Genomic DNA, 261,001 nt, shown 5'->3' with positions numbered 1-261,001 from the left:
AATCAATATTCAGCAATTTTTCGCATAATTCGATAATGTCACAAAAAATTATTAAAATCATGAAAAAATTCAACAAATAGCTAATATATCATGGAAACAAGAGTAATTCATAATCTCGATCACAAAAGTGGTCACTATATTTTTCTTCAGATTTTGCAACAAACAGACATAAAAAGATGTGGGGAAGCTGTCTGCGTGGAAATCTGAGAAATAATTAGTGACCACTTTTGTGATCGCCAGTCATTTGGTAAAACACTTTTATTAAGGTTCTCATCAGATTTGATCCGTTGAACGATCGGAACTATTATTAAACTGAAAATTGAAATGACTGGCAATCACAAAATTATTCACTTATTTTTTCTCTGATTTCCACGCAGACAGCTTCCCCACATCTTTCAATGTCTGTTTGTTGTAAAATCAACAAAAAAAATTAGTAACCACTTTTGTGATCGAGATTCTCAATTTCACACATTTTAAGAAAAATGTTAAGTTTTTATTGTTTTTGAATATTATTGAGTTGTTAAAAAACATATGTGCAATTAATGCAAAAGTATTTTTTGCAAATGAACATTGCATTTTTAGAAAATATAAACCATTTTCACATTATTTATTTCGATTGAAAAATGCTTCGAATAATTGCGATCAGAATGAAAATTTCCTTAGATGACGTTAAAGTTCGTGAATAGCTAATCTGCATAACTGCGTAGAGTAACATTGCATCGTTCAGAAACACATCTGATACCTCTGATTTTTCAAAATTGAGTTTATATCAAAATGACCGAATTCATTAAATGGTGGGACAACTTCCAAATTTCAAATTCAATGGTGTCAGTCATTTATCTATGCGCATAAAATTAATAGGGAACTGAATTTTCTGGCTCTCCAGAGCACTTTTGGAATAAAATGAAATAACAGGAAACCTTCAAAATGTTAATATATGTTAATCCTGAAAATATTTGGGTGATTTTTTTTGAAATCATAACTTTTTTCGGGGTGTTGATTTTATAGAAATTTCATTGTTATTTGCTTAATAATTTCAAATAAATTTTGAATGTTTTCATATCGTTTCAAAAGCCAAAATATGATTTGAAAAAAATAGAAGAGGCATCACATCACAGCTCTGTCACTTTTCAGGGTTCATTTATGAATTATCATAACAAAAACTCAAACCGAAATTTTTGATAGAAAATATCTGGTTTCAAAAATAATCACCCATTTTTTATTTTTTTATTTTTATTTTAATGAATGAATCTTAAGTTTTTTTGTTTATTTTTTAGATCAAAGACTTGCCCATATTTCAACGAGATTTTTGTTTTGAGTGCATTGAGTTATATCATTGTTTATAAATTTAACTTCTTTATAATTTTGGTTATTTTTCATTGTTTAACACTTCATTTTTTTATTGTTTTTTCCATTGCACGATTTTTTGACAAAATAAAGAATTCATGTGTTTAAACAAGATATATCGTTATTTTTGAAGTTCCAATTTAAACATTGTTAACACATATAGGTATTCAAAAAGAGAAATATCTTCACTTTTTTGTAATCGTGTATTTATTTAAAAAAATCTTGTTTTTGTGAATTCTTGTGTTTTTTGCTTCAAATCACATTCTTTAATTACAAAATTTTTGTGATGATTATTTCAATCAGTTTTAAAACTATTTTTCGACTTATGAAAACATAACAACAAAAAATTCACACTTTTTTATAATTTTGTCAAAAAATCGTGCAATGGAAAAAACAATAAAAAAATGAAGTGTTAAACAATGAAAAATAACCAAAATTATAAAGAAGTTAAATTTATAAACAATGATATAACTCAATGCACTCAAAACAAAAATCTCGTTGAAATATGGGCAAGTCTTTGATCTAAAAAATAAACAAAAAAACTTAAGATTCATTCATTAAAATAAAAATAAAAAAATAAAAAATGGGTGATTATTTTTGAAACCAGATATTTTCTATCAAAAATTTCGGTTTGAGTTTTTGTTATGATAATTCATAAATGAACCCTGAAAAGTGACAGAGCTGTGATGTGATGCCTCTTCTATTTTTTTCAAATCATATTTTGGCTTTTGAAACGATATGAAAACATTCAAAATTTATTTGAAATTATTAAGCAAATAACAATGAAATTTCTATAAAATCAACACCCCGAAAAAAGTTATGATTTCAAAAAAAATCACCCATATAAATCATTGGATGCTTTTATATTTTCAATTAATAAATATACAAAACTGTCATTTTCTTTTTGCATTTCTTTTGGAACACAGATATTTTCGAGGTTTTTTTTTACCACTTTTTCATCATAATCTTTCAACTCCTCATCATATTCATTGTCTGTTTCTTCTTCTTCGGGAATATCATTACTTCTCTCATCGCTTTCATTCAAAATGTCAGAGTTTTCTGAATTTGAGATTGAAGTGTTATCTTCCATTATTTGTTTCTTTCCTTTTTCCTATTATATTATTCACTTTTTCATTTTATCTTTGGATTTCTTTTTTTTTCAAAAAAGTCGAATCATATTTTCCAATGATTTTTGGTGTTAAAACGGAATAAAGACTTTTCTCGAATACACTCGTTCGTTTTGATATTGAAAGGCAGTTAATTCTTTGAGATGTGAAAATATTCTTCAGTTGAAATTCATTTCTTTTTGGTATGTGATTTTTCAAAGGAAGGAAGAGTTCTGGAAGAAGATTCATCAAACATTTACAAACTTCTTCTCTCCTTATGAATCCATCCAAACCGTGTAAACTTTCAACCTTTTTGTTTTTAATTCAATGTTAGGAAAGTTTTGATTTTGAAAAATTCATTTTCATATAAAATAATTAGAAAAACGAATATCACTCCCAATCCCAGGAATGGTATCTGTATCATTTTCTGAAGAAATTTCCCGTGAAAATGGCTTGTTTGCTATGTTCGAAATTTAAGAATATCAAAAAAAATTATTACAAACAAATGAAAAAGACAGTATAAACCTTCATCTTTATTTTCTCTTTTTCTTCACTTGAACTGAAATTTATTTGTTCTGACATTGTGATATTTGTTTACATTCATTCACTTTGTTGATATGCTTTTTTTTTTTCCTTCTGGATTTTTTTCTACCAAAATTCACAACAACAGATTTCGTTTGAGATTCAAACTAATTTCTTCAAATGACAGTTGTGATCATATACAAAATACAAAAGTTGAACAATGCATAAAAATATATTATAAGAAAGCTTAACTTTGAATATGTATTTTTATGGTTTATCCAGTTTCATTTATAGGCTGGAAAAGGCACAACTGCCAAAAGCATGGGGTTCTGAACTGTCTTTCCTTATCCTTTCTCCTTCTCTGGATTTGTGAGACACAGCCTTTCTTGTAATATCCTTCATGAATAACTCACATGAGAAAATAAGCACTTTCAAGGATCAATTTCGTTCACAAGAAAAAAGTTTTTCTTCTCACATTTTCACAAGCATGATTTCAATTGCTGTAATTGATAAAAATAATATAAAAATTTGAAAGGCTATGTGAATGTTATTCTGAATAAAAAGATTTTTCTTGTGAGAATAAGATTCAACGATTTTCAAATCAATCATGAAAAGAATCAAAAAAAACATACATATGTCAACGGATCTATTGTCTATAAATTGTTTTGTTTCGATATCAACAAAAAATTTATTCCAGAACGGAAGAAAACTGAAATTAAAAAAAAAAGTTAAAAAATTCTATAACCAAAAAATCACACATCTTGATCTTCACGTCAAATTGTCGCTTTTATGAAGTATAAAAAAATCAAAATTTTGCCAGAGTGCTGTTGACTTTGTAACATTTGGAAAAATTTTTTCTCTCATTAATCTCTCATTTTTCACTATATACAGCAATTCTCTTTCTTTCAAACAGCGTTATCGTATTGTTATTTGCTTTTCTTTGTCTTCATCATGTCAAACTTAGCTTTGTGAATTTAACTACACAACAAAAACCTGAAATTTTCGATGAAAAATTTAATGTTAAAAAAATGCATAAAGATAAAAAACGAAACAAACCAACCACAGTGCACGCGTGCAAGCACTGTCTGCAGCAAAAAATAATGATGAATATGCAAAGCGGAAGGAGATAGCTCAAAATATCTCCTTTGCTTTTGGTGAATATTAAGGGGAGATCACAAAATCTTTCCAGTAAAAAAATCAGAAAAATTTGATTGATATTTTTTTTCGAAATTTTCAAATAACATTTTTATGAAATTAATAATAGTTAATAAATAATGATTAACTCCAATGTCATACTGTTCATATTGCTTCAATTCTTTTTGAATTGTGATTCAGGCTTCACTAATTGTTTAAACATATATATCAAATGTTATTTGAATTAAGAAATTTTCCAAAACATATAAAAACGATTTGTGACATCTGAAATTTTTGAAAATCGTTGTCATCAAAATCCATATATGAACGACTCCTATCAAATATGGTTTTTCATATTCTCCGAATCCAAACTTATTATTACAAAACAATACACATATCAATTGTTTTTTTCTATTGAGTAAAAATCATGTTACAAAAATGTTTCAAATTGTTATTAATTGATATCTTTATAAATAAATCTTCATATTCGAATCACTTTATTTCATCATTAATAAACGTTCAAATTCTCAACGAATAAGAAACAGTTTTTCACAAAATTCATGTATGTTATAATAAAAGTATGAATATATGGAAATCACAAAAGTTCAACAACCATCAGTTTTTTTGCTTATCGGAAAACATGGTGAAATTTTTAAGACCCGAAATGCTGAAAACGGAAAGATTAACTATTTATGGTGATATCGAAAAAATTTTTTGCCCAGACATAATAATTATTTTTTAAAAAAACTCATGCCCATGAAAAGAAAATTTTCAAATTTATTATTAATATTTATATCTATCAAAATAAAATTCGTTGTGAATGTGAAAAACTACTAAAACTTAAAGACAATTAAAATTTCAAATGAAAAGGTGATATTGCACACAAAAAAACATGTGACGTGTAGAAAGGCGATTAAGCCAAAACAGCTTATGAGTGAATTGAAATAAAAAAATCTGGAGTGAACATTAACCAAATTTATTCGATTGTGTGAAATCGTGATGTTATGATTTGAATTTTTCATATTTTGTGAACGTCATTTTTTAATTGGGATTTTTCTGTTTTTTTGTATGTTTCTGATTCTGTATCAATAGCAATTGTCAAATCTCCTATCAAGAGATTAACTTGCTTCCTTGAATGAAGATCCATTTGTGATTTGTCACCTTAGTTTTTCATCTTCCTTCATAGTCCATTTCCTTTTTGATTTTGAAAAAAAAAAACATTTGTTAATTTGGTGATTATCTTTCACAAACTTTTAGTTTATTCGTTTAAAAAACACTAATTCAATTTTTTATTTAAATTTTGGTGATTTATTTTGAAATCGAAACTTTTTTTTGGTGAAGATATTTTAAACAATTTTTTTCTTTAAGAATATGTTTTTAATTCAAATAATAAATACATTTCATAAGTTATATTTAAAAAATGTTTTTCACAAATAAGGATGTAAATGACTCTGATAAGCCTTTTCATTTTTCTATGTTCTTTTGTTAATATTCAGGGGATAATTTTTAATAGAAAATTTTTAAAGAAAAAATATGTATTCAAAAATAGTCATCCTTATTTGAACCGAAAATTATGATTAAAAAATTTGATTTATTATATAATTACACACACGAAAAAAGAACATTGAAGATTTATATTATATTTTGATTTTTTGTTTTGTGTATTTGTTTATGAACTTTGAATTTTGACATTGAAGTGTTATGAAAACTTAATGTTTATAATATCTCAAACAATAGCTTAAGTGACTAATAAAAAAATAAAAAAAAATGCCTCAAAAAGAGTGGAAAAACTAAAAAAAAAATTGATAATTTTCAACTATTCAAATATCAGTTTTATTTCAAAGATAACAACACAAATTGATGGAATAATAATTATTTCATGTTTTTCCATTTTATTATGAATTTTGAAATTAATGATTATTTGTGATTTAAAATTTTATTTAATTATTTTTTTATCTTTCAAATTGTGATGTTGAAAATAAAAATTGAAATGGAAAACAAACATTTGCATTTTCAAATCAGGTTCTGGTTAGAAAACAATATTAAAGACAAACCTATTTTGAAAAAGTTGATATATTTTTTCAATTGATAAAATAGAAAATTATATTCATTTTTGAGATCTTGTGATGATTGATGAAAAGAGTTTGTTTCTGGAATTTAGATCAACAGAGAAAATGATTCTTATGCTTGCAATGAATTTGGATATTAATTTTCATGAAATTGCCAATAAAATCTCGAAGAAATAACAAATAAAGAAGAAGCTGAAGCAAAAGTGGAAGCAGAGGAACATAGCACTATTTGTACATCTTCACTTTCAGGCGCTATTTCTTCAATGTGCAATTCTTTCCACTTCGCTTGAGAACTTTTGTACGAATCACTGAGATCTTTCCCTTGCTGTGCTAAAGGAAGTTAATTGAATTGCACCATGTTGATGCATTTTTAAACGTTCATCCGAGTGATATCTTCCAACGATTTATTCAGATGCTCTATTAATTTCTTGCTATTTTTTATAGTGGAAGGGATCTTCAGTCGAGCTTTCCACATCCCAAACACATATTCAATAGGATTTAATTCGCAACTATTTGGTGCAGTGTATAAGATGCCGTAGTTCTTTGAAGTGATCAGATTAATCACTGCCTCTGTTTTATGCAGCCCCACATTATCCATAACCAATAGGAATGATTCTTTTCCATGTGATTGAAGTTTCTTCATTAATGACAATAAAAACACTCGAAAGCATTGATCATTAACACTTCCTTCCACAAATGTAACATGCTCAATTCCAGATAGCTCACTGATAGCTGTAATTGCGGTGACTGTTTCTATTTTAGCTTTTTCTCTGTATTGAATACATCGTTTTCCAACAGGAGAGCGACCTTCTGTTCTCAGTTCCAAGGTATTGAATCCAGTCTCATCAATGTGAACGAACGTTCTTCCTTCCATTTGATGATGTATGTATTTTCTGACATATTCTTTTCTTTGATTTAATGTTTTCTCATCAGCTCTTGCATTTTAGTATTTCCGTAACCTTTTCACAGAGAAAACAGGGCATCCATGATCAATCATTTAATCCGATTTCAAATTGTGACAAATTGTAGTATCAGTTGGCTTTGATTTGCACAAACCACCCACTGAATCTGCTAATTCTTTGGAAGTAACTGTAGGATTCCTCAGGATTATTTCAGCCATTTTATTTGATGCCTCATTTGTAATCTTTTCGTAAACCTTTCCTCCTCGTGGCTTTGGCGGCTTTTCTTCTCGTGCGATAACTGAAGCTGTAGAAATGCTAATATTGTATTTCCTTGATAGATCTTCCAAAGTTTTTCCATCTCTGTAATCCTTTTTTAACAATTCTCGAACGTTTTCGGATAGTTGAACATATTGTTTCCTTTTTTTCTTTTCTTCCTTTATTTCAATAATCTTTTTAGGTCGTCCTCTTTTTCTTTTTGCCATATTTGTCTCGCATTGTAGCAACGGTAACTGTTCAGCTTGTTCGGTCTCAGGAATGTGTTCTTCAGCAGGAGGAATTTCCTTTGATTTTTCTTCGATAATTTCGTTTAATTCTTCGGATGCTCTTTTCAATTTTGAATTTATTTTGTCGGATGAATGATGCAAAGAAGATTTTTCACCATTTCTTGTAATTCTTGATTTTTTTTTTCGTTTTTTTAAAAATTTGAATTCATTGGTTCGTAATGTTTATTAACATTTTTTAAAAATTACAAAAAATTCATAAATGTTTTTGCAGGATTTGCTCCGTATATGGGTAATTTTTCCTGGAATCATATCTTTTTTCAGGGTGTTAATTTTTCATAGATTGTATGTATTTTGAAAGAAATTTCTGATACAAAAGAGAAAAACTTTGATAATTGTTTTTGAAATCAAATGATCAAAAGGAATAAAAATTAAAAATGTCTTTTAAAAGCCTTTCACAGTTCAATAATCATTGGTTAATATTCAAGAGAATTTTTTGAACAGAAATCTTTGTTTCAAAAAATGTGATCATAGTAATAATAGCTTGAATTTCAAACCAGTTTATCATTGAAGTTACATGAACAAGAAATCTCCCTCATATTTACAGGTTTTTCGTGAAAATGAGAATGATGATTTTTAAAAATAAAACTTATTTCGGTGTCTTGATTTTTCAAGGTTGTTTTTCATTGGGAAGAGATTTTTGATACAAATGCTGAATTCATCACGACTGGTTCAAAAACAAATGATTTTGATGAAATAAAGACGATGATCTCTTGAATAAGCCTGTTCACTTTTCAGTGTTCATTTTCTTAAATTCAAGGCAGTTATTTGAATCAAAAATTTTGATAGGAAAATATGTTTTCAAAAATAATCACACATATGAAAAACATTTTAATCAAGAAAAACAACGTTCAGATAATACATATTTGAGTAAAATTTTTTTGTTTTTATTATTATAATAATTATAATTATAATTATAATTATAATTATTTAGATTTTTGAATTGTTAAAAAGAATATTCATTTTTAACAGGAAATTATTATATATATTATTATGAAATTATTTTATTATCACAAATGCAAAAAATTATGCACTTTGAAGCTTTGGTAAGATTGAACAATATATGTACCAAAAAAGAAAATAAAAATTAAAAAAATTAAAAAAAAAAAAAAAAAAAAAAATAAAAAAAAAAAAAAAAATAGGTCCAACAGGTTTCGAACCTGGGACATTTAGCAATAAGGTCGAAGATTCGGACCGTAGGACTTGGGGAACAACCGTATAGTCGGGGTTGAAACCCGAGCCGGGGAGCAAACCCAAGCCACTTTGATCGAAAAAATCAAATTAAATATTTTGATCAAAATGTTAAAGATAAATCCTTTACCCATAAGGATTGCGGCAACCGATGAATTCCGTTCATTAGGTGATGCATATGAAAAAGCACTTTCCTCCCATGAAATCTTGGAATATTCGGAACGACAAATTGACAAATGCGGAATCCTTAATCGAAGTTCATTCCAACGGGCTTTGAAAGCGAGAACAAGTGGAAGAGAAATTAGAAAATGCTGAAAGTTAACATTGTTTAATAAATGCGAATAAGCAGACTTTGAAAATCAAATTCTAGAAGATATTAGGAATGGAAAATATCCAACGAAAGCGTATATTACTCAAATGGTTTGTTTTTCGCTTTTTTTGCGTCTGTTTTATTGTTATTTGGAAATAAGGCATATGAACATCAATCAAAAAAACGGAAAGAAAGAGAGGACATAAAGGTCGTTGACAAACATTGGATAGATCGATTTTTGAAAAGGCATCCAAAAATCATATTACAGAAACCAACGTCTTTGCCTATTGGAAGAATAGCTCATTCATGTATATATTTGTTATTACCTTTTTTTGAAAATTATGAAAAAACGCACAATGATGTGATATTAATTCCACAATTAATTTTTTATATTGACAAAACTTCGACAATTTTTTTTTACCAGTGCGACAATTATGAAGCAACATCTTCCACAACACCTTCCACATTTACACCTGAAGCTTCGCTTCCAACATCGACAACTTTTGTCTTTATGACAAGCGCAGATGGTTGTCGATACCTAACACCCATTATTACACACTTCACAACAATCCCACATGAATATCTACTCGCAACAACGTCTCAAGAAGTGTTCATCCCTTCAACAAATGGACACATTGCATCTGCTTTGTTTTTGGATTTGTAAAAGAAATGTTTCATCATGGAAATTGTGAAAAAAAGAAAAGCGATTGGAATGGAGTTTGCGCACGCTGCTTTAATCATGGATGGAGGAGTGGGTCATTTCCAAGAAGAAATCAGAAATATTTGCAGAGACAATTTAATTGATCTAATTCGACTACCTTCGCACACATCCCATCTTCATCAGTTGAATGACCAATTTATCTTCTCTCATATGAAAAGAATATTCTCTGAATCAATAAACTGCGGGAAAACAACAACAGCTTCACAAAAAAGAGATGAAATTGAATCAGTTTTCAGAAACGGATTATCTGTTTCCAGCTACCACGAAACAATAGAATTTTCATGGAAAGTGTGTGGCATGTGGCCTGTGGACAAAACAGAACTTCTCGAAAGACTACCAGAAAACCCTCCGGAATGTGATGTGAAAGAAATAGAACCTCAGAAAGCACCAGAAGGAACATCATTCGGAGCAATTTATTGATCCTCTGATGATATAACTGATTTAATTCCATAAATATGTTTTTTTAACTGATATATTTGATTTAACACGTTATTTTTTATTTTCTGTTGATAGAAGATAATTGCTAACAAGCTTCATATTATTTTTGTTCATTATTAAATGAAAGACAGTTGTATTCTTTCTGGAATAGAGAAAAAAAAATGCTTTTTTAAAAAAAAAATAACATTGAAACTTTTGATCAAAACGGCTCGGGTTTCGACACCGATTGCAAAAAGTTCTGGCACAAATTAGACTTTTATTTCAAACCCTTACACTAAAAAATAAATAAATCAAAGAAAAATCAACAATTACTGATCAAAACCCTAAAGAGAAGATTTGTGACAAAACCGTGGAATGTAACATAACCATATCAAGTTGATTTGAGTGCAAACCCAAGAATTAAACCACTTTTTTAGAAAATAAAAAGAATATATAAAACAAAACCTTATTATTATATTTTTGAATGACAATTTCATAACCAAAAGTCAAAAATAATGAGAAAATTATGTAATCATATTTTATTTAATGTTCAAAAAAATGACATGTTCTTTTTTCTGGCTGGTGATCGCTGGCATCTTTTCCATCACCGACTCCCAAACTTGAGGAATCATCTTCAAATTGATGATCCGATTCAGACAATTAATCTTTTTCCTCTTCATCATCTAATTCTGATTCTTCATCGTTGTTCAGCTGTTCAACGGCATTCACGTATTTTTCATTAGAATTCTCTTTGATAGCATTTGGCAGTTCTTCAAAAGACTAATTCTGAATCTTTTGAAATATTAAAGCCGCTAAGTACTCCTCCAAGCATCCAATACGCCCACCAAGAACAGGCATGTATCTCCTGAGTCTTGACCATGTGCCTTCAATTAAATAAGTGCATGCATCATTTTCTTCGTTTTTATGCTCTTTTGAATGATTCACAGCATAATGATCGTCACATTCTTTTCGAAGGCTCTTATATCCTTTCCATTCATCCGTATGAACTTTTGTTCCAGGAAACACGCATTCTTTGATTAAAGGAATTAACACTTTCCCTGATCTTCAATTAATAACGAATGCATTCAACTTTCCTTCTTTCTTTGTGTCTCTTTCCACAATACCAAGCATCCAAATTAGCTTTTATCTTCGACCTCTTCAATACTTCCTCCGTCTCCATATGGCTTCGTCTATTTCAACAATCTTTCCCTCTCCACCCATCATGAATGGATGATTTTTCAAATAGATTTCTGTTGATCGTCTGATCATTCGATTCCATTCAACAATTGAATGATAAATTATTCCCGTTAATGTCATTGTCTGAAGTTGATTCAAACCACAGTGCCAGAACAAAATTAGCAAGAAACAAACAGAAATACGTGACTTCAAATATTCAAATATTGTTCCTTTTCTCAAATTTTGTGATACTTTTCACCTTTTGCATCTGAAACCTTCTTGTATTAGCTGAATCTGTTTGAATCGTCGTTCTTCTTTTGCAGCAGGGACATTCCATTTCAGTTGAAAAAATATGTTTTTGAATAGCAAAAACCCATATTTTAGAATCATCCAAAAATTTTTTTTGTAATTGATATCCTCATAGTATATTTTATGGGCTTGATTAAATGGTTCCGATGTAGTTCAATTAAACCCAAGCTTTTTTTTCACAAAGCATGAATAAATTGTTTTACTAAAAACATTATTAAACATTTTCTGATTTCAAAATAAACAAGATTATCATATCTGTGTACTACCATTGATATAACAGCAAAATGTTTTGTAATCTCACTTCTATTTCAAAAATAAACAAATTTTTTTCAAATATGAATATCACAAAAAGTTCATTTAAATTGCATAATTTTTCAATAAAAAAGCCTGAAGAAAAATATTTTGTCCCAAATTTTCACACATGTTTTGTCTTTAACAATTATTTTTGGAATTGTTCTTAAGCTTTATATTCTTTTTCTATCGATTTCGAAATGAACGAAGTTTGAGTGATTTTGATCGAAATTCCATGAATTTTGAACTTTGTTCGACAATGAATCGTTATAGGTTATTCTTTTTTGGAATTTATTTTTTGAACTTAACATCAACGAAAATGAATGAAGCAACAAAAAAGAAATGAAAATAGAGAAATTTAATTATAAGAAAAGACACAAATCCCACAATCATCTGAAAACATAATATGAAAAAGAAATTGATCACTTTTGCAGATATGTATTTGTCAATACTTCCTTATCTCTGTTTAGATTTCATTTCAAGATTTTTCTTTATGTTCTGATTGAACAAAAACTTTTTAATAATTCAACTTGTGGAAGATGAGATACAGAAGGCAGAAATTGAACAAATAATGAAATTAAAGCAACATTTTCTTCCGCATCTTCTTGGTTGTCAATGTTCCGATTTCTGATTAGTCTTTTTTGAGTCAAATCCTTTTCATGAATCTGAAAAATAATGTTGATTATCATATTTTTTTCATCATCATTTCAAAATCATCTCTTTTCTTCTTTGGTTTTTGCCTCTATTTAAACTAATTTTTGAGTCTTCATTTGTGTGATGCTACGACACTCTTTTGTTGTCATCGCTTTCTTAAAAAGAGCTCTATTCGTTTGCATGAGCTTTCTCATTCCACTCTTTGTCATCCACTCTTTGAACTTCAAATACTTGCACAACTCTTGCTGCTCTCAACACTACAGATGAGACAAATATTACGAGAATGAATACTTTTCTGGAACAAATTGCATTTTGAGGAGTACAAAGAACCAATGAAGTCTGGTTGTGTATCGATAAATCATTCATCTGTTCATATCATTTTGAAAGAGAAACAAGCGAAATCGACAAAGAAATAACAAAGCTTTCTCCAAGCGAGATAATTGCTAAGTCGTTTTTGAGTATCCCATTTCAAAACAAAATCGTTCAATAATCTGTTTCCTCTTTCATGCCAGTTGAAATATCTCAAATCTAGTGTGAAAATCTATCCCTTCAAACATCTTTTGTTTCTGTCTAGTCCAACTCATCATCTTAACTTCCGTCGAAAAATTTGCAATCTTCGTTATATTTTTATTTCGACAGGATAAGTGTGTCTCCAACTCCCACACTTTATTTCATGTTCTCTTCATTCTGTTTCCATTATATAATGTTCCATTTGCTGTACTCTCCCATTTCTGATCTTTTTGCAGCATCTAACCGCAAGTTCCAAGGATGTGGACAATCGATAAAAATTATTTTGTATGTTTATAACGAAACAAAATGGAATATCAATGTATTCAAAATTAGCATTATTTGTCGAAAAAGTGTTTTTAAACTTGTTTCCATTTTTCTTTTGATCGGTCCCATAACATTTTCTTGTTTTTGACATGTTTGAAAATTTTGTTTATTCGAAATTTGTGAGTATTTTTTCAAAAACAATTATTGATACTGAATACAAACAAGTTTTAACGAATAGTTAAAGCTGTTCATTGAAACAACTTTGTTGTTCCTAAAATTTCTCATTCTTTCAACAAAAATAGTTATTTTTCTGATAAACAACGAAAAATCCGTGGCAAGTCTATCTTTCATGTGAAATCTTTATAAAACCCGGTTAAAGGATAAAAATCAAAATACTTGGTCATAAGCTATATAGAAAAAATTGAAAAAAGCGTGTTAAAAAAACAATACGAAACATGATTGAAAATTATATTTATTGTTTTTCTATTGAATCTAACGGGAAACTTTTTTCAGCAAAGAAGAATGCAAACAAAAGGCAGCATTTGCGGGGAAGGACAGAAATATTTTTTTTTCTTTATGAATAAGATGGATTACATCATTAAAAATTGGATTTTTATGTAAGAAAATAGGACGATGGAGAATGGAGCACAGGGAAACAATGGAAAAGTAGAAAGGAAGCATTGGTGACTGGACAATCTTCTGCATTTGCGATAGAAAGGAAAGGAGTGTTCTTTTGAGGATTTTTTATTGTCAATCCAAAACCAATAATTTTCAAGTATTTTTTCAATTTTATTTCCATTTCGATGAATAGCTTTTTTTTTCATGTTGTGCATCATTTTCAGGAACAATCCATTTCAAGCAGCATTCTTGCGAATTATCTGGTTTCTTCTTTTTCTTCTTCGATCTCTTTATATAAGATATTTTTTTATTTATATGGCCGATGGAAAGAACATCTTCTTCGTATTTGAGAATTTCATTGTAAAGTGTTTAAATTCTCATGTGGAGACATAGAATGGATTTTCCATCTGTTGTTGCAGTTGGCCATTACGAAATCCGAATTTTTCCAACCTACCAAAATTTTTTTGACAAATGAATGTTATTTCTCTTCTTCTTCTTCTTTTTCTGTGTCTCCACTGACTTCTCTTCCAACCTTAGCCTTTTCGCATTTGCTGGTTATGAAAATTCTCATTCACCATCATCTTCATCTGCTGCTTCTGACGCTTCGCTCAACACAAATCAGACTGCTTTCACTTCGTCTCCTCATCATTTTCCTTCTGCAGATAGAGGAAGTGAACAAGCTATGCCATTTCTTTCTCTCCCATTTGTTATTGGGAACGCTGCTTCTTATTCTTCTTCTTCTTCCATTTCCCTTTATTCCTTGATACAATCCCAAAAACTCTCAAGCAAAGAGACGAAATACATCATGTCCCTGAGAAATACGATGAACCCAACACTCAAAAATTAGTTTGCTCCCCTTTAACCTTCCCCGGATTTTCATAATCCTTCTTCTTCTTCTTCTTTCTCAGCCACCTCATCTGCAACTTCAGCCTCTGATTCGTTCACTTTTTTCTTCCTCCTCTCATTCTGCTTCATCATCTGCATCTTCTTCTTCTTCTTCTTCTTTTTCTGTTAATTTCCATGCACATTCTGAGCAAGCTTCACTTAACAGCTTAGGTGTGCTTCTTTCTCGAACCCAACCGGTTGTTCCTTCTGTGAAAACTGCAATTTCACCATCTATCTGTTTCTGTACTTACAATAACAATAATAACATTATCAGTTTCAACAGCATTAACAATATCAATAATAACATCGTTTGTGACAGCATCGGTGGAAGCAAGTATCCCACTTCATCTCCCTCGCTTTCGCCTTTATATCCTACAGCCACTCGACAAATCCCTTCTTTCTCTGTGTCTTCTCCTCCTTCTCAATCTTCACCCTTTCCATCTCCATCTTTTATCTTCTCCTATCCAACACACCCATCGCTTCATCTCCTGCCTCTTCTGCCTCGTCTTCCTCAAAGCGAGTCTCAAATCACCTCATCAAACAGCTCCTTCTTCGCATCGTTCATTCGGATGATGGAGCACAATGGATGGCCTTCAGTGAAGACTGGCTGGGTGACAAAGAGGATTCTCATCCAAAGGCAGAACAAGGAGATTGTCACGATGCATTCATCACTCCAATCATGCCTGGCCAGACTCCGTCGGTGCTCAGCACAAAAAATCCCGTACTGGTTTTGGGCAGATGGGAAATAAGAGAAAGCAGAAAGAGCAGAAAGAGCTGAATGAAGGCAAAGGTTGCAGAGAATGCAAAAGAAAGGCAACCGACTGAGGAGAAGCAGCAGGTGTGCAGAGAGAGATTCGGCGCATTCACTTTCAGACATACAGGATAAATATCCTAAGCGAAAGCAGAAGAAATGGAGTGCGACTCGTTTGCGAACCACTGCCTGATACTTCTCTTCATTTATCTGCTTGTTCTGGTTGCATTGAACCATCCAAATGAGACAACATCAACATTTGTGGTGGCTCTGTTATTGAAACTGGCACACGAAGGGGAGATGAAGGAGAACCCGTTAGAGGAAGATGTGATGCTCCAGTTGAATGCGAATCTGTTTCTGGTGTGTTTCAAGAGAAGAGGGAGGCGGATAACGAGGAAGCGCAGGAGATGAAAGGGACAGGAGATGAGAAGAAGTGAAATAATGATGATGACTCAGAAGAAGAAGAAAAAGAAGATAACGATGATGACGATGAAAACTGGGAAGAGATAAGCAGTGGAGGCTGTACAAGAGAAGACAAGACAACACGTTCAGACACAGATTTCTCAGACCAGCCAGTGTATGTGCCCATCCAAGAGAAGACATGCAGATCAAATGGCGTCTTTTCTGACCACTCATCTTTCCGTTCGCTATCTCGGACCTCACTTTCTTCTTCAACATATGTTCCTTCAGCCATATCGATGGCTGGAGTGACTGCAGACTTCGACAAAACAACCACAGCATCCTTTTAGGTGTCCGCAGTCTTTAATGAAGTTGTCACTGTTTCATCGTATCGCATCCTCTCTCCTTCGCAATCGCAATCGCCTTTTTATTTGACTGATTCCTCATTCCATTTGCAGATGAGCTCCTGAAACTCTACACAGACGATGTCTCCACCAACTACAACATCTTCTGTTGTGAGTGGTTCTCGTGTGATGAGGCATTCAAATGCAATGAAAGTGTCTTCCTCTTCTTCCTCTTCCTCTTCATATTTCATTTTCTTCTCTTCTTCTATTTACAAAGGAGATTATAATATTCTCCAGAAAAAAATATTCCATCTACATTTTTCTTTTGAATATTTTTTCTTTTTATTTTATGTATTTTTCATCATTCATCCCACATTCTTCAAGTCATTTCTCTTGGGTCATCTCTTCAATGAAAAAAGTGATAAAACTTCATCTTTTTTCATCAAAAGTTTTATGGATGATATGTTTCAAAAACAGATTAGAAAATGGAGTGCAAAAATACCAAAATCTGCGTTGAGTGCTTGTTTCGCATGAAAAAGAAGATAAATATAAACTAGTACTTGTCTTGAATCCCTGTGCAAGTGAAAAAACAAAAAAGACATCTCCAATAGGCTTCAATTGCGATTGTGTAACAGTTTGTTTTTTTATCCTTGAAACATTTTTTGTGATTGACTGTCAAAAGTTTGAATCATTCTTTTTTTATTAAGCTGTATCCCCTCCATTCATCGCTCCATGCAGTAGTTCCAGTATGAAAATGCCTTCATATCACTCCGATCATTCATATTGATGATCTATTGTCCACTTTCTTAAAAAATGATTTGGGATTTTTGATATTTGATTTAATTCCACCCACTGTCCAAATTTGTTTTTTCAGTTTTCCTTTCAGATATTTAATTCTTCTTTGTTGCATTTGAGTGATCTTATTTGATTTCATAAAAAAGATCAAATTATAAAAATGGAATAAAAATATGGCGTATTTGAAAAATTGATTTTTGCATTAAATTGTGATAAAAAATGAAACAATTTGTCATAAAATTTTATTCCTTCTTGGTTTCAGCCTTTTCATTGTTTGAATCAAAATATTGATGAATAAGCTCATTTTTTTGATAATAAACAATTTGTTCATTATAATAATATCGTGGATGAAATTATAAATCAATAACATATCAACCATGAGCAAATTTAAGAATGACAAACGTCAAAAGAGAAGAGAAATCCATTCAAAACAGACACATAAATGTTGAAAAATTGAACGAAAAATTCCAAAACATATCAAACCATTCATTTCTAAATATTTCCTAATATGCATCACCATAGCAAACGTGATGGAAATGACGCTTCTTTTTGATGAATAAATATCACTTTGTATTCATTCAACTGGAGTGAATCAATTATCCCAACTACAGAGCCTGGAACGAATGAACAGAACCAAGCAATGTTCACAACAACAAATTCAATTGAACTGCTCTAACAGTTTTATTTTCAAGATATATTATTTGTTTTCAGTTTCCATCTTTATCCGATAATTTCTCTTTATTATTTTTTCTTTTCATCCTATTCCAACATTTTCCTCATCTCTCAAACTTCTTTCAAATGAAAAGATTGATTTATAAAAATCTGACAAACCCCACATCTTTTTGTCTTTTCCCCAAAATATGAAATGCTTCGTTTTATATTGAATTGTTGATTCTTGAAATATATTTCCATCTTTTGACACAAATAATTATTCCCATCTTCTCTTCTTCTTCCACACTAACCCAGGCTTTGGCCTCATTCTCCTCTTCATCGTTCAATCTTTCTCTTTTGTATTCCTTTCACGGAATCCTCATTCAGACTCAAAAATTTCAAAAAAAATACAACAGCATTAATTAATTCATCAAAACTGAACCATTGCTTATTCTTCTGTGTTATATCGACGTTCACTCGTGCTTTTCAGAGATGAAAATTGATTAATTTATATGAATCTTTTTTGTAATGGATTCTATGATCGAACAATTTTCTTTGAACTGGAATTTCCGTCCACGAAATGAGAGTTCAGTGAGTTAACATTATCTGTGGAACTGGGAATATTATTTCCTGTTGAGATAACAAGAAATGGTGGAGATGTAATATTTTTGAAATTCAATCTGATAATTATTGGAGATTGGATGGCCAGGGGGAATACAACAATTTCATCAATTACACAAAAAGACGCAATGTATATAATTTTTATAGTTCTATTGATTGTGAAGATATTTCCGTCTGTATCCTTTCCAAAGTGCAGGAATATGAGTTATTGTTGAAATGGCCAATCTCCACTTTGGAGAGCAATACGATAAGAATGGAGCTTGTTATTGAATAGCAATTTGGAAATTAATGAAGTTACGCAAGATATATGATTTTTATTTGGAGCAAAAGGTGAAAACAAATTCAGCTGATATTTTATTGAATGAAGATAATCAGAAGGAATTCTGTGAAGGACAAAATCTGCACAAAGTTACATAGAATTTTGGAACAGAAGGCAGGGAGAGCAGTTTAGGGCATTTTTTGGCAAGGAAAGCCGTGGTGAACGAGCAAAGCCAATTTCTGGATGTTCAAGAAATCAGAATTGGAGCAAAACAGCGTTGTTGAAGACAAGAAGGTTTCCCTATTGGACAGCCAGCAATTAGCTATATTGAGGGGATAGAATAATTTTTTTAGTGCGAAAAAAATGAAAGCAGCAGGATTGGGGATTGGAGGGCGGGAAGCGAGGCAAAACGAAAGGATGTAATGAAACAGTGCAGGAAAGAGAAGTTCGCAAAGGGACTTCATCTTGAAAGAGACGCTGAGGAGTTGCAGCTGTGAATGCGTGTGTGTGTTGGTGGAGGTGTTTGGAGGGGTTGGGGGCGGGAAATGGCCGTTCTGTCTTGTTCCAGTTCCAGTTCCTGTTTTTGTTCTGAAATATTCTTTTTTAGGCGTCGCTGCTTGTGCAGCTGTCATGGAAAGATGGCCATCGAGGTCTTTGGTGTGCCATTTGCAGAAGGGCAAGACAGGTAAAGGAGCGGGGTATTTTGTAGCAGCGGGAGTCAGCAGGAGGGCAGAAAAGAAGGCGGGGTGTGTGTATTTGAGCATTTGATGAGTTGAAGAGTAGATATTTTTGAGTAGATGAAAATTTTCAGATTAATCCATAAAGATGAAATATTTGAGATTTGGATGATTCTTTCGAAATGAGTGACGCAGTTGAGCGGGGGATTTTGCTGGGGATTTTGCTGGGGATTTTGCGAGCAGGAGCAGTTTGTGGAGGAGAGGAGAAGAGAGAGATGGGATGGATGGATTTCATGAGTAATATCAAGGGTATTGTTTGGTAGTCACATTGCTTGGCAAGGGAGTTTGGTAAAGGAGGAGCAGAAGAAAGGGATAAAGAGAAGAGGAAGAAAAAGAGAAAGGAGAGGAAGGAGAGGAAGGGTAGGAAGGAAATTGAAGAATACGCATCTGTTGGAGAAAGAGGCGAGATGTTTGCAAAGAACACCTGTTTCATCTGTTGGATCAGTTGAATTGATTGGAGTTATTGTGAATGTTGATTGTGGGAGAGAAATGTCAGAAATAGGTGTGTGGGAGGAGGTGTTTTGACAGTTTTGCCGAACAGGATTGCAGAGTGTCTTTTCTTCTGTAGAAAGAGCTAAGGTTTTTTCAGCGAGAAAAGGGACAGCAGCACGAGGATGAGGAATTGGAAAGGGAGCGGGGGGAGTTCTGAGGAAATGGGGAGGAAGAAGCAAAACCTGAGGGTGTATGTTTGCTCGTTTTTTGTTTTTCATTTTTCATTTTTCATTTTGTATTTTGTATTTTTTATTTTCTTTTTTCTGTTTTTTTATTATCCATTATGTGTTTTATGCTATGAATATGATTAATATTTTTCACAGAGAGACAGTAAGTGGGATGGGGTGAATGCGGCTGGATGGGATAGAGAGATTGGAAGAGAAGAGGAAAGTTTCGGAAACGAAGAGGAGGAGCATTTGCGTGAAGAAAGGAGAAAGGAGAAAGGAGAAAGAGGAAAAGAGGAAAGAAGGATGTGAATGAGAGATGCAAGAGAAGTGTGCAGAAAGGAAGAATTTCAGATGGGCAATGAATGGGAAAGGTTTTCATTTTGATTGCTTGTTGAAAAGCGGGCAAAGCAGAAGAGAAGGGTGAAATGGAGAGACTCAGAAGAGCGGGTATTTTTATTGGGCTGCGCAGAAGATGAACCGAATATTTATTTATTGATTTTGAAACCATCTTCAAAAGCGTCTTCCTTATTTTCTTCATCTTCATCTTCGTCTTCTTCGTCTTCGTTCTCGACTTCTGCACAATTTTGTATGCTTTTTCCCCCTCGTCTTCATTTCTGTGCTCTTTTTGATTGTTGCAGTGTCGCAGGAACTGTAGAGAGCATTTCTGAGTTCAGAAAATGTGCGGGATGAGAAATCATTATGTTTTCAGCCTCTGTCGCTGCAGCCTCCTTTCTGCTTGAATGCTATTTTTTATTGATTAGAGTTTGGAGCATTTTGCTCGATGCACCTGTTGGTGTGTGCGCGCAGTGGATGCAGCTCATCAAGAGAAAGATTGGATTTGGCTTGGTGCATGCGAGGCAGACGAGGAAGATGAGGCATAGAAAGGTGTTGAACAGAGTAAATGGAGACTGTTTTGAAGAGAGATTGAGGAGAGCGAAGAAGAAACATGAACAAGAGAAGCTTTTTGGTGAAACCGAGGAAATAGTTTGGATTTTTTTTCCCACTTGATATGGATGTATTTTGGAGTCTTGTGAAAGGATTTGAGAGGGAAAGAGAAGAGGGAGAAGGAGGAGATGAAGCAGAAGAGGAAGGGATGGACTGAATAAGCTGGCAGGAGAAGAGAGGGTTGCGAGATTGAAATGGGGGAAATGAGGGAATAACAGAAGAGGTCGAAGAAGAATCTCTCTTTGGTGAGATGAGGGAGACGCTACAAATTTGAGGCATATTTTGAATGTGTGTAATACCTTTCTTTCTTTCTTTCTTTCTTTCTTTCTTCTTTTCTTTCTTTCTTCGTTTTTTGTATATTTTGAAATCTCATCATTTTGTTTTTTTCGAATTGCAATATATTTTTTTATTTTCATTATATTATTCAGGTATAATGATTATCGCTGGGATACTCAATGCGAATGCAAGTGCATGCATAGCAGAAAGATTGCAAAAGGAGACGAATGAAGGGTATATGGATGAATGAGCAAGAGGAAATAAACGAAATTGATAGAAGAGGATGAATTTGAAGATCTATGCAGCGATTTGAAAAGAAGGCAATGCGATAAAAGAAAAAACAGAAAATTGAAGAAATGACTGAAGAAGATATTTGATATGAATTTGAGGAGAAAAAGAGGAAGAGGCGAAATGAAAAGGGAAAGATTTCAAAAAGATGATGGTTCAGAGTTTTTCATATTTCATATTATGTTTTTAATATTATATATGGGTGATTATTTTTGAAATCATAACTTTTTTCGGGTTGCAGATTTATAATAATTTGCTTGTCATTGAAAAGAGCTTTTGAATTCAAATGCTTTATTTTTCACAACTGTATAATTATTAAGTGAATCAGCTGAAATCAATATTCTAATGTTTCTTTTGAGTGTTTTCACTCTTCAGTGATCATGTATTTTTGTTCAAAGGAAATCCTTGAACCGAAAATTATGAATGAAAAAATATGATTTCAAAAATAATCACCCATATATATATATATTATTTATTTTATTTTTTGTATTTTTTTTGAATTATTAAATATTTTTTAAAATAAATAATAGGGGCTTTTGCGCGAACATTCAAAATCGATAAAAGAAAAAGGATATTTGGAAACAAGCGGAAGATATCAACAGAAGAAAAAGGGATAAAAGGAAAGAAGACGATGAAGAAGGGGCAAAATGCAAATTAAGGGAAACAATCATATTAAGTTATTTTGCAACATTGCTTCAAAAGGCAAGCAAAAGAGAAGGATGCGCAGAAGGAAGTGTTTAAGTGAGCTAATCATACTTTTCCCATTTTTTCCAATTTTTCTCTAAACCCTCCAAACCCCTCATTTTTCTCTTCCAACTGATTTTTTTTCAATATTACAACAGCAAATAATGAATACTCACATTCAACCTTAACGACATCCCAAACCTCATACAAGATGAATAGTTGCTTTTTTTCATCAGTCTGTGATAAGCACGATAGCGGAATTGTTCCCTCCCTCAACAACCCTTTGGCCTCTCTGACAGCTTCAAATACATCGTTTGTTGGATGTTGTCGAACAAGGAATGTTGAATGCATTGGAACTGCAGATGGAAAGTTGACTCCAGGGAGACAGAATACAACAGATAATGGAGCTAATTCATTCACTTAGTGTGAATGGGATGGATCGAAAACAACAGGAGAAAGCGATTCGTGGACTGATGGAGTGTCAAGCGGAAGGTCCATCTGCATGGACAATCAGTCACCCGCCACTGTTTCAGTTTCGCATTGTGCATTCAATGAATGTGTCGCGTATTGGTGTGGCGGAGGCGTTCATTGCTATGGTATTAATTCTGTTGAGATTGTGAATGACACATTTAATTCATGAGAAGGACTAAATCGCTTCGGAGGAGGGATGTGCATTTATGCAATTTCAACATGTGTTTGGATCAGCGGATGTGAATTTCAGAATTGCAAAGCAAATAGTCAAGGGGGAGGGTTTTATCTTGAAAATTTTCAGGTTTCAGAAGGATGCATTCCAACAGAAAATGGAGAAGGGGAGAGTGCGTGTGTGTTTGACTGCAGTTTCACTTCATGCTCGATAACAAATACTGGTGGTGGAGGTATGTTTTGTCAATATGTTCCTGTTTTATTGAAAATGAGGAGCATTCAGTTCATTTCATGTTCAGCATTAAGAGAAGGCGGAGGATTGGAGTTATATCCATACAGACAAGCATCACAAAATGATGTGATTTATTGTTATTTCCTGTTCTTTCATGAATGCAAATGCTCTGCAGATACTCCATATGGTCACGATGCCTATTATGTTGATTATTATAATGTCTTTTTGAGCAAAGGAAATCCGTTCTATGAATGCTACACAACAAACACGAATGAACAGAGAGTGTGCTATGCATACAACTACTCGAATGCAAACACCTGGTATTTTCAGCATACAGAAAAGTGGAATTGGCTGAAGAGAGGGATTCTCAATCGATTTGTGGCAGTGAGTGGTGGTGGTGAAGAAGAGTTATGTGGATTGGATGAGTCAAGTGCATGCCGAGCCATTGGTGTTGCAGTTGAAAAGAGTGTGATCCAGGTGAGCCTATTGGTCACACTGATGGACTTAAATCACATAAGCGAGACAACAACGATTGACATTAGAGAAAAGAAGCTTTCTGTTATTGGGAGAGGCAAAGATAAGAGTTCGATTGGAACAGGAGCACTTTCATCAACTGGAGCGTTGTTCAGTGTGACGACGGGTAACCTTGGTTTATTGCACATGAAGGTTGATTGCAACTCAGCTGCAGAAACTTCGCCGAGTGTGGTTGTGGTGTCTGATGGAGGTGGGTCACTCTCATTGGAAGATGTTGTGATCACCACGAGTAAAACAGGAGGCTATGCAATATCGTCGTCAGTGTTTGTGGTGCCGCTGTTGCGGCTGTCGATGGTTGATGTGAAGATCATAAATATGAATGTGTCAGAACCATTGATCTCTCAGCCGGTTCTATTTATCTTCTTCTTTTTCATTCTTTCATAAGCAAAAGATCCATTTTAAATCATCAGCAGATAGAAAGGAGAGTTTGAAGCAATTGTGGATGTTGCTTCGAAAGACATCAAGTCTCATCAGCATAACTTCCTTTTCAACGAATAAAACAAACCTTCGGATTTACCATTTTGAGGAAGAGTGTATGAAAGTGGATCTTATGGAGGATAAGAGAGAAGAGGAGATAGTTTCATAAGAAGAAGAAGAAGATGAGGAGGAGGAGGAATGGAAAAAGGAGTCCAAAGCTGACAAGAAAGCAATTGAGCAAACATTGGAGAATGAATTATTTGTGTCTGCAGGAATAGCGTTGATCAAACAGAAGATGAAGTAAAGTGAAGCTGAAGACGAGCATGTGAATGAACGCATCGAAAAAACAGTTACTGTTGAAGATTGCATAGAACGTTGGAGACAAGAGGAAGAGGAAGAGGAAGAGGAAGAGGAAGAGGAAGAGGAAGAGGAAGAGGAAAAAAAGAGGAAAAGGAATAGGAAGAGAAAGAGGAAAAAAGCGATTATTAGAAGTCAAGGAAGAAGGATATGATAATAATGATGAATTACATCCATTGTTGTAACATTTTAAATGCAGCAAAAAAGATCACATTTTCTGAGTGTCTGAAGAAGCTTTCTTTTTTCAATTAAGTGGAAGCATTAACCAAAGATTAGAAACATACGATCTTAATCTCTTTGTCTCCAACACCAATTGAAATGAGGGGAACATTAGCAGCAGTATTAAAATTAAAGCTGTTATTTCTTTTTTCATCATCAAAAAAGATTGAGGATGGAAAAAGGAACGAAAGTGACAATGATGAAGTGGATGAAGAAACATTTGTGAATTGTCCAGCACGAAGAAGCATGACTCAGGAGATAGTTTTTCTATTTGCACAAGTTGTGAACGCTTTTTGTGTTGAAAGAAGCTGCGGGAATTCTTTTGAACAACGCATATTCTGGAGACAGCTGTGTATTGTGCTCTTCATGTGGCAAAAATGGATGCTGCCCCCAAAATTACTTTGTCAGTTAGACCTCATTCTTGCAATCTTCATATCCCTGATTTCACACGACCACTCACATGGCCGCGTGCAGATCTTGAAATGCGTGATTGTTAGATAGTCCAAGAACACACCTTCAAATAACTTCCAGTTTATTTTAAAAAGAAAATGGAGAAAAATGCTTTTGCATTGAGATTTCTTTCTTCAGACGCTATTTGCGTTTATATTTCAAGAGAGGTGAACAAATACTCACAAAGCATTTGACTCGTATTTCTTTTGCTGGTTCCGTTCGAAACAGATCGTCGAAAATTCCTCTTTTCAATAATCGCGTTCTTCCTTCTTCAAGCACCACATTTATATTTTTTAAATATCACAGTTTCATGTATTTCACTCAAAATTTTCTCATCCTCTTATTCTCCTATTTTTCATTAACCTTTTTTGGAAAGAGTGTTTTCTCAAAGTTATTCAAGAGAATGGACTTCTTTTATCAACTGTCACCGTGGAGTGTTGTGTGAAATCATCCTTTCGTATTAAAAACCACTGCCAATTTCTTCTCCAACTAATGATTTCATAAATTTTTCTTAAAGAACAAGTATTCATTAACGTTCATTGTTATTGAATAACAATAATTCCATGTAGATCGATAATTGTCTAAATCAGAAAAATGCATTTCAATTGTACTGCTTCCTCAGTTGAATGCGAATATTATATTTTATAAAATTTTCAAAGCAGAATTTGTTTTAATTAATTTCAAGAGGATATTTATTTATTATCTTTTTGCTTTTCTTCAAAGAAAAAAATCTTTCACCCATAAGAAGGTTGCAATTATAATGAATTTTTCAACATCAAATCTTCAACGCTCAACTCTTCATTCAAGAGCAGATGTTTTGTGGGCAGAGGTTGAGCGCATTGGGGGAAAGGACAAGGTGGAACTGTTGTTGTATATCCTCACAAGCTATCGCCGCGCAGCATCCTTTGCGGAAGAAGTAAAAAAGAGGCTGAATGGTGTGGTTCATTGTTTTTTGATTTCTAAGTTATGTGAAAAATCATTTATATACACTTTTATAATGATTTGTTTTAATTATTAATAAATGCAAACGTGAAAATAGGAGAGTATCATGAACTTCTTGAAGAGCTAGCAACAGCCTTCAATAACGCCCCAGTACACACTCAAACGACAATGTTGCAAGCCTTATCAAAACATCACAATTACGATAGTTTGCTTTCCTTTGGGTATGACATAACCCAAAGAAAAATAAATTATTCAAAGCAAACGAGAAAAAAAACAAGTCGAAATTTAAATCCCCATTCCTCCAAAAATTCCTTCACACAGAAAAGGTATTTGGTTTTTGCACATTTCATTTCTATGATTGTGTCTGATTTTTATTTTCTTAAGACTTGAGTTATTCAGACTGGTGCGTGGGGAATGAATGGATGAAAAACCATTCATCAGAAATTTCGTCATCAATTACGAAAATGAAAAAGCAAAAATATGAAAATTATGAAGAGGGCTTGGATGAAGAAAAATGGAATAAAGAAATAAAGATAAAGCCGGAACTCAATTTGAAACCCAAATTGCATATTAACATTACGAAATCGGAAATAGATCATCATGTTACTCACATTAAAGATAATAAACAACATCGACATGCTAACTCAAATACTGATCAGTCAAAAAATGTCAACAGAAAATCCATAACATTTAGCAATTTATCAGACAAGATCCGAAATATTGATGATGGAAATCTTCTTCTAGCTCCTCCTTCTCCTGCATTTGAAAAGCCTCATGAACTTCGATATTTTTTAGAAAAGAATTTGAAACATCAAAATGCTAAAACATTAGAAATCAAAAAATTAGATCATTTAATTAGAACGGATTCGTCCAGTTCAAAATTTTTGCTTCATCACGATGTTAAAAAAGAAAGATATTTCAATCCTGCATCAACGTCTCCATTCGTTTCACCAGTTCTTTTTCAAAAAGTTACGAAAAACACTGATTCATTGAATGAAAATAAAACCTGTTCTCAGAGTGAAACGTGTTTTGATTCAACGAACTCAAATATCAGCAAAGAAGACAAAGAAACAAAAGAAAGTTACGAAAACGATGATATAAAAATAGATAAATCAATAGCAATCAAAGAGCAAGCGATATCAAATAGTGATTATTTCTTAACAAAAAGATTGGGGCTTAGAAATTTAGGGAACACTTGTTATCTTTCATCTGTTCTTCAATGTTTATCTGCTGTAATGCATTTTGGTATTAAAAAGGAATATGGAGCAAAATTCTTGCATTTGGGTAATTTTTTTTGAAAAGTCGCAAATGTTCAATTTTCAAATAAATCAAAAATAAGAAATTTTGCTCAAATTTTAATTAACATTCACCAAACTTCACTAATTTGGAATCTATATCTGAATAATGATATTTTATTCATTAAAAAAAAGAATTGTGAGGTAATACAGAAATTTGAGCAAAATATGAAATTTTTGATTAATATGAAAATAAACATTTGCGACATTTCAAAAAAAAAAATACCCAATTTATGAAAAAAACAACAATTTGTTCCATTCTTTTCCCACAGCCTTATCATTATAAGTCTTTCATTCTTGTGTTTAAAAAAGAAGAAATTTTTGAAAAATGATAAAAAAATTTGTAAGTGAAAAATCGAACAAAATTCATAAAACAAAATAGTTCGTCCCATTTGTAAACGTGAGAAGTGGAATTTCTGCGGAGTTGATAAACGTTTGCAATGAGCTTATCTGCTATCACTCACCCATTTCATCTTGGATATCAGAATTGATTGATAAGTGGGACATTTCGTTTTCGCGAGGCAAAAGACAGCAGCAAAATGTTTGTGAAGCATTTGATCATTTAATGGAAATGCTTTTGAAATACGATTTGGTTGACAAACAATAAACGAGCGTAGATGGGTCAGTCCACAAAAAATGTTTGAAATGCGGCGCTTTGTCGTCAAGGAATTTAGGTTTTTCTAATTATGTGATTATCAACGATGCTTCAATTTTCACAGGATTCATCAGATTTTTTTCTGAAGAAAAAATGAGGCACCCAAATAGAGTGTTCTGTGAAATATGAAAAGAAAAGAGTAAATTTCAAAAATGGAATGTTATATCAAAATTTCTGAAATTATTAGGGATATCTCACGAAAACAATTATTCTTCTTTCGTCATTCCTCCAAAGATGATAAATTTTGATTCAGATGAAAATAACTGTCAAACAGTTCACAAGTTGTGCAACGAACATTTTTCAAGAATCAATCTTTCTGAAATCAACACAAAATGCTTATCACAAGTTTATGGGACAAATTCTTTTCAAAAGAATAGACCAAAACCATGTTCACAACAATCACTTGTTCTTTCAAATGATGGATCAAAAGAATATAAAACTATCTGTAATGATGCTTGCACTCGAACTTTGAGAAAGGAAGAATATGATTCCAGTTGGAAATTATTGTTCAAAGAAGGATATAGACCATCATTCTCATTTTATTTGATTGACGAATCTTCCACTTTCATTAAAAATTTATCCAAAGGAGGAATTGATGATATATCTTCAAATCCGTTAACAAAATCAATTGATTCTTCATCTCAACCGTTAGAAACTCACAAACAATTTCTTCCAATTTTCCAAATAATGAACCAAAAAACTGTAACTCTTCAAACATTTCAAATTCATCATCTTCATCAATTCAATCTTCATTTCAACCAATAAGAAATCTCCATCTTTCATCAACTGACAAAAACGGGAAATCGACAAATTCATTATTTTTTGATCATAATCCAAATCCTTTCATCTCGTCTGTTTCTTTTTTTATCAAATCCAGGAAAATATATATTATCCTCACATGCATCATCTTCACCTTCTACAAATTTCACTTCAACTTTGTCAACTTCACCTTTCCAACAGCTTAATTCCAAAAACAATCCAATTTTCGCGTCAGTTTATTTTGTTGAAAATACATTGGAAGACAAGTCAATTTTGAAAGACAAAACAAGGAGGGTTTCAAGAACAACAAATGAAATCGAAGATGATAATAAAAGTGATGTTGACCTGTTTAAAAAAGAAATCATTTCACCTTCCACTATTCACTCAATTAGACCACACATGTCAAACAATGTTCAGATGCAGAATAACTCTTCAACAAAAGGAAATACTTCTTCAAAATCACCTAACTTATTTCTTTCGCTAAAAGCCCAAAATGCTGTGCTCGATTCATTTCACCATTCGTTGCAATCAATTGAAAACTCATCGAATATCCTTTTTCATTCGAATTTTTCTGGCAATATAAATACACATCACACAACTCATTCGTTTTGTTCGAGGAAACCATCATGTTCTTCCCATGCGTTATTTACAAATGAAAACAATAATTCTTCAAAACGAGAACCTAACAAATCTATTTACATAACACGTAATTATAATTATTAAGCAATCAACTCTTTGTCATCTTCATTAAATAATTATAAATCCTCAACTCTTGCATACTCTTCCTCACTTAATTATACTCCAAATTCTTCATCAAAACAAAAGAATATCTCATCCGTTTCAAAAGGAGCTCAATTATCATCAATCAATAGCAACTCCTTATCATCTGCTTCTTTCGATTCATTTTCAACTTTTCTTCAACAGTATTTGTTTTCCAAGTCAAAACATATCCCTCTTATTTTTTCTCCTTTTGAAAAACGTTTGATTTTTCAAACGAAGAAAGAGTTATGGAAACACTTTGTTGAAGAAACAAACATTAAACTGTCTTTATCTTATTTTTACAAACTCACAAAAAACTTCATCAAAGCTAAAAGAAGGACTGATTTATGCGGATATTGTCAGCAATTGGAGAAAATGGAAAAAAGGCTGATGTCATCTTCTCACCAAAGAATACCATCGAAAAGTGAAATTAACACAATTGAAGCCTTGAAAAAGCATCAATTATTCGCACAATGGCAAAGGCAATATTTCAATGAAAGTGTTCGAAATATAAAAGAAGGAGAAATCGTCTGCGTATTCGATTTTAAGGAAAAATGGAGGATTCCAATTCGTCAAAATCAACTTCAACAGGAATTTTTTAATTATCAGCAAATTTCTCAATTCTCAGTGATCACCTTCCAACTTATCAACAACATTATAATTAAATAAACATTCAATTTATTTTCCACTTGTCCTTCAAATGACATCAGACTTGTAATCGAATGTCTGGAATCTATTTTCAGAAGGGACTTCTTCAAAAATGCCATTGCTATAAAGTTTTTCTGTGACGCTGGCCCTCACAATCGTAATAGGTTTCTTCTGCATTTCATTTTATCCACTCATTCACGTGTATTCAGAAAAATTCGAACTGAAATCAACTTCTTTGCAGAACATCATGGTAAAAATGTCTGCGATGGTGAATTTGGGACATTAACAAATGTGATAAATAACTCTTCGAATTTAAATATTGAAACAATTCAAGATTTGATTTCATTTTTCACTCATCATTTCGATTCTGCAGCTTCTTCTCAAAATTCTTTCTCATTTCACAACAATTTGAAAGGAAACAAATCATCGTCATCGTTCAATCATCAAATGTCCACCTGTAATGAACGATTCTTTGAAAAATATGTTCCGAGTGATATTTGTATTTCGCCTTCACTTACAATCAAATACATGATGAACTATTTATATTTTGAAAAAAAAAAGGAAGCATGTTTTCGCATCAGCAGTCAGCTTGACTTCACAAAGGGTTCTGATTGATATTGAAATGGTTGCAAAAAAGTAAAAATTATCCAGTGAAAGAAAAACTATTTCATATCAATTGAGAACTGCAAATACTGCCTCTTTATCAAAAATTACAGAAATATTATTTAATAAAAGATGCTCATTAATTCGAGATTGTTCTATTTGAAATTTATATTCTTGTTGTTCAAATTTTTCAAGTCTTAAATCCACACATGCTGTTGCTAACCGTGATTCTGTTCGTAATAATAACCATTTTTGTAATAATTTTGATAATTCCTGCCGTTCATGTGCTTTTTCTAATTCTCTGATTTCTGATTATAACTTTTTAAATTCAAATTTTAAGGATTTTTATTGTGCAAATAAATAACGAGGCATTAAAGTGTGTGCTTTGCCAACTTTTGAAGTGTGGAAGTTGGACAAGACTGCAGATAATAAATGTGGCAATTAACTCATGCCACATTCGGACCTGGATACGGACTGCATCCTCCCAGGTCCGCCTATGAAAATATTCATGAACCACAAATGTATTATTTTTTTAGTCAATTTATTTTTTATTTATTTATTTGCATATTAATATATTTATATATATATTGAATGATTTTCTCATCCATGCAATTATTTTATTATTTGATAAAAAAATTAATATTTATTTTTTAACATCGCATGTTGAAATTTTCGAAAAAATGCAAAAATCAATAGTTAATTCTATCCATCAATTCTCTGACAATAATTTTTCTGGTATTTCTCGTTCATTATCATCTTCAAAATCAACATCTTTTAAAATTTGGGATTTGGATATTTTTCTTTCTTTCGCCTTCTCTTCAGAAAACAAATATTTTTCAATTTTTTCTTTCAGCAGAATCATCAATATTCTTTTTATCTTTCATCTTTTTATATGCTTTCCATTCATCAAAAAATACTTGGTCAGAAATATTTTTTCCATGGAAATTGAAACGATGGGATTTATTTTTTCAGCTGAACTGAAGGAGTGTCAGGTAACTTCACCAATACAGAATTGGACTGCCTAGACAACACGCCACTTTTTTCAAATGCAGAGTTAATTGTTGAAGGAAGCAATGCAGTTTGCAAAGCCTGTGGCAAGTCATTTGCAACTGCTTTCCGTCTGAATGAGATCGAAGAAGAAGATGGAACAACATTGTTTGAGTTGAAACATCTTTTAAACATATCAAAAACTCCACAGTCAAGTGGCTGTGTCAGATGAGTGCTGTGTGGAATAAATGTAACAACGTCAATTGATTCATCTGCAAATTTTTGCCACAGATCTGGCTGTGCTCTTGAAGGATGAGAATCCAAGAGGAGCAAGCATCTATCTTCATTCATGTCTAGCAATTTTCTTCTTTCAACTATTCCAGGCAGTAGTATCTCTTCAGCATAGCGAGCAAACAATGCATCAGTCATCCATCCATCATTGTCTGCCCAGATGTGAAGCTGCGGACTGAGCAAGACCTTCATTTCTTGTGGAAGTTTTTTAGATGGCCAAAGAACAAGGCTTGGTAAAGAATAACCGTCAGCTGCGACTGCAACCACAAGAGTTGAGTTTGGCATGTTGATTGGTGTATTGGAAAACCCGACTGGAACATCTGAAGGATGAACGGCATATTTTTTTGTAAAGTCGGAGAGTCGAAAAGAGGATTCGGAAGTATTGAAGATGAGTGAATGAGAGTATTTGTGAAAGTCATGAATTGATTGCAGAAGAGAGAAGAAAGGTTGAAGAGACTGCTTGTTTGATACTGATTAACGTTGAATATCAACGTTATGAGGAATGGACGTTTTAAGATCTGGATTTCGTTTGACAAACGAATACGGAGTTGATTTTAAATTTTTTACTTCTTGATCTTCTTCTTCTCCACTTCGAATTTTTCTATCAGTTTGCACTGATTCCATCTTTAATTATAATCAATAATAAATATTTATTAGAAAGAAATAATAATGCAAACCAATCGTTTTGTTTGAGTTACAGAATAACTCACTCCTGTCAAACTTTCGATTCTGATGACTCCGGCTATCACTTCTTTGTCTTCTTTCGTGAACAGCTCTGGCCGACCAACTTTTCCCACGGTTCTACCCTTTTCAACGGCAGTTTCGGCTCGGTTAATCGATGAACGAAAGAATTCATTTAGATTAGTAGCGTCGGTAACACGGCATTTTCCATCAGCAATTATTGTGGCTATACCTACTAAACGATTTTTGATTTGACGATACTGGAAAGATTTCATCAAATCTCTCAATTTCGCAAATCCACATTCTTTTCTTTGTTTGACAACACTCATACAAATAAAATATTGGTTATGATCTAGTTTTTATTTTTAAAAAAAATTTTTTTTGAAATGAAAAAAAAATAAAAAAAATATTTTCGATTAAATTCTAACTAAGTGATACCCCTTGCTATTACCTAATCTCCTCAGGGGAGGCACTAATCCAGAGATGGAGGAGCTAACCCCCCCATCTTCCCCCCATCAGAGATTAGGTATGGTAATTTAATCTTAATTTCTAACTGCCGACTTTTCCTTATATACTAAAAACAACTAATAAAATATAAAAAGTGGGAAGAAATTATTCATAATTAAAAATTTTGTCCGGATAAAAAAAATGTCCGGATAAAAAAACCACACTATATAATTATTTATTTATATATTTATATATTTATTTATTTATTTATTTATTTATTTATTTATTTATTTGTTTATTTATTTATTTATTTATTTTTATTTTATTTATTTATAAATATATAAATATATAAATATATATATTTTATTTTATTTTATTTTATTTTATTTTATTTTATTTTATTTTATTTTATTTTATTTTATTTTATTTTATTTTATTTTATTTTATTTTATTTTTTTCAATTTTTATCCTCATTCATTCAATTTTAATATATTTAAATTTTAAATATCTTATCTTCTTTTTCTCATTTCGTTTGATGTTTTTATTGTTTTTTTCAATGAACTATTAATATTTCGTTTCAATCGTTTTTTTATTATTTGTTCATTTGTTATTAACATTGGAATTATTATTACGAACATTATCGAAGTTATGTTCTGCTGTTTATTTAATATGTTAAAATATTATTTGTTTTTTGTAAATCTTGTAATATTTCAAACTTTCTCTTTCTCACTCTTTCTCTTCTTTCTATCTTTCTCTTCTTTCTCTTTCTCTTTCTCTTTCTCTTTCTCTTTCTTCTTTTTTTCTCTTTCTTTCAATTTCTTTCTTTCTGTTTTTATCTTCTTTTCTTTTTCTTTTTCTTTTTTTTTCTTCACTGTTTTTTTTTTAATTTTTTTATATTTATTTATTTTTATTTTTTTTAGAATGAATTATTTGTCAGTTTGTATTGTGTTTTCTTTTGAAGTGTTTCACAGTTCAACACATGAAATACTTTGTTTTATTTGAATAACTGTTTAAATTTCTTTTTCATATTCTCGAATTCAGTGCATCTTTTGAGCAAAAAGATTTTCTGGATCTTTCATGAAAAAGCAATTTTGCTGTATCTGATGATTGAATAGGTTTTTTCGGATCATCTTTTTTTGCAGTTTTTGAATGCAGTTTGATACGATCTTTCCAGTTGTGAAAAAAGTTTTCTGTTTTTTGTTTCAAATAATGTTTTATCTTTTTCATTCAAATCAATCAATTGAATGTTGCCCATTTCTTCTTTTTTTTCCCTCTAATGTTTTCATGTGATTTCTCTTTTGTGAAATTAAATTATTTTGTCATTTGATGATGGATGTTGAAAATAATTCATTGCTTTCTGCTTTTTGTTTCACATTGATAATTATCAAGAATAAACAAAAAAACTTAAATTGAAAGAAATGCCTGGGGCTTTGGTTTTTTTGTATAAATCAACTGTTCACTTTATGAAAATAAAATGGAAGCACTTGACACTTTAAAAGTTTTCAAATGAAAATTGAAAATTGCAAAAAAACAAAAACAAAAATTAAAATTGAACGATATGAAGCAAAATATTTTTCTTCAGGTTTTTTCATTGAAAAATTATGCACTTTTCATTAACTTTTTTATATCAAAAAACACAATAAAAATGGGTTCATTTTTTGACATTCGTGAAATGCCACCGACGCTTAATGTTTTTATTTCAACGATGCCTGTTTACGGATATGAAAATCTAATTTATTTAGAAATCTGAGATAGCGAAATAAAGTTATGAGCGAAACAATTTTTCAATGCCTTGTGCAAAAAAAGCTTGAAAGTCCGTATTTTCCCCCATATATTTATTATTCATAATCCCGCATACCATTTTTGTGTAAAATTCTCTTTTCGTTTCATTGTGAACTTCCGTGAATTTCAAAGATTGATATGTTCAATTGAAATATGTTCAAAATTGATTTGTGAAACAAAAATAAGAATTGAATGAAAAGATCAAAAATAAAGTGAAATATTTGAATATATTAACAAAAGAAAAGAAAAGTCAAAGAAATAATGTTTTTGAACTAACCAATGAAAAATTTCATATCTGAGAACGTCCATATTCATAAAAAAAAAAAAAAAAAAAAAAAAAAAAAAAAAAAAAAAAAAAAAAAAAAAAAAAACCAATATCAAAATGAACTACAAAACATATTTTTTTTGGAACTTAAATTTTTGCACATATTCGATAAATTATTTGAAAATCCATTAATTTCAGTCAATAAAATAAGACAAACGACTATCGTTTTTTATTCTCCTGATTGACGAATATATATAATGTGAATTGATCATTCATCGTAAAAATATTTGATATCAAAAAAAATCACCCATTTTATCGACTTGAACAATGTAATTATTTCCTCCAATTCTTCAGCTTTTTCCATTAAGCATTTCATGTGCTGCCTTCCGAAATTGAATAAAAAGAATGCAAATTGAATAGCAGCTTGCTTCAGTCAAAAAAAATGTGCGCATAACTTCAACATTAATCCTCCAAAGAAACATGATTTTCATATAAGTCGAAATCAATTATTTCGAATTCGAAAATATTGAATTGTGTCTTATTGATAAGAATCGACATTTGCACTTGTATCTAACGATATCTTTCGAACAATAAATGATTCTTGGTGTCTTTTTGCATTTTGTGCACATGTTTGCTGCTGGTGATAATCTGCACAATAACAGCAATTCAATTGTTTTCCTTTCGTTAGAAAAGGATTTCAATAGTGTTGATATATCCATTTTTGTGTAACGAAAAATTGACACAAAACAAAAATCTTTAGGTTTTTGAAAAAATACTCACAAATTTCGAATAAACAAAATTTTCAAACATGTCAAAAACAAGAAAATGTTATGGGACCGATCAAAAGAAAAATGGAAACAAGTTTAAAAACACTTTTTCGACAAATAATGCTAATTTTGAATACATTGATATTCCATTTTGTTTCGTTATAAACATACAAAATAATTTTTATCGATTGTCCACATCCTTGGAACTTGCGGTTAGATGCTGCAAAAAGATCAGAAATGGGAGAGTACAGCAAATGGAACATTATATAATGGAAACAGAATGAAGAGAACATGAAATAAAGTGTGGGAGTTGGAGACACACTTATCCTGTCGAAATAAAAATATAACGAAGATTGCAAATTTTTCGACGGAAGTTAAGATGATGAGTTGGACTAGACAGAAACAAAAGATGTTTGAAGGGATAGATTTTCACACTAGATTTGAGATATTTCAACTGGCATGAAAGAGGAAACAGATTATTGAACGATTTTGTTTTGAAATGGGATACTCAAAAACGACTTAGCAATTATCTCGCTTGGAGAAAGCTTTGTTATTTCTTTGTCGATTTCGCTTGTTTCTCTTTCAAAATGATATGAACAGATGAATGATTTATCGATACACAACCAGACTTCATTGGTTCTTTGTACTCCTCAAAATGCAATTTGTTCCAGAAAAGTATTCATTCTCGTAATATTTGTCTCATCTGTAGTGTTGAGAGCAGCAAGAGTTGTGCAAGTATTTGAAGTTCAAAGAGTGGATGACAAAGAGTGGAATGAGAAAGCTCATGCAAACGAATAGAGCTCTTTTTAAGAAAGCGATGACAACAAAAGAGTGTCGTAGCATCACACAAATGAAGACTCAAAAATTAGTTTAAATAGAGGCAAAAACCAAAGAAGAAAAGAGATGATTTTGAAATGATGATGAAAAAAATATGATAATCAACATTATTTTTCAGATTCATGAAAAGGATTTGACTCAAAAAAGACTAATCAGAAATCGGAACATTGACAACCAAGAAGATGCGGAAGAAAATGTTGCTTTAATTTCATTATTTGTTCAATTTCTGCCTTCTGTATCTCATCTTCCACAAGTTGAATTTTTAAAAAGTTTTTGTTCAATCAGAACATAAAGAAAAATCTTGAAATGAAATCTAAACAGAGATAAGGAAGTATTGACAAATACATATCTGCAAAAGTGATCAATTTCTTTTTCATATTATGTTTTCAGATGATTGTGGGATTTGTGTCTTTTCTTATAATTAAATTTCTCTATTTTCATTTCTTTTTTGTTGCTTCATTCATTTTCGTTGATGTTAAGTTCAAAAAATAAATTCCAAAAAAGAATAACCTATAACGATTCATTGTCGAACAAAGTTCAAAATTCATGGAATTTCGATCAAAATCACTCAAACTTCGTTCATTTCGAAATCGATAGAAAAAGAATATAAAGCTTAAGAACAATTCCAAAAATAATTGTTAAAGACAAAACATGTGTGAATCTTTTTATTATCATATCTTTTTTTGGTGTGTTGATTTTCAAAATTTTTCAGTTTTTTGATTGTGATTTTTTTTTTTTTAGAAAAGAAGCATGGCCATTATTTTTTTGTGAACAAATGTTTTCACAGAATCATATATTATTATGTATTCTGAAACACTTTTCACTTTTCAATGTTCATTTGTTAATATTCAAGGGAGTTTTTTCGAAACGAATATTTTGAATGCGAAAATATGATATCAAAAATAATCACTCATATAAGGAAGAAAAACAGACATTGAACAGAATGTTTTTCTTCAGGAATTTTCATTTTAAATATTTCTAATCAAAAAACTGTATTCAATCATAAAAGTTACGAATGAAACATCTTTTCCAAGTATTTTTATAAAAAATAAACTTTTCCTTCTTATCAACCTTCAAATTGCGGTTTTTTTTTTTGAAATTAATTTTATTTGTGAAGTTTAATGAAAAAGTTTGAACAAACATATGTTTGTCTGTTTTTTTAACTGTTAATACGCATTTCTGATTTTTCAAAGCTGAACACTTTTATTCCATTGTTTTTATTTTTTTTACTCAATCAAACAAATTGTTACATCTGTGTCTTCGTTTCGTGTAGATGAAATGCTGCTCGTTGCTGTTTCGGTTTCATCTTCACTTATTTCATAAACTTCATCGGATGTTTTTCGTATCTCTCTGGATTATATTCAAAAACAATTTCAAATAACTTATGTATTGAATTTTTTTTTGTTTTAAACAATATGTATTCGACTATGAAATCTTCAATATGAAGTACGCTAGTTCCATTTGGTGGAAAATACCTTCTTAACCAACTCCAGACAGCTTTTATGTTTTTTTATGTGACAGATTGTTGTTTTATTTTTGATTTCCTTGCCATGATCAACTGTTTCGTGCTCAAATCCAAGATCTTGCAGCTTTGAGTGAGCTTTCCAACTATCTGAATAAATCATTGTTCTTTTCTGCATTGTTTTAAAAATTGTTTTAAACAAAGTTTTTGAATCTCTATTTTTCGCCAGAAATATGGAAACTTTGTTATCAAAAAAAAAAAAAAAAAAAAAAAAAAAAGAATTCTTTTCATAGCACCAAATATCCAAACACGCTTTTCGGATCTGCCCTTTTGATACTTCCTTTTCCATAACAAACACTCACACAATTCGACAACCTTTCCAACACCTCCTTCTTTTTCTTGTTTCGAGTGAAATTCCGTGAGTCAAACTTGCAGGCAAATTGTATAGATTGCCCCCTAAGTTTTTATTCCAAGACGTGTGAGAGATCCAGCCTGAAGCTGCTGCAAACCTAAGTGAAATTAAAAAATGATTTGAAAAATAATTCAATATTTGTATTTGTTTTAAAAAATGGAGAATTTATTTATAAACAATTATTGTATTTGCATTTTCAACAATGATAGGCATATCTTCCTGTTGGATATTCGTAAAAAAAAATATAATCGTTGGATCAATAGAATTTTTAAGAATTGGAAATAATTTTGGCATCGAATAACCAGCGATAACTGTTGTCAATGTTACTGAATGTTTCAAATAAAAAATGAGGAGAATTTGTATCTGTTTGATTTTTATCATTCATCAAAAAGAGAATCAAGTTGATAGAATGTTTGAATTCATCTTGAATGTTATTATTAATATTGACGGAATTGATCAAAATGGATACCTCTATCGACGGTCACGATGTCTCATGATTCAAAGTTTCAATTATTCATTATAAATGTTTTCCTATTTTTCTATCATATCCGAAAATTGCTCATTCTTTGTTATTAATTCTGTTATCATTCAACATCCATTTACAAAAAATATTGCTTGTAAAACAATAATAAATAATGTTTTGAAACTTTCATAACCAAAGGAAATAAAAATGAAAAAAATATCTTTCAGAAGAGAAAATTGGATCTGTTTTCATAATTGAAACGAATGGATAATTATTTATGAAACACTATTTCTTCTGTCATAATTTTCGGTTTGAATTTTTGTTATGAATATTCATAAATGTACCCTGAAAAGTGATGGAGCTGTGATGTGATGTCTCTTCTATTTTTTTCTAATCATATTTTGGCTTTTGAAAAGATATAAAAATATTATAATTTTGTTTGAAATTATTAGTTAATGATAATGAATTTCAATCAAAATATACACACCGAAAAAAGATATGATTCCAAAAATAAACACTCATATATTCCTGTATTTGTGATTAAACATGAAATCATATCTTTGTTTTTAGTTATTCTTATAAAGGAAATAAAAAGACATTCAACAAAATATTTTTCATATAAATCATTCTTTTTTAGAAGTCTCCAATGTTTTATTCTTAAAAGAGAGAAAATTCTAAATTCCGGTTTTATTTTTTTTGAAAACGTCCTTTTTGTGTAATTTTCAAATGAAATAAAAAATTCATATTTTCATCAAATTTCGATTCCCACTGATAAATCAAAACTTTAATGGAAATAAAAACATTGTTGAGCACACACTTTCTTTTCAGTGAAATTTCATGAGTGAAAACATAAAATTGATGAAAATATGATGTTTTTATTCAACAGTTCAAACCGGCTACAATCACATCGGTTTTTGCATAACTTTTTGTGACCATATCCGATTGTGATGATAACCAATGTGACTTTGCACAGAAAAAAATTAAATTAAATTTTTGAAATAATTTATTTTGTGTCAATTTTTTTCATTTTTGGAAATTCTTCACAAAAACGCATTTCTCATTTGCGGTTATAATTTTTATTATAAATACATATCATTTTGACTTATTTGTGCACATTTTTGACAAAGCAAAAATTGAAATTTTCGATCAAAAAATCGATTTTTCAACGAAAAAATCACCCATAATGAAAAAAAAATGTGTTAAAATTTTTTTGAAAAGTTCGTTTAGTTTAATATACCAACATATAAAAAATAACATATTTAAATCAAATTTCTGTACCTACTCACCAAATTCCGCTGTCATGAAATCAATATTTTTTCAATGTTTTTAATTCCATTTTTGATAAGTTGCATGAGCGGGAACAGAAACTTGATTGAAATATGAAATTTTTGATTTATTCAAAAATTAAACATTATCGACTTTTTAAAAAGAATTACCCATATTGTAGATCCAAGACATATTGAATACAGATTGCGAAAGCAAAGCAAAAAGAAATAAAGTCAACTCTAAATATGCGCATGATTTGATCGAAAAAAGTTCAATTTTAAGAACTTCAATATCCAAGCCTATGGAAAATGCAGAAATTAACGTATAATCTCCGGAAGCAATTCATTTATGGCTCGAAAAGTTGTCATCCATCATCAAAGTCAATAGTATTTATGAGGCTGACATTTACAATTTTGACGAATCTTCAGTTCGTGTCGGTGATGGAACAGAAATACTAGTAGTCTATTTGAAAAACAAATCCCCTCCTTCCCCATCTTCATTGCCAAAAATGGAAAATGCAACTGTTTGTGTGTGCATTTGCGCGGACGGGTCACATATTCCTCATATTCTAATATATACTCGAAAAAAGATTCAATAAGAGATCTCTAATATATTTTTTATAAATGTATCTTGTGTGGAGTCTTCATCTGGATGGATAACTACCGAATTGTTTCGAAGGATAATGACTAAGATATGGCTTCCATTAATTGCAAATAAGCTTAAACTCTCATCTTCGAAAAAAGCGTGACTTTTTTTGGATAATCACCGAACTCACTTCGATTCAGAAGTGATTGCATTCTCGGAACAAAGAAATATGGGTGATTATTTTTGAAATCATATCTTTTTTCGGGGTGTTGATTTTTCAAAGATTGTTTGTTATTGGGAAGAGATTTCGAATTCAAATATTGAAACTATCACAACTGTTTCAAATACAAATGTTTTTGCAGAAATAAAGATGAAGATGTCTCAAACATACAATTTGACTTTTTTTTGTGTTCATTTGGCTAAATTTTTTTGAAAAGTGACATCAGATCAAAAAATTGACCCATGGAAGTTAATTATTTATCATTCCGTTACCATTATTCTCATCAAAAACGAAAAAATTCACTATAATGCTTATCAGTTCATTACAAACCTCTTTATGGAAAGAAATATTCCGAATCAAAAAATAATGTATCATATTTTTTGATCAAAATCAAAATATCAGTTTCGCAATGAAAAGGAGTTACATTTGCTTGAACCATCAATCAATTGCTGCATTGTGAATTGTATATGGTATATATCGATTATTTTTTAGAATTAACAAAAACACCGATTATTATTTAAGTTTTTATTTTATTGGAATTTTTCAATGCTCAGAATTTGGCTATTTGTTTTTCAAAACGTATAATTAATTTTAATTATTTCTTTTTTTGCGTTTCAAATTTGAAGCAGATTTCTGAGCGCCTTTTAAGAAAGAACTTGCGATATATAAATCAACGACAGATTCATAAGAGGATGAAGAAGATTTCTGCTGATGGTTGTGAAATGCCAGATTGAGACGATGTTTGTATCATAAATTTCAGAGAATCATGGAGACAGCTAGCAATGAAGAGAGTTGATGGCACCCTGTTGTTCATTTGATGTTGGAGTTCAACACATCATTCCTCCTCTGTACTCGCAGCTGTTGATCTTGGAGCAAACAGAAATTGTTGGGAAGTGTTATGTTCTTGGTGTGACCATCCGCTCATTGCAATCTTCCTCAGTTGCTTTTGTTTATCTGAACTCAATCATTTCTGGCAATGAGGGCAGTATTCTCACAACTTCCGAGAATGTTCGAATTGAGAGATTGAAATTCAACTTTGGGCAGTCGTTTTCTAACTCTGAAAGTTTTATTACCTTCGAAGAAAATGGTCAACTTTCTCTTTCGTTTGTTGATTTCTCTTTTTCTAATTCATCATCACAATCATCGATTTCTTCTTTTCTTCTTCTTTTCCTCCTTCACTTTCACCTTCACCTTCACCTTCACCTTCACCTTCACCTTCACCTTCACCTTCACCTTCACCTTCACCTTCACCTTCACCTTCACCTTCACCTTCACCTTCACCTTCACCTTCACCTTCACCTTCACCTTCACCTTCACCTTCACCTTCACCTTCACCTTCACCTTCACCTTCACCTTCACCTTCACCTTCACCTTCACCTTCACCTTCACCTTCACCTTCACCTTCACCTTCACCTTCACCTTCACCTTCACCTTCACCTTCACCTTCACCTTCACCTTCACCTTCACCTTCACCTTCACCTTCACCTTCACCTTCACCTTCACCTTCACCTTCACCTTCACCTTCACCTTCACCTTCACCTTCACCTTCACCTTCACCTTCACCTTCACCTTCACCTTCACCTTCACCTTCACCTTCACCTTCACCTTCACCTTCACCTTCACCTTCACCTTCACCTTCACCTTCACCTTCACCTTCACCTTCACCTTCACCTTCACCTTCACCTTCACCTTCACCTTCACCTTCACCTTCACCTTCACCTTCACCTTCACCTTCACCTTCACCTTCACCTTCACCTTCACCTTCACCTTCACCTTCACCTTCACCTTCACCTTCACCTTCACCTTCACCTTCACCTTCACCTTCACCTTCACCTTCACCTTCACCTTCACCTTCACCTTCACCTTCACCTTCACCTTCACCTTCACCTTCACCTTCACCTTCACCTTCACCTTCACCTTCACCTTCACCTTCACCTTCACCTTCACCTTCACCTTCACCTTCACCTTCACCTTCACCTTCACCTTCACCTTCACCTTCACCTTCACCTTCACCTTCACCTTCACCTTCACCTTCACCTTCACCTTCACCTTCACCTTCACCTTCACCTTCACCTTCACCTTCACCTTCACCTTCACCTTCACCTTCACCTTCACCTTCACCTTCACCTTCACCTTCACCTTCACCTTCACCTTCTCCTTCACCTTCACCTTCACCTTCACCTTCACCTTCACCTTCACCTTCACCTTCACCTTCACCTTCACCTTCACCTTCACCTTCACCTTCACCTTCACCTTCACCTTCACCTTCACCTTCACCTTCACCTTCACCTTCACCTTCACCTTCACCTTCACCTTCACCTTCACCTTCACCTTCACCTTCACCTTCACCTTCACCTTCACCTTCACCTTCACCTTCACCTTCACCTTCACCTTCACCTTCACCTTCACCTTCACCTTCACCTTCACCTTCACCTTCACCTTCACCTTCACCTTCACCTTCACCTTCACCTTCACCTTCACCTTCACCTTCACCTTCACCTTCACCTTCACCTTCACCTTCACCTTCACCTTCACCTTCACCTTCACCTTCACCTTCACCTTCACCTTCACCTTCACCTTCACCTTCACCTTCACCTTCACCTTCACCTTCACCTTCACCTTCACCTTCACCTTCACCTTCACCTTCACCTTCACCTTCACCTTCACCTTCACCTTCACCTTCACCTTCACCTTCACCTTCACCTTCACCTTCACCTTCACCTTCACCTTCACCTTCACCTTCACCTTCACCTTCACCTTCACCTTCACCTTCACCTTCACCTTCACCTTCACCTTCACCTTCACCTTCACCTTCACCTTCACCTTCACCTTCACCTTCACCTTCACCTTCACCTTCACCTTCACCTTCACCTTCACCTTCACCTTCACCTTCACCTTCACCTTCACCTTCACCTTCACCTTCACCTTCACCTTCACCTTCACCTTCACCTTCACCTTCACCTTCACCTTCACCTTCACCTTCACCTTCACCTTCACCTTCACCTTCACCTTCACCTTCACCTTCACCTTCACCTTCACCTTCACCTTCACCTTCACCTTCACCTTCACCTTCACCTTCTCCTTCACCTTCACCTTCACCTTCACCTTCACCTTCACCTTCACCTTCACCTTCACCTTCACCTTCACCTTCACCTTCACCTTCACCTTCACCTTCTTCACCTTCACCTTCACCTTCACCTTCACCTTCACCTTCACCTTCACCTTCACCTTCACCTTCACCTTCACCTTCACCTTCACCTTCACCTTCACCTTCACCTTCACCTTCACCTTCACCTTCACCTTCACCTTCACCTTCACCTTCACCTTCACCTTCACCTTCACCTTCACCTTCACCTTCACCTTCACCTTCACCTTCACCTTCACCTTCACCTTCACCTTCACCTTCACCTTCACCTTCACCTTCACCTTCACCTTCACCTTCACCTTCACCTTCACCTTCACCTTCACCTTCACCTTCACCTTCACCTTCACCTTCACCTTCACCTTCACCTTCACCTTCACCTTCACCTTCACCTTCACCTTCACCTTCACCTTCACCTTCACCTTCACCTTCACCTTCACCTTCACCTTCACCTTCACCTTCACCTTCACCTTCACCTTCACCTTCACCTTCACCTTCACCTTCACCTTCACCTTCACCTTCACCTTCACCTTCACCTTCACCTTCACCTTCACCTTCACCTTCACCTTCACCTTCACCTTCACCTTCACCTTCACCTTCACCTTCACCTTCACCTTCACCTTCACCTTCACCTTCACCTTCACCTTCACCTTCACCTTCACCTTCACCTTCACCTTCACCTTCACCTTCACCTTCACCTTCACCTTCACCTTCACCTTCACCTTCACCTTCACCTTCACCTTCACCTTCACCTTCACCTTCACCTTCACCTTCACCTTCACCTTCACCTTCACCTTCACCTTCACCTTCACCTTCACCTTCACCTTCACCTTCACCTTCACCTTCACCTTCACCTTCACCTTCACCTTCACCTTCACCTTCACCTTCACCTTCACCTTCACCTTCACCTTCACCTTCACCTTCACCTTCACCTTCACCTTCACCTTCACCTTCACCTTCACCTTCACCTTCACCTTCACCTTCACCTTCTTCACCTTCACCTTCACCTTCACCTTCACCTTCACCTTCACCTTCACCTTCACCTTCACCTTCACCTTCACCTTCACCTTCACCTTCACCTTCACCTTCACCTTCACCTTCACCTTCACCTTCACCTTCACCTTCACCTTCACCTTCACCTTCACCTTCACCTTCACCTTCACCTTCACCTTCACCTTCACCTTCACCTTCACCTTCACCTTCACCTTCACCTTCACCTTCACCTTCACCTTCACCTTCACCTTCACCTTCACCTTCTCACCTTCACCTTCACCTTCACCTTCACCTTCACCTTCACCTTCACCTTCACCTTCACCTTCACCTTCACCTTCACCTTCACCTTCACCTTCACCTTCACCTTCACCTTCACCTTCACCTTCACCTTCACCTTCACCTTCACCTTCACCTTCACCTTCACCTTCACCTTCACCTTCACCTTCACCTTCACCTTCACCTTCACCTTCACCTTCACCTTCACCTTCACCTTCACCTTCACCTTCACCTTCACCTTCACCTTCACCTTCACCTTCACCTTCACCTTCACCTTCACCTTCACCTTCACCTTCACCTTCACCTTCACCTTCACCTTCACCTTCACCTTCACCTTCACCTTCACCTTCACCTTCACCTTCACCTTCACCTTCACCTTCACCTTCACCTTCACCTTCACCTTCACCTTCACCTTCACCTTCACCTTCACCTTCACCTTCACCTTCACCTTCACCTTCACCTTCACCTTCACCTTCACCTTCACCTTCACCTTCACCTTCACCTTCACCTTCACCTTCACCTTCACCTTCACCTTCACCTTCACCTTCACCTTCACCTTCACCTTCACCTTCACCTTCACCTTCACCTTCACCTTCACCTTCACCTTCACCTTCACCTTCACCTTCACCTTCACCTTCACCTTCACCTTCACCTTCACCTTCACCTTCACCTTCACCTTCACCTTCACCTTCACCTTCACCTTCACCTTCACCTTCACCTTCACCTTCACCTTCACCTTCACCTTCACCTTCACCTTCACCTTCACCTTCACCTTCACCTTCACCTTCACCTTCACCTTCACCTTCACCTTCACCTTCACCTTCACCTTCACCTTCACCTTCACCTTCACCTTCACCTTCACCTTCACCTTCACCTTCACCTTCACCTTCACCTTCACCTTCACCTTCACCTTCACCTTCACCTTCACCTTCACCTTCACCTTCACCTTCACCTTCACCTTCACCTTCACCTTCACCTTCACCTTCACCTTCACCTTCACCTTCACCTTCACCTTCACCTTCACCTTCACCTTCACCTTCACCTTCACCTTCACCTTCACCTTCACCTTCACCTTCACCTTCACCTTCACCTTCACCTTCACCTTCACCTTCACCTTCACCTTCACCTTCTTTTTCTTCCTCTTCTTCTTCTTCTTTTCCTCCTCCTCCTCCTTCGCCTTCGCATTCTCCTTTTTCAACTTCATCTTTAAAACGTTCTATTCAGAATAATTTTGAAAAAACAGTTATATTCTCAGTGTTAACTGTATATTTATTTCTTTCAAAAAGCTTTTTGAAAGAAAATGAATACAACAAGATACAGGAGATATATGAGGATAAAAAAGGAAAAGAAGATGATAACTCCGATGAACTTGTCATTAGTGAAATCGAAAGGTCGATTGCATCTTATGCACACTCGACGAACAGCAGCATATTGTTGATCACCATCTCTTTATTTCTCGGAGCCTTCTCGTGCTATACTGACGAAGTAAAAGAAGAAGATAATGACTAAATATGACAAGATATTGGCTCCTTCTCACTTCCAGCACAATGTTTTTGTGTCGTGGAACTGCACCACATGCTGCCCGTCCACCAGCAGCAGCCCAAAGCAGATAACCCCTTCCACTTCGTTCCTCTCCAGCTGCAGCCCCGCCAGCTCAACCAGCAGTCGCACCACGCACAACAGCGCCCGCCTCCCTTCTTTCTTCACCACCGCCGAATGCATCGCCTCCACCCTCCGCTTCAGCCCTGCCCCTGTCAAAACCCCTGCCGACACCCCTGCCAACACCCCCGATTGCACCCGCACCCGATCGTCCAGCTCCGGCTTCAGCAGTGCCAGGCGCGTGCTCACCGTCTTCACAACTGCGCAGTTCTCAGACGCCGTCAGAGGAGCCGCCGGTCAGCTGCGTCGCACACATCCGGCAGCCGCAGGCACAGCGTGAAGAAGTCGTTGCGCTGGCACGCCTCCAGCACAGACGCAAACGACGGCAGACAGCAGCCCGACAGCCGGTACGCATCCCGGAAGATCCGCAGCGACATCGCCTGTGGAGTCTACGGACAACATACACACAGAAGAGACTCCAGCTCCGAGTGCGTGATGCACCTAATATCGTTGACGAAAAAGCCAATGCATCACCAGAACATATGGCATCATACAGCTCCATTATCGTCTCCTTTCATCATTTTTTCTTCTGCCCAGTTGTTATTCAGCAGAATCCCCAGAGACACAGACGCGTATGCAACTCCCATCTTTGACTGTATCTTCTCGAACTCCACCAAAAAACATCTTGATCTTCTTCTCCGCTCCACTTTCAAGCACGATGCTGAAGAACAAGAAGAGCGACAGCTTGTCTTCATTGAACTCCTCCCTCAGAAGTCTCCCAAACAGCAAAATCTCTGCAAAGTTCAACAAGAATAGCTTCTCCCCCGTGGATCATCACCTTCCTGATTGCATCACTTTTTTTCTGATTCTCAATCGCCTCTTCGAACAGCACATTCTGCTCTCAGATCGTCTGCTCCTTCGCTTTCGGAAGTTCCATTAGCATCTTCATTTTCCTTCTCCGTCTAGTTCATCTTCTGCTGCACCGTTGCATCTGCTCTTCCACCACCTCCTCCACCATCGCTGTTTATTTTTCTCGCAACACTCACCTCACTCTCCACTTTCACAACAACCACTTTCCAGATCGGGTCAAGCCCAAGCATCACAGCATTTTCGTCATTGATAATCGATGCAATCTTCTCCAAGCACTTTTCATCCAGCTCAGAAGGCAGTATCAATAAAGCCGAAGACAGAGCCATTCCACGATTTAATGAGTCCAACGAAGAAGATATGGAAAGCGACACACAAGACCCTTCAGAAACAGCTTGCCATCCACAATCACCACTCCTCCTTGCTGAACCCAGCACTTCTTCTCCTTCTCAATCCCCACACGAATCAGCCTCGCCTTCTTTTTGTTCTCCTCCAGCTGCTCCAGAGCTCATTCGCATCTGAGTTATTCTTCTCGCTCAGCTCCAGAATCATCCTCTCAGGCATCTAATTGATCTTCTCCATCTCCTGCAGCTCCTCCTCTCGCCGGCTCTTCCGTTTCGATGTCTGCTCGTTGTCTCAGATCTTTTGCAGCAACATGTTGAACTCCTAATTCCTCTTCTCCATCCTTTGTTTCGCCTTCTCGTGTTGCTCCTTCAGCTCCTGAATCTGCTGCCTCAGCCCCTCCTTCTACACCTCCAGCTCCGCTAGATGTGCCTCGTTATTCCCGCATATCTCACTCAGCATCTGCACCGCATTCCTCGACTGTAGCGAGTTAATCAACATCAGCTCAATCACCAAAGGCAGCAAAGACGGATAAAACAGATCACGAACGTTGTGAACGCGTTCACAACCTTCGGAGCAAAGACCAAATTGCGCTCCGACTTCACCCCCATTAACGCAATAAGCGAAGGAAGAGTCACCACAAGTGGAAACGAAAGCATTGCCTAAAGCACCATATTGTGAACCTGTAACACATGGTCTATGCAGCACCTCACTCCATGTCAGAGTGTAAATTTTCAGTGTCTTTGGTGCAGGCTGCGATTGAAACAGGAGCACAGATGGAAATATGTACTGCGTAGACACCTCAGCTGACTCTATTATTTATATCTGCGTCTACCTATCGTTGATGCCCTTCGCTGCTTTCGACGTGTTTGACTTTTCCTCCACCAATGCATCTGAAGGATCAATTTCAGGAGCTGAAGATGGTGCTGATGGATGCTCATCCTTTACCGTCTTCTCTTCGCTTCTTTGCCTACGAAATGGAGAAGCTGACCGACATTCTTCTCCAGAGAAACATGGGAATTCGAAGAAGATACAAAACGTTGAAAAGACAATTGCGTTTCATAGTGTGAAAGAGGATTATTTGAGATTTGCTACCATACAAATTGATAGAACATCGTTGGAAAAAGAATACATTTGTGGTAAAATCAGAAAGGATCAGTTATCCATATAAGCTATTTATCAGAGAGTTTTGAAAAAGGATGAAACAGAGTTTATTTATGCTTTGCATTGAAAAGAAATGGAAAAGATGAGCAAAAAATATATGTGGAAACAAAAGCGACTGTTGAATTGATTCAGGATTTAAATCTGAAATCAGAACAGCATGCTTTTTTGCATCTCAAATAAAAGTGCTTTTCAGTTGAAAATGAACAGTTATTATTCGTTTTCTCAGTTGTAATTACTGTAATTGTTATTTGAGTATAGCTTCTTTCGTATTTTTCAGCATTAATTCCCAATGCAGTTGTGGATTATCTTTGAACAAAAGTAACAAAAAAATATTCCAAGATAAGAAACTATTTGTCTTTTCGTTTTCCAAACAAAGTGAAATGAAAAAAAATTAGCAACAATTCAAAAAATCAGAATAATTATGCAAATGAATGAAAGGATAAAAACGAAAATAAATGAATTACACGTTTTGTCTTAAATAACTGATAAACGGATATTAACCTACGCTTGTTCGACAAAAAAGTTAAATTTTTATATGAAATCTATCTTACTGAAACTTAATATTACTGGATAAGCGGAAAAATAACCAACATGAAGTATTTCAATAAATATTTTGGGAACGGAATGATCAAAATATTTTGATCATTTTTGATCCTTTGTGGGACAGAATTAAACTCGATGAACTTTTCAAAAAAATTTTGCCATTTATAAATATTCAAGGGAGATTTATAAACCGAAAATTATGAATAAAAAAATATGATTTCAAAAATAATCACCCATATCATCGTTGAATTTTTCCCTTCAAACATGACTCACCTTTTGCAACCTTGCGATAACTGTGTGGATGCAAGGTTCAAGCAAGTAAATCAAAACTCTTTTGATAGGCCAACTCAAATTTCAACTTCTTCATATAGAAAAGCTTTGGCAGATGCTTTGCTAGAAGCTTTAACAGCAGCAACAACTCCATCAGTTACAAGATCTTCATTTTCGAATAGAGGTGTTTATCCGGTTGCAGTGGATCCTGTGCTGTTAACAAAATGTGTTCAACTTTCATCTTCTCAAAAGTTCTCATCAAAATATTCTTCAAATGATATGAAGAAGGATATATTTGGATATTTTTTTCCAAAGGAAAAACAACAACTGAAAGAAAAAAGCAAAGAAAACAAGACAATTGCAAAGGAGCCAAAAGAAAAGAAGGAAGAAAATTTTGGAATAAGTCAAGAAAACGAAAATAAACAAAGGATATTGAAGAAATTAGTTGACGTTAAGAAAAAGAAAATTAGATTGAGAAGAAGAAGAAGAGACGATAATTAATAGTGCGGGAGGGAAATTAGTTATATTTATGAAAGGAAAAAGACAAAAAGCATTGAGTGCACTACACAGCTTCGTACATTCAAAAGGAGAAAAATAGATGACGAATTCAATTCGGAAAATCACAACTGAATAAAAAATTAACGATCATTTTTTGCTGCATAAAAATTTGATTGCTTGTTTTCGTTTTTTGTGACTCAGTTCCAATTCATCATTTTCTCATTTCATTTAAAAGGAAAATAATGAAGTTGTAAATTAATGAAGTATTTTTTTTAATAGTATACAACCAAGTTTCACTCAAACTCTCAAAAAAACAAAATCCAAATTGTTCTGTGAAAGAGCAAATGAATATTTATTATTTAAATGTTCAACAATTCGATTCGGCTAACGACCGGATTTTTCACAAGTTACCGCATTTTCCACCGATGGTATATGGGTGATTTTTTTTGATATCATAAAAAATTACGAAGTTTGATCATAATAATTTTTTATTAAGGGTGGGGTTTATTAGAAAATTTTAATTAATATTTTGATAAAAATATAGTTTAAAATATTATCATTATTAATTATTTGTTGTTTTTAATTTGTTTCCAATTTATTTTATTACAAATATCATAAAATAAAAATAATTTCAAAAAAAAAACTCGAAAATTCAATAAACATTATAAAACATAAGTTATCTTGTTTGAGAAGCATGATAATGATTGTTTCAATACTCAATAAATCAATTTCTTAAATGAAGAATGTTAAATGATGTTATTGAAAAGAAATTTCAAAATAGATGTAGAAGATCCAAATAAATATGTTGAAAAAAACAATTATCGAAAACACAAAAACAAAAATATGATTGTTATGCAGGATATTTCACAAGAAATTCACAGTTTGCAGTTTATTTCGATTTTAAAACAAATAATGCAAAAAAGAACTTTTGTTGATTTATTCGTCAAAAGAAGTGACAGATGATAATAAAAAAAAAATCACTATTTAAAAAATTGAACAATACAATTTGTGAATTTTCATTTTTTGCGCAAAAAATGCTTCCATTAAACGAAAATCTTCACTTGCACTTTTTCATCTTTCTCTATCTCTGTCTTCCATCCTCTTCCTCGTCTTTTAAATACATTTGGATGTCTTCCTCCTCAGATGCTCTGCTGTTGTCACCTTTCTCAACACCTGCATCACCACCCACTGCCACTTCTCCTTCACTCCTCATTCGCATCTGCTCACTCTTCCCTCTTCTCCTTCCTCGATGGGTCCCTCGCTGTGTTCTCCTCCCTCTTCCTCTCCCACTCCAACCTCTCCACCCTACATCCTGCCTAGCCTCTGCTGGTTTTTCAATAATAGCATCAGCTTCTTCGTTGAGCATCTCATCACCACTATTTATCCACTGAATGATTCAGCGTGTTATTTTCATCTTTCTGTTTTAAATAAGTCAACAAGCTTCTTCAGCATGATGTTCTCCTTCTTCACTACCATTTCTTTCGACCAGTTCAGAGGCGAACAACTGTGAACATATCCACAGCTGCTTGTTCACCTGCAACAGATCAGCCTGTCCCGAATGTCGCCTTTGCCTGCAGCATCATCATCAGCTCTAACTTTTGTGAGATTAACATTGCCTCGCTTTGACAAAGCGACTGCGCACTCTCTGGCACTTCCAAGTGGCTTCCCAACCATCGATTAGCTCTCCGAAGCATCGCATCTTACATCCCTTCCCTGCTGTTTGTTGCTGTGCTTAAGGACACCCATGAAAAAGAAGCAGCAGACGGAATGATTCAGATAAATAACAATTGATTATTTCTCCGTTTTAGCGTTCTTTTACTGCTCGTTGAAGTCTTCTCTTCCAACTTTTCTCCTTTTCCATATTATCCTTTTTTCTTTTAAAATCTCTTCAATTTTTTTAAATCCAAATTCCATTCATAATATTCTGTTTTTAATAAATTTATCTTTCTCTTTATCTTCATTCTCTTCATTCACCAAATAATTTTCTTTTCATTTTTTGAAGAAGATGATTTCTTCATAAATACTATTCTTTTTTTTTTCCGCTGTTATTCCTTATGAAGATGTAAAAAATGAAGAAATACGATAAGAAGAAGAAGAAGATGATGATGACTACGATGATGAATCAGATGGTAGCTGTAACAAAAGCAGAGCAAGGAGGACATTTGCAGGTGAAGATGAAAGAATATCCTTTGAAAAAAGAAAGAATTTTGAAAAAAATAGACTTCGCATCGTAGAATTCTCAGGAATTGCTCCAGATGGGGGAGAAAAGAAAAAGTAAAAGATACCCGTTAACGACTCTGAAGTGGGAGAGAGAGATTCGAAGGAAAAGGGAGGAAAACTAAGGATGGAGAATTTTTTGATGTGAATGACGGAGAAGAGGGAAAAGGAGAGGGAGATTGCGAAAGAGAAGAGAGAGGTAACTGAGAGGAGGTGACGCTTGTCTGAAGCTGATGTGGAAGAATTGCTGAGAATTAGTCTTTCTTTATCTGATAGGGAAGTTCTCCTCTTCTTCCACTTGCTGTTCCTTATGCATTTATCGCATGCCAACAGAAGTTGTATTAGCTTCATCAGCAGCAGAATTTGAAGATCCACTCAGGTCCAGTGCATCTGTTGTTATATTCGATGCCAATAAAGTTGACTGAGACTCAGATGTTTGCTGGACAGAAGCAAAAGCGGAAGGTGTGGCTTGTGCGAATGCAGCGCCAACAACCTCCAATCGCTGGATGAGAGAGGCAGAAATGAACATCGAAGGAGAAGAAGAAGGTTTCTGAACATGGTGTGTCTCGAATATGGCTGATATTTTGTGGAGCAAGTCCTTCTTCACCATCAGCCTGTGAGCAGCGGTTGCAACAGCAGTGAGTGCAGTGCGCGTGGCCAGCAGACAAAGCAGCAGGCGATTGGACAACGCGGCAGAAGGTCCGAGGGGCTGCGTGGAGAATGAGATGATGGCAGGTGTTGTGATGGAGGATGATGTGGACTGAGAATTTTCAAAGAAGTGACGAAGGAGGTGAATAAAGAAGGGATGGAGAACACGGAAGATGAAGTGAAAGACACTGAAAGCATCTTTGAAAGCAGAGTGCGGACGATAGAAGTGAGTGGATGAGAAAGATGGAGAGGACACACGTTGACAAGAAGCGCTCATGAAAACTCGAGAGAAGAAGGCAGAATCGAATGCTGCTCCCCTTTCTGTGGATACTCAATGCACAGCGGAACAACCTGAAAAGATGGATTTGTCAGTTCGAGCAGAGTTTCTCCGATGGATGGGACATATGTAGTTCTTTGAGGAGGAACTAAAATTGTATTTTCTGAGGCAGACAGCATAAGTTGTTGGTCTTCGAAAAAGACAGACGAAGCAAACAAAAGCGGGTCAAGCAGAATATTCGCATTGATTGCATATGACTCTCTTTCCACTGCATTCAAAGAGAAATTATGTTCATCATTCTTTCTATTGATCTTGTTCTGCACATCAGGAATAGTGCTGAAGATTCCCCTCTCTTCTCAGAACAGCTCAACTGTGCCTCTTGCCTCGTCCCCTCCTTCAACAGCTGTCCTTCCTTCTCCTCTCCACACATTCATCTCCTTTCTCATGTTCTCCACCAGTTGTGCATCTCTCACAGTATCTTCTCCTCCCAAGCTGAACAGCCTCGTTCCACACAACAGGCTCAGAAACGAGTTCGCATCATTTGCCAATACTTTCCCTGTTTCACCAGCATGCGAAGAAGGAATGGTTGTGAACTTTGGAGCTGAGGTGGCCAAAGCTGGTTGAAAAGATGAGACAGCGCGTTTCCGAGTGAGTGGAGCAAAGCAGCGCCTTCATTCTTCCCAACCTGCTGCATCGACCACAAAACAGTTTCTCCAGCCCTGTCTTCAGTCTGCATTTCCTCCCAAACAGAATGATAATCCCAAAGTCATCCACTCCTCCACCATCACTTCCATTGGCATTGATATTTGCATAACCTGTCTGGTTAGACAGACCAGCTGAGGAGGAGGAGGAGGAAGAAGACACCGTTGCAAACCCATTCGCTGCAGCTGCTCTGAGGTGTGTCTGTGTTGCTCTGCCGAGTGCTGCTCTGATGGCAGACAAGACAAGATGTCTTCGTGACACAGAAACAGCCGCCAAGCTGTGATTGCTGTGTCTTCTGGCGGGTGCTGTCTGGCTTCTCTGCTGCCTTCTGAGCCAATTGAGTTCTCGTCTTCTTCTTTCTCTCCATTTTCCTTTGCAGACTTGGGTGAAGGAAAGGTGAACTGCAGATGGGTTGGACTGAGCTCTCCGCAGACGATGGTTAAGGTGTGTGAGAAAGTGACATGCGACTTCTTCTGATTGCTCTTTTGGGATATCGATGAAAGCGTCTTTCGATGCTTGAGAGGGAAGTGCAGGGCAGGGAGTGTGCTTCAGTCTTCTTCTCTTTCTGTCGTCATATCTGTTTCATCTGCATTTGATGTGTCAGCAGATCGTGCTATATCCAAATTATCTTCATCATTACTATCGTCACAACAATCGCTATCGTCATTGTCATCATCTTCACTGTCTTCTTCTGCTTCTTCAGTGTCTGCTGCGCCTGCTCCGTTCACTCACTCTTTCATCCCTTCATCTCGAACAAATAGAACATGTTCTTCCCTTTCCCTCTCGGCCAGATCTTTCTTTTGAGCGTCTTTGCCTTGATTTCCTCTTCCTGAACGAGATTTGAAGGCAGCAGAAGGAAGACTGGCTTGATAAGAGGAATAATACTTCCATGTGTCAGCTTCAGTATGTTCTTCTTCTTCTTCGTAAGTGCCTCCTTCTTCTGCCTCTCTTTCATCTCAGCTGCTTTAAATTGTTGCTTCTACTGAGCTGTTTTCTCTCATTTTTGCTGAGTTGCATGTGTTCGAGGTGTCATATTCAAATACAGATCTGCTCTTTTCCAGTGTCTGCCGAATGGACCGTGTACTTGTCAAAAATATCTTTGCACTGAGAATCCTGTCTTACTCCATGTCTTCATCTTCTTCCTCCTCCTCATCCTCATCAAAAACTTCCTCGTCATATTCATTTCCATCAATGTTTCTGTCACTTCTTCCACTTGTCTCACTCGTGTCAGACACAGAAGAGTCAAATGTGATGCTGCCATCTACCACATGTAGCAGCTCCAGCTCTCTCGAAAGCATCTCACTCAGTACATCATACGAACTCATCGTCGGACTTGTCTTTGATAGGAATGCTTTTCCTTTCGCTTTTCCTTTCCCTTTCACGCTCGCTTTCTATCTCCGCTTTGCTCCTCTTTGTCTTCCAAACTCCTATTCATCTGGAAGAAGCTCTTTAAACGCATAAATTATTCTTCCCTTCTCTTTCTCTTTCTCCTTTTCCTTTTCTCTCTCCTTTTCCTTTTCCTTCTCCTTCTCTTTGTTTCAAAACTATCCTCTTGCTCGCCAATGTTACAACAGTTGATTCCAAACGCCTCGTATTCTGCGCTGTTGCATTTGCATTTGCACATCCTTCACTCTTCTTCCCCTGCTGCTTCCACCCATCTTGTTTGTCAGTCCCAGCACTTCTGATTTGAACTCGGGTGGAGCAATTCTTGAGCCTGTGTGCGTCTTCATTCGAACTGTTCGCTTGAAGGCAGCAAGCGCTTTTCTCCCGCCGCTTCTTTTGAGTGCTCTTCCAAATGCAGTTGATGGAATGCTCAGCAGTGAAACAGAAGAAGAAGATGATGATGATGAAGAGGGATTCTTGGCTTGAGCATTAGATATAGGGAAAGAGGCAGTTGGAAAGCCAGCACTTAACGATGCAGAGGTGGAAGAAGAAGCAGAAGAAGCAGAAGAAGAAGAAGAAGACTGAAGATTGAGTGAATTTGAGCTTCCTTCTTCCTCTTTTGTGTAAGTTTGTTGTTCTTCACTGACTTTGTTTGAATCACTCACTGTGTTGTTAACATCTTCATTGTCATTTACATTTTCATTTCCTTCTTTCTTCTTCTCATTCTCTTCTTCCTCTTCTTCTTTCTTCCCTTCCTTTGCAGACTCTCCGTCTTCACTCAGAAATCCAAGTGAGTCACTTTCATCCATCTTGTCTCTATCTGATGACACACCTTCACTTACACCTTCACCATTGCTATCCATTCCATTTCCTCCTCTTTCTTCTCTCTCCTCTCTCTCTTCTCCTTCTTCCCTCGCCTCTCTCGCTGCAAACAATGAATTCTCTTTCCCAATCGTCTTCTTCCCTCTTTTTGGCTTTCCCCTGTGTGGCTTTCGGAAGTCGAGGTCTAACATCTTCGGTGCATGCACTTGCCTTTTCCCTTCGACGATGTCTGAGGCAGACAGCTGATGGCGAAGGGGAGATGAGGGATGAGGGGGCAGAGGGGAACTGGGGGTGGAGGAAGGATAGGGTGAAGATGAGGGAGAAGAGGAAGGAGAAGGAGAAGGAGAAGGAGAGGCGGAGGAAGAGGAAGAGGAAGACGAAGAAGATGGAATGCCCTTTCTTCTCTTTGAAGGAGAACGGGGAGAAGGCAATTGCTTTGATGGAATGGATGATGAAGTTGCAGGAGGAAAAGAAGTATTTGAAGCAGCAGAAGCAGCAGAAGAAGAAGTTATTGAAAATGACATCACAGTTGATGCTTCTGATGAAGGAGCAGAAGCATCTGATGTCATTTCTGTTGAATTTGTTGGTGTTATTTTTCCCTTGTCTCCGTCCTCACCGATCATGTCTTCTTCTCTTTTCACAACATCTCCTTTGCTTATCTCAATCATCTCTTTCTTCATCTGCTTCACTGTTTGAGACAGAACACTCGGCGCTTCATTCAACTGAGCCATTCCCATTCCACTTCCACTTCCACTTCCACCACCACTTCTCTCTCTCTCTCTCTCTCTTTCTCTCTCTCTCTCTCTCTCTCTTTCTCTTTCTCTTTCTTTCTCTCTCTCTTTCTCCATTTTCACCTCATCATTAGCACTTCTCAGCAAGTTGTTGATGTTCATCTTTTGTGTCTGTGTTTGTGGCTGTGTCTGTGTGCGAGTGAGAGGGCTAAGTGGAGGATGTGCTTGATGCTTGCTGGAGCGCCTGGAGTGCGAGGGAACAATGGAAAGACGAGAATTCAAAGAAGACTTGCCCAAAAGACGAGAGGCGGTGGAAGAAAGAGAGGAGAAATGAGAAGAAGAAGAAGAAGTTAAAGAAGAGGAAGATAAACGAGAACGAAAAGAAACAGAAGAAGTTGAAGAAGAAGCAGAAGAAGATGATGAACCAGGAGGAGGCATCAGCTGAGGGTGAGGAATGTTCCTCTGCTTCATTCCGTTGTAATAATTGGTCGATGGATGTGAAAGAGGCACAAGTGCTGTTGAATTCTCATGAGAAGAAGAAGATGATGATGAAGAGGAAGAAGAGGAAGCAGAAGAGGAGGAGGAGGAAGAAGAAGAAGAAGAACGCAAAGATTTCGGAATGACCTGCATATTTCTGAGTGCGCCTTTTGGAGCTGACTTCTCTTTGTCCTTCACTCGCTGCTGTTCAGCCACGTAATTCGCTCTCTGCTTTTCGAAATCTCTCAGCTCTGCCTCAAACGCAGCTGATATGCCGTCCAATTCACGATGGAGCTCAGGAATGAAGAGAGTGTTGATGTAATGGGCAACGAAACGGGGCTGGAGGAAAAGAGGGAGGGAAGAGAAATGGAAAGAGGAGGAGGAGGAGGAAGAGGAGGAGGAAGAAGAAGATGATGATGAATGATGTTGGTGATTTATTTGATTGGAATGTTCAGATGAAGTGGAAGATGATGTGACAGACGGAAGAAGAGGAGAAGAAGCAAGAGATGCTGTTGGAATTCCAAAAGAAGAGGAAGAAGAGGAAGAGGAAGAAGGAGAGGAAGGAAAAGAGGAAGGAGAGAACGAAGAAGAAGACATTGAAGGAGTGAGAGATGGAGAAGAAGGCGGAGAATATGTTGGAGTCAGAGGAGGAGTGGCAGAGCCAACAGAAACAGCACTTTTGTTAGCTTTTTCAGAACTGTCAGTTGCATTTTGATTGAATCGATTCGATTCCAATGTGCTTGTGACAGAAGGGAAGCATCTGCAGTATGTGGAGATGATCTGTGACAGCGTCAGAATGGATGGATTTGTCTTTTTTGTGCTTTTATTCGCTTTTTTGTTGTTTTCTCTGAAACCTGCTTCATTGCTGACACGATTGATGTTGCTATTCATCAGAGAATCAGATGAACTCACTCCATTTCCACTGAAAATTGTATTGTTCTGATTCAACATTGTCATCATCTTCTGTTTCTTCTCCATCTCCTTCTTTTCCTTCTTCTTCTGCTTCATCAGCTCAGCCACTGAACTCTTTGATGGATCCACTGCACTGACACTGCTCAGAAATGCACGTGGCTGCAGAATCCTGTCTGTTGTCAGCCCAACAAGCGAATACCTCACAAACGCCTCACACCACTGCGAAAACACAACACCGTTCGAAAGCAGCTGCGAATTCCGCATCTCCTTCCGCTGCTGCTGCCTCTTCTTCAGCAGATCCTTCCTCTCCTCTTTCTCTTTCTCTCCCTCACACAGCTGATACATCCATCTTGGTGTGTCTTTGTTGTTTGTGATAATCACATCATCTCCTTCTTCCTTCTCCATCAGTTCATCAACATCATCCACCTCTTGCTCAAACAATGTAGACAGCACTGTCTGTGCGAAGATGGCAGCGACGACGTAGACACACCCCACAAACAGCGTGTGGAGCGACTGATTTGGCAGCAGCACGAGCGAATGCGCAGAAGACGCACACAACACAAACAGCCTCCAGATGGCAGTGAGCTCAGCACCAGACAAGCCGAGGGAGGCAGCCAGGACGAAGGCGCGAGAGGAGAAGAGGCGGGTCACTTTGAGCACAACAAAGTCGACAGAGCGGAAGACGAAGGCAGAATGAGAGGAGGAGGCGATGCTTTCGGCACGGCGAAGTAGAATAGAAACACTCTTGTCAATTGTGTTGGGGTTGGTGCTGGAAGGAGGAGAGGTTGTATGATTGGTGGAGTGTTTTGTGGAAGAAGAAGAATATAATAACAATGATGGATTCTTGCGCGCTTCAGAAGGTAATATTATTATTCCAAAGCCCAGCGTTGGGAAATCCGGATTATTTGCCAATTCTCTGTAAGTGACATTTTCATGAGCCAACCATTCAATTCCTTTTGTTTTGTTCCACTCCAAACACTTTGCAGCTGCTGGGAACATCCTCCGCACTTTTGGGATGTCATTACCAATTTGTGCAATCAGCGCCTTCTGTCTAAGCACAGCATATGTGCTGCTCTTCATCATCCGCTCGGCCTCTGCCTGCAACGCCTCCTTCTCCTCTTTCGCTTTCATCTCGCTCTTCCTCCTCTTCCTCTCTTCTTCTGCTTTCTCTGCTGCTCGCACTGCCCTCAGCTGCTTCAATCGTTCTTTCTTGCTTCTTCTCAACTCCATCAGTTCTCTCTCTTCTTCGTTGAATTCCATTTTGATGCGCTTCTTCGTCTTCTTCATTGAATCAGCCAGATATGCTTCAATCAGACACAGCAGCTCTTCATCTGAGCGCTGAGAGAGAATGGCATAGATCGAAGTGGAGGGCGTTGGAAGACTTGAGGTGTGAGAGAGAACAAATGAAGAAGAAGAAGAAGAAGAAGAAGGCAAAATAGATTTAGTTGGCTGAGGAAGATTGCGAGAAGATGAAATGGTTGTGATTTCTGCTGATTTCTTTGACAGTATTTCAGACAGAGATTTGCTGAGTGAGTGGATGAAGCGGTTGTTTGGGGGCATGTCAGCATCAGAGTCAGAAGGAGAAGAAGGAGAAGAGGCAGCAGAAGGAAAAGAAGGGACAGAAGGGAGAGTGGAGATTGGGGAGATAGGCAAGATGGATGAGACAGGAGTAATAGAAGAGGAAGAGACAGAAGAAGAAGAAGGAAAAAAGGAAGTTGAAGGAGAAATGGTAGAAGGTACAGAAGGAGTGAACGAAGGAGTGAAAGAGACAGAATATGAAGATGAGAGCATTGGGCGAGAAGAAGAAATAGAAGCAGAAGCAGAATAAACAGCTGAATGCGCAGAGAGAAGCATGTTTCCTTCTTTCTTCACAGGCGACGAAGGCGGAGTGAAGATTGAGTACAGCTGCTCTTCGTATTCCAACGGCGCTGGGATGTGCTCTTTGCAGAAGCCGGCTCGTCTGTCAGAGGCAGCAAGAGATCTTGTTCGGATGCTGCTTGAAGAAGGAGAGGAGAGAGAAGGGAGAGGAGAGAGAGAAGAAAAGGAGGAAAGGGATGAAAGAGAAGGAGAAGAAGAATTAAGAGATAAAAGAGGAACTTGTGCAGACAGTGTTAGTTGAGATGGATGAGATGAGTGGGGAAGATGAGGAAGATATGTTGAATGGGAAGAGGAAAGAGGAAGAGAAACAGAGGGAGACAGAGAAGGAGATAAAGAAGCAGCATAACTGCCATTCTCACTCATATTCTCATTCACATTGATACTTCCATTGCTATTGTCATTGACACTTCCACTTTCATTCACACTTGCTGTGTCAATTGTATCTGCTGTTGCATTCCCAACAGAAAATTGTCTTTCCTCTTCCACCTCCATCTGCCCATTACCCTCATTTGATGTCTCATTTGAAGCAGACTCATCTGAAGGTGGAAGCTCAAATCTGACAGTTGGAGTAAAACTGTTCATCTGCTGCTGCTGCTGTTGACTCATCTGCTGGTTCATCCTCATTTGCTGCTGCTGTTGTTGAAGTAGCTCTTTCTCCAGTTGCTCATTCTGAAGAGTGCGAAGATGGCGCAACACACGGCTCGACAGCAGGCGAAGGTTCGAATCCTTCTTGAGGCGCTTGATTTTCTTGGCAGAACTTAACTTCTGGAAGGAGGTGGAGTTGGACAAGGGAGAAAGAGAAGAAGGTGGAAGAGAAGAAGAAGATGATGATGAAGATGACGACGACGACGACAAAGAGGAGGAGGAAGAAGATGATGATAAAGAAGAGAAAGGAGAAGGTGAAATGGATGGTGATGGAGCAGATGAAGTGTGTGTTGAAAGAGGCGAGCGAGGAAGATTGGCTGTGCGCAGACGAGGATGAATACGAGAGTCTGCTGTTTTGTTCTTTGAGAGCTGAAATGAGTCTGGTCTGAGTGTTGGAGACAGCAAAGGAGGAGGAGAAGGAGGAGAAGCTGAAACTGAGGAAGAAGGAGAAGCAGCAGAAGCAGAAGAAGCAGAAGAAGCAGAAGAAGCAGAAAAAGAGGAGGAAAATAAAGACGAAAATTATGATAACGAAGAGGGAGATAAGGAAGATAATTTAGTGGATGTGTTATTTGGAAAAGTGGCTTATGATTAATATGAGGAAGAAAACGATGAAGAGGAGGAATGTGAAATGGAACAATCTTTCGATAAATGGGGAGAAGTTTGAGATGATGATGAAAGCATTGAAGTCGTGCGACTGAACTTCATTCAAGCAAAAAAATGAAGCAATGTTCGCACATTCCTCTGATGTTGAAAACATACCACTGAAAAGGGAATAGGCGAGAATGGGAAGACGAATGAGATGAATGGAAGGACGAGAGGGGAAAGGAAAAAGATTTTTGAGAAAAAGCATTAGCAGCAGCAGAAGAAAAAGATGATGATGAAAAAGAAAAAGAAGAAGAAGAAGATGGTTGAGGAATACTACTGGAGGCGATGTTGGTGGAATCTGTGTCATTTCCTGTGATTTTGGAATCAATCGCACTGAAGGTGAGTGCTTGAAGAGGAACAAATGTTGAGGTGAAGGGGGTGAGGGATGCTTCTTGGAGGAGGGAAATGAAGCCGTTGAGAGCATATTCGATGGCGGCACATGGGGTCTTTTGGGGTCTTCCACAGACATCAGCATCACTTCCACCATTTGAGACTATTTTGTTCTGGGCAATGAGGGGGAGCCAGCCATTGAAAGTTTCATTGTCAGCAGTTCCTTGATTCCACACTCTTTTAGTTTGAGTTGTTGAACCACAATTCTCAAATGGGGATTGGGTTATGCTGCTTCCACTGAAGAACACATCATTTCCTCTGCCATTTACAGAAGTGCTTCCAACGAAGAAGTTGATTTTTTATTCATTCACTTTTTGAATATGCTAATTAGCTGATGCGAATCAATTTTCAAATGGTTTTGCTCCTGTTTCTTTTCTCTTTGCTATGATTTCATTCAGAAAATATATTTCCTTCTGATTCTTCTGAACTCTATTGTCATGTTCTCTTTCTTCATCTTCATCCAACAAAAATTAAACTTCATTTCAAGTGAACTGTTATTTCTCCAAAAATCTTTTTTAATTAAAAAAGAAATTCATTTCTTCATTATTTAGTTAATTTGCTTTCATCTTTTTTTCTCCATCTTCAATGCACGCTGTGTCACGATAAATAGCTATCAATATACGATAAACATGAAAAATAAAATCCAAAAGTCAGATGAATAAATTTATAAATAAATTTTAAAAATCAATGAAGATAAGTTCAGAGTATATTCAAAGAAATAATAAGTCAAAATAGAGAATCAAAAAAAAGATAGATTGAATTAATAATAATGGAGAAAAAACCAATTAACCATGATGAAATAAAAAATAAAGTCAAAGAAATACTCATTAAAATAGAATCACTTACAGACATATTTCTGAAAGATGAATTATTATTCTTTCATTTTCACTGATATTCCATCTCGGGCTGACAAATTATTTATGAAAAAAATCGTATTGGTTGCTATTATTGCAGCTTTTTTAATAGAAATAAAATGAGAATATGGTTCAAACACATTAATTGCTTTGTGCTTTGCTCACAAAAATATCCACATGAAAATTAATGCATATTTATTTTTGACACAATAAAATACAAAAAATTATAAATACGTTCGATTTTCCTGAAAATATGTGAAATTAAAAATCTCGATCACAAAAGTGGTCACTAATTTTTCTTCAGATTTTGCAACAAACAGTCATTAAAAGATGTGGGGAAGCGAACTGTGTGGAAATCTGAGAAAAAATTAGTGACCACTTTTGTGATCCCCAGTCATTTCAATTGTCAGTTTAATTATAGTTTCGATCATTCAACGGATCAAATCTGATGAGAACCTTAATAAAAGTGTTTTACCAAATGACTGGCGATCACAAAAGTGGTCACTAATTTTTTCTCAGATTTCCACGCAGACAGCTTCCCCACATCTTTTAATGTTTGTTTGTTGCAAAATCCGAAGAAAAATTAGTGACCACTTTTGTGATCGAGATTTTTAATTTCACATATTTTCAGGAAAATCGAACGTATTTATAATTTTTTGTATTTTATTGTGTCAAAAATAAATATGCATTAATTTTCATGTGGATATTTTTGTGAGCAAAGCACAAAGCAATTAATGTGTTTGAACCATATTCTCATTTTATTTCTATTAAAAAAGCTGCAATAATAGCAACCAATACGATTTTTTTCATAAATAATTTGTCAGCCCGAGATAGAATATCAGTGAAAATGAAAGAATAATAATTCATCTTTCAGAAATGCATCTGAAACTGCATTTTTTTCATCGAATTTTTATATGGAGATTCATTGTGTTCAGTGACAGAACAACAATTTTGTTCGCATTTCAATATATAGAACATTTGATGCTTATAACAGACATCAAATATCAAATAGAATTTGAGTCTTCATGCTCTTATTCTTCTTAGTCATTTGAAATATAACTATTTCAATCATGCACCAGTTTGAAGCTTCAACATTTCATTCATCCACAACGCTGATGCGATATAATATTCTTCTTTTGCATCACGAGGATTTCACTTTTTCCTGTTTGCTGAGATTTTCAAATATGACTTATTCCGATTGCACCACAACAATGCATTCTACTCCTGCTGAAAATGTCTTCAAATCCATTTTTTGCTCGTATAATTCTTCTTCTTCCTCTTCTTTCATATTCGTTTCCTTCGTCTTTATCGTAGTCGTCTTCTCTTCCTTTCAGTCTTCTTTTTCTCCACAAAATTCAGAATGTGTTCATTTTGTTAATATGTTTCATCGTCTTCCTCATCCTCTTTGCCTTCCTATTCTTCGTCTCTCATCTTCAAAAACAATCACCTTATATGCTTGCTTTCTCAGCACAACGATTAAGCAACCTTTTCACATCATTCCGTTCGTCCGCTGTTTTCCGCAATCTTTATCTTCTCCTTTTCTTTCTTCTTCTTTTCGATATAATCAAAATTACCAACAAACTTCTTAAAGAAAATGATAAAAAGTCTTCTTTCACTTCTTCTTCTTCCTCTTCGTCTTCGTCTTCCATTCTTCTTCTTCTTCTGTCTTCTTCTTCTTCTTCCTCTTCCAAATTTCTGGTTTTTTGATGAAAACAAACCTTCCTCCAATGCCTTCACGAAAAGAAAATGATGGAAAAGGTAATAACAGAAAGGAAGGAAGAAGAAGAAGAAAAGAAGAAGAAGAAGAGAATGCAAAGCATGTTGCAGCTCCGGAGAATTTTCACAACGAACTAACTCGAATGTTTGAGAAGACATCCACTAAGGAGAAAGACAAGCGGAAGATGAATGAAAAGATTCCCAGAGAATGAGCTGACTGTGGAGGCGAAGCGGGAGATTTAGGAAAAATGGATGATGGCTTTCTTTCAAGCAGAAGAGAGAGAGACGAAGGAGGTGAAGGAATATAAAATGCTTTGATTTCTGGTGGATTGTTATCTTCATAGGACAGCACGAGCAGAATGGGACCAAGCTTGTTAGCGATGGAAGTTGTAAAAAAAAGCAGCAAATGCAGATGAAACATATGGATCTTCCTCCTGGTCCAGTCACAAAACATATTTAGCTGAAGTTGGTTCAATTTTTGAGAACAAAAAATCCGAAATTGACAATATCTGCTAATTACAATTGCTGCTGAAGAAGAAGAAGAAAGAGAGGCAAAGGGTCGATAATCCGGGAAGAGAAGGAGAGGAAGGTGCGCTGACAGTGCTTGTGGCGCAAAGGAGGTTTGATGGGAGTGACGGAGCAGACTCAGAAATGGAGGAGATTAACGTCATCCAATACTCGCAACATGTACAGAATACTTTGTGTGCTTTTCGCGACAGCTTTCTGTGCGCTCCATCACCGAGGCCTTCGTCTGACCCTCAGTTCGCGATAGATTTATTTCGGAAGAAGCAGTAGAAGGAGTGGGCTCCTGAGATTCCTCAGGTTAACATCGAATGCTCACTGTTTGTTTCGTGTGTGGTGTAGGATGTGAAAATGAATCTGTTCTATGAACAGAATGAGAACTCGATTTGGAATGGCCGGTCGTCGGTAACGGATGAGAAATTTGAGGCGAATGACCCGCTCATCTTATTCACAGGCACCATTGCAAAGATCTCTTGAAAGTGCCGCTTTCTGCGCTGCATGGACAGGCGCAATGGAAGAGAGTATGGAAGCTTCGTGTGGTTGGAATTTTGCGATAACACGGACCAGATAGAGAAGAATGTGGTGGAAGCAGCAGAGAAGAGGGGAAATGGAAGCTTCAGTGGAATCTACCAGTCTGAGTTGGATTTTTTGTTGTCTGATTCGAGCAGGGTAGAAACACAGGCGTAGAAGTTTATCATATAGCCAAAGAGGATTGCGAATGAAAAGCAGACTTAGTTCACGTCACAGAACAAGGAAACAGTCGAAGAGGCGAAGTTGGACGCGCCCAGTGCAGCAAGCTTTATGAGACTTGTAAATGAAAATGTCTATCTTTGGGGGAAATTAGCTATTAACATACAAGATTGACTAGATTTTCAAAGAAGAAAGATTTTAGGAAAGAGATGAGAGCCAAAGGCTGCGGATGTTCTGAGCTCGACGAGAGAAAAAACAGAATTTCAAACGGATCAATGTTGGTGATGGAGAAGATTGGAATAAATGTTTGTGTTTATTTTCTTTTTATTTAACAAAGAAATATTATCAATTTATAATAAATTGCTTATTTTTATTTTTAATTTCATATTCTTTTGAAAATTTTGAACTATTTGCTTTTATTTTTCTCTTTTTCTTGTGAACAGACATTCTTGACAGGGATTTGTTAGTTGATCGCATTGGTCATTTTGTGAGTGTATGCATTGACAACCTGCATCGAAATGCCTGTCTGAACTGCCTCTGCATAATAATCATAGAGACGCCAAATCTTTCCACTCTGTTGTGACCTACACAAACAATCTCCATAAAACTCTGTGTGAGAAACAATGAAGGCACAATTCCTCATTTTATAAGGTTTTCTGTATTATTCTATCATTTGTTATTTTTTGCTTTTATTCCATTTCTTGTTTGCAAATTAATTTTTTTCAATATTTTATTTCAATTAATTCAATCTAATAATATTCTTTCATATGAATCATCTCTCATTTAATCACTTTTTTTTATCAGTTTCGATCGCGAAGCATGGACTGCGGATCTCTTCCAGGATAGCTTCTCAGAGTTTCTGCTGCCATTGGAAACAGAACAGAAAAAAAAGACTGAACAATGTGCCATCTCCACCGCACCATTTGCTTCAACAGATATTTCGGTGATGCCGATGACTGCCTCCTTTCCACACACGCTGGCTTTCTCTTTTCAGAGTCCACTTTAGATATCTTCTCTTCATCATCAATACCTTCTTCTTCTTCTTCCTTTTCTTTTGCGTCGTTCATTTCCCAGTCCCCCTTAATTGTATCGTACTCTGATGATGATGCTGTTAGCATCAGGTGGGTATTGGAAGTAGCATCATTCTCATCTCTTCCTCCTCATTCTCTTATTCTAATCCTTCTTCTTCTCTTTCCTCCTTCTCGACCTCCTTCCACTTTCAACGCTTTCTGCAAATTTCTTCTTTTGCTGGATAAAGAGCTCTCCAAAAGAGAAGAAGAAGATGAAGGAGGAGAAATTGAGAGAGAAAGAAAGAGTTTCAAAGATAAGAAATAGCATGAATCAACTTTCATAATATCTTTTCGTATTATACACACAAAAACTATTCTGTTGCTTCAACTGCATCTTCCTCTTCACCTTCAGCTTCCTTGTCTTCTTTGTCTTTATCTGCGCAACATTCTATTGCACCTTCTTCAGAAAACCCATCGCATTGTGCGCACTCTTGTAGGGAGTCTTTTCCAACTCGCAATACATTGCTTTGATGCAAAGATGACCATTCACATATTCATTGTTAGCTGCATACCCGTTGATAAAGATTTATTAATCGAAGTTCCAATTGCTTCTATCATGTCCAACAACAGAGTTGTCTTTCTGAGTGATGTTTCCCATGAAGGCGAACAAGGGTTCCTTCACAGAAGCGACAAGGGATTCACACACAAAATACATATCTCTTCCGACGCTGGGTTTGTTGGCTGAAAACACGATATTGGTGATGGAAAAGGTTGTGGATGACACTTCTGAATCATCCTTGAACTCGATCATGAGAGCACCTCCTCTTCCTCCAGAACTTGTATCTTCGCTCACAGAGCAGGTGGAGAAGGTGGTGTCACTCACAGAAAATGTGTTGGCAGAGACAGATGAGGCGAATGAGATGCACCCGCCATTGGTGGGAATCTGTTGGCGTTGTGGAGCTGAGTCGATGTTGGCGATTGTGCAGTTGGTGAGGGAGAGGGAGGGGGCAGGGGAGTTGGCAATTAATGAAGAAATGAAAGAAGAGAGAAGAAGAAACGAAGGATGAATGGAATGAATTCCATTGTATATAAAGGAGCGATAGAGGGCGTATGTTGAATGAGAATTTCAAAGAAACAATAATGGAAAATTTTGGACGAAGAACAAAGAGGATGGAGAGAGAAGTCAATAAGTGATAAGATCAGGAGAAGAGAGAGAAATAGAAGAATTTGAATCAACTGTTGTTCTTAGCAATATTTACTTTTCCACAATTCCATCCAGTTACTGAATCACTAGACTGGAACGGATAATTTGTTATGTTGAAACATAATTAATAATAGATAACGAACTGTTCTCTTTTTTTGAATATCAAAAAAAATAATAAAAAATAAAAAAGAAAAAATTTATACATATTTTTGACTTTTCCAATATCTTTTCATTTTTATTTTCCAATTATTAGTACTGTTTGGAAAGTTGAGAAACTTAACTTTTTCATTTTGAAGTTTTATTTATTCGTTTTTTAAAATTTTAAAAAAAACTTGATCTGAAATTTCCCATTTTCTCTCTAAACATAAAAGAGGTGTGGTTTTTGCATATGAAAATATAACAAATATTTATAACAGAAATAAAAGTTAAATACTTGCAAAAAATCAATTTTTCCCTATGATCAATAAATACCGTTATAAATTTTATTTTTTCGATTTTTGATCTTTTTTTATGATATCAAAAAAAATCGCCCATATCCTATTTTGACTGGATTTGAAACCAAAATAAAAGGAAGTTTTTAAGATAAAATTTTCAATATGGGTAATTCTTTTTGAAAAGTCGCAAATGTTTAATTTTCATATAAATCAAAAATTTCATATTTTTTAAAATTATTAGAAAGAGAACATCAAACTTCACCAATATGGAAGCTATTTCTGGATAATGCTGTTTCATTCATTCTGAAATAGATTCGTTTGGGTAAACAGAAATATGAGCAAAATATGAAATTTTTAATGTATTCGAAAATAAAACATTTGCGACTTTTCAAAAAGAATTACCCATCTTGATTATATTTCTGTTATTACTAATTTTCATATGCAAGAATATGTACAACAGCATCATCAAATAATGATTTCCATTGAAGTGATGTTTCGTGAATGTGAACAAAAAAATGATCAAAATTAAAAACTTTTTTTCTATTTGAAATGTTTTCTTTTGTGACTTCAAAAAATAATTATTCTTTAAAAATAATAAATGCTTAACAATTATATAAGGTTTTGTTTCAAATGAAAAAATTGAAATGGTGTCATTGAATTGATATTTAACCTTTTTGTATTCAATAATTAGAATTCATAACAAAATTGTCAAACATGAACGTTTGTTAGAAAAAATATGATTTCAATAATTATCTTCTATATTCAAGAAATCAATTATCAATTAATATATCTTCTTCAATATTCTCGCTGTTGACAAAAATTTTCTTTTTTGTTTTTTTAACTAATATGATAAATGTTATCACCTTTATTAGCAAAATTTCTAATCGAAATTCAAAAGAAGGATTTTACGCTTTTAAATCTTCAATGAAAAATTTTATTCTTAAAAAATCATCAGATGTTCAAACATTTCGTTTAAATACAATTCCATGAACTGTTTGAATTTATAATTCTTGGACAAAATTATTTTGTGTTTTTTTTTTAGTTGAGTCTTGAAAGGAAATAAATGTTGTTGAAACAAATCCAAAATTCAATTCAAATGACCATTATATATGTACAATCCATACGAGAAGACATGACTCATTATGTATAACGGATATTAATAATCATGAAAAATGATTATTCACATTGAGTCAAAGACATTCCAATGAAGATAAACAATTGTGTTTATCTTTATCTTTTCTTTTCCTTTTTTTTTTTTTTTTTTTTTTTTTTTGTGTGCGTGTGTGTGTGTGTGTGTGTGTGTGTGGAAAGAAAAAGAGTCAAGAAGAGGATTTTCTGAAGCAAATGCAAAAGGATGCTTGAATTCCAAAAAGATGCAGATAATAGATTTCGCCACAGCTGCCAGCACCATTTTGTTTGTTGCAGGAAAAGTTCAGTTTAAGTAACATTTGTATTAAATCCCATCAATCTGTGAAACAATCACTATTATTCTGGATACGCTGAACTGCAAAACAAACGACTATGCTCACAAATATTAACAAAAACACTGTTTGCAATATTTATTCCAACTTTCAGGAGCGTAGTCTTTCGGAAAATGCAAATCATAAATAGATGAATTGAAGTAGTTAATAGAATAGTTCAAATAGATGAATCGTTATTGTATCGAAGATAATATAAAAAAAGAAAGAATTAATTTCAGCAATGTGTTTTTAATGGAACAGATTTGTTTGAAACTGGAAAAAGAAAAAGAAAAATGTTTATGGAAATGGTTTCTAACATTAAAAAGGATTCTTTTCATCCATCAGTGAGAAGAAACATTGCACCAGGCTCAATCATCCACAGCGACAGCTGGCGGGCCAACAACGGAATGTGAAATCGAGGTTTCAGACATTGAATTGACAACTACAAAAAGACATCTATAAAAAAAAAGACACAAACACTCACACAAACCGCATGGAATGTCTCTTGTCCTTGTTTTGCAAAAGTTTTCCTCCGCATGCAGTTTGATATTCCGAAATTTGACTGAGAATGGATTCTTTGGGAAGCAAAAGACAAGAAAACAGTTCTTGCAACATGTTTTTGGATACCTTGGCTGTCAATAATATTTATGAACAAATGGAAGTTTGAATTTTTAATTTTTTTTTCAATTAACTTTTTTTTCTTTTTTCAGATGAAATAAAAAATATCGATGAAACAGAATGCGACAAGTTAAAGCACAGAACATACTAAGTTGTTGTTTTCGATTTGCTCGTTTTTAAAAACAATTCAAAGAAATCCATAATTAGTTTATATTGATAAAACATTTGACAAGTGTTGAAGTCTTTTTTCGATTCAAAAAATTCGACAATCACTCAAGCTTTTCATTTATCGCATTTCTTCAATAAAAAGACATGATATAATTTATTGAAAATATTTCTTTTCACTTTTTTCACATTTTCAATAGTGGGTAATTTCGCCTATTAGTATTGCACCTATTGTTTGATAACAAAAATAATAAATATTGCACTTAAATTGTTTGCTATAATAAATTTTTCGTTTCAATTTTCGAATAAACTTTTGTTAACAATGCCAATAACTATTTAAAATAAGAATTTTTGCATTCAAAATGAAAATATCTTTTATTTTCATGGGTAAAGAAATTTATTTAAATTTTATAAATTTTCAGAAAAAAATATAAAGGTTCAAAAATGTAACTTTCACATTGGACAATAATTAATGCACATAACAATTTTCAATTTAAAAGAGAAAAAGTTATTTTCACAAAATTTTGGGCTAGATTGCATTTTGAGAGAATGGACTATTTGCTGCAAAATTATTTTTAAGTGATGTTCATGATATAGGTTTTTTTTTAGAAAAGTCACTTATGTTTAATATCAAGGTTTAATAAAAATGTTTCTAATTTGTTCATTTTTTGCAGTTAATACATCGAACTTTATCACTTTGCGAATTTGAATATGAAAACGTATTTGATGTGAGAACAAAGTCTAAAGCGGAGAAGTTTGACGGATTTATTGCAAAAAATTATCGAATAAGGTTTTGTAATATTTTTCACTGATATTAGACATTTGCGACTTTTCAAAAAGAAGAACCCATATAATTTATAAATCTTTGATAAAACGAAATCAACAAATTCATTTGCAGGAAAAATCATTTCCTCTGTTAAAGAAAAATATAAGTGAAATTTTTTATAACAACAATAATAGTGTGATGGTGAAAAAAGGAGATTCGATTGGCTATAATAAATGATTAAACCAACCAAAATTTTTTTTACAGAAATGATCTTCTTTCAACAGAAAATTTCATTATTGGGCATAAGCATAGAATAAGCATACCAAATATTTTTGATTCTTTCGATCATTTTTGCAATAAATAGCTGACTAGGTTTATGAATATTATGTTCTTCGTCTGCGCTTTGCATCCACTTGACAAAATAAAAAATATAATTTTTTCTCAAAATCACATAAAAAAATGGGTTTGATCACAAAATTTTTGTCGATCAAAAATTAGATGTCTTGGAAAAAACCATTCAAAAAGGAATGCCATACGCTGTATGAAACATTTTTATCTGAATAATCATCTTGGAAATGGATACAACAATATTCACCTAAGGTTTTTGCAGTTTGCCAACACTGCAAAAAAGTCAAATATATCTGTAAAAGAAGGGGACATTCAAGATTCCTGAAGTGCGCAAAGTGCAAGAAAAGTGCTTCCTGCTTTTAAAATACAACTTTGGAGTCTTCAAAATTGCCTGTTTCCACTGTGATGATGATTCTTTTGATGTTTTGGCTTGAAATCAAAGATTGGCAAATTGGCATGATGTTAAATGTGTCTCAAATGACGATTGGGTACTGGACAAGTGTTGCAAGGTCGACAGCGTTATATTCCTTAAATTACAGAAATGAGAAAATTGGAAAAGCAGACAAAATAGTAGAAATTGATGAAGCAGCGTGGAGAAGACGGAAATACAAAAAAGGTTTTAACATAGAATATATATTTTGTTTTCATGAATACTAATTTTTTTGTTGTGAATATAACTATTTTTTGAATTAGGAAAGCAGAAAAAATTGATGTGGATATTTGGAGCTGTCGAACGATAAGGTGAAGAAGAATTAGGAAAAAAATTTGTGATCATTGTGCCTAATCGGAAAAAAGAGACACCAATCCCTATTATTAAAAACAGAATCAAAGAAGGTTCAACAATAATCAGCGATGAGTGGAAAGCTCACTCTTGCTTAGGAGAAATTGGTTACACCCACCAAACCGTCTGCCACAAACGTCATTACGTTGATCCCGTCACAAAAGCCAATACGAACACTATCGAAGGAATGTGTGTACATTTGCGATCTTTTTTTCCATTATATGGAGTGAGAGAGCGGTTTATTCCTGGAGTGCTTGCAACGTTCATTGTTAAAAGATCATGTTTTCTTTGCTACGGAGGATTCATTGAAAAAGTTATCAATTTTCAATCTGAAGATGAATTTGAATTGGAAATTGATGATGATGAAGTTGATGAAAACGAAGAAATTCCTGATATAAATGAGATTTTAGGAATTAAAGATAAAGAGGATACTGAAGAAGAACTTTTAAAATCAGAAAGCGAGGATTCAGATCCTTTTGGAGCTGGACCAGGAGAAGATTCCTCAAAATTTGAACCATAAATAAAATTTTTTTAAAAAATTTTTGCGAAAATATTTTTTGATCTTTTTTCACGCACATCACTTTTCGCAAGATGTTATGAAGTGAATATTAACAGAATCATAAAACGGAACTTCCTTTGTTATTATTTAGTGAAATTTTTTGGTGCGCGTTTTGTATGTTTATGCCCATTATTGTGTTTTTTGAAATAAGAACCAAAGTTAAATCAAGAGGTGGAAAAGCCTTTGAATTACTTCAACAACAAAAAAGAAAAAATTAAAAAAAAAAATAAAAAATCACATAAATGAAAACAATAATTAAAATAAACCAATTTTTATCTTACACATCAAGAATATATCTTTTTTGATTTAATGTTTTTATTGTTGATCAAATTATTTTTTATTGGCACTTTTTTCTTTATTGGCACTTTTTTTTAAAAAAAAATTAATCTGACCCACAAATGATATTTTTAAATATATTTTTGGTATATATGCAAATGTGATATATTCTTATATTTAGATTTTGAAAAAAACCCGAGTTAACATGGGGGGAAATGGGGGAGGTTCAAGTCCTTCCATTGAGCTTTCATGAGAAATAGGACTACACAAAGGTTTGTAAATATTTCTAATTCATTCAAAAATTTAAATATTAATTAAAAATTTTTCAATGAGAATTAATAAATAAAAAAATTTATTAACGATCATTACCCATAATATATATATGAAATTGCTAGTAAAAAAGAAAGCTGAAGCGGCGCAGAAGCGGCTGAAGGAAGCAATGTCTACATTGCATTACAGAAAATATAGTTCAAGATTAGAAAGGATAGCACACATTGTAAATGACAATGTTTTCAGGCTGGTCTACGGGGTTAAATACGGTGGAACAAGCAAGAAGTCATTGGAGCACGCTGTTAAAGCTATAAAAAACGACGGGTCTATTGCAAAAGGAGGGCACACACCAATTATTAGCTGTGAAAAAGAAAAGCAATTCTTTGAAGAAGTTGCAATTGAATCTCGATTTGGGACAAACCTCACATTTCGAAAAGCGCGCGATCTGGTTTGTAATTGATATTTGAATTGTATATTAATTGGTATTAAGATGGAAAATATAATTAATGATAGTGAAGAAGAAGGAGAAAATGAAGAAAAAATAAAAAAGACAGCAACTCTAAAGACGGTTCACACATTCATTAAGCGCCATCCGGAATTGAAGTCATCGCTTCCAAGGCAAGTTGATATCAACTGACTAGCAGCATCTTGTCAGAAAGTCCTTAAGCCGTGGTACACCGAATTACAAACATTACACGATGAAAATAAATATCCAGAGGAATTAATTTTCAATATCGATGAATCTTCGCTTCGAATTCCAACTTCTACACGTGGAGTTGTTGTTCATCCTGCAGGATGAACAAGCTGGGTTCAAAAAGACTGCCGAAAGGATGCCGAATGCTACTCTCGTTGCTGGAATTGCTGCTGATGGTTTCTCGCTTCCGTCTGTCGTGCTGTGGCCGAGCGCAAATTTTCCGAAAGAACTGACAACACTGTTGACGCCGTCGCTTGACATTTGTCCAAACACAAACGGCTGGATGGACAAAACAGCATTCAAAAAAAATTCCAAAACAGTTCTTTCACCAGTTATCATTGACAGAAGAAAGCGAATTCTTATAGAAACTCATCGTTGCCTTTTTCTCCTGGACTCGCACTCATCGCGTGCAGATCCAACTATATGGAGACAGTTCAAGGAAGCCGAAATAGACTTCGTCATCTTCGTTCCACATACTACACACATATCTCAACCGCTAGACAGAGGCGTATTTGCAGTATTGAAGTCAGAGCTATCAAACAATTACAGCTCTCCATCATCCACCTCCTCATCTTCAAAAAGAACAACTGTTGCAGATGTGTTGCCACAAGTCCTTCACACAGCATTCATCCCATCGGTGATCAAAAAAACCTTTACAAACAGCGGAGTCCTCAACAATGGATCTGGTTCTGTGCTAATGAAACTTCCTCAGTCTTCTCAATACTCCATTCCTACTCATTTACATTGTTTCGACTTTTTCGGAAAAGAAATAACAAAAGAAAAGCTTCTTGATGAATGGGATGAATATAATGAGAAGCACAAGATGAAAATTGAAGAAATTGAAGAAAAAGAAAAGGAAATTGAAGAATTAGAATTGCCTTTGAAGAAAAAAGGAAAAAGAAAATTCAGAAAAAAAAAAGAATGATGACGATGAAACAAGTGATGAATTTGACCCCTTTGAACGTGAAAATGGAAAAAGAAAAGAAAGAAGAGTAATTGATTCGAGTTTTGTATTTTTTAATAAATTTTTTTATTTTTTTCATTTCAAAAAATTTTGTTGTAAATAAAAAATGTTCCAATAAAAAGATAACCCGATGTAAAACAATCAAATTGAATTAAAGCTTGATGAAATTTGATGGATATATCTAAATGAGCCATGTAAAAATATTTTCTGAACAGTTATCATCTTTTGATATTATATCTATTTTAAACATCCTGAAAACCAGTTCAAAATTTTTAAGTCTTTTTCTGAGTTTTCTACAGTTGGCTAAATTTTTGATGTCTATCGCAAAAAGCAAGCTTTGAAAGTAAATAAGAAAAGAAACAATATACATGCGCAAAAAATAAAAATAAAAGACTTTATAGGAAGCAAACCTTAACACTGATGATGATTCCTTGAACTTTTTTTCCATTTAAACTGAAAGCTGCATTTATTGCACTTTTCATGTTTTCAAAAATTACAAATCCATCGCCTAAAAGAAATCCTTCATCATCTTTTCGTAATGAAATATCTTCTAATTCACCAAATTCTTCGAATAACCTTCGAATTTGTTGCTCTCTCAGCACATCTCCAAATCCACAAAAAATTAATTTTCTTTTTTGAGCGCATTCGATATCATTGTGAGAATATCTAATTTTTATCTTCTTCGAATATAAATACTGTCCATCTACTTTTTTCATCGCTAAACTTGCTTCAGTAGGAAGCGAAAACTCAACATAACCTCTTTTGGAATCGTCAACTAACAATAACAAGAAAAAAAGCATTGAAAATGAATAAAAATTCGAATTTAGTCAATAGATCTATAAAGCATCGATTATATAAAATATGCATCATGCATTTAGTGTTGTTTTTTATTTCGCAAGAAACAATTCGTCCAAATCCAGAGAATATCTTTTTAAAGTCATATAAATGAATCTTTTGAGGAAGATTATCAATGGTTAAGCTGCAAGGATTGTCTAATTGCATGTTTATAACAGCATCAATTTAAAGTAATTGTTGTTTCGATGAATTTTAATATAGAATAAAGTTTCAAAAAAAATACTTATTATCAATAAAAAACTTACAGTTCTGTGTTCATACCAATTCTTATTTGATCAGTTCCTTCCACAACATACGCTCCAGGAGGAATTAATGCTTCAGCAGAAGGAATTTGAGGAAGCATTCATTTGTTGATCGTACCAAAAGTAATTTACAAATGCAATTCTAAAGATGAAAATAAACTTGTTTTTCAAAAATCGGTTAAATCATTATTATCTTTTTTCAATTTTCCAATTTATTTAAATTCTTCATGAATGACGACAAATGTTTCCATTGAATGTTTAAATCTTCTTTATTTTTTCGAAAATAAACCAATTATTCAATAATAACACAACAAAAAAACTGGAAATTAATTCTACAGTTCTCATCAAAGATGAACATTTGATCATATCAAAATTATTCAACAAACATTTAAAATTTCAAAATGAAAAATTTTCTGTCAATTGAATTATCGAATTATGGGCTGAATTCTTTGTGAAAAATTAACAGTTTTTAATTTAATTCGATATTATCGCTCTTGTGGATACGTTGAATTTACTATAAAATAATTTGCGGCAAGATGTCTTTTTTAAGAAGTGCAACGGTTGGTTATCCAGAACTGGCAAGACTTCTTTCTGAAGACATGAATTGCCTTTCTCCATTAAAAAATTTTGGAAGGATTATTACAAGACCAAACAATGCAATAGAAAACATGCATTTGGACAACGAGTGCTATCAACTTGTTTTGAAGGTTGGTGATGTTATTGAAGCAGATTATAGAAAAAGACGTGTTCAATATGTTGTTGAAGGATCAATTGCTCTTGGCCATTCTGGACAAGTGCTACGGTGCAGAACGCTAAGAACACACAAACGCTATACTCTCAAAGTTTTTCCAAGTTCAGAAAGTGGTGTTAAAAATTCAGCAATTGAAAGCAAAATTCTGCAACACGTTTGACAATTTCAAAAATAATCTTTCATAGAAACAATTTTGCAAAACATATTTTGTATTTTAATTTTTTTTCTTAGTTGAAGAGAATCGATCCCAGAGATGATTTTCATTTTATTCATCTTCGTGACAGCTTTGCTTTTTGCAATCACCTTGTTGTTGTTATGAATCCCTGTGGAACTGATCTCTTTTCTTTCATGAGGGATAAATCTCCATATGGTTTTTCGCTTTGTACAATTCGATTGGTTTGCACAGCATCGATTCTAAATTGGCGCATTATTAAAAAGAGAATATATATTTGATCTTTATTTAATATTACTGAAGATACTTATTTCGCTTCTCGAAACGCTAGAAGTTTTAAAAAATCGAAAATTTGTTCATGGGCAAATAAATACACGAAACATATTAGTTGATCGGTAAAAATTTTTATTTCTTTCTTTTTTTTTGCTTTTCTATTCTCAGTTCTGAATGTTTGATAAAATTGAAATGTTATTAGAATACTTCCCAAACTTCGTCTGAGCAGTTTCGACTGCTGTCTTTCTTCTGAATGGATTTCTTCTCTCCCAATCACACTTGCCCCGTCTCCAGAGACTCTTTTGCATTTTTTGTATGAGCTGTTATAATTTGAATATTTTTTACATTTGAAAATTCATATTTCACTCATTTTCTTCTTTTTTTTCTTCTTCTTTCTTTTCTTCTTTCTTTCTTTCTTATTCTTTTCCTTTTTCTTTTTCCATTTTTTTTTTCACATTTTCTTTCATAGTCCTTCCTATGAGAGCGATATGTGGCATTTGGGGTGTGTTGCATTCGAGCTCTTCACAGGAACCCCTCTTTTCTCCACCTTTTACCCTTCTCTTCAGCCAACCTCTGCTTCATTCACTTCAAATACTCACCCGTTTTCATCTCAATCTCCTTCAAAATCACAGTTTTTCTCTTCTTCTTCGTCATCATCATCATCTTCTTCTTCCTTCTCTTCTTCTTCTTCTTCTTCTTCTTCTTTCACTTTTCCTTCTGATTCTTCGGAACAGCCTTCGTTTGCTTCTTCTGAAGCACTCGAATTCTCTCTCTCTCCTTCCACCACTTTCTCCCCTCTTTCTGTGCAATGCTTTCCTGGCTGGTCGCAACGATGCTATTCTTCTGGCAAAACTTCTTCTTCTTCTTCTTCTTCCTCCTCCTCCTCCTCCTCATCATCATCATCATCTCCTTCTTCCTCTCTTCCCTCTGATACCACTGCTGCTTCAACCTCTTTCCCTTCTCTTTCTCCTTGTCTTTCTCTTCCTATTTCCACTCCAACACAAACAATTCATCCTTCCTCTGCTCTTTCTCTTCCTTCATCTTCAACCACTCCATCGAATCCAATTGAACCAAATTCATCATCATCGTCGTCGTCATCATCACCTCACACATCAATAGCTCCTCCCCTTCCTCTTTCATCATCCTCTTCCTCCTCTTCCTCTTCCTCCTCTTCCTCTTCCTCCTCTTCCTCTTCCTCAAAGCGTCTGAATGAACCTTATTGTATCACCTCCTCCCTCGCCACTTTCACCAGCCGCCCAACACAACAACGTTTTACTCGGGTCAAAAAAACGAAACAAAATTTTTCGCAGTCAAATTCTGAAGTCAAACAACTGCCTTTCTTCAAGCACAAACATCATCATCATCACAAAACAGCGAATCAACAGGAAATTGTTCCGCTTTTCTCGGCATTTCCGATCATGGAAAATGGAATTAATTGTTCTTTTTGTGAAAAAAATTGCAAATTTTCAGAAGAAAAACAAGAAAATAGCAAATTTTTGAGTGTTTCTGGTGATTTTTTGAAGAAGAAAGAGTTTGGTGTGAATGTTATGGCATTTGCTTCTGATGAAGGTGGGTTAACTTCTTCTTTTGTTAATACTTCTGTTTCTGCTTCTTCTGTTTCTTCTTCTTCTTCCTCTTCCTCTTCTTCCTTTTACTCCACTTTATCATCATCATCTTCATCTTCTTCTTCTTCTTCATTTACCGGCCAAATAATCCGCTCTTCGCCCATTTCAATTCCTTCTTCTTCTCAAAGGGGTCTTTGGAATCCTTCTTTTCATTGTTCAATGTCTGCTCTTAGTTTAATCCAGACACATCATCTTCTCTCTCTCATTTGGTATACATTGGGGTTTGTTATTGATGGGATTTTGCATTTTTTTTTTCCCCTTGTTCTTATTTTAGAGTTAGGTTGATGAATTATGATAATTATGACTTGAATAATTCTTATTTATTTCTGAAAATTTTTATTTTTCGATTTCTTTTCTTTTCATATTCTGATTTCATAATTCTCTTTCCATGTCTTTCTCTTTCAGCCCTTTTCCTTCTTCCCTTCTCCTCCAGTCACCTGTTCTTCACCAGCATTTCACACTCATTTCAGACAATTCATTCACTTCTTCTCATCCAAATTGTAAATCACCTCAGTTTCGCCTCAAAACCTGGGACGAGTTTTTCTCTTATTTGAATTCTATTTCTTCTTCTTCTTCTTCTTCTTCCTCTTCATCATCTTCTTCTTCTTCTTCCTCTTCTTCTTTTGTTTCTTCTTCTTCTTCTTCTTTCACTTCAAATCAACTTTCTCTCACATCAAACTCTCAACATTCACAAAATCCCAACACATCTTCTCTTTCAGCCCCTTCTTATTCTCCTTCTCTTCTTCACGAATTTTCAGAAATGGGCAAGCAAACTTCAAATTATGTGTATTTAAACGGCAAAATGTGTTTTGATGAAGAAGATGAAGAAGATGAACACGAAGGAGAAGGAGAAGGAGAAAGAGAAAGAGAAGGTGAATGTCATTATAATGTTAATAACAATATGAATGACAATGGAATTTCAATGGGAAGAGAGCAAAAACACACAAATTCTTCATCTTTCTCCAGTAACATTATATTCAGCAAGAATGGAATGAAGCCAAAAAACAACCAAATAAACAATGCAAACAAAGTTAACAAAATGAACAATGAAAATAACAGCAAAACTCAAAATCTCTTCAAAAACGTCCCACAAACTGTATTCAAGCGAGTTTATCAAATGATTCTTTCTCATACCAAAAAACTGCACATTATCAGCAAAGAAAACGAAATGTACCTTTCTTCCCCTCCTTCTTTGTCTGCAGTGGTTGCAAAGACGGCTGCTGCCTCTGTTTCTTTTCCTCTCCCCAAAAGACGTGTTTATATTCCCTTTCCTGCTCATCCGCCTAACCCTTTCATTTCCATTCACCCGCTGCCGCTTATCAAACACCCCTTTTTCACAGCAAATAAGTCAAACCAGCTGGTTCATGTGAATGATCCATTGAATGTGTACTTGGAGGAGTGCAGGAGGAAGGAGGAGAAGAGGAAAGAAGAAGAAGAGGCGAAAGAAAAGGAAAGAAGAGAAGGTTACTGTGGAAACAGAAAGAATATCAATATTATTGTTGAAAGCAATGAAAAAATGAGACATATTCCAGAAAATAGCAATAATCCAAAAGAAATCACGGCAGAAGCAGAAAAATCAGAAAATGAAGTTTTTCTTGATTCAAAACTTAGAGAAAAAGAAGAAGAAGACATATTTATCAGACCGAAGCGTCTCAGCCATTCTCATTCTTTCCGCTCATTTTTTCATTCTTCAAACACAAAATCAATTGACAACAGTTCTTCATCAACTCAGCATCGAACCCAGCTTTCAACAGAAAAGCCTTCTTCTTCTTCTTCTTCTTCTTCTTCTTCTTCTTCTTCTTCTTCTTCTTCTTCTTCGAATGTTTCAATCTCTCCTTCTGTTTCTTCCTCTCCTCCTTTTCCGTCTCATCGCAGAATGTTTTCTTTGCCTTTGTCTTTAGAAGCACATTCTATTCATTCAACTTCTGCTGCTGCTGCTTCTGCTTCTTCTTCTTCTTCTTCATGTTCTTCTTCAAATACAAAACAAGAATTGGATGATCCTTTCTCTTCATTGTCTTCCTCTGAACCCGTAATCAGCAGTGGCTTCTCTTCTTCTTCTTCTTCTGATATTTCCTGTGTTTCGCCTGCTCCCAACGAAAGAAGCAATTCTTTGGAAAATGCAAATGAGACAGAACAAAACGAAAGAACTGAATCTTTTCCTTCTGCTTCAGAAAATTCACATTGTTATCATTCCTCTGGTTATCCTTCATCATCGTCGTCGTCGTCTTCCTCTTCTTCCTCTTCTTCCTCTTCTTCCTCTTCTTCCTCTTCTTCCTCTTCTTCCTCTTCTTCCTCTTCTTCCTCTTCTTCCTCTTCTTCCTCTTCTTCCTCTTCTTCCTCCTCCTCTTCCTCTTCCTCTTCCTCTTCCTTTTATGACGACTTACTCATCCCATCCCCGGACTCTGCCTTTACTCTGATCAAACATTCAGAAGAAGATCTTTTGCATTCCTTTCAGTCGCTTCCCTCTCTTCACACCTCTCTCCAGCAGATCTCTCTCTCCCAGCTGCATATGGCTTCTGTATTGTCTTCGCATTCTTCGCAATTCTATTTTTCTTCTTCTTCTTCTTCGGATTCTTCAACAAATTTATCTTCTTCTTCCTTCTCCTCTTCCTCCTCGTCTTCTTCTCCTTCTCCTTCTTCTCTTCCTCCTTCTCTCCTCTCTTTCATCCATTTTGTTTCTCTTCTTCTTTCTCCTTCGCCAAACAAAAGACTCACTCCAAAACAAGCTTTGGCACATCCATTCATCAGAAATGTGCCTCTTCCAGCAGATTGGCTGCCTCCGCCTGAATTCGAAGGAGAAAACGAAAGAGAAAGAGAAGGAGGAAGAGAAAGATATAGCGAATACAAGCAAAATTCTCGTTTTGCTCAAAATTCTCAATATGAACAAAGGTTTAATGAAGAAATAAACGAAGATAAAAAAGAAAAGAGAAAAAACAGCCCGTTTGATGTGTGGACGATTCTGGGTGCGAAATGGAAGAGAGGAGAAACACACGAAGAACTGATGAACAGGATGAAGGAGAGAGAGAAGAAGAAGCAAGATGAAGAGGAGAAGAGGAGGAAGAGAAGAGAAGAGAGGAAGATGATGAGAGAGAAAGAGAGAAGAAAAGAGACGAAAGAAATAGAAGTTGGAGAGGAAGAGGAAGAAGAGAAAGAGGAAGGGGATGAAGAAGCAGAAGCGGAAGCGGAAGAAGAAGAAGAAGAAGAAGAAGAAATTATTTCTGGCAATGGAAGAGGAAGCAGAGCGATGAAAGGAAATGGTTTTCACAGCAAAGTCAATGAAAATGATTCTTTTCATCCAAATGAAGTAAGCAAAGCAATCAAAAACGAAGAAGATCAGCATTCTTCTGGATTCGTTGTGAATGAGTCTGCAAAGGAAGAAGAAGAAATTGATGAAGAAGAATTGTCTTCTTCTGCTTTGCTCGTTCCAACTAATTCTTCTTCTGCTAATCCTTCTTCGAATTCCTGTTCATCATCATCTTCTTCCTCTGCCTCTTCTTCAACCTCTTCTTCTTCTTCTCCCTCGATTCTCTTGCCTTCCTCTTCTGATTCATCCTCTTCTTCTTCCTCTCCTCCTCCTTCGCTCGAAGTCCTCCACATTATTCCTTCCTCCTCTTCTTTTCCTTCTTCAGATTCTCCTCACTCACCCAACCCCGTTCACCCAGACTTCGTCCCCATCCATTCTTCTTCTTCTTCTTGCGTCTCTTCTTCTCCCGATCATTTTTCTTCTCCTTCTGCTTCTTCTCATTTTTCCTCTTCCATTTCTTCCTCTGTCTCCACCGCCCTCACTCCGAACCCTTCTTCTCTTCCTTCCTCTTCTTCTTCTGAATGCATCAAAGACAATCACATTGAACATACCATTTCTCTCACGAACATTTCTTCTCATTCAGATTCTGCTGAGCCTTTCTTGCCAGCTGGTTCATATTCTTCTTCTTCCGCTTCTTCTTCTTCCTCTTCTTATCCATTTTCTCCTTTTTCCTCATCTCAAGACTCAAGCAATCATTTAAATTCTTCCAATGCACTTCCATTAGCTCAATTAACCAATGAACCAAACTCAGAATTCAAACAAATTTCTTCCTCTTCCTCAGACAAACACACGTCTCATCATTCGTCTTTGCTTTCTCCTTCAAAATCTGGCGCTTTTTCTCACATTCGCTCGTCTCATAAGCTTTTCCAGCAGATAAGCAGTTCTCGCGATAATACTTCTGTTTATCCACTTTCCTCTCCTTCAAAACACACACAACATCACCAGCAAACAGCATTAATACAGACAAATCACACTAATTCTGCAAATTTGGCTTCTTCTCCTGCTTCTTCTTCTTCTTCTTCTTCGAAAGTTGTTTCAACCAATTCATCTTCTTCATCCTCTTCCTCTTCAAATTTATCATCTTCAGCTTCTTCTGATTGTAATTCTCCAAACAAAACACCAAACAATTCACACGCATTTCCTTCTGTTGTCAAACGCTTGTTTTCTCCATTTCATTCGCTTTTCACTTCTCCAAAGTCTAATTCACCTGGCTCTTCACCTCAAATCACTGAACATTCCGTTTCAGCTTCTGCTTCTTCTAAGCAAATTTCAAAGCAATCCTCGTTTTCATCTTCGCATTCATCTTCGTATTCACCTTCTCCAAATAAATCAACTGACATATCTGAATCTGCTATTTCTCCGATCGCTGCCTCTAAATCTCCGAACAAAATTCCTTCAAAACGCACCTCAGCTGCTGGAAAAGAGATATTTTCAGGTGCAGTTGTTCGTCTTCATGTTGATCCATTAGAATCTCCGAATAAACTTTCACCAAAAACTCGAAATTCTTCTTAGTTTATTTTTTATAATGAAAAAGAAAGAAAAAAAGAAATATTCGAATAATCACTTATTTAGTATATGTGTGTACATTTATCGTATGTAATTTTTATTTGTTTAGTATGAAAGCTATTTAAATTATGTTGGATGGCTTTTTGTTCTTAATTTACTCAAAGACAAATCGTAAGTATTTTCTTCTTCTTTTCTTTTCATGATATATTTTTTTTTTTATTTCAAGTATTGCAAAAGCTGAATTATTTAGCTTTTTGCAAACATTTTAGAAATGCGTAAGATAATCTTTCTCTTCTCTTTGTATGTCTCTTTATCTGCTGAATGATTATTTTTACAAAGATTTGGTGAGATTTGTTATATAACTCTTTTATTCATTTGAGATTTTTTAAAGAAATCGATTCATATTCAGTTTTTCGTGATTAATCTTCTTTTGTTAAAAAAAGTGGAAGAAGAAGAAATTTTTGTTCATTATCTTTTTTGTGGAGTCATACACACTATTATTTTCACATCATTTTTAAAGATTAGAATAGACTTTCTTTTGTTTTGTTTTGCATTTTTCATGAATCTTTGTGCATGGATCACTTTCAAACTGAAATAAGTTATATTTTATCTTCAACCAAATATTGCCATCAATAAGCTGAAAAAGAAAAAAATAGAAAATTCTTCATAAGTTAATGAAGCAGTAACTTCTATTGTCAGATGGAGAAAGCAAAAGAGAATAACGGAAGAATTGGAAGTGATTGTGGAAGACACAGTGAAGAAGGATCCAAAGGCGTTTGAGATGGTGACAATGGAAATGTCACCAGAGGAGCAGTGGAGGAGAGCTGAGAGAGAGGCAGAGAATAAGAACGATGAGAGAATCAAGAAGAGGGTGTATGAGAAAAGCTTGTGGCATTCCGAATCATCTGAATATTTGCTGGCGGAGAGTGGATCAACAGAATACATATTGGGTCATGATTCAGACAAAATCCCTGAATGGGTACTTGAAAAGGAAGATGAAAAGGAAGAAGATGATATTGAATTACAAAAACGATCTTCCTCTCCATCTTCTCAAAGCACTGACTCTTCGGACACAGAAACTACCTTTGTTCGAATGGAAGATTTGTGTCCAACTACTTCTTCTATGTCAAATCTGGTAGATGTCATGGCATGTTCTTCGCCACATGAAAAACTGATTGTCGATTTAAGGGATTCTTTATTCATGCTTCTTCATGGAAAGAATGAGAAGAAAGAGATGGCAATCGGAACTCTCCAGGAGAGGGAGGTGACGGCTGCTCAGATCCTGTTCTGGGTGGCCAATCTTGCATTTCATTCATTTGATGAAATGGACAACCCACTCCAATCACTGGTTCGTCTGAGTCCGCATATTGTGTTGTTCTCAGAGCATATGGTGATTTGCGTTGCCCTCCACTCTGACTGCTCTTCTTCAGATTCTGATTCATCCTCCATCTCTTCGTCAACTGTTGTCACATCAACAAGTGATGATGATGATGGCAGAGACTCTCTGCCCTCATCGGCATTTGAGGATGAGGAAGACAACAGGAAGGAGTGCCTGAGATGGAAGGCGCCTGAACTGATGAATGGAACAAAGAAACATGCGACGAAGGAGTCAGTCTCGTTCTCGATTGGGATGATGTTGTGGGAGTGCCTGACCCTTCAAATCCCGTTTGGGGAGTATGAGGCAGAGGTGGCGGGGCAGAAGATTGTGAATGGAGAGAGGCCAGATCTGTCTGAAATTGAAGGGACAACATACAGCCGCCTGGTGAGATCGGCAGTGGCGCAGAACAAAGACGACCGCCCGTCGCTGTTTGGGATGAAGCGCGAGTTTTTCCAGCACTTCCCATCTGGTGCCACGATGGTAACTGTGTCAGATGCAATCGATTACGCTGAAGACACAAAAATTGTCTGTGCGTCGCTCATCGCAGACACTCAGTGGGGCTGATTTGTTCTTGGAGCAGTGATCATTGTTCGTGCTGCTTTCACAAAAAACCAATTGAGCAGATTTTCGCCAAGTAATTTGAAGCCTTTCATTTGGTTATTTAATGATTATTTCATTCTTATTATTTCATTTTCCTTGATTTCTGTTGGTCATTTGATTTTGAGATTACCTACGTGTTTGAGTTTGCTTGTTTCGTTTCTGAATATTTTTCGTATTTTTGTATGATATACCGCACCTCCTGGAAGGGCGAGAATAAAAATTCAAAACCGACAAAGTGAATAAAGACAGAAATGCTTTAATATTCAAAAGAAATCAAAAATAAACCTCTTGAAATTCTCATGACACTGCAACAAATTTCTTTTTTCATTCATCTAAATTCGCATGCTTTCATATTAATTGTGCTTCAATATCGTTAACCTATTCAATTCATTTGCTTTCCAAAAATATGATCCAGAAATTGTTTCAAATCGCATTTCTTTTGGAGCATTTATCCTTCTTTGCTCATCCTCAATAAATCATACAGAAATTGATGTTTCATGTGCAGAATATGCATCGAAAGTGGTTCACTTTTCCAAATTGTTGCATATACAACCATCGCATCGCAAAATGAAAATATAAATAAGATAAGGCACGAATGTCTGTTGAATAGCATCCAGGATCCATCGAATTAACCTGCTCAACAGAATAACCCTTCATATAATATAAACCAATTGCATAGTATTTCTGTGAGACTGACAATATCATGAGCCTTCGAGATCAACAACCGAATCAAAAATTGGAACAGAAATATGTATTTGGAGTTGCAATAAAAGGATTCGCATTCAGCTTTTCAGCACCTTTCAAACACCTTGTAGAAAGTGTTCAGATCAGCTAGTTTCACAACTGTGCCGTCTGTCTCAAAACGCATTGGAGGAATAAGATGTCGAAAGAGATATGGCACAAACGACTCGGACATCTGCCGACGGAACCAGTGTGGCGGAACCCGCGACTCGCGCACTTCTTCAGCACCTCTGTTCTTATTCCCATTCATTGCTTCATCTTTCACTTCAGTCGGAGAAGCTGTTTGGATTGCAGCTTGTGCTGCCTGTGTATCGCACGGAATGAAGAACAGCCCTGAAAGATGGCCTGCGATCGTCTGCACAACTGTCCCAAGCAATTCCACCTTTTCTCCATAATCCTCCTCCTTCTTATCTTTGCCACTTGTCTGGTCATTCGAATTTATCTCATTTGAAATTCTCTTCTCCTTTTCTTCTTCTTCTTCATCATCATCATCATCTTCCTCTTCTTCTTCTTCTTCAATTTCGTCTTTGTATTCTTTCTGTTTATCATTTCCTTGTTCCTCCATCTCCTTCTCGTTGCCTTCACAGCTGCCTCCCTCTCCTTTGCATTTGACCTTCTGCGAGTGTTCGCTTCTGTCTGTGCCGAGCCTGTCAACCGCATCCCAATCAATTTCTGTGGCAAGACGAAGCAGAATAAGAGGGAGCAGAGACAGGTCTGGCACAAACCGAGGAGCCATCTGAGGAAGTGTGTGCAGAAGAATCCGATTCGAGCGTGGTTGAGTCGACGAAGAGGAATGCAAAGAAGACTCGCAACTGGATGAGCATTCTTCGCCTTTGTCTGCTCTGTCCATTTCTTTCTTCGTTCTTCTGTCAGCAGTTGCACTCTGTCTTCTTATCCTCATCCCAAAGCACCGCTCCAGAAACCTCCGGTGCTTCCACAGCAAATCCGCTGCTGCCTCGCAGATCATCCTCACTTCTTCCTCTTCCATCACTCTGCCTTTCCCTTCTTCCTTCCGTCTGCCTTCGGAGCCAGGTAATTCTCCTTCTGCAACCTCTTCGTTCTTCTCTTCTTCTTTCCTTTCGCTTTCATTTGTGCTCGCATTGCCTCTGTCTTCCTCTTCGTCCATCTGCAGCAGCATCCGCCCAGCAGCGCTTGTCTCCAGCACCTCAAATCCCATTTCCAGAACAGCCTTCACATCCACCGCAGGTGACAGCTGGAGCAGAGACAGGCGAAACCCGCCGCTGTTCGAGCGCTCTCTTTCTTTCTCGTCTATTTTCTCCTTCTCCAAAGTGCCTTCTCCTCCATCTGCCATTTTGCCTTGCTCTCTCCGCTTTCGCTCCTCCATCCACACCAAAGGATTCTGAATGAGCGACTGGAACAGCATCTCCTGCCCCAGCACACGCAGGTTCACAAGATACAGCCCTGTTCCGCTCTGCATCAGCCCAAACACACAGTCCACAAACCCCACAAACACTCCGCGCCGCAGGCACCACAGAAGAGACAGCGACGAGTTGCCTTCTTCGCCCAGAGACGCGTCTGAAGACCCGCCAAATGTCTGCGAGGCCAAAAGAAACGCGTCTGCCTCGAGTGCAGACATGTGACCATATGACGATGTGGCTATTGCAGACTCAGCATCTCCTGACGCACATTCAGTCACACCTGCTGTGTATGATTCTGCTGCTGTTGGTGCTGAAGGAGACCTTCCTTGTTGTGCACTTCCAAATGCTTTTCTCTCTCGCTGAGAGTCTTCTTCGCTCTTTGCAGACTGACGAGGCGGAGACAGAACTGGCCCAGCTGCAGATGAAGGCAGCGGCGGGGTGTGTGTTGCTAGCGGAGGGAAGAATGAGGTGAGCGACATGTGATGCTGCGACGGATCTTCCCGCACTGTCATCGAAGGCGCCAGCTTTTGTGTGGAAGAAGAACGAGAAGCTGCTGCTGGAGATGCGAAGGGACGATAGGGCGAATATGCAGACGATGGAGAGAGCGATCTGCTGTGTGGCGAGCCAATCTGCGGAGTCGCCGTTTCTGTCAGCTGTGTCGAATGGATGGCTGTTGGCGTTGATGTGGCTGAAGGCAGAAGATGCGTTCTGTGCGAAGCAGGAGAAAGCATCGAAGGCGACAAAGTCGGTGGAGCAGGAGATGTGGGCGAAACAGGCGGAGTTTTCGGAGCAAACGAAGAAGACGACACTGCATATGATCCTGAAGATGGAAGTGTCAGCCTTCTTTTCCCTGCATTTTGCGATAAAAATTCGATTTTTCCTTCTTCCGCTTCCGTTTCCACTCTTCCACCTTCTCCTTCTCCTTCTCCTTCCTTCTGCAGCCGCCAAGACGAATCCAAAGTGTATTGTGTCTCTCTGACTTCTGCCTCCCTCCGTCTTTCCACAAAACTGTCTTTGCTTTCGCTCCTTCTCCCATTCAGTTCCTCGTCTCCTCCTTCACCGCGCCTTGCCTCTGCCTCGTTCTCTGCCTCAGCTGCGCCCTCTCTTTCAGCACCATCCGCCTTCACCCGCCCAAAGAACGTCTTCCCCTTCTCTGTCTGCCGCAGCGCCACAGACACCGCGCGTCGCGTCTCCTGCACCACCTCTGCCTCTCCCAGAAATCGCACCTCGCTCTTTGCCGGGTGCACGTTGTGGTCGACTGCCCCTGCCTCGCAGAACAGCAGCGAAAGATACACAAACGGGTGGCTGTTCTTCGGCACCAGAAACACGTGCCGGTACAGCTCGTCCAGCGCCTTCTTCAGCGGCACACACTCCACCAGCCGGTGGTTCACAAAAAACACAAACAGCGGCCGGCGCCCGCGATACGACGGCTGCGACACATACCCGTCGATGCACACCCGCACAGGCACATCCAGCCCCCCATGCACCGCCACCAGCTCCCGCGCAACACCCATTCCATACACAGACCGGATGGGGAAGATGCTCAGATCGGACTTCTGCTGCCTCTCCCTCTGCTCATTCTGCTCCTTCTGATCGCTCTGTTCGTTTTGCTCGCTCGGCTCTGCATGCTGAAGCGGAGCCTGCACGTGTCGTGCTTGCGTGGCCACAATCGGAATCGCCTCGCCTTGCTTCCTCAGTGTGAATGACACCGACGGATAGTGGATGGCGTAATGCGACACAACCTCTGTGCACCGCGCCAGCTCTTCGGCGGCTGTCCCCAGCGAGCGTCGCCGAGACACAAAGTTGTAGAACAGATCCTCCACTTGTATCGTCGTCCCTTGCACCCCAGGGCATGGCCGTGGCCTTGCTGGGTTGTCTGCAATCTTCCCGTCCACATACGATGCCCGGTAGCACACTCGCTCGCCCTTTGCCAGCGATGAGATTGTCAGCTTCGCCACATACGAAATTGACGCCAGCGCTTCACCTCGGAATCCAAAGGTCTGGAGCCCTGCTAGGTCCTCAAATCGCGCTATCTTGCTTGTGGCAAACCGCTCGCACACCAGCTCGAAGTCATCTGGATGGATTCCGCTGCCATTGTCTTCGATCTGAAGCATCTTCACGCCCCCATCCTTCAGCGTCACCTTCACAGCCGTGGCCCCTGCATCCAGCGAGTTTTCGATCATCTCCTTCAGTGCGTTTGCTGGGCGGTGGATAATTTCCCCAGCAGCTATCTTGTTGTATGTAGTCTGATCCAATCGGTGGATGCGACTTGACATTCCTGCATCGCGAACAAAACAACGCAGTTGCATTAAAATAATAGAGAAAGAAAAAACGGAGGAAAATTCGTCATGAAAAACTAAAAAAAGAAATAAAAAATATCTCAAAATAAAAATTCAATGTGACATGTTGGTTTAATTTCATCCTTTATTTCATTTCCCATTTGTGTTTTAAAAATAATTTTATCGACACTCATCAAACCAAACCTTTACTTTAGAGAAAAAACAGTTTTAATGAAAACTTGAATATAACAGAAAATATATAATGGGTAATCAGGAATGAAAAAACTCCTTCTAAACTCTTCATCAATTTATGTAATTGGTCCTTCCATGAACTCCCGTGTATGTTCAAAATGAAAACATTCAATTCTTTGAAAAGAAATGACAACTGTACAGAAGGTATTTTTGTCATGATTAAAACAAATTCAATCAAAATCTTGCAAAAGTTTGAGAATTCTTGTTTTTTGATAAATCTGAATAAATAATCTTTTTGAACAATTTTGTGTGAAACGAAAATAAAAAAGTAATTCATGACGCAAATCCAATAGAATCAAAGAGAATCTTCAAAAATACAAAAATGGTTCCTTCTCCATTCCCAGAAGAAAAACACTCTTCTGCTGAAAAGCAGAAGACCAAATGAAAAGTGAATAAAAAAGGCGAAGCCTCCAAACGAAGTCAAGCAATCAGAACAATCTGCTGCCTTTGGAAAGCATCAAACAACAAAACTGTTCAGGAGCAAATAACAAGCAGTTATTGTTGGAGACATTTTTCATGGCCTGCTTCTTCGAAACTCTTTAAAAAACAGAATCAAAAAGTGCTTTGCCGAAAAGCAAATGCAAAGTTATTATTTAGTGATTTTTTGTTGGAAAGTCATCTTTCACTCTCCTGAATCCTTCTCACTCGTTTCTTCTTTTTTCTCTTTTTCCCAATTTTCTGAATCATTCGTGGAAGCATCTCCCACTTCTTGAGTCACAGTTTGCTCATCTTTCGCTTCGTGTTCTTCTGTAATGGTTTCCTTCTTCTCTTCTGCTGCTTCTTCTGGATCCTTCTTTGATTCTTCTGACTCAGTTGTTATTTCCTTTGTTGTTTCGCTCATGTCAAAAGACTGCACCTCTATGTCTTTCTGCTCTTCTTTCAGAACGTTCTCTTCCTCCTTTTCCTCCTTTTTCGAATCTTCTTCGCTTCCTCCTTGAGTATCTGCTGTTTTCGCTACTTCTCCAGCTGTATTCTTTGAATCATTCTCTGTTTCAATTTCTGAGGCACTCTGCTTTATTTCTTCCTCTGGTGTATTCTCTTTCTTTTCTGTGACTGTCTCATTCTGTGTTGGTGCATCAGAACTGGAAGAAAAAGTTGCCTTTTCTTGAAGACTTTTTGGCTGCGGCTGAATCTGCTGCTGCAATTGTTGAGGCTGTGTTTTGGCCAATGGCTGAAGACCAACTCCAACTTGAAAGGAAAGAAAATTAATCCATAAAAATAACATTTAAGATTGACAATAAATACATCAGGAAATTGAATTGTGAAAAGAAATAACAATGAGGAAAAAAATATTTAAAGATGAATCAAATATGAAGCTTTTTTTCAATAATAATCAGATGCAAACGTTTGCGTTGTGGTGGATGGCGGTATGCGCAAATAGGGTTCGTGCACCACATCCCAAACATGCACAGCGGCCGTGCTGCAAACGATGGATAGTGCGAGAAAGCGCACATTGGCTTTGTGCAGTGCATATCCTCTCTGCATGGATGCCCATGGCTGAACGGGCAGTCCCACCGAGTGCAGTTCGGCCAGAACCGGCACGGTGCAGGTGGATGCTGGAGCTCACATCCTGTCCTCTCGCACGATGCTCCTTTCGGGCACCACATCCCCATCGATCCAACTCCAGAACTGCTTCCTCCTCCTCCTCCAACTGAACTGGCCATCTTCACTTTTGAATGGAGTTGTTGTTGTTGTTGCGGCTTCTGCTGTTGAGGTTGTTGCTGTGGAATCTGGTCACTCAAAGCAGAAGCAGAAGACGGTGTTGTGACAGATGTTTCAGTTTTTCCATCTTCTCCTCCTGTACATTCAGCACCTTCAACTCTCTTTTCTGTCTCTTGCTGATTGATTGGCAAAGTGTTTGATGCTGCTTCTGTGTTCGTTTCTTGTGTTGTCTGCATCGGGGCTTTTCCCTCATCTGCTTGTGGAACAGCTGGAGATCCCGCTATTTTCTGCCTGCGCAATGCTGACAATGAATGCGACTGTGGCTTCATTTGCATCTGCATTTGCATTTGCTGCTGCGGACGAAACAGTTGCTGCTGATTAGGCTGCTGATATTGTGTATTCATCGAAGATTGAGCACGCTGTGAATACTGAACAGGCTGCCTCCACTGGAGACGAGGCTGAGGCTGGGGCTGAATCTGAGGTTGTGTCTGAGGCTGCATCTGAGGCAGTATCTGAGGATGGGGCTGCTGTTGAATCCTCTCCACTCTCTCATTGTACTCACGTGCCAGATCTGCCAGATCATCCTCAAAATATGCCCTTTGTTGCTGTTGTGGTGGAGGCTGTGGCTGAGGCAGCACTGTCCTTCCACTTTGAGCAGCGACATTGTATCCCATCTCCCTCATCTGCTTCTCTTGCTCCCAGTCTCCAGCTGCTCGAATTCCGGATCCTCTGTCCTGCGGCTGTTCCAGCGCCATTCTCTTCTGAAGTATTCCAACCCTGCTGAATGGCCCGCTCGCAGGTCTTTGAGCAATGCCTGGATAGATGAGCCTCTGATTGTCAGAATATATGTGTTGAGGCGGTGGAGGCGGCAAAGAAGGAGGAGGTGGAGGAGGTGGTGGAGGAAGAAGAGGAAGTGGATGATTTGGTCGAAACGCAGCTGAATTGAGCATTTGGCTTGATGCTTGCCCTGAAGCATATGGCTGTTGAGAATAGCGGTCAGTGCCATATGGTTGAAACGAAGTTGAACTTCCTTGTGCAACAGAAGATGAATAACGCTCTGGTTCGTAGTATCCAGCAGTCGATCTTGGCCCACGAGGGAATATAGGCTGCTGAATATAGGATTCTGCACCTCTGCTGCTTCCATTTACATCAATCAATCCGTTCCTCATGCCTCCGTACCTGCTTCTAATCCCTGTGCCTTCTGTGACAAATGGTTCCACGTTTTCCATATCCAACACACCGTTTGAAACGTGATGCAATGGCTGATAGGCAGGGATCTGTGCTGACAGTTGCAGTTCTTTATTCGCGCAAAAACGCAAGCTCCGCTTTTCCATCTCCGAGGGTGTGTAATTCTCTTCGGGTGTTTTTATTGTCGAAAAATCTGAATCAATTGCCCTTGCTGCTTCTTCAAGCTCAATGATGCAAGACTCAAATTCGTACTCATGCATATTATAATTGAAAATTACAGTTTACTAATACACAGATATAAATTTATTTATTTTTATTCATTTTATTTTTTTTTTCATTTTTTAAAATTTATCGCAAAAGAAAAAATAACATTTCAAAAGTTTTTCACAAGCATTAAAGCAAGCAGTGGAAATCGCAATTTGTGATTTTTGTTCATTTTGATTCAAGCTTTTATAACTAACGAATTTGTAATCATTTGAAAAAATTTAAATATTGAGCACCCTTTGTTTCTATCGAAACGGAATTCAGTTTCTTTTTCTTTTGATTTTTCGATGGAAATTGATAATAAAGCTAAAGAATATGGTGAAGTCCATGGAACAACTCAGCTCTTGCCAGATTGGCTCAATGGGCTCACGAGATATGAAGCACTTGTGAAAGCCATGGCAAAAAATGGACATCTTCCTTGTCAAGGGAGAAGAGCATATCTCAGCAATGGAAAGCGCGGTGAATATGAATGGGAAGATGGTAATACAGTATTAAAAAAAGTGAATTTTATCGCACTTGCACTGAAAAGTTTTGGATTGAAAAAGGGAGATACAGTTGGAATAATGTCGAGAAACAGACCGGAATGGACAATTGTTGATATTGCATGCTCAAGTCAAGGTTATGTCACTGTGCCTATTTATGATTCTTATGGACCAGAAATTTGTGAAAAAATTATCAGCGTTACAAAGCAAGTATTGGTTTTCACTGCGACTGAAAATGTTTCTTTTGTTAAGCAAGCAGTTGAAAGGTGCCCAACTGTCCAAAGAATTGTTGTGTTTGATGGAAATCCTCCAGATAATGAAATTGTGCGAAATATGCTCAATGGTTCTTGTGAGTCTCCACACGATATAAAAGCTGTTGGATTTTCTCATCTTTATACTGAACTTCTGCAAATGGGATCATCGATATTTGACAAAGATCCATTTCAAAATATTGCAAATCCTGAATTCAAGGGTGATGATGTTTCAACAATTGTTTTCACGTCTGGTACTGCAGGTATACCAAAGGGTGCTATTCTTAGAGATAACAGTTTGTTGAAGGGGGGATGGGCACTTCTTGGACGTTGCACTAACTTTCCAGAGCAGGACATTGTTGTGAGCTATCTACCATTGGCTCATATCTTTGAGAGAGGAATCGAAATCTATTCGCTTACTGATGGAATTGGGATTGGATACTTCAGTGGTTCAATCCCAAAACTGACAGAAGATTTGTTCTATTTAAAACCAACGTTATTCCCTGTTGTTCCTCGTGTTTTGGCGAAAATACTTGGAGGAATTCAAGATCAAATCGCGAAGATGCCAAAAGTGGTGAGATGGTTTTTCAAAGGAGCGTGCTTTTTGAGGGAGAAAGAAATATACAACGGATGGTGGACACGACCGCTTTCCGAAGTGATTTTGCGGAACATTAAAGCCAAGTTCGGTGGACGGCTGCGAATCACTTTCAGCGGGTCAGCTCCGCTTTCTCCGGCTGTGGGAAAGTTTTTGGATGTGATCATGGGCTGTCGGGTGCTGCAAGGATACGGCCAAACGGAGGCTTGTGGCGCATCGCTGTCTCAGTCAGAGATCGATTGGGAGTATGGTGCTGTTGGTGTTCCTTTGCCAGGAGTCGAGTGCTGCCTTTGCTCTGTTCCAGAAATGGGGTATTTTGCGCTTGATAAGGTTCTTCACAAAAGAAAGGAAATGAACAAAGAGAGTGCTCCAGGGAGTGAAGATGAGGAAGGCTTTGTCGGAGCAGACGGAGTGTATCGGTTGCACGATGCGCGTAAAGAGGCAGCACGTGAGCGGCAAAAGGGCGAAGTGTGCATCAGAGGAGATTCTGTGTTTATTGGGTACTTTGAAGACGAAAAGCAGACGGCAATCGCTTTGAGAGACGGCTGGCTTCACACAGGAGATGTGGGCGAATGGTTGCCTGGAGGCCAGTTGCGAATCATTGACAGACTGAAAAATGTGTTCAAGCTTCAGCAGGGTGAGTACATTTACATTGAAGAGATTGAGCAAGCGCTGGTTTCATCGCCAGTCATTGGACAAGTGATGCTTTATGGTGAGTCGTGTATGAATGGGCTGATAGGAATTGTTGTGCCACAAGCGAAAGCACTCGCCCAATGGGCAGAAAAGGAAGGAATGAAAGACAAAGATGAATGGAAAAAGTGCTGGGCGTCGTGGAGCAAAGAAAGAGCAGCGAAAAAGAGTGAAGGTGCATCTTCATCCTCTTCCTCTTCTTCAACTGCTCCTTCCTCGAGCGAGCAGGATGAAGAGTTTATATTTATGTGCGAGGCCTTCCAGCCTGCAAATCAATATGTTCTGTCGCACATCAACACAGTTCTTCGAGAAGCGAAAAGGAAAGGATATGAAATTCCAAGGTACATTCTTCTAACACCTGAAGAGTTTTCGATTGAAAACGGGATGCTCACACCAACACATAAGATTCGTAGAGAAAATATAAAGAAAACATTCTTTAAGCAACTTGAACAAATGAAGCAAAACCTTCTTTGATTGAGTTGAAAGAATTAAATATTTATATTTTACACTTTTTTTTATGTTTGTTACCCCCTTTTCATGTTAATTTGAGAATTTGCGCTATTTAAAAATTTCAAATAAATCAATCATTATTTTTTGATTAAAGCAAGAATTTAACTTTTCTTATTTGAAAATTAATGATTTATTGAAGTTGTTTGAAGTTGATTGAACTTTAAGCAGCTGGCTTTCTTTCAATGTTTTTATTTTTTACGTTTTGGAAAAGCTTCTTTTCTATTTAAAGAAGATTCGCTCATGAAAATTTAAAACCTTTTTTCTAATTTTCTTTTTAATCTTTATCTGTTTTAATCAAAAATTTTTCTGGGTTTTTTTTAATATTTTTTAAGAAAAATGAAATAATTATGAAAATCGAAGGAAATATTTATTCATTTGTTCGTGTTTCTCTCTTTCTTCTTCGAAATGATTTCATTCAATGGCTTGTCACAACAACTCATAATTTCTCAATTTCACTGTGTTTCTGTATTTCTCTTTTCTGACTAATCATTTCACTTTCAAAAAGAAATACAAAAATTCAGCAAAAATGTTTTTGTTAATGTATTTATAATCATTTGAGAAATAGATTTATAAAACAAAAAAGACATATTATTTATTGTCGCTTTCAAAATATCTCTCTTCACTTTTGCTGAAAAAAGCTCTTTTTAATCCGAATAAATAAATTAATTGTGGATGTGACGAAATTTTCAATTAAAAAATTCTGACCTGAATTCATTCTTTTTATTCTTCATTGGTTGAAAAAATGTTCAGAAGAATTTAGCACACTTGTCTTCATTGTATTGTTCAAGAACCAATAAAAATACAAGTTTTCTTATTTTATGATTGTTCATTCCTGTTCTTTGATGTGAAATAATATTTCAAAATAAAAATTAAAAAAAAAATTCCTTCATAATTCGAAAAAAGAAAGCACGCCATTTTTTATCTTGTGCATTATCTTTATATGTTTGTTGTTTTGTTATTTAAAAGATGCTTACTCAGCATTCTGTTCTTCTTCTTCCTCTTCTTCTTCTTCCTCTTCCTCTTCCTCTTCCTCTTCTTCCTCTTCCTCCTCCTCCTCCTCACTGTGTTTGTGATTCGTTCCATCTAATTGAGATTTTGCAGTGACATTTAAGTTCTCAGAATTTGGCTTGTTTTTTGAATTATCATTTTTCGAGGGCGATCCACTTTTATCTTTCGCTTTCTCTTCTTCTTCCTCTTCCTCTTCTTCTTCCTCTTCTTCCTCCTCCTCTTCTTCTTCATCTTCATCTTCCTCTTCTATATCCACATCCAACTCTACTTCTTCATTCCCTCCCATCGCTTTGTTGCTGTCAGTCACTTCTTCTCTTTCATCTCTTTGCGTTTTATCCAAAGCAGTCTTCTCATTCTTTGTCTCATTCCGCTCAAAAGCTGAATTCGAGTCAGAATTCGAGGCAAAATCCAAAGTGTCTGGATTCCTGTAATCAGCTTGTGCATCTGCACTCACACTCTGAAAGCTCGTTTCTCGTATTTTTGGAAGAGTTTCTGCATTTTGCTTGGAATTTTCATCAGAATTAGAAGGAGAAGAAGCAAATGAAGAAGAGGAGTTATCGTTTTCTTGATAATTATTGCTTCCTGCTTTGTTATTTTGCATTGTCGTTTCATCAATCAGCGCTTGCGGTGGTGCATCAGCATCTTCTGCTTCTTCAACTTCTTCCTCCTCTTCCTCATATTCTTCTTCTGATTCCCACTCATATTCCTCATCTTCTCCATTCCCACCTTCTTTGCCTTGTCCATCATGTGTCAAATGATTCTGCTCTTCCGCATAGTTCTTCTCTGCCTCTTTCATTCCTGTTTCTCTTTCATTCATTGCATTGCTCCTTGCAGCTGCTCCATCGCTTCCTCTCATCCTCATGTCAACCTCGTCAAACTCATTCGAATCTGCCCCTTTCCCAAACATCCACTTCGTAAACTCACTTTCTCTTTCTCTTTCTCTGTCTTGCCCCTGTCTTCCATTCTCCCCCGCTGTTTTCTCCTTCATCTGCATATTCCTTCTGTTCTCTCTCGTTTCCTTTGCCCCAAATCCAACTGATCCACTTACTCCTCCTCCTGTTCCTCCTGCTCCTCCTGTACCTCCCATCCCACTTCCTGCTGTCGCATTCAGTCTGTTGTTCTCCTGCTTCCCGCTCCTTTTTGTCTGAGCCGATGCAAACTGCGGCGGCTTCATCAAATGCGGCGACACAACTCTTTTTCCTGCGCTTCCTTTCCCAAACACCATGTTCCCCTGGTTTTTCGGCTTGGCATCGCGTTTTGTTCCGTTCCTCTCCTCCAATTTGGCGTTTCTCATGTTCGAATACAAAATCCGCTTCGTCTCCTTCTCTCTTTCTCTCTTCTCTTCTTCTCTTCTCTTCTTCTCCTCTTCTTCTCTCTCTGCTATTGCTGCCTGCGCAATCATTCTTTGCTTCTCTGTCAATGAAACCAGACACCTGATCATTGGCGAGCACACCACGTTCCCTCTCTTCCGCCTCTTCAGCATCTCTTTGATAATCCTCTGTGCGTGCTTTGCTTTTTGCATCTGAAGTCTCCTTTTCTCTTCTTCTTCTGCGGCTGCTTTGGCTGCTTCATCTTCCTCTTCTCCTTCTCCTTCTCCTTCTCCTTCTCTTTCGTCAAATTCTTCTTCTCCTTCTCCTCTTTCTTCTTCCTTCTGTTGTGAATTTGCTGTAGCATCTTGTGACGATCTTTCATTTTCTGCTGTTGCCTCAGTAAAATAGCTGCCTTCGCTTCCTTCTCCTTCTGAAGGTGCAACCGATGTGCCATTTAACGTGGACAAATTCTGACTTTGTGAAGGAGATGCAGCTGAAGATGAAGGTGATGATGATGATGATGATGATAAATAATCAGAAGAAGAAGCAGAAGCCGAAGCAGAATCAGAAGAAGAAGAAGAAGAAACGGAAGAAGAAGAAGCAGACGAATAAGAAGAATAAGAAGACGATGAAAATTCAGTTGTGTCAGTATTCGCTGTTTGATTCGTCTGTGTGGTGCGAGTTGTTATTTGAGGCATCATCATATCAGATCCACTATCTTTCCCTTGTCTTGTTCTTCTTTCATCATCATCATAATCATTTTCTTCTTCTTTTATTTCTTCTTCTTTGTAATCTTCGTCTCCTCCCGGAGAAATTCCAGCATCGTCTGTTTTGAAAGAGCTGAAAGGTTTCTCCGAAAACTGCATGTCATCGTTGCCTGTTGGTGTAAGCACTGGATCTTCCATTGTGCTGTGATTGTTGGAAGATGATTGAGTCTTGATGGTAGACAAAGAGGAAGAACCTGAAGTTGAAGAAGAAGAAGAAGAAGAAGATAAAGAAGAACCCTCATCAGAGCAGAAGCAGTTCACTCTGATTGGCAGCGGGGCTGCTGAATGAGGAGCAGAAGAAGAGCCAAAACGGCAGAGTTCATTGAGAAGCAGCGCGTGATGAGAGCAAAGTGCTACAGACGAACAGAAAGACAGCTTCGAAACAAGACTGCGGGTGGAGCTTTGAGGAGAGGAAGAGGAGGAAGAGGAGGAGGAAGAAGATGAGGAGGAAGAGGAAGAGGAGGATGAAAGAGAGAGAAAAGAGGTGGAAGGAGAAGATGTGGAAGAAGAAGAGATTGGAATGTGAGAAGGAACAAGTGTTTGGATCAGCGGCAGCCAGCTTGGAAGCGAAGAAGAGTTCGATTCACTGCCAATCAAGGAATTAACGCCAAAGGCAGACGTAGAAGAAGGCGATGAAGAAGATGCAGATGTTGAAGGCGAGTCCCGCGAAGAAAGCGGAAGAGGACGCATTCTGTTGGCGGTGGGGGTGGACTTGCCAGAAGATGGCGCAGAGCGATGAGAAGAAGAAGACGATGATGATGATGAGAAAGAAGGTGATTGCCCATGAGAGCGGAATTGATGCTGAGATGAGGAAGCAGAAGAAGAGGAAGAAGAGGAAGAAGAGGAAGAAGCTTGTGATGATTGAGCAGCCAGGCGCTGTGCTGCGAGGAAGGGGTCTTCAGGGAACGGCTGAGGGAACGACAAAGAAGAGAGAACTGTTGCTGTCAGATTTGGCTGTGGAAAAGCTGCTCCTGCTCCTGCTCCTGCTCCGCTCGGAGAAATAGCACTGCCAGTGCCTGTACCTGTGCCTGTGGCTTGCGATGATGATGTCAATGTGTCAGAAAGGGAAGCAGCAGGAAGAGTGCCTGAAAGAGACAAATCTCCGGTCGCTTCCAAAGAAATCTGTTGTTGCTGTTGAAGTTGCTGTGATTGCTGAGCGAATAATCCGTGTGGATGTGGCGGCACACGTGCTTTGACGAGTGGAGGTAGCGACGGCAGAGAAAGCGAGCGGTTGAGATGGATCAGCGCCTCGTTCGGATTGAATGGGCGTGGCTTTTCGGGGGCTTTTGACTTGCTTCTATTGCTTTTGGGAGTCTTTAGCGTTTTTGGTGTTTTTGAAGCCTTTGAGCTTGTCATTCTTGTTGAACGCACTGAATAACCATCAGATCGCATGTGTGTTCCATAAGCATCTTCATCGTCATAATCTTCCTCTTCAACCTCTTTTCCTTCTCCTTCTTCTCCTTCTTCCTCCTCTTCCTCCTCTTCATCTTCATCTTCATCTTCCCCTTCTCCTTCTCCTTCCAGGCTGTCTGAATCTTCGTCCTCTTCCGTCTCGCCCGTCTCCTCCTCGTCGTCGCTGAGCATCCTCTCTGCAATCGACATCTTCTTTTTGCTGTGCTGCTTCATCACTTTCTTCCATTCCTTGTTCCTCTGCCTCTTCCTCAGCGCCTTTAGCTCCGCTGACTCCAAATAGAACTCCTTTATCAGATCAAACACAACAGGCTGTGACGGCAAGTCTCTCAGCTGCTCGTCTTCTTCTGATTCTTCCTCTTCCTCTTCCTCTTCTTTCTCCTCTTTCTCCTCTTCTTCCTCTTCTTCCTCTTCCTCTTCTTCTGAATCAGCATCCAAACCTTTCTCTTCCCTTGGCTTTCCGTCTTCTTCCTTCATTTCCTCTTTGCTGCTTCCTTCTCCTTCTTTTGCCACACCGTCTGCTTCGCGCTCGCCTTCAGCTGCACTTTTGTCTTCTTGTTTTCCGCTTTCTCCATTCTGAGCAAGTGCTTCTCCTTCTTTTCCTCCTTCTTTTCCTTCCTCTTTTCCGTCTTCCCCTTCTTTCTTCAATAGCTCTGGTGGCTGCTCGTTCGATGCTGCAGCACCTTCTCCTCCTTCCTCTTTGCGGACGTTCTCTTCATCAGGCTGCTGCTCCTCTTCACTCTGCTTCTTCTTCTTCTTCTTCTTTTTCTTCTTCCCTTTTTCATTCTCCAATCTAATTCTCTCTTCTTCTTCAGCTTTTAATCTGAGCTCTTCCTGAATCCTTCGCTCTTCCTCCTCTTTTTCTTTCAATTCCCGAATTCTTCTTTCTTCCTCTTCCTTTCTCTTCTCTTCTCTCTGCCTCTTTCTTTCTTCCCTTTTCGCCTCTCTCTCCAATTTCCGTTGTTCGCGCTCAGCTGCTTTTTGTTTTGCTCTTTCTTCTTTTGCAATCTTTCGATCTATTTTTTCCTGTATGCGCTTACGTCGCACTTCCTCATAATCTTCTCCTTTGTATTCAAAGCACATTGCTTCTGGGTAAAGATTATCAAAACGCAGACGGTCTCTAATTCTTTTTTGCCATGTCGCGGGCGCAGTTCCCGAATAAAACATTGGAATAGAAAAGAACGAGGGGAAGTTTTCGAATTCTTTCTTTTCTTCAATTTGATCGCTTGTTTTTGTTTCTGAACCAATTTGTTCAGGCAACTGATTTTCAGAATTCTGAAGATCAGAATCTAATTCAACTTTTTCTTTTTTCTTTTTACCTCCCTTTTGATTTTTCTGTGAACCTTCTTTCTCCTTTTCGCTTTCTTTTTGTTTTTGCAAGCGCTTTGCCAATATTTTTAAATCTTCTTCTTCTTCCTTCAATTCATGCTCCTCTTGTTTAATAAGCGTTTCTAATTGTGTAATTTGCTTTCTTATAAGTTCCTCTTCTCTCCTTCTCTTGACTTCCTCAGAAAATTCAGTTTGTTTTTGAACTTTCTCTTTTGTTTCAAGTTTACGTTTTTCTTTTTCAATTTGAAATTGAGCTCTTCGTTCTTTCTCAATACGAATAGCCTTCCTGTAATTTTCTTGGCGAACTTTTTCCTGTTCTTCGGTGAAAGGAGTAAAATAATATTTGTGCTTCGTTTCTGAAGGTTCAACTTCTTGCATTGAGAAATTTTTTAATTTATGGGATATTTTCAAATAAAAAAATCGAAAGAAAATGAAATGATCATGAAAACCCAACGACATTTGAGAAAGCAAAATATTTAACAGAACAAAAATTGAGAAAGTCGGTTTTTTTATGATGCACAATCACAAAAACATTTTAACAAAGAAAAATAAAATTTCGAAAAATTTTAATAATATAAAAACATATTTGGAATATTCATAAGCTTTTTTATATACCAAATCTCGTGAGCAATATTCATCAAAATGAACTTTTTCCCACTAATTCTCAGAAAATGATTTTTGATTTTTTCGCTCAAAAGCTGATGATATAGAAAAACAGTTAATATTCATATGTGTGATCATGAAACAAATGCAAAGCGATTGTTTTCAATAATTTCCTAATAATGAACTTTCCGGAAACCTCATTAAATTTTTCGAGACCCATAATATCTTTTACAAGAAATTGTGTTCTGTTGATTTTTTCCTGCTTTTGATATTTTATCGATTGGAGATAAATTTGCTACATTGTGAACACTCTCGTATTTATTTTTATGCAGCACAATAACTTTGTTCGTTGTGATTGTGGAAACTCTACTCAGATAATTGAAGATTTATCAACAAAAATTTCTACATTGACAATCAAACCTTCGGCTTTTCCATTAAAAGAATTTTCAAAATTAGCAAATGATCGTTGTGAATCACCTCTATCAAAAATGAATTCCGTTCAAGAATTAGTATTTTCGAATATTGAAGAAACAGCTGATTCTGTTCGAAATTTGACAATAGCTCCTCAAACTACGTGCTCCACATGTGAAGGAGATCAAACATTCACTTCTCCTCCTTCTTCATATTCGAAAAGTTGGATGATGCCATATATATCTTAAATTTATTTTATTTTTTTTTATAATTGTTTAATGTTTGTTATCAATTTTTTCTGTGTTTTTTTATATTTTTTGAATCATTCGAAAATTGTGTTATTTTGAGAATTTATCAATTTGTAATACTTAATTGATTGATTGAAAGCCAAAATATTAAAATGACAAATATGAATGATTATTCATATGAAAAACTGATTTTTTTTGCAAGAAATTAATTATATTTAAAAAAGAATAATCGTGTAACAAGAAATATTTGGAATATGATATAATATTAAAGAAGTTTTCTGAATTCGATTTTTTCAGAAATTTGAGAAATTATCATTTCCACATGCAATTATTTTTTATTTCAAAAAAGAATTCTTGGATCAGGTTTTTCTGATTTTTTAATAAAATTAGTCTTTTTTGTTTCTACAATCAAAATGCAAAAAATTCTTATCGTAAATGATGAAACCCTTGAAATTCATGAAAATGAAAATTGGTTCGATTGGATAAAGAGATGATTATTGCAAGTTTCGATAAATTTCACTCCAATGAAATCATTCTGAGACATAAATAGGTTATTGCACAATATACGACCGATAATAAAAATCTGTGTGAATGATGATAGCATAGTTGTAAACTGTTTCATTATGTTTTTCTGTCTTTCTTTTGTGCGAAAACTTTTTTATTGGACAAATTATAAAAAAATTTCCCACATTATCCAGTGCTAAATAATATTTTTCAAAATTGATATTTCCAACAGCTTTCTCAATTAACAGATTGATTATAAAAATTCGACTTGTCTGAACTCAAACATGCTTTTCATATGGGGGAAAATTCGCACTTTCAAGCTTTTTATGTACAAAGCATGAAAAAATCGTTTCACTTAAAATATTATTTAGCATTGTCATATTTAAAAATAAATTTGGTTTTCAAATCTACAAACAGGTTTTATTGATATCATAACACAAAGTTTTCCAACATTTCACGAATGCCAAAAAAATGACCCATTTTTATTGTGCTTTTTGATATAAAAAAGTTAATCGGAAATGCATAATTTTTCAATGAAAATGCCTGAATTGAAATATATTGCCCCATATAGTGAAAAATTTTCAAAACATTCATCAACAAATTTTATTAAATATATCATTTTTCGTAATTTTGTTTAAATCGTCAAGAAATGAAAATATTATTCAGCGTGTTCCATGATTATAGAAATGTTTTTTGAAACAAATGATTGCCAATAGTCAAAACATTTCAAATATTGATGTTTTGCATTGACATGAATGCTTCATGGAGAAAAAATTTTGACACCTGGTAGAAAACATGTCAAAAAAGGAAAGAAAAAATACAGTTTCAATTTGGTTATATATCTGCAATGTTCAGCTGATGGGATTGACAAAATCTTTCCAAAGATTTATGCAAATCTCGTTACTCCTCCTCCTTCTTCGTTGTTGCATATCTTCTTTGGCCTCATCATCATTTTCATCTCTTTCCTTTGGCTTTTGACAAGATTCGCCTTATGAGCCTTCCAAAACCTTCACAAAAATATCATCTTCTCTTTTCCTTATTATTTCTTCCAGCTCATTTCTCATTACTTCCCTTCATTTATTATATCCTGATTTCTATTAATGCATCCAATATCCCCTCTTGACATATTCCTTGTTCATTCATTGCCATTGAGCAGTCCTGTGAAAAAACCTAATTTCATAAATAAAAAATATATAAAAAATCATAATTAAAAAAAATATAAATACACACCGTTATAATGATCATTCTTCACCGACTTCATTCTCCTCCCCAAAATATTTCCTTTCTGCCTATAAATTCCATCTGTCTCATCTTCGCTTCCCTTCCGCTTCCTCAAAAAATAACGGCCAAAGCATAACTTCTTTTTCTGCTTCTTCTCAAATAACTTCACAAACTCCATTCTGAAAAAACTAGCAATGAAGAAGATTCCATCCAAAGACCCCTTCCCATCCCTTTTCGCAAATTGTATTCTTCTTCCTCTCTATTCCTCTCAGCAACAACATTATATCACCACACACACATCCCAATCCATCCATTCTCCCATCCAAAAAATACACATCTCCATTCTTTTTTGTCGCCTTTGGAACGCACCCTCTCACAGTTATCCCCTCACCTTGCTCCATCCCTGCGGCCCCTCTATCTCCACACCCCCAATGCAAAGTTCTGCTCCTGATTCTCCTTCTTCCTGTCTTCATCCACCTCCATTTCCGATCCTTGTCCTGCAAATGCCTGGCGCGTCCAAACGGATCACAAAATAAATTATTAAAGAAAATGAGAAATTTTCTTTCATTTTTCTTCTTCTTCAACCCCACTTCCCTCTTAAACTGCACATGCATTCACAAATACTCTCCCTCTCGCTCCACCTCATTCACCTCCTCCCTCTTTCTGATTTTGGAAAAAAAAATAATCCATTTTCCATCTCTTCCCTTGCCCTCCTTCTTTCGCACTTATATCCTCTCCTCCAAAGGTAATATATTCCATTCGCTCCACCCATCGTCTTCCCCTCTGCCCCTCCTCGCCCTACCTCCTCAACATCAAATTCCTTTTCTCCAACAATAAACACGACCTCCACACTTTCCCAATGACAAAAATCTCAAAAATAACCCCTTCCAATCTCGTCCCAATCCATCTCCCACATATCCATTTTGCATCTTAAATCTCATAAAAACACCTCTTTCTCTCTCCTCCAAAAATAAATCTTCCTTTAATCGTTTCTTTCCCACTCCAAAACCTTGTCTTCTCCAAGAACTCAACTATATCACCCCATTCCAAAAATCCATCCTTTTACAACCGCATTGTCTTCATATGCCCATTCAGCCACAGTGCATCGAGTTGTGCCCCTTTTCTGTTGTGGCACCAATTCGTTATGGAAAATGATCAAGCAATGTCAAACGCTCAGAAACTGTCAACGGGGTCAGACTCTGAAGCTAAAACAAAAACAGATTGACTAAGTGAATTAATTACAATGAAAGGGTTGAGTATTGCAAAAGAATATCTGTTTGATGGAAGATGAGGTTGTTCATATTGATTGCTGGAATGCTGTGGAGCAACAATATTTTCGATGGAAATGAAGAATTTTCAATGTATGTATTTTTTTATTGTTCTATTTGTTGTGAAGATGTTATCATCTGTATCCTTTCCAAAGTCGTGATTCAGACGATTTATAAAAAATGGACAATTTATTCCATGCAGAGGAGAACAGCGAGGAAGCTTGACAAATATTTTCTGACAAATATATTAGAGCCTGAATGTGTTTTTTTCAAATATTTATATCACTTATTTTGGAATCAACATGCGCAATGGATAGAAATACGACGAAAATGAATTTTTCGAGAACAAAGAGCCTCTGAATGTGGAAGACTTGTGGATATAAGAGATTTTTCTTTAACTTATGATGATGATGAATAACTCTGTTTGAAGAATAAAATGAGATGAATATTTTGAAAGAAATAAATTATGAGAAAAAAAAATGAAGAAAAACGAGGGGAAAAGGCTGAACAAAAAGTTTGAAGACAAACATAAATTAAATTGCTCTTTTATTGAAGCAAGAACTTAGAGGAATTGAAGAAAAGATGTTGTGCTGTTGAAATACATCAATGAGACCTTTTTTTTAATTTGCATTCTTTTAATCTCTTTTTCTGAAGAAATCTCTCAAAAAAATATCTGAAATAATAATGAATATCGTTAATTGTGATTTTTTCCCAATTGTTTATCAAAAAACAATTGTGAAAAAGGTTTTATTTGAATAATCTTTAAAAATCACAAAAAAATATCTTTTATTAGTATTTTCAACTAATTTTAATAAAAAAACAATAGAGCATTTTTCGATAGAATGCTTTGAAAAACTTCGTATGAATGCGTTATATATTTTTTCACAGAAAAAATATAACTACCTGAGTTAATGCAAAATTCCCCAAAAATTTCGAAATTTCCATAGACAATATCAAAATTATTGGAGTAATTTTGAAATAACCCAATAATTTTGAAATTGTTTTTATTTCACAATTCATCTATTATATTTTTTTGACATGCAAATCTGTCTCAAAATTCATTTTTCAACTTCGAATAAATTAGAACACTAATCCCTCATTTTCATCGCCCAAAATTACTTTTGATGTTTCTTTTCGTTAACAACATATTTATTCTTTAAAAAACTTTGTGATGTTCTGGAATCAGGTTTTTTTTTTTAAAAAAAGAAAAACATAATAAAAATTAAGGCAAATAGATCAATGGGACAGTTTTTTTCCAGTTCATCCCAAAAAGCACATGAGGTTAGCACTGATAACACTTTGCTTTCCGATACAAACGCATCGTTTGATTTCATTTAGTTCTCATTTTTTTGTAGCACTTTTCATTGCAAACTGATCATGCTATTTTTACGATTTGAATGAAAGCAGGCTCTGATGATGTGGGTGGGGATGGAATCCAAGAATCTCCCACTGCGCATAAGATTTTGGTAAATGTATATTATAGGGGAACACGAATTTTTCATATTTTTTTTTTTTATTAACGAATTCTTTATAGTATATAAATCATTTTTTAATTAATAAAAATTTGAGATCATCAAATTGTTTGATTAATAATAATCAAGGTTTCTTAATATTTATGGGATAGATCAATAAATTATCATGTTATTTTTTGAGTGCTAACCCTATAAAGAAGAACGGGAACAAACCCTAAACCCAATATTTGTTTTGCTAACCCTAGAACCTAAACTAATCTCTTAATGTGGAGATTTTTTATGATTTTAACCCAAATTATTAAAAAAATACTGGGTCAGATCAAAATGTTTTGATTGAAAATAAGAAATTTTTGTGATTGATGATCTCAAATTTCAATTAATTAATAAATGATTCTTATACTATTTTATGTCCGTTTATAATAAAAAATTTGAAAATTTCGTGTTCCCCTATAATCTCCTTTTACCAAGATTTTGGGTTTATTTTCATCTCTTCTGTTTTGAATGGCTCTTTCTTTTTTTGAAAATAAAAATTATAAAAGAATTGTTTTCTGAACTTGAACATTGCAAAAAGGATGAACAGAAACAGAATATTCTTGAAATGAATGAACTAATTAACAAAATGAATAAAGATGAATTATCTTCTATTTTTTCAAAAGAAATATTCAACAGAATGGGGAAAATGATTAAAAGAAAAAAATTTTCCATTGAAAAAGCATGTTTGTTAATACGGCATGTTGGATATTGGAAAATATTGAAGAATCCATGGGTTGATGGGTTCGAAAATTCTTTTTTGAATAAAAGATTTGGAAGGATGATTTTTGAAGAAAAGAAGAAAAAAGAGGAAAGAGATGAAAACCTTCTTGTTGATCTTTGTGAATGCTATATTTTGCAAAGCAACCGGGTCTCATCGGAATTGCTTTCAATATGCGTGTCTTGTCTTCTGAAAGTTGCATTAAACAAAGAAGAAAGCAAGGAAACACAAAATGAAGTGGAAATGGCTTTGCTCGCATTGAGCCAAATTGGGGGAAGTGAAGTTTGATGATTTCAATTTCATTTTGAACGTAAATGATTTCCTTCTCATTTTTTCAAACAAAAAGAGAATGCAAGAAAAATTGTATTTGAATGAGATCAATGAAATAATCAAATATCACCAGGAGAATCGAAATCTTTCTCCCCTTGCATATCAGTCCGCTTGGCAATTTTTGGTTGCAAGATTGCACAACAATCGATCTTTGGAAAAAGTTATTGTGAACGAATTGTATTTTGCAAGAGAGGTTAAAAGAGAATTGGATGGGCTGGCAGGATGTGTTGAATGGATTGGGAAAGAAGAAAAGACTCAAAAGAGAAGAACAGAAATGAAAGATGACTGTATTATTAAACGGTGGTTCTATGTATTTTCAGATATCTTTTTTATATACGGTTTGTGGAATGAAGAACAAATTGGACTGATTCGTTATCTTGTCACGTTGTTCAGAGTTGCAAGAGAGAATGAGCAAAAATTATATGAAAGATGCTTTTCCTTTTTTAATGGAATGGCACTTTGTGCAACTGAATGCGTTGGTTATTTATTGAAAGGAGGTGTTTTCGATTTCTTTTTGGAGAATCTTCAGCAACCAACATTGGAGGATGAAAAATTGTGGAAAAGTCTAATGTTCTTTTCAGATATTTCGAAAAGATTGAAAGAAAAGATGGATAGAGATATTGAAGAAGCAAAACGAAAGACAACGAAAATTGAGATGCTCGAAAAAATGGAAGAAGAGGGATATGAAGATTGTGTTATAAGTCTTCGTGTAACGTTTAATCTACTGATTGGAAAATATTCTTATAATATGTTATCATTGTATGTTTCTGATTATTATGTCAATGTTTAAGGGAAAAAAAACCACGAGTTTTGAAATTCAAAAATTGATTCTTTTATTGGAATTTTGTAATCTTTTATGGTTTTGGATAAAAGCAGCACTTCTTTTTATTTCTTCGAAACGCAACATGGCAATGAAAAAAGAAATATTCAGAATTTGTGTTGTTTTCTTTTCTTCATCAAAAGCCGTCTCCAAATGAATTGACTATTTCGCCTCTTTCTCACAGCTGACTAATGGATTTGAGTATATTTGGTATTCTGGCATTATTTTTCATCATCCTATTCCCCATTCTTGCAAGATGACCGATATCCATTCAGATTCTTTCATTATTTTCCATCGAACATCGACTTCAATGAGCTAAATGTAGATAATAAAATAAGAATGAGATTAGGATTGAAGATATGTGCGTGAAGAAGTTGGTGAAGAAAATCTCAACAACAGACAGGAGATATGGCTTTGATAGACAAATTCAAAATTTATTATTTTTTTATTAACAAAAAATAAAATATGCAAAATAAACCGCAAACAAAAAATCAAAGACACATCGTATTCACTAGAAGAAAGGACTGTATATTTTAATATTTCCCCCCGGATGCCTATGCTTGGGCCATTACGTCTTCAAGTGCTGACCTAACCATTTGTTATCATTCTTCATTCGATTATTTTCGATGCTCTTCTGACACCTTCAAAAATCCATTTCACAAAAAATTCACTGATTTTATCCAGTCTTCCTCCGGTTATTCTTGTTTCACTGAATAGATAACAGATGTTCATTGGAATGGCAGCTGAAACGAAAACAATGCAAAACATTCACCCAATCAGTCTAGCGAAAACTCTCAATGTGTGTAATGATTATTGATAAGAGAATGAAAACAAAGAGTGCTAGGAACACAGTTGGCAAACAGAAAAGAGGAAGAAATAAGTAAAAACATGATGAATATGGACAAAAAGAAATGAAAAAATAGGAAGATTGAAAGGATGCAAACGATATTGAATTGAAATGCAGGTTGTGTCGTGAAAAATGCATGCATTTCATCCGCAGCTTTGGAATTGAGTTTGCATGTTTTCTCGAATTCTCTATTTTCAGGAAGAAAGAACAAAAGAGGGAAATTTCCATCGTTTTTGAGTTCAGGAAAATGTGACATACTCTTCAATATAAGGAAACTATCCTTTTTCATGGGATTCTATAACTCTGGAGTTCATCAACAAATACTTCATTTTCCATTCTTCCATCTTCCATTCAAACATAATGTTATGAGAAGTGGATAAAGCTTGTTCAATTTCTCATATTAACTTGTTTCTCCACAATGTTCAACTCCAGTCCACAATATTGGACTCTGTGAAGCAAGAATTGATCATTTCAGTTATTTGAAAGGTTATAATGGCAAAAGGAAGTGGTTGACAGAAACATCTTCATTATAAAGCAGAACAACGAATCTTCGAGCCTCCTTTAATGGTCTTTCAACTTTTTTTCTTGCATGGTCATAGACTCTGCAATAACTTTTGATTTCCCTTTCAAATGCAAAAAATATTTCTTGTCTATCGGTTCAATACGACTCGGGATGAATACAATTTCTGAAACTCGACGATAAGCAACGTGTGTTAATTGCACATTTTACAGATGAATAATTTCAATTTTCAAAAATGTTTTTTTGAACTTGACAACCATAAGTATTCTTCTTATTAGATTAATCTTTTCTTTTCTCCAAATTTTCTCGTCTTAATTTTTAAATAGAAAGGAGTAGTTTGAACTATGATTTTTTTCACTTCCGTTATCAATACTTATGCTTCATCCATTTTTTCTGTTTTTTATTCCTTTGTTTTATTGAAAACGGCAAAGTATTGATTCCTGCTGGTTGCATTATCTTTGTGAAAAGATACTGGAGATGGAAGGCACAGAGGAGTATTTTGGTGTGTTCATTTGATTCTATCAAAGGAGGGGAAATTGCAATTGATTTCTGATTTTTTTGCAAAAGAAATGTTTCCTGGAATAGATTTTGCAGAAGAAGAGAAAATTCTGCTGAAGGAGGAGATGAACGGAATGCCGAAGAATATGGATAAAGAAGAATTGAAACATTTTTTCTCGAAAGAAGAATTTGATGATAATAACAAATTGATTGAATTGAACAATTATCCTTTTGAAAAATCCCTCATGTTGCTGAAGCATGTTGGAAACGAGAATGGGAAAGAAAAAAGAGGGAAAGGATGAGAAACAATTGATTAATCTTTATGAACACTTTTTATTTTGGTACCCAAGATATGTTTTAATCAGCAACGATCTGCTGGTGATTTGTTTGCATCACTTTTTGAAAGCTGCAATGAACAAGGAGGAAAGTGAAGAGAAGAGAAAAGAAACTGAATTGGCCTTGCTGGCTTTGAGGTGTATCGATATCATTCAAGTTTGTGCATATCTATTTCCTTTTTTTTAACAATTGATTTTTTTTCTAATTTTTTCAAACAAGGACATCAATTAAGAACAATATTTGAATGAGATCAAAGAGATTTTGAAATATCATCAGGAGCATCACAATTTGACGCGACTCGCATATCAATCAGCTTGGAGATTTTTGATAGACAGATTGAACAATGATAAAAGCTTGGAGGAAGTTATTGTGGATGAGCTGCATTTTTTGAGAGAGGCTGCAAGAGAACTGGAAAAGCTGACAAAGTGCGTGAATAAGGAGAGAAAAAAAGAGGAAAATGGAGGAAAGGAAGCGAAAGAAGTGCTTTTTAATCAAGAGATGGTTCGGCAAATTGTACGATTTCTTTGATTGCTGTCGGTTTTGGAATGAAGAAATTGCTGAGCTTTTAGGAAGCGTTGCTCATGTGTGTCGAGCAGCAAGAGAAAATAACAAAGAAATTAGCAATTGGTGCATTTGTTCATTAAGAAATGCAACAGAAAATAGAGATGTGAGAGTTGAACACTTGCTGAAAGGAAGAGCAATTGATGCTATTTTAGAGGGAATTCAACGGCCAACATTATATAACAATATAGCATTTGATTTCTTGAAATTTTTCATTGCAATTGCAAATCGAATGAAAGAAGCGTTGGACAACGAAATGGAAGAAGAAAAAAGAAAAGAACTGAAAAGGAAAGTGTTTGAAAGGATGGAGGAAGAAGGATACGAACAAATCATTGCAAGCATTCATAAAATACTTAATTTTCTGAAAGAAAAATATGGAAATTTTGACATATATTTGAATATTTCAGATTATTTTGTGAATATCTGAAGAAATAAGAGGAATTTCACTTTGTAACTCAAATATCTGATGGACTGTGAAATAACTAACCAGTGCTCCTTATGCTCCATTATTTTGTTTTGAAATTGTAAGCTTTGAAAGCCCAGAAATTTATTTATTGAATGAGTTTTGCGAATATTGGATTGTATTTTTGAAGTTGAAAATATTTCTTTTCACAAAGCACATAGAAAAATTCAACAAGCTTGATTCTTTTGTTTTTCATTTCTTATTTCTTATTTTTGATGATGTTCTTTTTTTTCAAATGTTCATTTTTCTTGTAAATTCTTGATATTTTTTGAAAAAGCACTTTCATCTATTTTGCAAATCATGACTGTTATTTTGTTGAGTGAATGAGTATTCTGCACAAAAAATAACAAAATGGAAATGCAAAAAGATGAAGTGAATGTTTATGCAAAAAAATTATAAAAACACAAAATAATTAGAACAATACTTTATCAAATGAAAATCGCCAAATACACCGCGACAAATATAATGGCACAGCCAGATGATGATATCTTCGTATCCTTCTTCTTCCATCTTTTCAAACACTTTTCTTTTCATCTCTTTTCTTTTCGCTTCTTCCTTTTTATCTTTCTCCTTTTCTTTCAATCGATATGAAACACTTAAAAAGAAATGCAAGTTATTTCTTGCCATTTCATCTTTCAATGTTGACCGCTGAATCTCCTTCAAAATGGGATCAACAGCTCCACTTTTCAGAAAGTCACAAATCTTCACGGTTCTTCTTTTAACTGCATCTATTAATGAACGAATGCATTGATTGGGAATTTCTTCAAAATTATCCCTTGATACTCGAAAAATACTCACAATGTTGCTGAAAAGCCCAACAAATTCTTCATTCCACAATCTGCACTCAGAAAAGGAAAAATAATATTGAATAACATGGATCCATCTTCTCAAAATAAGCTCTTCTTTCGTTTCTTTTCTTCTCTTTTCATTCTCTTCTTCTTTTCTCTTCCAAACCACACATTTTGACAGTTCATCCAATTCTCTTGCAGCCTCTTTTGCCAAATGCAGTTCATTCATAATAACTATTTCCAAGTCTTCGTCTTTGAAAAATCTGTTAATTAAAAACTGCCAAGCTGATTGATAGGCAAGTTGTGTCAGATTGTGATGTTCCTGATGATTTTTCATGATCTCTTTTAGTCCATTCGAATAAAGTTCTTTCTCGATTGGCTGATATTATAAATAAGAAAATATTGATTAATTTAAAAGAAAATAGGAATGCTCATGCATTAACTCCAAAAATGTGGCTCAAAGCCAATAAAGCCATTTCCACTTCTTTTTGTGTTTCCTCGTTTCCCTCTTTTTTCAATGCAACTTTCAGAAGACAGGGAACACAAATTGAAAACAATTTCGAATTGAACCGGTTTTTAAGCAAAAGAAAGCATTCAATCAGATCAATAAGCAGTTTTTCATCCTTTTCTTTCTTTTTCATGTCTTCATCTATGATCATCTCCTCAAATCTTTCGTTAAACGAAGATTCTTCAATTCCATAAATCTGCGAGAATTTCAATATCCTGTTATATCCAAAGTGTTTCAACAGCACGAGTGCGTCATTCATCAAAAGCTTCTTTTCCACAATCATTTTGTGCATTTTGTTGAACAATTCTATTGTAAAAATGTATTCGAATTCGCAATAAAGCGAATATACGAACGCAAGGAGCAGGTTTGCTCCTCAATAATTAGTTTGATCTTAAATTATGGGTGGTTTAAGATCAAACTTCGCTAACAAATAAACCTTTCTTACACACCATTGTCCGCAGTAATAATGACACAAGATCCTGTTAGAGTGGAATCCAGTGACAGCGAGGACAGAGGATTTGATCTTGCAATTAGACTTTCAAGAGAAGAAAATTTGATTGAGGAAATGGCGAGAAGCCGAGCAGTTCCGAGCCGCTCGGGAGCAGTAGGAATATTACCAATGAGAAAGACGAAGAGGGAACGACCAAGAGGAAGATCTCTATCGAGATCAAGCGAATCTGAGCCCGAATCTGATGACACAGAGATGATCGCAAAGAAGAGACACAGACAGCGATTGAGGGGCAGTCGCGGACGTAACCAGATGAAGAAATGGGACGATGTAGAAACCAGCGAGAGCGATTCCGAAAACACAGAAAAGCGGGAAGAAGAGCAAGATAGATCCGAAGATTTCTTGGGAATTTTCCCAGACGAATGGTTAACGCCTAGGAGACGAGCAGGAGAACTGAAGAGATTCATGGACTTTTGCAAAGCCGGATCTATCAGAATAAATGATGATATCCTGAACACTTTTATCCCGGAGACGGAGAAGAACTTTTTTACAAGACACACTGACATCAGTTGGAACGCCTTAGCAGTGACGGGGGTAACTGCTGAGGGAAGAAAAGACTCTCCAGAAGCCGCTCGGGTTATCGAGCTGCTTCAGCCCGCCTTGGAATCGGGGTTTGAAGCCGCGAAGGCGATTGCAGCCCTCACTACAAGAGAATTGAAAAAGACGCGCCTAGAGGAAGAAGAGAAAGAGCGACTGAGGGGGCTCTTTTGCGCGTACGCTTTAATAGCAGACTGTATTAGCCGCATAAACTTGCTGAAAGTTATCCCTCAGTCAAGCTGGGAGAACGTGAAGTGTTTTCTGGACGGGGGAATGTCCAAGGACATCCCAGAGAGTTTCAGGAGACTGGTGGATAGCACCAGCTTTTTTCGTCCAGGGGGGGACGCTCCAGGGTTTGGAGCATCCCCCGTCTCTTCCACAACCTTCGGCCTCGCCCCAGTCAGGAGTGAACGCTCAAGATGATACTGAACGGGCAGGAATACCCAGGGCTTTGTCTACAGACAATTCCAAAAGCAAGGTTTCGATGGGAGCTTTACAAATTTCAAACAAAGAAGGAGGTCAACACAAACTCGACCGCAACAGGCCCCAGCAACAGCTGGGAGAGCTCCCTCGTTCACAGTCCCCCTTCCTCCAGCTCCCCCGAGGATACAGGGAGAATCAACAGCAGGAACAGCCACTGGAACGAGCCAATGGACCTAGAAGAAGCGAGGTGGAAGGAGGTCGCAGCTCGCCGCGAGACAGAGAGAGAAGAGAGAGCCGCGCTTCGCCGCGAGACAGAGAGAGAAGAGAGAGCCGCGCTTTGCCGCGAGACAGAGAGAGAAGAGAGAGCCGCGCTTCGCCGCGAGACAGAGAGAGAAGAGAGAGCCGCGCTTTGCCGCGAGACAGAGAGAGAAGAGAGAGCCGCGCTTCGCCGCGAGACAGAGAGAGAAGAGAGAGCCGCGCTTTGCCGCGAGACAGAGAGAGAAGAGAGAGCCGCGCTTTGCCGCGAGACAGAGAGAGAAGAGAGAGCCGCGCTTCGCCGCGAGACAGAGAGAGAAGAGAGAGCCGCGCTTTGCCGCGAGACAGAGAGAGAAGAGAGAGCCGCGCTTTGCCGCGAGACAGAGAGAGAAGAGAGAGCCGCGCTTCGCCGCGAGACAGAGAGAGAAGAGAGAGCCGCGCTTTGCCGCGAGACAGAGAGAGAAGAGAGAGCCGCGCTTCGCCGCGAGACAGAGAGAGAAGAGAGAGCCGCGCTTTGCCGCGAGACAGAGAGAGAAGAGAGAGCCGCGCTTCGCCGCGAGACAGAGAGAGAAGAGAGAGCCGCGCTTTGCCGCGAGACAGAGAGAGAAGAGAGAGCCGCGCTTTGCCGCGAGACAGAGAAGAGAGAGCCGCGCTTCGCCGCGAGACAGAGAGAGAAGAGAGAGCCGCGCTTTGCCGCGAGACAGAGAGAGAAGAGAGAGCCGCGCTTTGCCGCGAGACAGAGAGAGAAGAGAGAGCCGCGCTTCGCCGCGAGACAGAGAGAGAAGAGAGAGCCGCGCTTTGCCGCGAGACAGAGAGAGAAGAGAGAGCCGCGCTTCGCCGCGAGACAGAGAGAGAAGAGAGAGCCGCGCTTCGCCGCGAGACAGAGAGAGAAGAGAGAGCCGCGCTTTGCCGCGAGACAGAGAGAGAAGAGAGAGCCGCGCTTTGCCGCGAGACAGAGAGAGAAGAGAGAGCCGCGCTTCGCCGCGAGACAGAGAGAGAAGAGAGAGCCGCGCTTTGCCGCGAGACAGAGAGAGAAGAGAGAGCCGCGCTTTGCCGCGAGACAGAGAGAGAAGAGAGAGCCGCGCTTCGCCGCGAGACAGAGAGAGAAGAGAGCCGCGCTTCGCCGCGAGACAGAGAGAGAAGAGAGAGCCGCGCTTCGCCGCGAGACAGAGAGAGAAGAGAGAGCCGCGCTTTGCCGCGAGACAGAGAGAGAAGAGAGAGCCGCGCTTCGCCGCGAGACAGAGAGAGAAGAGAGAGCCGCGCTTTGCCGCGAGACAGAGAGAGAAGAGAGAGCCGCGCTTCGCCGCGAGACAGAGAGAGAAGAGAGAGCCGCGCTTTGCCGCGAGACAGAGAGAGAAGAGAGAGCCGCGCTTTGCCGCGAGACAGAGAGAGAAGAGAGAGCCGCGCTTCGCCGCGAGACAGAGAGAGAAGAGAGAGCCGCGCTTTGCCGCGAGACAGAGAGAGAAGAGAGAGCCGCGCTTCGCCGCGAGACAGAGAGAGAAGAGAGAGCCGCGCTTTGCCGCGAGACAGAGAGGGAAGAGAGAGCCGCGCTTCGCCGCGAGACAGGGACGGACATGATGCTGTCAGAGTTCAGGGGAATGACAGTACTACGGGAGGTCCCAATCAATCGACAGACAAGCACAGGGGAGGAACCCTTGGAAGTCTGCGAGAGCAACGAAGAGGCACTGAGCCCATCCGACCAAAAGAAGAGGATAGATATAGAAAGCTCGATAGATCGCGAGATGGGAACAGGGAGAGAGAACACAGAGGAAGACTCCGTATATCCCCACGGGACAGAACAGGTGAACGATCAGGAACCCGAGAGGGAGGTAGTGAAGAAAGTCTGGAGAGCTTCTGGGACTGTTATCGAGTCCCTAATTGGGAGCGCCCTGGAGGAGAGCTGGAAGATAGCTACTGCAGATACTCTCGAAGGGAAAGAGACCGCACAGATCCAGACTGGTCAAAGGACACCAGAAGTGAGGAGTTGCGCAGCAGTGGGACCACCGAAGGAGCCACTCCCTGGGAGACTAGTGAACAGGCTGAACGAGTGGAGGAAGATTGGGGGGGACAAACTAGTGAGCCGTGGTATAAAAGCCCGATGGAAAGATCCCCAATCCCCAATTTCACTCGAGGAGAGAAGGCACAGACAAGAGTTTCGGGGAACAACAGAGATGACAAACAATTATGTGTCCCTTTTAGAGGAGGAATTGAAGGAAGGAGTGGTGAAACCCATACAGGAGTCGGAGGTAAAGTGGTTCAACCCGACATTTATGGTCCGGAAGAAGAATGGGAAGTGGAGGAAGATTCTGGATTGCAGAATCTTAAACGAGGAAGTGCTAGGGAAACACTTCAAGATGGATTCCCAGGAGACAGTTGTGGAACTCCTGGAGGAGAACGATTGGATGACTACGCTCGACATATCGAGTGCTTATCAACATGTCAAAGTGGACGAGCAGTTCAGTCCCTTTCTGTGCTTCAGCTTTCAAAGGCAATGCTACACTTACGTGGGGATGCCATTTGGAGCAAAGGACGCGCCCAGAGTATTCACGAAGATAATGAGACGGGCAGCGTCATATATCAGAGAATATTGGAAGGTAAAGCTGGTTATATATCTGGACGACATCCTCCTCATGCACCCAGACAGGGATGCATTGAGATCGATCTCACAGGAGATAGCCCAGTTCCTGAGAAATCTGGGCTGGAGACATTCAGAAGAGAAGCTGAAGTTGGAACCCACAAGTGGCGTGGAGTTTCTGGGATGGCTGTGGAACTCAGAGAAGATGGAAGTGACGCTCCAAGAAAGGAAGAGAGTGCTTCTCCTGAAGGATGTGCAAAAGTGGATAGCACATGCAAGGAAGAGGAGGAGACAAAAGACGAGGGACTTAGCAGCACTCCTCGGGAGGCTGAATTTTGTGAGGTTACAACACCCACCAGCGAGCTTGTGGATGAAGCGCATGCAATACGTGCTGAGGCATGCAATAGCCCGCGGAGGCTGGAACGGGACAGTGATACCCAACCCAATGATGTTAGGAGAATTAACACATTGGAGGAAAACTCTGCGAGAGAACAGACCAAGGAGTCTGAGGAGAAGGAACAGACCAGCAGAGCTAACAACGGACGCTTCGGAGCTGGGATGGTGTGCAGTATTAACAATACCAACAGAGAACAAAGAGGAGAAGATATATGTCCACGGGAGTTGGACCCTCCAGGAGAGCGCATTAGCGATAAACGAGAAGGAGTCCAGAGCAGTGTTGAGGACTTTGGAAAGGAAAGGAGCATGGCTGAAAGAACAGAAGATAGATCATATTCGTCTGAAGACAGACAACATGTCCACGAGATGGACAATCCAGAAGAAAAGGGGAGCGCCATCGCTCATCCCAACACTGAGAGCATTGGAGAAGAAACTGAACAGCCTGGACTTAACAATACAGACGGAACATCTCCCGGGAGAGCAGAACACGGAAGCAGATGCACTCAGCCGGATGGCGAAGAAGCCGGACTATGCACTGAAGGGGGAGAAAGTCGCAGAGATATTACAGTCAATCGCACCGAGAACACTAGATACAATTTCAGAACAGATTGCGCCGGTGCCCTGCGGAAGTACTTGGAGACTATCCTCCATGAGAAGGAAGAGAGAGGAAGGAACACCAGAAGACGACATAGTGCTAGTCCACCCGTTCCTGAGAAACATTGGACGAGTGATGAAAGAGAAGATGAACGAAGCTCAGAGGAATCTGACGATTCTGATTCTGCCAGCCTGGCGGGGGCAGACCTGGACCCCGCTACTGCAGCCTGGGCATTTGACAAAGACCCTGGGGACCTTTCAGGAGTGCATGACACCGGGAACGAAGATGAGAAGGGAAGGCTGGAAATTACCCCCAGGAGAGGTAATAAGCGTTATACTGGAGAAGAGAATATTCAGGGGAGAGACCTCTTCTTAACATGGGGAGAACACGTTGGAGCAAAAGACATAGCAGCAGCAATACTTAGAAATCAGAAGAGTGAGAGAGATACGTGGAGAGCCCTGCGAAGATTCAAGCAATTTCTAGATAGAGAGAGCATGGATGACACTGACCCCCTCACAACGAAAGATGCTAAATGGATTATGGCAGAGTTCATCGAAACACTTTCGAATACAAACCTCTCAAGTGGAGTGATAAATCAGACAGTACGGAAGGTGCTGGATTCTATTAACCTCTTCAGAGAGACTAAGGTTGACGTGAAAGACATAGAGACATTTCTAAAGACCTATGTGGGGGAGAAACCAAGAAGAGGCAAACGATACAAATCGATGTGGGACTTGACAATCATCACGAAATGGGCAGAAGCCACTCACGATATGAAAGACCCACAGACCCTCCAAAGGAGGGCTCTCATTTTTAACCATGATATTTGGTGCGTTAAGACCAGCAGAGCTGGAGAGGATGAGAAGAGGGACAACGATACTTAGAGATGATTTAGCCCAGACACAAGTACAAACAAAAACATCAGGGGGAGAGACTGTTAAGGTTATTATAAATAAGCATCCAAACCCACGTATCGATGCGGTTGTAGCGCTCCAACGCTGGATGGATTATATAAAGACAACCTTTAGAGACGAACATGTGTGGTTCGATCTCAGGGGGAGGCAACCTGCAAACTTGCAGAGGATTAAAGAAGAATTAGTGGCTGTCCTGAGAGAGAACGGAATACCCGACACATTTACCGCGTACTCGATAAGACACGCTGTGATAACACACTTAGCAAGACAACAAGATGCAGATTGGAAAGCAATCAATGCGTACGCGAGATGGGCGCCAGGCTCTAGAGTAGCCCAGGAGTATTACACCGTGTTACCGGTTCAGGACACGAGATGGATCCTGGAGACAATCGGTGGCCCAGTACCCCTGGCAGAGAAGGGAGGAAAGTCGGAGAAGGACAGCAAAGGAAAAGAAATTTCAAATGAGAATACAGAATCTGAAACAAAGGAGTATCCGGAAGAAACATCACAATCTGGGGGAGAAGCGGAGACGAGCAAGAGAAAGAATTCGAAGAGACGAGGGTCGACTCGAGAGAAGAGTTCGCATCATGAGGACGATATAACACAACCCACCAGGGGTGATGAGACACCTTCCATAATTCCCCGCAGCATCATGGAGCTGGCGGAGGGCAGACAACCTGCCTCGCAGAAGAAACTCGAGACCGATCGGAGGAAACGCGGAGAGAGAAGCATAGGACAAATTGTCATGCCCGCTCAGGTACAGAAGACCCGATCGAGAACCCCCCGAAAACAGCGCAAGAGGGGGAGGGAGTAGGGATAGAGGCCGCACCTTCATCCGCAGTCCCTCTGGTCATCCGCCGCACGGCAAGGTGCTAGGCATGAGGGTTTAAGATCAGAGGAGAGAGGAGAACGAGGGATTTCAAGACTCATTATTGAGGAGCAAACCTGCTCCTTGCGTTCGTATATTCGCTTTATTGCGAATTGATAGAACGCAGTGAGACAGGATTTGCTCCGAAATAATACTAACGCGGATGGAGAGACTCAGAGCGGCTGGGTGCGTAAGAGAGAAACATATTTGGAGGAATATGACGAGAAAAAGGGCGAGATATAAAAGGATAGAGGTAAAGATCAACCGCCCGAAGATATTAATGTGCACCTAGAACCTTTTTGAGAAACGTGGAAACAAATAAAAAGTTCAAGCATGATCCTACTCCTTTACAAGACTATTATTGTTTTTACAGAGAAGAATTGAATATTTAATATGTAGTGTGTGATGATTGGGGTTGCTCTGCTGATGCAGCAGAAGAGTGGGAGGCAGAGCATAATACACGCAGTTTTCTTTTCCACGCCTCGCGAAAGCGAGAGTGGTTTTTCTTTCTGCTCCGTTTTTAATTTTCGCCTCACCGGATCCCTGCACAGCCTGCAGGAGGGAGCTCCGAGGGGTATGCCCCCTGCCCTCTGGTCTTCGAGACCATGGCAAAGGCGAAGTCGGTGGTGAAGTGAAGCGGACAATGCATTATTTTATTTTATTATTATTAAATTTTAATGCTATTGTTTTGTTTTTTCATCTCGCCCTTTTTCCACGTCATTTGGTAGGGCGAAGTTTTTCACTCAAACCACCCATAATTTAAGATCAAACTCATTATTGAGGAGCAAATCCTGTCTCACTGCGTTCTATCAATTCTTTCATATTCATTTCATCAACTATTTCATTCATTTCTTCGATTTTCTGTTTCTGCTCGCTTTCTGGGCAATGCTCTAACAAAGAGAACAATTCTTCCATGATCATCAAAAATCATAAAACATGTGATCAAAAAAAATTCAACAATAAAAGAAAACTCGAAAATTTCTCTGAAAGGGAAGACTCCTGAACATCATTATTGCATTTATCTTTTTTGAGCATTTCCATTCTTTCTGTTATGGAAAAGATCAATATGCTTAAAAACTTCAAATAAAAAAATATCATCAAAAATAACTTTCCATGTTTATAATTGACAAAACAAAATAAAGGCCAAACTCAATTCCTTTTTTTAAAGGAAAATGAATGATTAACAGGCGTTACAAAGAAGCCAAAGTATTGGAAGGATTTTGCAAAATACGAAATAACTTTATTTCTTTCTGATCGGACCAACAATCATTCATATCATTGAAGTGAATGAAATTTCGATTGAAATCTTCAACGAAATGATAAATATTCCACATATTTGGTGTTGAATGAAAAAAAATATAATTTTTATTTCTGCATTCTGAGCAACAAGAAGAAGCCAAAAGACTATGAAAAGAACTTTTCAAAGAAGAGACAAAAAAGAGCAGTTGTTCACAAATCGTATATGCACTTCAATGCTTCTTCAAATAAAAATTCAGACATTTATTTTTCTTTTTCGACACTCACATTAAGAGTTATCTGGAAGCATTTCTTCATCGAAATGACTTTTTCTGCAATTTCAGAGTGTTTGATGATTTTTGAAGACGTTTCAGATTTCATGATTGATAAAAATAATAGATCATTGGGATTCTTTTGTAATGTGTTCCTTTTTTGAGTGGGTTGTCAGGCTGAAGGAGTATTGATGGAGGGGATTAAGCCTTCACTATGAACATTTTTTTTTTGATTGGAAACATGATAGCCGAATGCCAAAGAAGCTGCTCGAAGCAACAATGGACAACAGTGATAGTCAAGCATTGAAAGAGATTCTATTCTAAAAGATTTTGAAGCTGAGCGAAGATGAAAGAATTCGAAAAGGAGAAGGAAGATTAATGCAACATGCAGAACCAAGCTCATGTTGTATTATGAATTCATTTCAATACATTAATCATTTTATAGCGATGCCACTTGACGTGTATTTGTCTGCAAGGACACTTGTTTCGTTTTTTGGAAAATCATCATTTTGTGTTGTTTTGATGGTTTCAAAAGCAACCTGCAATCACTTTTGAAGGCACTCACATTCATCTTGTTTATTTTATTGAGCTTCTGGCAGTGTCTTCCTTTTGAAAGTGTTTGTCTTGTTTCCTTCAATCAGAATCGTTGAATCACTCAGAGCATCTCTCAACGGTCACTCGTTGAAGAAAGCAGACATGAATGGAATGGAGACACTTCTGCGGGCAAACGAGACTATCTGCATATTCAAAAGGGGAGAAGAGGGAGAAGAGGTAGAAAAGGAGGGAAAGATGAAGAAGAAAACAATATTAAAAATTATAATAGCATTGATATTATGAAAAGCCTGATGAATGCACCATTTGCATAGAGTCGCTTTGATGTTACCAACAAAAAGGAAAGAGAATACGAAAAAAGCAACAAAACAGAATTCGAAAGTCCAGAAGTTTTCAAGAGTGAAAGTGAGGGAAAACAAGAGAAAGATAAATTAAGATCATCGCTGACAATTTTTGAAGCTGCTGTATCATCAGCCTCTTCTTGTCACACTCGTCTTTCCTCCTTCCTCTTATTCTCCGCTTCGCCTTCATCATGTTGAATGGTCTCGATGACTCATCCTTCATCATTTCTTTTCCTCTTCACATCCTCTGCAACATCTCTCTCTCTCCTTTCCTCTCCTCCCTCTCCACCAGTGGATTCGCGCACTCTCCTTTTCATCCTTGTTTTCTTTGAAAGTCAGCACTGCTAGCATTAATTCAAAGAGATGAAATCTGTTTGGAATGGTAAGGTCAGTTGAGAGGAAATGTGGCTAATACGTCTTAGGAGTGCAAGTAAAAAAATATGGAAATGTTTATTGTTTTCTATTCTTTCATTTTTTTCTCTGTTACTGATAAACATTTAATCCATCTTTTCTTTTTCTGATTTATTTTTTTCCTTCTTCTTCAATTCATCACAAATCCATTATTCCCTCCTTCCCATTCCAGATTCTCTTTATCTTCAACAATACCATCAAATCCAGCATCCTCTTCCACACTCCATCTTCTTTCAATCATGTTGCCTGGAACAAGATTTTTACTATTCTTCCCAACATGGATGAAAACAAAGAAAAAGATGAAGATGAAGACGAAGAAGAAGCAGAAGTGAAGTGAATGAAGAAATAACCAATCAGGAAATGGTGAAGAATGAGGACAACTTTGAAGAAACTCAATCCATTTTGTTGGATGAGGAAGAGGGTGTTTGTGCTGGATGATATTTTGGCGAGTGCTAAATGAGCAATGTTACACAAGCACTTGTTGCAAAGTTCATCAACCAGCTGCTGAAAAGGGAAGATTATCATTGTCGAAACACACTGCATGAAATGTCTGCCTTGTGTTGATGCAGCCATCGCGATGGAAGAAAAAGAGATGATCAGAAAGGTCAGTTGAGTGGAATAGTTAAAATGGATTATGGTGATGATGAGGGTATTGGTTGAGAATGAAGGAGAAGAAGAGGGAGAAAAGAAAAAAGAAGGTAGAAGAAAAAATGGGAAAAAACTGTGGAAGATGATAATAAAAGCACATACGGGTGGAAAAAGATTTAGTCAATGTTATTTCTTCATTTTCAACATCAACTTCTCTATTCTATTTCGAATTTTCTTTAATTTCATCTCAACAATCTTCATTTTCATCCTATTCCTTTTGGCTTTCCTATTCACCTTCTTCTTTTCCTTCCTCTCAGCTTCAGTGTCTTGTTCTTTCGCACTAACTGTGCCATCTTTAATATCGTTAAAATCTTCCTCTCAACTTCTTCTTCATATTTATTGCAATCCTTTCACTTCCTTCTGATCAGACAATTGACCTTCCCACGTATTTGTGCATTTCAATTAGCAACTCCACCAAATTGAACCGAAAATTATTTTATTCACATATCTTCCTCTCAACATCTATTCACCAAACACACATTCATTTCATTTTACATTAATTATTCTGATGATGAAAATAATGCCATCAAGACATATTCATTTCATCTGATTCAAATCGCATTCTTCTTCGGCTTCCTCAATGAATCACAGAAATGATGTTGATTATTTATTTCATTCAACATCCCTCAGATCCAACAGTAGATTTTGCCTTCAGCATCAATTAAGAGATTCAAAATGAATATTCATTCTTTCATAAAAAAACAGCCTAAATAAAATTACAATGGGGTGATTTTGAGTCGTAGAAAGCCGATCAATCTGTGCGAAATCAAAAAAAGAGGATGATTTTGCCTTTTTTTTGGAATCTGAAGGAATTCACAGAAATTATAAACAAAAAGGCATAAAGAGATACTTAGTTAGGATCAGAATGGACATTTTCAGATTTAACAATTCCACAAACCTTCGACTAGTCGCGGAAAATGAAACAATTTGATAAAGCGATTTTTGGGAAAAGCCATATTTGAAGGGAAGTCATTTGAGATGCAAGCACGAATTGGATGCAATCATGTTAAAATCGGAAAGTGAAAAAATAAATGTTTTTGAAGAAATTTCTGATATAGGGTGGTTTTTTTATCCGGACATTTTTTTTATCCGAACATTTTTTTTCATTGGCGTTTCTCATTAAATAAAAACTGAAAATAGAAAAAGCATATTGAACCAGGTTTGAATACATATTAAATGTCCATACAAAAAATTTTTCTTGTTAATTGTTGTTTTTGATGAAGATCTTGGGAATTTTTAATTTATTTTTGATCATTTGTTTTGTCAATTTCACACTTTCTTTCTTTCTTTGTTTATTTTTAACTATAAGGCGATGAAACACACACAATGAAGTTTTATTATTGCAAATGTTATTTGTCTTTAACTATTTTTTCGATTGTTTTTCGCATTTCATCATTTATATGAAAATTTTTGAAAAACTGTAATTTCCAAAAAATATATTTCATATTATTTTTTGTTAACCAAAGCATCATGAAAATTAGATAAAAATGTTTAAATATACAAATTTATATGTCATGTTAAATGAAGCAAAAAACGAAATGAGCATATTTGTTTTTATCAATAATTTTTTTATGTTGTGAAATTAACAACATTTCACAAATTTTTAGCATGGTTAATACACAATACAAGTTGTCTTCTTTTCATGCACATCACATGAAACATAAAATAAACATTGTGTCTCTCTTTATTTTCTGTTTTCAAAAATTTTCATAAAAATGATGAAATGCGAAAAACAATCGAAAAAATAGTTAAAGACAAATAACATTTGCAATAATAAAACTTCATTGTGTGTGTTTCATCGCCTTATAGTTAAAAATAAACAAAGAAAGAAAGAAAGTGTGAAATTGACAAAACAAATGATCAAAAATAAATTAAAAATTCCCAAGATCTTCATCAAAAACAACAATTAACAAGAAAAATTTTTTGTATGGACATTTAATATGTATTCAAACCTGGTTCAATATGCTTTTTCTATTTTCAGTTTTTATTTAATGAGAAACGCCAATGAAAAAAAATGTTCGGATAAAAAAAATGTCCGGATAAAAAAACCACACTAATTGAAGAGAAGAAACAGATGATTTCTTTGAGAAAAGAGAATTTTGATCATAAAATGAAGAAATAAAATCAGAAAGGGAATAATTAAAGAAATATTAGTTTTTGAGTGGAAGTCAAGTGTTCAGAAAAATAAATGATGATATACGCTTCAGTTGAAAAAGCTGTGAAAGTTCATGAATTTTTCTGACATGGAAAATGGAAGAAATTTCGATGAAAACAGATTAAGTTCATCATTTCCTGTGATTTTTGTATCAGCTGCGCTGTAAGTGAGTGTTTGAATGGGAACAAATATTGAGGTAAGGAGAGGGAGTGTGGAGTCTTGGAGGAGGGAAATGAAGCCAGTGAGGGCATACTCGATGGTGGCACATGGAGTCTGTTGGGGTCTGCCACAGGCATCTGCATCAGTTCCATTGCTGGAAACGATTTTGTTCTGGCAATAAGGGGGAGTCAGCCATTGCACACTGCATTGTCAACTGTTCCATTATTCCACACTCTTTGTGTTGAAGTTGTTGAGCCACAGTTCTCGAATGGATATTGAGCGACACTGCTGCCATTTAAAAAGACATCGTTTCCCATGCCATTTGTTGCTGTGTTGCCATCGAAGAAGCAAAAAGAGATGAATCTTATTTCATTCATCCAATCAAATGTACTGGTGTAATGTATACCAGCGATTCCATAAGTGGAAGAGGCGATTAATTCATTTTTGATAAACTGACAATCATCGACCAAAAACTGAGTTGGTTTATTTTATGGAGGGTTATGAAATGTGAGAGAACCAGCAGAATCTCCACCAGAATTTGCAATGCATTGGCATTTGGTGAAAAGGAATTGGCCGCTTGATGGAAAATCGCCGATCCAAAAATACCAACCAATTCCGCACCAGTTTGTTATTGAACATTTTTCCACTCTGTTTTCCGAAATATGATAAATAGAATTTGATTGCTTATACCACGTGTTGACAGCACCTCCATGTACTGTAGAGCAGTGTGAGAAATATGATTTTGTGATGTTTATTTTCAACAAACTTTCACAATTCAATGCTCCACCATGACCATTTATAGATGAGCATTTATTGAATGCACAAGAAATGATTTCGAGATTTGCGTTTGTGCAGTTGACTTTCAGAACACCTCCATAATCATTCAAACCATTTGGATCGTTCCATTCATGCAATTCAAAAAGATAGCTTCTCAAATTAGAAAAGGACAATCTTTTTAATTCCTTTCTTTGAGATTCATTTCCCACATGAATTACAGGTCCATTGGTTGAAGAGCATGTTTGGTGAAGAAAAGAGACATTGAAGGCAGAGAGAGAAGTGAAAGGATCGTTGAGGTTGGGGATGATGGTTCAATCAATGGATTTATGTGTGTTGTGAAAAAGAAAGAAAATGTTACAAAAAGGATAAAGATTTGACGAAATGAAAAAATTGGATGTTATTAATGCAAGCTTATAATGTGACATGAAGCATATAGAACACTTTTGCATTTATTAATGTTTTGGACACAAAAATTGATCAGAGAATTTTCAAAAAATACAAAATGAAAAAAAGCGATACATAGCAAATTCGTTATTAAAAAATAAACTTGTCTGCGCAAAATGAACATAATTGTGTAATCAATGCTAAACAACTCTAGTTAAATTATAATTCATTCGAAATATACAAATGAAATCGATTAATGAAATAAGGAAAATTTTTTATTTCTAAAGCACTAAAATATTTTATTATTTGGACAATTAATAAGCCAGCTCTTTTTTAAAATCCGGACTTTTTTTACACATATTTCTCGATGCGTTTCGAAAAAAAAAAAAAAAAAAAAAAAAAAAAAAAAAAAAAAAAAAAAAAAAAAAAAAAAATTATTATTATTATTCACACAGGGACACATAGGAATATGACGCATCGGTAAGAGCAGAAGATTGTGACACCAAAAATTATTAAAGCTTGTCATTCATCTTGCACAAAAATCATGCGATATGCTTTAAATAAGATAAATAATAACAATATTGAGGAATGAATGGGATCAATTGAATATGGTCAGGGAAAAAACTGAGGACACTTTAGTTAAGAATGATTTTTTGAATGTTAATTGAAAACTATTCCAAATCAAAAAACAGTTCTGGATAAGCTTTCTTAATCACAAACTTTGAATGCATGTCGAAATAATTGCCTCTTCAATAATAAATTTCATCAAATGGAATGATCAAATTTTCATAAATCACATGAAAAAAGAAAACTAATGATCGCCTGCCCCTTTCAATTAATTTTCACCGACAAAAGACTCAGCAGAGTTTGACAGATTATCAACAGACGATGAAATAGTTAACTGTCTTCTGAAACAAGATGGAATCAAACCTTCAGATCTTGTGAAAGACAAAATTATAACTCATTCTTCCATTTACCGGCATATGGCTTCAAAATATGCAGGGCGTGATCCTCATCATGCTGGCAGACCAGAGCTATTCAATAAAGAAGAAATCGAGGAAATAGAAGATTGTGCAATTGCTCAAATATCATCCACAAACAAATTGACAGTTTCAGACATTATCAGATTCGTGTGTTTCTATTTGTTCGTTTTATTTTTTGATAGTGCATTTTCGATAGTCAGAAAACGTGATAATGAAGAAAAAGAAGGAATGCACACCAACGCCTGAAGCCAGGAAAATCAGCAAAAAATGGGCACGCAGGTTGATAAAGAAAAGTGGATTATTGAAATTAATAAAACCAACTTTTTTAGATCTTCATCGCCATCAAGCGTCGACAATTGAAAATATGAGGAATTGGTTTTCGTTGTTGAAAAATGTGATTGATGATTATAATATTTCATCAGATTTAATTATCAATATGGATGAAACTGGCATCTTGATGAAGCAGTCGGACGAGGAAATAGTTATCACAAAAGAAACTCAACATGCTTTTTTGCCAGAAGCACAGCGTAAGAAAAATTCAACATTATTTTTTTCCATTTTTGCAGATGGGACAACACTTGATCCAATCATGCTATGGCCTTCTCAGACCATTTCCGAGGATCTAAAGGAATTGAAGTATCATCGAATAAACTGTTTGGCAAATGGGACAGGCTGGATGACAAAAAGAGATTTTGTGAAGGTTATGATAGAAATATTATTGCCAAAAATTGATGAAAAAAGAGTAGAGCTTCATGGACAGTCTTCCTTCGCTTTGATTATGCTTGATGGGCATTCCTCTCGTCTAAGTTTTCCAGTGATATCTTGGTGCAGAGATCATTTAATCCATTTATTAATTCATCCGTCACATTCAAAACATCTTTCTCATCCGCTGGACATGTTCGTATTCGTGCATTTCAAAAACAGCTTTAAAAGAACATTCACGGTTCCTTCTGATTCGTCTATTTATTCTTTCCGGAAATCATTGATTCCAGCTGTATCAGAAGCTGTTTGAAACTCTCTCTTTACGAATTGCGAGGAAGTCATTCGAAGTTTGCGGAATTTTCCCATTTGACACTTCAGCCTTATATCAGTGTCTTCCGCTGAACATTGAAGTCTTATCGATGGTTGAAAAAGCGGCAAACAATTCTTCACTTTTCAGTAGTATCAGCATGTAATTAATAACAGGAGATAATTATTTCAAAAGCTTTTCCATGCAATTCGAAAAAAAAAAAGAAAAGTCAGCCAAATAGCTCAGTAACTAAGCAGGATGGCGCAATGTCTGAGGTGAAGGAATTATCTAATGTTAAGGACAAAAGCTCAAATGAAACAGGACCTGTTGAAAATGTCAACTTTCAAAATCATGGAAGGAAAACAATTATTCACGATGATATTTCTGCCGAACAATCTGATATTTCAAAGGATCGAGAAGAGCAACAAGATACATCAAAAAAAGAGATTCTTTTCCCCAGTGAAAAAAGGAAAAGAAAACTAACTTCAGAAAGCAAATGGGGATCCATCTTCAATTACAGTTAAAAAAAATTTAATGTGAGTCACAAATTATTTATTCTTTGCTTATATAAACATGATTCGACGTTATTCAACAGTGCTTTGTTTTCAATTGCTTTTAAAGCGCCAATCTTTTTTAACTGATATTTTTGATGCAAATTCAATTCAGATATTTACATCTGGCTTATTCGATCCACCCAAATACACGAAAAACTCGAAAGTTTGTAATTTTTTTATGCAAAAGTGTTGAATTGTGTCAAAAAAAAAAGCTGAATGGAATATCCCACGTTTTGTCCTTATCTCGTGTTTTATCCCTGACAATATAAGTGATATTTTGCGGAAAAAAGAATTAAATAATATTGTCTTCAATATTATTTTTGAAGCATTCAACTATCCACAACTCCAAAATCATCTTCCGATGAAACATTATTGAAAAGCATGATATTGCATCAGATTACCGTGCATTTTATTATAATAATTCTATTTGTACTTTTTCTTTTCAAATAGAAAAAAATATGACAACATAACAAATAATTTGAATATTAATTAAAATCTTAAATTGTTTGTTTTATTAATCTTTCAATTAGGCCTTTGCGACAACTCATTTTTTTAATTATTGTGTCGGTCGAATAAGTCTTTCGTTGTCGAATTGTTAAATTTCTCAATTATTATCCAAAAAGTGTGTTATCATCGTTTTTATTGCAAACTTTCTCAATTTATTGAATTCCTATCAATTAATTTGTGTTAATTTTTAATTCAAATAAAAAAAGAATAAAAAATTATCGAAAAAATTTATAATTCATTTGATCGAAATACATTCGTTGGAGATCCGATTTGTAAGCTATGTTTTTATGCGCCAAATTAGAAAATAAGTTCAATTTCCTTGTGAGAAAAGTTTGATGCAAAATTTTGCACTCTTAACTTTGAATATTTTCTTTTTTATTGTTAATTAATTTATAAAACGATATTGTTTGTTCATATGCATTTATTTCATTATCTCTTGTTTCATAATTTTGATGTTATTGCTTGATATGCAATATCTGCATATAAGACATAAATAAGAAAGCAATCAATAAAGAGATTCAAATATATTTGTTTTATAAAAAACACATTGTTCAGAACAGGTTTGAGGCAATTTTTCTTTTATCTAAGATTATTTTTATAAGATGATGATATTTTGTTGTTCTTATTCTTTTTTTTTCAACAAACAGAATCAGATAATATATCAAATCGTTAATTTCAACAATAGAATTGGTTATTTAAACAGCAGTCAATTGGAACCTTGCAATCGAACTTTCGACATTCAGAAGTTCAAATTGAAGATTACTCGTCAAATATTTGTTTTTTTTAAAACGTTTTTTATTTTGTTTGTTAATTTTTGATGCTTTTTGTAACAAAGAAAAATAATATTCATTAAAGGTTAATGATTTTATAAGCCATTTGTCCGATAAGTTGCTTCTTCTTCTTCTTCTTCTTCTTCTTCTTCTTTTTCTTTTTCTTTCTTTTTCTTCTTCTTTCTTTTTCTTCTTCTTTTTCTCTTCTTAATTTTTCTTCTTCTTTCTTTTTCTTTCTCTCTTCTTCCCATTTCTTTTCCTCTTCCTTCCTTTTCGCTTTCTCTTCTCTTTTTTTTTTCTTCTTCTTCTTTTTCTTCTTTTTCTTCTTTTTCTTCTTTTTCTTCTTTTTCTGCTTTTTCTTTCATTCATTCTTTCTTTTTCTTTTTCTTTTCTTTTCTTTTCTTTTTTTGCGAAAATCACACACTTGAAAACAAATGTTTGAGTTGTGATATTTAAAAATGGTAATTTGCATTGATTGAATCTCTTATAAAAATGTTTTGAGCTGGTTTATAAATCGGATAGAGCAATTCAGAAAAACAGGAAGAGATTGTGAATGACAACGTCAGAAAAGATCCGAAGTTGATTGAGATGGTTACAATGGAAATGTCACCTGAGGAGCAGTGGAGAAGAGCCGAGAGAGAGGCAGAGAAGAAGAACGAAGAGAGGATGAAGAAGAGAATGAATGGGAAGGAGATGGTGCATTCGGAGTCTGAAGAGTATCTTTTGAGCGAGAGTGGCTCAACAGAATATATTTTGGGAAAGGATTCAGATAAGATCCCTGATTGGACCTTAGAAAAGGAGGAGGAAGAAGAGATAAGGAAGAGATCTCCTTCTCCATCCATTTCGTCCACTATCACCACTTCGACAACTGATTCAGATTCAACATTTGTTCGAGGGGAGGATCTGTGTCCAACCACCTCGTCGATGTCGAATCTGGTGGATGCGATGGCCTGCTCGTCTCCTCATGAGAAGCTGATCGTTGACTTGAGGGATTCGCTGTTCATGCTGCTTCATGGGCTGAATAAGACAAAAGAGATGGCGATTGGCACTCTCCAGGAGAGGGAGGTGATGGCTGCTCAGATCCTGTTCTGGGTGGCGAATGGGGCACTTCATTCATTTGATGAATGCGAAGTGCCACTTCAATCGCTGACAAATCTGAGTCCACACATTGTGTTGTTTTCAGAGCATATGATCATTTGCATTGCGATGCACTCGAATTGTTCATCAGATTCAGACTCGGATTCATCCTCCATCTCTTCTTCAACAGTTGTGACATCTACCAGTGATGATGGCGATGAAAGAGATTCTCTGCCCTCATCGGCATTTGAGGATGAGGAAGACAACAGGAAGGAGTGCATGAGGTGGAAGGCTCCGGAGCTGCTGAGCGGAGCAACGAAGAATGCGACGAAGAAGACGGTTGTGTTTTCTGTTGGGATGATGGTGTGGGAGTGTGTGACGCTGCAGATCCCGTTTGGGGAATACGAAGCAGAAGCTGCTGGGCAGAAGATTGCGAACGGGGAGAGGTCAAACTTGGAAGCAATCCAGAAGAAAACACTCAAAGAATGTGGTGAATGTGTGTCTGTCAGGTGATCCCTTAGAAAGATTATCGCAGACTCCTCTGAAGAGAGAGTTTATTCAACGTTATCCAACAGGCGCTGTGATGATAACGATGTCAGATGCAATTTGTGAAAGTGATAGAAAAAGAATGAAAGAAAAAGAAGTCAATTTTGAAAGAGGAGTGTAAAACTATTCGAAATGAATATATTTCATATTTTAGGCAGCAAAGAGTTTTGAACGGAGGAGATGAAAAAATTGAGAAGAAGTTGAAACTTAAAAAAAGGAGGCAAAATAAATGAAAAACTCATATTATCTTATGAGAATCTTTAAAAGTGGAAACGAGAACTTTTAAGTGATGATTTTGTGATATTTCAGTTTTGAAATGCAATTTCAAATGTATTTATCTATCAATCAAAATTAAGATTGATTTATTCAGGATAGAAATGACATTCCAATGACAACTAACTTTTTATTTTTCAACGAATGGTTGTTGTCATCGATGAAAATCAAATTTAAAATCACATTAAAAAGAGAATGAAGAAATAACTTGTGTAATTCGTTTTTTTCTTATTAACGATTTGAGGAAAGTTGCAGCTTGTTTCCAAGAGTCAACATTTAATAGTTTTTTATCGTTGTTTCAATTGACGTTCAGAATATTATCTTTTAGATAATTTGAGCTTAAATAATTATCAGTGTTTCAAAAACTGAAATATTAAAAAAAAACAAATTAATCAATTGTTTTGAATTTATGTTATAAAATGAAATAATGAAAACTTTCAAAGAAGAAGCAAAGAATTCAGCATTTCCAATGAAAGAAAGTGTCTTCTATCCCCCACGATACGACGAAGCCTTGAAAATAGTCGCTCGCAAGAAGTCTCGCTACAGGGGAAAGTTATTAAAGCGAAACAAATGTTTGAAAAAATTGAGTGAAAATGATCAAGTTTACTAATTTCAGAGAATAAAACAAAACAATTATCAAGCACAACAGACTGATGACAGTCAAAAATAAAAGAAGAATACAAAGCTTCCACATGTTCCATAACTTCTTTGTTTTGGTTTGAAAGAACATTTGACGCATATTGATGAAATCCACTTTTCATTCTTATAAACCAATCCATCTTTATTGTTTCGATAATGCTTCTAATTGTCATTTGTTTCTGATCCATATTTTTCAATTTTCCAAATTCAATAAATTCACTTGAGCCAATAAATCGAAGATCATCATCATTTTCAGAATTGTCTGAGGATTCGTCATCATCATTGATTTCAGCAACTTCGCTTCTTTCTTTGCTCCTTATTTCATTGGTTTCTTTTTCACTTTCTTTTCTTGTGAAATATGTATTGGTCTCTTTCTGGAAAGTTAAAGACGAATTAAAAGTGTCAGGAAATTCGTCTTCTTCAGAATCTCTTTCAGCTTGTGATAATCCAAAAATATCCAGATCTTCCTCATCAATTTCTTCTTGATCCATTGAAGAAAATTCATTAAATCTTAACGGAGAATTTTCTGATACTATTTTGAGTAACTGAATAATGTGCGTGTCATCTGGATTCTCGTTATCCATCTTTGGAACAGTGATTGTTATATGAGAAGATGAATTGCTTTCCTTTTGAGTCGATGAAGTTTGCTTTTTATTTTCGCAAGGTTCAGGATTCAACGAACGAAGAATGGAATAAAATGCGTCGATTGTGAAGGGGTTCGATTCATATGTCATTGAAGATGGAACATCAAACATTATTTTTCGAAAAGATAAATCATTTCCAATGAACAAATCTTTCACAGTTTTTTGCTTTGAAGTTTCATTTGGAAATACATTTTGCTTGTCTGTTCTTTTCATCTTGCAGATTTTTCGATGATCAGTTTCCATTTCATTTTCAAAAGAAATCGAGTTCAAACAAGAAGGAGAAGAAGTTGATTGTTTTGATGGAATGGAAGGAAAGGAAGGAGAAGTGGAAGGAGAGGAAGAGGGAGAGGAAGAGGAAGAAGATGATGAAGAAGAAATTGCATTGGAGTAAAATGACGAAAATGAGGGTGAAATTGACTTAAATAAGTGTTCGCGACCCTGGGATTTTGATGAATCTGCTTTGTTCGTAATATTCATATCAGAATGTTGTAATTCATTATTTGAATCAACGTGTTTGGAAATCGAACAAGCAGTTTCCACTGAAAAAGCCAGTTTATATCCTTCTTTTAACCTGCACAATTCTGAGCAGAATGTTTCGGAAAATGATCCTGCTTGATAAAGATTTCTTCCTGTTGGTGTCAAAGAGAAGGCTAAAGAAATAATATTCCCTCGATTTCCTGCCAAGAAAAAATTAAATAAAAGAATTATGATTTGACGTAAACCAGATCGCCAGTTTTCATCGGAAAACTCTGCCAGCTCTTGCACCCAAATGAACCGTGCAAATGCCTTCAATATCTCAGGGAAAATATCACCTAACTTGATTTCTTCCTTTTCAAAGAACAACTGAAGTTCTTTAAGAGGAAATAAAAGTAGTTCATTTTTGATCACATCATCAACAAAAATTAATTCCTTCAATTCAGAAAAACAATCATTATGATAATGTTTTCCAATGAAACAACAAATGTCATAAAGACAAAGCCATCTGGTTTCCACAAATGTGGGGCATTTCAGAATAGAAGGATTTCTTCGAGAAAGGATTTTCACTTGTTTGGAATATGTAATTATTGAATCTCTCAATTTTTGAAAGAATTCATTTTTTCTGTAAAAATGACTCACCACTAAATTAAGCAGATGATTGCAACAATACACAAATATTGGAGTAGTTCCTGTGCATATCGATAAAGAGTTTTTAGTAATATTTTCTTCACTCAAACTTTCAATTGCTTTCCGTTGAGGAAGCAAACCATCCGTGCAAAAGCATCGCACTTCTCCATGAAGATCTCTGATTTCCGTTAAAATCTGTGTAATGAGCTTCAAATAGTCTGATGAAGTGTAGCAAGCTTCATTTATCCTCCAAAAAATGGTTTTGCAAATTCCTTCAATGGGACTACTGTAATAACTGTATATTTTTAGCTTGCAATAACTCCTCCATCAATCATCACTCCAACCATAGAATTATGGATTATTTTTTTCCTTTCAGCGATTATTTTGTTCACTTCATCATGAATGACTGAAGAGAGTTTTCTGTGATTTAAACGTGGAAAAATGGACTCTGTTGACAAAGAAGGATATTGTTGTGAGATCTGTTTTTATTTTGAAATAAAAGCATTAAATTCCGATGAGTAAGCAGACAAGAAAGCTATATTACAATGACTGATCAGCTTCAAAAAAAGACTAATTAAAGAATCATATTGAAAATGATAAGGCACGATTTTCTTTGTTGCAAAATTTGTTTGATAGCTTGAAGAACATGGTGATTTTAAATATTGAACGATACAAGAATTATTCAACAGAGAACATTGATGATTGCATATCCTTTCGCTTCCTTTCCTTCCACATATCCCGCAATCGACTCCTTGCTTGCTGTTAGGACATAAATAGTATATGTGGCCATCCTTTTTTTAACGAGCCATCATTTTTGACTGGAGTGTATGCTATCCAAAGTTTGTTGTTGTTCACTTCAAAGTGAACTTTTCCAATTTCTTCACCTGTATTGTTGGGGTGTTTGTAATCTTTTTTTTAATGAAGAAAAAGATATGATGTGACTTTTGATCGTAATAAATCTTTTTTACACATTTTCCAAAATTAGTGGTTTTCGAATATTCCAACTTAACAAATGAACAATTATTTCTTTTCAAATCTTTTTTTTTTCTCAATTCATCGCTCTTTGAAAAAAAAATCAAAACGATTCATTTTTGTTCAAATTAAACAATGTTTTCAAACCACTTCTTTCGTCTTAATACAATTTTGTAATTCAAGAGGAAAAAAATTAACGAAATCATAATCATTTGAAACTTCCATGATATCAGCTTTCTGAAATAAAAGTTGATCTATTCGACAGATTGATCAGATTGACAGACTGATCTATATGACAGGCTGATCAATTCGACCGACTGATCTTTGTCGAAAAAAATAAACAATGTTTATTTATGAATTGTTAATATATTATTAATTATTTGAAAATACATGTGAATTATATCTATCTTATTTTGTTTGAATTGAAAATTTAAAAAAGAAATTCGAAAAAATGCAATAAACATTTGAATAAATTTTTTTTGTCGGTCGACTTGTCGAACGCTTTCAAAAAATGTCGGTCTGTCGCAAAGATCTACTTTCAATTTTGTATTTAACTTTATGTTTCAATTAAATGCAACCCATGAACAAATGAAAATTAGATTTTTATGACAATGTGTCACAAAATTGTGAAGAAATTCAGGGACCTCAATCTTCTGCTCTTTCCAAATTATTTGTTTCTGATTCTTGAATTTAATAACGAATCTTTGTTAGATAATATTGGATGTTTATTCACTCAAACTTTCCCATAACAGCTGATGTCTTTTCGAATATGTGGAAAATCTGCAAATTCAAAAGGAGAAAATTCACATATCATACAAAAATTAAAAATTGAAGACATTTTCCTACAGAATTGCCCAATATGCCTTGATTTAGTGAACATTCAGGCTGGAATATTGCCATGCAATCATTTTTTCTGCTTTTCTGTATGTAACAGAAAACTTTGAAACTTTTTAAAATTATTCGATAATAAATTTATTTTGTTGTTAATATAACCATTTCTGAAGTGTATTTCCAAATGGAGTGACGTATGTGGCATTGTTTACATTGTTAATTAATTTTTTTGAATTTCCATTGCCAAACTTTTGTAAAGGAAACAAACAAATGTCCTATTTGCAATTCCAGGTTTAAGCTTATAAAAAAGATTGAGAAGGGGCAAGCCAAAGAATCAATAATAAATGTTAATGATAAAGATCAACATAATGACGGAGGAATAGAGCTTGACCCTCAATTGATTGAAGAAGATTTCGTCGCAAGGCTTCAAGGTCTCATTTATTTTTCCTTTCATTTCCCCCCTTATTGTTTCGCTTTGAAATAGATGCTCTTGAAAACGGACAGCCTGTACCGCCTCCTCCAAGATCTCAGGATTTTAGTTTCATCTCGCATCGTAGCGGTGATAGCGATGTTCAAGTATTCATGCATCCCACAGCAGAATACTTGACAAATCCACTTGTTGAAAGTCAATGTTTTGAGCCTGTTAATCATTTTTCTTATTGCGACGAATTGATAGTTCCTCATCACAGGCCTTCATTTTTCCAATTTTTTCGTCAGCATCACGGGATTGACGATGAAGACGATGACGACGACGATGATGACTTTGAAGATGATAGAGAAAAAGAAGAACTCGAATTTTTGATGCATTTCAATTCGATGGAAGAGTCTGAACCATTATCCGATGAAGAGTTTGATGAACATCAAAATGAAATGGACATTGAACAATATTCAAAAGAAGATGGAAGAGATTCTCATGGCACTTGTCAAACAGAGCTAAGAAACAAGAAATATGAAGATTTCCAAAGAGCTGATGATAAATGCAGTGCAAAAACGTTAAAGAGCTCGAGCATCCAAAGAAAAAGGCTTCGTAGAGATGCACTCATAAAGAGGCACATGCATCTTCTTAAAAGAAGAAGGCTACATCGTATAACAAACTCTATTAATTCTGTGAATCCTCAATCTGAATCTTTGATTGGCCCCAAACAACTCTCAACTGTTCATGGCCAAACTTCTCGCACTTCTCTTTTCAATCGTTTTCAAAGTGCAAAAGACAAGAAGCATATCAGACAACGTGCGAAAAAGAGTCTTCCACAGGTTATAACAATCTGCACATTGGATGATGATCATAAGACAAAGGAGAAATCTGAAGCTTCATCATCATATTCTACTCAACAGCTGGTTGATGGATCGTTTGAGGAATTTTATTGCCAAAACGAAAAATCTCATTTGAATGAAGATAGTGACAGTAAAGAAAGAATTAATGAAGTTGAAGTCAAGCCATTGTTTTGTGATGATGCAGAAGAGAGCGAAAGTATTGAAGACGATTATAACAAAGCGAATGAAAAAAATGGAACCAAGATAAAAGATTCCGTTTCAAAGCTTGAAGAGGATTGGGGAAAATCGCCATCCGACAGCGAATTTGTTTTACCGCAAAAAGCAAAAAGGATGAGAAAAAGAAGATGAACTTATAACATGATTTATTACATCATAAATAAGAATAAAATTTTCACACAAATGATTTTGTATTCAACTATTTTTTTGTTTGTTGAAATTTTAATCAAGATTTTAAACGTAAACCAAATATAGTGTATCGTTTATGATGATTAATAATGAAGTATTTTTAAAAGAGATTCAAAAGCAGTTGAAAATACTGTCAATCATCTCTCGAATGAAGTTTCCATATTTCAACAATCTTCACTTCTAATTTGTGAAAATTTGAACAAAAATTATAGGTTGCAATCATTACGAAAAATTCTTTTTTGATTTACTGTTATTTATTTTGATTGTTTGTTTAAAACTTTTCAGTTTTTTCAGTTTTGAAGACTTTATTATTTTTTCTTCTCTCTCAAGACGATAAGAAATAACTTTTCAAAAATCTCTGATTAAATAATTTATATACGGAGCATTCGTAAACAATTGAAGATGAAGAATTACGTTTCAGAATCACAATAAATTCTGAAAGAATTTATTTCTTGTTTTTGACTTCAAAAGATTCGAATTGAAAAGAAACACAAATAGTATTATTGCATATGCGCTTGAAAAGAAGTTATTACCATGTGAACGTATTGTTCTTATATGCAAAGAGGATAAAAGTTTAAAGAATTGTGATCAGAAAATGATATGTATTTAGACGATTGCATCAGAATGGCTGGAAACTTTAGGCCAAATTTCAGCTGCTTCTTTTGCAACTGGTCCAGTGATTTGTGTTCCCTTCATTTCTCCCTTGGGGTTGCAAATAACGCAAGCGTTATCTTCCATGTAAATGTATGTTCCATCTTGACGATGCCACGGTCTTCTTTGACGAACGATAATGATTGGAACAACTAATAAATATATGGAATTATTATGAACCAACAAAATTAGTAATATAATTTTCAAAAATTCAACAAAAAGTTTTTAATTAAATAATTTTCCAAACAATAAAGAAGTCAAATACCTTTCTTCCTATATTCAGGCTTACCCTTACGGCATGAAGCAACGCACATTTCTGCAACGCTAGCAGCAGGCAGACGGTTAAGTCTTCCCTGAATGCATTTCACAGCAATAACATTCATTTCCTTGGCTCCAGTATTGTCTGCGCAATTGATTCTTGAGCTGGTTGGGAGACCAAGAGTCATACGCATTTTGTTTCCGGTTGATCCAACACGTCCGCGTGGTTTTTTATCTGACATTGAACTTTTTTCTTAGTTGTATCTGATCACTAACCCTAATTTTATATTTTCAATTTCAGAAATGGAAATTGTTGATCATTTTTGGGTTTGAAAATTTAAATATGAACTCGACTGATTCATGGATTTGGGGCTTTATAGCCATGGTTATGGTTGTATGCCTTGGATGTTGCTTTTACATCTACTGGCTTTTTAAATGGGTTATGCGCCACGATGAAGGACCAAAGGAAATGAAAGCTGTTTCAGATCCAATTCGTGAAGGAGCTTTTGGTTTCTTAAAAACACAATACACAACAATTACAGCATTTGCCGTGCCCGTTGCTGTGATTATCTTCTGTATTTACCTGTTCGTTCCCGGCTCAACTGCTGGAATTGAAACTTATGATGGAAAGGAATTCTCACGCGTTGTTATGGGACTCATTAGCGCCATCGCCTTCTGTCTTGGAGCTTTGTGCTCTGGGCTTTCGGGGTGGTTTGGAATGTGGGTGTCCGTGAGAACAAATGTTCGTTGTGCTGCAGCCGTTATGATTTCTTCCAATGAAGCTATCAAGGTTGCTTTCCGTGGAGGTTCTTTCTCAGGTATGCTGATTGTTACACTCTCATTGTTTGGTGTGACAACAATGTTTGCATTTGTCCATGCCTTCTTCCCCAATGTTAAGTTGAGCGTTCTTTCAAATGTCATCGTGGGATATGGATTTGGTGCATCTTTTGTTGCTTTGTTTGCTCAGCTTGGTGGAGGTATCTACACCAAGGCAGCAGATGTCGGATGCGATCTTGTTGGAAAAGTTAACAACGATATTCCAGAAGATGATCCTCGTAACCCAGCTGTGATTGCAGATCTTGTGGGTGATAATGTTGGAGATTGCGCTGGTCGTGGTGCTGATCTTTTCGAATCAACTGCTGCAGAAAATATCGGAGCTATGGTTATTGGAGGAACAGTTGCAGCACTTCACAAATTTGAAGGAAGATCAATGGCTGGTTATGTTCTATTCCCACTTGTTGTTCGTTCATTCGGTTTATTGAGCTCAATGATTGGAATTCTCTGTGTTTATTCAAAGGAAGGTCCAAAGAAAGAAGCTCCAGCTGCTCCAAAAGCAGGCGAGTCATCTTCAGCTGAAGCCACTTCAGCTTTTGGCTCATATGCAGATATTGAATCCCTAGAAGCTCAAGCTGAAGATCCAATGTATGGTCTTTTGAGAGGTTTTGGCGTTACTGCAGCTCTTTGCGCTGTTGGCATCTACCTTGTTTCATATTTGTGCCTTCATCATCCATCATATCCAAATGCTTGGTGGGCATTTGGAACATGTGGTCTTATTGGTATCGGCATTTCATTGCTGTTCGTTTTCATTACTCAATATTACACTGACTATCGTTTCCGTCCAGTTAAATCTATTGCCAAGGCATCAGAAACTGGACATGCAACCAACATCATTGCTGGTATGGCTGTTGGTATGGAATCAACTTGCCTTCCTGTGTTGGTGATTTGCGCAGCCATTGTTGGATGCTACTATCTTGGAGACTTCTGCATTCCAGGAGCAGGTTTCTTTGGAACAGCTTCAGGAACCATGGGAATGTTGATGGTTGTTGCCTTTGTTTTGGGAATGGATACTTTTGGTCCTATTTCTGATAATGCAGGAGGTGTTGTTGAAATGTCAATGCAACCAGAACACATCCGTGCCCGTACAGATCGTCTTGATGCTGTTGGTAACACAACAAAAGCACTTACAAAAGGATATGCAGTCGGATCAGCTGCTCTTGCAACATTCCTTTTGTTCTCTGCTTTCCTCGACACTGTCAAGCTTCTTGTTGGAGAATCAGACACCGAAATCACTGTTGATTTGGGAACATCAGAAGTTTTCTGTGGCGGATTGATTGGTGGAATGACTGTGTATCTGTTCTCTTCATGGGCTATAAATGCTGTTGGAAACGCTGCACAAGAAATCATTCGTGAAGTCAACAAACAATTTGCTGAAAAGCCAGGTATTATGAACTACACAGAACAACCAGATTATCAACACTGCGTTGCTATTGTCACAAAAGCTGCATTGAAAGAAATGATCCGTCCAGCTCTTTTAATTATCCTTACTCCAATTGTTCTTGGCCTGACATTCCGTCTTATTGGTTCAGGACGCGACAACATCCTTGGGGCACGTGTTTTGGGATCAATGCTGATGGTTGCTACAATGACAGGTGTGCTTGTAGGACTGTTCTTGAACAATGCTGGTGGTGCGTGGGATAACTCAAAGAAATTCATTGAAATGGGCAACTACGGAGGCAAAGGAAGCGATGCACACAAAGCATCTGTTACTGGTGATACTGTTGGTGATCCATGCAAAGATACAGCCGGTCCATCTATTCACGTTCTTATTAAGCTTTTGTCAACCATTACCCTTGTGTTAGCTCCAATTTTCGTCAAACCAAAAACGGTCGCGTAGTTATTTATTTGTTTTATTTATTTTAATGATATTTTATTCTTTATTAAATCGTTATTTATGAAGATATACCAAATTATATGATTTGGATTGGTAAAGTTTAAATCGGTTTTTCTTTTCAAAGAAAATTGTTTTGGATAATAACAAAAATTTTGTTCGACCCATTTCTATCGAATCTTCACTTTATTCTCATATTTAAATATTATGTTGTAATTATGTCTTTTTGAGTTATATATTTATGAAATAAAAAGTAAATTTTTTTTAATTTGATTTTTCTTCAACTCATAAAAACAAGTTAATAGATATGTTTTGAAACAACAATATTTAAAGAGCCACAAACAATTTCGAATTTTGAAACGAACAACTGTTTATGATTGGTATTCTTAGTTGTCGAAATGTTCATAGAATGAAAAAAAAATTTTTTTTTAAATATTTCATTTTTTGGAATATAAAAAATTCATTTGGGTGATTCTTTTTGAAAAGTCACAAATGTTTCATTTTCAAATAAATCAAAAATTTCTTATTCTGCTCTAATTTCTGTTTTTATTCAAGAATCTACTTAAGAATGTGTGAAATGGCATTATCCAGAAATAGATTCCATATAAAAGAAGTTTGTTGAATGTTTAAAATAATTTGAGCAAAATATGAAATTTTTGATTTATTTGAAAATTAAACATTCGCGACTTTTCAAAAAGAATAACCCATTTTAAGAAATATTTTAGTATTTACAGTCTCGCATTAGCAGAATGAAAAGCATCGAGAAAATTCTATATTTCACCTTTTATTATTTGAAGATGTTTAACTTATTATTCAAAATAAATCAAATTGAGTATTATTTAATTACATTTTTTTTTTCTTTTTTTGTGAAAAATCAGCCACTGTCCGAATGAAAGAAAGTGAATTGAATATTGCATTTAATAAATATTCGTGAAAATGATGAAAAATTGAAGTTTTATTTATATTAATAGTTGATAAACATAAAAATGTTCACATTTTCAGAAAAAAATCATCAACCTTGAAATCAGATAATTTTCAAATGTGTTATTCTTTTATTTTAAAAAGTCATAAATGATTTATTTCCCTTTGGATGATTATTTGGGTGATTATTTTTAAAATCATATCTTTTTTCGAAGTGTTGATTTTTCAAAGATTGTTTGTCATTGGGAAAATGTTTTGAATTCAAATGCTGAATTTATCACAACTGTTAAAAAATATGAATTTCAGCTGAAATATAGAAGAAGATGTCTTTGCCAAACCTTTAAATATTTCAGTTGTCATCACTTTGGCAAATGAGTATTATACGACCAGTAGAAATCAACTAATTTTTATCTTTTTTTCAATTTATGTGTGTCAAATAGATATGAAATAACAACATATTTCTGTGTTTTTATATAAAAAGTGCGTATGTTGAATATTCTGAAAATTTCATGAACCCATTAATAATAAATATTATTTGTGTGCAAATATTAATTAATTCAATAACTATTTATATAAATACAAATATTTAAACTCATTTGAAATCGATTTATTGAGTGATGTTAAAGAGCATATCCTGTTCAAAACAAGAGATAAACGAATTGAACATAATATTTTCATGCAACGAATGTTCATTCGACTGGATCATCAACAACGTCCTTAACACGAATGAAGAAAACTGTTCAAATTGCGGCTCGAAAATGTACGTTTACAAAAGATCTGAAACAAGAAGACAATTTTGATGCTCAAATTGTGGCAAATCTGTGAGCATATTTCACAACACTTCCTTTTTCAACATCAAAATTCCTCTTAACAAATTATTGCATATTCTTCTGTATTACTGTCTAAAAATAAATATCTCGCAAACATGTTTATTGCTGAATCTTGATAGAAGAACAGTTTCATTTTGGCATTCTCATTGCAGATCATCTTCTGCCAAGTTCTTATTTGAAGATTTTGAAGCGATTGGAGGGGAGGGGAGAATTGTTGAAATCGATGAAGCCCTGCTGAGAAGAAGGAAATATCACAAAGGAAGGAGGAAGCCTCAAATTTGGTTATTTGGAAGAATTGAAAGGGCTGATAAAGAAAGAGAGAGCTAATTTTTCATTATTAGAGTTGAAAAAAGAAACAAAAGAACATTATTACCGTTAATCCTATCAAATATCAAACCGAAAACAAAAAATTTATTCGGACGAATGGCCAGTCTACAAGTGTTTGCCGGAGTATAAATATATTCATCAAACTGTGTGTCATAAGTTTCACTTTGCAGATCCTATCACAAAAGTTTGCACAAACAGTATAGAGAGCTTATGGTCGAGATTTCGGAATTTTTTACCAAAATCTGGAGTGAGAGATAAATATGGAGACGATCGCCTTGCTGAGTTTATGTTTCATAACACCAAAAAAATGAAATTTTATTCATTCATCAAAAGAATAATGTATTCAATTCCAGAGGCTGAAAAAATCGATGAAGATCCAGAAGATAAACCAGAAGATGAGTCAGTAACACCTTTTTTTGAAGAATCATCAGAAGATACAGATGAAGATGAGTTTGGTGCAGGATATGGAGAATCAGCATCAGAATATCAAGAGGAAAAAAAATATGATCCCATAATTTTTTGTTTTTCTTTATTTTGTTTTTTATTTTTTGTTTTTCACATTATTATTTGATTCAACATTGTTTCAAACATAATATATCAGAAGTTGGTTGCAGTAAATTGCTTTATAACAAATTTTTTTATTCATTTTTTTAAACTGGCCGTATGATCCCCATTTGCCATCACTTTATCTTCAAGAAAAATATTTGTACAGAAAATTATGAATGAAAAAATTTGAAATAAAAAATAATCACACATATAGATATGGGACAATTTTTTTTGATTTATGAATTTTGCTCCATTTCATTCATTCAAATATTTATCTCAATTTTGAAAATTTCTATCTATTTTTTTAATATTGGAATGAAAATATTATCATGAAAAGGTTGTGGAAGAAGTTTGGAACAAATCGTTGTTTTTTTTCACAAATGCAAAAATTTTGCCCCATATCGATCATTTGTGACTTTTCAAAAAAAAGAATAACACATTTGAAAATTATCTGATTTCAAGGTTGATGATTTTTTTCTGAAAATGTGAACATTTTTATGTTTATCAGCTATTAATATAAATAAAACTTCAATTTTTCATCATTTTCACGAATATTTATTAAATGCAATATTCAATTCACTTTCTTTCATTCGGACAGTGGCTGATTTTTCACAAAAAAAGAAAAAAAAAATGTAATTAAATAATTCTCATTTTTGAATAGTTTTTGGTGTATTTGGTTTTGAGGAATAAAAAATATAATTGGAAACCCAGCCATCAGTTGAACGTATTGTTGGTAGAATCTATCAAGGCTAAATGATGCTAATTAAAAATTTCTCTCTCCTGCGGGTATTCAGTTATCAAATGCTCAAAAAATACTTCGACAATCGGATGAGCAGCAATTCGACAAAATGACATTTAACACAACCAACAAAAAAACTGTGGCAATACATCATGAAAATTGTTAGAAAAATGAAAATGGTCTAAAAATGTGAGAAATCAATTTAAACGGAGAAAACAACATCCATTCAACCCATTCAGCGAGCTTCCATTTCCTCGCGCAGAATTTTCTCCTTCATCTCCATCCCTCTCCACACGCAATGTGCCTGGCTGATGCACATCACCCAGCTCTCCATCTCAAACGGAGATCCAAATGCAAACGTGATCTGCGGGCGATGCTCCGTCCTCCTCAACGAGAACATCGTTGCATCAGGCGCAAACGGCACACGCTCAAGAATAGAACCACGCCTTCCACTGTTTTTAACTGAATCCCTTCCTCCTCTCCTGCCACCCACTGATCCCACTTCTTCTTGCTCCTCTGCTTCATCTCCACTTCCACTGCTCCCTTGCATGCTCCGCACCAGCGGTTCCCACTTCGCCAAGAAATCGCTCGAGTTTGTGATGCTCTCCATCACAGCGTCTGCATTTGAAGGCGGCATGCTTTCAGCCCGCTGCTCTTTCCCTGAGCGGCCGTAGCACCTGATCGAAGCCATGTCTCTGAAGTGGCATGTCCCCACCACTTCGCCTGCTCTGCTCTTCCGCCACGCCAGCCCCGCAAACGCCCCACTCGAAAACACTCCTCCCCGCACAAACGGCACCCCCAACGCATTCGCTCCTTCAGTTCTCCTCCCTTTCCCTTCTCTCCCAGCTGCAGCAATTCAGCAGCAATAACACATCAAAGAAAACCAAGGATATAAATAATTGACAAAGAATACAATCACCACAGCCATTAAAAAGCAAACGATTCAAAAAAAGATATCAATGAAACTTAAGGAATAGAAAAAAAAGCAGTCACACCTAATGGCATTACAGGCTGCCTTCGCATCATCGGATCGATTCCTTCGGCAGTCAAGTAGAACATCCGAGACAGAGAGTCTGTCCCAATCTTCACCACAGGCGCCCCAACAGACAAGAATGCCACAGTCTCCGGCGGAAGACGCAGATCCGGAAACACCATCGCTACAGCCGGAGCCAATTCCTTTCCCACACTGCTTGCTCTGCTCATCGGAGAAGGTGTAGGAGGAAGAGGAGAAGAAGAAGAATAGGATGATGTTGAGGATGATGACGATGATGAGAGAGGATATGTGGAATAAGATGACGATGCAGAAGAGTACAGAGATGGTGCCATAGACGATGCTTTCATCAGCGCTGCTGAAGGTGTCGTCGCTTTTCCGGCAAGCTCTCTTTCATATCCAACATAATCAAAGCCAAATCCTTCAGACGCTTTTTCTTTCTGCTCAGCCATCGACTCAGCCATCACTCGCACTCCTTGCTCTTCTTCTTTCTCATCCCAATCACTCGCTGCGTGTGCTGCCAGCAATGCCTCGTCCTGCTCCAGCGCTGTTTGTGTGGCAATGATCGACGCGTGGATGGTGGCTGAGATCAGCTGCTCCGTCTTCTCCTTCAGCGTCGCGTTATTCACAATCTTCAGATTTTTGATGATGTGCCGCTTTGCTGATGCAACACTCGCTCCATTTCCATTTTCATCTGGCTGATCCCATCTCGCTCTCTCCTCTTCTGCTCCTTCTCTTCTTTTTCCAATGAGTCTTTCTTCTTCTCCTCCTTCTTCTCTTCTTCCTTGTGTTCTTTTTGTTTCTGAACCAATCTGTTCCCTTTGCAATGCACTCACCATGCTCTCATTAACTGTATTATTTCCTGTGGAAGAAGATAAACGTGATGATTGCAATTGTTCAGTTGCAACTGGAGATTGAAGTGCCAATGGAGGCGTTTGAGGTTGCTGCATGATATGCTCCTGAAGAGTGGACAATGATGATGAAAATGCTCTTCTCGCTTCCTTTTCCTCTGTTTCTTTTTCTTTTTCGTTTTCGTTTTCGTTTTCCATCTTTTCTTCATCTTTTTCTTTGTTTCTTGAAGATTCACCTTCACCTTCTCCTGCCCCTTCCTCCTCATCTTCCTCATCTTCCTCTTCATCCTCATCATTTCTTTCATCACTCTCTTTCTCTTCTTTCTCTTTGTTCTCTTTCTCCTCCTCCTCCTCCTCCTCTTCTTCTTCTTCTTCTTCCTCTTCCTCTTCCTCTTCCTCACTTTCTCTATCTTCTTTTCTCTCTTCCATTTCATTTTGAAGTTGATGCTCCAAAACAGTTGGTGTTAATTCAGTAATTTCCTGTTCATTTTCTCGTTGACAAATCGACTCTTTTGCTTTTATCTCTTCCGAAGTGGAGCACTCATCACCATTTTCATTCTCTTCCTCATCTTTTTTCTTTCTTTCAACTCCATCAACAGCATTCACTTCCGATCCTCTTTCAACATTTTCTTCTTCATCTTTCATTTCACTGTTTTGATCTTCTTCAGTGGTGATCATGTGATCCTTTTCTTTCGTACCTATTTGTGCTGCATCTGAACCGTCTGGTAAGATAAACTGAATTGATCCAGCTGAGCTCCTCAAGGAATCCATAAATGCCTTGCTCACAGCCGGCTTATTTCCTGCCCCCTTTGGCCTTGGAGCATTTGCAATGCTGGGATGCTGCACTTGCTGCTGCTGTGGTTGAGCTGAAATGGAAGAATAAAGACTTTGATTTTGACTTCCAAATGAGAATCTTGGCACAAATGACCCTGTATCCGTTCTGCCAGATGCACAGGGATACTCACCCATGCGCATTTCTGACCCGGATGCATTCTGTGGATTCAAATCTCGAATAACTGGAGGAGAAAAGCAAAATGAAGAAGAAATGTTTGTCGCTTCCCTGCTTCTCGATGTAGATGCTAAAAGCTCAGGATTTAGCTGCATACAGCGTGCACTTGCCAATTGCGCACGGCACTCGCTCTGTGTTTCCAGATTTGCCACGACTCGTGCCAAGGAAAGAGGTGAATCTGAATCAGCAAATTCATTGTAAAACCAATGCGTTCATCTTTGCATTTGAAAATACATAAATTACATTTCATACCTTTACTTCTTCGCCCCTTGGTTCTGCTAAATTCAAACGGCATTTCCTGCCTTTTCATTTTCATATGTTTTTCCATTTAACAATTGAAAAACATATGGTATCAGATCGCTATTTTTTAAATATTTCGATGAAAAAAGAATGCAAGAAACAGATAAATCTTTTGATTCTTTCACCATTTCTTCTATTGCTATTTCAAGAAACAAAATAACAAACTTCAAAAAATATTCAATCACACAACAATTCAAAAAGCGAAAAAATCAGAAATGTTGATTGTCTTTTGATGAAGCTATAGTTTTCATCCAAATGCATTTTAGCTTTTTCATTCGAATTTTGGTTTCTGACTTTCAGAATTGAAGATTTTTTTGAACGAAAAGAAGGAAAACACCGAAAGTTGAGAAGAATTCTATTATTTTCATTTTCTCCAACATAAAATAAATGAATCATAACACAAAAAAATCTGATATGATAGAACCAGACTTCATCCGCATTCAGATGTTAACAAAAAAACTAACTATCGTTCTTGAAGACTTCTGAAAGAAGTCTTATTCAATATGGAAGCTTGCCAAATGCTGTTTCCGTTCATTTCACTCAGCTTCAATCTGAGCGTGCTCCAATAGTTTCCATCAGTCAAGCGGTCAACTTCGAAATTTCTTTCTTTTTTTCACTGCTTCTGTGCTCATTTACTCAAGAAGTGCCCTGCTCCTCCTCTTTGCCTTCCTTCACCCCAAACTCCTCAACCTCTCTGATCAGCTGTGCAATGCACACTCCACTCTTCCCAAACACCTCTGCTGTCGCTGCATCCTCCTCCGACACATGCACCTTCGCAAAAATCTGCTTTCGTTGTAGCTCCGCCACAACACCCGCAATTGGCACAAGCGGAATGTCTGGCAGCTCCAATGTGTCCGCCTCGCACTTTGCGCAATGCCCATCAAAACTGGCAGTGCCTAGCTCAATCTCTTCATCCAGCCCACATTTCCCTTCCTGGGCCCGCAGCGCCAGTGGAACAGGCTGAGGATCAGCAGCGAGCGAGCGGGCGAGCGAAGCAGTGGCAGACGCAAACAGCTGTTCCACACGGTGAATGGACAGGTGGGGATGCTCTTCGGGAGGGACTGTGAAGTAAGGGTGCAGCAGCGCCTGCTCTGCCGATATCCTCAGCTCCGGATTATACCGCACCATCTGCCCAATCAGATGTTTCTCCACCGGATACAGACTTCTCCTTCGCTCCTTCTCGCACAGCCGATCAAGCTTCTCTTCCAGACGGTTACGCAACCCCAAGCCGATCACGTTCGCTCCTCCTTTTCCCGGTGCTCCACCGCCACCTCCTCCTCCGCCTCCGCCAGCCAACTTCCCCTTCAGCTTCTTGTACTCTGCCATCGCACGCACCCCTGCCCACTGCTTCTCTATGTCCCCCAGGGTGGTCGTGATGTTCTCCAGCACCTTCTCAGGTCTGTTCTCAGAGCTTTGGAACAGAGGCAATCCAGTCATCGCCTCAGCGCAGATGCACCCCATCGACCACATGTCCACAGACGGCGCATACATCTCTGCCCCCAGTGCCTGCTCCGGTGGTTGATACCAATGTGTCACCCGCACCTTATCACGTGACAGCGCCTCAGGAGGTGCTTGGAACGACCTCGCAAATCCAAAGTCCGCTGAACGCCCCAGTCCAGAATATCAGACATCAAAAAAAGGCAGAGAATAGCAATGAATGCACACAAACGAGCAATCAAAAGATGTTAACTATCAACAAAAGAGGAGTTCTTTTAAGAAAAGAAAAGAAAAAGGAGCAAATTTCTGTCTCTCTCCCCACACCCAGTTTTGCCTTTCCATCGCCATTCAGAAGAATGTTGCTCGGCTTCAAATCGCGATGGATGACCCAGTTTGCATGCAGATACCCAACAGCCTTCAGCACCTGGAAAAGCACCGATCGCACAAACTGCTCCGAGTGCAGCCGCTGATCCACCCGGTGCAGATACATCTTCCCGCAAAAGGGAAAAAAATGCAATTGAGCAGACAACCAGCAGCATTACAGCCAATACAAGCACAACCAAAAAAAAAGAAGCACATAAAAGCAACAGGACAATAACGGGTCAAGCAAAGAAGCAATTGAAAAAAAAAAATAAATCCAAACAAAAAAGTCAGTTTCCAAAAGCTCGGTCACAAGCTCAACCGTCTTCTCCAGTGGGTCGCTTCTCACCTGTTTCATTCACATTTTGAATTGAAAAAGAAATCAAATAAATAATTAGAGGGGAAAAAAACAAAATGAGAAAATCGGAAGGAAATCGGTGTGAAAAAAAAAAAACTGCTTTCCGAAAAGTCAATGAGCAAACATCCACAAATCGCACGATGTTCTCATGGGCCATCTCCTTCAGCAGCGCAATCTCCTGAATCGTTGTCTGCGAGATGTTGAATTCTCCGTGCTGGTGCTTGATCTGCTTCACCGCCACAAACTCGTGTGTCTCCAAATCATACGCCTTTCGCACCGACCCATACGTCCCCGTCCCGAGCTGCTCCAGCATCAGGTACCGCTTGTTTTCGGGTCTTGCCCGCTGCGACAAGTACCGGCGATTCATCGAAGCTGTTGAAATAAATCACAAAAAAGTATTCTGAAAAGAATATTATGGAAAGAACATCGTTTTTAGAATTTAAACGTGAATAATGAACTTTTCAATATTCTCCAAAAGAATTTTTCGTTCAATTTCATTTAAAAGCTTTGGACCCATTAGCTTTTTTTTCATTTATCACAAAATTTTGTTTGGTGTTTGTTGATGGCAAGCATTTTGTTAAACGCTCTGACAATAATAGTTCTGGAATGGAAACTGATGTGTGACGCTCATGCAGAATTTGCAGATCAAGGCTTTCGAGAGATTGCCGGAGCAAGAGATGAACAATTTGTTTTATCTGAAACATGTCCAGAGACGTTTTATGGACCGCACAATAAATTTGAAAACAGATATTCGGTAAATTTTGACATCGATTTTATTGGAACGAAGATTGAAAATATGGAAGAATTGGAAATGAGGAAAGATGAATTTGCAATTGTTGAAATTGATTTATCAAAGAAGGAGAAGAGTGGGAAGCCGTTAACGCAGAACAACTTCCATATTTTATACGGCGATAAGAACAAAAATGCTTTCTTTTCAGAAAGTTTTGTTGAAGGAAGTGCGAATTTGAGGAATTCGTCAGTGAAGTGGAGGAGGCTGAGAATGATGTCTGACAAAGAAAAATGTCTTGTCTGCGCAAACGATCAGAGCACCGTGGAAATGGAAGATTGCAACATGTTGGTGGGACATGGGGCATGCCCACTGGCTTTGCGAGGGAGTTGTGGGGTGTTGACGAATATTTCACTCGGATCGTCTTCGGCCTCTTTTCCGTTCCTGCTGCCTCCATTGTTTGCTTCAACACCTCCTGAAAGTGAGATTCATTGCTTCAGTCAAGCTTCCGTTCGTTCTTCATTTTTCTCTTCATTTTCAATTGCATCACCTCCATTTCTTTCATCGCCTTTTGTTGAGAGCGTTTGTCTTTCTGGTTTGATTTTCTCCAACGTATCATCAATAATTTCTGGAAAGGCGGATCCTCCGGTTGCTTGTTGCGGGCACACCACTTTTGTTGAAAGTTGCTTGTTTTCGTCAGTTTGTGATGCATATGATGGCGGAATTGTGTCATCTCTCAACAATCCCTTGGCATCTTTGACTGCCTCAAACACCTCGTTTATCGGATGCAGCAGAACCGGAAATGTTGAGTTTATTGGAACTGCAGATGATAAGAAACAGCCAGGGAGGCAAAATGAAACAGAAAATGGGATAAATACATTCAGTTGGTGTGAGTGGAATGGATCGAAGACAACAGGAACGAATGATTTGTGGGGAGATGTTGCATCAAATGGAGGAGCCATTTGCATGTTCGACATGGGAAATGGAGTTCTTTCACTTTCTCATTGTTCGTTCAATGACTGCACAGCATATCAAAGCGGTGGCGGAATATTCTGCGCAAAAATAAAGTCAGTTGAAGCCATAAACAATTCTGTTTATTCATGCATATCTCAAAACTCTAGTGGAGGAGGATTTTATGTATATATAATATCGTCAGTTTCAAGGATCAGTGATTGCGAATTCCAGAAATGCAAAGCAAATAACGCTGGAGGAGGGCTTTGTTTTTATGAATTTAACACCTTCGGATCAGGCTGCACAGGAACAGAAATTGGAAGTGGAGATTGTGCTTATGTGCATGATTGTTCATTTTCTTCTTGCTCAATTTCTGGAGATTTTGGTGGAGGGATGTATTGTGCTCACACTCCGTTGGAATTTAAAATGAAAAACCTTCAGTTTATTTCATGTTCTGCTGCTTCAAATGGTGGAGGATTATATCTTTATCCATGTCAAGAAATAGCACCAAGTGATGGTTTTTACGTTTATTTTTCAGTCTTTCACAATTGCTTGTGCAATGAATTCCAAATAGGTCATGATGTTTCATTTATTGATTTTTACAATTTTTTCAACAGTTTGGGAAACCCGTTTTATGAAGCATACACCACGAATACCAATGAATACAGAGTGTTCTATTCAGATTTTCATTATAACGAGAAATACACACAAAAGAAGAACTGACTGAAGGATGGAATGAAAGATCGATTTGTTGGAGAAGAAGGAGATGATTCAGAAGAATGGTGTGGAACGAGCGAATTAGCGGCATGTTCGACAGTTGGGCAAGCTGTGGCAAAGAGCTTGATTTTGCTCAGCTCAACAATCACGGTGCTTGGTGGGAGTTATGGGAGTGAGAGAGAAACAATCAGTGTTGGTGAGAAGAAGATCATTGTTGTGGGAAAAGGAAGGGAGACAACTTCAATTGGGACAGGAGCTCTTTCACCATCTTCGACAACACTGTTCAGCGTGTCGAGTGGGAAACTGGATGTGCAGCATGTGAAAATAGATCACAACGCAACAGCCAGTTCTTCGCTGAGTGTGTTTGTTGTATCAGAAGGAAGTGGGTCACTTTCGCTGGAGGATGTGTTGATCTCGTCAGGTGTTGTTGGGGGTGATTCGACATTGGCTTCGGTGTTTGATGTTATTCGACTCTCGCAGCTGACGATGTGCGATGTCGAAGTTATCGATTTGGAATTATCGCAATCACTGTTTTCAGAACAGCCATCAAATGGATTGGCATCTGGAGAGAGCGTGCTGGGGAATGTGACAATTGGGAATGTGAATCGGACAACAGGAGATGGAGTGGTGGTGGCAAAGAAGGTGAAGGAAGGAGAAACATTTGTGGTGAGGAACACAACAATCGTTGACTGTGAGTGCGAAAGTGGGAGTGGTGGAGGGATGAAAGTTGAGTTGGAGGGAACAGCAAGCAAGGCTCGCATTGGAACTTCAGCATTGCCCAGCGGAGTGACAACAAGGTTTGATCGATGCAAGTGCAGCGCACATGGAGGAGGGGTGATGGCGTGGCTGGGGGAAGGAGCAGCAGATTTTGTGATGGAATCAGTGAGTTTTGTGGATTGCTGTGCGGGGATGGGAGGAGGAAATGTGTTTGTGTCAGGATGGGATCTGAGCAAGATTGTGAACAAAGAGCACTTCAAGTGGGAAATGGGTGCTGAGGAGTTGGAATCATTTGATGAGTTGTGTGGGTGGGAGAGGAAAACAACAGGAGAGGAATATGTGATTCCGCTGGTTGTGTATTTGTGGAGCAACTGGAGTGGGGAGGGGTTTGTTGATGGAGAAGGAGGAGGAGACTTCAGCGGATGTGGGTTTTCTGTTGTGCCATGTTCTTCAGTTGACCATGTGGTTTCGCTGAGATATTCGCCACTTGAGACAGAAGAATCAGCGATTACGATCAAGGGCAATTCTTCCATCAATCACCCAATCTCGCTGCTGGCTTCGTCTTCAGCAGCACTTCCAAGGCCGAAAATTGTGATTGAAGGAGAAGAAAGAGGAAGAATTGTGAGGGTGAGTGAAGGAGATGCAGGAGGAGATGAAAGAGCAATGATTGCATCGGATGTGAGGCTGACAATTGCAGATGTGTCGTTTCATCTTCCAGGTGAGTTGGGGAGGCATGTGTCGCTTGTTGAATCATTGTCTCCGAGCGGATGTCTGTCAGTTGCGCACTGCTCATTTGTTTGTGGAAGTCCACCAGTTGAAACCAAATATTGTGTGATGGAAGTTGAGGCAGGAAATGTGACGATTGAGGATTGTTCGCTGGATCAGTTCAGTCTGATGGGAGGGTTCTTGAGATTTGCTTCAGGGGTTGAAGTTGTTGAAGTGGTGAACATGTCGATTTCGAACACAAATTCAGCTGGATGCAGCTTGATATCATTGAGTCCGTCGTCACGCACAAGCAGAGTGGCGAATGATGAGAATCAAAACTCGAAGACGATGCTGAGGATAAATGGCTCTTCATTCACAAATATTACATGTGGAGACAACAGATCAGCTGTGGCGAGTATGGATTCATTTGCAGTTGGGATTGTGTGTGTGATGGAAGGGTGTGCGCTGACAAAGTGCATGAGTGAGAGGAGCGAAGAAGGGGGAGGTGTGAAAGTACAGCTGAAGAGTGGGGAGTCGGAGCTGAGGGTGAGGGAATGCTCGTTTGGGATGTGTGTGTGCTCGGCAGGGAATGGGAGAGGAGGAGGGAAGCTGATTGATGGGATAGAACCGAATGCTCAGTCTGGTGGGGCTTCAGCATTGCCGCTTTTGATCAGGATGGAAAGGATCCGATTCATGATGAATGAAGCACATGTGGGGAAGGATATGTTTATCAGATGCGATTCAATTGATTTGCAGATCAACGAAAAACTGTTTTCGATGGATTTCAGCCAGGAAGCGCTGAAGTCGAACAACTCGATTTGCGGGAGCGATGTGGCAGGGATGGAGGATGTTGATCTGATTCCGTGGATCATATATTATTCAGCTCCTCAGGTGTTTGTATGGTATGGTGGGAGAGATGGCAGGCAGTGTGGAGCACAGGATGCGCCATGTGAGAGCATCGACAACGGGATAACACACATTGAGAAGGGGGTTGGAAATGCAATGTGGATTGATGGAGAAGGGATGGTTGGGGGCGAGTGTGTGGTTGGAGGAGCGAGGATAGCATCAAAGAAGAAAGCAAAGGCGAGGGTCTTGGTGAGCAAAAAGATTGAGGCGAGAGGAGAGGAGGAGAGTGTTGTGGTGTTTGTGGAAGGGTGTGTTGTGGAAAAGTGCATGTTTGTGTTTGGGGTGCTGTTTGAATCTACACACAAGTGGATAATGAAGGAGAAGAATGGATCGCTGGTGATGAGGGAATGCTCGTTCGAGTGCTGGGGAATGGGGAATGTGGTGAACAGCTCGATTGTGGGAGTGGAGGGAGGAGAGTTTGAGATGAACAAATGCTCGATTGCACACATGGTGTTTCTCGAGCAGTTCTTTCGTTCTGCTGTGCATCGAGCGTTGTGGTGTCGGAAACAGAAGTAAATGATATTGAATCGAGGAGCGATGTGATTGAAGTTGGGAACGAAGCGAGGGTGAGTGTGAAAGAGATGAAGATGGCAAACACCACAACAACACGAGGAGGAGGAAGCACGATGAAGTTGATGGATGGAAAAGAGATGATAACACTGTCGAACTGTTCTTTTGGGGAATGTTCATCAGCGAAGGAGAAAGGAGGGATGGTGAGTGTGGTGGGGTGTGTGGGTGTGAGAATGGAAATGTGTGAGTTTGATGGGAAACGAGAAGAATCAGAACGAAGAGGAGGAAGAGGAGGAAGAGGAGGAGAAGAAGGAGAGAGTGTGAAATGGAACAAAGAAGGAAAGAGCTTCAATGTGTTGAAGGAGGAGATATGTAGATGGAATGGGTCGATGGTTGATTTGGAGAGGAGCACAATGGAATTGAGAGAAACAACCATGAGAAACAGCAAGAAGGGAGGATTGTCTGTGAGTGAAGGAAACGTGAAGATTGAAAAAGGAGAATTTGAGAACAACAACCCATCTATTGAGGATTATCCATCGGTGCGGAGAAACATGTTGTGTTCTGATTCAGCTGAGGTGAATATTATGAGTCTGAAGGGAGGAGATGGAGTGTTGCCAGATTCATCGATGTGGATTCTGAATGATGGATGCATGCTGAAGGGGATTGTTGAGGAGCGAGCATCACCATTGTTCATCCCAGTGCTGGAGGATGTTTCTGTGAATGAAAATGGAAGAAATGCCATGATAAAATTCAAGGGAACTCTTTTTGTGCCATGCGACTTGTCATTCAGAGTTGTGTATAAAACAGGGGATGTGGAGATGATTGAGACATATCCTTTTGAGGAAGACAGTTTTGTATCAGAAACGGAAGTGATTGGGATGATTCCATCAGAAAATATTTCAACGATTGCAGACGAAACGGAGGTGTCTGTGATGATATTGTATGGAAAGCAATTGGCTGCAACTTCTCCACAGATACTGAAGAACAAAAGCGAATCTCGGACAAATGGAAATGAAAAACTTGCTGAAGGAGGAAATGGAAAGTTTTCTTCTTCAACTGTGATAATAATTATTTTGGTTGTTCTTTTGTTTATTGTGCTTTTAGTTTCAATTTTTGTCACAATTCGGTGGAGAAAGCAAAAGAGAAGAACAGTTGAGCTGGAGGTGATTGTGGAAGACACAGTGAAGAAGGATCCGAAAGCTTTTGAGATGGTGACGATGGAGATGTCACCTGAGGAGCAGTGGAGGAGAGCAGAGAGAGAGGCAGAGAAGAAGAATGAAGAGAGGATCAAGAAGAGAGTTAATGAAAAAAGCTTGGGACATTCGGAGTCATCAGAGAATTTATTGAGCGAGAGTGGTTCCACTGAATATATCTTGGGAAGAGATTCAGACAAGATCCCTCAATGGATGCTGGAGAAGGTTGATGAGGAAGAAGATGATATATCGAGGAAGAGGACACCATCACCATCCATTTCATCCACTTCATCCACAGACACATCAGATACAGAATCCACATTTGTTCGTGGGGAAGATTTATGTCCAACCACTTCATCGATGTCGAATCTGGTGGATGCAATGGCCTGCTCGTCTCCCCATGAGAAGCTGATCGTTGACTTGAGGGATTCACTGTTCATGCTGCTTCATGGGCTGAATAAGACAAAAGAGATGGAAATCGGAACTCTCCAGGAGAGGGAGGTGACGGCTGCTCAGATCCTGTTCTGGGTGGATAATCTGGCACTCCGCTCGTTTGATGAAATGAACAATCCACTTCAATCTCTTACCAATCTGAGTCCACACATTGTGCTGTTCTCTGAGCACATGGTCATCTGCATTGCCCTCCACTCTGACTGCTCTTCTTCAGATTCTGATTCATCCTCCATCTCTTCGTCAACTGTTGTCACATCAACAAGTGATGATGATGATGATGACAGAGACTCTCTGCCCTCATCTGCATTTGAGGATGAAGATGCCTTGAAAAAAGAGTGCCTGAGGTGGAAGGCGCCTGAGCTGATGGCCAACAAGAAGATGGAAGCAAAAAAGAAGGCAGTTGCGTTTTCGATTGGGATGATGCTGTGGGAGTGTCTGACGCTGGATGTTCCGTTTGGGGAGTACGAGGCAGATGTGGCAGGGCAGAAGATTGTGAATGGAGAGAGGCCAGATCTGTCTGAAATTGAAGGGACGACATACAGCCGCCTGGTGAGATCGGCAGTGGCGCAGAACAAAGACGACCGCCCATCGCTGTTTGGGATGAAGCGCGAGTTTTTCCAACACTTCCCATCTGGTGCCACGATGGTGACTGTGTCAGATGCAATCGATTGCACTGAAGACACAAAAATTGTCTGTGCCTCGCTCATCATAGACACTCAGTGGAGCTGATTTGTTCTTGGAGCAGTGATCATTGTTTGTGCTGCTTTCATAAAAAACCAATTGATAGAGCTTCGCCACATTATTATTTTATTATTGGTCAGTGCATTGGGAAAGATGAGTTGAATGCTTTCTTGGCAATTCTTATTTTGAGGGAGGAGCAGATAAATGAGGGAGTGAATATTGGATATGGGGTGTTTGAATGTTTGATCCAGAATTATTTTTCAGTTTTCCGCTTCTGCATGAAGGGCGAGGATTCGGATCAATCAAACTTTTTCCTTTATTTCCTTTATTATGTTTATTTTGTTAATTTTTAATTTTTGTTTGATATGCATTGTTTATATTTATTTATATGTATGTTTATTAAAAATAAAAGGCTATTTGCCGATTTGAAAAAAGATGAATATGTATTCGAATGCGATATGTATTTCTTATTTATTTCTCAGTTGACCTTTTCTATTTATTTTGACAATTGTGTTATGTTGAAAGAAAATAAGTGTGAAGACTTTATGTGAACAAAGTTTTTGTTAATTTTTAACCATTGTCATGATTATTTGGATATTTATTTGTGCTATGTATTTTGTAAATATTATTGTTATTCATGTGCTTTCTAAATATTTTTGTTGGTGTCATGTTCTTTTTTCATTGGATTATTGAGTCGGTTATTCTTTGGAATTATTTGTTCCGCTTCTGCACAGAATGTTTCAACGTTTGGAACTTTTTCAGAGATTATTGGTTGATATCATTTCTTTAATGCAACTTATTTAATAATTATATTTTCTAAACTTTTTCTTTTTTTGGTGTTTGGATATTGGTACAGCAATTTTATAAAAATAATTGAAAATAAAAATTAAAAATAGTTGGAAAGAAAACTTTTGCTTTTTTTTTTTTCCAAAGAAATATTTTATTTATTTGACTCAACTTTTTATCAATTGGAGTTTTAATAAGACGACTCTTAGTCAGCTCTAATTCATTTTTTTCTGACAAAAGATTTTGGCTTTGTTTAATAATAGATGAATTGAACAATTTTATTGTCACTGACAATCTTGAAAGAAATATTAAAAAAAGGTTTAAGAAAGGAAGGTGTTTTTTGAGTTTATAATTTCTATTTAGTTGAGAATAATTTTACATTTTCTTAACTCGGTTATGTTTTAAGAATTTCTTTCATGAAATCATTTTGCGTCATTTTTAAATAGAGTTTGAGCATAAATTAACTTCTCAATTATTGAAAGGATAAAAATGATGCATCCACATTTTATTAAACTCAAACAAACAAACTCACACACACACAAAAAAAAAAATAAATAAATAAATAAATAAATAAATAAATAAAATAAAATAAAATAAAATTAAAATTAAAATTAAAATACGAATATAAATTAATAAATAAATATAAATGGAAAATAAAAATCAAAATCAATGATATTTTTTTATTTCGTTTTTTCAAAAAAATGATGACTGAAATTGATGCACAAGACAGCAATACTTGCCTTTTTTAAAAAAAAATTTTTTTTGGTTGAATTGTCAAAAAAGAAAAATGACTTTCAACAAGAGTTGATAATAATTTTTGATAATAAAGAAAAAGAACAGAGTTCTGAGTACAACAAAAGCACAGAAAAAAAAGCCAAAATATTGGGGAAAAGGCTTACTTAAAAAAAACGTTTGTTTGAAACATAAAAGCTTTGAGAAAAGTTCACGTTTATTTCCTGTTGAAAATGTTTTCTTCTTTAGTTTTTAATCCTTCAAATGAAAAGATGCAAAGAAAATAAATCTTTGCCCGGTATTGGTGAAATGTGAAAAAAAAGTTTCATCTTTATGCTCTTTCCAATATTTAACTCAGAAAGTGCATAAAAAGTTGAAATTCTCCAAGAGCCACCAGTTGAGCCCAACAATCTAACACAATTATGAAAATATCAATGATCTGAAAAAACCTAAAATAAATATTCAAAGATTGCACAACAGCAGAATTGCAAAACTATGAAAAAAGGTGAAATGAAAAATGTTGTTTTTTTCCAGTTGTTTGTATTTCATCCTTCAATAATTGATACAAAATGAGTTCAGATAAGCAAAATGGAAAGAATTAATAATATTAGAAAATTCCATTCAAACTTTATCTTTCAATTTTTTGGAATTCCCAATCTCTATTGCACAGTGGGCAAGCTGGTCTCGTTTTTAACCATCGAGATACGCAATGATGATGAAATGCACTAAATTTGACATTAAAAGAAATAAATCAAATTTTATACAATTAAAATAATTTTACAAATACTGATTGCAACTTCCCCAAGCAATTTTGCATTCATCAAGCGAACCGCCTGAAGCTTGACATTCAATACAAACTTCCATGAGATGATTCCTGCAAATGGCGCATGTATCAACTTGCAGATCCCAACTCCACATTCCTATCAAATTAAAAAAGAAAAATGAACGCAAAGTGCAATTAATAAAAGAACGAAATATTTACAAATATTTTTTACAATTAGATATGAAAATATATATATATATAACCGACAGCGCTCCATTTTTTAATTTCAAATCGTTTAGCTGGTACATCTTGTGAATGCTTATCGTCGGCCATTATCGAAGGGTGGGAAACATCGTCATCCATCTAATTTATTTATGCGAATGATGTTGAAAATTTTTATAATGCAATAGATCATCAGAAGTTATTGTGACAAAGATATCGAAAGAAAAAAAATTTTTATATTTGATGTTGATTAATTTCTTACAAATATATTAAATACTAATTATTTCTTTGAGCAACATTCACAAATTGAGAGTGCAACTTCCATTGAAAGAATATTTTCAAAATAAAAAATTAGTAATAGAATCGTAATGCTCGCAAATGTTGTGAAATTCCGTTTCCGGATAAAGCTCTCAACAAGGAAATTTTATAAAAATGAATTTTGTTTTCAAGAAAGAAGACTTCATAGGAATAAATCGCTAAAATATCGTAAACAACAAGGTTTTCTATCAATAATGAGATTTAACATTCAATGTAGGAGAAAATAAAACTGAGTGTACGAAAATAATGATTTGGGAAAATAATTATGACAAAAAACTGTAAAGTGTTTGCAAATCAATTAAGATTATTTTTTACTTTATTCTCCTTTAATTGAAGAACTTCTTTTTGATTTTTCCGAGTTTGTTTTAAGTTTCTTTGCTTCTTTTTCCTCAAATGGTACGTCTTCTTCATCTTCACTCCTGACATCTTTGTTAAGAGTGCCAGTCAGAGCTCTTTTAAGCATCAGAAGAATCATGTACCACCACACACAATCCATGATCCAAATTATGATTTCGAAAATTGTTAACGCAATGATCTGAGGCGTACGCTCAAAATATTGGATGCAGCAACGAATGGAGGTAGCGGGGAAAATAAAGCACCTTGGAATTCCCCAAGATGGAACAAGTACTAAATAAAAGAAGTAATACACATTATTTTGAAGATAACGGAAGTATTTCGCATATTCCATCCAGAAATCTGCAAAATCATGAATAAAGAGAGAATAAATCAGTCCTGGCTGGAATCTTAAATTATTTCAAATGTGGAATTAATTAAATAACTGTAAAATGATCAAACTCTGGAATTCTGGCAGAAAGATAAATCAAAGACAATGTGGCAAAATGATGTCCAAGCATCATATACCAATCAGAATGGTTTTGTCTTTTATCAAAGTTATAGTAGATCAAGCATGTTGTGTAATGTGCAGCTTCATTGAAAACAAAAAATATAAAAGAATGTGGCAATGGCCCTTTCATGTTAAGCAATTCCGGATGTTTCATAATTTTAAAAGGATTCATGTTTGCATTAATAAATACTTTCGCTCCACAAATGAACGTCATTAGATAATACGTTGCAAACCAAAATGAATCTAAAAAATGAAAAGCATTTCATATAAATCGACAATAACAATTCATATTACACATTGATAATATAACAAATAAAGATTTTGTAAATGCGCATCGATGAAATAGAAATACCAGCAGCTTTGTAAGGATGATGAGGCTTTGCGTTTGGCACGGTTTTTTTAACATAAGCAGCAATAATTTGCGTAGTTACATAACGCATCACAATATGCACTGCCAATATTACAAAATACCAAGGCCAGTACTTTCGAAGTTCATCATGTCCAAGAACTATATCAGCAATTTGATCAAGCCCAATCATGTCAAAAATCGAGTAAAGGGACTGATCACACTTTAGAATTGCTTAAAAATTCTTCCTTCGTATTTTTATAAAAAAACGAAATCAAATTTTTTGTAGTAAACGAATTCAAAAGAATAGACCTGTGCGACACGACAAGCGAATTTTTGTTGCTGTCGGTCACTAAAAAAAAAAAAAAAAAAAAAAAAAAAAAAAAAAAAAAAAAAAAAAAAACAGTTTTTTATGTCACAAAATCGCTTTTGTCGCATGAAACAATTCAATTAAATTTTATTTCAAATATTTCTTTTTTTATATCATTGATCGTTCAATCCATTATTACATAAACAGATTCATAAAACATTATTTTACAACTAATGAGTTGTGAATCATATTTATCTTTTAATAAGAAGTGCTAACACAAATGTTGTCATGAGCAATTTTTGATTCGGCTTTTCTTTAATTCATTAAATCCAAGCATGTTCAAATACAACATTTATGAAGAAATTATATCGTTTCCTGAATGAAATCAATGATGAAAATGCGTAAGATATATTCCAAATAAAAATTCAATGGTTTGGATTCATTATTGCTATTGAATTCATGGTTATTGCATTTCTTTCCTTGTTTTTTATTCGGAATTGAATCTTGAGCTTGAGCATTGCACTGAGGCTGAACAGAAGCAGAAGATCGAAGAAATGAATGAAATTGTTCATGGAATGAATAAGGAAGAATTCATATCCATTTTCAAGGCTGAATCGTATGATAAAATAAACAAAATGATTGAAGAAAAGGAAATGTGTTTGGAAAATGCGTTTGTATTGCTGAAGCACATGAAATATTGCAATTTCATTAAAAATATATGGATTTGTTGCTTGAGAAAGTCTTCGTTGAAAAAAAGAATAAAAGAGATGATCAGAATTGAAGGAAAGAAGGGAAAGAATGGGAAAAATGAAAAGCTTCCTGTTGATATCAGCGAATGCTGTGTTTTTCTGAATGTAAGAATTTCGTTGGAATCGATTTCCGTCAGTGTGCGCAGTCTGCTGAAAGTTGGATCGAAGAAAGAGGAAAACGAGGAGATTCAAAATGAAGTGGAAATAGCATTGCAGGTATTGAGCAACATTGGATGTCACGTTTGAGTACTTCTTTTTCATTTTTGATATTTCTTATTTTTCGATTTGATTTTTTTTATATGACTCTGATTGGGAAATCAAAAAAGAGCTGTATTTAAATGAGATAACACAAATCATCAGGAGTATCACAATCTGACATAACTTGCTTATCAGTTCGCTTGGCTGTTTTTTATCAAAAGATTATTCAATAACAGCAGCTTTGTGGGAGTGATTGTGAATGAGCTGCATTTTGTGCGTGAGGGAGAAAGAGAGTTGGAAGAGTCGGTGAAGTGTGCGGATTGGAAGAGAGAGAAGGAAGCGGAGAAAGAGGGAAAAGAGACAAAAGAAGAGCTTGCTTTGATGAGATGGCTTTAGGCATTGGAAGATTATTTTTGCTATTACTGATCATGGAATGAAGAATTTATTATATCTTTCAGCAGCGTTGAAAGAGTGCATGGAGTATCAAGAGTCAAATACAAAGAAATCAACTAGCAGTGCATTTATATAATTGAAGCAGCAAAAAGTGAAGGTGTGCAAGTTGAAGACCTGTTGAAAGGCAGAGCTGTTGATGCTGTTTTTGAGGGGATTCAGCAGCCAACGTTGGATGACGGAATGACATTTAATGGATTGAAGTTTTTTTTTGAAAATTTCAAGTGGATTGAAAGAAGAGGAGAAAGACAAAATGAAGGAAGAGAAAAGAAAGGAAACAAAAATGAAGTATTTTGAAAAGATGGCAGAAGAAGGATGCGAAGATATCGTAGCTAGCATCCCAGAATTGATTCGATTTTTTAACGAAGAAAATAATATTGATGATTTGTTATTGAAAATTTCTTATCATTTTGTGAATGTTTGACCAGATCTATTTCATTTTATTTTTTGACTCAAAAATGTCTTCTTTCTTGTTCATTTCACAAAATTGAAAACATGCGCTTGATGGTTTGAGAATGTTTTTTTATTAATAATAATTTCTTTAAAGAATGAAGTGAAACCCAATCACAGTAATATATAGAGAAAATTGCATTGAAGATTATTCCACGCAATTCTTTTCTTCTTCAGTAAACATCTACAAGAAATTTGTTGCTTCCACGTTTCGGGGGAAAAAATAATGAATTCCATCCTTCATTTTTCTTTCATAACTTCCAGCTGCCTTTCGTCTTCTCCTTTTAAAAAATTTCATTCTTTTATACTGGTTTTTCTCAATTCTTTTCAATTGGAATTATTTCTTTAAATCTTTCCATTTATTTTCATAGAATCTGTTTATTTTCACATTGCATAAGAATGGAGAGTGCAAAGAAAGAAAAATTATATCGAGGATGATAAGCTATGTGAATAAATTATCTAGCAAACATGAATCGTGTTGCATTCGTGAAGAATTCTGAGAAGTTGAATGAATGTTCTGTTTAAATATCAATTTTCCAGCAATCAAAAAAAAATATAATAAAATCAGAATTCTCCTAGCAAGTATTGATTGATCATTATTTCATTAATTTCTTAGAATGACACACATTTTTATGATTAAAATTCAGCACTTTCTGTTCAACTAATAGAATAAACTCTGCCCACTTATTGCATATGAGTGAATTTGTTCGATTTCTTTGTCCAAGGGCTGCACACACTTTTATCTTCATCACTTGTTCAAATGCTCCATTAAGTCATTGATAATGCTTTTTTCTTCCATTTAAAAAATAAGAATTTCATCCTTTATTTCGAAAAAGATCCGGAACGAACATTCAAAAACTTTGAAAGACATGTTTTCATAATAAAATAAGATATGCATTTTCAAGGATAAAATCACATCACATGAAGAAAATTGAAAAATGAGTCAAACAAAAAAAAATTAATGAAATAATGAAATTGACAAATATATCCATCTTCAAACAATCGTTTAAAGAAAATGTCTTCCCACATGCATTCTTCAGATATTTTTTTGAATATGTATATGCTTTTTGCTTTTAAAAAGAAGGACAACAAGATATCAAATGAAAAGTTATGGTTGTAATTGATGGAAAAATGAAATCTCAAACATTTCATATGCTCGACTAGTAATTTTGTTATTCTGTTTCCTTTTCGAACTTGTTTATTTCATTGACAAAACGTAATGTCAGTGACAGAAGTGACAACCAGTGGCATATTTAATTCCTTGTTTCACTGATCATGTCAGCGAAAAATATATTTTGGAAAATTTGATTAATTGAATTTTCTAAAATATTGAAAAAAATATTCAATATTTCTTTATCAAATATTTTTGATCATTTTCGACAAAGATAAAAATTCTATTGATTTCTTTTCTTCTCTTTCAGTTTTCTTTCTTTATTTCATTTTGTTGAACCAAATATTTCCTGCCATGTTCCAACAAAATTTGAAATTTTTGTTGGAACATGAAACATTCTGTCAATTATTTGAAAAAAAAATTATTAAAACATTTTATTTTTATATTCGAAAAAATACTCCCAAAAATGAAAATAATAAAAAAAACAATGGTTGTGATCAGTAATAATTGACCTGTCGGTCACCTGTGTCAGTTACTGACAAATTTAGCCACTTGTCGCACAGGTCTACAAAAGAAGATATAGTGGGGAATCTTTTTTTCATTTTCTGTGTTTTCAAATATCTTTCAATTCGTTTCAAAAATTTCAGCGAGTGAAAAACCACCAATGGGAAGAAACTTTCACACTTGACATTTTCTTTCGAAATAATCTATTAATTTCAAATATGTGGAAATTTTATTCGAAAGATAATGAAAAGCGAACGGTTTTTTCCTCTCGCTATAAGATTTTTTGAGTATTTTTGGATGGAAAATTATTAAACTCTTATTTGTGGGAAAATTTGGACTTTCAAGCTTTTTATGCACAACACATGAAAGTTTTGTTTCACTTATAACATTTTGAAACTTTATCTAATTTTCAAAATAAATAAGATTTTCATGTCTGTTAACAAACATCATTGATATAATAACATTATGCTTTGTGAACATAAACATGTTTCGAAAAATGAACCAATTTTGTTGAAAATTTTTGTTCACAAAAAGTATATCTGAAGCGCATGATTATTCAATGAAAATGCCTGAAGAAAAATATTTTCCCCCAATTGAAAAAAGTGTATTTATGAAGAATCTTTAATATGGAAAAATCGATCTAAAACAAATTAATTAATTTATTTATTATTAGTATTCTCAATGTCAAGTGACATCGTGTATAATCACAATCAGACGCAGTCACAAAATGTTGTGCAAAAACCGATGTGATAACATTTGATTCTGATTGTCCACTCATTCCAGGATTCGCACATTTTCAAATGAATCCATCAGATAGTGGTTTTTTGCCTTGTGATAAAGCAGATTTTGACTATGCTTATCAAAGTGGTTTTTCATTTGTCAGAAATCGAAATAATTGTTTTCACAGTGTAATAACCAAACAAAACTGAATTTTTTTCATTTGGCGAAAAATATTTCACTTCAGGCATTTTCATAGAAAAATTTTGCACTTCTTTTTAACTTTTTGAATTTAAAAGACACAATAAAAATGGGTCGTTTTTTTGAAATTCGTGAAATGACGCAATGATTTATGTTTCAATTTCAATGATGCCTGTTTTCGTACATGAAAAACAAATTTATTTTGAAATCTGAGAAAGTGAAATAAAGTTATATGTGAAGCAATTTTTCAATGCCTTGTGCAAAAAAAGGTTGAATGTTCATATTTTCCCCCCATTTGTTTTTGTTATTTTCTCCTTTTTGAATAACAAAAAAGTGATAATAATTCAATTGTGAATAAAAAATAAAACTGTTTTTGAACTATTTGATTCTTTGCTATTGTTCAACAACAATTTGTATTTGATATTTATTTGCTTCAAGAAAATAAAAACAACAATAATAAAGAAAAGAAATAAAAAAGAAATTTTTATATTAATGTTTTGAATGGCAAAACTCATATTTTTTATCCACTTTTTTCGACTTTGAATAAAAGTCTTTCGAGTCTGTATAATTTTCGGCTTATTAATTTGGAGCGAAATTGTTTCTTTTGTGAAAAAAACTTTGTTTTGTTCCAAACTTTTTCTCCATCATATCATAAAAAGTCAAACATTCCCATACTTAATTATGAAGGATATAAAAGAAAATTGATAAAAACATCAAAAAAAAAATTGGTGGAACAAAATTCATAATGCTAAAAATTTCGTCCCATTTGTTTGAAAAAATTGTTATTTTGAATGCAAAAATTCTCATTTCGAATTATTTTTAGCGTAATACATCAAAATAAACAAATAAATAAAATAATTCCTCAATACTAACAAATTCATATAAATAAATAATAAATATTCGAAAAAAAAAATTAGTTGCATTTTCATACATAACACAAATAGATTAGGACGAATATAAATTCAAGATGAAAAAATTGAGATAAATCAATGATAACTATTTTCCAATCATAAAAACGAAAACTTATGAGCAGCAAAAACTGGCCGATGATCCGAAATATCCGCATCAAAGCAGGCATTGTAGTAAAGCACTGATGTTCTCCACTCTTTCAGCTGCTGCCTACCCCCATTTTTTGTCCTCACAATAAATTTCCTTCCTTCCCATGATTTTTCTTCCTCCTCTCTATTTTTGAACCCATTTTTATTTTTATTTTCTTTCTTATTTAAAAATTTCTGTTTTTTATCAGAATTTGTGGCAACATTATCCAGCTGTATTGCCATTTTGCCCCCGACCTTCCAAAGAATGCGATCAGTCCACGCAGGAATCCTGTCTGCTTTAATGTCATATCCACTCCACCCTTTGTCTTCCTCTCTTCCACTTTTCAATGACTTTTCTTTATTCGAAATATTCATTTGCTTTTGATTTTCTCTCCCTTCTTCTCCTTCTTCTCCTTCTCCTTCTTCTTCTCCTTTCTCCTCCTCCTCCTCCTCCTCTTTCTTCCTCCTCTTCTTTTCCCTCGGCACAAGCTTATACGTCGGCGGAAACAGCAGCGGCGCCTCTACAAAACCTTCTTTAAACACATTCCCTTTCCTTCGCTCAGCTGTCAATTGGTCGTTGCTCAAAAGCACATCGTATTCTCCCCTCTTCATCAGATGGATCACAAGAGGAAAGGAGCCATCGATTCGATAGTTCAAATCGCCCATCCAAATGACAAAGTGGAAGCGGTTCGTGAGGAGAAGTGAACAGGGGCAGTGGCAGGAGGAAAGGGAGGAAGAGGAGGAAGAAGAGGAAGAAGAGGAAGAAGAGGAAGAAGAGGAAGAAGAGGAAGAAGAGGAAGAAGAGGAAGAGGAAGATGAAGAATAATTCGAAGAAGAAGAAGAAGAAGATGATGATGATGAAGATGAAGAAAGTGGACTTTGAGAAGGAGAAAGAGAAGAAGCAGTTGAAGAAGAAGAAGAAGAAGAAGAAGCATCAACAGCAGCATTTGGATGAGCCATCATTGGAGAAAGAGTTCTGATTGGAGGAGGAGTAGCTGAATGGCAAAGAAGTTGCATTTCTTCTTCTCCTTCTTCTTCTCCTTCTTCTCCTTCTTCTTTTTCATTCCCTTTCTCTTCTTCTTCTTCTTCTTCTTTCTTCATCTTCTTCATTTCCTTCTTCATTTCCTCTTCCTCCTCCTCCTCCTTCTTCTTCATTTTTTGATTTTTCTCTTTGAAATCATCAGCAGAACACAAACCATCTGCCAATGGCTTCAACACAATCATTTTATTCTTGTTAGAAAGAGAAGAGAAACGAGGCGAATGAAAAGAATGGAATGGCTGATACGATTGATTTGTTTGATTTGTTTGATATGATTGATATGATTGGCGGGAGGAAAGAGAAGAAGAAGAGGAAGAAGAAGAAGGAGAAGAAGAAGAAAGAGAAGAGGAAGAGGAGGAAGAAGTTGTTGTTGTTGATGATGATAAAAGAAGATTTGTGTTAGAATTTGATTTTGATATGTTGTTTGAAGAAGAATTTGAAGAAGAAGAAGAAGAAGAAGAAGAAGAAGGAGATGAAGAACGAAGAGGAGGGAGAGGAAGAGGTTGAGAAAGAGGAACTGGAATTACATTAGAAGAAGAATTTAAAGAAGAAGAAGAAGAAGAATTCGAAGAAGCAGATGAAATGGAAGGCAGATGATGATGTGGATTGCTTGAAATGTTTAGTGAATTTTGAGGAAGAAGAAGAGGAGAAGAAGAAAGAGGAGCAGAAAGAGGAGAAAAACGAGGGCTGAAAAAGGAAGAGGTGAATGAAGAAGAAGAAGAAGGAGAGGAGGAGGAGGAGGAGGAGGAGGAAGAGAAAGAGGAAAAATTTGAAGAAAACGAGGAACGAGAAGAAAGAGATGAAGGGGTGGAAGAAGGAGAAGGAACCGAAAGAGGAAGAGGAAGAGGAAGAGGAAACTGTGACGAAGCAGAAGGGGAAGAAGAAGAAGGTGAAGAAGAAGAAGGTGAAAAAGAAGAAGAAGAAGAATTTCCGAAGAAAAGAGGAGAAGTGAGTAAAGGCACGTTTGCAATAGGAGGACTTATCAATTTTCTCGACTGTTTTGTTTGAGCTGTGCTTGGCCTGCTTCCTTTGATGGGGCGGAGTTGAGTGTTGAGAGAGATGGAGAGAGGAGAGAGAGAGGAAGAAGAAGAAGAAGAAGAAGAAGAGGAGGAGGAAGAGGAAGAAGAAGAGGAAGAAGGGGAAGAGGAAGAAGAAGAAGAAGAAGAAGAAGAAGAAGAAGAAGAAGAAGAAGAAGAAGAAGTTGATGATGATGAAATAGAAGGCAAACAAGATACGTGTGTGTTGTGGAATGAATGTGCTTTAGCAATTGTAGAGGCAGCGGTTGCTGGAGAAGAAGAAGAAGAAGAAGAAGAAGAACAGGAGGAGGAAGTGGAAGAAGATGTAAACTCTATTTGATTGTCACCAAGTGTGGAAGAGAGAAAAGAAGAAGAGGAAGAGGAAGAAGAAGGAGATTCAATCGAAATGCTTGAAATGTTGTGTGAGGTGTTTGAAAGAGGCAAAGCGCTTGTTGAATGTTGATGTGCAAGAGAGTAAGAAAGAGAAGGGAAAGGAGAAGGGAAAGGAGAGGAAGAAGAAGAGGATGAGGAGGAAGAAGGAGAAGAGGATGAGGAGGAAGATGATGATGAAATGGAAGAAGAAGAAGAAGAAGAAGAAGCAGAAGAAGAAGAATTAGGAACAACAAAGCTAAATGAAGTGTTTCCAAGCTGCTGCTGCTGCTGCAGTTGTTGTTGTTGTTGTTGAAACAGAAGAGAATGTGGCAGAAGAGTCTTTGTGTCTGAAAGCGTTCCACTCAAATCGACTGATTGATTCAAAAACGCAGTTTGATTATTGTTTGAAGATGGGAATGGAGATGGGAATGGAGAGGAAGTTGGAGAAGGAAAGGAAGAGGAGGAGGAGGAGGAGGAGGAGGAAGAAGTAGAAGATGGTGAAGAAGAAGATGAGCTAGTTGTTGCTTTCATTGTTGCTGCTTCTGCTGATGAAGGCGTTTCTTGCATTGGAGTCAAATTTATCATCCGGTTTGATGATGCGTCGCTTGACGAAGCAATTGAAGAAGAATAAGAAGAGGAGGAGGGAGGAAGAGCAGTAGGAGGAGGAGGAGGAGGAGGAGGAGGAGAAGAAGAAGAAGAAGAAGATGATGATGATGATGAAGACGACAACGAAGGAGAAGGATAAGGAGAAGGAGAATGCGAAGGAAACGCAGACTGCGATGGATTCGCAAGTGCCAACTGCAAAAGGCTGCTGATGTTATTAGTGTTATCATCACACAGAACTGGATCAGGGTCGTGGCGAAACAGCGCAATCATTCGAGGAGGCGGTGTCAAAGAACGCGGAAATATCCGCTGGGGCTTGTCAGAAGCACGCGTCGGCTCCGGCGGCCAGACAGAAGGCCGCTTTAAATGCAGAGGCTCCGAAGGCGAAGAAGTGATCTCGTGCTGGCAGGGGCTGAGCTGGAGGCTGTTTTGTATTCGGTGGTAGTTCTCGTTTCGCTTTGCGACTTTGTCTTGCTTTGCTTCAAAATGAGAGCAAAGGAAAAGAAACGAATATCCATGATAGCAAAATGCTACAGCAACTGCTCCCTTGTTACCTATAATGTTTTTGAAGCCTGTTGCAATGCTCCCACTTCTAATGCAAGTTATTTCAGGAAAAAGACGGGCTCTGATAAATACTCCAATATGTATTGCAACCAAAGTGCACATCCTAACAGGCACGTAGTGATGTTTTTCGAAATGTTTAAGGAGCAATGCTTCCCATTTTGCTTTTTTTTCAAAAAAAATAGAAGACTACATTCATTTAACCAAACAAGAAAAGTGATAAATAATCCCAAAAATGATAATTAAACCGATATGCTTCGTTCGCACTCCTCTGTTCCGATTGCATAAATATCGTAACGACCAAAAGGGATAAAGTCTAGCATTTCTTCAGTTGGTACCTGCTCAAAAAGTCGAAAATTTGAAATTTTGCGAAAAAGCAATTGCACATACTTTTCCGTACAAATTCCATGTCAAAGAAAATGAAGTTAATTGAGATTTAGTTTTAGGAATTGCAAAATTCATAAAACTAATAAAGGAAATAAATTATGTTTTTTTCAAAACTTGCATTATGGATAAAAAAGATCAAACCCATAGGATAGGTACAAATGAATTCAGAAAAAGAACATTATTCCAACGTTCAAATTGCAACTCCATTATTTTTAAATTGGTTCTGCTGTGTTTCCGTCGTGCTAGTAAACAAATTTGCATTTAAACAATGGCCATTTGGAACGACTTTGACAATGATTCACTTTTTTACAACATTTTCTGTGCTTTGCATGCTATGCCTTCTCAAAGTATTTCAATTCAAGTGGTTGTCAATAAGAAAAGTTTTACCACTTTCAATATCATTTTGCGCAAGCATTGTTTTGAACAACCTATCCATTCAATACAATTCTGTATGAATTCCTTCATTCAATAATTGTTTTATGATCATATTTCTTTTCTTCAATAGGTCGGATTTTATCAAACAATGAAAATAGCAGCAATGCCTTGCGTCTGCTTGATCGAATTTATTTTCTACAAAAAGAGATTCCCTGTGCCAATTCAAGCTTCTCTTCTCGTTATCATGGTTGGAATAGGCCTTTGCACCGTTCAAGATTTTTCAATGGTACGTTAAACCAAGATTAATAAAAATTTAAAAAATACAATTTTATTTTCATTTTTAGAATATTAAAGGATTTATTATTGGTGCTTCAGGTGCATTTGCTTCTGCATTGTATGTAATAATGTCTCGCTCAAAGCAAACAGAGCTCAACTGCAATGAATATCAGATTCTTCTTTTTGAAACTCCAATTTCTGCTTTGCTTTTGCTTTCATTTGTTGCATTTCAAGAAAATTACAGCTTTACTGATCCTTCCAGTATTTGGAATGTTACATATACTCCAACAATTGTCGTATGCATTATTATTAAATTATTTTTATTGCATACAAAAATATTTGTCCTCATTGAACCGAATTGTTTATTTTTCACAAATTTATGTAGGCTGCAATCCTTGTGACTGCAACACTTTCTGTTGGGGTGAACATCTCATTGTTTGTGGTTACTCGCAGGACTTCAGCATTGACGTTTGCTTCTTTGTTATAAAAAGCGAAAAATTTATTTATTTATTTATTTATCATTTTATTTGAATTTATAATTCAACGTTAACATTATTTCTATCTCTAATTTATGTTTCAAAAAAACAAAAACCCAACATTTTTTTTGTTTCATTACAGTTATAGTGTTGTGTCCAATCTCAAGACTGTGTCAATTCTTGTTCTGGGAACGCTCTTGTTCAAAGAAACCCTTTCTCTCAGAAAGATCATTGGAATGATTATTACAGTCAGCGGAGTGTTCATCTATTCGTATTTAAATATTTTGGAAAAGCAAAAAAATGCTCCAAAAACCGTCGTTTAAGCTTCTAAATGACAATTAAGAAAAGAAAAAGTCCGTTTTCAAAAAAAAAAATTAATTATCAATTGCTTTGCTTCTTTCTATCTTTCTCTTTCTCTCACTCTTTCTCTCTATTTTTCTGTTTTTTTCACTCTTTTTTGTTTGTTGAATTAGAATTAAGTTAAAGCGCAACAATCGTTTTAATGTTGAAATTTATGTGTTTTGGTATTGCGTTTTGACTTGCAATCTACATATTTATGGTTTTAACTATTTTTTTCGAATTAGTTAGCTCGTTCCTGTTTTCTTTCGAGTTAATTATTGTAAATTTAGCTACAGTTTCATAAGAATTCGTATTCACCCTTTATCCCCCCTCCTCACCGTTTCGACTCTTTTCCTTCATTTTTTCCTGCTGTTTTCATGAAAAGAACATCAAAATATGCTTTTTTTTTCATTCGAGAAAGGTGGGAAGAGAAGGAAAATGAAAGTTTCAATAATTCATTCTATTTATATCTTGATACACTTGAAGTTATCTTTAACGATTTTCCCCCCTCATTTTTATCTTTGCCTTTTTTTCACCCTCTTTGAAGTTCTTGTGTAATTTTCTTCTAGTGCGTTATTTGAAAGAGATTGACATGTGAATGCATATTGAAAGAATCAATATTTTGAAATAATAAAAATAATTATCATTATCATTACAAAGTTTCATTATTGTCAATTTAACAGATGTTACCTAACACCTTCAATTTTTTTTATGAACATAAAATTTCTCCAATTTTTTATTCAAAAATTTCAATATGAGTATTCTTTTGTCAATCTTCTTCTTTGTTTCTTTTTTGCATTACGATTCACCTATTCTTTTCACATTAGCCTGAATTCGTCTTTCTTGTTATTCTTTCTCAATTCTTCTTCTTCTTCTTCTTCCCCTTTTTAGAATTTATCCCTTTTCCTTTTCTGTCTAGAACATTGCCTTTTTTTCATAAGAAGTCACTCGCAAAGCGTGAGAAATGCAGAAGCTGTGGCAAGTTCCAAGACAGCTGGCTGTGGTTAGCTTGTGCGTTCGTCTAACCACATGAATATGTCTTGGCGCATAACTTCTGTATTTTTATTTATCAATTGTCATTTTTTCTTTTCCTTCTATATTTTTTTCAGGTTTTCTCCGCTTTCATATATTATTATTATTATTACTCCTTTTTTAATTTAATTTTTAATTCTCTTTTAAAATTTTCTCAGAGCAATCCATAATGATGCACATTTCTATCAGAATTTCCATAACGCTTGATTTTTTATTTTTATTTTTATTTTTTTGATGATGATGGAGTTACATGACCCAAACTCCACATGTCATTTCCACGTTAAGCTCTTCAACATTCCAATTGTTTATTTATTTTGTTTTTCGCAGTAAAAAGAATGAAAGAATGAGAAAGAGAGAGAAAGAGAGAGAAAGAGAGAGAAAGAGAGAGAAAGAGAGAGAAAGAGAGAGAAAGAGAATGAAAAATAAAATTAAGTCTTCAAATTGTTTGAGTGAATGATGTGATTAACCTAATTTCTATGAAATATTGCGAAATGAATGCGCAAGCAAAGAAGAGAACCCACAAACCTCTGTGAAAAAAAGCGATAAAAGTTGCTGAATGAGAATAATAATAATTATAATAATAATTTTGATAATAAAAGATAAGCTAAAATTTTACTTGGAATAGAAAAAAGAGCATCAAAAAATAGCAACTACCCCTTAATTCACCACATCTTGCTATTCTTAGTAAAAACCTAAGAATCTGAATGAAGACAAGTGAAGAGTAATAAAGCACAATCATGAAAAGAACAAACTCTCACAAACCAAGAAAGAGAGAGAGAAAAGAAGGAAAACGAGAAACAATAAATGAATGAACATAGAAAGGAAAGAGATACAGAAAATGAATGAAAAATTTAAAAACATCATCGTTTTGACGAAGAACGAGGAAGATAACTTCCTGTTGATAGATAAGGTGCAGAGCTTCTGATTGATGAGCCAGAAGAGGAAGATGAGGAAGAAGATAAAGAAGGACTTTTTGGACGTGCAAGTGAACCTGATAGAGAAGAAGAAGAAGAAGAGGAAGAAGAAGAAGAAGAAGAACCTAGACTTGGCTGTCGAGATGAATGTGTATAAGAAGTGGGAGAAATAGGGCGTCGTGAATTCAGCAAGGAAGAAGACTGAGAGGACGAGGAAAGCAAAGAGGAAGAGGAGGAGGAAGAAGAAGATGATGATGATAAAGTTGGACTGTGTGGACGAATATTGGAAGAAGAGCTGTTGGCTGTGTGAGATGAGCCAGGAGTGGATAGTGGCATTGATTGGAGTGTGCCTAATGCAGTGGAAGAGGAAGAAGAGGAAGAGGAAGAAGAGGAGGATGATGATGATTGAAGTCGGGAAGGAAGCGGAGAAAGAGGTCTTCCGAATTGGTCTCTTGTGTGTGCAGGGGTGGAGAGGGCAGAAGAAGTGGCTGAAGCAGTTGGTGAATTGAAAGGGAAGCAGGAAAGACTTGACGAAGACAATGAAGATGATGAAGATGAGGAAGAAGGAGATGTTGAACTGGAAGAAGAAGAAGAAGAAGATGATGATGATGAAGCTGAGGCTAACGCCTTCATTCTTCGAACTTTCGAAGCAGACGGTGAAGCCAAAGGTGATCGATATGGAAGAGAAGAGGAAGAGGAGGAGGAAGAAGAAGATAACAATGATGATGACGACGACGAAGAAGAAGGAGAAACAGAAGAAGAACCCATCTCTGACGATGCAATCCGCTGCTTCACTCTCGCAAACCTTTTTTGCTCTGCACACAGCTCTTCTTTCCCCATCGGCTGCTGCATCTCCTCGTCCTCTTCCTCCTCGTCTTCCCCATCCAACGCACACCCTTCCTCCATCTCCATCTCCATGTCATCCCCTCCTTCCTCCACATACTCTGCCACGCCGTAGTCACTCATGGGCAGCAGCATCATCATCGTGCTTGTGTCAAACACCGACGGGTCGCACGGAAGCTCGCTCACTCTTGTCGTGTAGCCAGCCGGGTATCGCCTCACACAGCTCCGCTGGAAGATCAGCAGCGGAGTGTCGCGCGGGCGGATCACGCTGAATGTGCACAGCAGCGTCTTCCCGACATTCAGAATCCCACCCGCGTTGTCGAACTCGTTGCAGTAGTTCGGGGCGGAGAAGATCGTCACCAGCCGCTGGTCCATAATCATCTCAAACCCGTCCGTCACCACCTGATGTGCCCTCACCACCAAGTCGAAGTCCAGCTTGTTCAGAAAGTCCACCACGGCGTCTTCCCCAAACACATACGAGATGCCCCGCTCGTTCTTGTCCCACGTCTGAATGGAGAGCGAAGGATCGGCCCACAGCAGGTCGCAGAGGAGCCCTCTATCTGGGATTTTCAAAGGGCGCGGAATCTGCTTGATTTCTTCGAGCGATTTGAATGAAGGGGAAAGGCCGCCGTGTGTGCAGAAGATCTTGTCGTTGATTGTCTGTTGCAATGGAAAGATACATTTGGACGCAAAAAGAAAAGGGGTAAGTTGAGTAATGAGGTTGTTTGAATTTGCAAATGAAAATACAAAATTAATGCGAAAATGACGGTAATTTTGAAATAGCAATGAAAAGAAGAAGAATGGAAGATAAAACGCAATATTAAATTTTATTAAAAGTAAAAATAAAAAATCCTAAAGAAACAATAACTACAAACAGCACAAATCGGGAAAAAGCTGAATAATTCATTGAACATTCTCCAAAGTCCTTCAGAATATCGAGTATAACCTATAAACAAAAATTATTAATAATTATGTTTTAATTAGCAAGTGTGAAAACGTTATGCTTTGTCAGAAAAAATACAAAAAATGAAAATAACAAACAATCGTCAAAGAATCCGTACAACCGATTGACTGTCGCACATTCATGATTCCCACGAAGCATAAAGATGCTCTTTGGATGCTTAATTTTATAACACAAAAGAAGTGTTATAGTTTCAATAGAAAACTCTCCTCTATCAACATAATCTATTTGATTGAGAAAGGATAATCGAAATAAATGGATAACAACTAACAGAATCAGCGCAAACCACCAAGAAATAGATATTTTTCATCTGGAGGAAATCCTCCAAGATCAAACAATCTCATCAAATCGTAATATTGTCCATGAATATCTCCACAAATCTTGATTGGTGCCTCTAACGTGAGAAGTGTTTCTTCTTCATGGAAAATCTCTCTGGCAGATAAAATGATTGCTATTGACGAAATAAGAAAAACAAAAATACTATTTAAAATTACACAAAAAGCAAAGTATATGTAACCTTTTATCAAAGGTTCTGGAAGATTGACAAATTTTGCGTGAGTTGGATGATTAACAGAAATAAGCTCAGATATTGTGTCATCCAAATTAAAAAACGAAGGTATATCGCTTAAATACTCCATCGTAACCCCTGCTTGTCGTGCATATGTTCTCATTGCCATTTTTTCCTGTTTCTTCTTGTTTATAGAAGAAACAAATTCGAATCTCTTTTTCTATTTTGGAATATGGGCTTCCATTCAATTCAAAATGAAGTGTTCAAAAGTTGCTGTTGTTCATTACAAAAAGCAATTCCGATTATTAAAAGACTATTCCAAATCTTCCATAACAAAATAATTTTGATTTCTGAGAATTGAATTTTTTTAAATAAATACGTATCAAAATTATGGATGACATTGATTCTTCGTCGGATTGGAAAATTGAAAGCATAAGAAAATTAGAGGATGCTTTGAGATGCCCAATTTGCGGAGAATTTATGAAACATTCAGTCCAACTTCAATCGTGCCCTCACTCATGTTTGCTTTCCTTTCTTAAACTTACTATTCTATTATCTCATTCGTAATATATTATTACAATATTTAATAAAGTTTGTGGTCTTTGTATAAGACGCTCCTTTGCAACAAGGCCATATTGTCCTGTTTGCAGAACAGTTTGTTCCTCCAAATTTATTTTCAACAAACATGGTGCTTAACATTTTTTTCTTCTTCTTTTTGTTAGCATATTACTGGAAATTTTTTATCTACACCTACTTTGGATACAGTTATCAACCTTTTTTATGAAGCTCGGTTTGTTTTCAACCTTTTCAAAAGCAATGATTGAATTAAAATTTTTTTAAAATATTGAATCATTTAAGCAATGATCTATTGAAGCAAGACGAGAGCTTTACGAATAAAGCTTCACCAAATGATTTGACAGATGAAATGAACAAAAAGCATCGACACAGAACAAAACAGACTTCTGATTCAGCAACATTAGACAAACAAGAAATTATAGCTCTTGATGGTACTGCTTGTGATCCTATGACTCGTTCAACGCCTCAGATAATTTCAGCGGCTTCAAATCAAAAAGATAAACAAGTCACTTCACTGAAACCTCTTCCAACAACAGTTTATGCTTTACTGACAACTGAAAAAATTAGGAGGTTGTGCAAAACGCATGGGTTGTCAACCAAAGGAACGAGGGAGCAGCTAATCGAAAGACACAAAGAACTGGTGCTTGTATACAATTCGCAGCTGTCAGATCCTCATCCAATGTATGTTTTCTGTTGTTATTTTGGAGAAAGTTAATCATCACACAAATGCTGCACTATTTATTTGTTTATTTTTAATTTGAATTTTTATTTAATCACATACACGTTTTTTTAAAATGCCGTTTAGGACAGCATTCGAAATCGCCCAGCAGCTTTCCTCAAATCTTCAGCCAGCATCTTCTCCTCAGATACAGCCATCTCTGGCACATTCGTTTTCTCATTCACAAACACACACTCACTCACATTCACATTCACATTCACATCAATCTTCATTCACAAACCTCTCACCCGCATCACAGTCGTCACCCATCGTTTCACTTGCCCACTACTTCACTCGCTCTTCCTCTATCTCCAACTCCTGCTCTCCCTTTGAAGAAGCTCCGTCGCCTGCTTCGCTGTCTCCGGAGGTTTCTCCTCCTTCAAATTATTCTCCACTACCCAAACGCACATCATCATCAACTTCTTCTTCCACCTCTTCTTTCTCCTCTTCCTCTTCCTCTTCTTCCACTTCACCTGTCCCTTTCAGTTCCACACAGCCAAGCAAAACCATCAAAGTTGCTTCTCCTTCGCTCCCGTCTCCTTCTTCTTCATTCATGTCAGAAAATTCAGAACTTGGCTCATTTCACGCAGAGAACATTTCAGACAGCATAGAAAATGTGGCGGTGGCTGAGGAAATAAGCATTGGCGAGACGAAAGAGCAAAAAGAGTTAACAACATCTCCTTCTTGTTTGGATGATATGCACAAGCAGAATGAAGAAGAAGATGACTGTTCAGATAGCAATTTGATGAGAAATGAAGAATTTGAAGAAGAAAAAGAAAATATTTTATTTGGAGAACAAAAGAGAAAGAAGCCGTTGAATAATCATGATAATGAAGATAATGCAGAAAATGCGATTTCAAATTCTTCACCATTCAAAGAAGACAAAGCAGAAAACAATGAAAAAAAGGGGAGGAAAAGACGAAGTTCAAAGAAGAAGAGGAAAAGTTCAGGAAAAAGGAAAGAAGAAGAAGAATATGATGATGATAATGAAGTTAATTATGAAGATGATGAAATAGATTACGCATATGAAGATTCGCTTGAAGAATGCGAAGAGGAAGATGAAGCGAAAATCGAATTGGATGAAGAATATTTGCCTGAACACACGACAAAACGACAGTCTATTATTGAAACAAGATCACAGCGGAAGAAGAAGAAGAAAGGGAAGAAAGGGAAGAAGCTAAGCAATATTAGTAATTCAAGCAATGCAAAGAAAGGGAAGAAGGTTGAGAGACCGAAAAAGAGGGTGCTGAGGGGACATCATGCAGAGGAAGAGGAAGAGGAAGAAGCAGAAGCAGAAGCAGAAGCAGAAGGAGAAGGAGAAGGAGAAGGAGAAGCATCTGGCTTTGAGTTGGAGGAAGAAAGCCGGAATGAAGCGAATGAGATGAGAGATGCAAATGGAGTGAATGAAGAAGCAGCCGAAGATCAGCTTGAGCTGTTGGATGCGGTGGAGGAGGAGAAAAGAAGAGGAAAGGGGAAAAATGGAAGGGGAAAGAATGAAAGAAAAGAAGAAGAAGACGAAGAAGAAGGATATGTTGATGATATTAAAGACAACTATATGGATGAAACAAAACATAGAAAGAAAAGACGAAGTAGAAGAAAAGGAAGCGAAAGAAGCGAAAGAAGCAAAGGTGAAGAAGAATCTAAAGAGGAAGAAAAAGCCAAAGAAGAAAGAAAAAGCACAGGAGAAGTTGACTGGCTGCCTGAAGACGGCTTCAATCCGCTGCTTCCTCTTTCTTCGTTCCAAAATCTGATTGCCGATCTGAAAAGAAGAAAAAGACTTGAAAAGCAGAAGAAAAGTGAAATTAAGCAGAAAACTGAATCTGAACAAGAAATAGTCAATCAGCAAAAGGAAGAAGAAGAAAAATCAGAGGAAACGGATAAAGTTGAAAAAGTAGAAAAAGACGAAAACGAAGAAATAAAACAAGAAAAACAAGAAGAAAAAGAAAAAGACGAAAAACAAGAAAACCTCAGAGCAATTGATGATTCATCTCCAACTTCTATCAAAGAAACACAACAAAAAAGCGAGCTTCCCGCAGAAATCGAACAAAGCTCTGAAAATGCTTCTCTTCAAATAGCAGACTCGATGACTGTGCCAACAACACCTCCTTTTTCTGGCGAATTGCGCTTGTCCAATCCATTTTCCCCAGCATCCCCTGCCCTTCTTCCTCCGCTTTCTTCTTCCTCTCCTCCGTCTTTTGCTTTCCCTGCCTCATCATCTCCAATCGCTTCTCCGCCTTCTTCCCCTTCTGACACCTCGACCCGCACAGCTTCTCCGCTTTCATTCACTCCACCTGTCTCACAGCCAGCTTCTCCTTCAGTCAGTTCTCTTTCTCCTTCAACCAGCTTCACTTCTCCTTCAGCCCATGCCACTTCTCCTCAATTGGCAATAGCCAGGAAATATCCTCGGACACAGACACGCACTTCCCTCGCAAATGCATATTTGTCCCTAAGAAAGCGTATCTTGCAATCTCCACCAAGAAAAGGGGAGAAAGTTGGTTGATTTGCATTTCAAGTAGAAGAAAAGAAAAGAAAAGAAAAGAAAATAGTTTTCTTTTGTTTGTTTGTTAGTTTGTTAGTGTGTGAGTGTTTATGTACTCTTCGGTTTTTATACTTCAACTGCTGCCATGTTTCAAAAAAATTGAAAAAATTATTTGTGAAATGTGGCTGTGTATTTTTACTCTTCTTATGATAGAAAAATTTTGGAATATTAGATGTATTTAATTAGTTTCTTTCGTTTGAAAATTGAGCATCATTTAATGTACTGATTATTTGGTCTTACAAAAGTCTTTTGTTCATTTGCTTTAATATATTATCATAATAGTTTGAAATCACTTTCAATCCAAAAACATTAATAGACGAATAATGTTTTTTTCTTCGTCGTGCCATCTCATTTTTTTTTTAAAATTAAAATAAGTTGCATTTTCGAACATAAAAAAAATGAAATGATTTGTGAGGTGATTTCGAAGAATCGAAGTGAATAAATCGTAGAAATTCAAACATTTATTTTAAATATAAAGTGTGCAACATCAAGTGAAATGAGGTTTTTTCGATTGCCTTTTTTGCGATTGCTCTAATTCGTCCCGTGCATTTTTCTCCATTGCACGATATAAATATGTTAAATCATCGGGAACCGAATGAGCCCATTCTCTTTGAATTTCTTTCCTAAAATATTGATAATTTAATAACATAAAATATCAAACTGCATAACAACTAAAATCAAACAGGTCTTTTGTCCTTTGAAACGAGCAATTTAAATCTTCATTTATCATCAATTCATCCTCCGAAAACAAATATCCACAATCAGATGCAGATGGAACCGGAGGCTCATTACTTTTCTTCAAGGTTTCGCGGGGCATCTCTTCTTCTTCAACTTCATCTCTTGAAAATGATTTTGTTTGATGAACATCTTCAAAGTATAAAAAAGAAATTTGAAACAAGAAAAATATATTAATAAATTTTAAAATCTCTAAGAGGGTACCAGATAAGAGTGTTTGCTTCCCCGCAAAGCTTTGCAAAAGAGAAGGTTTTTGCTCTGAACCTGAAAGCAAACTCAAAATCGCAGAAGGTTGCTATTATAATGATAATATAATTTTAAATCTCATCGTAAAAACGAATACATACGTTCTGTCCTTCTGACATTGTAAATTATCTGTATTTAAAAAGCTAAAATAAAGAAAAACAATCAATTGATCAATTGTCAATTATTTTATAAAGGTTTAAAATTCAATTGCTTATGGCTAACAGATCAATTGATTTTCGTGTCTTTTATATTATTTCTAAGTAAATAATTGATAATCATGACTTCTCTTTTGGACGTATCTCAAACTGGAGAACCAGAAGAATTTTTTGCAACTGACGAAGGACTTCCATGCCCAATTACAGAATTACATCCACTTCATCCTGATATCATATCTATGCAAGCTACTATCAATATTGGTTTGACTTCGAAATTTCATTTTATTTTATTTTTAATTTTCAAATCAATACGTATTTTTTTGCTTAATTTATCACAGGTACCATTGGTCATGTCGCTCATGGTAAAACAACACTTGTGAAAGCTATTTCTGGTGTTCATGTTTGCTGAATTTTATAATCATTAGGCCTTTTTTAATTTTATGAGTTATTATTTGCTTTGATCTTATCAGACAATTAAACATTCACATGAAAAAATGCGTAATATTACAATTAAACTTGGTTATGCAAATGCAAAGATTTTCAAATGTGATAATCCGTTTTGCCCTCCACCAGGATGCTATAGAAGCTTTGGAAGCGGAAAGCAAGAAGGATTTCCTTGCCAACGAGAAGGTTGCGGAGGCGTTATGCGTCTTATAAGGCACATATCATTTGTGGATTGTCCTGGCCATGATATTCTTATGGCAACTATGCTTAGCGGAGCAGCTGTTATGGACGCTGCGTTGATGCTTATTGCTGCAAATGAATCATGCCCACAGCCACAGACACAGGAGCATTTATCTGCTATTGAAAGAATGGATGTCAAAAACTTTCTTGTTGTCCAGAACAAGATTGATTTGCTGAAAAAAAGCGAAGTGATTGAACGTTCAGAGGAGATTAGAAAATTTGTCAAAGGAACTGCTGCTGAAAAACTTCCAATTATTCCTGCATCGGCACAGTTAGGCATTAACGTTGATCTGGTTGCACAGCACTTAGTAACTCATGTTTGTAATAACTATCTTTGTTGAAATTTGTATATTACAAAATCATTCTTTCACATTTTTGAAAAATCCATTCATTATTATTATTATTTTTTTTAATTTTAAAACTCAGATTCCAATCCCCGTTCGTGACTTCATTTCTCCACCACGTTTGATTGTTATTCGTTCATTCGATGTGAACAAGCCCGGCACAACCGTCGAGAACATCCAAGGTGGTGTTGTAGGAGGCTCCCTGCTGTGCGGTGTGCTGAAGATCGGGATGCAAATAGAGCTGCGTCCGGGTATTGTGGAGACTACCTCCCACCCTTCTCTGTCTTTATCCTCGTCTTCCTCGTCGTCAGCCACCGCCAGCGTCGGAAAGATGCGGTTCCTGCGCTCTGTCATTACGTCGCTGCACACAGAAAACAACGAGCTGAAGTTTGCTGTTCCTGGGGGGCTTATTGGTGTTGGGACAGAAATCGACCCGTCGCGCTCGAAAGCAGACCATCTGGTGGGGCAAGTGCTGGGCATACCTGGCTATCTTCCCTCGACATACACGCTGATAGAGATCAGGTACAGCCTGCTGTATTACGTGGTCGGTGTTACAACAGAAAAGGACTCGACTAGAAAAGTTTGTGGGACTGATTAATTTAAAAATTTTTTCAATTGTTATCTGTCTTTTTCTCTCTATTTCTTTTTTCTTTATATGTGAATGCAATCGTGATCCAATTATATTTTTATTTTTATTTTTATTTTATTTTTCTTTATTATTATTATTATTATTTTAGGTTGAAGAACTTTCAGTTGATGAAGTGATTCTGTGCAACATTGGGTCACATTCTGAATCAGCAACAGTGAAGAAAGTGAAAGAAGGCGTTTGCAGGCTTCAACTTAACAACCCTGTTTGCACTGAAGTCGGTGAGCGTATAACACTTTCTAGAAAGATCGACAAAAGATGGAGATTGATAGGAAATGGTGAGATTACTCGTGGAAAGAAAATCAGAGTTGTTGGTTAATATTCAAAAATTTAATGTTACAAAAAATACATTTGAATAAAGTGATAGATATTTCTTTGCAATTTTTTTTGTTTCTTTTTTTAACATATACATCAACATTTCACCTTTTGAATTTTAGTTTTTATATGGAATAAAAGCTTTAAATGATTTTATTGAAAGTTTGTAATTAAAATGACATATATATTAATATGGGCTTGGATCAGATAAGAGAAGAAATTCATCGTTTATGATAGTTTGTGAAGGAATTGTCAGAAATTTTGCGCTTTATATGTATTACTGTTTATTATTTTGAAAATTATTTTTCGAAAAATTGATTAATTATTGGAGATGGAAGAAAAAACCAATAACGTTGCAATTGATGGGCCAGCAGGAACGGGTAAAAGCACCGTGAGCAAACTGCTTGCCAAAAAACTTGGATTTTTAATGTTTGATACAGGTGCAACTTATAGAGCTGTTAGCTATGGGTGCATTGAGTGCAAAACCGATTTGACAGATGAAGCCGCTTGCACTGAAATTGCTCGCAAAGTCACTGTTGAAATCAATAAGGAATCAGGTGAGCAACGTGTTTTCTTCGATGGAAAAGATTGCACTCCTTATATTCGATCTCCTGAGGTTACAAAAGCTGTTTCTCAGGTTTGAGTTTTGTTTTTTTTTTCACTTAATTTCACAAATTAATACAAAAATAGGTTGCAACAAAGCCTGCTGTCAGATCAGTAATGGTTAATTTGCAAAAAGCTACGACAGCATGCGGAGGCTTTGTTGCAGAAGGTCTTTATTTTTAATTATTTTTTTTGAAATATATCATATTCTTTTGATTTAAACTTTTTTCAAATTGCATTTCATCCTTATTTTTATTTTTTTATTATTTATTTTCATTTCTCTTTTTTCTGATGAAGGAAGAGATATTGGTACTGTTGTTTTTCCAAATGCGAAGTGTAAATTTTACTTGGATGCTTCACTTGAAATACGAACTCAAAGGCGATTGAAGCAAATGCAAGAAGATGCAACATATCAGCTTTCATCATCATCAACCCCAAAAGAACCGACCGAAAAAGAAATTGCAGATCTAAGAGAAACAATTGCACTTCGAGACGAAGCCGATAAAAAAAGGGCAGTGGGCCCACTTGTTGCTGCACCAGATGCAATTGTTATTGATACAGGATCATTTACAATCGATCAAACTGTCGAAGAACTTTACAAGATCTGCGTTACAAAGCTTGATATCAAATCTGAATGAGCATTGTTATTTATTTTTATAATCTAATATATAAACAATTTCTCGTTTTATGTAATTCACATATGCATTGTTGTTGAGATAATTATAATTTTAATTGAATATTTTTTACAAACCATTTTTAATAATGACTTCTATCACAATTGTTCTTCAAGTTGATGAAACAAAAAAGACACACGTTGTTCCAAGACTTCTTTCAATGTATATTTGTAGTTGTTGTATTTTAAGAAGTTTTTAAATGATATTAAACGTTCTTTGCAAGACAAGGATTGTACTCTGTTGTGAATTCTCTTTTGGCTATTCCTCTCAACGAAATGTTTCTATATGTTGGTGAAACTCTTATTCACTCATCAGTTTGTGTTATATCTGTGTAATGTGCAAAAATTATTGCGATTTATTTGATTTTTCACTCGGCAGACTCTGTCTGGAAGAAAGACACTTTTGGATTGGGACATTTGGGATGGGACAGTTGTTCGCGTTGAGGTATATTTTAAGAATTCATATATTCTTTTTTGATGGATAATTTTTGAAAATATTTAAATTTGTAACTTTTCAAGAGACATGTTGATGCATTTAATATCTCTGTGATTATTCCTTCAGGAACGGTGCAATTCCGCGTTCATCCACTTATTTCTGGATTTGATGTGAAAAAAATGATTGAAAGTGAATCGTCATGTCCTGTTGAAGCACAGCGTTTATTGTACATTGGCATAAATATTCCAGATTCAGCAACACTTCGCTCAATGAGAATTGGCCCAGTGTGAATTTTTGTATTTCAGTTATCAAGCCATTTAAAAACATTATTCCTTTTTTATGAAATATGAATAGTTTTGCGTGTTGCATATGCTTCTTGATCTTTCGTCTTATAGGAAAAAAGGAGTTCGTTCGTATTTATCGTTGATTTATCCTTCTCCATTCGCAAAGGAAGTGAGTCTTTTATGTTCACCTTTCTTGAAATTTCGAAGAAATCTAACTTTTTCTGAAGATATAGTTTGAATCAAGGATTTATATTTCTTTTTTTTTTTTCAATTATTATCGTTTTTGTTTCTTTTTTAATTCTTTTTCAAAACAAACTTGGAACCAACTGTGACAACACTAATTCTCAAAGAACGAACAGCCAAAAATGAAGGTTTGCAATTTTTGTTTTCCATTTTTTATTTATTAAATAAAAACTCAAATTTCTTACAAATTTTCACTTATTATATTTTTTTTTGACATTTTTTTAATTTGAAACGAATAAAGATTTTTGAACTTCCAACGATTTCATCAGAAGTCCCGTCTGACCAGCTGAGTTATTCACCAGCAGGGCAGCAGTCAAAAGCCGAGTCAGCCATTTCTTCAACCACTTCAGCACCTCGCCAGCTCTCACCCTCACTTTCACACAGACACCCTTCTCCTTCTCCTTCCATTTCATCCACATCAACGTCTGCTTCATCCTCAGCTGCTTCTTGTTCCCAATCATCTTCAGCCTCTTCCTATTCATCATCGCCATCTTCTGCTTCTTCAAATATTTCTAACATTTCAAGCGCTTCAGACACGTCATCCTCTTCTTCCCCCTCTCCTTCTCATTCCCCTTCCCCTTCCCCACCCTGCCCGTCTCCTTCATTCACCGACTCTGTCATATACCCCCGCCCTGTTCCGCTGTCTGGCCGCTTCTCTGTCGACGCCGAGCGCCGGCTGCTTCTCTTCCTGCCATCAATGCCACTCACACGAGGCACAGCTTACAGAGTGGAAGTGGCAATCACCAAGTGGTGCAGCCCAAGCAGCATAAGAAGTGGAAGTGGAAGAAGAGGAGAAGGATCAGAGCAGAGAAGAAGAGGCAAAGAAGACCTGGCGAGTAAGATCCAGAGGGAGATGCAAAGGAAAAGGGCGTGTGCGAAGGCGCGGCTGGGGATTGAGGAGGAGAAGGAGAAGAAAGAAGATGAGAAAGAGGATGAGAACGAAAGGAGTAGTGGAGACATCAGTGAGACGGACAAGAGCGATGCGAGCAGCGATGCGAAAGAGGAAAGATGGGCAGAGCCAAACTGCGTTGTTGGGGAAGATGTTGTGGTGGATGTGGTGTCCGGCGCGAGGAAAGTGAAAGTGACTGAGATTTTCACGTGGCTTTTTTTCACTGAAGGGTATGTCTTTCCCCGGATTGAGTCGCACCACCCGCTGCACAGCGACGTGTTTGTGTCGGTTCATTCTCCGCTGTTTGTCACGCTGTCCCAGCCGATCACGCCGCAGTCGTCGTTGAATCTCGTTCGAATCTCGCCCCATCCGTCGGCGACGCTTCAGCAGGTTATGAAGATTGTTCAGCCGGAACAGGAAAATTCGAGTCATTCTTCTGTGAACAAAGCTTTTTATCCGATTGTTTCCCTTTCAACTGATGGGAAAGTTGTGAGAATATCGCCGCCTCCTCAAGGCTGGGAGAAGCATAGGGTTTGTGCTCAAAGGAGAAAATATTTCAATTTTTTTTCAAAAATATTTATATAAAACATATGATTTTATTAAATTTATAAATTAATTAATTAATTTGTTCTCCTTGTTTCAGTTGTACTCTGTGCTTATAAATCCGTTTGCAAAAGAGATGGAAAACTGTCGTCCAAATGTTCATTTTCAACCTGTTCGAACAACAATTGGTATGTTTTTGAAATTTTTCATTGTTTTTTCCATTCATTTTCTTTTCCTTTACGAAAGGTTCGTTTTTGCTAGAAACTTGTCTGTTTAAATTTCAAACAGGATCAAAATAAAATCTTGTTTTCGTTTTGATGTTATTTGAAATGTGAAAGAAAAATTAATTGCTTTTTCAATTTTTTTTGGTTTAATGGAAAACTGAAAGAAATCGTTTTCACTCATGAGAAAGCTCATAAAGTGTTAAAAAAATATGGCGCCGCCCAGGTGGAATTGAACCACTGCGGTTATTCACCGCCACAGGATTTGAAGTCCTGCCTCCACACCAGTGAAGTTCAGTCCGGCAATGTTGGTTATTTGATCAGAGCCTTATATATAGAAAGAACATCTGAAAAAATATAAATTATACATTTGCTTGAACTTTGGATTACAACATCAATTTTCACAAAACGAAAAACTTCATAAAAATGTTAAACACATTTGAATCATATTAACAAGTTTTCCCTAATTTGAAAATGCATGAAAGAAAAATGTGATATGAAAGGAAATAAAAACGAAGAAATTGGTGCTAGATAAAATGAGAAACGAATTGTTGAAGTGAATTTTGATTTTATGAAAAACTCAATCTTGAAATCATTTTAGACTTTTTCCAAAAGTGTCAAAAAAGGCTTCACTAGTTGCAACATATTTTGCATCACTTTCCTTTTCTTTTTGCTTTGCCATTCTCCTTTCCTCTGCCAACTAAAATTTCATTCGGATTTTAGAAAATATTTACAAACGCTAAAAAATAAAATTATTCAAATAAATGGAAAAACCCTTTTGTTTTGCTCTCTAAGTGATAATTCAGCCTCTCTCCTTTGCGCCTGACGAACAGAATCCACATATTGTCTTTGCGTAGAAATATCTGCTCCTCTTATCGGCTAATTATTTTTTAAAAGTTAAAATTGTTAGAATTCAATCAACAAATTTCATACAGATGGTGGTTCAGCTTGAGCCGTGCTCTTTCTTGTTTCACTGCTAAGTTTAGCTCGCTCTCTTAAATCTTCAAAAGTTTTTTGTCTTTTCAAATAATAAAAAATATTATTATTATTCAAAAATATCAAACTGAAATTCTCGCTTTTCTTTCGGGGAGCCAGAATACAATTTTGCTCTTTCTGCATCAATTTGCTGAAATCTTTTTCTTTTTGCTTCAATACGGGCTGCTTCAACATCATCTGCGCAAATTGTTGATTCGTCACTAGCTTTACGGGGAGGCTGTCTAACAGGACTTGTAGGAGTCTTATCGTTCCAAAACATCTAGACGCGTTTCAAAATAATTTTATGTTAATATCGATTTGTTATGAAAAGAGATTTTCAATACCAAAATAAACTGTAAATGATCGTAACCTAAATTTGTCAATCGTCTTTGAAACAAAGAAAAACCAGAAATTCATATCTTTTAAATTATGTATTAAACATATTTTTTAAAAAAGAATAAGAATACACTAGTGCAATTGAAGAAATAATCTTTCAGATGTTTCATTTCAATTATCAAAGAATAAAATTGATGAAAATGATAAGAAAGATACAAATCCAAAAAGAAAATAAGTTATAACAAATATTCACCCAAAAAATGGAGAATTCGAATGTTGATAATATTATTTTAATTATTCAATGATTTGTCGATGTTTTTGGGTTTTTATTAATAAGTTTAAGATCAAATCAATAATTTCAATGGGATTCGAAAAGAAAAAATAGACCGGATTATTTCCAAATTGTTCATAAATATTAACATATATAATAGTTTTGAATTAAAAATTTGAATAAAGTTTCAGTCAAACTAAATATACAATACAACAGATCGATGAATTCTTCAGAAATTTTTGATGAAACGGGAAAGGAGAGTCTGAAACAGAAATCGGTTGCCATGATTGAAAATAACGAAGGCGCGATGTCAAGCAGCTCATCAGATGAGAATTTCGGTCTAGTGGACATGAAAAGTTTGCATTTTTGTTTTTTATTGTTTTGCGGTTATCGGACGGTTTGTGTTTGAACGCGGGTGGTGCAGGAGTGCCGATGGATATTTGGAAGCGGTGTGGGATTTTTGGTTGCGTTTTGAGGTTTGGAAAATTTGGTAGGATTTTGAAGGAATGCGACACAAGAGCGAAAATGAGGCTGATGGGGACGTCGAAGTTTTTCCGAGAGATGCTGGATACAGAAGAGTGTGAAGAATTTTTTTTTTGTTCTGATCAAAATTTACGGGATTTGGCTGAATGTAGGTTTTGGCATGAAATTGTGGTTGAGGAGCTGCCGCGACTGAGAGACAACATCTACATGAACCAGAACGAGTTCCAGGATCTGGACACGTACGATCCAAACAATGCAGATGTGTGTATTTGGCGCTGTACCGGAGCAGGCACAGCGAGTGACTCTCTTTTTGATGGGCTTCTTTTCGTTTTTGTTTATTTGTTGATTTGTATTTTGCTTTAAATTACATTTAGGATGTTGCGGACAAGACCCGATTTGGACTGAGCCCGAAAGGATGGAAGGACACCATTCGGTTGTATGGGACTTTTCCAGAAGTGCTGTTTGGGAAAAGAAAAAGTTTCTGGAGGGATATACACGATCTGAAAAGCACGATCGAAAATCCTTGGACACGTCTAATTCTATTTACATTGGCGTGGATATCGCTGATGCTGTTTCTTTTCTTCTTTTTCTTTGCCATCTTTTACGCAACGAATTTTATCCGTGGGCCAGTTTTCGATAAGCTGGCTGATGATGAGCATGTATCGATTCTTGTAACGAACAAAGTCAGCAGATCTGTCTTTTCGTTCAGTTTATCACGGTCAAAGGGTCAGTTCAGTGTTGCACTAGCGATGCTTACATTGTTTTTATTCTTCTTTTCTCTATGTTTTGTGAAAAGAAAGAATCTTTTTTTATCATTTGTGATGAATGCTATGGTGTTAGGATGCTTTTTTATAATGTTTTACTTTTTGTTAGTAAGTCTTGATTCTTTTGTGAATGGGGATGAGTACACGTTTAACATCCGCAATCGCTTGGTTGATGGTCCAGTGACGAAGCCGTATCCTCAAAGGAGCATCAAGGAAAGTGGCGCAGGTTATGATGTACTATTCAGAGAAGCAGCGGACACAGAAGTTGCCACACAAAAATTCACAGAAGACGGGCGATTGATGACGAGCTCAGAAACAATTTTATTTGAACTTTTGTTCTATTTTTTGTTTTTCTATGGTTCGACAGCATATATGATGATTCACAGTGATTGCTGGCCTAAATGTCCAGATAATTGTTGTTTCTCTTTTATAATGTCTATCATTTCTCTGGTTGGAATCGTTTTGACGTGGGTGTTATTTTCTGTGAAACTGTGCAGTATGCAAAGTGTTAAAGGAGGGTAATTGAGTTTGTGAGAGTGAATTGAATGAGAAACAAGACATTACATTTTTTATTTATTTATTAATTTACTTATTGTATCTATTGCGCACAAAAATTATGTTTCTATTTGATTTATTTGTTTGTTCATTTATTCATTCATTCATCATTTATTTATTTTGTTCTTTTTGTGTGAATGTGAATGTGTGCTTTTTGTAATGTTTGTGGCGCATGTACAACTAAACAGACAACTTCACGAGTTCATGGACAATTGTGTTCATTCCATTGTTCTTGACAATCATCACAATCCATATTTTTGCATTCAGTATGAAGCTGTCGAAAGTTTATGCTTTCGATACAGTGTGCAGTAAGTGTGTGCAGTACTGCGGGATTGTGCTTGGGTCGGCGATGGGGATTGCTATAGTACTTCTTCCTGCGCTGTGCTTGGACGGGATTGGGAAGTTTGACCCGCCAACTTCGGGCGGAGGGGCATGGGAAGGGGCAGAGCGATTCATGTCGGCAGTGGTTGTGACAGACGAGCTGATTGAGCGGGCACACAAGATGGAAAAAAACATGGCGCTATCACTGGTTCCGATGCTGGTGTGGCTGTTTGTTGAATATATTGCGTTCTGTGTGGTGCTGTATCTGGTGAAAGGGGATGTGAAGTGGATTAAGCGAAGGGTGGATTTGAAGAAAGGACTGTATGTATGGCAAACATCAGCTCCTTGTAAGAGGAGCAGAGAAATACAGGAAATACGGGCAGAGGAGTGGGAAAAGAGAAAAGCAGAAAAAATTAGAAAAAAGCAGGAAGAACAGGAAAGAAAGGAAAAAGAGGACGCGAAGGCAAAAGTGAGGGAGATGCGAGAAAAAGAGAAAGATCAGAGGCTGATAGAGGTAACACAGAAGGGGATGAGTCCTGAAGAGCTGAGTGCAGCAATTGACGAGATCAACAAGTATTATGACGAGGAGGATCGAAAAGAGACAGAGAAAGCGGAGGCAGAGGAAGCAGAAAAGAAAAAAGCAGAAGAGGAAGCAAAGAAGAAGAAAGAAGAAGACAAAAATGCAAAGAAGAACACGTATCAAGATACTTTTTATGAACCGCCCATCAATCACGAAGTTCATGTGCTTTGGGAAAAGATTCTACGGACAGGTTCGTTTTTGTGGCTGGTCTGAGCAGCATGAAGCTATATGAATAGACAACAAACTGCACATATTCTTCTGTTTTATAATCATAATAATAATAATTATTATTATTATTATGGTGGTGGTGGTTGTTGTTGATGAAATCTTTGTGATTTATGGCTGTGATTTTGCAGACAGGTTCTTGAAGCAGTTGAAATTTTTATTTTGAAGGGTTATTAATTTTCTTTTTCATGTTTTGTGATTTTTGGATTAATTATTGTTAAAGTTGATTTTATTATAATTATTATTTATCAATCTGTATTAAACTTAGCTTTATATGTTTTTCTTTTCTTTTCTTTTTATAACAATATGGTTTTATTTTTATTAATTTGTATTTTAAAAGAAGGAACTAAGCCTTCTGATAAGCGAAGAAATGTAATTTGAAAGAAAATAAACTTATTCGCAAATATTGTTTGAAAGAAAGTTAATTTGAGGTGTTTTTATGCTTCGAAAAAAGCAATTACTGATTATTGATGTTTTCATAAAACTTGCATAATATGGCTGATAATTATTGTAATCACACTTTCGTTCGAATTTTGATCAACATTTTTATCTCAATGGGATTTTATTAAAAATATATTTCCTTTTTTTCATCATCATGCAATGTATGTGTTAAACGTTGTTTTTTTTTTTTTTTTTTTTTTTTTTTTAAATCCCATTGAGATAAAAAATTTTTATCAAAACTTTAACGAAAGGGTGAATTTACAAAGGATCAGCCATATGTGAGTTTTTTTATTTAAGTTCCTTTTGTTTGAATTATTTGTTGAAATGAAAAATGAATTTTTTTATCAAAATTTCATTCCAATACACCAAAATTTTACAGCATTTGGATTAATGCTTGATAATGTTATTATTCACGTACTAATAAATATCGGTGAGTTAGTGTGAAAATTTGAAGAAAATATTCATTTTTCATATTGACCTGAAAATTAAACAAAAAGAACTTTTCAAATAAATTGAGACAAATGGGGGAAAATACGGATTTTCAAGCTTTTTTCGCACTAGTCATTGAAAAATTACTTCGCTCATAAGTTCATTTAACTTTCTCAGATTTCAAATAAATTTGATTTTCAGATCCGCAAACAGGAATCGTTGAAATCAAAACATGAAGTTCTCCAACATTTCACAAATGTTAAAAAAATGACCCTATTATATAGTGCATTTTGATGTAAAAAAGTCAAAGAAAAGTGCATATCTTTTCTATGAAAATGCCTGAAGAGAAAAAATTTGCCCCATATATTGATATTCAAGAAATATTTTTGCACCGAAATTTTTGTATGAAAAAATATGATTTCAAAAATAATCACCCATCTGATTTTTTTATTTATTAAAAAATTAAACTTTTGCAACTTTTCATAAAGATTTACCCATATATATTTTTTATGTTACAAAAACAACCAAAAGAACAAAATTAGAAAGTTTTAATCAATATGACACAGAATAAAAATGCAAATTTTTAACCTTGTTACAATAAAGTGGTTGTCTTTTAAAAATAGTGCAGTTCAGTTAGGATCGTTATCCATTTTGCACATTTTTGTGATTAAAACCGAACAAAATTAAAACTGAAACTTCTTTTTTATTGAAATATTTTTTTGAAATAATTGTTTACCAATGAATTAAGAAAATTTTCAATGTTTATTTAGATCCACTATTAAAAATCGATTTTTCTTCGTATTATGTATCAATTTACAGAATTGTTTCTATTATAGATGAAAAGATATTCATTCATATTGAAAAAATTACGTAACAGGCAAACAAATACCTTCTGTTTTTTTTTTGATAATGGTGTGATTATTCACAGTCTTGATGATCACCGAGGTGATTATAACAAAGCTACACTGAACACGTTTTCAAAAAATCTCGAATTATTAAAAAAAGTTGATTAATTTACACTCTTGAAACAACAATATTCCAATTTAATTTGCTTGTCCACAAAGAATTCGCACTTTCAAGAGTTTTTAATTATTATTATTATTATTATTATTATTTGTTTGTTTGTTTGTTTTTTTCCAAAAACCATGAAAGAAATGTTTAACATTTCATTTCTTTCCTTTCTCTGATTTCAAAATAAATAGTATTTTCGTATAAACGAACAGGTTTCAATTATATCATAACATTATGTATTATTATATCACACGAATTTCAAAAAATGAACCCATTTTGTTGAAATTTTTTGTTCACAAAAAGCAAATCAAAAGTGCATAATTTTTCAATGAAAAAGCTTGAAGTTTCAAATATTTCGTCCCATTTATTTATTTTTTAAATGTTATTTGAAAATGCGAATAAATCGAAATAAATCAGGAAAAAGTTTAGAAAATATAATTATTAAATAAGTTGCATTAAAGAAATGATATCAACCAATAATCTCTGAAAAAGTTCCAAACATTGAAACATTCTGTGCAGAAGCGGAACAAATAATTCCAGTAAACAACTGACTCAATTATCCAATGAAAAAAGAACATGAAATAAATAAATATATTTAGAAAGCACATGAATAACAAAAATATTAACAAAATACATAACATTAATGAATATCCAAATAATCATGACAATGGTTAAAAATAACAAAAACCTTGTTCACATAAAGTCTTCACACTTATTTTCTTTCATCATAACACAACTGTCAAAATAAATAGAAAAGGTCAACTGAGAAATAAATAAGAAATACATATCACATTCGAATACATATTCTTCTTTTTTCAAATCTGCAAATAGCCTTTTATTTTTAATAAACATACACACAAATAAATATAAATAATGCATATCAAACAAAAATTAAAAATAAACAAAATAAAGGAAATAAAGGAAATAAAGGAAAAAGTTAGATTGATCCGAATCCTCGCCCTTCATGCAGAAGCGGAAAACTGAAAAATAATTCTGGATCAAACATTCAAACACCCCATATTCAATATTCACTCCCTCATTTATCTGCTCCTCCCTCAAAATAAGAATTGCCAAAAAGCATTCAATTCATCTTTCCTAATGCAATGTCCAATAATAAAATGATAATGTGGCGAAGCTCTATCAATTGGTTTTTTATGAAAGCAGCACGAACAATGATCACTGCTCAAAGAACAAATCAGCTCCACTGAGTGCCCGTGATGAGCGAGGCACAGACAATTTTTGTGTCTTCAGTGCAATCGATTGCATCTGACACAGTCACCATCGTGGCACCAGATGTGAAGTGTTGGAAAAACTCGCGCTTCATCCCAAACAGCGACGGGCGGTCGTCTTTGTTCTGCGCCACTGCAGATCTCACCAGGCGGCTGTATGTTGTCCCTTCAACTTCAGACAGATCTGGCCTCTCTCCATTCACAATCTTCTGCCCTGCCACATCTGCCTCGTACTCCCCAATCGGAACATCCAGCGTCACACACTCCCACACCATCATCCCAACAGAAAACACAACCGTCTTCTTTGTCGCATGCTTCGTTGTTCCATTCAGCAGCTCTGGCGCCTTCCACCTCATGCACTCCTTCCTGTTGTCTTCCTCATCCTCAAATGCCGATGAGGGCAGAGAGTCTCTGTCATCATCATCACTTGTTGATGTGACAACAGTTGATGAAGAGATGGAGGATGAATCAGAATCTGAAGAAGAGCAGTCAGAGTGGAGGGCAATGCAGATGACCATATGTTCTGAGAACAACACAATGTGCGGACTCAGATTTGTCAGTGACTGAAGTGGATTGTTCATTTCATCAAACGAGTGGAGTGCAAGATTGGCCACCCAGAACAGGATCTGAGCAGCCGTCACCTCCCTCTCCTGGAGAGTTCCGATTGCCATCTCTTTCTTCTCATTTTTCCCATGAAGAAGCATGAACAGCGAATCTCTCAAATCCACGATCAGCTTCTCATGTGGCGATGAGCAGGCCATTGCATCCACCAGATTCGACATCGATGAGGTGGTTGGACACAAATCCTCTCCCCGAACAAATGTTGAATCTGCGTCTGAAGTGTCTGTGGTTGAGGTGGATGAAATGGAAGGTGATGGTGTTCGCTTTCTCGATATATCATCTTCTTCCTCATCAAATTTTTCCAATGCCCAATCAGGAATCTTGTCTGAATCTCTTCCCAAAATGTATTCTGTTGATCCACTCTCAGAGAGAAGATGCTCTGAAGATTCTGAGTGTCCCAAGCTTTTCTCATACACCCTTTTCTTTATCCTCTCATCATTCTTCTTCTCAGCCTCCCTCTCTGCTCTCCTCCACTGCTCTTCTGGTGACATCTCCATCGTCACCATCTCAAATGCCTTCGGATCTTTTCTGATGTTATCATTCACAATCTCTCTCAAGTCTTCTGCTTCATTCTTCACCTTCTTCCATCGAACAATGAATATTATCGACACAATTAATAGCACTACAACAGCTACAATGCAAACAATCAATATCCATGAGAATTTTCCTTCCTTTCCTCCTTCAACCACTTTATCAATTCCTGTCTTTGGTTCTGTTCTGTTCTTCAGTATCTGAGAAGAAGTTGCAGCCAATTGCTTTCCATACAATATCATCACAGACACCTCCGTTTCGTCTGCAATCGTTGAAATATTTTCTGATGGAATCATCCCACCAACTTCCGTTTCTGATACAAAACTGTCTTCCTCAAAAGGATATGTCTCAATCACCTCCACATCCCCTGTTTCATACACAACTCTGAAAGATAAGTCACATGGCACAAAAAGAGAGCCCTTGAATTTTATCATGGCATTTCTTCCATTTTCATTCACAGAAACATCCTCCAGCACTGGGATGAACAATGGTGATGCTCGCTCCTCAACAATCCCCTTCAGCGTGCATCCATCATTCAGAATCCACATCGATGAATTTGGCAACACTCCATCTCCTCCCTTCAGACTCATAATATTCACCTCAGCTGAATCAGAACACAACATGTTTCTCCGCACCGATTGATAATCTTCAATAGATGGGCTGTTGTTCTCAAATTCTCCTTTTCCAATCTTCATGCTTCCTTCACTCACAGACAATCCTCCCTTCTTGCTATTTCTCATGGTTGTTTCTCTCAATTCCACTGTGCTCCTCTCCAAATCAACCATCGACCCATTCCATCTACATATCTCCTCCTTCAACACATTGAAGCTCTTTCTTTCTTTGTTCCATTTCACACTCTCTCCTTCTCCTCCTCCTCTTCTTCCTCTTCCTCCTCTTCGTTCTGATTCTTCTTGTTTCCCATCAAGCTCACACATTTCCATTCTCACACCCACACACCCCACAACACTCACCATCCCTCCTTTCTCCTTCCCAGATGAACATTCCCCAAAAGAACAGTTCGACAGTGTTACCATCTCTTTTCCATCCACCAACTTCATCGTGCTTCCTCCTCCTCGTGTTGTTGTGATGTTTTCCATCTTCATCTCTTTCACGCTCACACTCGCTTCGTTCCCAACTTCAATCACATCGCTCCTCGATTCAATATCATTTACTTCTGTTTCCGACACTACAACGCTCGATGCACAGCAGAACGAAAGAACTGCTCGAGAAACACTCATGTGTGCAATCGAGCATTTGCTCATCTCAAGCTCTCCTCCCTCCACTCCCACAACCGAGCTGTTCACCACATTCCCCATTCCCCAGCACTCGAACGAGCATTCCCTCATCACAAGCGATCCATTCTTCTCCTTCATTATCCACTTGTGTGTCGATTCAAACAGCACCCCAAACACAAACATGCACTTCTCCACAACACACCCTTCCACAAACACCACAACACTCTCCTCCTCTCCTCTCACCTCAATCTTTTTGCTCACCAAGACCCTCGCCTTTGCTTTCTTCTTTGATGCGATCCTCGCTTCTCCAACCACACACTCGCCCCCAACCATCCCTTCTCCATCAATCCACATTGCATTTCCAACCCCCTTCTCAATGTGTGTTATCCCGTTGTCGATGCTCTCACATGGCGCATCCTGTGCTCCACACTGCCTGCCATCTCTCCCACCAGACGATACAAATACCTGAGGAGCTGAATAATATATGATCCACGGAATCAGATCAGCATCCTCCATCCCTGCCACATCGCTCCCGCAAATCGAGTTGTTCGACTTCAGCGCTTCCTGGCTGAAATCCATCGAAAACAGTTTTTCGTTGATCTGCAAATCAATTGAATCGCATCTGATAAACATATCCTTCCCCACATGTGCTTCATTCATCATGAATCGGATCCTTTCCATCCTGGCCAAAAGCGGCAATGCTGAAGCCCCACCAGACTGAGCATTCGGATCTATCCCATCAATCAGCATCCCTCCTCCTCTCCCATTCCCTGCCGAGCACACACACATCCCAAACGAGCATTCCCTCACCCTCAGCTCCGACTCCCCACTCTTCAGCTGCACTTTCACACCTCCCCCTTCTTCGCTCCTCTCACTCATGCACTTTGTCAGCGCACACCCTTCCATCACACACACAATCCCAACTGCAAATGAATCCATACTCGCCACAGCTGATCTGTTGTCTCCACATGTTATGTTTGTGAATGAAGAGCCATTTATCCTCAGCATCGTCTTCGAGTTTTGATTCTCATCATTCGCCACTCTGCTTGTGCGTGACGACGGACTCAATGATATCAAGCTGCAGCCAGATGCATTTGTGTTCGAAATCGACATGTCCACCACTTCAACAACTTCAACCCCTGAAGCAAATCTCAAGAACCCTCCCATCAGACTGAACTGATCCAGTGAACAATCCTCAATCGTCACATTTCCTGCCTCAACTTCCATCACACAATATTTGGTTTCAACTGGTGGACTTCCACAAACAAATGAACAGCGTGCAACTGACAGACATCCGCTCGGCGACAATGACTCAACAAGCGACACATGCCTCCCCAACTCACCTGGAATATGAAACGACACATCTGCAATTGTCAGCCTCACATCCGATGCAATCATTGCTCTTTCATCTCCTCCTGCATCTCCTTCACTCACCCTCACAATTCTTCCTCTTTCTTCTCCTTCAATCACAATTTTCGGTCTTGGAAGTGCTGCTGAAGACAAAGCCAATAGCGAGATTGGGTGATTGATGGAAGAATCACCCTTGATCATAATCGCTGATTCTTCTGTCTCAAGTGGCGAATATCTCAGCGAAACCACATGGTCAACTGAAGAACATGGCACAACAGAAAACCCACATCCGCTGAAGTCTCCTCCTCCTTCTCCATCAACAAACCCCTTCCCACTCCAGTTCCTCCACAAATACACAACCAGCGGAATCACGTATCCCTCTCCTGTTGTTTTCCTCTCCCACCCGCACAACTCATCAAATGATTCCAACTCCTCAGCACCCATTTCCCACTTGAAGTGCTCTTTATTCGCAATCTTGCTCAGATCCCATCCCGACACAAACACATTTCCTCCTCCCATCCCCGCACAGCAATCCACAAAACTCACTGATTCCATCACAAAATCTGCTGCTCCTTCCCCCCGCCACACCATCACCCCTCCTCCATGTGCGCTGCACTTGCATCGATCAAACCTTGTTGTCACTCCGCTGGGCAATGCTGAAGTTCCAATGCGAGCCTTGCTTGCTGTTCCCTCCAACTCAACTTTCATCCCTCCACCACTCCCACTTTTGCACTCACAGCCAACGATTGTTGTGTTCCTCACCACAAATGTTTCTCCTTCCTTCACCTTCTTTGCCACCACCACTCCATCTCCTGTTGTCCGATTCACATTCCCAATTGTCACATTCCCCAGCACACTCTCTCCAGATACCAATCCATTTGATGGCTGTTCTGAAAACAGTGATTGCGATAATTCCAAATCGATAGCTTCGACATCGCACATCGTCAGCTGCGAGAGTCGAATAACATCAAACACCGAATCCAATGTCGAATCACCCCCAGCAACACTTGACGAGATCAACACATCCTCCAGCGAAAGTGACCCACTTCCTTCTGATACAACAAACACACTCAGCGAAGAACTGGCTGTTGCGTTGTGATCAAGTTTCACATGCTGCACATCCAGTTTCCCACTCGACACGCTGAACAGTGTTGTCGAAGATGGTGAAAGAGCTCCTGTCCCAATTGAAGTTGTCTCCCTTCCTTTTCCCACAACAATGATCTTCTTCTCACCAACACTGATTGTTTCTCTCTCACTCCCATAACTCCCACCAAGCACCGTGATTGTTGAGCTGAGCAAAATCAAGCTCTTTGCCACAGCTTGCCCAACTGTCGAACATGCCGCTAATTCGCTCGTTCCACACCATTCTTCTGAATCATCTCCTTCTTCTCCAACAAATCGATCTTTCATTCCATCCTTCAGCCAGTTCTTATTTTCTGTGTATTTCTCGTTATAATGAAAATCTGAATAGAACACTCTGTATTCATTGGTATTCGTGGCATATGCTTCATAAAACGGGTTTCCCAAACTGTTGTAAAATTGGTAAAAATCAATAAATGAAACATCATTACCCATTTGGAATTCATTGCACAAGCAATTGTGAAAGACTAAAAAATAAACGTAAAAACCATCACTTGGTGCTATTTCTTGACATGGATAAAGATATAATCCTCCACCATTTGAAGCAGCAGAACATGAAATAAACTGAAGGTTTTTCATTTTAAATTCCAACGGAGTGTGAGCACAATACATCCCTCCACCTGAATCTCCAGAAATTGAGCAAGAAGAAAATGAACAATCATGTACGCAAACACAATCTCCACTTCCAATTTCTGTTCCTATGCAGCCTGATCCGAAGGTGTTAAATTCATAAAGATAAAGCCCTCCTCCAGCTCCGCTTCCTTTGCATTTCTGGAATTCACAACAATTGATCCTTGCAAATGACGAAGTCATATCCACATAAAATCCTCCTCCACTAGAGTTTTGACAAAAGCATGAATTGAAAGAATTGTTTATGGCTTCAACTGACTTTATTTTTGCGCAGAATATTCCGCCACCGCTTTGATATGCTGTGCAGTCATTGAACGAACAATGAGAAAGTGAAAGAACTCCATTTCCCATGTTGGACATGCAAATGGCTCCTCCATTTGATGCTATATCTCCCCACGTGCTATCTGTTCCTGTTGTCTTCGATCCATTCCACTCACACCAACTGAATGTATTTATCCCATTTTCTGTTTCATTTTGCCTCCCCGGCTGTTTCTTATCATCTGCAGTTCCAATAAACTCAACATTTCCGGTTCTGCTGCATCCGATAAACGAGGTGTTTGAGGCAGTCAAAGATGCCAAGGGATTGTTGAGAGAGGACACAATTCCGCCATCATATGCATCACAAACTGACGAAAACAAGCAACTTTCAACAAAAGTGGTGTGCCCGCAACAAGCAACCGGAGGATCCGCCTTTCCAGAAATTATTGATGATACGTTGGAAAAAATCAAACCAGAAAGACAAACGCTCTCAACAAAAGGCGATGAAAGAAATGGAGGTGATGTGATTGAAAATGAAGAGAAAAATGAAGAACGCACGGAAGCTTGACTGAAGCAATGAACATCACTTTCAGGAGGTGTTGAAGCAAACAACGGAGGCAGCAGGAACGGAAAAGAGGCCGAAGACGATCCGAGTCAAATATTCGTCAACACCCCACAACTTCCTCGCAAAGACAGTGGGCATGCCCCATGTCCCACCAACATTTTGCAATCTTCAATTTCCATGGTGCTCTGATCGTTTGCGCAGACAAGACATTTTTCTTTGTCATACATCATTCTCAGCCTCCTCCACTTCACTGACGAATTCCTCAAATTCGCACTTCCTTCAACAAAACTTTCTGAAAAGAAAGCATTTTTGTTCTTATCGCCATATAAAATATGGCAATTGTTCTGCGTTAACGGCTTCCCACTCTTCTCTTTCTTTCATAAATCAATTTCAACACGTGCAAATTCATCTTTCCTCATTTCCACTTCTTCCATATTTTCAATCTTCGTTCCAATAAAATTGATGTCAGAATTTGCTGAATGTCTGTTTTCAAATTTATTGTGCGGTCCATAAAATGTCTCTGGATATGTTTCAGATAAAACAAATTGTTCATCTCTTTCTCCAGCAATCTCTCGAAAGCCTTGATCAGCAAATTCGGAATGATCATCACACAGCAATTTCCATTCCAGAATTATTATTGACAGAGCGTTTAACAAAATGCTTGCCATCAACAAACACCAAACAAAATTTTTTGAAAAATGAAAAAACTAATGGGTCCAAAAGCTTATAAATTAAATTGAACGAAAAAGTCTCTTGGAGAATATTGAAAAGTTCATGATGCATGTTCACACACAAAGAAAACGATGTTCTTTCCATAATATTCTTTTCAGAATACTTTTTTTGTGCTTTATTTCAACAGCTTCGATGAATCGCCGGTACTTGTCGCAGCGGGCAAGACCCGAAAACAAGCGGTACCTGATGCTGGAGCAACTCGGGACGGGGACGTATGGGTCGGTGCGAAAGGCGTATGATTTGGAGACACACGAGTTTGTGGCGGTGAAGCAGATCAAGCACCAGCACGGAGAATTCAACATCTCGCAGACAACGATTCAGGAGATTGCGCTGCTGAAGGAGATGGCCCATGAGAACATCGTGCGATTTGTGGATGTTTGCTCATTGATTTTTCGGAAAGCAGTTTTTTTTTTCCCACCGATTTCCTGCCAATTCTCTCGTTTTGTTTTTTTTTTCCTCTAATTATTTATTTGATTTCTTTTTCAATTCCATATGTGAATGAAACAGGTGAGAAGCGATCCACTGGAGAAGACGGTTGAGCTTGTGTCTGAGCTTTTGGAAACTGACTTTTTTGTTTGAATTGATTTTTTTTTTCCCCATTGATTCTTTGTTTGACCCGTTATTATCCTGTTGCTTTTATGTACTTCTTTTTCTTCTTCTTCTTTTCCTTTTGCGGGAAGATGTATCTGCACCGGGTGGATCAGCGGCTGCACTCGGAGCAGTTTGTGCGATCGGTGCTTTTCCAGGTGCTGAAGGCTGTTGGGTATCTGCATGCAAACTGGGTCATCCATCGCGATTTGAAGCCGAGCAACATTCTTCTGAATGGCGATGGAAAGGCAAAACTGGGTGTGGGGAGAGAGACAGAAATTTGCTCCTTTTTCTTTTCTTTTCTTAAAAGAACTCCTCTTTTATTGATGGGTAACATCTTTTGATTGCTCGTTTGTGTGCATTCATTGCTATTCTCTGCCTTTTTTTGATGTCTGATATTCTGGACTGGGGCATTCAGCGGACTTTGGATTTGCGAGGTCGTTCCAAGCACCTCCTGAGGCGCTGTCACGTGACAAGGTGCGGGTGACACATTGGTATCAACCACCAGAGCAGGCACTGGGGACAGAGATGTGATTTCTGTATGTAATTATGTGGTTAAGTGAACGTTTTGCAAACCGAATTTTGCAAACGTTTCATATAAAGAAAGGTAAACAATTGAAACATGAAGTAGCTCAACTGTGTCTCCTTTGTTCAACAGCATAACATTTAGTAGGCTAAAAGCGGCATTCGTATAGAGCGATGCTGAATTAAAGATGAGATATCCGTCAGACGACGAGACCAAGATAGACTGCCCATTTGGAAAGAGCGCATGAAGATGGAACTGCACAGAAGAAAATGAAAGCGTGCTGTTTGAGCTGAAAATCTACTGGCTCGAGCCGTCTGTTGTTTGAGAAATCGACAGTTCGGCAAATGCAGGTGAAGCAGCTGCGGCAGGCAATCCAATGCTGAGCTGAGAAAGGACAAATTCATAGCACTCATCAATTGCCACTTCATCCAGAACTTTAACAAAACACGACCGTGAGTCTTCAGATGCTTGCAAGTTGCTGATGCCCCGCCACAGCCAGTGGCAAGGTGTTTCTGCCTTTCCACACCCGATAAAGTCAATTCCTGCTGTTCCAACACTTATTGAGGAAGAAGAATATTTCACCAAAAAATACAACAGATCTGCTGAAACACTCATAAAATGCGTTTCGTTTCTTCCTTTCATATCGACTTTGTTTCTCTATCTCCTCCAAAATACTAGGAATCAAACAGAGATGGAATAATTGAGGCATTCAAATCAGCGCTTCTCACAAACATGTCTTTCACTTCAAACGTTACATTTCCACCAAATGTTAAACCAGAAAACAAATAGGCATCGACACTCTCCTTCAAATCGAGATAGATTCCGCCTCCTCTCCCATTAACCGCATTCACCCCACAAGGCACAATTGATGTTTTGTTCATCACCAAAGATCCTTCTCCCTCCAGAACACAACAAAGAGCCTCTCCATCCCCTTCTGTCGAAGTGCATCCTTCGAATGTGCATGCCCCTGAGATTTCAACAGACTTCGGTCGAGTCATCTCCAACATGTGTCCATTTCTTGTTTCGCAATTCGCAAATACTGTATCCTTCAGCGTTATTTCGCAATTCCCGCTTCCTGTTATCAGACCCTTTCGTGCATCAGAAGAGATAGAAGAAAATCTGCATGCCTCCAACAAAAGCGATGTTCCGTCAATCAAAATAACTCCAGCTGTCTGAATGGAATATTGCTGAAAGTGCAGGAGTCAAAGTTTTTGGCTCCGCCCACTCCAGAAACAATCCATTTCGAAGGGTTGGAATTGTCACCATTACCTTTTTCAAAAGTGCAATCTAAGAATGAGCATTGACCAATGCTAACTTCCACAAGTGAACCTATGTCAGGTGAAGGATTGGAAGACAACGGAAGCACAGAGCCCAGTCTGGAAAATGTGAGAGTGGTTGAGCGACTTCCTTCAACAAGCTCGAACTTTCCATTTCTTCCAAATATCATTGCTTTTGTTGTGCCATTGCTTTGGATGGTAAGGGAGACTCCGCGCCGTTCACAACAGCATCAATGGGGCTGTTTCCTTCGAGCTGTATGATCGATTGAGAAGAATTCATTTTCTGAAAGCCCAATTCCACCGAAGTGCATGGGCTCGCTTCGATCCACAGTTTTCAACAGCAGAGGCAGCTCCATCCACAAACATAAATGAAGTCGATGGAGGGAACAGATAGTCGATCATTGTGGCACCTCCACCTGCTGAATCAGACAGACTGTTCACCCACAGGGAGTCAGGGGCAGTGCCAGCGATAGTTTCAGTGAAAGTGTTAGCTTCAGCATCAACGTCTTTATAAGTGTCTGTGTCTGCGTCAATGTTAACATCAGCGTCTGCATAAAACCATCTGTATCATCTTCTGCGTAATGTATGATAAATGTGTGTAGCGGATGTGCTGCTGCTTTTGCTACACGCCTCTGACGATGCCTGCGCAGGTGCAGATGCAATGGGAGATGGACAATTCGCCGAGTGCATGAAAGATAAGGAGGTATAATAATACGAGAAAAATAGGGTGTTTGAGATTGTGATTGGGAAGAAGAAGAATCCGAAGAAGAAGAAGATAATGAAAACAATGTGAAAAAAGAAAGATATGATTCTTTCTGTTCGTCTCATTGTTGTTATATTGTTAGAAATTTGAAAATATCTTTTGTGCACCTTTCTCTTTCTCTTATTCATTTTAATTTTTCGTTCTTTTTTTTCATCGTCTCTATTCATCTTATTCCTTCTTTATTCATGTTTCACTGAGCAATCTTTTCTCTTTCTCTCTTTTGTCACTTAAAAAATTCTATCCTTCTTCGCACAAATCATCTGATGAGATATAATTTCTTTCTCATTTTTCTTGTTCTTATAATTATTCTTCTTCGCTTCTTCTGCTTATATCATCAAAATCCCACTAGTTAATATTCGAGAACCATATCCGGAGAATTAGCAGCATTGAAGAAATATCTCTCTTCAATTGATTTTCCCTGTTTTGGCTTTATCTTTCTGCTTCTTCTTCTTTCCATTAACTTTTTTCCTTTCTTCTCAATGAAAATTCCCCCTTTCGGCTCATCTTTTGGGAAGTTTGCTAAAAAAATTAATTCTAATATTTTTTTCGTCTTTTCTCAAATTAAATATCTGATTATTTTGTTTCTTTTCTTTTGCATTTTTCGGACTTCGTTTCATGAAAAGTGAAGGAATCTTCAAAGGAGACAGTTCGTCTTTTTTTTTTCTTCCTTTATTTTTCTTTCTTTCTTTCTTCCTTCTCCTTCACTTCCACTCTTCTCCCCTCCAAGTCCCTTCCCTCCAAACAGCCTTCCAGAGTAGATCTCTCCTTCTCTTTCCCACCCTTTCAATGCAAAATTCGTCAATGCCCAAATAAGCCTGTCTCACCTTTCCACATCTTATCCTGCTCATAAAAGGAATCGCACGCACACACCAAAAGAATCTCCACAAAAATTTCCTTTTAAAATTGCAAACCTGTCACACCTTCTTTTTCAGAAAGATTTCACCTAAATTTATTCAGTTGCCATCTTCTGCTATTCTTCCCAAAGCACACAAATAAGCTTTCTTTCTGAATTGAAAATTCAAATGAGGTTGTTATCGATGATTTGTCAAAGGATTTCACTCTCTAAAGAACAAAAGAATTATCTTAAAATAATCAATGCCAAATAAAAATCGTGAGAAAAAAGAAGAAAATAAAAAATAAAATAAATAGAAAACCTCAATTGATTCACAGCCATCGTTATCTGCACCAAATCCAGATTCATTCCTACATCCCTTCCCTCCTTCTTCCTCTCGTTTCTTCACTTTCTTTCCTTCTTCTTTTGTTCTCGTTCGTTTCCTTCCTCTGCAGTTCTGCTTCTGCAACAAATGTCTCCCTTGCCCTGCATAAGACATGAGCATTCTTTTGCTTTTCTTGCGCCACCGCTGCTGTCTCCCGCCGACAAACAATTGAATCCCCCGTCTCATTGCATTAGCTGCCACGCGCTGTGGAAGCACCCTCACATTAAAAAAATGCCACTGCTTCAATAATTGTTGCAATATTGGAAAGAAGATGAAAGAACACAGTTAAGCTTCATTATTCTTGTTGACGGCTAAGCCTCTGAGGAGAAGAGTGAACTCAATCAGCGCCAGAAAATATGTTCGGTTGAAAGCAACATCTGATGAAATTCCCCGTTTTTTAAAAAACCATTTCTAATAGAACCCGCAACGCAAGATAAACACAGGCCAACAGCATAGCAATCAGAAATAAATAAACAAAACGGTCTTCAGAGAAATTGTTCACTCTCGATGTTCGTCTGAGAAAACATGGCCGTCTTGTCTAACTTCTGCAAACACCTCAGCGCACCAATGCGAAGCAGCAAAGTCCTCACAAATCAACTCCGCATCGATGCCACACAAATGGAGCATAACAATAAAATCTCTGGATGGCTGCGCTTGAAGAGGCTGACACAAATATTCTGTATTTTTCTGTAGTTGCCTGTGGCATCGAAGAAAGCAAATTTCGAATGATAATCTCCTTGCTCACTCAAAATGGATGTCCCTTCGAAGAATGAAATCCAGATGTGACTGGCCTGAATGAAGTTTGATTGCCTATTAGCACTCGACAATTTGATGTCTCGTATTTGGAGATTCTCCTTTCTTTTGGTTCGAAAACGAAATCAAAGAAAGAATCCCTTCGTTTTTCATGTCTGCCCGGAGCAGTTCGAGAAACAGGTAAACCTTATAAATATAATTGATATTTTGGGGTTCTCCTTTTTTAAGTTGAATTGTTGCCTTTTTCGTTATAAATATCTTTCCCTTGATATTTCCAGTTGCTTTCCTTATACAAAAAGCTTCTCCTTTGCCTTCAGCTCCAAAATGCTATATAATTTTATGAGGAGTTTGTCCTTCACAGAATTCCATCCATAAATCTTCATTCAACAAAACATCAGTCGAATTTGTTTTCATCTCCTGCACCAAATAAAAATCATATATCTTGCGCAACTTCATTTATTTCCCAATGGCTATATAATAATCTGCTCCGTTTTCATCGTATTGCTCCACAAAGCGGAGATTGGCCATTTCAACAATAATTCGGATTCCTGCACTTTGGAGAGGATACGGATGGAAATATCTTCACAACATATAGAACTATAAAAATTACATACATTAAATCTTTTTGTGTTATTGATGAAATTGGTGTATTTCTTCTATCTTCCAATCTCCAAAAATCATCCAACAGAATTTCAAAAATATTGCATCTCCACCATTTCCAGCTACCATCATTGGAAATAATTCTTCTAATTCTGTAAAATGTTTATTAATTGAACTCTCATTTTGTAAACCAATATTCCTTTAAAATATCCAAATTGATCATAATATCCAAAACAACAAAGAGAAAGAACAAAGCGTTCTTTTTCTTTGTAAATACAAATCGAAAATGTCAATACAAGGGCAAGTGGAGCGGATCCTGGGACCAAGGTGACCCTACCCACTATTTAAATCATTTTCATTTTTAAAATTCTTCTAGGGTTAACCCTAACACTAATTTTGCTCGGTCAAATTCTATTCAATCACAAAATCCCAAATGAATTTGTTTGTTTGGTTATAAACCTTAAACCAAATCTGCGCGATAAGAATATATAACTTTATATTAATAATTAAGGGAGTTGATCATGTTATACCATTATCTTCTCCATTTGCCAACACAAGATAAAATGGTGTTGTACATTCATTTTTATATCTTTTTAGAGTTTTTATTTCCTACTGATTTCTTCTATCGAAATATTTACGAATTCTATATGAAATATGAAAATTGTGTTGTTTTATTTCTTCAATGTGTTTTCAAAAAAGCATGAGACAGATAACACAAAAAAGGCCAAAGGTTTGCATTCACTGCTTCACGGAATTCTTGTTAATTGTATTTCTTTCATTTTTTTTTTTTTTTTTTTTTTTTTTTTTTTTTTTTTTTTTTTTTTTTTTTTTTTTTTTTTTTTAATTGAAGAATTGTTTTCTGAACTTGAACATTATAATGAAGATGAACAAAAACAGAAAATCGAAGAAATGATTGAAGTGATGGATGGAATGAAAAAAGATGATTTTCTTTCAATTTTCGATGTTGAAGTGTTTTCCAAAATCGAGGGATTTATCGAAGAAAAGAAAACGACAATGGAAAATGCTATGCTGTTACTGAAGCATATCGGATATTTGAAAGTGCGGAAAGATATGTTCATATTTGGCTTTGATATATCTTTGTTGAAAGAAAGAATCGAACAGATGATATTTGATGAAAAAGAAAAGAAAAATGAAGAAAAGAATGAAAAGCTTCTTGTTGATCTTTGTGAATGTTTTGTTTTGTTTTGTGATGAATGCATTTCAGACGAATTGATTTCAATATGTGTGCCCTGCATTCTGAAAGCTGCGTTGAACAAAGAAGAAAACAAGGAGGCTCAAAAGGAAGTGGAAATGGCTTTGCTGGCATTAGGCTGTTTTGGATGTAGCGTTTGAGTATTTCTATGTTGATTTTGATATTATTCTTTCTTTCTTTCTTTCTCCCTTATTTTCTTATTAGGAAATGAGACAAGAAAATTTCCTGGATGAAATCAAAGAAATCATCATATATAATCAAGAACATCACAATCTGACACGAATTGCATATCAGTCTGCTTGGCAGTTTTTGATAAGAAGAATTTTATTTGACAGAAGCTTAGAAGAAGTAGTTGTGAATGAGTTGCATTTAGCGAGAGACACAGCAAGAGAACTGGAAGAACTGATGAAATGTGTGGATTGGAAGAGAGAAAAGGAAGCGGAGAAAGAGGGAAAAGAGTCAAAAGAAGAACTTATTTTGATGAGATGGCTCCACACATTGAACCTTTATTTTTCTAATTGCGAATTGCAGAATGAAGAATTCATTGTACTTTTAAGCAATGTTGAAAGAGTGCTTCGAGCAGCAAAGGATAATCACAGAGAAATATGCGATTCCTGCATTCGTGTATTTGAGAAGGCAGCAGAAAGAAGAGCCGTGAAAGTTTATCATTTGTTGGAGAGTGGGGCTGTTGATGTTGTTTTGGAAGAGATTCTTCAATCCACAATAAACGACAGAACAACAGATAAAAGCTTTTCATTTTTAAAGAATGTTTCAATGCGAACAAAATGGAAGAAAAAAGATCGAATTGAAGAATCGAAAACAAAGGTAACCAAAAGGAAGATATTTGAAAAGATGGAAGAAGAAGGATACGAAGATATAGTTGCAAGCTTTCATGGAATATTCTATTTTCTAACCTGTTCATATAGTTATGAAGTTTCGTTCAATATTTCTGATTATTTTGTGAATGCTTGAAAAAATGAAAACACAAAAAAGAAAAAAAAAGATAACTTCAACAACTTTTCCATTTTCCTCTTTTCATCTCAAAAAATGTCTTTTTTTTATGCTTTATTTGCGTAGTAGTCTCTCAAAGAAAAATCAATATTAAAATGTTCATTCATCTGCTTCTAAGACTCTTCTCTGCTCTTTTGAGAAGTCTTTTGTAACTTCAGCATTTTTCCGGTATTTCCACGTTCCATCTGATTTTTTTTAAGCTGAAGAAGAGAAATCGAAAACCTTTAAGAAAAGGAGTTATTGATTCAAAGGCAAATGGAAAGAAAATTGATATTTTCATATGGAAATTGAAGTGAATTAATAGATTGAAGATATTGGAAGTTGAGATAGAAGAAACTTTTGAATAACAGAAAGAAGAAGCGCGAGGAGAAAAAGGAGATGAGCAAAATGGATGTGATTAAAAAAAAAAAAAAAAAAAAAAAAAAAAAAAAAAAAAAAAAAAAAAAAAAAAAAAAACATTTTTACGTCTATCAGTAAGAAAACATAGTCTTGCACATTTCATAAACTTTTTTTGTTTGCATTGAAGACCATGAATATTCTGAAAAATGAAAAAGATTTGTTTATGATTTCAACCACTTCTTTCTTCCACATTTAAAATATTGGAATGAAAAAATGTCATGAAGAAATATGATAAAAATTGATCACGACAAATAATCAGAAAAGAATTGGCCTTCATTTATGCATTTTAACTAATACTCTTTGCATAGAGTCAATTTTATTGAAAAAATTTGTTTAATAAGAAATGGATCTGATGTTTCAAAGAAATTAAAAAAGGGTGTGTAACACGTAATTTATATTTTCACAAACAATTTTTCGTAGTTTTTCTTTTATTAAAGAGAGACTAACGAAAAATCATAAGGACACCAACATATAAATGCCTCAACAAAATTCAGAAGCAAAAAAACAAGGAAGTTTAACGAGTATTTTCTCAACTGCAACATTGATGATTGGCTCAACTGTTGTAACTCTTCCATGGGGTATTAATTTTAACGACAATATAAAATTTTATTGTTTATTGAAAATTTGTTTTAGTAATAGCAAAAGCTGGACTTGTTTTGGGAATAATTCTTGTGCTGTTTTCAGGTTATGTTTCTTGTTACACAGCTGTTTTAGTTTTGCACAACAGCGAAGGACATACAGATTTTTCATATCGATGTAGAGAAATTTTTGGGAAACCAGGATATCTTTTGGCGAGGGGAGTTTCAGCTCTTGTTCTTATTGTTGCTATGATTGCGTTTCATATATTTTTGACGCAAAATTTTGATCAAATTATTCGTGCAATTTGTATTTTTGCAGAAGTACAAATTGCTGATTGGTGGAATACGAAAATTTCAGCAATATTTATTTCAGTAGCACTTTTTCTATTGGTATTGATTCCGAATCTATCGTTTTTAATTCGTATATCGTCGTTTGGAATTGTTGCTGTTATCGTAGTATCTGTAATCATAGTAATTACAGGGATGACCCCTCCGCAAGGATTTCACAGCGAGTTGCTGAATATGGCTCAGGCAACGTTTCCTTCTTCTGTCGGAGTCTTGTCGATGTCATTTTTTATCCACAACATTGTTCCTTCAATGTTTTTTAATGCAGAAAATCCAAAGCATAATGATAGAGATGTATTTCTTGGATTCACCGTTGATATAGTTATATACATCATTGTCGGCGTAACGGGATATTTAGGCTATCACCATTATACAGATCCGATCACTGGCCAAAACAATGTACCTCTCTGCGACAACTACCTTCTTGTCTTTGCTTCAGACAACGTAATGGCATTAGTTGCGCGTGCATTTTTGATTATTCAGATGATGGTTTCCTTCCCCATCATGTTCCGTACAACGCGTACGGCACTGTTCAACGCCTTCTGTCCAAAGTGCATTCTTGACCTGAGCTGCAAGAAAAAAGCGCAAAAGGAGACAAAGCAGATCGAAATGAAGGAAGAGGAAGGAAGCGCGCACGGCGGGAAATCGCAGCAAGAGAGAGACATCTTGAAGGACGATGTGCCGAGCGACAATTCTCCAAAGATGGGCGTCATGAAGGAATCCAACGCCATTGAAAGTGAGCACATAGACGATCTCAAGCAGAACCCGGACAGCGCCGAGCAAACAGCAAAAACGGAGGCATCTGCAAACAAATCGCAGTCTGTCTCAATCAAAAGGGTGGTTTCTGTCCACGCGTTCAATCACGAGCTCATGTCACCGCCGTATTCAGCAGGCTCAACGGCTTCATCGCCTACTTCACAGCGAATGTATCCGTTTTCGCTGACTGAAGCAAATGCAGCTAATTCTTCAAAGATACCTTCGCCATTGTCATCATCATCATCATCATCATCTTCTTCTTCTTCTTCTTCTGCTCAAAGCTCTCTTTCCATCTCATTCACACCGCATTCAACAGCTTCACCCACCAACACCACCACCACAACCTTACAAGGCATCTCACCCAACGCCACGCCTTCTCCTCTGACTCGCACGCCCCCTCATTCGCCAGGCATTTTCTCTCCGCCGCTCCCTGTTCCGTCGCCGAGCTCGTCTGTGCAGCCGCTGCTGACACGCTCGCCTTTTTCTCCAACCTCGCCAGGCAGTGCAGACTCACCGTATCCGACCATATCGCCGATGATTCCAGGCCCCGTGCCTTCTCCGACGATGTCGCCATTTTCGACTGATGTGCACCCGCTGATCTCAGAAAAGAGCCTGATGGAAAAAGGGATGGCGGGGAAAGAAGGCAGCGGGGGTAATTCAGTGAAAGTACCTCCCGGTGGAGGGAAATCAGATGGAAGCGACAAAACAGCAGGGGATGCGAAGGACAAAGGAGCAAAGGGGAGTGCCTCACGCAAAGCAGGAAAGGCTCAGGAGGAAGAGGCGGATGAAGAGCCGAATCTGTCATTTTTCATTCATATTGTCCCGTTTTCGCTGGTGTTTGTGGGGATTCCGGCATGTTTTTCGATTTTCTATCCGTCAGTCGGAGATGTGCTTCGGTTTGCAGGCAGCTTTTGCGGCTGTGTTTATATTTATGCGCTTCCGTGTTTATGCCACATCATCAGAGAAGTCAGTAATTACAGAAAATGTATGAAATGTTCTATTCCTTTTTTTTTTTTTTTTTTTTTTTTTTTTTTTTTTTTTTTTTTTTTTGTAATATTTTGTTTGTTTCCTTTTGTTTTGATTAATTGTTTCCGTATCATATTTCTTTTTTTTTTTAAAAAAAAATCAATCAACCAACATTTTATATTTATACATCATCTTCTTTTTTTTTCTCTCAGCAACTTCACGCAGCTGGAAAAGCAGAGTTCGCGTTATCATGTCAGTCATCTTCCATTCGTTGCTTGTGTTGTGGGGAATAGCGGTTCTTGTTCTTCAGTTCGTCTTCTAATAAACAACTTGCTCTTCTGAAGCTTCTTTGACTTATTCGACTTCTTCGACTTCTTCTGTTTTTGATAACATCTCTTTTTCACAACGATATTTTAATAAAAAAATAGTTTTCTTTTATCAATAATGTATTCATCTTCTATTCTTTTCACCACTCCAGTTTTTTCTTCTCATTACTTAAGAGACCTTTTTATTTTTTCATTCATTTTATTTGTTTTTGCTTGGTTTTGTGCATCAAGCACAAAAAAGTTGAATTTCGTTATATATTCTATTGCTTTCACTGATATTTTTTATTTTTTTGATTTGATTTCAGATTTTGTAAATTTTTTGTTTGAAAGTTGAAGCATTGTTTATTATCTTTATTTTTTTATGTAGCTAATAGAATTTCGAAATTTTTAAATCAATTAATAAATCAAACATATTTTTATTCTGAATCAATTTTTGAAAGAAATTTTTTTTTGTACTTTTTGAAGTATTTTGTTTTGTTATTCACTTTGTGAATCATTAAATATTCAATCAACAATTCCTTTTATGTTTGAAATGGAAAATTAAATATTTATCTCTCTTTTTTTGTTGATATTTTTAAGTATTCAGTTTTATAAGAACTTATAAAAATACTTTTTGTCCGATGTTGTTGATCTTCAAAGTGCAATTCTTTGTAGTTCATGATTTTTGACGAAGTTGTTGCTTCACTTGGATATCTTATTTCACTTCAAAATACTTTCGAAATATTCATTTATAACAATTAAACATTCATTCATTTGATGAAATTTGAATAAAAAAAAATTTGAATAAAAATAACTTCAGTCAATTCATATCAAACTTATCTTTCTTTTTGAATAAACATTGAAATAGGGCTATGATTTTATCTTGACCTTTTTTCTTTATCTTGACCTTTTTCTTTTTTATTGAACTTTCAGCTATACACAAGCCTGTGGTAAATAAAAAATAACCAGAAATGTTTGAAATGTTTTAATTTCCTTATTCTATATTTTTTTTTCAATATTTCTTGTTTTACAAAAAGATCGAGGATTATAATAATTTTTTGTTTTGATCATTGACTTGCTGCTTTTCCTGCGAATATGGGGAAGAATATTTCACTTCAGGCATTTTCATTCAAAAATTATGCACTTTTCATTCACTTTTTCATTTCAAAAAACATTCTAAATGAAGGAACATTTTTCGACATTCGTTATATGTCACAATTTTTAATGTTTTGATTTCAACGATGCCTGTTAACAGATAAGAAAATCAAATTTATTTTGAAATCTGAGAAAGTGAAATAAAGTTATGTGTGAAGCAATTTTTCAATGCCTTGAGCAAAAAAAGCTTGAAAGTCCGTATTTTCCCCCATATTTTATATCAAAAGTTTTAAGCTTTCAAAGCATAATACATTGTTTCTTTTTTATAAGTAAAACTTGTTTTAAACTTTCTCAACTTGTTTTTTTTACACTTTTTCTCATTTCACACATATTTTCAAAAAACACGATTTTTAAGGACAAATATGAATTTGTTTTGAAATTTATTGAAATGATAAATAAACAATATAAAAATAAAACGATTCTTGCATGAAAAGATGATTATTTGTTTGTATATGTTTGGAAATTAGAAACACAAAAAAATCATATATTCATGCTTTTCAGTTCAAATTCTTGTTCAATTCTTTTTCATTTCAAAATTAAATAAAAATATACAATAAATAACACTTTGTTTTTGTTTTTTATGTGCTTAAAAATTAACACAAATTCATATTTGTTCCGAAAATTGTGTTTAAAGCAAAAATAGTGAAATGAGAAAAAAAGGTTAAAAATTATATTGCAAAAGTTAAAAACATATTAAAATAATAATATAGGAATGTGGAATTGTGTTGCTATGGCTTTAAACGTTCATTATAAAATATTGGCTTCACAGCCAGCAAGTCTTTGATCTGGGTCCCAAAATAAAAAAAATTTGAATATTTTTTGGTACATAAAAATATCAAATTTTTTTTCCACAGAATTCTGAAAAACAAAAATATCAAGAAGTCTATTAATTTTGTTTTTGTTTTAAGCCTTTTCACAAATCAAAAAAGCAAAAATAAGTATCAAAAAAACAGGGTTGAGATAAAATTTTGAGGTCAAGATAAAATGTGCACCCTATTCAGCATAAGGCCAGATTTTTATAAGAACATTTTTCTTTTTTGGTGCCAGAATTTCTTGAAATGAAAAAAAAAAAAAAAAAAAAAAAAAAAAAAACTGTTCAAATTGGACAAAACAAACGATCACAAAAAATAAAAAATACTCAAGATCTTCATCAAAAACGAAAATTGAAACAAAAAAGTTCTAGTACTATCATCAAGTGGTAAAATAAACATTTAATTATTTTCAATTTTAATTTTTATCAACTATTTATTCTGTTTTAACGAACCAAAAAAAAATAAACGGGTTAATGAAAATGTTCGGGTTTATAAATGACCCTGTTACATTTTTTGGTAAATAGTTCCCAAAAAAGATACTTGTTTTTGCATATTTAAATAATTATATATTACCATGAAAAGTTTCATATTTCATTGCTATGAAAAATGAACATTCTTCAAAAAGCTTTCCACATTGAGCAAGGAAAGATGTTGCGAAAATAAAATGCTTTTGACATGCTGGCTTTTTGTAGAAGGATGATGGAATAAAATATTCAGTGAAGTGTATTTATTTCTCCTTTTTTTGATTAAAAAAATGATTCATGTTGCAGATCGCTTTCTTTCATTTATGTATCTCTTGCGTATCCATTCCATCCCATTGGAGTTCATCACTGAAGAAATCATCCTCTTTGTTTTCTCATCACTTAAAAGTGGCTTTCTTTCACTGCTGATAAACATTTTTTTTAAAATGAAGATGCTTTTTCAGTGTTCCTGATACAGCGCTGAAGACATCTCTTCATCCATCCCTTCATCTGCAGCAGCTGTCAGGTTTGCTTTGCCATTCCGGAGGAGGAAAAGCTTAGAGAATTTGGCATGGGATGAGCAGTTGTCATCATCTTCATTCAACGCGCATGAAATTGACGCTTTTGATGTATTTGTCTTGGTTGTATCATCTGCGTCGCATCAGCTATGTGCAACATCGAGATGCGGCTGAGATGTTCGCGAAGTGCAAGAAATCGGAATTGAGAGAGTTAAAGAGGCTGCGGGGATATGTTGTGTATGCTCACGATGTGGTGCCATCGAAAATACGTTCAGTTCCGCTGGTGGCACTTCTTCCGTCACTTGCAGCATAGGTTGGCATGAAGTCTGGGAGTACTCGGATCTTTGTGGCTGAGGATGTGAATGCGCTCTCTTTGATTCACGACCAACTTGATCCATTTCTGATTCCTTCAGCAATAGTTCAGCTGATGTCTCAATCTCCGCTGTCGATGCGCATGGTGGTGAATCTTATGACGGAGCAATGGGACAAAGTTCAAAGTGGTGTGAAGCGGATGAGATAGTGGAGAAGGCACAGAATGTGTTGGGAAAAAAAATGGAGAATGAGATTCTGTCTCCAGCAGCGATTGCGCAGGCAGTGCTGGAGAAGCGCTGAGAGGCAGAGGAAGGAGGAAGGGAGGTAAAGAAGATGAAGTGCTAATCTATTAAATATGGAATTATGAGTGCGAATAGCAAGTGGAAACTGGTGGTTTAGGGATGAAGCTTGCCACAACATTTTTGTTGTTTTTGGTTAAAAGAAGGCAGCCCATCTTTGACTTCGTTGATTTTGCAGTGGGAGCTGTGCAAAAAAGCGAAGAGAAGTGAACAGCAAGCATGGGGATGACGGCGTTGTGATATTTAGATTGTGTACCAGTAAAAAGAGAATATCGAGAGAATAAGGAACAAATGGAATGATGTATGAGAAGCAAAAAGCTGTGGAAAAAGAAAACAAGCTGAGGAGGAGGAGGAGACGTTAGAGAAGGAATAATGTCTGTGATTTATTAATGATTGGAAAAGAACTGTTCTGGGTCTTGTGGCGGAGGTCGTGGAAGAAGAATATACAAAACTGTCCGGAAGATAATGAAAAAGGTGGAGAAGAAATGAACAAACTGATTGGGCAGTTAGGAGGGAAGAAACAAACGATAGTGGAAAAGAAAGAAACAATCAAGGAGGAGATTGAGAAGTGAAAGACGATGTTTGCGCAAAAGAAGTCCAAACAGAAGAAGAGCGAGATTGTTCGACGGGTGTGAATCAACTGAATAGAGAATTCCGAGAAGGATCCTTTGAAGGAATGGTCGTTTGGAAAATTTCTTCAGGAGGACAAAAAAGAGTCTTTCAATTTCTCATGAAATTTTTTAGTTAGAAATTTATATTGTCATAGTGATATGAAGGTTTCAATTTATATGAATTGATTCTTTCATTTTTCACAGTCGAAAACAATAGCTTGATTGCTGTAATGAATTTTCAATAAAAAAAGTCGATGAGAAAAAAAAGGATTTGATGTTAAACAATGCCAAAAAACAAAACATAATGAAAAAAAGAAAAAAAATTGAAAATTCAAGAGATGAATATACATGGAAATACAAATATAATAGAAAAGGATATTATTTCGAATTCACCCAAGATTTTGGATGCAATAGTTTTTTGACCCTTAACTGCTCATTTCTTGTTCATTGCTTTCATTTTTGCCTTTTGATTTCTTCTTCTTCACAACAACAATAACTATCACAACAACGACAACTGCAATAACAACGACCACTATCGGAACAACAATTGCCACAACTGTTCCAGCATTTGATTTCTTTTTGTCCTCCGTTGCTGGATCGTTTTTTGGATTATTGTGTTTCTTTACATATTTTTCAACAATATCGATTGGATCTGACTCATATTCTTTTGCTCCAACAATCCATCCAGCTGCTGATTCACCATAATCGTTTGCGAACTCAAACGCATCTTCTTGTTTGCAGAATTCCTCAACATCTGATGCTAATATGAATAGAGAAGTCGGTTTTGAGCCAGCTGTATTTGAACTATCAATGTCCAAATTATTTGTTGCTGGAAGCTGAAGATTTGATGTTGCCTTGAACATATTGAAGAAAATCGCTCCTGATAATCCTTCCGGTGCTGAACATGATTTGAATGTGCATTTGCTTGTTCGACCAATTTCCACTGTGGATTCCTCCTTGTGTGTTGTGATATGCAACCCTGCAACTTTTCCTTTCTCTGATTTCACTTCACTTAATTTTAGTCCCTCAACAGAAACCTTTGAACATGTATAATATCCTTCATTAATCAAAATTGCTGATTCATGTCGAATATTTGCTTTGTTTATCTCCACTCCGTTCAGAAACACTTCTGTTGTATTTGTGATTCGAAAAGGACTATACAGGAACGAAGAAAATATATATTCATCAGTGCATGAAACTGAATCCATTTTCAAAAAAGCTCCCGATGCTGAAACAAGAACAACATTTATTTCAGAGTTTCCATATTGCGGACGTTTGAAGTTGCAATTGCTGATTGTCAGCGATGAATTGTATGCTTCGATCAAACAGTAATAAGCTCCTGATTGATCACCTTGAGAATGAAGTGTGGTTGGGAAATGAAATTTCAAAAATTTAAATACTATTGTTTCTATGCAAGTGAATAAATGGTAATTTGGATGCACATCGCAGTTTATTGCAACTTCAGTATTGCCACTTCCATCACTTTTCCATCCTTCAATTGTGATTCCTTTGCTCTTTTTCAGTTCCATCATTTCTGCGATTTGTGGGGCTGTATCGTTAACAACTCTTAAGGAACATGCGCTGTCGTCTCCAAGCAGACCATAGGCACTACTCAACCAACGTTTTTCCTGACCGATCTCCAGACCGCTGTTTCTTTCATTCCCGTTCTCTTTCACATAGGCAACTGTAGGTGTCGATGTCAATAAATACTCAGAGTGAATGAAAACTACTGTCAAGAGATAAATCAGATTGATCAGCATTCCAGATAATGTTCTATTTTCAGTTTTCTAACAGATCAACACACCCAAAAAATGAACAACAGCTTTCCACAAACTATGGCTTGTTGAAACTATCGAATTAATGGTAACCTTGTAAAATAATATTTCTTCCTTATGTGGAAAAATAATTCATAGTTGTTGTTGAAGCTGGAGAAATATATTTTTAATATTATTAGTGATTCCTTTTTTCAAAATGAAAGACAGGAAAGATCAGTTTTCCGGAAATTTTAAATTGAAAGGAAAACAATATTCATTCGTAAAATTATTTGATTAATTTGGATGAAAATATTAATGCGATAGCAATATTCACCGAAAAAACATCTTTTTATATAAAAATTATTTTCAAATTATTAATTTCTGAGTTTGAAATACAAAAATAATGAACAAAATTTTTGTCTTTTCCAAACAAAAAAAATTTTTATATCACTTTCAAAAAGAAAATTTAAGTTTTGAAAAATTATTTTTCAATAAAAAGTTAAATGATAATAATAATTTTCATTCAAGAATCGCAAAATAATATTTTTTTTTTTTAACGGAAAGAAGCGATTAAATCTGTTTTCACTTTGTTTCATGAAACAGCAATTTAAATTTGGTGAGGTTTGAAACTATTATATTTTCGAACACAAAAATGTTCCTTTTGAATAACTTTTTGCATATTTTGTGATTTCTTTTTTTTTATCTTTTTTCGGTTTCAAGTGGGTAATTTGTTTTAAATTCATAACTTTTTTCGGAGTGTTGATTCTTTTAAGGCTTTATTTTTTGGAAAGTTATTTATTATTCAAAAGAAAAATAAAAAACAATTGTTCGAGATAACGATGTTCGAGAAATCTTTCATGAAATATTTTTTTTCCAAGTGGTTTTTACTTCACAGAGTAAATTAAAAAATATTCATAGCAAATTCAAAAACGGAAAATTTCAATGGAGAAAATACAGGTTCAAAAATAATCACCTATGCTATGAATAATTTTTTTGTCTTTTAAAGATTTTTTTTTTTTTTTTGATGTATTTGTTTTTTCATCGGAGAATTTGCAATAATGTGATTTTTTAAAAAAATTTATAACTCAAATCATAAGCTCGTTTCTCTTTTCAAAAACCGGCAAAGGGCTACTTTAAGGGTACCTAAAAAATTATAAATAAGCTTTATGAAAAGGCTAAATGTTTCCAATTGAACTTTCATCAACACTCTTTGGTGTTGACAATATGTTTTATTAATCATCGAACTTTTTTAGGGTTTTCGTTCTCAAAAACAACTGATCCCTAATTGAAATTTTGAATAACTTTTTTGAAAAGTTAATTAAATAACAATAAAAAGACATTTTTAGGTTTATAAATTTGAATATTATTGATATTTTCAATTGTTTGGGTTGATAATAACTCAATTTAAGTATTTTAATGAAGTTTGAAAAAAGTCTCGGAAAACTTAAGATTTGAATAAAAAAGCATTCAATCATTTTCAGTTTTGATCAATTGATTATTTTAAACCTAATATACTTATAATATCTCTCCATTGCATTTTTTAGCTATTTATTCATGGATTTAACGAAAAAATCGGGTACCCTTAAAGTAGCATCTTGCCCAAAAACCTTTTCCTGGCTCAAAACAGGTTTTTTTTTTTTTTTTTTTTTTTTTTTTTTTTTTTTTTTTTTTTTTTTTTTTTTTTTATATGGGTGATTTTATTTGATATCATAAAAAAAGATCAAAAATCGAAAAAATAAAATGAATTGTGGTATTTGTTGATCAATGAATCAATTTTGGTTTATTTTGAAAGTACGTAGCGTTTGAAACTGTGATTTATATTTGTTAAATTTATAAAAACAAAAAAACATTCCTTTTTTCGACTTTTAGAGAAAATAATTTTAATGATCAAGTTTCCTTAAAAAAAATATGAAAATAGAAAATTCAAACTTTAAAAAGAAAATTACAAGTTTCACAACTTGCAAAACGAAACTTATTAAGAAAAATTATATTTATTGAACAATGTTGATGGATATTAATGTTCAAAATTTCATTTTTCCAAATTATATGCAATGAGTTTTGTTTTTATTGAGCTGAAACATCATCTCCAAGTTCCTGTTCCAGCCGTTCAGTTCAACGGTATAATAATTAAACAATGAACTTGATGGAGGGGAAACAATAACAGACGATCACAACAGAGTCAATATCTTCTTTTCTTTCCTAATTATTCTTATGAAATGATTTTCTAACTATCTTCTCCATCCGTTGCCCATCTTTTTTCCGTTTCTGCTCCACTTCATCTAAATCTCCCATTTATAAATGTTGTCAATTTTGACTTCTTTTATCTCCAATGTTTTCCTTGAGAATCTTTCATTACACTGTTTTTCGCTTCTTATATGAAAAAAAGAACTTGTGAAGCTTATTCTGAGAATTCATTTCGCTCATTTTCTTTTCTTTCTTCTCCTCTCAGTCAGCTCTCTCTTCCTCAAGCACACCTTCATCACCAGGATCAATTTTTCCAACCTCAGCGTAATCCACGTAAACTCCCAAACAAACACCTTCTCCTTCGAATCCTTTTAAAGTTCCTACAGTTCCATGAGCAGCGTCATCTTGGAATACAGAAACCAACAAATTTCCCCAGGCGAATGTTTTCTTGATGTAAATATCAGCAGGTTCAATATGATTGAAGAGGCAAATGAAGGAAGAGGAAGAGGAAGAGGAAGAGGAAGAGGAAGAGGAAGAAGAGGAGGAGGAAGAAGAAGAAGAGGAAGAGAAAAAGGAAAAAGCATATTTTTACGATTGACATGATAGAAATATAATATGTTATTCAATTAGCTGCATATGACAAAAAGATAGGCCTATGAAAATGCAGGGGGAGAGTGGAACAGAGGCAGATCCTTCAATTTTTGAGATGACAGAAACACAGTCTTTCTCAAATTTCTCACCAAATGTTCCGATTAATCAGATTTTGGATACATCTTCACTCGTATCTTTCGGAATATTTGTATTGAACAAAAGAAAATTCAAGTTATTCTCGAACTTTGAGAGATGCTCTTCTTCTTCTTCTTCTTCTTCTTCTTCTTCTTCATTTTTCATTCTTTATCTTTTTCCAACTGGATCAGGGTGCCTGTCGGCTTCACCATTCAGTAGGAGAAGAAGAATAGAGAAAATTGTTGCAGACGCTGAAAAGCCATTGCCATCTTCAACTTCATCAACAGCGCCTGCGATTGACCCATCGTGTGGGTCAGTCTTGTCAGCATCATACGCGTCTGCAGCATTAATGGACGATTTTGAAAGGCGGATGCAGATTGTTGTGTCTGAAGAACGTAGAGTGAATGCAAATCACAAAATATCGTTGCTAAGAGCTCAACATACGATGAGGGGATATCTTGCTACGCTTTCTGCAATGATGCACTGGGGTGTTGCGTGCACCTATGATGTTGTGCTTTCGGAGATGCTTTCTGTTAAGCTGATGGCACCGATTCTTTCGCTTTCAGCTCAATGGGAACGAAATCGGAGACCAAATATCTTTTTTGCAGTGGATGTGAATGCGTTCTTGAAGGTTTCAATCTGTTTGTCCCTTCGCTGCTTCTATCTGCAATAGTGTTGATGGAGATTTTTTCACCGCAGTCGATGCGTATAATATCGAAGATAGGCAATGAGATGATGGGGCGAGGGATGGTGGCACGTTATGAGAGGAAGAAGCAAGGGAGAAGGCGATGTGGAAGTGGGGGTTGATGATGGAGAAAGTGGTTCTGTAGCCATCAGCGATTGCGCCGGCAGTTCTTGAGGAGCGAGAAGAGACAGAAGAAAATAAGGAGGAGAAGATAATGAGAAGGAGGTTGAAGAAGAAACAGAACTGGGAAATAAGAAGAAGAAGAAGAAATGAAGGAGATGAGTCGGAAAATGAAAATACTGAGAAAGTGAATAGCGATTCAATAATTTGTTGCTGAATCCTTTTTCGATTTCGTATTTCGTGTGGAATATGTGTGTAAAGTGTGGTTAGAATCGAAACAGGCTTTTTCTTCATTTTTTCTTCTTAAATCTTTTCATTTGATCCCCTTTCTTTCTGAGCCTTTCGAATGTCCTTGTCAAATACATCTTCTTCCTCTTCCTCCTCCTCTTCTTCCTCTTCATTTTTCTCATTATCTATGCATTTATCTGTCAGACACAACGATCCCTTTTCATCTTTATCGCTCACAAACTCATTTGCACTCCTCTTCTCATCCTTCTTCTCTCTCTTCCCTTCCTTCCCCTCCTTCTCCCCACCCACCCGAATCCCCTGGCTGGCCACATACGCTGCATAGTTCAGAAGGATACTCTGTGGCTCAAACACATCCCTCGTCGCTGACACGCTACTGCTTGCAAACACACCTGCATTGCCCAATCTGCTCTTCCCGAGAATCGCACGAGGGATCGGCACAGTCACAAGCGGTGGCAGCGAGAAGGAAGAAATAGATGAAAGAGAGTGAGAGGAAGAGATTTGGCTGGATGCTCAAATGGACTTTAGTGTGAGTGAAGAGGAGTCTGTGGCAGGAGATGAAGGAGTGAGTGGCTTTGGAGGAGTGCCAACAAGAACAGAAGGGGCAGACAATTGTGTGGCGGCAAGGGAGAAAAAGGAGGAGAAGCAAATGTTGAGGAGGCTGTGATGTTTTGAGTGTGCAGCTGGGCAGATGAGAGTGTGCTGCCGAACGAGTAAAATGTTTGCTACTGTTCATCATCATTTTCATCACCTCCTTCTTCTCTTCCCCTGTCCCTCCTCCTCCTTTCTGTTATTGCCTGTGGAAGCCTTGTGTCCAATGCATCAATTTGTGACGTGCTAAACTCGTCTTTCTCCTTCTTCTTTGTCTTCGCCTTTGGCTCTTCCTGCTGTCTTCCTTTCCTCTGCTCTGCGCTCACTTTGCTTCTGAAATCCGCCATCTTTGCCTCTTCCATTTGAACTTGACCTTCTCTCTCTTCGCTTCTTGGCGGTGTCATAAAGCGAGCTGATGAACGCAATGTGCCTTGAAGCTCCTTCCCTCTTCCACCACCATTTCTCGTGATATGCCCATTCACCTCATTCACCCTGTTCAGCACAGCCGGAGCGCGGAAGCCGTACCAAGTGCTGAAGCAGAGCGGAATGCTCCTCTGGGGAAGAAAAAACAGTTCAAATGCACAAACAGCGAAGCTGCAGTATGCATTGATGGCGATGAAAATACTGATAAGAGCAGGAAAATTGAATGAATTGATTTTTGGATTGTGTAATCAATCTGCTAATTGAACAGCTTTCAAGCATTTGATAGTCTATTAACTGATGCAATGAAAAAATGAGAGGAAATGCCTTAGAAGCAGAAGAAAGCGAAGAAGGCTAAGAAAGTGATGATGACGAAGAGACACATATATGTTAAATCTGCTGAATAATAATTATTTTGTAGAGAAAATTTTGTGTGAAGTCGTTTATTGGACCAAATATTTTATTCAATAAGTTGATTTCATATATAGCAAGACAATCGTAATCGTAATATTTGTTTCAGTCTGACTGAAATTAATTGATGAAAAATTACGTCCTTGGTTCATTGACTTTCTTTTTGTAATATCCTCTCCTTTCTCTTCAAAAAATAGAAAATGATAATATCTCTCTTTTTCTTATCCTTTCCATTTTTCCTCTTCCATTCAGCTCACAAAATCATTAGAAAATATCAATCAGTTCCTTTCTTCATCTTTCTTATTTTCTTCCAAAAAATCTTTTCCTCTCAAAAAAAACCCCTCTTTCATTTGAACACTTCAAAATTGTCCTCTTCTTCTAGCTTTTACCCTCTTTTTCTTCTCATCAAAATCCATTTCTCCAATCAACAACAAGCCCTCTTTCATTATCACCAACTTTCTCTCTGTATATTTGCTGCATATTTTTCTCCAAATCTCCACATGCCCTTCCCCATCCCTTTGTCTCAGAATTTCTTTCATTCAAAAACCCCTCTCGAAATATTAACATTCCAAAAAACACTCAACTCCCACCTTCTCTCACAAATAATCCTCTTCCATCACTTGTATGCGCCTTATCCCTCATGTGCCTGGTGTTGATGAAATAAACGAGTTATTCTTCTTTGGATGGTTGAGAATATTATTAAAGGAGATGATCATGCCAAAAACAAAAAAAACACCTCTGGACAGGCATCACAATGTGTACGGGCTGAGATGACCCTTCTGTAAGATACACTATGTATTTTGTGGAGATGCATTCCATGCTGTATTCCATTCTGAGACAGAAATGAAGAGATTGATTTATTTTGAATGATGATGGCTGTGGAAATGAGGCTGTTTGGCAAAAAACAGTCGAAGCGCAGTTTGGTCTTTATTTATTTTTCTTTATATGAATATTTATCTGTTGATTGTTTTTGTGTTTCTTTCAGGGCAGGAGGTGGAAAAGAATGAAAATGAATGAAAGCGGGATATCTCGTTGTGCAGGGTGGCTATGGAGTTGGGAGAGCGAATTCATATGGAAAGTGCCCAGGATGAAGGGATTGGGAAGGGAATTGGAGATGATATTTTTGGAATAAGAAGTTTTTTAATGATGAGTGTGGAAATGAGTAAAATACATTAATTTTACATTATTCAGAAGAGAAAGATAACGAAACAGTTGAAAGAGAAGCGAGCGTAGGTGAATCAACAATAAAAATTATTAATTGTCAAAAATTGATTGATTTTTTCTATTATTTGTTGATTTCAATTAATCAATTCTTTTTTCATTTTCAATAACATTTTTCTTCAAATTTTTCAAAAGAAATTTATTGAATCCTTTATCAAAATTGTTGAATTCATATTTTATTTGCTATTAATTTAAAGTTAAATTCTGTTTATAAAAGTTTTTAATTTTTTGATAAGATAAATGAATTTTCTTCAAATTTTGAAGCAAAAACAATGAGAAACAAATAAAAATTTATTTTTAAACAACAACAACTATATATAAAGCAATATTTTGAATAATAACATCTCTCATTTTTCTTTTTTTTAAGTAACCCATAATGAAATTTATTTTTGATCAATCATAGGAATTTTTTATGAAATCAAAAAAAGTCACCCATATTATTTGTTGTTTTATAACTTTGAAAACTCTTTTTTTCTATGGTTCTCACATCTCACCGTTTTTTCAAAAAAAATTTAATTATAAACAGAGGAAACAAAATTTTTTCAATTCTCTTTCATTCATATGATATGTTTTTTTTTTTTTTTTTTTTTTTTTTTTTTTTTTTACTTTTTTTTTTTTTTTTTTTTTTTGTATTTTATCAATTATCAAAGCCAAATATATATTTATTTATGTGTGCAAAAAGAAAAATCAGAAATACATAATTTCAATTTTTTCATTTTGTGTGAATAAAACTTAATGCGATTATTTTTTATTTCTTCACATGATTCATTCACTTTATCATAGGTTTTTAATTTTTTCTTGACTTTTTTTTATTAAGACCCTTTCCTTTTTTGTCGTGCCAACAGTTATGCACAAGCCAGTTGAAAATATAAAGTCAACCGAACTGTTTGAATTGTATTAATTTCCATATTTTGTTTTTTTTTTCCAATATTTCATGTTTTTCAAAAAGATCGAGGATTGTTATAATTTTTTGTTTTGATAATTGACTTGCTGCTTTTCCAGCGAATATTTTTTTCTCGGAAGCCTTAAGCTTTCATATCATAATACATCGTTTCTTTTTTATAAGTTGAACTTGTTTTAAACTTTCTCAACTTGTTTTTTTTACACTTTTTCTCATTTCAAACATTTTGATAGAACTCAGAAGCAAAGCATGTTTTCTCCTGGATTATGAGAATTGTTTATAATTAATTGGTTGTAAAAGTGAGAACTTCGCACTCCCAAAAATGACGTGGAAAAAAGGGAGAGATAAAAATACAAACAATAACATTAAGAGTTGCAAAAATGAAATATTGCATTGTCCGCTTCACTTCACCACGGATTTCGCATTTTTCACCTTGGCCACGAAGATCAGAGGGTAGGGGACATTGCACCTCGGAGCTATCTCCTGTAGTTCGTGCAGGGATCAGGTGAGGCGAGTGTTCCAAACGGAGCAGAAAGAAAAACCGCTCTCGCTCATGCGAGGAGTGGAAAAGAAAACTGCTTGTGCAGTACTCTGCCTCCTACGATTTTGTTAATCCCGCAGAGCGTAACCACTCACCACACACTGAATAATAAATATTTAATTCTTCTCTTTGCACTTGTTCGCCATAAACTTAACGAGTAGAGTTATTCTTAACACTTTCCATTTATTCCCTGTTTCCTTATACAGGTTATCGATGCACCATTGTGACCTCTGGAGGTTAATTTTTATTTCTTCCCTTGAATCTTTCGCCCCTTTTTTCTCGTCATCTTCTCACTAGCATGTCGCTTTTCCTCGCACCCAGCCTCTTTGAGTTTCTCCATCCGCGTTTGTATTATCTCGGAGAAAACCTGTCTCACTGCGTTCTTTTAATTCACAATAGAGCGAATCTGCGAACGCAAGTGGCAGGTTTGCTCCTCAATAATGAGTCTCGAAATCCCTTTTATCTCTGTATGTGTGATCTAAAACCCCTTTCCTAGCACGCTCTAGTGCGGCGGATGAGTTGAGAGCGTGCGTGTAGTGGTGCAAACCTCCTGCTCTACACCCGCTCCCTCTTGGGATATCTTTGAGGAGACATCGGTCTAGCCCTTGCCTCCTCATTGTAATCCCCCATCTGACCAATTCTATTTCCGCTACGCCTCTTCCGATCTTTGCCTTTCTTCTTCAGCGGAGTTGAATCCTTTTCTCCCATCAGCTCACAGATATTATTTGGGATTATGGAGGGTGTCCTCTGACTGCCTGGTCGTCGTGGTGTAGAGCTTCGTGACTGAACCGTTTCACTTTTCTTTCCTTCTTCACTTAGTAGTTTCTTTCCACCTTTTGATCGCTTTCTCGTAGGTTTCTTCCCGTCTTCAAGACCAGATTTTGGTAATTCCTCGGAGCAATCTTTCATATCTGCCTCTGCTATCTCCAGCCTCCCCTCCTTCGATTCTCCACTCTTATATGGCTTGTCATCTTCTCCCCTCTGGGGTACTGATCCACAGATTGTCTCCAGGATCCAATTCGTGTCTTGCACCGGTTTAACGGAATAATATTCCTGGGCCACTCTCGAACCAGGCGCACATCTCGCATAAGCATTGATCGCCTTCCAGTCCGCTCCTTCTTGTATTGCTAAGTGTGTAATCACTGCGTGTCTTATCGAGTACGCGGTGAAAGTTTCGGGATATTCGTTCTCTCTCAGAATAGCTGTTAGTTCTTCCTGAATTTTCTGTAGGTTTGCAGGTCTACTCCCTTCTATATCAAACCACACATGTTCACTCTGAAACGTCGTCTCAGTATAATCCATCCGACGTTGGAGCGCTGCAACAGCATCAATACGTGGGTTTGGATGTTTATTTATGATAACCTTAACCGTCTCTTCCCCTGATGTTTTTGTTTGTACTTGTGTCTGGACTAACTCGTCCTTAAATAAAGTTGTATCACTTCTCATTCTCTCCAGCTCTGCTGGACTTAAAGCACCGAAAATCATGGTCAGGATGAGAGCTCTCCTTTGGAGGGTCTGTGGGTCCGTCTTCTCATGGGTGGCTTCTGCCCACTTCGTGATGATTGGAAAGTCCCACATCGATTTGTGTCGTTTCCCTTTCTCGGCTTATCCCGCACAGAAGTCTTTAGAAATATTTCTATGTCCTTTTGATAAATCTTGGTTTCTCTAAAAAGGTTGATGAACTCCAGTACTTTCCGCACTGTCTGATGAATCACTCCGTTTGAGAGGTTCGTATTCGAGAGTGTTTCGGTAAACTCTGTCATAATCCATTTGGCATCTCTAGTTGTGAGGGGGTAAGTATCATCAATACTTCACTTGTCCAAGACTTGTTAAATCTTCACAGCGTTCTCTTCGAGTCCCTTTCGTTCTTTTGAATAGTCAATATTGCTGTTGATATGTCCTTTGCCCCAACTTTATCTCTCCAAGATTGAAAAAATTTCCTCCGTATATGTATTTTCCTCTCCAGTCGAACGCTAATTATTTTTCATGGGAGTTAATTCTAGTAATCATTTCTCATCTCCAGAAATGTTAACACCATGCTTCTCAATAACAGACTAGCACTATCTTGTTCAACAACAGCTCAATCACTCCTTCTACCTTCTCAGAGAGTATAGTCTCCAAGCACAACCGCAGGGCACCGGCGCAATCGATTCTGAAATTATATCTAGTGTTCTCGGTGCGACTAATTGTAATATCTCTGCGACTTTCTTCCCCCTCAGTGCGTAGTCCTGATTTCTCTCCATCCGGCTGAGTGCATCTGCTTTTGTGTTTAGCTCTCCCGGGAGATGTTCCGTTAGTATTGTTATGTCCAGACTGTTCAGGTTCTTCTCCAGTGCTCTCAGTGTTGGAATGAGTGATAGCGCTCCTCTCTTCTTCTGGATTGTCCATCTCGTGGACATATTGTCTGTCCTCAGACAGATATGATCTATCTCCTGTTCTTTCAGCCATGCTCCTTTTCTTTCTAAAGTCCTCAACACTGCTCTGGACTCCTTCTCGTTGATTGCAAGCGTGCTCTCCTGGAGTGTCCAACTCCCGTGGACATATATCTTCTCCTCTTTGTTCTCTGTCGGTATTGTTAATACTGCACCCCATCCCAGCTCCGAAGCGTCCGTTGTTAGCTCTGCTGGTCTGTTCCTTCTCCTCAGACTCCTTGGTCTGTTCTCTCGCAGAGTTTTCCTCCAATGTGTTAGTTCTCCTAACATCATTGGGTTGGGTATCACCGTTCCATTCCAGCCTCCGCGGGCTATTGCATGCCTCAGTACGTATTGCATGCGTTTCATCCACAAGCTCGCTGGTGGGTGTTGTAATCTCACGAAATTTAACCTCCCGAGGAGTGCTGCTAAGTCCCTCGTCTTTTGTATCCTCCTCTTCTTTGCATGTGCTATCCACTTTCGCACATCCTCCAAGAGCAGCACTCTCTTCCTTTCTTGGAGCGTCACTTCCATCTTCTCTGAGTTCCACAGCCATCCCAGAAACTCCACGCTCCTTGCGGGTTCTAGCTTCAGCTTCTCCTCCGACAGTATCCAGCCCAGATTTCTCAGGAACTGGGCTATCTCCTGTGAGATCGATCTCAAAGCATCCCTGTCTGGGTGCATGATGAGGATGTCGTCCAGATATATCACCAGCTTAACCTTCCAATGTTCTCTGATATTTGACGCCGCCCGTCTCATTATCTTCGTGAAAACTCTGGGCGCATCCTTTGCCCCAAATGGCATCCCTACGTTAGCGTAACATTGACTTTGAAAGCTGAAGTAAAGGAAGGGGCTGAATTGCTCGTCCACTTTGACATGTTGATACTCACTCAATATGTCCAGAGTGGTCATCCAATCGTTCTCCTCCAGGAGTTCCACCACTGTCTTCTGGGAATCCATCTTGAAATGCTTTCCCTGCACTTCCTCGTTTAGAGCTCTGCAATCCAGGATCTTTCTCCACTTTCCGTTCTTCATCCGGACCATAAATGTCGGGTTGAACCACTTCACCTCCGACTCATGTATGGGTTTCACCACTTCGTCCTTCAATTCCTCCTCCAAGAGGGATAAATAACTGTTCATCGTCTCCGTTGTTCCCCGAAACTCCTGTCTGTGTCTTCTCTCCTCCAGTGAGATTGGGGATTGGGGACTTTTCCATCGAGCTCTTATACCACGGCTCACTAGCTTGTCTCCCCCAATCTTCTTCCACTCGCTCAGCCTGTTCACTAGTCTCCCAGGGAGTGGCTCCTTCGGTGGTCCCACTGCTGCGCAACTCCTCACTTCTGGTGTCCTTTGACAAGTCTGGATATGTGCGGTCTCTTTCCCTCCGAGAGTATCTGCAGTAGCTATCTTCCAGCTCTCCTCCAGGGCGCTCCCAATTGGGGATTCGATAACAGTCCCAAAAGCTCTCAAGACTCTCTTCTCTTCCTCCTTCCCGGATTTCCGATCATTCTTCTGTCTTGTCCTGCTGAAATTTACGGAGTCTCCTTCTGTGTTCTCTCTCCATGTTCCCATCTCGTAGTCTCTTGGGATTTCTTGATTTATTCTATTTTCTCGATGGAATGGGCTCAGTACCTCTTCGATGTTCTCGCAAACTTCTGCTAGTTCCATTCTTGTTACTATCTGTCGATTGAATGGGACTCCTTGTAGTCTTGTCACCTTTTCGGAGTTTGACAGCACTCTGTCCATCTCTGTCTCGCGGCGAAGTGCTGCTTTCTCTTCTCTCTCTGTCAAGCGCCTTTGCGCGACTCCCTTCCCCCTCGCTTCTTCCAGGTCCATTGGCTCGATCCAATAGCTGTTCCTGTTGCTGATCCTCCCTGTATCCTCGGGGGAGCTGGGGGAAGGGGAACTGCGACCGGCGCAAGTCTCCCAACTGGTGCTGGGGCATGCTGTGGAAAGACTTGTGTTGACCTCCTTCTTTCCTTGAAATTCATGAAGCACCCGTCGAAGCAGCGTTTTTGGAGCTGTCTGTATACAAATCCTTGGGTGCCCCTTCCCGAACTGTATCTTCTCGGGGGTCCACTTCTGGCCGTTGCAGGCTCACAACCTATTGTGGAGTCGGGAGATGCACCGAATCCTGTTATATCTCTTTCTGCTTGAAAAAAGCTGGTGCTCTCCACCAGTTTTTCCAGGTTCTCCGGCACTTCCTTTGACATTCCTCCTTCTAAAAAGCCTTTCGCATTTTCCCAATCCGATTGGGGTTTAACTTTCAATAAGTTAATTCTGCAGATACAGTCGGCGATAAGCGCGTATGCGCAAAACAATTTTCTCAGTCGTTCCTTCTCCTCTTCCATGAGGTGCGCTTTCTCCAATTCCTTCACAGTGAGTGCGGCGATCACTTTCGCTGCTTCGAAGCCCGATTCGAGAGCAGGCTGGAGGAATTCAATTGCTCGGATCGATTCTGGTGAGTCTCTTCTCCCTTTTGTTGTAATAGCTGTCCTAGCTTGTGCGTTCCAGCTTGTGTCTGTGTGTCCCGTGAAAAACTCCTTCTCGCTCTCCGGAATAAACGTATTCAATATGTCCTCATTCATTCGTAAGGATCCCGCCTTACAGAACTCAATGAATTTCCTCAACTCGCTCGCTTGTCTCCGGGGTGTCAACCACTCCCTGGGAAAAATTCTTGTAAAGTCTTCTGTTCCTTCTTTCTCTTGCAGCGCTCCCAGCTCTTCAGAATCCCAGTCGCTATCCTCTTCATATTCCCGTCTCCTCGTGCGGCTAACTGAACGAAGCAATCTCTCACGCTTTCCTTGTTTCCGCTTCGCGATCAGATCACAATATTCTGCGTCCGACTCCGACTCGCTCGATCTCGATCTGCTTCTTCTCCTTGCTCGTTCCCTTTTCACTTTTCTCATTGGCAGCATCCCCGTAGCTCCAGACTGAGTCGGACATGTTCCGCTCCAAGCGAATTCTTCCGTCATATTTTCCACTCTTCTTATTCTCTGCATCAGATCAAAATCCGTTCCCTCGCCGTCTTTGTTTGATAGTCAAACAGGTTCTTGTTCCATTCCGACTGCGGACAATGATGCTCTTGAAAAAGTGAGTATTGGCGAAGTTTGATCTTAAATTACCCATAAATTGTTAACAATAGTCATTATCAAGGAGCGAACATGCTCCTTGTGCTTATTTATTCGCTCGATAGAAAATAATAAACGATTTTTCGTTTTTCTGGTTTTTTGTTGAATGTTAAAATCAGAGCAACAATGTGAATGAAATAATTGCAATGAAAAAATAGATGACATGTCTTAATTTTTTTTAAAAAAGTTCCTTTTGTTTAATTTTCAAATAAAGAAAAAATTGCATATTTCGATCAAATTTCTGTTTCCGCTCACCAGATTTCATGAGAATGAATAGAATATCATTATCAAGAATTTGTTTCCATGACAGAAAAATTTGGTCTATGTGAACAGAAATTTGAGAGAAATATGAAATTTTTTTCTAAATATAAAAATTATACAAAAGTTTCTTTCCAAAAAAATTTTGACATATCATTCTTTTGTAATAAATTAACAATTGATGTCTGAATGAAAATGGCAGTTTGAAACTTCGGATTGATTAAATAAGAGATTAATTTTTTATAAATATATTATTATATAGATTGTGTACAAAATACCGGACATCGCACAAAATACCGGACAACATTATCTATAAAGGGTTTCTGGAACTTTTCAATTCTTTCCAACAAACATGCATTCAATATCATTATTTCGCACAAAACGAACATATATAAACATGTTTAACAACAATCTCTTGCATAACCCATAAGAAATTTTCTTTTAAATTCATTATTCCTTTTTCAGAAATGGATCTTATATTTGTATTTTATTTATCATTTGAATGACAAAAATAGCTGAGGAACAAGCTAACATGCACATCAATTTATAAACATATTTGTTATTTGATAAATAGAATGAAGTGATATCATCAAAAAAATTTTTTAATAAACAATAACTCAAATCATTATCTCTTATAAATGAATATGAACAACACAACTTCTCAGAGAAATATCAATAATCGCTAAATTCAAATCAGCAACATGAAAAAAAAATGAAAAACATCAAAAGCAACACTCATATTATTTGGATCTTCAGAGAAAAGACAACATTCACAAAAAAGTTTGTATGACAACTCGACAAAACATTAAAAAACTATAGATAACACAAAAATCGTTCAAGATCAATAGTAAAAAACAACTGAGATTTTAACATTAAAAGACGATTATCAGAATAAACACATGGAATGTGTAAAGTTAACATTGAAGGATGATACAAATAATGAATAAAAAAATTATTCAAACGTTATTGTTTGCAAAATTATAATCAAATTGTGAAAATTTATCAGGAACGACAAAATGTGACGGTATTGAGCGCAAAGTGATCAATTAAGTCAACCTTTCAATTCGTTTGTTCATCATTGCACAACGTCTGCAATGCTAAAGAATGAAAGAAAAGAACGGACAAATAGTGTTGTTTTATTGAGATCATTAATTCCATTCATTAAATTCAAAGAAATATAATTTAAAATTTGAAAGCATTTTATTTTTTTAGTAATTATTCAAGTAATTCTATTCCTCTTTTATATAATTTTGCCCACAAAACATTGAGGAAAAGAAAATGAAAATTTGAAGACAAAGACAGATTGTCTACTCAAATTTTTGAGAAGCTTTCAATAACACACCAAGCAGTCCACAATCATTTCTTAATTCAGTTAATTAATCTCATTTTATATTCTCCTTCCTATTGTCAATATTCACATTTCAAAAGAAACTAAAACTGTTTTTAGTGAAACGAATGATTTTTTCTGAAATCGAAACAACCACTGTTCAACTCTCTTCCAGAAAACAATTAATTGTGATTTGCTTCCCTCCAATAATACTCATCTCATAATTTATCATGTGCAACTCTCCATTTTGAGTGCTTTATTCAATCACTGACAAGATTATTTTGCTGAAACCAGATGACATAACAATCCCAATAAATTACATTCCAGAAAGCCATTCTGATTTTCGAACACAATCTTCAAAGCAGTTTATTCTGTATTTCCCCACATCTATGCAAAATTAACCAGTTTTTCCAATTCAAGCACAAATGTTCAAACAGTTTTGCATAATTAACTATTTTTAGTTTCATATTCAATGCGTTCTTCACATGCTTTAGAATGCATATTTCTTTTTCGACTTCAAATGTTCCAACGATGTTCACCTACTCAGTTTTTTATCCATCGATAAATGTGAGTAAATCGAAATCCCATTCTTCGAATACTTCAGTTCTCTCATTTCCAAAAATAGAGTTGGCTTTCTGAGTTATGCTTTTCATGAAGGCAAATAAGGGTTCATTTGCATAAGCAATAATGGATTCACTCACAAAATACGTATCTCTTCTGATACTCACGTTGTTGGCTGAAAACACGAAATATGCTATAATAAAGAAGGATTCTAACACTTCTGAATCATCCTTGTACTCAATAATGAGAGCTCCACCTCTTCCTCCAAAAGTCATATACTCGTTCACGCAACATCCAGAGAGTGTGTTTAGCTCACAGATAATGTATTGGTAGAGGCAGATGAAGCAAATGAGATACACACACTGTCAGCGGCTGTTTGTTGGCATTGCAGTTCAAAGACGTTGTTTGTCACGGAGCAGTTGGCTATTGAAAAGGTGAGGATCGGGATGAAAAGCTATTTTCAAGCTTTGAAGATAATAGATGAGTAGTTGGGTTGATCTGGTGATTATGATTGAGGCGAAGAGGAAAGAAAGAAGAAGTTTGAGAGGTTTAAATAAGAAGAAGAAGTTAATTCTATTTCAAGGAATATGATTATGTTTCATGTGGAGAATGCAGCGAAAAAGCTATCGAGAAAAACGAGGAAGAGCGCAGAAATGTGTGTCATTCTTTTTGAAAAGTCGCAAACGTTTAATTGATCTGAAAAAGAGATCAAAAATGATCAAATAATTTTGATCATTCCGTTCCCAAAATATTAAGAGAAATATTTTGTATTATTGTTTATAACACTGATTCACAAATATTAAGTTTCAATAACACCAGCATCATATGAAGTTTTTATTTTTTTATCATGCTTTTGTAGGAAAATGCACTTTTTGTTGATATAAGAGACAAACAATAATGAAAAGTTATTTTCCGTTTTTTCACTTCATCCATTTGAGTGAACATTTTTATTTTTTGAATATCAATATTACTTTTTCCATTTCACTTTGTTAGAAATTGTATAGATAAAAAAAGCTTGCATTGGAATAAAATTCTTAAAACTAATAATTATAAAAAATTCGTCAATTCATTGCTTTTAAAAATTGAATTGTATTTTAATAGTTGAGTGCATAGACTAAAGTTTGAATTAATGCTGAAATATGAAAAGTGACAAGCAATTTTTCATTGTACAGCATATGGAAATGATTTAAAAAAAATGAACTTGTTTCATAATTTTTGATTCAAATCATGAATCACATCCTGAATTGTTTCATTTCCACAATTGCATTATGTATCATATCATTTCAACTGAATTCATCATCTGAAGAAGTCCTCCTCAATAATTTCTTTATTTAAAACATCTCTTCTCTGTTGTGTATTGATGCATCATTCTTGAATGCAAATATTGCTTTTGAACAGTTTTTGGAGCAACCTTCAATTACAAAGCCTTTTAAACAAAAATCTTCTTGCGGACCGGATTGTGCGTCAGTTGTCTCTTCGCTTTTTGCATCCATCTTCTTCTTCATCATCGTCACATCTTCTTTTTCGAGAGAGAGATAAGCACTCATGTATTCTTTGCTATTTCTGTGATTGAGGAGCGAAGAGAAGACAAAAGCATGAGATGATAAGCCATCTTCATCTTTATCTTCATCATCAGCTCGTGCGATTGACTCTTCGGATGCATCGGAGGTGGCGGAATCATTCACGTTGGCAGCAGCGATGAATTACATCAAGAGAAGGCTGCGGATTGTGGGCCTGAAGCGGCTGAAGTGAATGCAAATTAAAAGATATCGTTGCTGAGGGAGCAACAGACACTGAAGGGATATGCTGAAGCGCGGCTGGTGGTGATATATGGGGATAATGTACCTTCCCACGATGTGGAGACATCTGTGATGCTTTCAGTTCAGGTAGTTGCCCAGCTTCCGTCGCTTGTAGCGTCGGTGGGAACGAAGTTGGGGAGCAAGCGGATCTTTGCAGCGGTAGGTGTGAATGCGTTCCCGTCGATCTACGATCTGTTTGACCCGTCGCTGCAAATATGGCGATCGCCACAGTCGAGGCGTGTGGAGGTGAAACTGGACGAGGAAGTGATGGGGCGAGGGGTTGCAGTGTGTGAAGTGGGGAAGATTGAAGAAAAGGGGTTGTCGGCAGCGGGGCTGAGGATGGAGGATGTGGTTCTGTCTCCAGCAGCGATTGCGCTGGCTGTGCTGGAGGAGCGAGAAGAGGAAGAGGAAGGAGAAAGGGGAGGCAAAGAGGGAGACAAAGAGGGAGAAGAAAAGGGAGAAGAAGATGGATGCAAAGATGGAGGGAGAGAGGGAGGTGATGGGAATGAGGACCAAGGCGGGTATCCGACAGCGCACAGAAAGTTTGTGGAATGAATCAAAGAGAATCAGGGGAAGCAGGAAGAAGCGACGGAGCTGCTGATTGTGGATGCGCCTGGGCTCGGCTGATGTTTGTGAAAGTGAAGAAATAGACAGTGATTTCCTCGGAGTGTCATCTGCCACAGATGATGTACTCTGCACTCGCTTTGCGTGCCTGCTGTGTTACATTGGGATACGTGAGAAATAAGAATGTTACAGTAGGAAAAGAATATGAGTGTTTGAGTATTTCTTTAATGAAAAGTCGAATTGAAATAACTGGAGATGTGGAGCAGTTGTAAAAATCAGTTGATCGTTTGACAATAATTGAGGGAAAAGGCAAATTCGATGAAGAAGTTGGGCAAGAAAGTTGTTATTTTTGAGCTGAGTGAAACATGAAGAAGAAGAAGATGATGATGAAGAAAGTAAAGAAGAAAGCGATGGAGATAAAGATGGAGATGGAGAAGAAGAAGAAGAAGAAGAAGAAGAAGAAGAAGAAGAAGAAGAAGAAGAAGAAAAAGAAGAAGAAAAAGAAAAAGAAAATTTAAATTAGAAGAAGAAGGATTAATAGTTTTCTGAACCAATTGGAGGAAGAATGAAAGAGGAAGATGTAAGCAAAGATTGGCTTTGGGGTTTAATTTGCGATTGAGTTTGTAGTAAAGTGTTGGATTTTCCTTCTTTTGATAATGATGCAATATTCATTGAAGAATATGAAGAAGAAGAAGAAGAAGAATTCTATCAGAAAATCGGTATGTTTGTGGTTTTCCTATAAGGTGTGGATTGACGATCTGTGCACTGATCCAAAAAAATCCTGCGGTTGAAAGCGCTGCAAATTGCATATGGGCAGACGATGAAAGTGCTGGAAGAGATGAACATGCAGCTTTTGAGAAGCCGGCTGGATGTACTGGTAAAATGGCGGAGATCTGGCTAAGGCTCAACGACGAAGAGATATTTGGCTCTGGAGTATTTGGAGATCTTGGTTCCACATGGGATTAGGAATGGTGTAAAAATAAAGAAGGCAAAGGTGAGAGACTTGACTGATAAGTTTTGTACGCTTGTAGAAGGGTTCGAGGAAAAGCAGAGAAGTGTGAGTTTGGTTGCGGCATCTGAATAGGTCGAAAGGAGCTGATAAGTCATGCAAATACAGATATCCCTTTTCATCTTCGGAAGCTGTGTTGTGAAGTGGCAGCATCTGTTGGAAAGAAACGCAAATGATTTGGTCACAACTTTAACGACATCGGAAGAGATATTTGAGGTGACACAAAGGTGTAAACAAAAAAGCAGAAGAAGACAATGAAAAGAAGATTCTGGTCAACAGAACAGCGATGAAGCTTGTGCATGTGTTTGGTCGAGTGTTTGCGGGGCGTTTGATACCGAGACGCAGCTGACCGGGTTGGAAGAGGTGAGACAGGCAGAGGTGCAGACAGCGAAGGAGCAGGAATCGTTCAACGCATTAGACAAGAAGCTCGGCGCAGAAGAGGAGTTCATTCAGAGAAGGCAGTCTAATGATATGTGCCGGTCGATCAATGAAGTTGCGATACTTCGTGGGCCATTGCAGATTGTCCGCGCTTTTTCAGCGGATGCTCAGATGGGTGTTCCGATGTTGTTGAAGATGGTGGCAGAGAAAGTGTATTATGCCTTTATTTCTTCTTCTTCTGCTGCTTTATCTTCTGCATGTGCTAATATTTCTTTTAGAGGTAATGAGGAAGAGATAACGCATGTTGCGAAGTTTCAGGAGGTGAAACATTCGAAGAAGTTGATAGAGAAATAATATCATCACATAGCGTTTTTTTAAACTGATTTAAATGAGCGGAGCCATTTCTATCTAGATAATGCGAAGAATCTGCTTGCGGGAGCAGAAGAAGGGATAGCACATGATATTCGTGGGTGTGTGAGGGTTCTTCCTTTTGTGCCAGCAAATACGATAAAATGCGCAGATTATTTTACGACTGGGGAGTTTTCAGAAGGATTTAAAGATGTTAGTATGTGACCGGCTTCTATGGAGAAGGAATTTGAGATTATCGGACGATGAGGAAGTTCTGCAATTTGTAGCAAAAACACAGCAACTATGCTGTATGTGAAGGATATGGAGATTGTCGATGTAAAGAAAGAAGAAGAAGAAGGAAAAGAAAAAGAAGAGAAGAAAGAGTTGGAGTTATATGGGCAAGACAAACTCGCGGAGATGAAACAGATGATTGTGCAAGAGTTTGCGTTTGATGTTAATGAAGTGTGAAAAGTGAATGAGAAAGGGAAGAAGGCGAGGAAGAATGCTGAGGAAGATAAGATGCATGCAGTTCTGGAGCATGTGTAATACGTGGTGTTGTTGAGTACGATATCAGCGCAGAGGTTGGTGGATGTGAGGATGCAAGTTTCTTGTAGGTTTGGTCCCGCTTCAAACTGGTTGTGCAAGGAAAACATAGAGCATTGTTCTGGAAGAGTGTGGAACACAGATGCTGCAATATGTATTTTATTTCTCGAGGAGTGGGGAGTTTGTGCATTATCCTGCGCAGGTGGTGATGCCGGGGCTGTTGTGCGCAGCAGCCGAGAGGAAGGGAACAAGGTGATGGTGGAAGCAGAATGGAGGATGCTGGAGGCAGAGCGGAGAGATTGGTGTGATGTGTCGAAGGAGGAGGGAAAGAAATGTCGCTGGAGTTTCTGGAGAAGGAGAACCTGCACCGAGCGGATGTGGACATGCCGATGATATTGTGGCGGTTGGAGGAGAAGAGTGTGTTTGAGAGCGTGATTGGGTGATGTTGCCAGTGTGTTAAGTGGACGGTGACGAAGGAAGAGGTGTGTGTGCAAGAGAATCGCCCGCTAATCAGTGTTCAGATGATCGTGTTTGGCAGAGAAGAAGAAAAAGAAGAGGAGGAAGAGAGATGATGTCGAACAAGAATACGATGAAACGAAAATAGAGTGTGAAGAGAGAGAAGATTGAAAAGAGAAGATAAGTTTTGAAAAGATTGTTTTAACACTTGTTGTGATCATCACTGAATTGGATGTTTCACTTGAATCGGAGACTGTCCAGCCACTTTGATCATCATTTCCTCGTATTTCATGTTTCTGTCCAGCTAAGGCCAATTCATCGCTCATCTAAATCATTCCATTCACAACAACTTTCTTTTCTTCTGTTTGCCTTGTGAGTTATTGCTTCAAAATCATTCAGGGGAATTGGACAATTCCACAGTGTGAATGGTTTGATGCAACAATATTGCTCACATATATTTCTTCTAGGTTTGAAAGGAGATACATGCACAGAGGGATTGCTAAACTCGTATTTCCATTGTCATATCCTCTCACTTTGTCAATAGAATCTAAAGAGGCTGTGGCACGTGCAATTTTTCTTGAAGTTGCAATTTCTTCCAGATAAGGCGAAAAAACAAAGATATATCTTCCCCACTTGGCTGTATTTATTCCGAATGAAAAGGATATCAAGAAGCTGGGATTTTCAGTAACAATTGAAGGTGAATTCCTCCACCATAACTGTGGAATGTCAAGGAAAATCGGTTATTGCAAAATCCTTTTGCAAATACGCTTTATTCGCCACTCCCACACACAGCATCATCGAGCCTCTTCTAGCCTGTGAAATGCTTCCGCATTAAGATAACGATAAATTTTTTGCATTGTAATTTGCATAAATAATTGATGTTATAAATGTTAACTATCTTCTGGAAACTTATCAAGCAAAAAAAGAAAGTTTTAATAATCCATTGAAAAATGAAACGTTCATACCAAAGTTTAACAAAAACCGTTTTATTTATCCATTATTAATGTTAATCTTCCTTATGCGTTCTATCTTCACTTTCATGTTAAGTTTAGGTATGCAATACACAAAGAAAAATACTATTCAAATAAAATTATGAATTAACATTGAAAATTTAGTATATCAGGAAAAATAATCGAAATACACCATGTTTATTTTATTTATTTAGAATTGCAAAGGAGTTCAATCAAGTGAAACCCTTTTTCATTGAAAAACAAAAATTTATATTTTGATCAAAAAATTTGATACATAATTTTTTGAAAAAGAATATATCTTCTCATAAAGAAGTTTGTTATGAGCCAACAAACATCACTGTGAAAGATTAATATTTTCATTTGTATAATGGTAACGGAGTGTTTTTTTTTTAACTTTCATGGTTCTATTTTTTGATCTGTAGCGACTTTTCAAAAAGAATGACCCATGTCGAAAATTTTTCAATTTCAAAAGATAGACAATTTGTGAGATGAGATAATTTTATTTTGCTCTTTTTCACATTTGAAACATTTCTCTGACACATCAAATTGTTTCAAACGAATTTTTTTAAAAAAGTGTAAATAACTTATAAAAGAATATTTGTGTTTTTCTTTTAAGCGAATATAAACATTACAATTTTTCCTTATTTATTATCATGAAAAACCTGAATGGCTTCCAAATGCTTTAACAATCAGATGTTATTTTTCAAAAAAAAGTGAATTCGATTCACTTTGATCAACAATTGAGAAAAGCGTGTTTTGAACAAAAAATGAATCGACTTAATAGCAAAACGTTTCGATAACAAAAAACAAATGATTCATAAGATGCAGAAATGCAAAATAGATTGTTTCAACAACATGTTTTCTCTCCAACTGTATTCCAAAACTTCAATATTCTATCAGATAGAAAAACACATTTTAATGAATTGATTGTTTCATTTTCAAGATGTCAAATCTTCAAACAGATAAATCCTTCAGATTACAACAGTTAAAATTGATCACATACATCCATTTTTATTGACTCATAAAACAAATGTTAAAAAATTTCGTTTCATTTTGTTTAATTCTTGTTGCAATGAAAACGACAATAAAAACTTGTATTGCTTTAAGAATTTTTCAGTTGTCACACAATTCATTTTCCTTCGAACGATGAAAATTGTTTATTTAATTTTGTATCAGAATATAAAAATGAAACAATACTACCTGTTCTCTGTACGCAAATTTAACTTTTTAGAAAATATTTCATTTATAACTTTCAATTTCAAAAGTTCTTTGCCACTATTGTTAAATAACTTGCAATTTGAATCAATTTGTTTTCCAAAAAATATCCCATAAATTATTAAAGACATCATTTTTCATCAAATTTCAAGCTTAACAAAATATGCAATATTTTTCGATGAAATGCGTATGTATTTGAAATTATTTTGCTCTCATTTTTTTGATCGAACCTTATTTTTTATTTTTGTCCGGTATTTTTTGCGATATCTGTATATTTCAAAATTCTTTGATAAGAGATTTATTCATTTTTTTATCAAAAAAGATGATATGTATCTCACTATTTATTTTCACATCGTTTATGATCAATATTGTACTTTTGCTTCTATGAGATGAAAAATAAATGAAAAAACAAGAAAAATATTCTGAACGTTTTGGTAATATGCAAATGTCCTAATATTCATAATCACCTTTTTCATTTTTTCAGGCAGACCTGTGAGACATAACATGCTATTTTTTTCGACTTTTGCTACTTTAAATAAAAAAAGGAAAAGAACAAATAAAAATTCACATGAATCAACAAAACACAAAATAATGTTTGAAATTTTAAATAAAATAATACTGACTCTGTAACGTAACATTCGCCATTCACTGACTCAGCATTCCGATACAGTCCTCGTATCCTTCTTCTTCCGTTTTTTCAAACATCATTCTTTTCACCTCTTTTCGTTTGGCTTCATCGTTTTCCTTAATGTTCATTCCCTTCAATTGCATGCAAATATTCCGGAAAAATACCACAGAGTACTTAATAATTTTTTCAAAAGTGCCAAATTGAATTATTATCTTCAAGGCCAAATCAACGGCTCTGCTCTTCAGTAAATCCTCAACTCTCACTGTATTGTTATACGCTGAATATTTCAATGATTCAATGCAATTTTCGCTTATTTCTCTGTAATTCTCTTTCGCTGCCTCAAATACATTCACAATACAGCTCATAAGTCCAACTGATTCTTCACTCCACAATTTGCATGTCAACAAATTAGGATTTAACACTTTGAGCCATTTCTTTAAAAAGATAACTTCTTCCTTTTCTTTTCTTCTTTTCCTCTCCATTTTTCTTCCAATCAACATTTCTAACCAGTTCTTCTAGTTCTCTTCTTGCTTCTCCCACAAAATGCAGCCCATTCATAATAACTTCTTCCAAACTGTCATCACTGAAGAATCTGTATATAAAAAATTGCTAAACAGATTGATAGGCAAGCCGTGTCAGGTTGCGATGTTCTTGATGATATTCGATGATTTCTTTGATTTCAGTCAAATACAGTTCGTTTTTAACAAACTGATAAGAAATAAGAAAAATAATAGCAATATCAAAAATGAAACATAAATGATCATACACGTTCTGTTTGTATGCAACTCAAAGCCAACAAAGCTATTTCAACTTCTTTTTGAATCTCCTCATTTTCCTCCTTGTTCAATGCAGCTTTCAAAAGGCAAGGCACGCAGATTGAAACAATATCTGTTGAAACAATACAATTAGAGAGCATCAAATAACATTCACAAAGATCAACCAAGAGCTTTTTATTCTTTTCTTTTTTTTTTCTTCTCTTCTTCAGCGATCGTCTCCTCAAATCTTTCGAAAAGCAATGAACAATTAAATCCATTAACATACACGCTTTTCATAGTTTTCCAATATCCCATATGCTTCAGCAACATGGCTATATTTCCAGATAACAATTTCTTTTCTTCAATCATTTTGTGAATTTTGTTGAACAGTTCTTCTGTGAAAACTGATTCAAATTCTTTATCGTTCATTGCATCAAGTATTTCATTCATTTCTTGCATTTTCTGCTTCTGTTCAATTTCGGTGTAGCCTTCCAGCTCAGAAAACAATTCTTCAAAAAAAAAAAAAGAAAGAAATCCAATCAAAAAGAATTTCGTGAACAATGAATGCACACTATTGAACTTTTTTGTGTTGTCTGTCTCCTAGATTTTTTGTAGAAATTTTCATTCAGAAAACAACACCATTTTGATATTCACAATGAAAGTTCATTTGATTGGATTGAAGAAATTGATGAATAGGTTAAACTTAAAAAAGCTTAAAAAATATGTGTTCATACCATCACTTTTTGCATTTGCGTTTTTGACAAACTAGCTTCGAGAAAACCAACGTTTAAATTTTTTCTTTATTTGTTATGGATTCCGTGATCGAATTTTCATCTTGAAACTGGAATATTCCATTCACTGATTGAGAAATCCGTGAATGAACATTACCTGTAGAACAAAGAATATTATTTCCTGTGTGACAACAGACAATGGTGGAGATGCAATATTTTTGAAATTCTGCCTGATTATTTTAGGTAATTGGATGGCCAAGGAGAATACAACAATTTCATCAAACACAAAAAGATATAATGAATGTGATTTTTATAGTCCTATTGATTGTGAAGATATTTCCGTCTGTATCCTTTCGAAAGTGCAGGAATGTGAGTTATTGTTGAAATGGCCAATCTCCACTTTGGAGAGCAATACGATGAGAATGGAGCAGATTATTACATAGCCATTGGGAAATAAATGAAGTTACGCAAGATACATGATTTTTATTTAGTGCAAGAGGTGAAAACAAATTCAACTGATGTTTTATTAAATGAAGACAAAAGAGGATGGTGTTATGTGAAGGACAAAATCTGCACATAATTATGAAGTGTTTTGGAATATAAGGAAAGGAGAAGCTTTTTGTTCAAGGAAAGCAACTGACAATATCAAGGGAAGGATATTTATCACAAAACAGGCAAAATTTCGATGAAAAAAGAGGACCACCAAAACAACATTTTTATTTATAAGGTTTTCCTGTTTCTTGGACTCCGCTAGAGAGCTATGGAAAACGAAGGAATTCTTTCTTTGATTCCGCTTTTGCTTCAAAAGATGGAAGAAGAGCAACAACAACACGATCAATAATCAGATGCCAATTGCTTATCACAGACTCTGGGCCAGTTGCCTCGGAATTTTTTTGTTCAAAGCATCTGCCATTTGAATGAGAAAGGCAATTATCATTTTTTTTGTTTGGTTGGTTCAATTTCGCTACTCGCATCGAAAAAAATCACCATTTTTTTCTTTTTTTTATTTTTAATTGTCCTCATCATTCAACAAATTCATTATCATACTCCCATCTTTATGCAAATGAATGATTTATTGGATTTTGTGCACCAATCATTAATGATTGCATTTAATCAGCCTCATCATCTGCAACATGAGAATAACTGAATGAATGACAACTTCCCCCCCCCCCCCCATTTCTCTTCCTCAACGTTGTCGAAGGACAGCCAATTAATTATGTTCGTATTCACATTTCTTTTCTGCACCCCTCTCATCATCTCGTTGACTGTTGATGCTTTTCATTCACGCAATGATGAAGAATTGTGATTGTTTTTTGATTTCCTCACGTTTTGCATCTTTATCAGATGATGCGAAATAAGCAAAGAAGAATTCCGAAAGAATTGAATTATTAAAGGGAAAAAAAGCAAAGAAGAAGAAGAGGAAGGAGGAGGAGGAGGAGAAGAAGAAGAAGGAGAAGGAGAAGGAGAAGGAGAAGAAGAAGAAGAAGAAGAAGATGATGATGATGATGATGATGATGATGAAGAGGAAGAGGAAGAAGAAGAGGAGGAAGATGATGATGATAACAATTACCAGATTTGACACGCAATATTCGCAGAAGAAGTTGAGAAGAAGAATTTGAAACGTGAATGATGGGATCCTTTCTGTTTTCGTGTCTGACAGAAGAATCTGAATCCATTTTAAATAATATCAGCTCCAATTTCTGTGAAAAACACATTCTTCGGAGAATACAACGGTAGTTGAAGGGAATGTTATGATGGACTGCGAGCTCAGCGAAAAAGATGACGCCAAAGGCAAAGCATTCAACAAGTTGCAGTGCAAATCAATAAAATGAGTATTTCTTTAGAAAGAGAGATTGATAAAAAAAAAAGGATGGGCTTTCAAGGTGTTTGAATGGATTCTTAATAACATTAAACACCTTTGCGTTCAGCTGATATCGTCAAAGTCAATGAAAGTGTTTCATGATTGTGAAAGGAAGATTGAGCTTGCTCAAAAAATTTCTTCAGAATGTGGATCAGAATGCCTTTCGAGCGTCTCTTCGTTCTTTTTGAGTTACAAATTCAAATTCAGTTGCAATCTTGACTGCAGAGATTGGAAATCAAAAAACTCTCCAAAGTGTTTTCTGCACTAATCTCAAAAGAAAGGGGGTCTTCATTGTATTCCTCACGAACTTTCTTTTCAACTGAAATAAAGTTGCTTTGGCAGCCATAGTTTTTGATATTTACCAAGTAGCAACAAAATATCTTATGATGTTGGAATACAATAAAACCCGAGGATCTGCATCTTTTCTGTTGCAACTTGCCAAATTGTTATTCTTAAAATTATCAATTTCCAAATCTATAATTCCATTTTCGCCATGAATCATTTATCCTCGATCCTCTTCCATTCTGATTGTTTTCTTTCGTGTTATATTGCAAAGATATGATAATTCTTTTGTACTGCAGATTCATTTTGATTTTCTGAAATTCGTTTCTTTTGGTCTTTAGCAATCCAATGAGTTGTTCGAAATAGAAGCAAATATTAGTACTAATGAAAGTAAATCAAAACGAATCACAATGTGTGATGATTTTTTCATTTTTATACTTCTCAATTACAAAAAAGTTAAATTTTTCCTTCAAGAATTTGATTTTCCTGTTGAAAAAAATCTCCTCAAAAAGAATTCCTATTTCATAAAAAAGAAAAATAAATTCAATTCCTAATAGAGGAGAAAATGGCTTGTTGAAAAAGAATGAACTCACTAATTTTTTTAGAAGAATAGTTTTCGAATAACTTTTTGTTGATTTGATCAAAAAGAAACTGAAGATTATTATCTTTGACTTTTACGGCCAATCCTTGTGATTTAGTGTAAATTTCTTTTGCACGTCTATTTGAAAGCAAAATCAAAATAGTTTGTGTTAGATCCCTTTCTTTTTTTCAGATAATCAACAAACGATGTTTGAATTTTCATTTATTTTGTTGCCAATCAAGCTCTGCCCCTTATTTTGATTATTTTTTTCAACAAGAAGAATGAGTGCACACGATTATGAAAATACTGAAGAAAGAATGCAGATGATGAACAAAAGCAGAAAATCGGAGAAATAAATGATGTTGTTGATGAAATGAATGAAGAAAAGAAAAAAGAGGGAAAAAATGAAAAGCTTCTGGCTGATCTTTACGAATGCTATCTTTTGCTTAATACATTGTTTTCTTCTGAATTATTATTAATATGTGTGCACTGTCTTTTGAAAGTTGCTTTGAACAAAGAGGAAAAAGAAGAATCACAAAAAGAAGTGGAAATGGCTCTTCTTGCATTGAGCAATGTTGGATATCAGGTTTGAGAACATTTTTCCAATTTTGATGTTTTTTTTTTTTTTTTCTTGTTTTTTGATTGGAAAATTGAAAAAGAACTGTATTTTACTGAAACCAAAGAGATTCTGAAATATCATCAGGAACATCACAATTTGACGCACCTTGCATATCAGTCTGCTTGGTAATTTTTGGTTGCAAGATTGCACAACAATCGATCTTTGGAAAAAGTTATTGCGAACGAACTGTATTTTGCAAGAGAGGTTTAAAGAGAATTGGAAAAGCTGACAAAGTGCGTGAATTGGGAGAGAAAAAAAGAGGAAAATGGAGGAAAGGAAGCGAAAGAAGTGCGTTTTATCAAGAGATGGTTCGACACATTGTATGATTTCTTAGATTGCTGTCGGTTTTGGAATGAAGAACTTGCTGGACTTATCAACAGCATTGTAAAAGTTCTTCGAGCAGCAAGAGAAAACGAAAGAGAAATTTACAGCTGGTGCATTTGTTCCTTGAGAAATGCAACACAAAATAGAATTGTGAAAATTAATGACTTGTTAAAAGGAAGAGATGTTTGTGCTGTTTTGGAAGTGTTTCAGAGGCGCACGTTTAAGGACAAAATGATATATGAAAGCTTGGTATTTTTTACACGTTTTTTAAGGAAATTGAAAGAAAGGGGGAAAGATGAAGTGGAAGAATAGAAAAGAAAGAAGATAAAAATGGAGATATTCGAAAAGATGGAAGAAGAAGGATACGAAGATAACAAAACGTGCTTTCTTGAAACTTTAGAGTTTTTTCAAGGTTATTATAATTGTAATTTATCGTTGGATGTTTGTGATTATTTTGTGAGCATTTGAGGAAATTGGAGGAATTTCAATTAGAAAGCCAAAAATAAAAAGAATGGTGAAAAAACTTACATTTTTTCCTTATCCTCCATTTTTTGCATTGAACATTTCAGCTTTTCAAACTCAGAAATTTATTTATTGAATGAGTTTTGCGAATATTGGATTGTATTTTTGAAGTTGAAAATATTTCTTTTCACAAAGCACATAGAAAAATTCAACAAGCTTGATTCTTTTGTTTTTCATTTCTTATTTCTTATTTTTGATGATGTTCTTTTTTTTCAAATGTTCATTTTTCTTGTAAATTCTTGATATTCTTTGAAAAAGCACTTTCATCTATTTTGCAAATCATGACTGTTATTTTGTTGAGTGAATGAGTGTTCTGCACAAAAAATAAAAAATGGAAATGCAAAAAGATGAAGTGAATGTTTATGCAAAAAAATTATAAAAACACAAAATAATCAAAACAATTCTTAATCAACTGAAAATCGCCAAATGCACTACAGTAAATATAATGGCCTAACCAGATGATGATATCTTCATATCCTTCTTCTTCCATCTTTTCAAACACTTTTCTTTTCAACTCTTTTCTTTTCGCTTTTTCCTTTTCATCTTTTTCCTTTTCTTCCAATTTCCATAAAACGACCATAAAAAAACTCAATAGATCACTCACAATTCTGTCATTCATTGTTTGTTGCTGAATTTCATCCAAAACAGCATCAATAGAACCACTTTTCAGCAAGTCATCAATTTTCCCAGCTCTGCTTTCTGCTGCTTTTTTCAATGAATAAACGCATTGATTGCTTATTTCTTTGTAATTATCCCTTGCTGCTCGAAACACCCGAACAATGCTTCCAACAAGTCCAACAAATTCTTCATTCCGCAATCTGCACTTAGAAAAATAAAGGTTCAATACTTCGAGCCATCTCAATAAAATAAGTTCTTCTTTTGTTTCTTTTTCTCTTTCCTCTTCTGTTCTCTTCCAATCTACATAAATCATCAGTTCTTCCATTTCTTTTTTCGCTTCTCTCGCTAAATGCAGCTCATTCGCAATAGCATCTTCCAACCTTTTGTCGTTGAAAAATCGATAAATTAAAAACTGCCAAACAGACTGATAGGCAAGCCGTGTCAGATTATGATGTTCCTGCTGATATTGGATAATCTCTTTGATATCATTCAAATTCAGTTCTTGCCCCATATCCTTTTAAAGAAAGTGAGAGATTCAAAAACATCAAAAAAACAAGTCAGTGGTTCTCATACTAAATATAGAACATTGCTCAAGGCCAGCAATGCCATTTCCACTTCTTTTTGTGTTTCCTCATTTCCCTCTTTCTTCAATGCAACTTTCATAAGACAGGGAACACAAATTGAAAACAATATCGAATTGAACCGGTTGTTAAGCAAAAGATAGCATTCAAACAGATCAACAAGCAGCTTTTCATCCTTTTCTTTCTTTTTCATTTCTTCATCAATGATCATCTCCTCAAATCTTTCGTAAAACGAAGCTTCTTCAATTCCATAAACATGCGAGAATTTCAATACCCTGTAATATCCAAAGTGTTTCAACAGCACGAGTGCGTCATTCATCAAAAGCTTCTTTTCTACAAACATTTTGTGCATTTTGTTGAGCAGTACTGGAGTGAACATGGATTCAAATTCTTCTTCATCCATTTCATCGATCACTTCATTCATTTCTTCTATTTTCTTTCTTTGTTCATCTTCATTGCAACGCTCCAACTGATCAAACAATTCTTCCATGATCATCAAAAATCATAAAACATGTGATCAAATAAAATACAACAATAAAAGAAAACTCGAATATTTCTCTGAAAGGGAAGACTCCTGAACATCATTATTGGATTTATCTTTTTTGAGCATTTCCATTCTTTCTATTATGGAAAAGATCAATATGCTTAAAAACTTCAAATAAAAAAATATCATCAAAAATAACTTTCCATGTTTATAATTGACAAAACAAAATAAAGGCCAAACTCAAATCCTTTTTTTAAAAGGAAAATGAATGTGAAATCGAAATCACAAAGAGGCCAAAGGTATTGGAAGTATTTAGCAAAATACGAAAGAATTATATTTCTTTCTGATCGGACCAACAATCATTCATATCATTGAGATGAATGAAATTTCGATTGAAATCTTCAACGAAAAGGGAAATATTCCACATATTTGGTGCAGAATGTGAAAAAAAATATATTTTCATTTCAACATTCTGAACAACATGAAGAAGAAGCCAAAAGACTTTGAAAAGATCTTTTCAAAGAAGAGATGAAAAAGAGCAGTTTGTTCATAAATCGTGTGTGCACTTCAATGCTCCTTTAAATAAAAATTCATTCATTTATTTTTCTTTTTCGATACTCACATTTTGAGTTATCTGGAAGCTTTCCTTCATCGAAATGACTTTTTCTGCAATTTCAGAGTGTTTGATGGTTTTTGCAAAAATTTAAGATTGAATAATTGATAAAAATCATAAAACATCGAGATTCTTTTGTAATGCGTTCCTTTTTTGTGTGGGTTGTTCAGGCTGAAGGAGGATGGATGGAGGGGATTTGCCCTTCGCAACTAACATTTTTTGTAGCTCGGAAACTTAAAAACCGAATGCCAAAGAAGCTGCTCGAAGCAACAATGGACAGCAGTGATAGCCAAGCATTGAAAGAGGTTCTATTCCAAAAGATTTTAAAGTTGAGCGAAGATGAACAAAATTGAGATGGAGAAGGAAGATTTATGCAACATGCAGAACCAAGCTCATGTGGGATCTTGAATTCATTTCAATACATTTATCATATTAAAGCGATACAACTTAATGTGTATTTGTCTCCAAAGAGGCTTGTTTCGTTTTTTGGAAAATCATCATTTTGTGTTGTTTTGATGGCTTCAAAAGCAACCTGCAATCATTTGTGAAGGAACTCACATTCATTTTGTTTGTTTCATTGAGCTTCTGGCAGTATCTTCCTTTTGAAAGTGCTTGTCTTGTTTCCTTCAATCAGAATCGTTGAATCACTTAGAGCATCTCTCAATGGTCACTCTTTGAAGAAAGCAGACATGAATGGAATGGAGATACTTCTGCGGGCAAACGAGACTATCCACATATTAAAAAGTGGAGAAGGAGATGAGGGAGAAGAGGAGGGAAAGAAGAAGAAGAGAACAATATTAAAAATAATAATAGCATTGATATTGTGATAGGCCTGATGAATGCACCATTTGCATGGAGTCGCTTTGATGTTGCCAACAAAAATGAAAGAGAATACGAAAAAAGCAACAAAACAGAATTCGAATGTCAAGAAGTTTTCAAGAGTGAAAGTGAGGGAAAACAAGAGAAAGATAAGTTTTGATCATCGCTGACAATTTTTGAAGCTGCTGTATCATCAGCCTCTTCTTGTCACCATTGTCTTTCCTCCTTCCTCTGCTTCTCACGCTCCGCCTTCATCAGGTTGAATGGCCTAGATGACTCATACTTCCTCAGCCTTTTCCTCTTCCCATACTCTTCATTATCTTTCTCTCTCCCTCCCTCTCCTCCCTCTCCATCAGTGGATTCACGCACTCTCCTCTTCCTCCATATTATCATTGCGAGTCAGCACTGCTAGCATTGATTCAAAGAGAGGCTATCTGTTTGGAATGGAAATGTCATTTGAAAGGAAATGTGGCTTATGCGTCTTAGGCGTGCAAGTCAAAAGAGCAAAAATATTTATTATTTTCTGTTCTTTCATTTTTTTTCTTTGTTACTGATAAACATTATATTTATCTTTTCTTTTTCTGATTTATTTTTTTCCTTCTTCTTATATGCATCACAAATCCGTTATTCCCTCCTTCCCATTCCAGATTCCTTTTATCTTCAACATCACCATTAAATCCAACATCCTCTTCCACACTCCCTTTTCCCCCGTCCACTTCGCTCGTTTCTTAAAGTATCTTTTCGGAACAAGACTTGTCTATTCTTCCCTTTGGAGACGAAGCAGAAGTGGGTGAATGAAGACATAACCAATCAGGAAATGGTGAAGTATGAGGACAACTTTGAAGAAACTCAATCCATTTTGTTGGACGAGGAAGAGGGTGTTTGTGTTGGATGATATTTTGGCGAGCGCTAAATGAGCAATGTTGGACAAGCACTTGTTGCAAAGTTCATCAACCAGCTGCTGAAAAGGGAAGATTATCATTGTCGAAACACACTACATAAAATGTCTGCCTTGTTTTGATGCATCCATCGCGATGGAAGAAAAAGAGATGATCAGAAAGGTCAGTTGAGTGGAATAGTTGAAAGGGATTATGGTGAAGATGATGGTATTGGTTGAGAAGGAAGGAGAAGATGAGGAAGAAAAGAAAAAAGAAGGAAGAAGAAAAAAGGGGGAAAAACTGTGGAAGATGATAGAAAAAAGCACATATGGAAAAATAATTATGATTCGGTCGATGTTCCTTCTTCATCTTCAATAGGGTTATCATTTAACTCCAACCCATTTTTTTATTCTGACCCAAATTTTTGAAGTTAAAAAATTAGAAAAATTTAAAAAAATACAAAAGAAGAATCAATTCTTCGAATTATCTTTTTTTTCCTGGTTTTCTTTGCATCTCTTCGTTTTCCTCTTCGTTTGGGTCATCATAAATAACAACAGAGCGTTTTTTTTTTCTTTTGATTTTATGTTTGAATTCAACCATTTCATCTTTTTCGTTTTCTATCATTTGTTTCATGTCTTTTTCATTCTCCTTTTCTTCATTTCTCCCCAAAAATCTATCCCAATCGTCGAGAAGTTCTTTTTTTGTAATTAACTTTCCAAAACAATCAAAACTGTTACGATGGGAAGGAAGTGGATATTTTTATGATTTCGGTCGTTTGCGAAGAACCGGACTGAATGTATTATGAAGGACTCCGCTTTGAATAAAAGCTTTTTTAATGACAGAAGGAGTGAAAGCGGAGTAAATTGTTTGAGGAAGCACGTCGACAATTGCTTTTCTCGAAGCCGACGATGATGCAGATGATAGAACATCAAATGAAAAAGAAAGAGAAGTTTTGAGAGTCGCAAATACTCCTCTATCGAGTGGCTGAGGCAAATGAGTACTGTGGGGGATGAATGTTTCGATATCTATGTTATATTCTAGAAAGTTTTTCAAATTGAAGGATCACCGCGTGAAGGATGAGAGTCGATGAAAAGAAGGCATTTCTCTGTTTCCAGTGACATGCGCTTTCTCCTTTCAACGATGGAAGGGAGAAGAACTGTTTCTGCATATTTCTTGAAATCTAGCTTGTCCATCCAGCCACTTTTATTGGGCCAAATGTCCAGAGTTGGAGAGAGAAAAGGCTTCAGTTCGTCCGGTTGTTTAACACTTTGCCAGAGAATGATGCAAGGCAATGAATAACCATCTGCAGCAACGACAGCAACAAGTATTGCGTTGTCCATTCTTTGTGCTTCTTTGCAATACCCAGCGCTTTATCCAGATGGATGGATAACTTCAATATTGTCAGGAGATGGAACTCGCAAAGATGATTCATCAACATTGAATAAAAATGAAGGTGTGTAATGATCTTTTTCGTGTTGACCTGTTACCATTTGATAACAGGGCTTCATCACGGTTTGACATGACACATTCAACCGATTTATGTCTTAACCATTTGGTTTGCTCTTCCTTAACTCGGGATGCCGCTTCAAAAACCCGGACTCCGCAGCATTTGAAACTTTGATATGTGGCTCGTTTTCTTCTTTTGTGTCGTTCTAAACATTTTCCATCTGAAGAAAAAATGTAATTGTTACAATAAAAAACTTTAACAAACCAATTTTCTTATTATTTTCATTATCAAACTGCTTCCACAAACGGAGTCTATTTTAATAACGTCCATTACTGTTTCTTCCTTCTCTCTGTTAATAACCTGCCGTCTCCCCTGTCTTCCTATTGTACTTTTTGTTCGCAAAACCCGAACTGCGTTTTTTATGCTGCTGCGGCTGAATTGCTTAGAATTGATTGCTTGTGTTATCCTGACGACGCCATCATTCATGATATGTGCCATTCGTTCTAATGAATTTTGATTCTTTCAATAATGAAAATTTAGCATGGCATGTTTTAATTTTTGTTTCCCTTCTTTTCTGTTTTGTTCAATAAGAATTTTCATTTTTTTTGTATTAAGGTTTTGATCTAATTTTCATATTTTTTTTAAAAGTTATTGAATTTCACAAAAAAATTAAAAAAAAATGATTTGAAATGAACAAAGTGGCTCTGTTCCCCTTGAAACCAACCAACTTCTCGTGGAAGCTTGATGAAAGGTTTTGAACTTCCCCATCTCTCTCTCTCTCTCAATGAGAAATAGGCTTCATTTCAAAAAACATTTTAAAAATTCAATATAGAATACTTTAATACAAAAAATCAAGTTATTATTTCAAAAAGTGGAACATAAAATATTTGTAATAAAAAAATAGGTCAGAGAAAAAAAAGGTGGGGGTTAAATAATAACCCTATCCACTTCTCAATTCTCTTTCCAATCTTCTTTTATTTTATCTCAACAATCTTTATTTTCATCCTCTTTATTTTCGCCTTCCTTTTCTTCTTCTTTTTTGAGAAGATTGTTCCAAATGCTCCACACAAGAAAATAGATTCATATATATATTGGTTCCAATTTTTTTTTTTGGTACCTAAAATTTTCTGGTTTTTTTAAGCTTTTGCAAATACAGAAAAATAAGCAGAAACCTTTAAAACATCATTATTTACTATTTCCGTGAATATTTTTTTACCTTTTCCGTTTTTACAAAAAAGATCTTGAAATATTTATTTTACAAACGCGATCAAAGACATGCTCGTATTTCCACGAGCTTTTGAATTTGATAGTTTTTCTTGTTGATGTTGTTTTTAAACTTTTCTTTTTTATATTTTTGGTTATATTTAAACAATGAGAACCCTTTTTTTTCTATAGATTTCACACCTCATCATTTTTTAGTAAAACTGAAATAAAAACAAAGCCAATATTATTTAAGCCTTTTTTCTTATGTTCAATCAATGCGTTTTTAAGTGTAATATCATATATAACAGCTCAAATAGATTTATATTTGTGCATGATGAGTTTAACACGAAAAACAAAATATCAACTTTCTCATTTTGTGTGCCACTTGTTTTTTGTTAAAAAATTTTTTTCCACATGGGTGATTATTTTTGAAATCATAACTTTTTTCGGGGTGTTGTTTTTTCAAAGATTGTTATCCTTTGGGAAGAAATTTAATATTCAAATGCAACAATCACCACAACTATTATAAAAAGAAATGATTTTTCCGAATAAAAGATGAAAATGTTTTTTATCAGATTTTTCACTTTTCACTGTTCATTTGTTAATATTCAAAAGAAAGTTTTGAACCAAAAATTTTATGAAGAAAAAAAATGATTTAAAAAATAATCACCCACATCACATATTTGCAACAAACAATAATACATTATTTGAACATTAGAAAAAAGGCTTAAATAATATTGGCTTTGTTTTTATTTCAGTTTTACTAAAAAATGATGAGGTGTGAAATCTATAGAAAAAAAAGGGTTCTCATTGTTTAAATATAACCAAAAATATAAAAAAGAAAAGTTTAAAAACAACATCAACAAGAAAAACTATCAAATTCAAAAGCTCGTGGAAATACGAGCATGTCTTTGATCGCGTTTGTAAAATAAATATTTCAAGATCTTTTTTGTAAAAACGGAAAAGGTAAAAAAATATTCACGGAAATAGTAAATAATGATGTTTTAAAGGTTTCTGCTTATTTTTCTGTATTTGCAAAAGCTTAAAAAAACCAGAAAATTTTAGGTACCAAAAAAAAAAAAATTGGAACCAATATATATATGACAGTAATTCTTTTCCTCTTTTGAATTTAAATTAGCTATCAAAAAACGATCAGTCTTCAAAAAATGAACACCCCGAAAAAAGATATGATTTCAAAAATAAACGCTAATATTATCCCCCAATTTTTGAAATGTCACTTTTTTCGTTCGTTAAAGATAAGTTCATGCAGAATTTTCGATTAAAAACAGTTTAAGAAAAAATCCAGTTCGAAAACAGTCACAAAAAATTGGGCAAAATGAATGATGATTAAAACCGAGCTTCCAGAAAAGTGCTATTAATCAAATATTTATGAATTAAAACGAAATCATCAAAATAAATGAATACATTCAAAAATTCATTTTTAAAACTTCTTAAAAATTCAAGATTTAGAAAATATTACTTTTCATTAGAAATATGAAGCAAAACAAAGTTGTTGGAAAACAAATATTTGAAACAATTTATTATATATTTATAATGATCAAATTGAGAGAAAACAGAAATATTCAATCGACACAAGACAATGATATTAAAAAAATCATTATCCACGAAATAGCATCAGAAATTGATATCGAACCTTATCGCTGTTTATTTGAAACTCTTCTTTTAAGCGGGTCTGAAAAAGTATTTGTATATTTTTATTTTAGAATTTTTATTTCTTTTATTTTGACTTAAAGAGTCGAAAATTATTTTAGCACCGCTTTTTCATATTCGTTGTATTTTAACTGTTTTGCTTTTAAAGCGGATTCTCAACATTTGGTTTGACTTATTAAGAAAAAATTAAACAAATGTTTTTAATTTTTATCATAAAGCTAATATACATTATATATCAAAAAGCAATAAACAAATTAGAAATTGTGCTCAAAGGAGAACTGGTTGATGATATTCTTTCATTTTATTGGGTGGGAAGCGCGAGAAATCTTTCTGAAACAGTTCAAAATCAACACTCATGCAAATCAAAGCAAAAATTTCATCAACAACGACCATCGTTAATTGTCGTTTCATCATCGTACATTTTGCAATATGTGGTTTCACATCCTTCGAGCCGTGATGAATGTTATGAAACAATTAATTGGAATTGTATCTTGCGAATTTCTTGCATGCATCAATGCAAAAATTCCATATGGGCAACACATTACTCTAACCCCGATATTCTTTTGGTTTTATGTCAGAGAGAAGTCAACTGTGAAATGCGTAAAAGTTCATTACAGTCAATGATGCTGAAACGTAAATTATATTTTGATGAAGGCAAAGGAAAGCATAACAAAGAAGCG

General features: G+C 36.3%; 62 protein-coding genes across 62 annotated transcripts; 28 read left to right on the top strand and 34 right to left on the bottom strand.

Annotated features, from left to right (window-relative positions):
* Positions 1 to 6,548: 6,548 nt before the first annotated feature.
* MONOS_12706 (putative DDE superfamily endonuclease) lies at positions 6,549 to 7,052 on the bottom strand (the record flags this gene model as incomplete). The annotated part of the gene is made up of 1 exon (XM_067865348.1): positions 6,549 to 7,052. One exon carries the CDS (start codon positions 7,050 to 7,052, stop codon positions 6,549 to 6,551), a length of 504 nt encoding a protein of 167 aa, XP_067724119.1.
* Positions 7,053 to 16,104: 9,052 nt separating this feature from the next.
* Positions 16,105 to 16,731, bottom strand: MONOS_12707 (uncharacterized protein; the record flags this gene model as incomplete). Its single annotated transcript, XM_067865349.1, has 2 exons — positions 16,105 to 16,479; positions 16,621 to 16,731. 2 exons carry the CDS (start codon positions 16,729 to 16,731, stop codon positions 16,105 to 16,107), a joined length of 486 nt encoding a protein of 161 aa, XP_067724118.1.
* Positions 16,732 to 22,796: 6,065 nt separating this feature from the next.
* Positions 22,797 to 24,187, top strand: MONOS_12708 (uncharacterized protein; the record flags this gene model as incomplete). Its single annotated transcript, XM_067865350.1, has 2 exons — positions 22,797 to 22,965; positions 23,040 to 24,187. The coding sequence occupies 2 exons, from the start codon at positions 22,797 to 22,799 to the stop codon at positions 24,185 to 24,187; spliced, it is 1,317 nt and encodes a 438-aa protein (XP_067724117.1).
* Positions 24,188 to 31,867: 7,680 nt separating this feature from the next.
* MONOS_12709 (putative DDE superfamily endonuclease) lies at positions 31,868 to 33,195 on the bottom strand (the record flags this gene model as incomplete). The annotated part of the gene is made up of 2 exons (XM_067865351.1): positions 31,868 to 32,505; positions 32,907 to 33,195. 2 exons carry the CDS (start codon positions 33,193 to 33,195, stop codon positions 31,868 to 31,870), a joined length of 927 nt encoding a protein of 308 aa, XP_067724116.1.
* A 9,300-nt stretch (positions 33,196 to 42,495) lies between these two features.
* Positions 42,496 to 47,159, bottom strand: MONOS_17853 (putative Fibrinogen-binding protein; the record flags this gene model as incomplete). The annotated part of the gene is made up of 3 exons (XM_067870814.1): positions 42,496 to 45,725; positions 45,776 to 46,999; positions 47,153 to 47,159. 3 exons carry the CDS (start codon positions 47,157 to 47,159, stop codon positions 42,496 to 42,498), a joined length of 4,461 nt encoding a protein of 1,486 aa, XP_067724115.1.
* A 157-nt stretch (positions 47,160 to 47,316) lies between these two features.
* On the bottom strand, positions 47,317 to 48,029 carry MONOS_16443 (uncharacterized protein; the record flags this gene model as incomplete). Its single annotated transcript, XM_067869352.1, has 3 exons — positions 47,317 to 47,642; positions 47,697 to 47,883; positions 47,937 to 48,029. 3 exons carry the CDS (start codon positions 48,027 to 48,029, stop codon positions 47,317 to 47,319), a joined length of 606 nt encoding a protein of 201 aa, XP_067724114.1.
* Positions 48,030 to 48,344: 315 nt separating this feature from the next.
* MONOS_16442 (uncharacterized protein) lies at positions 48,345 to 48,578 on the bottom strand (the record flags this gene model as incomplete). The annotated part of the gene is made up of 1 exon (XM_067869351.1): positions 48,345 to 48,578. The coding sequence occupies one exon, from the start codon at positions 48,576 to 48,578 to the stop codon at positions 48,345 to 48,347; it is 234 nt and encodes a 77-aa protein (XP_067724113.1).
* Positions 48,579 to 48,805: 227 nt separating this feature from the next.
* MONOS_16441 (uncharacterized protein) lies at positions 48,806 to 49,250 on the bottom strand (the record flags this gene model as incomplete). Its single annotated transcript, XM_067869350.1, has 2 exons — positions 48,806 to 49,013; positions 49,141 to 49,250. The coding sequence occupies 2 exons, from the start codon at positions 49,248 to 49,250 to the stop codon at positions 48,806 to 48,808; spliced, it is 318 nt and encodes a 105-aa protein (XP_067724112.1).
* A 4,349-nt stretch (positions 49,251 to 53,599) lies between these two features.
* MONOS_17852 (uncharacterized protein) lies at positions 53,600 to 54,387 on the bottom strand (the record flags this gene model as incomplete). The annotated part of the gene is made up of 2 exons (XM_067870813.1): positions 53,600 to 54,043; positions 54,283 to 54,387. The coding sequence occupies 2 exons, from the start codon at positions 54,385 to 54,387 to the stop codon at positions 53,600 to 53,602; spliced, it is 549 nt and encodes a 182-aa protein (XP_067724111.1).
* Positions 54,388 to 54,564: 177 nt separating this feature from the next.
* Positions 54,565 to 54,944, bottom strand: MONOS_17851 (uncharacterized protein; the record flags this gene model as incomplete). The annotated part of the gene is made up of 2 exons (XM_067870812.1): positions 54,565 to 54,700; positions 54,760 to 54,944. 2 exons carry the CDS (start codon positions 54,942 to 54,944, stop codon positions 54,565 to 54,567), a joined length of 321 nt encoding a protein of 106 aa, XP_067724110.1.
* Positions 54,945 to 56,028: 1,084 nt separating this feature from the next.
* MONOS_17850 (uncharacterized protein) lies at positions 56,029 to 60,318 on the bottom strand (the record flags this gene model as incomplete). Its single annotated transcript, XM_067870811.1, has 3 exons — positions 56,029 to 56,247; positions 56,497 to 56,818; positions 57,059 to 60,318. The coding sequence occupies 3 exons, from the start codon at positions 60,316 to 60,318 to the stop codon at positions 56,029 to 56,031; spliced, it is 3,801 nt and encodes a 1,266-aa protein (XP_067724109.1).
* A 391-nt stretch (positions 60,319 to 60,709) lies between these two features.
* MONOS_17849 (uncharacterized protein) lies at positions 60,710 to 62,658 on the top strand (the record flags this gene model as incomplete). The annotated part of the gene is made up of 4 exons (XM_067870809.1): positions 60,710 to 60,971; positions 61,110 to 61,349; positions 61,869 to 62,041; positions 62,138 to 62,658. The coding sequence occupies 4 exons, from the start codon at positions 60,710 to 60,712 to the stop codon at positions 62,348 to 62,350; spliced, it is 888 nt and encodes a 295-aa protein (XP_067724108.1). The 3' UTR covers positions 62,351 to 62,658.
* A 4,717-nt stretch (positions 62,659 to 67,375) lies between these two features.
* MONOS_10214 (uncharacterized protein) lies at positions 67,376 to 67,693 on the bottom strand (the record flags this gene model as incomplete). The annotated part of the gene is made up of 1 exon (XM_067862639.1): positions 67,376 to 67,693. The coding sequence occupies one exon, from the start codon at positions 67,691 to 67,693 to the stop codon at positions 67,376 to 67,378; it is 318 nt and encodes a 105-aa protein (XP_067724107.1).
* A 539-nt stretch (positions 67,694 to 68,232) lies between these two features.
* Positions 68,233 to 68,652, top strand: MONOS_17848 (uncharacterized protein; the record flags this gene model as incomplete). Its single annotated transcript, XM_067870808.1, has 1 exon — positions 68,233 to 68,652. The coding sequence occupies one exon, from the start codon at positions 68,233 to 68,235 to the stop codon at positions 68,650 to 68,652; it is 420 nt and encodes a 139-aa protein (XP_067724106.1).
* Positions 68,653 to 73,057: 4,405 nt separating this feature from the next.
* MONOS_10215 (putative ISXO2-like transposase domain) lies at positions 73,058 to 73,881 on the top strand (the record flags this gene model as incomplete). Its single annotated transcript, XM_067862640.1, has 2 exons — positions 73,058 to 73,196; positions 73,322 to 73,881. 2 exons carry the CDS (start codon positions 73,058 to 73,060, stop codon positions 73,879 to 73,881), a joined length of 699 nt encoding a protein of 232 aa, XP_067724105.1.
* Positions 73,882 to 74,578: 697 nt separating this feature from the next.
* MONOS_10216 (uncharacterized protein) lies at positions 74,579 to 76,085 on the top strand (the record flags this gene model as incomplete). The annotated part of the gene is made up of 2 exons (XM_067862641.1): positions 74,579 to 74,914; positions 75,261 to 76,085. The coding sequence occupies 2 exons, from the start codon at positions 74,579 to 74,581 to the stop codon at positions 76,083 to 76,085; spliced, it is 1,161 nt and encodes a 386-aa protein (XP_067724104.1).
* Positions 76,086 to 76,152: 67 nt separating this feature from the next.
* On the bottom strand, positions 76,153 to 77,339 carry MONOS_10217 (uncharacterized protein). Its single transcript, XM_067862642.1, has 4 exons — positions 77,241 to 77,339; positions 76,997 to 77,116; positions 76,535 to 76,899; positions 76,153 to 76,459 (listed from the first exon to the last, which is right to left on the bottom strand). The coding sequence occupies exons 1-4, from the start codon at positions 77,320 to 77,322 to the stop codon at positions 76,418 to 76,420; spliced, it is 609 nt and encodes a 202-aa protein (XP_067724103.1). The 5' UTR covers positions 77,323 to 77,339; the 3' UTR covers positions 76,153 to 76,417.
* A 550-nt stretch (positions 77,340 to 77,889) lies between these two features.
* MONOS_10218 (putative dual-specificity kinase) lies at positions 77,890 to 85,376 on the top strand (the record flags this gene model as incomplete). The annotated part of the gene is made up of 6 exons (XM_067862643.1): positions 77,890 to 78,126; positions 78,204 to 78,368; positions 78,448 to 78,539; positions 78,620 to 78,730; positions 78,887 to 80,263; positions 80,448 to 85,376. 6 exons carry the CDS (start codon positions 77,890 to 77,892, stop codon positions 84,856 to 84,858), a joined length of 6,393 nt encoding a protein of 2,130 aa, XP_067724102.1. The 3' UTR covers positions 84,859 to 85,376.
* A 257-nt stretch (positions 85,377 to 85,633) lies between these two features.
* Positions 85,634 to 86,794, top strand: MONOS_10219 (uncharacterized protein; the record flags this gene model as incomplete). Its single annotated transcript, XM_067862644.1, has 1 exon — positions 85,634 to 86,794. The coding sequence occupies one exon, from the start codon at positions 85,634 to 85,636 to the stop codon at positions 86,792 to 86,794; it is 1,161 nt and encodes a 386-aa protein (XP_067724101.1).
* A 568-nt stretch (positions 86,795 to 87,362) lies between these two features.
* On the bottom strand, positions 87,363 to 91,226 carry MONOS_10220 (DNA mismatch repair protein Mlh1; the record flags this gene model as incomplete). The annotated part of the gene is made up of 1 exon (XM_067862646.1): positions 87,363 to 91,226. The coding sequence occupies one exon, from the start codon at positions 91,224 to 91,226 to the stop codon at positions 87,621 to 87,623; it is 3,606 nt and encodes a 1,201-aa protein (XP_067724100.1). The 3' UTR covers positions 87,363 to 87,620.
* A 452-nt stretch (positions 91,227 to 91,678) lies between these two features.
* Positions 91,679 to 94,744, bottom strand: MONOS_10221 (putative nuclear polyadenylated RNA-binding protein NAB2). Its single transcript, XM_067862647.1, has 2 exons — positions 92,827 to 94,744; positions 91,679 to 92,669 (listed from the first exon to the last, which is right to left on the bottom strand). Exons 1-2 carry the CDS (start codon positions 94,589 to 94,591, stop codon positions 92,104 to 92,106), a joined length of 2,331 nt encoding a protein of 776 aa, XP_067724099.1. The 5' UTR covers positions 94,592 to 94,744; the 3' UTR covers positions 91,679 to 92,103.
* A 92-nt stretch (positions 94,745 to 94,836) lies between these two features.
* On the top strand, positions 94,837 to 97,650 carry MONOS_10222 (long-chain acyl-CoA synthetase). The gene has a single exon (XM_067862648.1). The coding sequence runs from the start codon at positions 94,883 to 94,885 to the stop codon at positions 97,085 to 97,087; it is 2,205 nt and encodes a 734-aa protein (XP_067724098.1). The 5' UTR covers positions 94,837 to 94,882; the 3' UTR covers positions 97,088 to 97,650.
* MONOS_10223 (uncharacterized protein) lies at positions 97,497 to 103,340 on the bottom strand. The gene has a single exon (XM_067862649.1). It carries the CDS (start codon positions 103,323 to 103,325, stop codon positions 98,094 to 98,096), a length of 5,232 nt encoding a protein of 1,743 aa, XP_067724097.1. The 5' UTR covers positions 103,326 to 103,340; the 3' UTR covers positions 97,497 to 98,093.
* Positions 103,341 to 115,212: 11,872 nt separating this feature from the next.
* Positions 115,213 to 116,564, top strand: MONOS_10224 (uncharacterized protein; the record flags this gene model as incomplete). The annotated part of the gene is made up of 1 exon (XM_067862650.1): positions 115,213 to 116,564. Exon 1 carries the CDS (start codon positions 115,563 to 115,565, stop codon positions 116,562 to 116,564), a length of 1,002 nt encoding a protein of 333 aa, XP_067724096.1. The 5' UTR covers positions 115,213 to 115,562.
* A 4,679-nt stretch (positions 116,565 to 121,243) lies between these two features.
* On the top strand, positions 121,244 to 122,113 carry MONOS_7760 (uncharacterized protein; the record flags this gene model as incomplete). The annotated part of the gene is made up of 1 exon (XM_067878110.1): positions 121,244 to 122,113. The coding sequence occupies one exon, from the start codon at positions 121,244 to 121,246 to the stop codon at positions 122,111 to 122,113; it is 870 nt and encodes a 289-aa protein (XP_067724095.1).
* Positions 122,114 to 133,513: 11,400 nt separating this feature from the next.
* Positions 133,514 to 134,515, top strand: MONOS_7761 (uncharacterized protein; the record flags this gene model as incomplete). The annotated part of the gene is made up of 1 exon (XM_067878111.1): positions 133,514 to 134,515. One exon carries the CDS (start codon positions 133,514 to 133,516, stop codon positions 134,513 to 134,515), a length of 1,002 nt encoding a protein of 333 aa, XP_067724094.1.
* A 4,415-nt stretch (positions 134,516 to 138,930) lies between these two features.
* Positions 138,931 to 140,771, top strand: MONOS_7762 (uncharacterized protein). Its single transcript, XM_067878112.1, has 3 exons — positions 138,931 to 139,103; positions 139,271 to 139,442; positions 139,496 to 140,771. The coding sequence occupies exons 1-3, from the start codon at positions 138,936 to 138,938 to the stop codon at positions 140,632 to 140,634; spliced, it is 1,479 nt and encodes a 492-aa protein (XP_067724093.1). The 5' UTR covers positions 138,931 to 138,935; the 3' UTR covers positions 140,635 to 140,771.
* A 290-nt stretch (positions 140,772 to 141,061) lies between these two features.
* On the bottom strand, positions 141,062 to 141,874 carry MONOS_7763 (putative 60S ribosomal protein L23). The gene is made up of 2 exons (XM_067878113.1): positions 141,608 to 141,874; positions 141,062 to 141,494 (listed from the first exon to the last, which is right to left on the bottom strand). The coding sequence occupies exons 1-2, from the start codon at positions 141,840 to 141,842 to the stop codon at positions 141,298 to 141,300; spliced, it is 432 nt and encodes a 143-aa protein (XP_067724092.1). The 5' UTR covers positions 141,843 to 141,874; the 3' UTR covers positions 141,062 to 141,297.
* Positions 141,875 to 141,943: 69 nt separating this feature from the next.
* MONOS_7764 (putative V-type H) lies at positions 141,944 to 144,274 on the top strand (the record flags this gene model as incomplete). Its single annotated transcript, XM_067878114.1, has 2 exons — positions 141,944 to 143,578; positions 143,816 to 144,274. The coding sequence occupies 2 exons, from the start codon at positions 141,944 to 141,946 to the stop codon at positions 144,272 to 144,274; spliced, it is 2,094 nt and encodes a 697-aa protein (XP_067724091.1).
* A 3,254-nt stretch (positions 144,275 to 147,528) lies between these two features.
* MONOS_7765 (uncharacterized protein) lies at positions 147,529 to 150,830 on the bottom strand. Its single transcript, XM_067878115.1, has 3 exons — positions 150,735 to 150,830; positions 148,627 to 150,660; positions 147,529 to 148,477 (listed from the first exon to the last, which is right to left on the bottom strand). The coding sequence occupies exons 1-3, from the start codon at positions 150,808 to 150,810 to the stop codon at positions 147,867 to 147,869; spliced, it is 2,721 nt and encodes a 906-aa protein (XP_067724090.1). The 5' UTR covers positions 150,811 to 150,830; the 3' UTR covers positions 147,529 to 147,866.
* Positions 150,831 to 151,116: 286 nt separating this feature from the next.
* Positions 151,117 to 153,304, bottom strand: MONOS_7766 (putative protein serine; the record flags this gene model as incomplete). Its single annotated transcript, XM_067878116.1, has 4 exons — positions 151,117 to 152,383; positions 152,544 to 152,709; positions 152,863 to 152,928; positions 153,062 to 153,304. 4 exons carry the CDS (start codon positions 153,302 to 153,304, stop codon positions 151,419 to 151,421), a joined length of 1,440 nt encoding a protein of 479 aa, XP_067724089.1. The 3' UTR covers positions 151,117 to 151,418.
* An 860-nt stretch (positions 153,305 to 154,164) lies between these two features.
* MONOS_7767 (uncharacterized protein) lies at positions 154,165 to 154,626 on the bottom strand (the record flags this gene model as incomplete). Its single annotated transcript, XM_067878117.1, has 1 exon — positions 154,165 to 154,626. The coding sequence occupies one exon, from the start codon at positions 154,624 to 154,626 to the stop codon at positions 154,165 to 154,167; it is 462 nt and encodes a 153-aa protein (XP_067724088.1).
* A 724-nt stretch (positions 154,627 to 155,350) lies between these two features.
* Positions 155,351 to 158,176, top strand: MONOS_7768 (uncharacterized protein; the record flags this gene model as incomplete). The annotated part of the gene is made up of 1 exon (XM_067878118.1): positions 155,351 to 158,176. The coding sequence occupies one exon, from the start codon at positions 155,351 to 155,353 to the stop codon at positions 158,174 to 158,176; it is 2,826 nt and encodes a 941-aa protein (XP_067724087.1).
* A 71-nt stretch (positions 158,177 to 158,247) lies between these two features.
* Positions 158,248 to 161,318, top strand: MONOS_7769 (uncharacterized protein; the record flags this gene model as incomplete). The annotated part of the gene is made up of 1 exon (XM_067878119.1): positions 158,248 to 161,318. One exon carries the CDS (start codon positions 158,248 to 158,250, stop codon positions 160,543 to 160,545), a length of 2,298 nt encoding a protein of 765 aa, XP_067724086.1. The 3' UTR covers positions 160,546 to 161,318.
* Positions 161,319 to 162,705: 1,387 nt separating this feature from the next.
* Positions 162,706 to 163,141, bottom strand: MONOS_7770 (uncharacterized protein; the record flags this gene model as incomplete). Its single annotated transcript, XM_067878121.1, has 3 exons — positions 162,706 to 162,740; positions 162,803 to 162,935; positions 163,085 to 163,141. 3 exons carry the CDS (start codon positions 163,139 to 163,141, stop codon positions 162,706 to 162,708), a joined length of 225 nt encoding a protein of 74 aa, XP_067724085.1.
* Positions 163,142 to 163,358: 217 nt separating this feature from the next.
* On the bottom strand, positions 163,359 to 164,715 carry MONOS_7771 (putative sphingoid base N-palmitoyltransferase). The gene is made up of 3 exons (XM_067878122.1): positions 164,515 to 164,715; positions 164,114 to 164,405; positions 163,359 to 164,061 (listed from the first exon to the last, which is right to left on the bottom strand). The coding sequence occupies exons 1-3, from the start codon at positions 164,699 to 164,701 to the stop codon at positions 163,635 to 163,637; spliced, it is 906 nt and encodes a 301-aa protein (XP_067724084.1). The 5' UTR covers positions 164,702 to 164,715; the 3' UTR covers positions 163,359 to 163,634.
* A 5,490-nt stretch (positions 164,716 to 170,205) lies between these two features.
* On the bottom strand, positions 170,206 to 174,288 carry MONOS_7772 (putative inositol polyphosphate 5-phosphatase INPP5A; the record flags this gene model as incomplete). The annotated part of the gene is made up of 4 exons (XM_067878123.1): positions 170,206 to 173,023; positions 173,273 to 174,015; positions 174,075 to 174,164; positions 174,217 to 174,288. The coding sequence occupies 4 exons, from the start codon at positions 174,286 to 174,288 to the stop codon at positions 170,206 to 170,208; spliced, it is 3,723 nt and encodes a 1,240-aa protein (XP_067724083.1).
* A 69-nt stretch (positions 174,289 to 174,357) lies between these two features.
* MONOS_7773 (putative solute carrier family 35, member E3) lies at positions 174,358 to 177,021 on the top strand. Its single transcript, XM_067878124.1, has 5 exons — positions 174,358 to 174,662; positions 174,719 to 174,874; positions 174,933 to 175,160; positions 175,250 to 175,332; positions 175,483 to 177,021. Exons 1-5 carry the CDS (start codon positions 174,372 to 174,374, stop codon positions 175,661 to 175,663), a joined length of 939 nt encoding a protein of 312 aa, XP_067724082.1. The 5' UTR covers positions 174,358 to 174,371; the 3' UTR covers positions 175,664 to 177,021.
* A 113-nt stretch (positions 177,022 to 177,134) lies between these two features.
* MONOS_7774 (putative protein phosphatase 1) lies at positions 177,135 to 180,106 on the bottom strand (the record flags this gene model as incomplete). Its single annotated transcript, XM_067878125.1, has 5 exons — positions 177,135 to 179,128; positions 179,344 to 179,414; positions 179,510 to 179,653; positions 179,716 to 179,880; positions 179,947 to 180,106. The coding sequence occupies 5 exons, from the start codon at positions 180,104 to 180,106 to the stop codon at positions 177,572 to 177,574; spliced, it is 2,097 nt and encodes a 698-aa protein (XP_067724081.1). The 3' UTR covers positions 177,135 to 177,571.
* Positions 180,107 to 180,327: 221 nt separating this feature from the next.
* Positions 180,328 to 184,169, top strand: MONOS_7775 (putative E3 ubiquitin-protein ligase RAD18; the record flags this gene model as incomplete). The annotated part of the gene is made up of 5 exons (XM_067878126.1): positions 180,328 to 180,457; positions 180,530 to 180,591; positions 180,660 to 180,727; positions 180,796 to 181,194; positions 181,319 to 184,169. 5 exons carry the CDS (start codon positions 180,328 to 180,330, stop codon positions 183,729 to 183,731), a joined length of 3,072 nt encoding a protein of 1,023 aa, XP_067724080.1. The 3' UTR covers positions 183,732 to 184,169.
* An 88-nt stretch (positions 184,170 to 184,257) lies between these two features.
* MONOS_7776 (uncharacterized protein) lies at positions 184,258 to 184,870 on the bottom strand (the record flags this gene model as incomplete). The annotated part of the gene is made up of 4 exons (XM_067878127.1): positions 184,258 to 184,393; positions 184,454 to 184,637; positions 184,710 to 184,800; positions 184,853 to 184,870. The coding sequence occupies 4 exons, from the start codon at positions 184,868 to 184,870 to the stop codon at positions 184,258 to 184,260; spliced, it is 429 nt and encodes a 142-aa protein (XP_067724079.1).
* Positions 184,871 to 185,028: 158 nt separating this feature from the next.
* On the top strand, positions 185,029 to 187,051 carry MONOS_7777 (Translation initiation factor 2 subunit 3; the record flags this gene model as incomplete). Its single annotated transcript, XM_067878128.1, has 5 exons — positions 185,029 to 185,167; positions 185,245 to 185,306; positions 185,377 to 185,907; positions 186,017 to 186,514; positions 186,672 to 187,051. The coding sequence occupies 5 exons, from the start codon at positions 185,029 to 185,031 to the stop codon at positions 186,897 to 186,899; spliced, it is 1,458 nt and encodes a 485-aa protein (XP_067724078.1). The 3' UTR covers positions 186,900 to 187,051.
* A 44-nt stretch (positions 187,052 to 187,095) lies between these two features.
* On the top strand, positions 187,096 to 188,234 carry MONOS_7778 (UMP/CMP kinase). The gene is made up of 4 exons (XM_067878129.1): positions 187,096 to 187,131; positions 187,227 to 187,532; positions 187,586 to 187,667; positions 187,796 to 188,234. The coding sequence occupies exons 1-4, from the start codon at positions 187,126 to 187,128 to the stop codon at positions 188,134 to 188,136; spliced, it is 735 nt and encodes a 244-aa protein (XP_067724077.1). The 5' UTR covers positions 187,096 to 187,125; the 3' UTR covers positions 188,137 to 188,234.
* A 26-nt stretch (positions 188,235 to 188,260) lies between these two features.
* MONOS_7779 (uncharacterized protein) lies at positions 188,261 to 190,908 on the top strand (the record flags this gene model as incomplete). Its single annotated transcript, XM_067878130.1, has 9 exons — positions 188,261 to 188,334; positions 188,396 to 188,486; positions 188,551 to 188,616; positions 188,691 to 188,891; positions 188,962 to 189,123; positions 189,242 to 189,262; positions 189,376 to 190,554; positions 190,667 to 190,754; positions 190,828 to 190,908. 9 exons carry the CDS (start codon positions 188,261 to 188,263, stop codon positions 190,863 to 190,865), a joined length of 1,920 nt encoding a protein of 639 aa, XP_067724076.1. The 3' UTR covers positions 190,866 to 190,908.
* A 311-nt stretch (positions 190,909 to 191,219) lies between these two features.
* MONOS_7780 (uncharacterized protein) lies at positions 191,220 to 192,129 on the bottom strand. The gene is made up of 5 exons (XM_067878132.1): positions 192,107 to 192,129; positions 191,852 to 192,042; positions 191,721 to 191,805; positions 191,562 to 191,666; positions 191,220 to 191,487 (listed from the first exon to the last, which is right to left on the bottom strand). Exons 2-5 carry the CDS (start codon positions 192,040 to 192,042, stop codon positions 191,380 to 191,382), a joined length of 489 nt encoding a protein of 162 aa, XP_067724075.1. The 5' UTR covers positions 192,107 to 192,129; the 3' UTR covers positions 191,220 to 191,379.
* Positions 192,130 to 192,574: 445 nt separating this feature from the next.
* MONOS_7781 (uncharacterized protein) lies at positions 192,575 to 195,693 on the top strand. Its single transcript, XM_067878133.1, has 6 exons — positions 192,575 to 192,725; positions 192,794 to 192,818; positions 192,864 to 192,947; positions 193,005 to 193,113; positions 193,227 to 194,112; positions 194,360 to 195,693. The coding sequence occupies exons 1-6, from the start codon at positions 192,590 to 192,592 to the stop codon at positions 195,283 to 195,285; spliced, it is 2,166 nt and encodes a 721-aa protein (XP_067724074.1). The 5' UTR covers positions 192,575 to 192,589; the 3' UTR covers positions 195,286 to 195,693.
* Positions 195,694 to 197,531: 1,838 nt separating this feature from the next.
* On the bottom strand, positions 197,532 to 204,097 carry MONOS_8822 (uncharacterized protein; the record flags this gene model as incomplete). The annotated part of the gene is made up of 2 exons (XM_067879265.1): positions 197,532 to 203,672; positions 203,895 to 204,097. The coding sequence occupies 2 exons, from the start codon at positions 204,095 to 204,097 to the stop codon at positions 198,374 to 198,376; spliced, it is 5,502 nt and encodes a 1,833-aa protein (XP_067724073.1). The 3' UTR covers positions 197,532 to 198,373.
* Positions 204,098 to 204,278: 181 nt separating this feature from the next.
* On the top strand, positions 204,279 to 204,740 carry MONOS_8821 (uncharacterized protein; the record flags this gene model as incomplete). Its single annotated transcript, XM_067879264.1, has 1 exon — positions 204,279 to 204,740. The coding sequence occupies one exon, from the start codon at positions 204,279 to 204,281 to the stop codon at positions 204,738 to 204,740; it is 462 nt and encodes a 153-aa protein (XP_067724072.1).
* Positions 204,741 to 205,601: 861 nt separating this feature from the next.
* MONOS_8820 (putative protein serine/threonine kinase) lies at positions 205,602 to 206,693 on the top strand (the record flags this gene model as incomplete). The annotated part of the gene is made up of 4 exons (XM_067879263.1): positions 205,602 to 205,844; positions 205,977 to 206,042; positions 206,150 to 206,315; positions 206,476 to 206,693. 4 exons carry the CDS (start codon positions 205,602 to 205,604, stop codon positions 206,589 to 206,591), a joined length of 591 nt encoding a protein of 196 aa, XP_067724071.1. The 3' UTR covers positions 206,592 to 206,693.
* A 187-nt stretch (positions 206,694 to 206,880) lies between these two features.
* On the bottom strand, positions 206,881 to 208,030 carry MONOS_8819 (uncharacterized protein; the record flags this gene model as incomplete). Its single annotated transcript, XM_067879261.1, has 3 exons — positions 206,881 to 207,139; positions 207,271 to 207,755; positions 207,899 to 208,030. 3 exons carry the CDS (start codon positions 208,028 to 208,030, stop codon positions 206,881 to 206,883), a joined length of 876 nt encoding a protein of 291 aa, XP_067724070.1.
* Positions 208,031 to 209,220: 1,190 nt separating this feature from the next.
* Positions 209,221 to 210,095, bottom strand: MONOS_8818 (uncharacterized protein). The gene is made up of 2 exons (XM_067879260.1): positions 209,778 to 210,095; positions 209,221 to 209,705 (listed from the first exon to the last, which is right to left on the bottom strand). Exons 1-2 carry the CDS (start codon positions 210,024 to 210,026, stop codon positions 209,679 to 209,681), a joined length of 276 nt encoding a protein of 91 aa, XP_067724069.1. The 5' UTR covers positions 210,027 to 210,095; the 3' UTR covers positions 209,221 to 209,678.
* A 4,118-nt stretch (positions 210,096 to 214,213) lies between these two features.
* Positions 214,214 to 217,529, top strand: MONOS_8817 (putative solute carrier family 38). Its single transcript, XM_067879259.1, has 3 exons — positions 214,214 to 214,394; positions 214,450 to 216,480; positions 216,674 to 217,529. The coding sequence occupies exons 1-3, from the start codon at positions 214,292 to 214,294 to the stop codon at positions 216,781 to 216,783; spliced, it is 2,244 nt and encodes a 747-aa protein (XP_067724068.1). The 5' UTR covers positions 214,214 to 214,291; the 3' UTR covers positions 216,784 to 217,529.
* Positions 217,530 to 219,821: 2,292 nt separating this feature from the next.
* MONOS_8816 (uncharacterized protein) lies at positions 219,822 to 220,324 on the top strand (the record flags this gene model as incomplete). Its single annotated transcript, XM_067879258.1, has 2 exons — positions 219,822 to 219,949; positions 220,126 to 220,324. The coding sequence occupies 2 exons, from the start codon at positions 219,822 to 219,824 to the stop codon at positions 220,322 to 220,324; spliced, it is 327 nt and encodes a 108-aa protein (XP_067724067.1).
* Positions 220,325 to 221,359: 1,035 nt separating this feature from the next.
* Positions 221,360 to 222,694, bottom strand: MONOS_8815 (uncharacterized protein; the record flags this gene model as incomplete). The annotated part of the gene is made up of 1 exon (XM_067879257.1): positions 221,360 to 222,694. The coding sequence occupies one exon, from the start codon at positions 222,692 to 222,694 to the stop codon at positions 221,360 to 221,362; it is 1,335 nt and encodes a 444-aa protein (XP_067724066.1).
* Positions 222,695 to 225,533: 2,839 nt separating this feature from the next.
* Positions 225,534 to 226,271, top strand: MONOS_8814 (uncharacterized protein; the record flags this gene model as incomplete). The annotated part of the gene is made up of 1 exon (XM_067879256.1): positions 225,534 to 226,271. One exon carries the CDS (start codon positions 225,534 to 225,536, stop codon positions 226,269 to 226,271), a length of 738 nt encoding a protein of 245 aa, XP_067724065.1.
* A 435-nt stretch (positions 226,272 to 226,706) lies between these two features.
* Positions 226,707 to 227,644, bottom strand: MONOS_8813 (uncharacterized protein; the record flags this gene model as incomplete). Its single annotated transcript, XM_067879255.1, has 2 exons — positions 226,707 to 227,154; positions 227,379 to 227,644. 2 exons carry the CDS (start codon positions 227,642 to 227,644, stop codon positions 226,707 to 226,709), a joined length of 714 nt encoding a protein of 237 aa, XP_067724064.1.
* A 3,645-nt stretch (positions 227,645 to 231,289) lies between these two features.
* MONOS_8812 (uncharacterized protein) lies at positions 231,290 to 232,312 on the bottom strand (the record flags this gene model as incomplete). Its single annotated transcript, XM_067879254.1, has 1 exon — positions 231,290 to 232,312. The coding sequence occupies one exon, from the start codon at positions 232,310 to 232,312 to the stop codon at positions 231,290 to 231,292; it is 1,023 nt and encodes a 340-aa protein (XP_067724063.1).
* A 465-nt stretch (positions 232,313 to 232,777) lies between these two features.
* MONOS_8811 (uncharacterized protein) lies at positions 232,778 to 234,813 on the bottom strand (the record flags this gene model as incomplete). Its single annotated transcript, XM_067879253.1, has 2 exons — positions 232,778 to 233,815; positions 233,866 to 234,813. 2 exons carry the CDS (start codon positions 234,811 to 234,813, stop codon positions 232,778 to 232,780), a joined length of 1,986 nt encoding a protein of 661 aa, XP_067724062.1.
* A 119-nt stretch (positions 234,814 to 234,932) lies between these two features.
* On the bottom strand, positions 234,933 to 236,120 carry MONOS_8810 (uncharacterized protein; the record flags this gene model as incomplete). Its single annotated transcript, XM_067879252.1, has 1 exon — positions 234,933 to 236,120. One exon carries the CDS (start codon positions 236,118 to 236,120, stop codon positions 234,933 to 234,935), a length of 1,188 nt encoding a protein of 395 aa, XP_067724061.1.
* A 4,173-nt stretch (positions 236,121 to 240,293) lies between these two features.
* Positions 240,294 to 241,751, top strand: MONOS_8809 (uncharacterized protein; the record flags this gene model as incomplete). The annotated part of the gene is made up of 2 exons (XM_067879250.1): positions 240,294 to 240,763; positions 241,529 to 241,751. 2 exons carry the CDS (start codon positions 240,294 to 240,296, stop codon positions 241,749 to 241,751), a joined length of 693 nt encoding a protein of 230 aa, XP_067724060.1.
* Positions 241,752 to 241,890: 139 nt separating this feature from the next.
* Positions 241,891 to 242,526, top strand: MONOS_8808 (uncharacterized protein; the record flags this gene model as incomplete). The annotated part of the gene is made up of 2 exons (XM_067879249.1): positions 241,891 to 242,021; positions 242,079 to 242,526. The coding sequence occupies 2 exons, from the start codon at positions 241,891 to 241,893 to the stop codon at positions 242,524 to 242,526; spliced, it is 579 nt and encodes a 192-aa protein (XP_067724059.1).
* A 9,742-nt stretch (positions 242,527 to 252,268) lies between these two features.
* MONOS_8807 (uncharacterized protein) lies at positions 252,269 to 253,832 on the bottom strand. Its single transcript, XM_067879248.1, has 3 exons — positions 253,753 to 253,832; positions 253,199 to 253,689; positions 252,269 to 253,139 (listed from the first exon to the last, which is right to left on the bottom strand). Exons 1-3 carry the CDS (start codon positions 253,820 to 253,822, stop codon positions 252,381 to 252,383), a joined length of 1,320 nt encoding a protein of 439 aa, XP_067724058.1. The 5' UTR covers positions 253,823 to 253,832; the 3' UTR covers positions 252,269 to 252,380.
* Positions 253,833 to 261,001: the final 7,169 nt, after the last annotated feature.

Source organism: Monocercomonoides exilis, assembly GCF_001643675.1.
Source record: "Monocercomonoides exilis strain PA203 chromosome Unknown scaffold34-1095894, whole genome shotgun sequence".
NCBI classification, from domain to species: domain Eukaryota; phylum Preaxostyla; order Oxymonadida; family Polymastigidae; genus Monocercomonoides; species Monocercomonoides exilis.
Note: the sequence above shows the minus strand (reverse complement) of the source record. Positions and strands in the feature narration are given on the sequence as shown.

Bases quoted from the DNA above. Each gene is read 5' to 3' on its own strand.
- MONOS_7771 (XM_067878122.1), bottom strand. From the start codon at position 164,701: ATGATTGGGCTTGATCAAATTGCTGATATAGTTCTTGGACATGATGAA. The intron at 164,406-164,514 runs GTATTTCTATTT...TTCATTTTTTAG, and splicing joins TCATCCTTACAAAGCTGCTG to ATTCATTTTGGTTTGCAACG. The intron at 164,062-164,113 runs GTTTGATCATTT...AAATAATTTAAG, and splicing joins CTTTCTGCCAGAATTCCAGA to ATTCCAGCCAGGACTGATTT.
- MONOS_8818 (XM_067879260.1), bottom strand. From the start codon at position 210,026: ATGAGACGGGGGATTCAATTGTTTGTCGGCGGGAGACAGCAGCGGTGG. The intron at 209,706-209,777 runs GTTTTCTATTTA...GATTATTTTAAG, and splicing joins ATGGCTGTGAATCAATTGAG to ATAATTCTTTTGTTCTTTAG.
- MONOS_7763 (XM_067878113.1), bottom strand. From the start codon at position 141,842: ATGTCAGATAAAAAACCACGCGGACGTGTTGGATCAACCGGAAACAAA. The intron at 141,495-141,607 runs GTATTTGACTTC...TATATTTATTAG, and splicing joins GCCTGAATATAGGAAGAAAG to TTGTTCCAATCATTATCGTT.
- MONOS_7773 (XM_067878124.1), top strand. From the start codon at position 174,372: ATGAATTCAGAAAAAGAACATTATTCCAACGTTCAAATTGCAACTCCA. The intron at 174,663-174,718 runs GTATGAATTCCT...TTTCTTCAATAG, and splicing joins TATCCATTCAATACAATTCT to GTCGGATTTTATCAAACAAT. The intron at 174,875-174,932 runs GTACGTTAAACC...TTTCATTTTTAG, and splicing joins CCGTTCAAGATTTTTCAATG to AATATTAAAGGATTTATTAT.
- MONOS_10222 (XM_067862648.1), top strand. From the start codon at position 94,883: ATGGAAATTGATAATAAAGCTAAAGAATATGGTGAAGTCCATGGAACA.
- MONOS_7780 (XM_067878132.1), bottom strand. From the start codon at position 192,042: ATGTTTTGGAACGATAAGACTCCTACAAGTCCTGTTAGACAGCCTCCC. The intron at 191,806-191,851 runs GTTTGATATTTT...TTATTTGAAAAG, and splicing joins AAAGAAAAGCGAGAATTTCA to ACAAAAAACTTTTGAAGATT. The intron at 191,667-191,720 runs GTATGAAATTTG...AAAAATAATTAG, and splicing joins CTCAAGCTGAACCACCATCT to CCGATAAGAGGAGCAGATAT.
- MONOS_8807 (XM_067879248.1), bottom strand. From the start codon at position 253,822: ATGGAAATGCTCAAAAAAGATAAATCCAATAATGATGTTCAGGAGTCT. The intron at 253,690-253,752 runs GTTTTCTTTTAT...TGATCATGGAAG, and splicing joins CCTTTCAGAGAAATATTCGA to AATTGTTTGATCAGTTGGAG. The intron at 253,140-253,198 runs GTATGAGAACCA...TTTCTTTAAAAG, and splicing joins TGAGCAATGTTCTATATTTA to GATATGGGGCAAGAACTGAA.
- MONOS_10221 (XM_067862647.1), bottom strand. From the start codon at position 94,591: ATGCATGAGTACGAATTTGAGTCTTGCATCATTGAGCTTGAAGAAGCA. The intron at 92,670-92,826 runs GTTTGCATCTGA...TTTCCTTTCAAG, and splicing joins CCATCCACCACAACGCAAAC to TTGGAGTTGGTCTTCAGCCA.
- MONOS_7762 (XM_067878112.1), top strand. From the start codon at position 138,936: ATGTCTTTTCGAATATGTGGAAAATCTGCAAATTCAAAAGGAGAAAAT. The intron at 139,104-139,270 runs GTATGTAACAGA...ACTTTTGTAAAG, and splicing joins ATCATTTTTTCTGCTTTTCT to GAAACAAACAAATGTCCTAT. The intron at 139,443-139,495 runs GTCTCATTTATT...GCTTTGAAATAG, and splicing joins TTTCGTCGCAAGGCTTCAAG to ATGCTCTTGAAAACGGACAG.
- MONOS_8817 (XM_067879259.1), top strand. From the start codon at position 214,292: ATGCCTCAACAAAATTCAGAAGCAAAAAAACAAGGAAGTTTAACGAGT. The intron at 214,395-214,449 runs GTATTAATTTTA...AATTTGTTTTAG, and splicing joins TGTTGTAACTCTTCCATGGG to TAATAGCAAAAGCTGGACTT. The intron at 216,481-216,673 runs GTATGAAATGTT...TTTTTCTCTCAG, and splicing joins AGTCAGTAATTACAGAAAAT to CAACTTCACGCAGCTGGAAA.
- MONOS_10223 (XM_067862649.1), bottom strand. From the start codon at position 103,325: ATGCAAGAAGTTGAACCTTCAGAAACGAAGCACAAATATTATTTTACT.
- MONOS_7781 (XM_067878133.1), top strand. From the start codon at position 192,590: ATGAATTCTTCAGAAATTTTTGATGAAACGGGAAAGGAGAGTCTGAAA. The intron at 192,726-192,793 runs GTTTGCATTTTT...CGGGTGGTGCAG, and splicing joins CGGTCTAGTGGACATGAAAA to GAGTGCCGATGGATATTTGG. The intron at 193,114-193,226 runs GTGTGTATTTGG...AATTACATTTAG, and splicing joins ACGATCCAAACAATGCAGAT to GATGTTGCGGACAAGACCCG.
- MONOS_7765 (XM_067878115.1), bottom strand. From the start codon at position 150,810: ATGGAAAAACATATGAAAATGAAAAGGCAGGAAATGCCGTTTGAATTT. The intron at 150,661-150,734 runs GTATGAAATGTA...TTGCTGATTCAG, and splicing joins CAAGGGGCGAAGAAGTAAAG to ATTCACCTCTTTCCTTGGCA. The intron at 148,478-148,626 runs GTGTGACTGCTT...GAATTGCTGCAG, and splicing joins GCAGCCTGTAATGCCATTAG to CTGGGAGAGAAGGGAAAGGG.
- MONOS_10217 (XM_067862642.1), bottom strand. From the start codon at position 77,322: ATGCTTCCTCAAATTCCTTCTGCTGAAGCATTAATTCCTCCTGGAGCG. The intron at 76,900-76,996 runs GCATGATGCATA...TGTTATTGTTAG, and splicing joins AATAAAAAACAACACTAAAT to TTGACGATTCCAAAAGAGGT. The intron at 76,460-76,534 runs GTTTGCTTCCTA...TTACTTTCAAAG, and splicing joins GAATCATCATCAGTGTTAAG to CTTGCTTTTTGCGATAGACA.
- MONOS_7778 (XM_067878129.1), top strand. The intron at 187,533-187,585 runs GTTTGAGTTTTG...ATACAAAAATAG, and splicing joins TTACAAAAGCTGTTTCTCAG to GTTGCAACAAAGCCTGCTGT. The intron at 187,668-187,795 runs GTCTTTATTTTT...TTTCTGATGAAG, and splicing joins CGGAGGCTTTGTTGCAGAAG to GAAGAGATATTGGTACTGTT.